Source organism: Trichoplusia ni, chromosome 26, assembly GCF_003590095.1.
Source record: "Trichoplusia ni isolate ovarian cell line Hi5 chromosome 26, tn1, whole genome shotgun sequence".
NCBI classification, from domain to species: domain Eukaryota; kingdom Metazoa; phylum Arthropoda; class Insecta; order Lepidoptera; family Noctuidae; genus Trichoplusia; species Trichoplusia ni.
Genome location: NC_039503.1, coordinates 66,734 through 290,464, shown reverse-complemented (window position 1 = coordinate 290,464; position 223,731 = coordinate 66,734). Strand labels below are relative to the sequence as shown.

The 223,731-nt window shown below is 36.9% G+C and overlaps 7 protein-coding genes and 1 long non-coding RNA gene across 20 annotated transcripts; 3 read left to right on the top strand and 5 right to left on the bottom strand.

Annotated features, from left to right (window-relative positions):
* Window positions 1–20,624: 20,624 nt before the first annotated feature.
* LOC113505488 (thyroid receptor-interacting protein 11-like) lies at window positions 20,625–78,324 on the bottom strand. 5 transcript variants are annotated; one of them, XM_026888215.1, is made up of 9 exons: window positions 77,971–78,324; window positions 68,225–68,278; window positions 29,577–32,753; window positions 29,024–29,208; window positions 28,513–28,676; window positions 27,955–28,158; window positions 24,097–24,241; window positions 23,445–23,668; window positions 20,625–23,121 (listed from the first exon to the last, which is right to left on the bottom strand). In XM_026888215.1, the coding sequence occupies exons 1-9, from the start codon at window positions 78,139–78,141 to the stop codon at window positions 22,898–22,900; spliced, it is 4,548 nt and encodes a 1,515-aa protein (XP_026744016.1). In that variant the 5' UTR covers window positions 78,142–78,324; the 3' UTR covers window positions 20,625–22,897. The 5 variants fall into 5 exon arrangements, with proteins under 5 accessions (XP_026744016.1, XP_026744017.1, XP_026744018.1 ...); XM_026888216.1 differs by lacking the exons at window positions 68,225–68,278; window positions 77,971–78,324 and adding exons at window positions 37,073–37,315; window positions 37,768–38,335; XM_026888217.1 differs by lacking the exons at window positions 68,225–68,278; window positions 77,971–78,324 and adding exons at window positions 37,073–37,271; window positions 37,768–38,335.
* Window positions 78,325–78,518: 194 nt separating this feature from the next.
* On the top strand, window positions 78,519–95,625 carry LOC113505491 (dynamin-like 120 kDa protein, mitochondrial). Of its 5 annotated transcripts, none has more exons than XM_026888224.1 (22): window positions 78,519–78,864; window positions 79,303–79,522; window positions 80,451–80,586; window positions 81,616–81,759; window positions 82,605–82,691; window positions 83,120–83,271; window positions 83,928–84,109; window positions 84,463–84,573; window positions 85,037–85,166; window positions 85,832–85,930; window positions 86,396–86,527; window positions 86,882–87,027; window positions 87,427–87,588; window positions 88,998–89,191; window positions 90,304–90,518; window positions 91,038–91,179; window positions 91,640–91,853; window positions 92,456–92,537; window positions 93,442–93,519; window positions 93,613–93,669; window positions 94,453–94,522; window positions 95,346–95,625. In XM_026888224.1, the coding sequence occupies exons 1-22, from the start codon at window positions 78,836–78,838 to the stop codon at window positions 95,408–95,410; spliced, it is 2,847 nt and encodes a 948-aa protein (XP_026744025.1). In that variant the 5' UTR covers window positions 78,519–78,835; the 3' UTR covers window positions 95,411–95,625. The 5 variants fall into 5 exon arrangements, with proteins under 5 accessions (XP_026744025.1, XP_026744022.1, XP_026744024.1 ...); XM_026888221.1 differs by having other exon boundaries at window positions 78,521–78,864; window positions 82,587–82,691; XM_026888225.1 differs by having other exon boundaries at window positions 78,524–78,864; window positions 81,646–81,759; window positions 82,587–82,691.
* A 2,195-nt stretch (window positions 95,626–97,820) lies between these two features.
* On the bottom strand, window positions 97,821–102,691 carry LOC113505490. Its single transcript, XM_026888220.1, has 2 exons — window positions 102,309–102,691; window positions 97,821–101,991 (listed from the first exon to the last, which is right to left on the bottom strand). Exons 1-2 carry the CDS (start codon window positions 102,309–102,311, stop codon window positions 98,464–98,466), a joined length of 3,531 nt encoding a protein of 1,176 aa, XP_026744021.1. The 5' UTR covers window positions 102,312–102,691; the 3' UTR covers window positions 97,821–98,463.
* An 807-nt stretch (window positions 102,692–103,498) lies between these two features.
* On the bottom strand, window positions 103,499–110,204 carry LOC113505492. Of its 3 annotated transcripts, XM_026888229.1 has the most exons (3): window positions 109,828–110,155; window positions 108,140–108,281; window positions 103,499–107,063 (listed from the first exon to the last, which is right to left on the bottom strand). In XM_026888229.1, exon 3 carries the CDS (start codon window positions 107,060–107,062, stop codon window positions 104,324–104,326), a length of 2,739 nt encoding a protein of 912 aa, XP_026744030.1. In that variant the 5' UTR covers window position 107,063; window positions 108,140–108,281; window positions 109,828–110,155; the 3' UTR covers window positions 103,499–104,323. The 3 variants fall into 3 exon arrangements, with proteins under 3 accessions (XP_026744030.1, XP_026744031.1, XP_026744029.1); XM_026888230.1 differs by lacking the exons at window positions 108,140–108,281; window positions 109,828–110,155 and adding an exon at window positions 110,191–110,204; XM_026888228.1 differs by lacking the exon at window positions 108,140–108,281.
* A 78-nt stretch (window positions 110,205–110,282) lies between these two features.
* LOC113505493 (zinc finger protein 595-like) lies at window positions 110,283–112,550 on the top strand. The gene is made up of 2 exons (XM_026888231.1): window positions 110,283–110,601; window positions 110,873–112,550. The coding sequence occupies exons 1-2, from the start codon at window positions 110,416–110,418 to the stop codon at window positions 112,082–112,084; spliced, it is 1,398 nt and encodes a 465-aa protein (XP_026744032.1). The 5' UTR covers window positions 110,283–110,415; the 3' UTR covers window positions 112,085–112,550.
* Window positions 112,551–112,862: 312 nt separating this feature from the next.
* LOC113505494 (zinc finger protein 26-like) lies at window positions 112,863–114,747 on the bottom strand. Its single transcript, XM_026888233.1, has 2 exons — window positions 114,379–114,747; window positions 112,863–114,174 (listed from the first exon to the last, which is right to left on the bottom strand). The coding sequence occupies exons 1-2, from the start codon at window positions 114,568–114,570 to the stop codon at window positions 112,978–112,980; spliced, it is 1,389 nt and encodes a 462-aa protein (XP_026744034.1). The 5' UTR covers window positions 114,571–114,747; the 3' UTR covers window positions 112,863–112,977.
* Window positions 114,748–116,983: 2,236 nt separating this feature from the next.
* Window positions 116,984–117,636, bottom strand: LOC113505593. Its single transcript, XR_003401636.1, has 3 exons — window positions 117,380–117,636; window positions 117,250–117,310; window positions 116,984–117,170 (listed from the first exon to the last, which is right to left on the bottom strand). It is a non-coding gene; the product is annotated as an uncharacterized LOC113505593 (long non-coding RNA).
* Window positions 117,637–117,813: 177 nt separating this feature from the next.
* LOC113505691 (rho guanine nucleotide exchange factor 12) lies at window positions 117,814–211,843 on the top strand. Of its 3 annotated transcripts, none has more exons than XM_026888494.1 (21): window positions 117,814–118,127; window positions 146,437–146,530; window positions 147,931–148,074; window positions 148,678–148,757; window positions 150,381–150,471; window positions 151,422–151,528; window positions 154,019–154,369; window positions 155,322–155,403; window positions 156,202–156,326; window positions 156,725–156,784; window positions 156,930–157,030; window positions 157,564–157,687; window positions 157,779–157,842; window positions 158,162–158,334; window positions 159,612–159,751; window positions 162,011–162,119; window positions 162,535–162,646; window positions 162,964–163,092; window positions 163,702–163,758; window positions 165,009–165,077; window positions 211,566–211,843. In XM_026888494.1, exons 2-21 carry the CDS (start codon window positions 146,440–146,442, stop codon window positions 211,643–211,645), a joined length of 2,289 nt encoding a protein of 762 aa, XP_026744295.1. In that variant the 5' UTR covers window positions 117,814–118,127; window positions 146,437–146,439; the 3' UTR covers window positions 211,646–211,843. The 3 variants fall into 3 exon arrangements, with proteins under 3 accessions (XP_026744295.1, XP_026744294.1, XP_026744296.1); XM_026888493.1 differs by having other exon boundaries at window positions 156,199–156,326; XM_026888495.1 differs by lacking the exon at window positions 154,019–154,369 and having other exon boundaries at window positions 117,818–118,127; window positions 156,199–156,326; window positions 211,566–211,839.
* The last annotated feature ends 11,888 nt before the right edge of the window (window positions 211,844–223,731 follow it).

The window sequence follows — 223,731 nt, the reverse complement described above, 5'->3', positions numbered from 1 at the left end:
AACTTTTAAAGACGTAAATTGTAACACTTTGATATAAGTAGAAGGTTAAGTGCCACAGATTAAATATAAAAATATCGTGAAAATGTATATTTATATATTTGATATCTGATGAAATAAATCTGTTTATTTTTAAACTGTTGTGACTCGTTGCCGTGTTTATGTAGAATTATTTATTAATGTCTGCCTTTAGGAAATAGTTAACACCTGAAATACAGGCCTAGTTGTTTAGTTAGGCATAGATTATAATTATCGTCCTTGTTTTGTTATGTCGCGTCAGTAGACTATAATAAAATGAAGTTGTGATGTGGAGGTCGCGGGTTGGATCCCAATGTGGAACAAATATCTGTGCGATCCGGAATTGCTTGTTCCAAGTCTGGCAAGTTGTGCATATGATTTGAACGTTTATGAAACAGATAATGTTTGAATTCTTTGGAGCGAGATTTTGGTGTTTAAAAAAAACTAATATTCTGTTCACTTTTTTTTAAATACTTAGATAACATTAGGGAGGTAACGTGGTTAGGAGCGCGAGTTTCTTTTTTCTCTAGCCTACTGTGTCCCATAAGTTTAGTCTCATTTCCTTTTAATCCCGTTTAAAATAAATATCCCTACATAGATTAGAAAATAGTAGCTACTTTAAATCAACTCTCCTACACTTGGTGGTTTCTTAGGTTTACGCGAATGTTAGACATTGAAATGAAACTACTTTTACGGATTTTATCGCGGTTTACCTATACTTATCGAGATCCATCAGAAAAAAACTATTTCGAGGTAGTTTTGTTAAACTTTGAACCAAATTAAATATAGTAGGTACCATGTCCCTCTCCGTAACCAACAACTAAATAAATATATAATTGTCTCTTCCAGCCATACTTAATACATCTTATGCGTCGACTTTATTATTATCAAGTAGAATATTACAACAAAGAGATTTGAAAGCGTTACATTGTATAAATGCCATTCTTAAACACAGCCGTAGTATTGAGTTCTCTTAATAACAAAACGATCGTTAATCACCAAGTAATTTTAATGCAATTTGTACCCACGTGTGTGGCGTTATAGCTGACACCTATCTCTTGTGTGTGCTGTGGGTGGCGAGGTTATGCAGGGAATGTTTTGATGAGTAATTATTAAGCCTTCTTGAATAACAAATTTGGATGTTTATTAAAATGTTCGCTAATACCAGGAGGTATCGTGTTGCATGTAACTGGGTTGAGGAGGTGGGATAGGCAGCCGCTCCTTGTATAACACTGGTGCTTAGTTGAATCCGGTTGGACTGGAAGCCGACCCCAACATAGTTGGGAAAAGGCTCGGCCGATGATGATTTAAATCTTGGCTAAGCCAAGTCCATTTCCTTCCTCTATGGAAGGAAATCAAAAAGGATAATTGGGTTTTCAAAACAGTTGCGTAAACAATAAATGAAGATGATACTGGTAAGTGACGTCACTTATCGGTACACATTTTACAGCCTTCCGTACGTTTCACCACCATAGATGATCTTTCACCGTGGATGATGATGGTAAATTGGGGGAATCCTCATGGAAACTCGCCGATTTGGCAAAAAGAATTGGATACCATCAGACTCTTGGCTTATTTGCCTTGGCCTTGACTAATTAGATTTTTTATTCAAATGTATTCATTGTTTAGGTAATTTCGGGTTAGATTGGCATGTTTGGTTGTGCTTGACAAGACCAATAAAACGATTATTTTAAATCTCGTGTTGCGGGAGTTTCACAAACATACGAATCACGTGCACAAAGTCACTCAGACTCAGAACAAGAATAAATTCACATAACGTTCGGCCTACGCGGGGATCGAACCCGCGACCCGACGTGCGCAGTGGGCTTCGTCATGACCGCAATCAATCGTCTGTCCGTGCAGTCTCCAAAATATATTGTAAGGTTTGGATACTAAACATAAAGATCGAGGTTTAATTATCGAGTGACAAATAAATATAAGGATGCCCAAAAAAATATTTGAATCCCAACCAATTTTATTTCCGAGTCTAATTGTACGGAACATTCGGTGCCACTAGACCGACTCGCACTTTTTTGTTTTTTTTTTCATTCATATCTAATTAGGTACTCCCCATAAGCTTGCCAAATAAAATTCAATTTCTGTGTCTCGAGTACATAACAACGGTGATTACAAAACTCTTACTTCCAGATGTTCGCTAACCTTGTAATATTTAAACAATCAATTCTATTATATTATCTACTGACAGTCGCGCCACCCATATTCTGTAGTCATAGATGCAATATTTAATTGTTCACATTCGTCAAATAACAAATGAATGTCGAAATTGCGTGTTTATAAAAGAGTTTTTTTTTAAAGTTGCAGTATCGAATAAGGTTATTCTTATGCTACAAGATTTTTGAAAGATGGCTCTTATATTTGGTTGCATTAAAATGTTGACTAAAATGTTGAGATTTTGAATTGATGATCTAGAGAACGAAATATTTTATTAAATCTTCTCGTGCTCTTTTTGTCCAATGTGCAAAGATAACTTGTTTTTTTTTTGTTATACATAGTTTGGAGGCTAAATCTTTAAATTCTGAAACCCTGATTATATGTTTCCATATGTAACCAAATTAACGAAACTCTATTACTGAACCCATACTATTTATCCGTCTGTCTGTCACCAAGCTGGCCCTCATGATCAGTGATAGCTGTACAGTTGAAATTTGGACTGATGTTTTTCTGAATCTATAACGACACATCTAAAAATAAAAGTGGAGGTTAAGCTACAGTTGTTGCGGTCATAAATTTGTTGAACCCACAAATTATTTGTCACCTTTGACTAATCAGTTTCCAGACTCGCACTTGACCGGTAATTTTTAGAATATTTTCAGTCATCATCATCATCATCATCATCAACAGCAAATATTCATCCACTGCTGGGCATAGCCCTCCCCAATCGCACACCATCGAGAACAATGTTCTATCTATATTTAATGTCATTAATCAAAATAAATGCGAAACAAGTGCAGTGTACACATACCGTTTTTCTGTCAATAGTTAATATATTATGTATAAACAAAAATGCCATAAAGTAAACAAAGAGTATTTAATGCAAATGAATGGTAATACGAGCTGTTGAAGTTTTTAACTTGGAATAAATAAAAGTTCTATATTCACACACGTCATTGTTTGTCGAGCTTCACGTTAAGCTGGAATTATAAATTAATTTATATTAATTATGTACTCATAACCTAGTTAGGAAGAAAATGTTAATATATTTCTTTTTGCGATAGCTTACACACAAGCGTTCGGAGTAACAGTCAAAACTGTATTAAGAAATGAAGTATTTTGGGAGAATATTATAGTATTGTTATTTAGTAGTGACTCGGCGAATTCGTCCTGTCGGGCTTAATTGTGATTCTTTAGCATCTACAGCGCAACCCAATGCATATAACAAATCATCTAAATCGGTTCAGCTGTTTCGGAGGACTTCCTTGATTATGTCCCTGTCCAAATGCAGGTGAATTATATTATGTGACCATATAGGAAAAATATACCTGCTTTCAATATTCTGTTACCGTATGACACTCTTGAATTAAAAATAAATAAACCAAAAACATTTTACAGAATTCTATCTCTTGCATACTTTACAAAAATCACTTATTATTATTGCACCAAAATCCGCATTCTGTAAACATTTTAACATTAAATTCTACTAATCTGCTGACCTTTTAAGCAATTACAGTAATATAATACAGAACCGCCTGTATAAGAACGTGTATGTATTAATGAAACATGCTGTACATAATAGGTAGTTCGGATACCTTTGTTGTAAGGTTCGGGTAATGTGCTAGCGATAAAGCTATACTATAATTTATAGCAAGGGAAAATTGTAGTACTGGATTTTTTTATTTCATTATTGTTAATAGAGGAACTAAGGTGTTCAGCTCTTCTATGCGCCCTTTGATGGCTGCAGTATCCTATTTTATAATTATGTAAACGTCCGTGAGCATTGGCTGCACGTGAGGATACCGTCCACGTAAGTTCATAACAACATCGTCGACATATAACGCCAAAACATAGCTATATGCATTGTATATATTGATACTGTAATATTTTATTTTTAAATGAGTAACTTATGTTAGAGTCATTATTGTAACTTTTTAAATGTGCAGATATTTGGATTTTTTTAAAGATTGTGCAACGATTAAATTTCTGAATGTGGGAGTCCATTTTCTACTGAAAATACAAAAAAATAACAGTTCGCTTCTGCAACTGCGACCATATCAGGGCAGATACAGTGGAACTGGAGTGAAAATATGAAGATTATAAAATATGAAAATTTATTTTTAATGGCGGCTAAGTACCACGTCTTGAAGGTCCGAGTGTAGACTCGGTTCACCCACTTTTCGAGATTTAAAATGGGAAAGTATCTAATAATAATATTTTGTAGAGTCATTACTAGTATAAAGATATGATCGGTAACTGAGCGATTTGTAGCCGAGAATACTGCTGCCTTTGACCACGCCATCGCTACAAAAATACATATTATTATCAAAGACATTTTACGATGGTCGATGTATTTTTATTTTATTTATTTAACATCGATATTTGTGTACACTAAGTTCGCAATCCAGAATTTAAATTTGGCAAGAACAGGTCTTTCCATAAGTAAAAATATAATTAAATAAAACCATCGCCTCGCTTTCACTACTCAGCCGGCCTAACTATTATGAATACGAACCTCAGAAGTTATTTAACTAGCAGTCCGTCACGCGGCGAGTTCTAACATTACGTTAACACGGTGCCGATGCATAGGTTATACGACCTATATACAGGGGTCGTTGCTTCTACATATTATAATAAGTTTGCAATGCTAGCAAACTTTTTATAATAAACTCTTTAAGAGCCAGCGCTCACTGGCGACCATATAATTGCAAGACAAATAAAGTTATAACCTCTTGTCGGGAATTCGTTGCCTCAAAATCGCGGGTCAAAGCAGACTTTTAATGATTGGGTTTAGTTTGAAAAATGATAAGCGATTAGTATTAGGAGATAAAAGTATAGCCAGCTCTGAGGAAACCTTACGCTTAGCCTTCTTAAAAAAAAGGTCTGTTTTAGTTTGATTAAAAAGTTTTAAGCATTTTTGGTTAATGGAATATAATACTCGTAATTGTTAATAATAAGCACTGGCTAAACACTATTATGCACTTAATGTCACATAGATATTATAAGCACGTTGTTGAGTATCCAACCTTACCTTACTTAAAAGTTTTTGTTGTCGAACATTCGCAGAACTACGCATTTGCTATTAGTTTAACAGAATGTAATTTCCATACATTTGAGTTGTATTTAATAACGTTAACGATTGAAATGAAACATAGTAGATGAGTTAGCTTTGTAACAAGATATTGTTTCGTAGAGATATGGGTTATGGTGGCTTATTTAGGTCACGTATGTACAGTGACACTGGAATCAAGCCAGTAGAAAGTCTAACCGCTACTAACAGCTTTATTAACAAAACGCATAGCCAACTGTCGCCCTTGAATGTCATGGTATTGAAATCTAACCCAAATTAGTCATCGAAAGTCTAAATCGACATTGGATTGCAACCTGATTCGCCACATTCTACGTGCTCTCACTGTAGAGATGAAACGGCACAACAAAGTCTTTTATCTCTCTATCTTTGCCATTAACAAGTGCAATGTAAAGAAAAAAATATTTTTTTAAACATAATTTGGCATAGGTAAGTTTAGGAACTCTTGCCTAAGCTCTACAAGTTGATCGAACACAGGTTAAGCTTGATGCGACCAGTCCTTGGATGGGGACTATATGTTATAACAAATTCTACCTTGTTTTGAAGGCCTGTTAAAATTTGGGTCGCGGCTGTTATTCATACATCTTTGAAAGTCGTTACGGGAAGTCAGAAGCTAGAAAGTTTGACAACCAGTCAGATAGTCGTATCGTGTACCCCCATTACTGGGTTGAGGAGGTCAGACGCTCCTTGTAAATACTGGTATTAAGCTGCATTCGTAGGACTGGAAGCCGACAGAAAAATAGCATTGAAAAGGCTAGGATGATGATGATGACTTCGGAATGTGTCGTGTCTCCCTAGATTAAAATGCTAAGACTAGTCTTCAAATTTTTCAACAATAAAATAAGAATATAGCCGCATATGACCAAACTATTCCGCATAATATGAATCAATAATAAAAACGTAGAAAATAGGGTCAGTCGTAATGTAGCTCGCCACTTACAAACTTAAATAAACCGCAGACGGTTGCTTATCAAATATTTTGTTAAATTAACAAGAGTTTTCTTTATTAAAGATAAAGAAAATTGAAGTTTTGAACAATGTTCGCAAGGTCATAGGTGAAGGACGAGGCAGTGATGTGGCGATAGTCATTCAAATTTTATCCTTTGTTTTGTTATTTTGCAAACTTCAATGAAGAATATAAAAACTGTGTAGTCAAATAGAATAGAATTCGGTTAAGTATGACGTCAAGGAATATCAATAAAAGTCATTAAAAAAGTACCGGATAAGATATTTAAAATGACTTTGAAAAGAATGAACTGTCACAACAACAAAAAATGACAACAAGACCATTTTTTTTTATATTTTCTGGATAAAGTGGTATTTCGTTGCTGTGTTTTAGAATAAGGTTTATAATGCCGTTTCTCGTGGTAAGTAGTTCTTTGAATCTATAATTGTGGAACGCAAATAAATAATATAAAAAAACTAGCTGACCCAGCAAACGTTGTTTTGCCGATTTTTTTTTCTAGTTGTTTGTATTTTAATTGCCACATTATAAAAAAAAATAAAAAACACCCAATTTCGTCCAAAAAATAAAATAGTGTTTTTTAGTGTGAGCAACCCTTATCACTTAGGGTTATGAAAAATTGATGTTATTCTATTCTCAGACCTACCCAACACGTATACAAAATTTCATAAAAATCGGTCGAACCGTTTCGGCGGAGTAAGGTTACTAACATCGTGACACGGGAATTTTATATATTAGATGAATATGAATAATTTTTAAAAGCTAAATAAAACCATAATAGGAATAAAAACATAAATAAAAAAGTAACTAAGTGTTTTTGTATCAGTGTGTTGTTGCTTGCCGACGTTTACTACCTCTTCACACCAAAAAATATTTTATCCGACTTCGTTGAAGAAGGGTAATGTTTTGCAGCTATAATCGGCATCTAAGTGGACTAAGCCGTGAGCAACAGCTAGTTTTGAAAAAAATATGCTCAGCTTCTTCGGATAAAGATAGAACTCAGTAAAGTAAGTAAGTATAGAATATTATACTCAAAATATTTTGACTTTGAGGACACTACATTTGTAATGTAAATTGTGCAATGGCTCAGGGAATCCTCTCTGATCTTAATCGTCCTAGACTCAATACTATCTACTTATTTAGGGTAGAAGTACTTAGTATTAATGAGCGAGACAACACCGAAACAAATTTAACATCATCTTCAGTCTTGAATAACCCACTGCTGGGCATAGTCCTATCTTTGTTTTTGCCACTCTCCACTGCCTAACACATTCTCGGACTGCCGGGATTTTGCCGTCCAAGTCTTCGCCAACATTCAGTTATAAATTTACTTCATATATCATCACGTCTGACTAACTTAACTTTACTATGTTAGAGATCAAAAAATCATTTGTTTCAGCAGTTCCAAAAATACTTTAGAGTACTCTATCCAAACCCGCTGACCTAGACAGTGGTCTATAACTATAGAATAATAAAAAAAACACCCGCAAAAGCTTGAAGGACGGGCCGAGTCCTTGGGTCAGTTTCCTTAATACCGGCGCTATCGCTCCATCGCGACCCCGCGTGTCATGGACACAGCTACGCACTTTCCAACAATGTTACATGAATTATTGTGACGTATCAAGTGTGCTGTATTTATTATAAGGGCTGAATAATTTGAGGATACTACTTTGTGCTGGCTGAATAGATTTGAGTATGTTTTTGGTTATTTTTTGTAGTGTCCTTGTTGTGGGCTGAAAAACATTTAAACCTAGTTTTTGCATCACGCCAAACGCTGGCTCGAGCTTGCTCAGAATGTGGTATTTTCTCAGACAGCAAGGCAGACCTACCAATTTACGTGCATTTAAACATCATTATCCCACTGTCTATTCTAGGTATTTTTTATGTGCTCTCCTTATTCCTGAACCAGATTCATCCAAAACCACTATTCCCAATCAAAAAAAACTTAGCCCAAAACATAACCTCAGCATTTGCAAAACAACTCATTATAACGAAGGTGACATTATATTGTTTCATGTTCAGCGACTATTAACATACAGCCGACAATTTGGAGCGACAGAGAACTTCAATCAAATAGGTTTTATGTTAATTCATTATTGTAAGGACAAATTGGAGGGATTTAAATGTCTCTAAAACTATCATAATTTACCCTTAATTTTCAGCTGTACGTATATATTTTTTTATCTATTCATTTTTATTTACATTAAAAATGAATTTCTAAGCGCATAACCCAAGAATGGATCGACCAATTCAGCAAATTTTTATGGTATGTTTCCTTAAGGTCCATGGAAGGTTTAAATAAATAAAAAAAATGCGTGGAGAATTATCCTCCTTGCCTTTCCCTATCCCGGCATTCCCACGGAAACGGGAACCACCGCGCTTTGTAAACTGAAGTCCACACGGACGGAGTCGCGGGCTACAGCTAGTTTAGCATGAAAAATAATGGGACGATAACTGAAAGAATTTTCCTTAATAACGCTTTAACAGTCACAAATAAAATGGCTTTCTATTGGTATAAGAATCTTGAGATTATTCCCTACATCGTCCGACATACATAGACTATTATAGATCATATGACCGCGTCGATCAAACCGATGCTATCGAAACAAATGCAGTGAAGTTTCTTTGAAAAAATACGTTTGATTCTAAGTAAAACATGTCCAGTATGTCCAGTTGTGGGCATGGGGGTGATGTTTGTGCGATGAGTGCGCCATTGCACGTGCTATCGATCGCGTATGGTGAACACTTGTGTACGGATAACAGATAAATTGCAATGGTTTATTGAGAAGTAGAATTTATATTGTGTTTGATTTAAATTTGGGAGTGGGGGGAAATATTAACCGAAACATAAAGACAAATTAATTAAAAGTATAGATGGACGTCACTATTTACTCAAAAATATTGCCACTTTAAGTCTCGTATCAGACTAATAACACTTAAAAGCAAATAATAAGACTCTGGATTCAGAATCTATTGAAAGGAAATTAAAAACAATATTCATCTATCTCTCCTTTAATAAATCATGATGATGAACAAAAATCACTTTTTAATTTACATGTAACAAACGTCTCAAGGTTCATTCATAGAAACCTTGAAGATTACTTCACAAAACACAACATGAAGGAAAATCCAAATTGTTCAAGCAAAAAAGAGACTCTGGCTATCGTAAATCTCGGACGTTGGAACTAGTTAATCACAGGGTTGTTATGCTGACGGTACGGCTATTAAGTTCAATGGCCAGTGTAGAGCCTACCGAGACCTCTTAAAGTGTTATTTTTGCAAGTATGTAAGCGAGACAGAGCATTAAACGTCGATAGCGGCGTCTCTGTTTCACGATTGCAATAATGTTACTTTTTGACGAAGTGGTAGGCCCTAGACTTGCCTGTGCAGTATAGAATTCTGCGTATGTTTATATCCTTATTTATTTCTCTTTTAATAGATTGCTGAGCGAATAGTTAGAGTTAAAAAGTGATATGTCATTGGCGACAATGTACTGTTAATGCTACGATATTTCTCGTCTCCTCGAAATGAGGTATAAGGCTGGTCATTTATACGATTTTAGAGGACTGAGATTCAGGTTCCAAGGTTTCTATGATACAGTTTTTGATTTCCTTGAAGGCCTTGTAAAAAAACGACTTGCCCGCTAAAGAATTTAATCCTTACGTCGCGAGGGGTATTATAAACATTCTAGTTACATGCATAAAGATAGCCATACTCAGGACAAGCATTCGTGGGCCACACAAAATCCTTGTCGCGGCCACACAAAAACCCGCGACACTTCATACAGTGGGTTTTTGTTTGGGCTATTCGACTTTTCGTGCCGTTCCATTCCATACTTTTTACTGTGGACGACAAGGTCTATAATTGAGCTGTAAACTTAATTGACCACCTATGCAAGATCATGGTATGCAATAAAGAATTGTAATTGAAACAGTAATCTTTCAAGGACAAGGCAAAAAATTACAAAGCACACTTAAAGAACTACAGAGAGTCATGTTTATTCGAAGAAATCTAAATACCCCATGACCAACAGCTAAAACTATCAGCTCACAACATGTTGTACCATGTTCTGCTGACTCTACAAGTGACGTAGCACCTCAAGTTCAGTGACTCACTAACGCTGACTCAGTGGAAACACTTGGTGATGGAATAATGGTGACGATTGAACCTATTGTAATAGTGAGCTTTAATAATAGGAGGTGAGGGGGCCTATTAGCAAGGGGTTGTATGGAATAGGATTTTTGGCGGTTATTCTGATGTTTTTTTTGGTATTTTATAATGTAAAGTAAGGAGAGAGAACGCGGTGTCGGGAATTGAAAATATGTCTTTTTGCATCAACTTAAAATCTTTGTTATAAATGCAAAATGTAACTTTTGAGCTACGCTGTTAATTCTCGTTTCAAACATATTTTAATTCTGTGGTCTTTTTTATAAAAATATGAAAGTTATTCTGCAGAAGAAAAACCTCTTTTGCTATGTTGCATTTTCGTTAACGTCATAACCTTAAAAAAAAATAAGAAAAGCTAAACTCAAATGGTTTTTCCCGTAGTATTTTTTCTCTTGCTAGTATTATACTATTTTTAATACGACTTGTTAATAAGACTAGCACAAATTAGGATAAAGTTCTTTAAAACGTTTAGAATTCTTGAGCTTCTTTTTAGTATAATTATGGCTAAGTAAATATTTAGAGCACCGGCTACGGTTGTATGCAGTTTGACGCATAATTAACATACGAATATATGGCGTAATTATTTTTATTGTATACCGAAACATCGCGGCACCGCATGCAACCCTCAGCGCTCGTTAAGAAAGGCGTTTGTGCGTCAAGTTTTAAATTGTCTATAACAGTGCTCGGATAATTAATAGCTAGATACTATTTTACTAATCATATTCTAAAACTCTAAAACTTTCTCACAACGTCATTTAGTCGCAAACAAAGCAAAGCTTGTATTATGAGTACTAGACAAGTGATATGCATACTTATGTATTTCTAAAAAAAATTAACAATAAATAAATAAATTACACACAAACCTTTGTTCTGAGTGGGAATAGAACCTACGAGTTCCAGTATAGCAGTCGGGATTACTAACAACTTGACAAACCATTGTATAGATTTAAGTAGTATCTGAATGTAGATTTTTGATTTTAATAATAATAATGTATATTTGTACGCCTGATATGGCAAAACATATTGAAACTGTAATTATATTGTACCACCTTATAAAACATATGTTTGTTAACAAATAAATTTATTTTTATCTTATCTAAGCCGGCCAGTCCATAATTGGGTTTTAGGACGCTAATATTTTTTAAATCATTTCAGTGTTTGTGACGAGATTTACTTGTTTTTTATTTGTCACACATAAAGCTCTCTCTTTCAATTTCCATGCCTCGGTTACCCGACCCAATTTACCTACATACCTGATCAATTTCCTTAAACATGTATAAAACAAGGGCTAACATTCTGGTTCATATTATAATTAAATTTCAGACAAGTGGCGTCAATGATTAATGGTAGCGATGTGGCGATGTGCCACAACCACGATACGTGCGGATACCATCGATATAGTGACTTGCGGTTTGTGAAGCTGTTGGTATCATAAGTAGATAGTGAACTGGTTTTTGGCTTGCCATGATTGGGATATGATCCCGTTGAATGGTAAATGAAGGTGGGATGGATGACAATGTGATGATGAAACAGGGATCTGATGATTTAACTAAAGTGTGGGTGAATGGTAGAATATAAAAGCAGATTTTTGCAGGCAGGTTAATTTATCATTCGGAATTCGGTTCGAGTGATATGTCTTCGTCATTGTACCTTTTTTGTCTGATAAATCATTAGCGTAACTACTAGGCTGGCTCAAAACAATTATATTGTAACTCCCTGTTATGTGTTTTTTTTTCTAAAAACGTATATATATAAATCATCAATTAATGGGGTGGGTTCGCTTCAGAACTGCTTTATTCGGTTGTACAGGGCAAAAATATATAATTGTCTCTACTTTACAAATGAGTGCAACGGAGAAGGTGTGACAATAAAGGTTGATGTTGTACAGTGTCGTTCTTAAATATGGCCTTAGCTATACACCGTGATTTTTTAGTCGTCTTACAAAAGCAGCCCAGTTCATGTATCCAATGACTAGAACATGTACTTGATAAAAAAAATAGGTATTTATGAGATTGGAATAAATTTAAAATGCAATTTTAATTCAATATTATGATGCAATTCGTAGTTTTTTAGAAACACAGCTCTGTTGCGAGCGCGGTCCGAGCCTTGTAACAATGGTGACGGGTGCGGGCGGCGGCGTTTTTAATCATTTTTAAGAGTATATTTCAGATTTCTCTTGTTTAATTTTTCTTCGTACTTATTATCTTAGTTGATGATAAAAAAATAATAATCGCGCCTAGGGGTATTTTACGTCGGATACATGAACTGGGCTACTTTTGTAAGACAACTAAAAAATCACCGTGTATGACTTATCAAATAGAATTCAATTTTTAATGCACAATTTAATTATGAATCCGTCTCTAAAAATCATGACAAACCAATTCCGATCCACGTTCCAATTTTATCAACTGTCACTTGTCTTTCAGATCTGGTAGTAGTGTTACAATCTAACGTCATACCATGGCTTAGGAACTTGGAAAACATTAGTTAAACGTGAAGGTCACATCCACATTGACAAACTGCAATGCTGCAAGCCGCGAGCTTAATTGCTTTGGGAAATTATTAACACAATTTTAATAGATATTCAAATAGTTTTTATGTTACTGCTTTTGTTGGTAACGGGAACGGTTTACTTTCTTATTTCAATTATATGTATTTCTATCATAATATAATATATGCAGAATTTAGGAATAAATAATATTCTGATATTATTTTCGTAATACAATTTAATACTGGTATCAAATTAATTAATTTATTAAACACTTAGATAGAGTCAATGCCAGTAGCAGTTCGAATGAGTCTAAAATATAACATGGAGTAATGGTAGAATTAATAAACGCTTATAAACCAGACAGAACATTTGAATATGTATGTCTGTTAGTCCTTATCGCATTACCAACTGAACAAACTTTAAAGAAACCCAACACCTAAAATTCCTACAAGCGATATCCATGCAAATTTCATAAAAGCGCGTAGCAAGCTTCTAAACAGATTCCTAGACTTTACGTGATATGTAAACGATGTTCTGAAATATTTGTCTATCGCAACTTTAAACGTTGGAAAGACAGAGATAGTATGAGTAACATTTAAAGACCGTTCAAGTCATATTCATAACTAGCTGTTAGCCGTGACTTCGTCCACGTGGTTAGAAGATCTTGAACCGTTTCCGCAGCGCAAGCAACGGAAGCCCTCAAAGATGAATAGAATAATATTCCCTCTTTTTTCCACATTTTTCGTTGTATCTTCGCTCCTATTAGTCGCAGCGTGGCCTATTCAACACAAAAAGAATTTTTCAATTTGAACCAGTAGTTCCTGAGATTAGCGCGTCCAAACAAACAAACTTTTCAGCTTTATATATTAGTAAAGAAGTATAGATAATACAGCTAGCAATAAACTCGGTCTAGTAAAGTAATTCGCGTTGGCCACAATAAAATATTTCCTTCATTTTTTGGTATCTAGGTAGGTAAATCTAGCGGACTACTTATTCTTTAGGCGGACTTAGTAAAATCGATTATATTACGGGGTGGTAATACATGGTTTCAAGAACCAGGTTTTGCAGTGAACTTGAATTGTTGTTACAATGTATTCGGGGCATTTGGTAGGTATGTTTTGTGTTTGAGGGATGCTTAACCTAAAATAATTGCTATTTTGTCTGTCTTTTTGCGAGGTAGTATCATGTTGAGAAGATGTTCTAATTCTAAAGTCTCTTGCAATTACATAGTGGTTTCTTAGGTTTACGCGAATGTTAGACATTGAATTCAATCTCTTGCAATTGTTAAAAATTGCAGTTTCTATGTGAAAGTAATTTAAAATACGGACATTAAGATATGTCACTTTTATAGCCTTGTCCTTGAGGTTGAATTTAGTCGATATTAGCCTTTACAAGTACTAAAGTGTTAGATCAGACTCCTCACTATCCAGGGTACATCCAAGTAACACTCTATATAATTTGTTTGAATGATTTGAGATGATGCAGTTCAAAAAAAGGTTAAAACCAAGAAGAATCTTCACATCTCTCAAGCAAAACAAGTCAAGAAAACGATTAATAACGCTAACTATATGAAAATTGGATGAGATCGAAGTATAAGTAAAAGTCATTATTTACTAAAATAAACTGAATTCTACCTTTGGATAGTAAGATTACAACAAAAGAAAAACTCCAGCTAAATCTACAACAATATTAGCAACACCTAAAGAACTCTCTTCAAATAATAAAGCTGTAACAAATTTAATAAAATAAAAACAATTCCGAGGTCTCGTTTCGGATCCACATTTACCACGAGCAGCAGAGGAAACGGAAAGGTAACATGCAATGTACCAAAATGTTTTTGGGTCAACACTCGGCTTCAATAGGGTAGTGGTACTTGGGGGCTAGCAGAGTAGTGACAGTGTAACGTATTAACGTAAATTCTCAAACTTTTCTAAAGGCCTATATTGAATTATTTCATGTCTCAAAATGCAGAGACTTTAAATTTTTGGACGAATAAGAATTTCATGCTTGTTGTTTTTTTTTACTTTGACACAAAGCTATCTAGTTTCAAACTAAGCAAAGCTTGTGTGATTAGAAATAGGCAACTGATAGAGATGCTTAAATGATTAGATATATCATCATCATCATCAGCCTATATCCGTCCAGCGATGGACACTGGACAATTGCACGCCATCGAGATCTATCTTAAATAGATGTATAATATTTCTAAAATTCAACCCAGACACAGAACAAATGATCGTGCTAATCACAATTTTATAACACTTCAAGAACTTGGCACTATCTCTCACACTTGCACACTATCTTCGGACGTCCATCGACGTGATTATTAGTCCTTCGAGCTCCTTGTCGTTCGAGACATGATAAAAGGCATAAGACCGCTTGGACTTGCAAGGACTGACCTTATTAAGTTTGCCGTAGGGGGTGATTGAAATTATTACAGCAAGATGACCGCTAATAAAGAAAAGTGTCGCCCTGTTAAAGGCGTGTAACATCTGCCCGAATCGCTACTATATGAAGACCAAGACCGCTCTTTTAAGGGTGTAACGAATAAGAAGACGTAAGTATTCTTTAATTCTATGATATCCGAGCTATTAATTTGGTTCAAAGGTTTCTATGTACGAGTATCTATCACCATTGTTCTGATGTCTCTTTCTTCTTTCTCTACACAAAATTTATTGTAATCAACTTCCAGTCTAACTGGATCCTGATGTATACCCATGTCTACGCGAAGTAACTCCTACTCACTTACTAGAAGTAGTTTTACCCATTGTAAAAGTGTTATTTAAAATCGACAGGTACATTTAAATTAACAACGAAATGTTGGACTTTTTCTTAGAATTTTGTATCGAGTAAGAAATACGTAGCGACAAGTTTGAGATTCCTTAATTAAAGCACTTGTAACTTATGTAAAAATGTGGTCAAGTTTCTGTAGCTTACAGACTTTTGTTAAAGATTCATGGTCAATTTAGTTCAGATGGCCTTCTTATTTATTTTCAGTCGCCAGGGTTAAAAATGAAAATGTAAATGAGAAAATTAACTATAACGACTATTTAATAAAACAGAATTCGAAGTTAGTTTCGTGCGGAAAATTCATAAAATTATTTTCTAGTAAAACAGTGTTTTAGTACCCAAGTCTTTTAGGTACACGAACTGTATGACCTAGGTGCTTAAAGCCTACATAGTTGGTACAAAATATTACTTACTAGTTTATAATTTAAATCCAATTTATAATCGCACAACACACACTAAAACTGTACTTTATATTCACAAAACAATTGCATCAAGTCACAAGTTCACATTTTTGCTAATATCTCCTTTTTTCACACAAATTCGACCGTCATCATTTCAATTTTATTTTGAACACGAAATACATCACGTAAATTGCCACCATTTTTAATTTTCTGGCGCGAAAATACAGCTTTACTGTCATTTTTAATTTTGTTTCCCACTCGCGCACAACATGAAATTAATGACACAGATTAAACATTGTTTCCTCGTGAAAAAAGTCCGTGTTACTGCCACGAAGGTTACTACATTTTAGATTCTCGGCCATTTTGCGAAAAATTTGCAAAATTTTGTCACTTTTGATAATGTTATAAACACATGTTACTCGATATCTCACTGTTTGATTTTTTAATTGCTTTTGTGCAATTTTTTGGTAAAAAATGTTGTTTATTATTGTTTTGTTCCTAGTTTCTAAGGCTACGCTATGTCTTACAAGGCAGTTGTGTTACAACTGACCATTGTGTGAAGAAATAGGGGGGGCGGGGTGGCCCGACCGGGCTGTTAATCACATGGGGTGGAATAATTTTGTTTTTTAATTACGCTAAGGTGCGTTCGGCAACCAGTTTAGTGTTATTGGCGCTATTTTAGGTTACGATGTCATGTTGGGAGGTTATGCGGTATGTGATGACTTTATCCGGGAGAATCGAGGTCAATATTTTTCGAACTTTTCCGGGACATTATTTTCACATTAATCGAAAATTAGGGTCAGTAAGACATGTTACATAATTTTTGCCCATCTGGCTATGTTAATTTTAAACTGACTCTATTTCAATCACTCTAAAATTTTCTGTATAATAACAGCTTCTAAAACTGTAAGATACATTCAAGTTAGTGGTATTTGCTTAAAATAAGACAAAGTCAATTAACTATCTTCAAGATCCATTTCTTTACTCCATTTCTGCGCAAATATCATACTACCTAAAAAATCATTAGCGTTTCTTACCTCTCGGAAAACTTAGGTAATCTACATGAATGCCAATATAACTGAAACCTTGTACAAATACATGCAGGTATTTAATTAATGTTATTAATTAACAGTTTCGCGATGTTATACGTGGCATTGTGTTCAACGATGTATGGTGTAGTGCGTGGTTTTACCACGTGGGTTATTCGCGAATCTGTTAGTTACATGTTAAGGTTCGTTGTGGTTTTTGGTGTAAGCAGGAATGCTCTTGTTCCTGCATAGAGCATGACTTGAAAAATGTTGTTGGTGTTTTGTTTTAAATTGCATTTTTATCATTTTTGTGCTTCTGTTTCTGGAATAAAAGTTGAAAATTCGAACTTATTTCGAGTCATTCATATTTTGGTGACAATTAGGTAACATCTCACTATGATAACTTGTATTCTAAAACTTCAGAAACCAGTACAAACAAAATAATGAATGTCAGCAATAAATTTAAGAAATTAGAAGCTATTTTGTACAAGACCCAAAAAGAAGCTCATCACTAAAAAATATTATCCATAGCAGGATTAGAATTCATAAAATGGCAAGAGACTAAGGAGGATGGCAAAAGCTAAGAGAGAAACAAGTTGCACAGCCTTTAGCAGCCGTCAGGCTAAAGACGTTAATGATAGAATCTCTATCACTCACGAACTCACCCACCATGTTCAGTCAGACAAAATCTTTGAATCCCCCAACAAACTCTGTCCTCCATTTAATCGACATTATGATAAACGAATTCATATTACTTTCGCTACACGTAACAAGTTTACCATAAGTAATGTATATGGAATTAATTAGGAAAGTTCTCAAGGTCACGCGAACCTTGGACCGAAGGATGTTCAGTAATGACTATTAACTTAATAATATTTGTATAAATTTAAGGCGAATTGGTAATTCTTTAATTTTCCATACTTGTTTTTTAACGATGGAAAATTTGAATTGGAATTATACTACGACCTTTTAAAGTTGTTGTACGTTAGACGGTGTTTCTTCACACATATTTGGCAGGTCCTGTTGGAAAAACCGGGTAATGGTTCTCTCTCTAAATGCGTAGATAGTTGTTGATCCTCATTTTGATTCAAGTTAAACTCCCGTGGCCAAAGTAAAGAATATTTGAAACAAAAAGATTGAATTTTAATGGTTAATCATTTTGTTTTTGTTACGTACCTACAATGTAGGCTACGTTTGGTTTTTAACACGCTTTTTCATTTAGACTGTTGTCTGGCTCTCTTTAACGCTATGTAAAACGTTGAGTAGGTATATTATGTTTTAAGAATTTCGTCAAAGCAAAACTGAATCGGAACAAAAATGAACATACGTTTATTTAATCCAGGTTCAACTTCATCCTAAAATCATTAGTTCGTCCCATTGTAAAGAGGTTAGGTGTGATTAAGCCCGCGCGTTGGGCGCGTCTAACTAATAGACAATACCAATCACCTTAATGTTTCGTACGGAGAGCTTTACACTGCACGACGCGATTTGATCTGAAAATACGTTCATGGATTTTCAGACAAGGGAGAGTTGAAAAATATATCTAGGTAAGTATATGAAGCTTTCAAGTAATCGTGGGATGTTGTCTCTTCTTGGAGTTGCCTTTTCTAAATGACTAAATAGTGAGCTGCAAAAGCGTTCAAGTTACACCCTGAGAATTAGGGAACAGAGAAGCATTCCATTGATTTTATCCAGCACAATTATGGGAGAAGGAAAATTCACGAAAAACTAGTGTTACCGCCAAATACTTTCATTTTAATGGGCACATTGCATAATTAAGGGGGCTATGATAGGTTACACACCTATACATAGCCCTATATGACCTATAGCCGTCTTCAATAAAAGACCTATCAGACACAGATTTTTTTCATGTACACATAATTTTCAAGTCGGACCAGTTATTTCGAAGATAGACGAAGAAAAGTTTGTTTATTTGACAAACTCGACAGCTTATTAATATTAGTAGAGATAGGTACTGTCTCTTTTACGAGCAATTTTAGCAAACTACTCGTAAAAGAGGTAGGATAAATAGATCGTGATGTATAAAAACCCTCAACATGCAGTGTTTAGGAACACCTACAGTGTATATCCACGCTTTTAAACCGCACCCTCGTTGCAGTTGCAAGCGAACCAAAATTATGACGTTTCGCTAATAACTGTTGGCGACAGAATGAGATAGAGCTATATACGGGAATAGCTCCGTCTCTTTTTATTTACAGTGAATGCTTGGAAGAACGGCAGTGAACCGCAGGTAAAGAATGAGTGATGCCTAATTAAAAGATAATTGAAAAAAAATACGTTTAGTTACTTTGCCTTGAGTTTGAAATCCCTTAATTTTTGTGCTTTGTTACAAATTTCTAAAGGTAGACAGTGAGCGTCAGGAATGTAAACATTGTACCAGCTTGTAGTAATTATACGAAAAATTACATGTTAAAGTAATGACGTTTATCCCATCTACAAAATAAAATTAAATGATTTTAATTTCATATCAAATCATTTTTGCTACAAGTTTCAAATGTGCTACGAGTATCCCGTTTGCTACGAACGTAAAGATGAATTTGCTACGAACTTCAAAATGGTCTTGCAACGAACGTCGAGGTCATTTTGCTAGGAACCGAAGTCGTTGCGAATATCAATTCGCTGTCGCAGATGTTCACTACGGCGTTGATGCATACTTTCAAGTCAAAGTCTCTGCAAATGTCTCGTTTTTGTTTTGACAAGAGGTCCTTTCATGAATTTTCATGTTGTTAAATCACAGGCCAATTTGTCTAGTATAGCTCAATTCTAAATGTTGTTCTGAGAGCCTAGAGGATAAAAAATGACATTAATTTATTATTGCCTAGAAATCTATGAGTGTTAATTCTTCTTTCCCTTGTGATTCGAAAACTGGAAGGAGAAAACTTCGCCCCGCACTTTATGAAGTCCGACTACCTACCATTCCTTACATGGGATCATACAAAAACCCTTGTATTTACAAGTAGTTAGGTACGATACGTACCACATTAAACAAACATTAAAATCGTATCAACGGTGTACGTATGACGTCACTAGACCACATTCGGTGTTTTGCCAATAACTTCTAAGAATTAATTGCATTATTAGGCGGTAGAACTGTGCAAGTGTACGATAGCTTCACTGATGGAAGAATAACTTTTTATGGTCATTGGTATCGATCACATATCCGAACCGAAGTCAAAGACCGCGAGCGACTCGCAACACTGATTCTTCCCACGTTTTCTTGTTTGTTTGTTTTTCGTTCCGGTTGGACTTTTTGCAACTCAATTTTGAGGCATTTCCTTCCAATCTTCAGGGAAGCTTCAAACCCGATGAAAATGCAATTTACAAAAATTATTAAAACGGCTGGACAGATATTGATATAATTTGAATAGAGTAACGTGGGTATTATATTTTTTAAATCTATTAATTATTTAAATGTTTGTTATTTTAGCACTTCAATTACTTATATCCAAGCCAAATACCACCCTACGTATGTGCAAATAAAAACCAATTTCGTATATCAATCATTCATTTATTATCTCATAATGTAAATTACGTTGCAGGCAACTGCGACTATATTAAAAGGTACATATCATTTAATTATATTCACAAAACATAATTTACAATTTATTGCGATACGAAAGTATTATTGTGTAGTAAAACCAGTAAGCCGCTTCGTACACGGGGCAACCGACATACTGACAACTTTATTTTGCATCGACGCGTGTGTTACGAACCTTAGTTCATGTGGTGGTAATCGTTAGTATGACTAAACGTAGGAGATTACGGTTGCCTATTGTGCAAAGTAGTAACACATATTAAATTATAAATAGGAAAATATCATTGGTATATATAACTTCAAAATCGTATATTAAAAATCGACATATTTATCAGAATAGATAATTTTAATTAATAATTTTATTTTAAACGAGAAATAAGATTAAATTGGTGATTCAGAAATTATTGGTATTGCTTATAATTTTATTGCTTTGATTATGATTTCCATAATAGTCAAATAACATTAAAATTAAATTGTAACTGGGTATACATATATTTTAATTAATTAGTTAGAGGCGTCTTTGCCCAGCGTTGGGCCCGTATAGGCTATGATAGATTACACACTAATACTTTAGCAGCGAATTCCATTACTATTAATACAATACTAATAATTTGATATAATTCAGTTAGATCACAATGCAAATTGAACTGTAACTCAATTGAAATAAGTGTTATAATTACATAATGTACAATTCTATACAACTTAACATTAAGCTTATAACTGACGATGGGTTGTTAGCATGACATTAATCATAGAAAACTATTTTGATTGGTCAATTGATAATATCACGTGATAATGCTCGCTTCTGATTGGTTGTTTAATGCCACAAGCGTTCTTTAAAATCTGTGTAAATGTGTACCATTACTAAGACGACGTAACACAAGGCAAAAGCAACCATAATATCACAGCAATAAAAACAAAATTGCCGTAACTGTTACCCAAACTAAAACATTTTTGCATTATGATTACAACACGATCCAAGTTTTGGTAAAAGCAAATTTCAAGTTTATCTTCATCAAATTATGATCTATAATTAAATGACATCCAAGCATCCCCAAACGTTCAGCTAAACGATAATAAGGCACCAACATAACTATACAGTGACTAAAACTACAGAATTTCACGACAAACACATCGTTTGAACATTTTATACAGACAAATAAATGCTATGTTAATGCATTTTGTGATAATAACACATTACACAAACAAACTGGTTGATAAATAGTTAAAGAACACAAGGTTAAGCATCGCTGAACGAGGTCAGTGGATTGATGGGTGATCCGTATATTTTGAAACCCATATTATCTTCTCTAGTTGAAAAGTTAAAAAATACTACTGTAACTTTATGTTTACAATTGTTTAATTCAAATCAGAGTTAACTAAACTTGATATAGAAGAAATATATACTCCTGAAATCCTGAAATTGCTTGTGTAATGCGTTATTAATTAAAAACAATTATTTTGAATACAGTTTTGCATCCGGAATTTTATCACAATAAAATAAAATGGCTATATTTTTATAAATCGTTGGGGTTCAAATTATGTTGGCAATTTAAATACTATAAAAGATAATAATCTTTCGCCAATTATAAAATTACATCCGTAATGATGTTAAACGGATGTGGATTTACGGATTTGACAACTTAGATGTTATATTTACATTTTTCAACACATCCGTTGTTTAATCCGGTCACATAAGATAAGAGAATTTACATCCGGAATTCCGTTGACATCCGTAATTGTGACCAATCACAAAAACAAAACAAATGCCATCTTTGAATAGATTTCGACAAATAAAATATCATACAATAAATAAATCATGAGTATATACGAATCAGTATCATTTAAATTGCATTCAATATACATACATTGCCAGCTTTAAAAATATCGAGGGGTCTTGAATCCGAATCCGTAGATGGTCTCAGACATAGATTTTGGACATCGCATTACAATAGAAAACTAATATAAAACTTCAAATGTATTGAAATGACATTGTTTTTCCACAAGTAACATGACTTTGAGATGCCAGATCAATACATGTGAGAGTTAAACAACGTTAGCGATCGGAGATTAAACTTATTTTCCGCTCCAGATCAGATTCAAGATATTTTCACTTACTGTCGCATCAGCTCATAATTAAGGACTCCAATAAGGTCCAAAACTAGTCGAACGATCAGTGAGTAAACATTAATCATTGAGTATGAATCTTACAAATGTATATAAAATCACATATCTTTCAAAACAGACTTGAGTATGGCTCCCTCAGTGTTCCTGGTCTGGTTGACACCGGTGTCGAGACTCGGCGACACTACTTTAGGCTCTCTGTCGGAGTCTCGTGAGAGTTGCGACGCGGTATCCAGGTTGTCAATGTTTTGGAAAAGTAGGTTGCTTGAGCCCGTTGAGGGGTTGCGGCTGTGACCGGCTGGTTTCGTTATGCTGGGGTGGGGACCTGGAATATAGAGAGGGGATATTAGTGTTTGAAGAATACTGGTTGGTGATTTTAGGAGAATCGTCATTTTATATTTTTTGTAACAGGTTTCATAATTTTGAGCTGGGAATGAAAAATCTTTTGATCGTGGTAAGTAGGTATTTTTCCTATAGTAAGTTTTAAAAGTTCTAAGGCACTTTTTTGTATTCAACCTTTCCTATTTAAATTTAAATGCAGTGTTTTGTTGGTGGTTTCAACTCTACAGTTTTTTTTTTATGTAGGGGCAGTATTGCAAAGGGCTACATAAAAAACACCACACTACTAACAACACTTAAAGTACTTACCAACAGTAGAATTCTTCCTGGAACTGGGCGTGGTACTCCTGCTGGTGGTACTGGCTAGGGTCATCATGTTGGGCAGCGGGGCCCTGGGGCGGGACTCGTTCTGCAGGAAGCGCACGAACTCGGCGGCGAGGCTGTCGGGGGCGGCGCCCCGCGCCAGCCCGAGCCGCTCGCACTCCTGCTGGTTGAAGTCCAGGACCGTGGACAGCACGCGGAGGACTTGCGTTCTGAGGAGAACGTGGGTGCTTAGAGTATGTGGATGTTGAGGGAATTGATGGTCGTAGATGTTACCTCTAGAGTACTCTAGACTATAATTTATTTGCTACCATGGTGGGTAATTTATGGCTTAGTAGACTTTGCTGAGCACGTGATGTGTTTAAAAAAACAAGGTGATATGGGTAAGCACATAATCCCGGGTTCTTTATTTAGAAGGCCAACAAGAATAACATCAGCCGGCAACAAATCTTGTATGCGAGAAAAATTTCTTCCCTCTATACATGGACGGAGGTAATAGTTGAAATATAAACGGAGACTGTTCATTACCAATAAAATCTGCATTCAAAATAAGTAGACAAAACTACATACTCTAAAAATCATTACATCATTAATTAGTCAAAACGCTTAAACTAACACTACTATTAACAGCATCACTTACTTATTGGTAGCATTCCCTCCAGCAGTCATCACATAATTGATAACTAGATTCTTCACAAGATTCTTATCCACTTTGTCTTGCTGATTCGAGATGGCGTTGTAGTAGCGCTCCTCGGCGGCCGCCACCGACGTCTGGAGCGTGCGGACTGCCAACAGATGGCGTTCACAAGTCAGAGATACGTTGTGATTGTAGTCACAAAAAATGTGATATAAAATTGGATAATTTAGGTTATAAAATATACTCTCTTCACGTCATTAATATTGTACGACGTCGTTAAGACTACCATTGAATACCTTAGGTTTGATACATTCGACAAAATATTTTTGTCTCAAAATGACTGTGAGCAAAAAGTATGAAGAATTTGTATCAACGGTTTGGACAGATAATACACTGTTTTTATAAATAAAATATATAATAAATATATAATTTATAAATAATATACACAACAAAACAACAAATAACTGTCATAAATAAATATGACAAAACAGACAAAAACATCATCAAAAAATATAAAGAAAAGTACAACACTACTCTTACCATGCAGGATACACATCTTGATTCGTAGCAACGTTGTGTGTGCACACACGACCTCAAAGTATTATTCAGCCACTGGGCAGGGCTCCGGACACCGCTCACACAGATACACACCCTCTTGTACATTAAGTAAAGACTATCGACCCACTATCATATGTTTAATAAACATTGCTGGTTGGAAAATACTGTTACAGAATGTTGCTAAAGAAAAGAAGCAATGTATATCGTGTAGTTTTGGTCGTATATAAAATTATATTCTGCTTTTTTGGTACCAAATATCGATACAACATATTAAAATCAGTCAAGTCTTCAAATCAACATACATTTTTATTGTAAACCAGATAAAAATATATTTTCAATTAAATAACTGCTTAATAATAATATATTGCATAGATTTGTACAACGAAGTGATACTGGAAAGAGGCTGGTAGGTCCACAAGCAAACCATAAGGAAATCTCTTTCCAAATAATACAATAGTGAGTGAAAAGTTCTTTAGTTATTTGATCACCCCTTTAAGCTACCTCAGAGGGGTTAAAGAGTGTATGAGAAGTATGTGTGAGCGTCACCCGTCATCCCAATTATTGATATCACCAGTACCTGAAGTAATACTCAGAGACAATGCGGCTCGGTCGGCGTCTTCTAATGTCTACTCTTCTACTAGATTTGGGGGCATTCAGGACAAAATATTGTATTTGCTTTGGATATTATTGTTGTATAAAATAATATTTATATTTTAGAGAAAGCCAAAAATAAATTTTATTAAACTAACTATTAAATTAAACTACTAATAGTATTTTGCTTTAAGATAATAATGTCTCGGGCATTTCAGAAAAAATAAGGACTCGCAATTTATGTGTATTTAAAGTATGTAACAATATTTTTGATCTAGCCAGAAATTGTTTATCAATGATTACTTATTTGTATATCAACGATTTCTATAATTTTTCATACTGCAGTTCAGACCTGCCATATTATTTAATAGGAATAAGATCCAAAGCAAGTAAACACAACATAAAAACAACATTCACAGAACAAACAATAACAAAATGTGCTGCAAGACAAAACTTACATGTGCTTTATGAAAACATATGCTTTTGGCGATGAGACTTAATATTTGAGTTCCAAAAAATATTCGACTATTTTTTATCACATCCCAAGCAAAGGATTATACAAAACAATTTGTATCACTTGGCAACTTTTCTATTCTACAATGGCAACAGTCTACAACTGCAAATATCAAGTCTCAACAATACAAACAGAACAAAATAAAAACTCAAAGTAAGCGCAAATCAAATGGTGGATAACACAAGGACGTCACGACGTGATACCTGTCCCTCAGTCAAACCCCATATGGTAATCTGAGTGTCGCGGGCCCAGGCGCCAGGGCACTGCGTTCGGAAACCTCACAGTTACCAAATGAGATTAAACCGAGGTAGGCGGAAGCGCTCTTGCTCTTGATGCTCTTATGCTAAGCGATATGTACCTTAATGAATACGAAATAAAGCTGAATTTTGTATGGTTCAGTTGATTTGATCTTGGCTAAGTTTTCGCATTAAAATATATGATGCTGGCAGTCGAAATAAAGGTAAAAATTAACATGACTAATATGAAATTTATGGGCTAAGAAAAATGATTTTAATTTTACCCCTTTAATCTTCATATTATAAGTTAGTTGGCCATAGGGCCAAAAAAAGCATTTAATTTAACCCTTCAGTTTTCAATGTATCAATTTGGCATAGGACCAAAGTCATAAAACCCCTTTTACTGATCCCTGATCAATATACTGGACAAAGAAAAGCTTCTTCTAAACTTGATAACTTAAAAAAAAAATAACTACAACTACAAACTCATAAAACCAACAAGTGCTAACCACAGAAAACGGCAACAATTACATCAAACAAACTGGACACACGTTTAAGCTACACTAAACAAGGACCTTACATGTTTCCCGGCAGGTCTAGCGCGCGCCTCGCGAGCCCCCCCCCGGCCGCATATCAGCCGGCAGACTGGGAGACTTCACCCCAGAATTACCAGCTGATATTTAGCCGGAGTGGGGAGTTACTGCTACGTTTCTATCTAGGTTTCGTTTTTAGTGGGTACTGATTTGGGAGGTATGCAAAAATCTTCATAGATTGGGTCCAATATGTGACCCTTAATTAGCTGTACAGTGTATCTTGGGCCAAATAAGTGTTTTTTTTTTAAACAAAAAAGTGGGCAGTAATAAAAAAAAATCCCTTATGTGCCTTAAGTGTCATTATATCTTGGTCATGGTCAAATGACCAAATGTATATGTATTAAGATTTTGCATATATGATCTCACAAATCAGTACACAGTTTATGTTACAAAAAAAAGTCAAACTTATAGTCTAAATCTTAAAAAGTGTACAACATCTTCAAAGATACACTAACAGAATAAAAACAAATAATAAATTAGAAAAGAAAAACATCGAAATCGTAGAGTAAAACTGTCGATGTATCTTTGACATTTTAATTTACAATTCAATATCAGTAATTACAAAGTTCACACTAATAATAGCATTCCAATCACACAGTAAATTGTTCGAGCAATAAAATGCAATGTTTATAAAAAGTCATGTGTATACAACAAAGTGTGAAAGCAAGATGGTGCACTACAAAGCGTAGAGCGACATCTCATGTTTCAAAATGGCAACAGTTGTACTTTACACGAAAAGAGCAGTATTATAAGTTTAACGTGTCCGTCTGTGGAATCAAAGCTCCTGAACGGATTGAGCGATTTCAATTAAGTTCCGTTTTAAAGTTGTTATGTTGGGTGTTTTTTTTAATCGTAACAAAAAGTTTCCCTCATTCCCGATATATTATCATATTCACATGACTTTTACAATAAAATACAAAACGTTATCTAGGAATGTGCTCTTAAACCAACCTTGTCGCTGTGGAAGAGACTCCACACTATATTACCGTTAACGGCGACAGTCCCATTTAAAGAGCTCATAATAAGCGTGATGTGAAAGTCTACAATCTTCATTCAATATTTTTGATAATTATTGTCGACTAATGCTTGTAAATGAATTTCAAAATTTTCAATAGAACACGATAGTCCTAAATCAAATGAAGCTTGAAGACTTAACGGCCTATTGAAACATTTTAGAACCATTTTAGTCAAAAAAAGACATTTATCTTCTCATATAATTTTTTTAATTGAGAAAACTTTATTTTTTCTTCAAATTTGATCAACAAAATTTTAAAATATTTTTTTTAGTAAAAATGGTTTTAAAACGTCATCGAAACTAGTCTCAAATCTCATATACTCGTGCTTCATTATAAGGGCCAAACATACATACCTTGTTCCTTCAGATCATTGATCTGCGCGCACTTGGTCTCGACCTGGTCCCCGAGGCGGGTGGCCGCGCGGAGACCAGCTAGCGACTCTTCGAGCTTAGCGTTCAGACTGACGATCTCAGATTGCAAGTCTTGGTTCTGATGTCTGAGCTCTTCCATTTTGTTTCTGATTTTCTCTGTGGCTGTGTGTATGTCTCGTTCTTTGTCTGAGAAATATTTATAATAAATTTTAGAAATAAATAATTAAACGATGTTCTTAAAAATAGAGGAACTCATATATATGGTTTCAAAGAATTTACTTTAAATCAAAGATTTAAGGCGGATTAGGAACTTGGGAAGTCTAGTTTAATACACCTATAGCTTTATTAGTCTCGTCCATCATCGGTTGCGAAGAGGCGGTGTCTTTTTTTTAAAAAAAACGGCTCCCGATTTATGGAATTAATTTATGAATTTAGTAATTGTGTCGCAGGGTTTCAAAAATATGCAAGGACACCAAACCTGTCCTGCGCGGGGATCGCAACCGATCGCAACATCTGCCACCCTAGTTCTTGAGTCCTCACCTAGTTGGAACTGCTCCAGCACGACCTGCAGGTTGGTGAGCGCCGCCTCACTCCTGTTCTTGGCGTCCTCCGCGTCGCTGAGCCGCGCCTGTACATCATCACGCTGTTTCTCCAATAGCTTGATCTGGTTGCGGTAGGTTTCCACTTCCTGGTTCGCTCGGATGCTGAAAATTTAAAATTATTGATTAATTATCCATCTTGAGTTTCATTGGACGTTCTCAATAAGTATAAGATCTAAAACTCTTTCATTACACACTTATCTAAAGCTTGTTTCATTTAATAAATTTTCTGCTTTCTACATTCACCCTAAAATATATTACAATCAAAGGTAACACCCCGTATTCGACAACGTTTCTATGATGATACAAGGTACGTACCTCTCAGTTACCCGTGGATAAAAAGACACATTTATTAACCCAATTAAAACTGACTCCGTCTCAAATTTAAACAGAATAGTCCAAACCACATACAAAATTCAACTGTATGCTTATCATGTAGTGTTATCACCTACCTGTTACTGGTGTACACGGTGCTGGTCTGCTTGGCCCTCTCCTCGACCTGGTGCAGCCGCGACTGGCACTCCGCCAGCTTCTGCTCGGAGGTCATCAGCTCCTGCGTGTAGTTCTCCTCGGTCTCCACCAGGTGCCGCCGTAGCCTCTCCAGCTCACGCGCTGAGTTCTGCTCTTGTTCTGACAACTGAAAGGTTTTAGGTGACATTATAATATATTTAATATACAATGCCTTTGTCACACATACGACATTCCGTTCTAAAATGAGGTTAAGCCTCTGCTATGGTTTCTAGGCGACATATAAATATAGGTATTTTTTTAAATGCTTAAATAACACCAAACACAAATGTTTACGCTAGGTGGGAATCGAACTTAAGTGTTGAAAGTGTATTTATTTGTTTAAACTTTCATGTACAATTGTGGTTCATAAGGCGGACTTAATGCCGCAAGGCATTATCTACCAGTATCAACCTATATTATTACTGTGTATTGTTACTAATTGCAAATAGAAGTTACGCAATTTGTCACAAAAAGTCATAGTGAACAAATTATTACCTGTCCATTTTCTGCTGTCAATTTCTTGACTGTTTCCAACTGTATCGCCAAGCTTTTGTCTAGATTATCACACCTCTCCAGCAACTGCTTCACATTATCCTTAGCTGCGACCAGCTCCGCCTTAACCTTCTCGCACTCGCTCGCACTTTGGTTCAACGCTATTATAATCTCATCTTTCTCTTTCAGAGTAACCCTCAAACTGTCACAAGTTGAACAGTTCACTGCGCTCTGTATCAGCTGTTCTTTGTCTTCAATCACCTTTTTGAATTCATTTGTTTGTTCTAGTATCACATGGTTTAGCCTCTGTATTTCGTTATGGTACTGTATGCTCTCGTTATGTTTTAAATTGATGAGATTGATTAATTCTGTTTTCTCAGCGTTAGCAGAGTCTATGAGCGCTCTGTACTCTGAAACTAGTTTCTCGCTGTGCTCATGGTTAAGTTTAACTTCTTCCGCGTATTTTTCTTTTTCGACGAGTTCATTCTTCAGGTCAACTACTTGCGTTTCAACTAGTTCTTTTTCTTGTATAAGTTTAGCGTAATCATCATTATGATGCGTTACGTTATCTCTTGACTTAATTTTATCAGTTACTTCAACTATCGATTGATTCAGTTCTTTTATTTCTTTATCTTTACTTTCTATAACTGATTTACATTCAGTGACCAATTTTTCAGACGTCTCTAATTGCATTGTTAACGTTGATATCAACGAGTTCTTTGTATTGATTTCGTCATTCAATGAGAAAATATTTTTACTAATTTCTTCCTTTTCATTATGTAGCCTGTTGAGTTCCTCTTGGTTTAATTGTGCTTTGGAACTAACCTCATTCAACATTGAAGTAAGTTCTGCCACCGAATTGTTGAGACGCTGAATCTCGTCATTTTTGACAGCAACACTATTTTCCAAATCGGCAATGTTCTGAGTTAAATTACTGAGGGTTTCGTTACTTTTGTTCACATTACTATTTAAACCGTCTATTAAAGAATCTTTTTCGTTCAGATCTGTTAATAATTTTTCGAATTCTTCTTCTAGACGTACTATTTTGCCATCTGTCAACGTCAATTCGGCTTCCAACTGAAGTTTCTTTTCAATGAGTTTTTGATTTTCCGTTTTGAGAGTTGCGATTTCGTTATTGAGTAAACCTTCATGTATCGATTTAGTTTTTAACTCATCTTGAAGATTTTTGGATTCTTTTTCATTTATCATATCTTTTCTCAGATGACTATTTTCATTCAGAAGCTGTTGTTCTTTGTTTTGTAACTCTATTATATCGCTTTTAAGTTTACTGATAGCTTCTATTAAAGTTACATTTTCTTTGCTCAATAGATCGACTTTTTCAGCCAAATGTGTTTTCTCTGTCGTGATGTTTTGCAGTTCTTCTTTACTTATGCTGCTGGTAGATGATAACTTGCCTTCCAATACCTGAACTTTATCTTGTAGACTCAGTTTATCAGTTTCTATTTCTTTCTTATGTTTTATGACTTCGTCCAGTTTATTTTCGAAGTCGTGTAGTTTAAGGTCTAAAGTTGACTTTAAACTTTCTAATTCTTTATGTGCATAAGATTTTTCATCTAATGCTACTCTTAGATCGTCGACTTGTTTCGTAAGTAACACTTTATCGTTTTCCAATATATGTATGTCTATAGAAAGCTGCTCGTTTTTAGAATTAGCTGCGTGAAGACGTTTTTTCAGGTCGTCAATTTCATCAGCTGAAAGTTTGCAACTTTCATTCTCTTCATTTTTGACTGTCTTTTCTAATTCCTCAACCGCCAAAGTTTGATTTTTCAACAATTCTAATTCACCGATCATTGAGGTATATTTATGTTTCACCTCCTGTAGACTATCGCGTAAAGCTGCTTTTTCTGATCTCACTTCATCAAGCTCTTTAACTATTCTCTTGATTTCGGATTCAAAGTTTTTGTTTAGCTTATTTGAGTCAGCTAGTTCAGTTTCTAACTTAGCTAAATTGTCTTCATGCGTCTCAATTATGGGTTCTAATTTGGACGTATTTTTTAAGGCGGCAATCTCAGATATGAGAAAATCATTATTCTTTTTCATTTCGTTTAATTCTCTCTCTAAATGTTGAATGTCTGTTGTCAAGAAATCATTCTCCGTGGTAAGATCATCTATCTGAGTTTGCAAATGGTTGACGTTTAGATTCTTTTCTGATAACTTATGATCTAAGATATCTATTTCCTTCTTGAAGGAATGCACAGTTTTAAATACACTTTCTAACTTGAATAAAACTATGTTGTCGCCGGCTGAGGGTATTTCCCCGACGTAGTCTATAGGTAGTTCAAAGTTTACATATTTATTGTACAACTGCATGACTTTCTCAGGTTTGATAGCTTTACTGTCGCCACTTTCTAGACAAATACTCTCTTTTTGAGCTAATTTGTGCTGAAGGTCATTAATATCACGTTTTAAAGTTTCAATTACACCTTTAGCGTTATCATCAATGTTAATTTCATCTAAATGAAACTGATTTGAATTCCTCCGATCTTTTAATTCATTAATTTCTTTTAAAAGCTCTTCATATGTATCTCTAGGAACCATATCTGACATTTCTGAATGTTTTGTTAGTACTTCTACGTCATGTTCTAACTTTGTTACCTGCTCTTGTAATTTGAACACTTCTTCATGCAGATCCTGATTCTCTTCTTGGAACTTTTCTGCATTCTCCCTTAGAAGGCCATGTATCCTTTCTAGATTTTGATATTTATGAGACAGAGTGTCGTAATCAGCCTTAGTTGCCTTTATGCTTTCTATTTCTTTATCCCTTTCTCCAATTTTTACTAGCAGACTTTTTATTTCAGCCGCGGACTCATCGTTTGCAGTTTTGAGATCTTCGTGCTCTTGTTTTAATCCTTCGAAATTCTTTTGTAGTTCCTTTTTTAAGGATAGAAGTCTTTCGATTGCCCGTTGATGTTGGGAGTCCAAATCTTCTAAATTTGACGTAAGGTTTTTATTTTCCTCTCTTAACCTGATGATTTCTTCATCAGGTCTCATTTCAAACGTGTCCCTCTCTTTCAGGGTGGATAGCTGATCTTGTAGATTCTGTATCTGTGTTTTGTAATTGTTCTCGACTTCTTCGTCGAGTGTCTTTGACGCCTGCGGGGGAGGGTCCCAGTACCAACTGGATTCGTCTTCTTTGACGCCATTTTTCTTGGTGAGCTTCTGTAAAAAAAGAAAAACAACATTTAATACTGTGTGTAAAACATATCAAACATAACACATATTTCAAGTAAAGTTAGTGACTGTTTTAAATAAATTGTTTCGCAACGAAGACATTTTTAGTTATTAAAAAGTTTATTCAACATTAAAATAACATTTCACTAATTAACCACCATCTATTTTAAGACTTAATTATTCCAGTTTTAAGTTAAACCTACGTCTACATTGGCTGTATCGTCCCAAGACCAATTGTACATACAAGTGAACGAGTACGCCTGTTTAAACACACGATATCGTTATCTGGGCATTTTATGAGTCGCCTGAGTCAGCCGGCGTACTAGCGCCGACATAAGTCATCGTATAAACACGCATATTAGCTTAGTTTGTACCTACAACGACTATGAGCAATGCAGTTTGTAACAAATTTAGCGGGGAAATTTTCAAACAATGTTTCCATATTATTTGTCTAACCTATTAACATTTTTAAATTGAAGATCTAATATTAAGTTCATCTTAAGTTGTTTCACATACGTTCATTATATCATCATATACCAAGCTGACACAAACTGACAAATCGAAAAAGTTTCCATAACCGTCTTCACTAACATCACTAAAAAATACAATACCAACACTGAAACTTCACCTTTACTTTCCAGATTACCATCTAATCAACAAATACCATCTACAAAGGTATTTCTATCAAAATCCCGATTATCATCACCAAGAGTAGGCACTGCATATGACAGTACCAAGTCAACACTATGTCAACACTTGCACAACCGGTATCGTCACCCCCATTTACTAAGTGGTCCGTGAAATACGATAACAGTTTTCGTGTCAGAAATTAACGATACCATCCGTTTGTCTTTGTTCAGGGTGAGTAACTTAAAGGTTTTTAGATTTCTCTTGGCTTATCGCTAAATGTGTGGCTTGACGCCTCCGAATGACTTAAACATTTAGAATTCAGAAAGTTGTTTCTTCAAGACATCTGTAACTTCTTAAGCTGGGTATGTCTTAAAATTTGATCATTATTGCAATACTGTCAAATAATTTGTTGAAATTTCAGAAATATCACTACCTGTCCAACTCTTTTCACGTTCTTTTAATGTTAGATCCTCTCTCTTATTAGTACCAGTCTTAAAATAATGCATTATTAGCATCAAATATACAATCAGAAGCAAATATCTACCTAAAGGACTTCTATCCAACCTTTTTTCTAATTATTTCGATATGCTAACTCCAGTAAGGTATAAAACCTACTTTTGAATGCCTCTGCCGAGTACAAGTGTGATGAATACACCCAGGATGACTTGAACAGTTTATCTGAGTAAACCACATCAGTCACACAGTTGAAGCGGATCGCTGATGCATTTACATTTATACATGAACTTATGACGCAAGGTGCAATCGATGTATTGGCAATTAATATCGATCGAGGTTGAGTAATAAAATGTTAAGGCTGTGCAAAGACGGTAATTGTGCATAATACTTGGATACAGATGGTTTGTTAGGCTTATGATGGCGTGAGTAATTATTATATCAATCATCATCGTCATCCTAGCCTTTTCCCAACTATGTTGAGGTCTGCTTCCAGTCCAACCGGATAAAGGTAAGTAGCAATGCTTTACAAGAACTGCCTATCTGACATACGCACGATACCCGCTGCTGCCCCTGGGACCCAAAATTTAGCGTGCCTTCCGAAACACGGAGGAATTCGTTATGACATAGATGTTTACCCATCCACGACCGACTCAAGCGTAGCTTAACCTGTGATCGATCAACTTGTGCTGTTATATCAACTGAGTTTCCTATATCAAGTCGTTAAAGCTACTTAAATAAATGAAGAATATAAACTTTGTAGCTGTTATACTTTTCTATGTTGTTACACTTATAGAGGTAGACCATGTTAATATTACCACATTATTACTCCACTATCCTCTCGCCGCATATATTGATAAACTGATAAGTTATCTTAATCCTTACAGCATACAGATAATCACGGATCATGCTGTGAAGTCCTGACCGTTGGAAACCCATTTTATTCGACACTTAGAAACACGAATCTTTAAAAAGACAAGATCTAAACGAAAACCTGTTTGGTTCAGTTTTTGGCTGAGTAAAACCAATCCAAAAAGGAATCAAATAGTATATAGAAAGTACACAGGAAATACACACATACATGCACACGTCTTCTAAGGTTAATACAAGAAAACGGAATCATTATAAAGTAAACGAACTATCGGTAATAGTTTATTAAAGGAGTGTGTCTCACAGAATGACAGCGAGTCTTTTTATATTTGAACCACGGTGACATTACAAGTCATGAAACTAACAAAAAAAGCTCAGTGATATTTTGAACTTCTATCCGTAACTTTAACTACCAATGATCGAAGTTCAGTATAACGAACATGAGGTCATTCGCCGCTCACAAGAAAACCGTCGATTTCAAAAAACCCATTTCTCAATAGTTTTAGTTTAGTACTCCCGGAGCCTTTTGTTAATACTTCCGTGTATTACGATATCACACGCGTTTACTACGGTTATAAACCATTTATGTGCCATTGTACCGAACGGACACTGAACCTGGGACTTGTACGTATCGGGGAATGTTGCATTACCAATGGCACGCGACTCCATAAGCAAAAAAATATAGCAAATGGTACGAACCGTCACAATACGTTAAAAGTTTATTTCTTAAAAGCGTTAAAGAAGAAATTTGCTCTCCATATACTAGATCCGCTATAGACCTAGTTTTGAAGATTGAAATACCCATCCTGAAGTCTGCAGGCAGTAACTTTCAGCTTCTATCATCAAAAGCAACAAATTTTTTAAATATTTTTCGTTCAGATATTGTCTGCACGAAAATAAGCTTAACATCTTGGGAAAACCCACATGTAGGGCTAGTCTTTTTAGAAGATTTGAAACAAAAATCTCATTAAACATATCGTGTATCGACACGATGACGAGAACCACAAGACCCAAGTACTTGTTGTACAGTAAAAATGCAAAATAATTCCTACAATAGTGAAGATTGCGCACGGCGGCGCCTTGACCGCCTTCCCGTCGTCTGTCAAACTTCCATAATTGTTGGTTACGTAACTGTCGGCAGTGCGGTCCGAGTCGACGCTAACTTTTCTTAGATACCTTCGGGTATTTATGTAACTGAAAAAACTTTGGAGTCTGTTCAACAGTTTGGTGACGAAAGCATATACTCGCTTTGATTATAATGTGGCGGGGATTTTACAGTAGTAGAGATAAGCCTAAGAAATGTCAGCGCAATGATGTGGATGAGGTTCATAAAATAATAGCTTGACAAAGTAGTATATTGAGAGAGCTGAAAGCCCATGGGGAAAAACTTTGTTCAGAAGTGGGACAGTACATTATACCAAAAGTGCAAATCTTAAGAACTAAGTATAGGTAAAACCAAAAATCGATTTACAACTACCGAAATAAAAATTTACAGAACAAGCCAGGTACTTTGTGTCACAAATATCACCCCGTGTACCGCTACTCTCAAAAGATGTTTGCAATGAAGCAACAATACTTCTCTATAAAAAGGGACTTGAAATTCATTTGGAGAGAACGGGTCGTCGAAACAGAAAAAGAAGAAAATCTATGGAGCATGAATACAAGACATAGTAAATACTAAGCTAACCAACACCTAACATATTACGTTTGTTTCACAAACATTAGCTGTAGTACAATCGTTCGTGGCACCACACGCATTTGTTATTAAGATCCATAAGGAGTGTTATGTCATTACAATTGATTACTGATATAATAACATTTATACTACATTGTCATCAAATCAAAATGAAGACCAGCTTATGACTCATTAAAGTTAAAGTTCAAAATGTTATAATTATATCACTTTATCCTACTAATATTATAAACGCGAAAGTTTTTATGAATTCGTTTGTTTCTCTTTCAAGCAAAAACTAGGTTCACAGATAGTTTATTACCAAGATCAACACATATGATAGTTTTTACCCGATATCATGTGCATGTAGGTCCGCGGGCAACAGATAGTTCATATATATGTATCTCTCTAGATGTCTATGACTGAAATCTAGATACTTCTAAACTTCAAAGGTTTACTCACGCATATTTAAGTTTCGAACCCAAGCAGAGTTCTTAATCCGTTTTGAATCGTTATTTCTCGAATCAGTTAGTGCAAGTATAATATCTAGTAATAAACTCAAATGGATTACACTAAATTTGCACCTGTTAAAAGTGTAAATAACTTTTTCAGTAAGACAGAAATGGATAGAAATAAAAATCTACCACAAAAAGGAGTTCTGCTCAATATTCTGAATACTTACGTGAAGATCATCGATATCCACGAAGGATATGAAAGCTGACCTCGTGAGCAGTACCGACTGCAGCACCATGAGTGCCGCGTGCCACCGCATGGTGAGGGCTCATGATACCATCGTTGTAAACATATTTTTGTAGCACATTTTTGTAATTATTAGAGGGTTTTATTGGTTCACCTGACGAGATTATTTTTTTTGGAAAATCCTTTTTGATAAAGAGGATTGTTTAATTAACTATTTTTTCCTGACCTTTGCAATTAACAATAATGTATTAGAAGTATACAGGATGTTTTTTTTTTCAGATTATTTAATAAACTATGTTACTATTACTGCTTTAGCTGACTGTTAACTACAAAAGTTGTCACAGTAGAATCTGAGGTGATTTTGATATTGAAATGCTACTTGTAATTCTGATACTCAAAATCAAGGGTAAATTAAAATGTACTTTTAAGATTTTTTCCCATGGATTGCGAAAGGCTGTATTGAAGCCTCCGCGGACCCATAATACAACAGCCACAATATTAATAAAACCTTTTTACATCACCATTCAATATTTGGTTATTTTACGCTCTGTATATCTCGTAATTATTTACTTCTATTGCAAGGCGGTAGTACGCTTTTTGATCACCAATGACGTTTTAAACGGTCCAGTATTAAAACGTTCAATGGAGTTTATACTGCTGTGCTGGGTTTGATTTTACCTTTTTACTACAGGACTCCGATTACTTGGATTCAATTTTACTTTACTTCTTCAATAATTTTCTAGTTAGTTTTCCTTTTTGAATTATTTAAGTCGTAAGGTGAACCATTTCAATAATAGTTACGTTATTTTGGTCTTAATTTAAATAAAACTTTTTCGCAACACTTAAACAGACACGTGCACATCCGTCGAACACCGGCCACAAAATAACAAATATTCAAAAATCGAAGACGACCGTTAGAAAAATTCGAAATATAAAATGTGACATCGTTATTTTTCAAATACGCTCGACGAGGAACAATGGCTGGCTTCGTGCGCGGACTGGCTGTGCGGCAAACTGGCTGTTTTCAAAACATAGCCACCTGTAAGCCTGCAAGTGTTTTGGCTAGACTAACATACGGTCCAATTAAAACTAGATACAGACAATAGCGGTTCGTATCGATACTTTGTAAACTTTGGATGTGAATTTTTAAGTTGTACAATAATGTAATTGTTATCGAGACAAGATTTGGTTGTTATTAGTTTATACGATTCTTAAATCAATAAGTAAATTAACTTGCTAGACAAGTGTTTAGTGTGTACGATTGTCTGTATTGTACTGGTCAGGTGGTTGTGGACACCTGATTATGTGAATTGAGCCATTTCTGAGCTTCAAAGAATTCGGTGGTTTTCACGTTGGATTTAAAAACCTCTTTGCATATCCGTAAGTTTCTAAAAGTTTGTTCTAATGTTTTAATATTGAAAAATGACCATAAAATAATTATACAAGATTAAAAACGTATACACATACCACCTCAGATTAAAAAGGAAAAAGCCAAAATTCTAAATTGTGTCCAAATATATCCTAAACGACATACCTGTCAAAATGATATATTTTCTTCGACATATATCACATTTAATATCATCGCGTTTTGCAATATACAAAGCCCTGCGATTTACGTTTTCTCTACAGCTATCATAAACATTACAACGAGATACATCGACATACGAAACAGGAAACAAACAAGCTAACAATAATATCTTCAAACATCAGTAATCGAGTAGAATCAATTTCACATGACCAAGCGTCCTTCGCAAACGCACTCCCAGCCGGAACGAGTCGCGTGCGCACACGACCTCCCTATCAATGCAAATGACATACAACCCTATTGACAAACACATTAAATCTAATTTCCTCCAACTATAAATCTACAGCTGTTCCCATCGACAATAGAAATTGAACCTTACCGTTAGAATTATAGAGTAACAATTGCCTTGTCAGCAAATTCTAAAGTTTTTGCAAGGTATTTTAGAATCTATACTGAAGTTATAAAGCTTGAATTACGATGAGATGACTTCATTTAGAATGTTATGTAACTACTTGTGCATGCAATTCATTTTTTACTTAAAAATTGTGTATAATAGAGGTCATTATTGAATGAACATGCATTTTAAATGACGGAAGCCGTTTTCATTGAAGACGTAATTTTTAGCGATGATGAATGAAAACAAAACGTACTTTTTGAAGTTACAAAGGCTAGGGAAAGTGGCCCTTAAGAGTGTCAAATGCTAATTACAAAGCCTTGCCAACAAGATGTCGCAATTAATGAGAATATTAATTGACTATTTGTTGCGCAACTGGACTCGGACGTAAAACCCTTATGAATATTTCTAAACCTTAATTGCGAAGGGTCATCACTAGCATCTTGTATAGATACAGCGATGAAAATACTAATAACACTTAATTATTTAACTGAAACCGATTAGTATGATCAATTAATTTAAAAATAAATAAATAATAAAACATAATTAGAACTACAACACAACCTGCAGCAGCAAATTCACAAACCATACATAAAAATTCAACACACAGCAATTTAAACCATCAGCATAAAACAATAAGGTCGTAATTCAGTTGGAATAACTTTAATTTATGTCTTTTTGTCGGTTGAGGGGCCAATGTCAGTATGATTGACTGGAACCGCGAAGGCTGTGGGAACTCCTATTATGAGGCTTTAAATGAGGGTCTTAGGCCTGACCTTGGGTGTCCAAGTCACATCCAGTCGAATCGAGTCAAGTGTGACTTTTATGACAAATGATCAATTGTCCGGTGGCAATGGTGCTAGGTGCCGACAAGTAGGTTTCACAAGAAAGATACAATTTACGGGTTAAATAAGAAATTTCGTAACAAGACTGGATTCAAAATTGTCGAATAGCAAAAAGTGCGCCCACTAAATTGTTGTGGCCACAAAATTCGAAAGCCGATTCTGTCGAAATTTTACTTGAATGCAAAAACAAAAATATTTTTATTTCTCAAAATAAACCACAGCTAAATTTGGCCCATTATATTTAGTAGAACAACCAGTAACACAAACAAACAATAACATCGGAATCAATAACGAACACACACTGCTAGATAATGTTACCGCAGATAAAGGTGACACCAAAAATATTACACATCTATCGACGAACCAATCACAGGACGGATATTTTTCCGGAGTCACTCAAATAGTTAAGGACACGCTGTAACCAAGCGAAGTAAAGGTTAATTGTGGCTATTATAGAGACCTTCGTGAAATCCGCTGCAACGACACTGAGCACTCACACGTAGTCAAGTTGAAATAACTGTCTGTAATTGTCACTGAAGAGGTTTTATTCAGAGAATTTATCATCTAAGTAAAACCAAATTATTCAGAAAGATGAAGACAGCTTTCATCGTTTGCTCTTTTTTTTTCAGCCATTACTTTCCCACTGCAGGGCAAAGGCCCTGCAGTGGGAAAGTTATCGTTTGCTCTATCTAGGCTAAAATAAACTTTTGTTTGTTAAGATTTAATTGATGATAATAAAGTCTAGTTAGAGCATTTGCACTGGTCTACACCATAATGGACAAAATCCCGCAAAATCCCTTTTCAAGGGGAAATTATGTCTTGAAATAAAAACAATTTATAAGAGGGACGAGTAGGACTATCCCGGCATATTTTCAAAAGACTTCTGCTCTATGGTATTTAAGCCTTGTGTCGCGGGGATTACACAAACATTCACATCACATGCACAAAGCCATCCAGACTCCGGACAAATATTCGTGAACCACACATACGCGCTGTCATAATACCTAAATGAAATCAAACACGTTTCATAGATCTAACGTAAATGATACAATTTTCAGTGTCAGTTTAACATGCGCCGGTGCAGTTAACAGGAACTCGGTCATGGTGCGATTAATGCCATGCGGGTATGTATGGACCTTGGAAGTTTACTGAAAAGGGGAATTTTGAGGAACAAGAAAAGGAAGTTTAATTTAATTAAGACCTAGAACAGTCGTTGATTGAATAGTTTGTTGTTCTTAAGGATGTTTTTTGACATCGCCACGACTTACCGTCTGACTGACGGACTGTTTTTTTTTTTGAAAATTAGCTTGCCTCTTCATACGTTATAAGTCCCTTTCATAAGGCAAGTTAGCACTTAGAAAGAATTTAGAAATTCATCCCCTAAGGTGGTGAAAACTATCATTGAAACTATCATTTCAGGAGATAAAACTATGAAAATTGGTAATCATTTCCAACTGCTAAGTGAGCGAAGCCACGGGCAACGCGCTATTCTTAAAAATTCTAAGTAAGTAAGTAAAGCTTTATTCAGTACAAAATGTCTAAGTAAAAAAGTACAAATTCTACGACAGCCACTTAACGTTTAATTTGCAAAACGTGTAGTCAGTAGTGGCTTATTGTGCCGAAGCCAGAAGTGTTGTAACTTGTACAAAGTAACGTAACGACTTCACCGCAATGGCGGCTCAAACAGTCGCGACTACTTAACCTTACCATCAATCTATAGTAAACCTAAATATGATAGCGGTTGCCATGGATACCGTGCTACTGGTAAAAAATATATATTTACTTGATTGTTTATTAATAAAAGGTCAAGTGCGAGTCAGAGCTTTAAAAATAACTTTTGCGTTTTCTCTCCCATTAACTTTTCAATTGTACTAATCGTAGATTAACCGCAATTTTTACTATTTTTATTGGATTTCTAGGGGTTACAGAAAATACATTATTATCGCTGGTTCTCAGCGCTACTTGAGTTTAGTATACCCATGAACATATATCCCTCACGATGCATAACAAAATACAACACAGGGACATAGTACATTTTCAATTGAGGGCTAATAAGTATTCACCGATCTCAGACTTATATGAATTAAATGCTACCAAAAGAAGTCAACACCACAAACGACAAACAAACGCCACCTAACTCAGAACACACGCGAAACCTTCGCGCGATCCGTCAGTACGTACGTATACATAAGTTGAGTAAATAATAGTCAATAAAGAGCTGGTCAACATCGGGCACAAGGCCCTTCGGCACATCTGCTTTATGGAGCTTGGTGACATCGGAAACACATGACTTGGAGTGTGGAAGGTTGTATTTAAAATTGATTTGGTTGATACTGGTTAGAAGTTTTGTTGAAAAGTTAACTCAAGTGAATCGCTTGTGCTCTGGGGGTTGAAAAGCCTATGCTTCAATTATATCAAATTTCATGCCGTTCCTTCAACCATTCTGTAGTGGCTGAAGAGATATAGATATTGACCACAGTGAAATCTTAAAAAAAAAACTCTACCGTGCCCTACACAGGATTCCCAGAAAACCAAAGATTTTAAACGATTAACGAACATAATATCTGGTCGCATCATCCTAAGCAGTCAACGCAACGTCGCTCGACTCTACGGCAGTGAACTGTTATTTACATTTTTTACTACACATAAGTATCTATCAGCTGACCAAAAGCTACCGTTCCCTTCTTCAATTCCCATTATTTCTCAAAAACAATACTGAAACAAAAGAATTTGACCTCATAGCAAAATATGGTAACACTTTCCAAAATCCACACCGAAACGTATCTACCCGTAACGCAGGTTACAATATGGTGATCAGTCCAATCGATGTGACAGTCGCGACCTCAGCAGCTAGGATTACTGAAGGCCGCTGACCTGGCCATAAACAAAACCGCACGATTACTATGTATTCACTTGGGCCTTTCATCATACTGACAAAATTATAGTGTAAGAATACGAGTATTAGTCTTAAATCAAAATTCAGGCCTTCTGAGTAACTATCTAAAATAAATGTTTGAATTTCTTTGCATATGCGATTTCTGAAAATTGTTGAATAGATGAAGAAGAGATAGAACTAGACAGAGATCTCATTATATCGAATACTCTTTTTAGTATTGAATCATTCAGACCAGTTTGTCGAATCATTTTCGCATTTTCCAATAAATCATTTCAGATTGAGAGTTTACAGTCCTTTCCTAGACTATAAATATTTGTTTAATCTCTTATGTTTGCTTTTTTAGAAGTGACTGTTTTTTGGTCAAGTGATGATGCTAAACATTAAGGGATTTTCAGAGAGGTAAGTAGAAATATCTTTACGGGAGATGAATTCTAATCCTATCTTTGTATCGAATAATACTTTCTCCATCACAGTAAAATGCAACAGGTGTAAACGCCCACATAGTAGCCAACATAAGGCACTAGACACCGACGTCACCGAAGGTCATATGCTGTGTATTTGAGCATACAATTATCGAGGCTACGGTCCATTCAGACAGTATCCGACCGTGTGTGACGAGACGTGATCTGATAACTAACCTGTTGTCTTTAACCGACAGATTATTGATTGATGTTACTGGTTAGGTAAGAAGAGATGGGTGGATGAAAGACGATCAGAGAATGGGATAAAGACTGATGTTAAATGATGAGTACGTTTTGAAGTGATCACCAGATCAATTATTAATCAACATTGTAAATGATAAAGGATATTATTAGTATTAGTATTGACTAAAGAATCCAGTGCATCATAAATATATATAGCACTATTAAATTAAGTACTGTAATAAGAAGAATATTATAAGTAAATAAGATAATATTTGGCTATTAGCCGCCATTATCAATTACTTTATTCAGGATAGCAAGGCTTTCAATAGGCAGTACTAACTAGGACAGACCACACCAACTGCAAGCGACATAACCTATTAAAACTATATAAAATTATAGTTCCCTTGATTATCTCGATTAAAACAATTATATCATAAAGTAAAAAACCAATTAACAAGCTATATAATTCGAACATAAACCGATGCAGGCCTCACAGCTTCAATCGTTCAGGCAGCGCTTGCGCCGTGTAAACAACCAGCGTTGCCTAGCAACCGCCGCCGCCATATTAACCCGCCGAGCGCGAGAGAGATGGTCAGATATACGGCGTGCAGGTGCGAAAGAGAAGGCAACACAAAGGGTTTGTTGAACGATAAAGGCATAGTACAGTTCACGGTAGATTTGACGAGTAGTTTTATTGGGGAAATTATTACTTCCCTGTGTTATATGGAATTGTTATATGAACTCGCCCACCTCGCTTCCTGGGTTGTAGTCGTAAAAATATAATAATGTTACCATTTTACTTAAACTTATCCTTCGCACAAGTTATGTAGACGGTTGACTTTGATTTACGGCTTCAGCGTTTCAGAAAATCTTAAGAAACTTAGTACTTAGGTATAAGAATAGAAAAAATATTGGTGTGTTTATTAAATAGACCTTTTTACTCCTAAATATAATTTTGCTTTAAATAATCGGGATCATAAAGACACCAACACCAATAAACAATTCAATCAACGATCAAGAGAAAAATATACAAAAACAACAAACAAACCCAAAGTCATCGACCAGGGTTGTATTAAGACAAATATTCCAAAAAAAGGGTACCACAGCAAGGCACAAACACGGGGCCACCCGCAAACTGATTCTCACATCGGAGGTCCTGAGCAAACAGGACACTCGCGAAACTACACCTTTGTTCGATCGTTTAGTACTATTTACTGCAATTTGAGTTAAAAACAGCGTTTGTTATTTTTAATCGACTTCAAAAAAGGCGGTTCTCAGTTTGATTGTTTGTATGTATGTTTGTCCGCGATTATCTCGCGTGTGGCTGAAGCAATTTTGATGCGGTTTTCAGAAAAGTTTTTGTGTAATAAAATATATCTTTTTATGAATCCCAATACCAAATGGTTCGGCTGTAATGGTGCAGTTGACAATAGACACATAACATTTGATAGTATTCGAAGAAAGTACCACCATCTATTCTTCGATTTTTGACAAATGTACTATTCATACACTTGTTTAATATTGTATCAATTAGACATAGGATGAAATTTTGAAACTAAGCAGCCGTTACAGCTATAACTTACGGCTTTACAGTGCGTTTTTAGGTTAGGAACGACAATAATGAAAAGAATCAACAAGCAAGGAAGATAACCTCCGTCGCACAATGGAATCTGAAATGGATAATCAGTACCTAAGGAGTGGTTATCAATGTATACGTATAAGAAGTCTTTAGGTTTTAATTAAAAGTTGATCAATTAATAATTTAATTACATCGTTATATTATATAATTCAATGCTACTTAAATATCTCCTTTTATTGGATGCTAAAAGATTTACATACTTTTGGCTGCGGTTTTTTTTTCGAGTTAACTTTAAATTATCCAATTCAGTCGTTCGGAAGACATGCGTTTACATACATTTCCGTCAAACATCTCTATTTACATAAAATTGTCTTATTTAAAAACTATTGGAAAAAATATGATTTCTTAAAATTATTTCCAATTTTACAGAGTTAAATATTTACAAGTTAAAAAAACAAAAAATAATTAAATCTATTCTTAAAATTTAATTCTAACTATAAAGTACATGGTAACTTTTATAAAGTTTTACCATTAAACTTTTAACATTTACTAATAATTAACATTTAACGACTGACTAGATGACTGACATATGCCTAGAAACAGCATAATACATAAATAAATCGAACGCATTATGTGCGAGTGTATCCTACAATTAACATTATATATTATTCATCGGATACGAGTAGGCAGGTAACATGCCCGCTTACCTGAACGCTCAAATAATGTTGACATATCGTCAAAATAATCACCAAAAACGAACGATCAAATCTGACAGTCGTACGCGAACGCAATAAACGACCCACCGCAAGTACAGATCTAAGAATAATCAGAACAACCCAACAGTCAACAGATCACGAAAAAGATAGAAAAGACAAAAGATGGAGATTACATAATCCTTAGCTTTACAATATTAGGTCCAGTTGCGACAGAAAGACGGCGGTATGGGTAATTTGAATTTATTTAAATTACAATGACTTGAGTATGTATTTACTTGGTAATGTTCGTTTATTGTTGGCTGAGGTTAACCGGGGTTAGGTTACGAAATGTCACCAGTAGCTGACGTTCACTTGTAGATTTATTATCTGTGCCAGTGAAAGCGGAGACGTTTTTCGGTTACAGAATAACCCGCTTTGTGCTTTCGGAGCTGTTTGAATGGTGACTGAAGCGATGCCATCTTGTGATATGGAGCAACAATGCCATTTACATATTATTTATTGTTAGCCTGGTTCGTGTCGCGGGGTAAAGGTCTAAAAATCTAAGCCATTCTTGCACTTTGTGATTTAAATTCACTATTAGCATCATCGTCTTCATAAAATACACTTTGTTGCTACGCTTACATACATTAAGAAGACTTTATAAATATGTCATTAATATTCTGTTATATCAAAATCTGCAGTTACTTAAGAATTTTATATTGCCCAAAAGGACCACCAATTTCATCAAATTTCAATTTCTCCATGGAATCAACTATTACCCTAGCAAATCCATCCATCCTTTACTGCAGTATCTAGATTCTATACAAATTATGCTTTAAAGTCATTAACACAAGATTTAAATAAGAACAAATGGGAAAATTCAACTGTAAGTATTGTTTATTTAATGGATAGATATGTCACCAACTAATGTCTTCACGATCGTCACGGTAATCTGAACCCTAAAACAATTAGAGAGCGTTTAAATTAGTAATTAATGGCAGGACGTCGGCGTTGCGAGGGTAGTGAAGCGAGAGACTATACGGGTATAGGAAACTGTGGGTACAAGTTTGAATCTAACATTATTTACGAACAGATAATAGTGGAAAAACTTTTAAGTACTGAAACGCGTCTAAAGACTAGCAAATAGTAGAGTGTTGAAGGCATTAATGGTAATATTTGTATGGCTAACCATTTTTAGATATTAAAAGAGTCTAGAACGACCTATTTCTTGACGAGACATTATTAAAAAGAGCCCGAAAACATAGGAAAATTTAAAATTATTGCGTTTACAAAATTGAGACATTTAAAGTAGTTATATTCTATTGGTCTTCAGAGTCGCCCATCATCATCTCAGCCTATCGCCGTCCACTGCTGAACGTAGGCCTCCCCCAAAGAGCGCCAACCATCCCGGTCCTGGGCAGCCCGCATCCATCCGCTGCCAGCCACCTTCTTCAAATCATCGGTCCATCGTGCCGCAGGACGTCCTACACTACGTTTGCCTAAACGTGGTCTCCACTCTAACACGTGTCTGCTCCATCGACCGTCTGTCCGTCTGCAGACATGGCCGGCCCATTTCCACTTCAGCGTGCTGATTCTGCGAGCAATATCGGTAACTTTGGTTCTCTGGCGGATGACTTCGTTACGAATTTTATCCACCAGAGATACCCCGAGCATCGCTCTCTCCATCGCACGCTGAGCAACCTTGAATTTATGGACCAGGCCCACGGTGAGTGTCCACGTTTCAGCTCCATACGTCATTACGGGTAGGACGCACTGGTTAAAGACCCTGGTCTTAAGGGATTGTGGTATCGACGATTCAAAGATATGACGTAGCTTCCCGAATGCTGCCCAGCCCAAACGTATTCTTCTGCTCGCTTCCTTCTCGAAGTTGTGTCGCCCCAGTTGGATGGTTTGGCCAAGATATATGTATTCTTGCACAACCTCGAGAGCAGCGCCATTTACGACCACGGGTCTCGGAAGAACAAGGCCATTGTACATGACTTTAGTTTTATTTAGGTTCATTCCGAGACCCACACGTCGCGAAGAATCGCTTAGGCCGTTAAGCATCAGCTCCAACTCCTGCAGAGATTCCGCCATGATGACTATGTCATCTGCAAATCGCAGGTGTGAGATGTACTGACCGTTGATGTTCAATCCCCGTCCTTTCCAATCAAGCGTTTTAAAAACGTCCTCCAATGCGTTTGTAAACAGTTTCGGAGAGATTACGTCTCCCTGTCTTACTCATCGACGCAATTGGATTGGTTTTGTGCTCTGTTCTTGTACTTGAACGGTCATTGTCGCGGCCTTGTACAAACACCTCAGCACCTCGACATATCGGCAGTCCACGAGACATCTCTGCATGGATTCCATCACAGCCCAGGTCTCGACGGTGTCGAAGGCTTTTTCGTAGTCCACATACGCTAGGCATAGAGGTTGATTATACTCCTCTGTCTTCTGTATAATTTGCCTTAGCGTATGTATGTGGTCCACGGTGCTGTAGCCTTTTCGAAACCCGGCCTGCTCCGGTGGCTGGAAGTCATCGAACTTTTGGGCGAGACGATTCGAGATAACCCTCGAGAACAGCTTATACACATGGCTCAGAAGTGAAATGGGGCGGTAATTTTCAAGCCGCGTATTATCGCCTTTTTTGAAAAATAATACCACCACGCTTCTGCTCCATGCCTCCGGTGTTATGCCAGTATGGATGACGGAATTGAAGAGCTTAACAAGCTCTGTCAAGACAGGTGTTCCACCTGCCTTGAGCAGCTCAGTGGTTATTCCGTCATCTCCCGGAGCTTTGTTGTTGTGTAGCTGTCCGAGAGCTATTCTAATCTCACCCATGTCAATGTCGGGAAGCTCGTCTGTAAGGTGGCGTGTAAGTCTGGCTCGTGGGTCATCCGCGCTGTGTGCTTGGGGCGGGCTCGATTTTGGTGAGTATAAGTCCCCATAATACTTTTCGACTTCAGCGAGTATCTCTGGCTTCGAGGTAACGGTAGTGCCCTGTGACGTACTGAGTTTTGTCAGGTGACAACGGGAGATATGAGCCTTGGAAAATACTTTTGAGCCTTGGTTCCGCTCTATAGCTTGCTCAATGGATCGGGTATTCGCACGCCGAGTATCGCGTCTTATCAGCTTTTTTATCTCCCTGTTAAGTACCTGACGCTCAGACGGTGTTGCGTTTATGTTTTCTCGCCGTTTCCTCATCAATTCCAGGGTCTCGCTGGTGAGTGCCGACTTGCGTCCATTACTCATCGGTCGAAAATACTTATAGCCCACCTCACGGACAACCCGTACCAGACAATCGGTGGCGTCGTTAATATCCTGAGTAGTTTCCAACATAGCGAATCGATTTCGTAGCTCCAACTGGAAGCTTTCGCAGCCAGCCTCGACCTGGGGCAGGGTTGGTCTGAGAGTTGACTTCATCAATCGCGCTCGCTCGATTTTGAGATTTATACTCAGAGTGCCTCTTACCAGTCGGTGATCACTACCGGTATTGACCCTGTTAATCACAGAGACATCTCTGAATATCTGGCGCTTGTTTGACATAATGAAGTCTATCTCGTTCCTCGTCACGTTATCGGGGCTCCGCCAGGTCCACTTCCTTTGGGGCTTCTTCTGAAAGAATGAGTTCATCAGGAAGAGCCCCTGAGCCTCGAGGAAGTTTACCAGCATTTGCCCCCTGTGATTTCTGCGCCCAAAGCCGAAGGGACCCACTCTCGACTCGCCATTCTCTTGTACTCCTACTTTGGCGTTGAAGTCACCCATGACAACAGTGTAGAATGTTTTGGTACGAGACATAGCTTTCACTATGTCTTCGTACATGGCCTCGACTTCGTCGTCTGGGTGCGAAGACGTTGGGGCATACACTTGAATGACCTTCAAAGTGTAACGCTCCGTTATTTTAAGAACAAGGTATGCCACCCTTGCCGACACACTGCCAACTTCCACAATGCTGCCCTTGAGTGACTTGTGGATCATAAAACCGACGCCACCTTGAGATGGTTGGTGTCCTTCTCGGAAATAGAGTAAGTGACCAGCCTCGAGAGTTATCGTCTCCTCCCCCTGTCTTCGAAGTTCTGATAACCCTACGATATGCCAGTTAATACGACTTAACTCTACTTCCAATTCGGCAACGTGCTCGTTCAGCCGTAGTGTACGTCCGTTATACGTCGCCAAAGTCAATTTGCGTAGGTACCCTGCCGTCACCCGGGGATTCTTAGCACCCCCCACTGCACCGTTACCGTGGCCGGTACCATGGCCAGGAATAGTGCAGCTACCGGGAACTGGGGGCCGTGAATTTAAATTGTGCTGCATAAGGGGGGGATTTGCCGTAGTCACCACGCTTGGCATGCGGGTTGGTGACCGCAGTTCTGTGGTATAGTTATTCTCCGTGGGGCGCTGCTGCCCGCCCCCGGTGTTGTTTTGTCCCTTAGTCGCCTCCTACGACACCCACGAGAAGAAATGGGGTGGTGCAATTCTAGCCCGGCACCACACGGGCCGCCCACAGAGTCGCCCGAAGACCCGAAAATCTTTACTCACTACGCAATCTACATAATATGTAAAGAATTTTTAAAACGTATCTGTTCTGGAGGTCAGTCGAGTTAACTGTACTAACGCGCTAACACAATAGGGCTGGACAAAGACAAATATACCGCATCAACGACGGTACGACTCTTTGAAACAGCGAAGAGTTATGAGATGGAATTATCTTTGGAAGAGTCATTTGTACAACCCTATGTGTTTGTAATGAGAAATATGCTGGGAAAAAATTGTTAAATTACTCATCATTCAAGTTTGTTAGTGTGTTTGTATCATCTTTGGGTTCTAATTTATAGATCTGCTAGACCAATTTTGGTACACTTTGGTTCGCAGGTAGCCGACAGTTTGCGTAAAATATTAGGCTTTTCATCCGGCATAATGGTGTGGCATATTTGAAGATATAAATAAAATGCACGGACAGAGCTGCGGGCTAAGGCTAAGTCTCGTCAGTGAAGTTGTTACATAAAGATTTGATGATGATTATAAATCTGATCTGTAGACACCAGTTTGGTGTTGGTAGGCACCAAAAATAGAACTACCGTTAATACAAATTGAATAGTAAGAAGTGAACGCGACACTCGTTTCCAATTCACATCAGCTTAGAAACAGTGTCACGTTAAATTCAACAAAGAGTTACAATAAAACCTCCACCGTTGCTGTGCAAATACTGGCCGTTCGGCAATTAAAACACAAACGCTACGAACACTTGACAGCTGTTTAGGCGCGAAACCCGCATTCTCTTTTTAAAAATGTATCGCAGCCAGTCTCATTCTAGTCACGTTCAGCTAGCAACACGCCGCCAATGTAACTAGGTCTACGTAGTTTACATAATGCTGAGCAAGTATGGTGAATGAAGAGCTCTTGATGAATTGGTCGGTCGTAGCACGAGTTTAAATTATACGGACGCGTTCAGAATGAAGGCATATGGTTTAAATAGTGGACGATTAGGGCCATGATACAGAGCGGCGGCTTTTTTACTCACACTTTTACCTTAAGCGACAAGTGACAATATTGAACTAAGAAACAGGATAACACACATGTGTAAAGAACTTAAAAAACCTTATACAAAAGCATTAATGAAAAACACTCAAACAAAAAAATACTATTTTTAAATATCAAAATAATATTTCAAAAAAAACGCCATTAGATTTGAAGGCCTAACTGAGAAGCGAGTAAAATAATATGCTTATAATATTGAAATAAGAAATGACATATGTTAATGTAGCTTAAAAAACGCATAAGTCATTTGTAAAGTGTCGCGGTAAGCCTCTGGGCAGCGCTACCGCGATTCTTAACTTTTAACGTTTCATTATTTAAAGCAAGTGTCAAGTATACGTACGTACGGACTTTTTAAACGGATTATTTTTTTAAAGTATTACAAATTGGAATTATCTAGAATAAATCTTCATTGTTCTAACGTTTTTTCGAAATCATCTCATCTTAGTCGCTAAAGAGGTTTACGTTACGTTTACGGAAGAGCCTTATTTAATTTGAACTCTATCCCTCTATCTAATTGTTTCCCACTTCTGTGCAAAAACCTCTCCGCAATCCTTCCTTGATTCTGTCTTGGGCCACATGGAACCATAACTAAGCAAACAATCTAGTTTAATTGGACTTTTGCAATTTATCTATAAACTCTACATTTTTTTTATATTGTTGTATTGAGTACCGACCGATCATCTGGAACAAACCCGTCTTCCACGACCAGATCTAGGACAGTTCAATAAATTGCTTGAAAATTCAACACGTTAATCCAATTCACAATAGGACCGAGTTAACAACACCAGTTACATGACTCCAGCCGTCATTTCCACCCCCATTGGTGCTAGTCAGAAGATGCGGGTCCTTAGAGCCGGTATCATTTAGATCGCAGATTAGATACAATGCACAACACGTACCAGGAAAATGTATTCACAGGAACTAGCTACCGGTTTGTCGTAACTGGACGGTTTATGTAACTTAAATGTTGAAAACTATAAAAAAAATATGATTCGAATTATTCTACTGCTAAACTATCTTTCTAATATTATAAAGAGGTAAGATTTGATTCATATTTATTTTTTATCTTCATTACCATCGTCAACTATAATAGTCACAACTAAAAATGTAGTATTTAATGGTCATGACACTAAGAAAGAAGGACTGAAGCGATATAACGCAATAAAGCCACAATTACTGTAACCGGCTATGACCTACATGCTGTAACAAATTCATTATTAATATAAAAACAATCTTTATCAACTTATAATCGAGCAACTTTACTAAACTTGACTAATCCTTAAGGACGCGGAAATAAGGACTTCTGGTCCTTATTTCCGCGCCTATAAAATAATACCAAACTTCAAAATATATATTCAATATCCTGAGTTTTAAAAATCAGTGCCCGGTTCTTAAGGCTTATCTTTGGGAGAACAAAACCATTACCTCCCCCATATAAACTGGACCGCATTAGGTAAAAATCCGGCATGGAGGCTCTACCTACACAACTAAATCTAAGCTCATGACACCGCACAACATTGCGTGAAGCGGTATTCACAGCTTAACTACCCCCTACGACTCTGTAGGCACTAAGTCAAACACATATCATAGGTACCGATATATTACCCACAATTATATGTTATATGTGGACACGACTGTGACACAGGCACGTTTCTAACATAAAGCTACAAGGCAACCTTCGAAAATATGCTTTCGCATGCATATAACGTAAACGGTTACACACAATAACTTGACTTACATAAGCATAATGTTTTAAGGTGGGATACACTATTAAACGCCGAAGTACCCAATAACGTTTAAATTTCTTCATTACGTTAAGTACTTCATAATGATTTTATTGCATTAGGTTCGGCTTTAGGTTGTTCCGTTTCTGGTCCTTTTGGTGGGTCCGAAAAGGAAAGTGCCTTTTAATATTCTTATTTAATTCAATTCGAATATGATTTTTTATAATACTTGTGCTAAATGATAAGTGTGCAACAGATTTTTCATCAGGTGACTGCTTCTTATAAAGATACAAACTATTAGCAGCACCCCTAGTTTGGAAGTATTTGTACCGTAACATTATTATGCGGAATGGATAATAGTGTCTTAAATTAAAGAACACCAAACTTCTTCTCAATCCTTTGTCAATAGTGTTTATGTTGGGCTTTGCGCCACTAGCGTCATTAATTTAAAGTAAAATCCTGAAAACGGAAGAATCCTATTTTTTCTAGTGCGTCCGATTATGACAAAAAACGTCAATATTTATGCCTCAAGATCTGACTGATCTGAATGACAAAGAAAACAAAAATCTTCTCCAACCACAAATACCCTCAACTAAATAACTTCAAAAGCTCCACGAGGATTGTCCAACAGGCGCTCACCTCGCGCATAACTCGCCGCGTCGCGTCGCTTGCGCAGACGCAGCCAAGTCAACACAACTGTGTCAACACGGATCGCTCTGCAGAATGCAGGGCCTCTGGACGTAATTGTTATATACATGTAGATATATGTGGGATATAGCAGGGAAATACTTGTTGTAATAGAGCCTGGACATATAATATTTTAAATCTATTCGTATGGTTGATTTACTCCAAAAATCAGGGTTTAAGCTGCCCCTGAGCTTCTGATCTAGATTAGCACGTTTTAGCAAGTGGTTAATTATTTTGTAATAGGTGTTTGAAAAATACAGTCAATGAAGGCAAACATCGTAAGGAAACCTGGATTCCAAATAATGGTATCTAAAATCGCAAATGGGAAGTAGCCTGTGCGCGTGCGGCTATACCCAGAGGCTGTTATTATATTAATCGTTAAGGTCATACTCTATCCCTCAGATTTACGACACCGAAACTAGATCGGATATCATATGTAAATAATTTCTAAATTATTCCCAGCCTTCATCTATGACGTCTTTCTCACCATTTCAAATGATTCGAAAACTTTAAAAACCAAAAATAGTCTCATTACACTACCAAAACACTTACAAAACCATGAAAGTTAAAAACTTGGTCATTGCATTCACAAGCATCGATTTAATATCGATTTGAAATTCGTTGTGACGTCTTTGTTATTGTAATCGATAGTTTTCCAAGTGATGTGTCGATTTGCATATAATACGGGTCGGACTGGACTCTGGTCTCTGACCCTCATTTAATATGAGTTATTTACGGGCGATTTCATACATTTTAAATGGAAATAACGGTGTATAGAGTTTCAACAGAGGTGCTAACGATCCTGTAGACCACTTGACTTATTAAAAACTGACTATTGCCTGGCGACGTTAACCAAGGGTTATTATATCGAAATTTTTATTCAGCTTTATACGGAACCCTCTGCGTCGCGAGTTCAACTTCCTCTTGCTCGGTTTTTTACTGAGTATATAGTAAAGATATCTTTAAGTCGTTTTGGTGAGTAATAATCACAGGTAAAATATGGTTTTTACGTTATATACCAGCAATGTGATAAGGAACACAGATCTCAATTGCTTTACCTAAAAAAATTCAAAAAATATTTTGGACAGAAAAAACATTGAGAAAATATAAATACACCTTACTATTATTAAAATAAGTAATATTTCTTTACATTTTTTTTAACTTAATAACAAAGAAATGAATTTTATAAAATGCTTTAGAATAGTCGTTGATAATTACTTGAGGAAAATACCGCGTAAATCTGTATAAACAAAACATTACAACTAGCCAGTAACTATGCAGGTTCTGTTCGATAAATAAGAAAGAAAATATAAGCATATACATAGTAAGTAGCAATAGAGAAATATCACTAGAGTACTTAGTTGACTGTTGCAGTTGAATATACAACGTAAGGAATCACAAACCTGTCACACGTAAAATAATTAAACAACTGCATTATTATTTTTTTAAAGAAAATTCCAGTTCATTCCATAAAAATAATGTTTTAGCACCCAAAATAACCACCAAATCGTCTATATTTGACTGCACCATGGTATAGTTCGCCATGCTAATGATCGTGACATGCCACTAGTTCGATTTCCGTACGAGCAGCAATTGTGTGATTCACAAATATTTTACGTAATTTAGCTTAAGCTTACAATATAATTCCCCACTTCCCTCAAACACAACAATTATAATCCTTAAGCAAGAATGACTATAATGTTTTCAAAATTGAAATACCTAAGTTAATGATACCAGAATTTATTTGTCTCTTTAAACATTTCTCTGCGGCCAGGTCAGTCAGTCCAGCTTAATAGAATGAAACAAACGATTAATCGACGCGGCAACAGCGCACCGTTCTCGGAACGGAGCGGCGGCGTTTGTGGAATATCGCTGACCGAGGGGTGTTACGTGTCGCGAAACGTTCTCACACCTTTTGCTGTTACTCACATTCAGCACCAAGTATGAACATTGAACAGGATTATTTATTGCGAGAGTAATAATATGTTGTGAAAATTTCTTGGAGAGTTAGAAAAATATAGGTATCTTACAGTGACAGTAACAGGGTAGTACCTAACCATTGAATATTATCAAAATGAAATAATAGGTACTCTAGTTGCAACCGCAGTAATAATTTCGATTTCTTTTTTCTTCAAAGGTTTGTACGTCATACAAGGCCTAAATGACGACCCGTTTCCGTACCTTAACAAGTAAAAGCAAACAAACACCTTTTACAAATCATGTACAAAGATAATAATTGGATTACGACGATTACTAAGAAATCACACGTATCGCGGTATCTATAATTGAAATTTCGAGTATTCCGTATCAAGAGACTCTTAAACTTATCAGATAAGTACGACCCAGATTTAACGATGGAGAACTCGCTGTTAAACCATTTAAACAATGATAAAATACTATCTTTGTAACAGTTACTACATTGTCACTGCATTTGTTTCTAATAACCGTTAAATATCACTATCAGTCATGTGACTATTTTCAAGAATTTTTGATTTGGCGAAAAAGGACCAAAAACATGTCCTTCGGGCCATATTTCTATGGCATAGCTACTCTTATGTAACATGCAGTAGAATATCTAAAGGAATAATTAACAAAAAGAACTACTTGGTGGTTATATCGGCTGAAATTTCTTTCAGATACGTTATCTATTCATATGAAGTTTGTTCAAGAATTTATAAGACGATGAACTTTACAGATCATTTGGTCCGATGTTTCATTCCCACACCAGAAAATAAGCAGCCATTGTACACACCACAAGTGAGCTCATTATTATTTTGAAAATTTTTAGTAAAACTCGTTTTTGGAGATGTTAAGGAACCGGTCCGTACAATAGTAGCCGAGATAATAAGACCAAATATAACTGTAGATGGCATCTGTCACTACGCTTGTAAATTAAAAGCTTCTTATTGTGATGTTCCCGGTAGAATAAGGGTGCAGAAGATACTGATTTGACCTTCAACAAGTAAGGTATTAAGGGTCTAAATGCCCAACAAAACATGGGAAACATCTAGAAGCACTAGACACACAATCATTATTACTCATTTAATAATAATTGTCATTGGTACCGAAGGACCAGAATCCTAATTCGCAACTAACAGTCAAGCAAAAACTTTTCAACAGACTTGAAAACGAAGCAAATGTACATTAACACATACAGGTAGATAAAAGTACAGTTTATTTAAAAAAATAATTCTTCACGTTACAAGTGACATCCGGCTTTATCAGTCCCTCAAGTCAATCGTGACGAGACACATTACTGGCATACACTATGCTAATGACAAGTTTTGCACTTAGAATAACAATGGAAAAGCAATTAATATTAGTTGATGAATTAACTGTTATCGACTTAGCAACATATAATTTAAATAATTGACAAAACCTTTGAATTTAATTTACAGGTGAAGTAGAATTTTTCGTATTGAATAGTTTTATTCTAGCTATTTTGGATATCACAAAGTTCATTATCAAAACTTTGCTTAATTTGGGTAGTCTAGTCGGAATTCTTCACATCAAACCTTGAGACTGAATGAAAACAACACATAGTCTAGAAGTTACGAATGCGAAATAGCTTAGAATCATACATACTCTAAGCAATGTTATAATAATAGTTACAATAGGGTAAATTTTACACACTGTTGCATCTACAAGAGTTGCACATCATGCTTGTGCCTCAGAAATATGAACGATCTCCGTTTGTCTGAGTTCCAGCATAAAATATACGTTCGCTAGACAAACAAAAGACATACAGTCACCAGCCAAAGTCATACAGTTTTATGTTCAGCAATTATTATTAACAAAACATATTCGTCTGGAGAACATCTCACAAATAAATAGTTTTCTCGTGATTTCTACGTACGACGGCGGAGCTAATTGTACAATTGTATTATTTGTACTTGTATGTTTGGTTAGCATACATTCTTTCGACACAGTCGCCGTGTTACTCCCATTTGATTATTCCTCGGCTGATATACTTGTACCATTTCTACTGACTCTGCAAGTGACTAATCATTGAACCGTTTTATGAACATTAAAACGTGTGTAACCAAAAGGAATTATCGTCATAAGTGCCGCCTAGGCGATGTTCCATAGATAACAGAACATGGCCGATAAGGATAACGGTCGAAAGTCGTTTCCCGCCATTTTTACTGTCACGTTTTTAGTTTCATTATCTGTAGTGTAAAGCCTCTATGGTCTATTTACTTTTTTCGAATTGCGTTCGAAATTCGTGATGCGTGATGTGTTAAAGAGGTTTAATTGCGCGATATAAAACCCGCCGAGGACGAATTAATGTCTTTTAACGATAAATAAGTAATTTTGAATCGCTAATTGTCGGCAATGAATAATGTATGAGTAGGTATTACAGTGGCAAAGCGCTCGTCGATGTATTCACTACATTTGTCGTCGAGTGTTATTTAACATAATGAAAATGTTTGAAGGTGATAAAGATAAGTCATTTTTCGTAAGAATTAACAAAAAGATGTGTTATTTTATATTTATGTAAGAAAGTATTACATAGTAACATTAGATAAAGGAAACGTTATAGGTTAACCTTAACTTATACTTTTATGATAAACCGTAAAGTAAAATCACGAGCAGTGAAAATACTTTTAGAAGAAATTTTCACATCTAAAAAGAAAAACCATAAGTCACACGAAAACCTAAAACCGAATTTACAATATCTATCAAATCAAAATTCAAATGGCAAGAAAACTGAAAACTAAGGTTATAAAAAGCCGTCACCAACCGACAGACAAGTACCAAATGACATTGAATGAGGTAAAACCGTCAGCGTATTACAATTGTAATCTGTCATTGGTGGGTACTTGTAATAACATTACACACTGCATCGACACGCGAGCCCCATTGTTCAGAACGACTATGAAAAAAAAGAATACATCTTTAATTGTGCATTTGATGGAAATAAGCGCTTAATGTTCTGAGAGTTTGTTTCGGTGATATTAGAATATACTTTAACCATATCAACCTTATCGTAAGCTTCATATAAATCTCTTTATTAAGCCTGTTTGATTTGGAAAGGGTTTCAACAACCACTGGGTGAAGGACCAAGTATTGTCCCTTGGGGTACTCCAAAATTCAATATGACTTCTGTAAATATTGTAGCATAGATCAAACTGTTTTTTCTTTTTTTGAGATAGCCAATCATGATTAAACCTTTCATAAGCTAAACGCTCTCCGTCGAATTTGATTCATACTCATAATATACGTTTGCGGTATAAACAACAATCAATATTATCACCAATTTTATAGTTGTGTTAGATAAGGTATAAAAATACAATTTACTATGTATAAGGAAACAATACATTGGAAATAATAAAAAAAACCTTTAACCATAATTTTTGGACTATAAATAACTGTTCCTTAGTAGTAACATCTTGGAAACTAAAATTCACGTAAAAATAGTCTTGGTTCAACCAAGTCCAATATGTAATCATGAATGATAGAACAAAAATCATAATTTTCCAAACCAGTATTCAGTAGACCGTAGTCACGAAGAGGTGTGAAACCATGCCAAGGCTGGACTTAAACGTAATTAGTTATTTTAAAGCTACTCGTGTATTTATTGGTATTTCAATTTAATTACCCGCCGATGATAATCTATGCAGTAATGTGTTTGACAATATCGCCATGGTTGGTTCTCTATAAATTATGAAATTGGACACGGCTCTTGATTTCGTGTTCCATTGGTTTTGTTTTTAGGCTAATTATTCTGCTCTTTGGGTATTTTAATTAGTTTTATGGATGCTTAGATTTGTCACTGAATGTTTGATAAATCTCGAGTCATTCTGACAACTGTTCTGATTCAGTATTTGGCTGTAGTAAAACCTGGTCATGTTCTAGATAACGAAATATCTGTGTAACCTTTAACTGTTACAAAGCGACGTTAACGAACGCAAAAAGCGAATGGAATAAATGCTGGCATTTCGTCGGCGTTATTTTCTTTGCTTATCCAATTAGACCGAATTTTATAGGTGTGACTGAGGATTGTACGTCATATCGCACTTTTTACGATACAGGGTCGATAGGAAAGTAATGTCATCTAGACCTTACGATCACTAGCCTGTGATAATGAATCCTTATCATCAAGATATCTACCATCGTCTACACACGCCATGTGTAAATATTAACATGAATCATAACTTATCATATTATATACCATTGCCGCAAGATAATAAATCCATTGACTGTGGTAATGAGCCATATTTGACACTTTACAAAGGATGTGCCAAATATGATGTCACTTGTACAAACATGACTCAGGAAAAAAAAATATTTCAAAAGAAAAATTAAACTTGTGACCTATGCAACCGTACAGCAGAACGCTAATCAAAGACAAACAAAAAATGGATAAACAATAGACAAAAAAGGCAAACATTACAAAACTTACCTCGAGCAGGCGCGGATATCCTACCCGCAAACATAAACCGATAACCTTATTTGAACTCTGCCGTCACTTTAGAATTTTTTGAAATTCGAACGTGCTTTTATGGAATGTTTTCGGGTCGGGACGCCCGCTCGCGGCGGACTCCACAGTGTAACTGAGTGGCGAGGCGGCGCCTGCGACGCTTGAGATACGCCTTCACCCACACATGGAGGGGCGGGACGCACACACGCGCAACAACGAAGCCTGCATGAAAAATGCAGTGTGTTCTACGAAATAAGGTGCGACGATTCGTATGAATGAAATTTCAATAAATAATGCTAAGTTCCGTCGGTTTTTTACTACAATCTTTCGTCGCTTCAGACCTTTGCACTGGTAACTTTCATTAATATTCTTAAACATTTAAATAATAATACACATTCCCGACGGATATCGATTACTGATAAAACACAAAAGAAGGAAAACTAGTCAATTACGTCGACTAGTCGTTATTTTAATGAACCTATTCACAAGAAACAGCCGAATGAAAAAAGTCGTGCATTATGAATGGAAGTCTCGAAGGCAATAGCTATAAATATACAAACGACAAAGATAATTCAGTTTCACTAAAAGAAATTAATAATTTAAAAAAAAAACATAATCAAAATATTACAATAGCCCAAATTTTAATAATAAAGATAAGAAGAAACAAACGGATCTTGCTAGATCCGTCTGTTTGTCATGACGTGCTTTTTATGACGACAAAATATATGAACTATGCAGGAAATCCTAAATCACGCGATTTTAGTAATATCTGATTAATTGTAATACTTTTTAAAGATCAACGATCTTATCAGTCCTTTTTAAAGATAACGCACCTTAATTCAAACGTTAGTTATGGCATTTCAGTTTGGTAAACTATAAAAACATTGTTAGAGCTAGAAAACATCTTGCTTACAAATACCTGTCAATGTTTCTTTGTTTCAGAGAAAGGGTTCTCAGAAGCTTACTCTACTGTAACTGAACGAGAAAATCATTGCGACATGAGCAGCGCAAAAATAAAATACATAATCGGCATCATAACAAACTAAAACTTGGATCAAATAATTATGGAAAACTTTAACATCGTCTAACGGTTGATGACTAATATTTGAGAGGCGGTCGTCCCATCTATCGATATATAATTTGGTATTTAGCTGAATTTCGTACGAGTGGAAACAACCCTTTATATTTTGGAAATTGATTAAACAATCAATTAGATTAGAACCCAAGGTAAGAACATATGTAGAAGACGATTTTTTATTCCAGTAATCACCACACAGTGGTAATTAACGTTTTTCTTGATCTGTAGGTGCCAATCGTATTAATGTCGATCAAAAACCAGTTGATACATCTATATCCATTAAAGACGGAATTAACGTAACAACATTACACATGATAAGATTTAATAAAATTACAAATGATCAGTAGAAACAGTATGTAAGGGAAGTACGCAACATAATCGCATGTGCGCGCATTACGAAACAATGTGCAGTAAATATTGTTAGGGCTACGGCGCATACATCCATAGTTCAAAGAAGCCAGCCGTGTGTCAAGGTAACACTAAAACTAGCTTATTATGAAGGTGCACTATTATCTATGATTATCACGATATGAAATGGAATTGTGTTAATTAGACTGGGAGCAATGTTTTGGATAAGTCGTTTTGGGGACTTATTCCTGTGGGCGAGGATACAAAAGCAATATAACGTACAGGTGCCGAACATGCGTCATATTGTGATGTGTACTATGTGTTGCAATCTAGGATGCATAGCCTACGGTAATTCAAGCTAAAACTCAAAGACGGCTGAAACGATTTGGCTAAAACCAGTCTTGAAATATTTGTAAAAGTCCAGGGAAAGTTTAGAAAGGTATAAAATATGAAAAAGTTTTTCTGCATTGTTATCATCGACTGTAGGGCGTTACTCAGTTTGTCGGGACAGCTAGTAAAAAGGGAAAAAAAATGTAAGATTGTGGCATTATAAAACTGACTGTATCTGAAAATAATTTCACCAATAGGCGTATTTGTTAGTGACGTAGTTAATACAACACCAGAAAAAAAATAGATTAATGTAATTGCTCGTGTAAAAACAGCAAAATATATTTTTCTAGATTCACCAATACTATTTCTCCTAGTACAAAAGTATACAAATACACCAGACCAAAAATATAAATTGGAACAACAATATATTTAAAATGTTTGCGCAGTTGTGTGACGGATAAACAGACATATGTACACACATATTTGAATATTTTGTTAACTATAAATATGTGTATTTGTTGGGTTACAACACGGTAAAGTTTATTTTAATGCAAAAGATGTGTCATTCCTGCAAACCAGGATTGTGTCCCAGGGAAGAGATTGACTATCCCGGAATTTTAACACTAATGTTAGACAAACGGTATTTGTCACCACCCCAATACGCAGCGCGATCGGCGAATCGTATTGCGGGTTCGGTTCCAAATCAATGACGCAAACATTTGTGACATCCATAAATTGAATGTTTATTACAAGGCTTGTTATTTGTGTATACGATTACAAATCGTTGACAAATACTTGTAGATTTCTGAGTGCTCAAATATTTTTGCCAACTACCAAAAAAAGTGTAGCTATCACAGTTCAAGAGGTCTGGTGACCGACAGACGGAAGGACAGAGGAGCCTCAGTAACGGACGGAATTCTAATTCCAATTAGTGAAGCTAGACAATTTCCTAATGCGGGAATTACTTTTAAAAGTCGATTTAGTCCCAGAATAAAAAAAAACTAAAGTATTTAAAAAGGCAAAGGTCGTTTCCGTTGCAAGTTTAAAGATTCAAATAAATAAAGTTGAATGCCCACATTAGGGTATATTTGAATACAGGACTATCGCAGTTAGGTATATTAATTATGCAATCATTTGCATCGTTTACAATCGCCGACCTGATGCCCTTTCGTTAGAATTAGGACAAACATTAATGACGTTTGTTTTCTTTATGAGTGAAGTTTTAATGTCCTTTTATAATTCTAGCTTATTTTCCAATGCTGGGCACAGATACGAAAATTCATAATCTAAAATCCTGATTGAACACTTGAATTTAAATTGAATATTGAAAAGATATTTTAAATGTTAAAAATGGGCAAGACGACAGTAAGACGGAATCATTAAAATATTGTGTTTAACTGATAAAATATTGTGTATGTACTGTGGAAAAAATCTCCATTTTAAAATTTAGGACGAGATTATTATTTTATTTTAGAAAATAAAATTGCAAAATACTGCCATCCGCCATGCTTTTTAAAACGCCAATCGAAGTGTGTTACGTCAGCCCTCAGTAAATACTGTCACTGTCACTGTCAAGTCATATACATTTTGATCTCTAATGTTTACAAGTTTGCTGAGCTAAATGAACGTTTCATTAAAATTTATTTTTTTTCAAAAATTAGTTTTTAAATTACAGAAATATTATATTTTTTAGTAATAGTAGATGCTTAAAAATTGTCGTCTTGCCCATTACTCAAACAGAATGCTGAGAACGAATGCTTGTCCTACACGGGGATCGAAGCCGCGGCATGTCGCCCAAAGCTATGCGAAATACGTCTTTTTTTAGATTTGTAAATTTAATTTGTTTCTATTCCTCTTTTCCGCAGGTCCTATAGTTTTTGCATTTTCCTCAATTATTATCATTTTGAAACCCATATATACAGGGAATCCCGAAGCTGTTTGGATTACTGAAATCATTTTATCTGCTAGATAATAAAGCTATTAACACAACTATAAAGTAATATAACTGATAGCATCTCTCTAAAAATAGAAAACTAATTGACTTTGCATTTAACCTCTCACCTGCGAAGAATCAGGAAAACTCTACATCTTACTCAAAAACTCTAACCCGACAGACAGTAAAACTGGAAAAACAGAAACAAATCAGAGTTCTGAGGACAAAAAGCTGTCTTGTTTGGTTATCAGTCCAGACTGCTACACCGGAGGCTGGGTTCGATTCCCACCCAGGACAAAAGTTTGTGCGATAAGCACGACTATGTGTTCTTTTCTGTAACCATTACAAAATTTTCTCAAAATTTTAAATAACACGCAAAATTTCTTCCTCCTCGATTCCTCATGGTTGAGGGTTGTCTAGGTTAGCATTGTCCGCCATAGGATGCTCGCTTAATCACCTTGATTTATAACGACCATATGTGCATCGCCCTAATTTTTTTTTGTATCAAACGGGGATCGAAACTGCAGCACATCTTGAAAAGAAAATGGAACTTCCATTTCCATTAATAAACTTTAACTTTTTGATGTGATGGAGAGCGAGCTCTGTGTGCAACCCCTGGAAATTAGAAGATTCTGGTTGGGTTGTAGATATTGGCTTAAGGTGGCAGCAGTGTCTAACAACACAACATTAAAATTAATAGATGATTTAACGGCATTGGACCGGTACTGGAACAATAAAAATATTCCTCCCCTGATAGAAATTCATAAGTCTTTGAGACATAAACAAATTCACAAAAGCTCTATACTAGACATGTATTCTTTAGAGGTCTGGGTTTCAAGTCTTGATGTCAAGTCTGTCATACATTTTTCGCTAGATAGCCTAAATGTACCTAAAAGAAATGCCAATACTCAAGAGCTCTTACGGAGGGTGATGTCTGAGATTCGGTGCAAATACTTAGAACATTATAAGCTGTTTACTGATGGCTCCAAAAGCCCAATGGGTGTTGGAGCAGCATTCCTTGATCCACAAGCTAACATCAATATGAAATTTAATCTGAACTCAGCAATATGTGTAATGAGAGCTGAACTGATAGCAATTGTTGAAGCGCTTTCATATGCAAGGTCTTTGGATGTCCAGAAAATTGCTATTTTAACAGATTCAAGGAGTGCCCTTCAACATCTGGCTCGGTGTGTCTCGGGGGCTCGAGGTATACCGACAGCCTATGAAGCTTTAAAATTAATCACCGTACTTCAGGAAGCGGGTGTTTGTGTCGAGTTTCAATGGATTCCCTCCCACATTGGCATTTGTGAAAATGAGGTGGTAGATGACCTAGCAAAGAGGGCAGTTTATGGGGGGGTAGTGCTATTGTCCGTGCCTTTTGTATCTGAATTATTAACAGAGGTTCGTGTGCTCTGCAGAAAAAAATGGGAGTACTTATTCAATCAAAATTCAGTTACTAAAGGTATCTGGTATAAATCTATACAGAGAGTTCCACCTTCCACACCATGGTTTGACGGCGCTGGATTCTCTAGAGAAACACTCGTGACCGCGCTTAGATTGCGGTCTGGTCATGTGCCATTAAATAAATTCTACCACTTAGTTGGTGTTAAATCTTCCCCGTTGTGTATATCGTGTCAGAAGCCAGAGGATTTTATACATGTTTTGATTGAATGTGAACGTTACCGGGCTTTAAGATGTCGAATGTTGCATGGCTTGAATCTTCAAAATGGATTAATAAATGTTATGTTGTCCAGTCCACTATCAGAGGAGTGTAAGAAGATATTTGGTTTTGTTAAGTTATGTATGAATGAAAGAAGATTGGATGGATGAGGAAATTTGTACGAGGATTTATGACCGCCAGTAATTCCCTATGAGGCTGGCATAGTCGCCTCGAGTGACTGAAGCCTTGACAATGTCTAGATTAAAAAAAAAAAAAAAAAAAACTTTTTGATATTATTGTTAGCAAAGTCGCTATGAGGTCATAAGTCAGGACTGTTTTAGATGTGGCACTGAGTCGTGGGTGTTCATGACGTCAAGATTACGTCACGTATGCGACATTTTACATCAACTTACGGCTTACCGTACGAAAAGGGTAAAACGGAGCCCTATTACTAAAGCTCCGCTATCTGTCTGTCTGTCACCAGGCTATATCTCATGAACGGTTACAGCTGTACAGATGAAATTGTTATAGATATACAGCTATAATATTAATGGCAAAAATTAAAATGGAGGTCGATTCGATGGGCTCAATTTTTATTATTTTCTTTATTTTCCAGATCCCGTCGCGAGTATTTTTAACTTTCAGTAACATTTATCAACATAACATACAAAAAAATCGTCGCCTACCTTCATTAACACTACCAACTACGATTAACATTACTTAGTTACCAAAATTAATTAGTATGACGTCATCGCATTACAAAACCTCATTTCGGATGTAACGATAATGCCCGCACGGCTGAACTTCTACGAACCAATGAAGACTAATTCAAATATACCCTTTTATTCTTATTTAATAAAAAATATACAAAAATAGACATACCTAGTGACCGGTCTCCTCCCGTTAATATCACAAAACAAAGGCGTCACCGCTTATCACGGCTTTTATATTGAGTCGGTTATCACTCGCGGACTGCGATCAATACTTTTATCAGAGGACGACGGTTTGAGGACCCGTTTTACATGTTACACCGTGTTGTATGGATAACTGCTGCTGTTACTGAATATCAAGAGTATGTTTATGTATAGCATGATTGGGAAACTCGTGAGGATATTTGGTTTTAGTTTTAGTTTAGTTCTGTTCTTTTAGATTTGAACTGAAATTACATGGGGTTCCTCATTTACGAAGACTAGAGTGGAAGACTTTTTCTTTAAATTGTGTTCGGTATTCTGCTTTATTTATTTTACTTTTATAACGGACGACCTCCGTGGTCGAGTGGCGTACTCACCGGTTTCAAGGTGTCGCTATTTCTGAGGTCCCGGGTTCGATCCCCGGTCGGGTCAATGTAAAAATTCACATTTCTACATTGTCTCGGGTCTGGGTGTTTGTGGTACCTTCGTTGTATCTGAATTCCATAACACAAGTGCTTTAGCAACTTACTTTGGGTTCAGAACAATTTATGTGATGTTGTCCGCATTTATACATTAAATGTACAATGACGGACTTAATGCCTGAGGCATTCTCTACCAGTCAACCATAGGGTGATGCAGAGATATCGAGAGGTAGGTGTGCCTATAAATAAAGGTCGTAATATATATATTCTAATTAAACATGCATAATGTGCAATATGTAGAATTACTTATTTACATACTATGGAAAATAATACCAATACATAAGATATATTACATACACATACTTAGTTGTTTAATTGGTGAAAAAATCCAAAGTCGGTTTGAGATGACTGTCAAACCTATAGGTAACCTTTATGTATATACGTTAAAATAAGCCACGGAACTTTGTCTAAACGAAGCGATACATTTTTTGTTCGAGTTTAGTTTACGCCCTGGATGGTTTAGATGCTCAGAGAAAAGTGAAATATGACAAAATAAAATATTGTCCACAAGTAGTTCTCAAGTTCTCAAATACGTCAATCAGTGGAATTAGTAGCTTTTGAGTTTTAAGCTCCTTTTACTTTAAGGGGTAGATTAGGAGGGATATTTTCTCACCAACTTCTGAAAGTTACATTTCAGTAATTGGGGGAAAGAGTCATAAATAATTCACCTCTGAATATCAAGTCAAAGAAATCACCCATACAAAAGCAATACAAGTCAAATGTATCTCATACATTATTATACAGTGTATTTCGAGACCGTTTCCTGGCCTAACCTTACGACCTGAAACTTAACTTCCTTTCGATATATTTTTATAAACATTCGTTTATTTGACATTAAGTTTAAGCGTTTCCTGTGACCCACTGATTTCTAACTATTATTATTTTAATGATGTCGAAGAATATATGAATGGCTCCCGGACTGTTTATGTTTTTTTTTTAAGTATAATGTAGTTGAGGAAATGCGTTTATGTGATCCTTAAAAACTTGTTCAACACAAGAATGTTTGTGAAACCCTCCGTGACACAAGGATTGAATTCTTTAGTGCGGAAGTCGTTTTGAGGAACTCGTAGCTAAACTAGGAGTCCCTTCGTGTTTCAGGAGGCACGTTTAATTGTTGTTCTCGACTGTTATTTATACATCTTTAACGATCGTTACAGGTAGTCAGTAGCAGAAAGTCTAACGACCAGTCTAAGAGGTATCGTGATTCCCTGGTTGAAGCCCGGGTAGTACCGGGTTGAGGAGGCCAGATATTTAGAAGCAGTTAGAAGATAACTACTAACACTTCCAACACGCAACTACAGACAAGTTATAAGAAATAGTGCTGGGCTGACATTGTTTTATAAAAATTGGAGTATTTTTCTTTTATTTAACCTGGAACCAAGTTATGTAAGTCTTAAATGTATCTGGTACCTTGAGGTTAAAATTTTTTGGTAAGAACTCACCTCAGACTGCAATGAAGTTTGAAGCTCATCAACTAACTTCTTCAGGGATGCAATCTGAAACAAAACAATACAAATTAAATCACACTGATGATGTAATAAATGAGCATGTGTGCGTGTTTGTGACCTCTTCACATCCTAACCACTAGACCGATTTCGATATAATTTGGTGTGAAGGTAGCTGACACCTTTCAACCGAAACATCTAGGCAGAAACCGCGTCATACCTACCAAGTATATCACATTTTAACAATGCTAAGAATCTCTTCTTCATTTTATAACATCGAGTTTCAGGTACACACATAAAAACAAGACTATGCTTCCTTTTACTCATTATTCAATAGTTCAAAATATCAAAAAAAACCAATCATACTTTTACATGAAGAACTTATGACTATGATCAAAACAAGCAAATCTTTACACTTTCATCAACTCCAGCTCAAAAGCCATCCCTAAATACAGACAGAAATCTAGTCCAAAAGTCCACGTGTCGCACCTATCCGTCGACAGGAAAGACGTCACAAGCGCCTCGCATACGTACCGTACACTTTACATAAAGACAGTGGCTCGTAAACACCCACTTGCGATGCCGATACCACTCTGACCTATTGCTGGCGTATTACAATCGCTACCGAATTTGAATTACAAAATTTTCGAACGCTATTGGCGGGCTCTCGTTCTTTTTATGAACTCCGATGATTTGTCGTTTTTTTTCTGAAGCTCGTCATCGATCATGTCAGTGCCTTTTTCTTTTTTTTAGAGACACTTATACATAATTATGTTTGGGTGTTTCATGAACAGTGTAATGAGATATTTTGGCTTTGGATACTTCGGACTTTGTGTCAGTTTTGATAAAGGAACCTTAACTTCTTCCATATACAAACCATAGAGAGACATGACTGGTGTTATAGGCAGGTTTTCAGGAAATTTGATAACGATAACCAGATAAGTCCAGAGACTAGAAATACCATGAAGGGTAGGCTTTTGTTATTCTATGACACTTTTGTCAAAATTATAAAGTCGGTCTTAAGTTTCGAAAACACATTATATATCAGTAATGTAATTTACGTTTATACTTCTGATAGGTACCATTTTTTATCCTTTTTTTATTGTTACTAAACGGCATCTATTTAAAACCGTCCAGACTCCATTAAAACACGTTGCATGGACAAAAGATATATCGTATACAAATCAATTCAATATGTCACCGGCCACGCGATACATTATAATTTCTAAATCTGTTTCCTGGACCGAAATCGTTGAAACATAATGGTAATGTAAACTTCTATTTATTAGGGTACTCTCCACATTACCTTTACCTGCTGTATCAACTGAGATTAATAATTTAAAACCAGCATTAAAAAGTGTAATGAATCGGAATTTACCTGCCTAGATATCGGTTATATGTGCAAAAATTTCCAAAGTGTCAGCTACCTCCATACCAAATTTCATCGATATCGGGCCAGCCATTTGAGCGTGAAGAGGTAACTAACATACACACACACATACTTTCGTATTTACAATATAAATGCGATACTAAAAATACAAATGCAAATCTAACTGTTGTTTATTCTTTTAAAATCTAAATTGGAAAGGTAAAAAAAATGTCGCACAACTAACAGCCAACGAAAAACGACAAACAATATTCAACTAAATTAATAACACTCATTAATATTTTTTGAACAGCTACAAAAATCAATGATTGTCAAAAAAAATCAGGTAGTTACCGATGGCAAACAAAGGGAAGAACTGTGAGTCGACACCCAAACGTTTAGCAATGGTAATATTATGGTAAACGGCATTACCATAGGAACTAGGACGAAGATTATAATCGCAGATTCGGTCATTGACAAATCGGAGCCTCTTTTTAGGGTACCGTAGACTATTAGAGAGAAACCGATTGGCACAACCCTAATGCAAACATGGTTAATGAAAATACGAATGAATTGTCACACGTAAGATATACCTAATACCTAGTATCCTACCTATTTTTATGTGAATATAAAAATTGACGAAATCGTTTCACATGCTACGGTAGAACGATATTCTGAAAACGGCTGCGCCTACGTCAATCTTTCATGACCCCATTTTAACTGACTTCGAAAAGGAGGTTTTCAATTCGTTCGTATTTTGCTTTTATTTTTATGTTATTTATGTCGCACTGGGGGAACCAATTTTTTTTATTTATTTTTTAAATTTCAAAGTGGCTGTCGTTTGTCCCCATAGTTATTTTATTTCAAGTCAAGTTCAAGTTATTAACAAAAAACCACAAATAAATTTATCTTTATCTTTAAAATAATATGATTTAGCTTAATTTTAGTCCTAAACAAAACCAAACTCATCGTATTCTCGAAGCCGAACTAAAATGTAGTCTAAATTAAGACTTGGTTTGGACCATTTTTTAAATCAGTCTAAGAAAAAGACTTTGTTTTTATCACTTAAGCAATAATTGTTCAATCATTGCAATTACAATTGCACTTAACAATTGTTTCCTCTTAATAACGTCAATTAATTATTTTATTGCACGAAAGTGTCTTTTATTACGTCAGTATTGAGAATATTTAATAGGAAAAATTGATATATCAATTGATTGGCGTCACACTTTCAACGAATATTTTTGTTTTTATTTTTAAACTACTCCCGCAGTAATGAATTAAATGTTTTTATCACCCAAGACTAGGCACAAGTAGTCGTGGATCACACAAATGATTGTCCTACCCAGGAATCGAAACTGCGACACGTCGCGCTCGGTGTGTTTAGCGTGGTGACCTCAACCACTCGGCTATCCGTGCAGACACTGGAAGCTTCTAATACTAGACGCTTTTTTCAAATTACGCTGAGACAACGGGAAGATTTACTCGCTCGGAACTCCCTAGCCAGAAACATAGAAGAACAAAACGGAAAAGGATGAGGCATTTACGTTGCAGTTAGACATCCACTATAAAAAGACAAGACAACTTTAAATACTAAACATACAGAACCACGAGAAACAACTGAATAAATACTCGCGCCGCTCTCGTACCAACACAAGGGAGGTCTTTGGCCCCTTGTGTAACATTCCCAAATTCAAATAAGACACAGACGGACAAAATTCAGATTTAATGATATTGCTACGAAACGTATGACATACACTATTCAAAATGTAAAAAACTGACCCACTGGATGTGTCAATGACTTTTTTGACGCCGAATTAACATAGAGTGACAAAAATATATTGGTTTCGTGTGCCGAAACTTTTGCAGGTGATTCTTAGAAGTCAGATTTTAAATCAATATTATTCAGTGTTTTATTTAAAATTAAATCGTTATGAACCTTCGGCATAAAACATTTAGCTTTTTTTAGCACTATGGGGGGATTCCTTATTGACACCCTCGAGGGAGGAAGCGCGTAGCGTCTGACTCTTAATGACTGTACCTAAATCGTGCTACGTCAATCGCATTTTGGTATATGTGTAAGGCGATACTTTGCAAATCTTCATGTACGTGAAAATGGTAGCTGGTTTGACTGAAGATAATCTAATGACTGTGTTAGGCCAAGTTGGTTTAATTATTTGAAAGAAGTCGTTACAATTAAGGCTTTATCTATTCACTTCAAAACATTCCAGTAAATAGGGGAGTAGATTAGGTATGTCTTTTCGCAGTTTTAAGCAGTACACATCGATTCCTCGAGGACAAAATAGTTAGCATTACCTATTTTCCTCATCGGCTTAGCCTTTTCCCAACTATTTTGGGGTCGGCTTCCAGTCTTACCGGATTCAGCTAAGTACCAGTGTTATACAAGGAGCGACTGCCTATCTGACCTCCTCAACCCAGTTACCTGGGCAACACGATACCCCTTGGTTAGACTGGTTGTCAGACTTTCAAGCTTCTCACTACCTGTAACGACTGCCAAAGATGTAGGAATAACAGCCGGGACCCACAAACACGAAGGAACTCGTTATGACAAGAATGGTCACCCATCTAGGGACCAACCGCGTCAAGCGTAGCTTAACCTGTGATCGATTCACTTATGCGGTTATAGCTTAGCCACAAGCTCAGTTTGGGTTTTATCTATTCGCATCCTAACATCCAAGTTAATTGTAGTGGTGACTATTTTCGGTTATGTCGCTAATGTTTTTTTAGCATAGCCTATTCGGCTCTTTGTTTTTAATAGGGAATGAAATTAAATGGGAATAGACTTAACTTTTTCAATGTGAATTCGTTATGAATATAAAAATAAGTTAGCATTGAGACATAAAACACATGAAATTTGTATACACACGTTACACCTAAATCGATTCCGATTCGATAATAATTCAGTATATTCCACATCTATACCTCGAGGACACGATAGTTTTACCTTTACCTTTTTGTGTGTATTATTAGTAACTTATTTATTTAATTTAATGGTAGAAGAGATCAGCCCCTTACAAAACATATTTTCCCCCTCATTTAAAAAGCAACTATCTAGCTACACCTGGTTTTCACAACGTGGTAGGTACATCACTCTGGTCTAAATGAGTGACGTACAGATTACCTAAATCGAAAATACTATCGCCATAACCGCTTTCCTTAAGACCTCTTCGTTAATAACTCTATTAAATCTAATTTGCAGATGAATGGAAGGTCGTTATTTACACAATGCCTAATTAAAAATAAACGCTTCTAGAATTATTCTTTCCATACTAAAACTGTTATTTAATTAAGGATCGTTATGTCAGGAGGTGGTGGCTAGCGATCCATGCAGGAGGCAAATAACCAATGGTAGATATTTTATAGGACTTGTCATGTCATGTACATTTATTTATTAGTAGTACATTTATGTTTTGAAGTGGTCAAGTGAAAGTGTGATTCGCGACACAGAGAATTCCTTAAGAATAGGCTGGAGATCAACAAGTTGTTTGAGACACAAATGAATTTGAAGGACTCAAAAATTTATTTGTCACTTACAATTTTAGAAGCGTAACTAGCATCGATAATTATTTTTTGTATTCATTGTTGTGGCAGAAATAGTTGTAAAATTATATCAACTGTGAAATTTATCCAGTCTAATTATCAACTTCTTCTCCTATCGCGGGTCAGGCGGTAGAGCTTTGTTATTAAACCCCTGTACATTTTTTTTATTACATTTGCACAGATTGCGCTCTGTACTCTTCTTGAATACGGCTGTTAAAGTATATTAATTACTCATGTAAGCAATATAGATACAAATATCTAAATTCCAAACTTCTAAATGAAACAGTATAGTTGAAACCCAACAATAATCCAAGCTCGACACGGCGGCACAGGTTTCGCCCGAAAGCTGTACGTTATCAGAGCTTATCGCAGTGCAAACATGCGATACCGTATCTACCCTACCAACGGCCATTTGGGGCTCTGCGCGTGTGTGGAGCGTGTGGCCGGTGGGGCCACGAAGGCAGCGGGCTGATATGTCAATCAGAACTCGAAATTAAAATCAAAATTTGTTTTAAATAGGCCGTTTTAAGGCACTTTCAAAACGTTACTGTAAAGACACAAAGTTGAAGGAAGAATGACCGGCAAGAAACTCCATAAGTTACTCTTAAACTCTAGGTTTACTATAACATGAGATGAATCGTTTATGCAGATCAGTAAACAGACAGACAGGATGAAAAGTGTTTGTTTTGCATTCAGTATTAGAATATATATTATTGTTTCTATGATCAATATGAATAAAGAAATGAAGGGAAGACTTATAGTAGTGAGACAGCGCATGTTAGATAAGTATTATAAAATAGATAAATAGGGAAAAAACATAGGTACTTAAGACTCTGACTGTATTTTTTATTGTGCAGCGTGAATTAAATATTAAAACCTCGCAAATAAAATACATATGTAATATAACAAAGTGCACGTGTGAAGTCACCAGCATGATAAATAAACTTCAAATAATCCCAAACTCGCTCATTCAATGGCCACACTACGCTTACTTTATGGGCTAGTAGTACTTAGAAACTTTATCTCTATCTAGCCTCATTCGATAGAGAGGGAGGGGTATACATTTAATATTATACCTACAAAATACACAATAAACAATTTCCATGTGAACCCTTCAGCAAACAGTGTCGTATTATTAAATGTAACATTCGCAGGTATTGGTTGACAATGCGGTGACCTGATTGGCTTTATAAGGCCGGCTTCACAGCTGGCAGGAGACGGGAGACCAGGGCCCTAATTCTGCTATTTACAATGGCCGCTGAATAAATGGGAAATGGATTAAATTTAAAATTTTACCTATTATTTCAAGCATTTTGCCAACACAAAAATTGGAAATTCATTGTATTGAGATTAAGTCTACCGTCCCTTATTGAATTTCCTTTGAATGGCCATTGCAAATAGCAGAATCGGGGCGCTGGTGTTACCGCGTTATAAAGTTATATTATTGCAGTTGTGGATATGTGATAGCGTACTTTACGTGTATAGCGGCGTCTTTTACACATCTGCCTAAAGACCTGATCTTTAGGCAGATGTGTAAAGGCAGGAAGCTGTTTTATATGGGTAGCGCTCACAGAAGGTAGAAAAAGCCGGACAAATGGGAAACAAATTGATCATCTTCCCAAACGTAATTAAACCTCAATTATGTTTTGCTAAGGCAGCAGGAGAAATGCTTCATTCGGGAAAGTTACAACTGTCTGGTGATAGAAGAAAAGGCAGACAGTGTAACCTTAAAAACAGGGTTCCGTTTTTACTCTTTAGATACGGATTTCTAAAAACTATACAATATGGGTTAAGCTATCCTGGCTTAGTGCGGTGGTGACCACGTACGGACCGATCCGTAGCACATGTGTGTTTATTCCGAGAGTCAAACGGTCAGCCCGTATGGGGAGAGTGTGAAACCTGCCTAATACTTTATATCTAACCGATGTTAGGCAGAAAGCTTTGTTCAAGCTTAATGTTTTGAGATTAAATAAGGTCCGTTTATTTTGGACTTTGGACGATGATTAGGATTGGTGTGTTAGACATTTATGGAAACTAATTACTTAGCACCATCTTTAACGGAACTGTGGTAGTTGTGGAAACAAGATTGTGTCCCACTGATGCTGATGCTTCCCATATATAATTTTTACCAACAACTTATCCCTTGCCGCGTTAGGTAATATTTCCTATCTCACCAGATTCAGCTGTTGGAATTCTGATATTGTCACCGGTGTCAAAAGCTAAATTATTCTGGCACGTCTTATTTAAGGTGCCTTGTTGGGTTGGAAGTGTTGTGGTCAATCAATGACAGTCATCAGTGGACTCGATACCAAAAACCTATAATAAAATTGATCTTTTTGCCTTTAACGAATTCGGTTTGAGTGTATTGTGAGAGTATTTCTTATAAAAGGGAGCGCCTGATCTATATCTACCTCAAGTCGTAGATGGTAACTTAAATTATTGATTTATGTATTTCTTGTACATGAAAATATGTACAAAGTTGGACTGTTTGCCTGAAGGTTTCTCTACCATTCCTCCTTAGAGGGATGGAGAGATAACAAGAACAAGAAATAGGTGAACTGCGAAGGTGTGATATACACTTTACTAAAATGCTAATAGTAATATAAACAGAATATTCATATTATACTCGTAAAGTATACCTATAATAATTTGGGGAGATAGGGTTGTTGATGATTCAGCAAGTTTCATTGAATGTTTCAAACTAAAATCTATGAAAGGGTTTTAATCTCTTATTCGAAATTATACTTTTCTAATACAAGTAAGATTGACAAATCAATCCAGGCAAAAAACAAAGCTATGAAAATACGATGTATAACGTTCTGCTGGTCCTATTACCAGTACTATCGTAATAATACGTACTACCGTAAACTAGTATAAAATGTACTAGCATGTGTTGCGCAATACACTTTACTAATTAACGTTTTTCAGTTGATTGGTTCGGCAGCTGATAAACCTACAAGGTCTAGTCAACATTGTTCATTTTTAAGGGTTTCGCTTTTGCCTCAACTTCACTACATTATAGCAACCGAAGAGATTATGGAATAGTTGTAATTCGCTTATATGTATCGGATTATTTTTTAAATATTTTAGGGGCTTCGATCCTTACGCTTGCAAACAAAAATAAATATACAATACAGCTTAATATACATAAAATGAGATACGTGTGAAGGTTTTGTTTCCACGATGGACTCGAAAATTACTTTCCAATTTCAATAAAAAATTAAAAAAACATTTGCGTGATCCACAAATGCGTGTCCTGAGTCTGGGTGTCTTTGTGCATGTGACTTGAATGTTTGAAACCCCTCGCGACATAAGGATTAAATTCTTTGATGCGGGAGTCGTTTTTTTTTCAAAATATACTAAATGATTTATTATGATTTATATTTTATTTTTTATCTGTCGTGAATATTTGACTTAAATTAAAGCAAGTAATCAATGTACAGTTTACGTAAATGTGTGACCCCTCATCGTACTTAACAACACATAACGAAAGCAACAAAAAAATCCTAGAGCTTTTTTTTTAAATGAACTACGAACAGCGACATCTATGTCACGAAACAAAAACTATTATTTGTTTGTGCGTTAGAAAATAGATGGCGCGTTTAATGTTTCATTATAATGAAAACATTACTGAAAAGGTCTTCTGGACATAGAAAAGACGCGAAATGTTAATTATTATTGATTTGTGTTTAATCTTAAAAATATAATATAGTATTGAAATGAAAAAGAAATATGATTGGCACTCAGCAATGATGGCTTAGAAGGTTGATCAGTACAAACCTGAAATAGTCATTTACTGACCTGACATTAAGCTTTGTGATTAATTAGTTAAGTCTTGTGATCAACCAATAACAGCCACAATCAATTGTAACAAAAATAACCACCTAATTAACCTTCCATAAAAAGTTGGTACAAATGCATTTACCATAACTGTAAATGGGAAATCACTAACTAAAATTAGATCATAATTAAAAACATTATATTATTTATGTAAATAAATAGATTTTTGAGATCTTTCACAATTCATTTCTACAAAATTGGGTGTGTGACAGAATCAGTATATTATATGGAAATCAAAATATCTCTGGACAAAATATACAGCCATGAAAGATGTTTATATTCTAAAACCTATATTCTGATTGATGTAACAAACAGTTTTTATACCTTTAGGGATCTTGACTTTATCAAGATTGTCCTAAAATTTATAATTACTGAAAATGTGTGCACATATGATAATTCAGTACTGTATTAAACAGCTTATGAAATAATAATACATAAAACAGCACTCATGAAAAATCCATAAACCATAATATGTCATTTACAATCTCAATGGTTTATGAGCAATAAAATAGCTGGCATTATAAATATATACCGTAACATACATACATAACATACAGTTCCATATGTTATTTCAATCTTATATAAATGGAGGAGTTTAATTTTCTACATAATTATTTGCTTTTCTAGTTATTAGATCTAGTATGAACAAGGACAGTTCGAATATTCCAATATTCTACTGTATATTGTACCTAATAGGTGTAGGCGGTGGTACATGACGCGCAATACAGGACAATTATTTCATGAAAAATATATCAACAGATTAAAACAGCAAGACAAAAATATTAGTTTTGTTTATGTAACTCCACTAATAATGTTAAGATTTCGTAAACACTCATTGCTCTGTGATGCAACCTCTCAAGAATTAGAGAGGACTATTACAGGCAGTACATTAACTTAACTATTTATAAAAAAAACATAAAAACATAACCTGAAAGTCATCTGTCAATAGTTTCACTAAATTGTGTTTTTAACTTACTTCGAGCTCCTGGTTTCGGCATTTCTCCTCTAGTTCTGCCACAGAAGAGTCTTCATGTGAACTATCATTAGCAATATCCTGTGCAGGATTCTCAGATAATACTTCAGATGCAAAATTTGTAATCTGCCCTTTCAGGCTGTTTAAACTCTGGTTCAAGTTAAGCCACGACATTTTTCACGCGAACAACGAACATCACATATCACACTAAAGTATTAAAACGGAAATTATTGAAAACAATAGATGTAAACAATGAGAAAATTGCATTATTTTTGCAAGTGACAGGATTTTGTCCAGTTGGCAAAACAAGTCGCCATTTGACATATAATGACGTAATTGACGTTTAAGGCACTAATACCAATCATTCCGCAATACATGTTTGACTTTATAACTAAACGTTAAAGTTAAAATAATTTCCTCAACTGTAATTTAAAAGTTTGAACTAATCACAAGTAAAGAATTCAGCGGAAATAATACAACTAAAAATATGTTGTTCCAGATATACATGTAGGTAAAACAATATTAAGAGTTATTAAAAAAAATACACAGCTTCTGCTCAAACGACAACTGAACAGCAGAAACGAAACGTGCGTCAAAAATGAAATCGAAAATGTCCTTTGAAATGTGTAATTTGTCAATATTCAAAATATGAAGTAATTTATAACTATTTACAAGTTGATTGTTTCATATTTACTCGATAATAGTACCATATTATACACCAGTACATCTGTTTTGTTATTACGTGATATATTTTTTCTTTGAACCGGTGGAGGTTATGAAATGAGAACTTCTTTTTAATTTATTATATTTTCTGTAAACCCGTTGATTGGTTATGAAATACTAAGCGAACTGAAAGTATTACGTAAACATGTCGAGAATACTGCACAATCGCATAAGGTGAGTTGCACTCTTAACCTTCGTAACTGACCTATGACTTCTTACAATTTCTGTCGCCCTGGTACTTTCTGGATCGAATTATGTGACAAACTGTATCCGATATTGTAAAGTTTTCAATTAGTTGCTATATTTTTTAATAAACAAAACATACAACGCCTTTACACAACATTGTTATGAGACTCGACCTTGAAAATGACTGACCTGAAACATTTCTGCCAAAATAATATTGTGATGATAGGCATTGCTAAATTACATTGATTGATATATAACTAAAATATACGTTTTAGTTATACAGTAGGTGACTGTACCCTAAGTGATGAACATGTCTTATTAATAAAGTAATGAACTATTAGATTCTTATTTGATAGAACTCAAATACCTTTCCATAATAAAACATTAGAAGTATATTAAACCTCTTTATGCTTAACCACATTTCAGATCATCATTTAAAAAGTCACAATGGCCAATTGTAGACAAAAGGGCAGTTGCATTTTCCATTTGGACAGGCCGCAGTGTGCTGCTCCACAAACCTATAGACCCCAGTCATATACATCGGAGAAAGTATGGTATGCTGGTGGCCAGGGCTGTGCGAGGGGTGCTGAAGATCAGGTACCTCCTGCTTGGTGGAGCCGTGGGAGGCGGCATGACATTAAATAAGGTTGGTAAAAATAATTATTGAAAAAAAAAAGTTTTTTACTCACAACACCATCCAATCACAAACTAAGCAAAGTAAACATGCTTATGTGGTTCTAAATACATACATACAAAGATAAATAGCACCTAGACACAACAAATTATCATGCTCATCACACAAACTTTGGTCCTGGATGGGAATCAAACCCAGGCAAAGGCCAGTCAGTTAATTTAAATAAGGTAAACTAAAAAACAATAAAGGGACTTGGGAGTCAGATACCAAATGTCATCTAAATTTGCTCAGAATGCAATATTCCTAGTGTAAATTAATGCAATAAATACACTGTCATATTGAAAATAAATTAAATATTAGGAAATAATCCATTCAATGAATAGAAGTCACTTTTTACACTATCTGTGAAAAAAAATATCTCCAATCAAAGACTTAACCTAATCCTATAGTTAAGTTACCAGTTACTGGATTAAGTATAGAACAACAATAGAATCTTAAATTGAGCATGGAAGTCTCCACAAAACAAACTTCTTGGCAATAAGCCATATAGCAGGTCATTGTTTCTATAAAGTCAGTAAGACATTTAAATTGATTAACAAGTCATGATCTGTCCAAATAGAAATAGATTAATTATTAATTCAATAGTACTTAACAATTAACTATTGTATGTAACTGTCATGGGAATTTTGATGTATTGATTTGTAACATGCAAAGTATGCTTCAGCAGGTAGTAGGAAGAACTTAAAATCAATAAATTTAAAAGTAAATTATGGCTTTTCAATTCATTTTATTTTCTTTTTAAAATGTATGAACTTGAAATGAAAAGTGCTGTATGTCTTGATGGTTTAATTATAGAAGACATCTTTGGTACAATATTTTAAAACTCCAAGAAAACATGTAAATTACTTCCACTTACTCAGTTTTTTGTCTTCTTTTCCAGAAATACACAGAATGGAAGGATGGCTTACCGGACATGGGCTGGTTGAATGAACTGCTGCCTGACAATGAACAGTGGGACCGATTCACTACCACACTCATTGACGCCAAGGAGAGGATTGGAGACCAGCTGCAAATCGGTGAGTTACTTCAATAGACAACTAAGTCAGCCTACCATCACCTCTTGAAGTAGTACTGATGCAGTTGTGAAACATAGATGACTGTTTTCGTCGTGTCATACTCTGTCCTGCTTCCTCAATTGCAAAGTCTTACTCTAATTGGTTGTGGTAGGCTCTCAGGGCAGGAATGAGGAAGATGTGACTTAAAACAAGAACTAGTCTCATCTTGTACTTTAATATGATATTATATAGCAGGTGTAAATTAAATTTATCGTATTTGGATATCACTTGAGCATGATAATGAGACACCATAGCCAAGTCATGAATTCTCTAATACAAATAATCTTAATGTACAAAATGATTGCTTTTTTGGAAGTAGTCCAATAGGATGTTCCAAATAAAAATCGAATTAGTCCTTTGGGTAGATTTCAAGATCAAAAATCAATGTAACATCACTTGTTGGTTAATAGTGATTTTTTAGTTACTCCATATTATATACTAAAAATAAATAAATACGCGCCTGATTTTTTTCTAAATCTATCTGAAGGACTAATTTACAGTTTTAGTCTTTTACCCGATTCTCCATGAATTAAAATGTTACCAATTCAACACTTTACATTGTCCTCCTTGTTTCTCGTACCTGACATTATTCAACATTTCAAGTAGTCTCATAATGTCTCATGTTAATTTTATATTATATTATGTCGTAAAAACTTGAAGTTTAGTCCATTGTTAAGTGTGTATGTATTGTTAGTACTTTGCTCTTCTTATTTGTTTTGTATTGTCACCTCAAGTATTATAATAATATGTATTTGCTATTTAAATGTAGTTCGAAAATCTCTCAACCTTTCCTGGCTGCTCCCATTTATGTATTTCTGTAAATTATGCTCACAGTATACCTTAATTAGCACTTGTCTTGATACAAAGTAATTTGTAATAGCTACTATTATAACCAAAACATGTCCCTTTTCCTATCGTACTCCAAGTTAAGTTGATTCCCTGACTAGAACGGGCAGCATCTGTCGGTGACCGTATGTATATATATGTTAGGTGTCCCACTGACGCTGTCGGTGCACATAGATCCGCGGCTGCGCGAGGCGGGGCTGGCGCGCGCGGCCGAGCTGCGCGGCTGGCTGAGCCAGCGCTACGAGGACGCTGTGGCCGCCGCCGCCGCTAATAACGCCGCCAATATCGGTTTGTTTGCTAACCTTTTTGCTGTGGGTAACCCTGGGATAAATTACTACGAAATTGCATTTGTAAAGAGAGACCTATGCTCAGCAGTGGGTAGGATGACAAGAGCTTTGGATGTTTTTTTTATTATTTGGCCTGTCTTAAATCCCACTGCTGGGCAAAGACCTCCCCCTTTCTCTTTCAAACTTCTCTATCCTTTACGATTTCCGGCCACGTGCGTGAGCTTTGGATGATATATAAATATATTTTTTTATCTTAATTTATTTGCTGTTCTTTTTCCGTACAGAATATGCAAAATAAGTCCTGATGTTTTAATACAAATATTTTAAATACTTGCATATAATTATAAGTCTACCTGCAATCTTATCAGGTCTTCTTATCTCGATCTTATTTTAGAAAAAACAAATTGCAATAGATGTAACTTTTATTCTATTTTACCTGTCTATATAAAATTTTCTTTGACCTTTTGTCTAATTAACCTATAAATTAAATTTATTTGTAATGTATTTATGTGTTCTTATATAAATAGAATCAGTAGATTCTTGTGTTATTTTTTAGTTATCAGTAGTAGCCAGTTTAAGTGTGTTATATAGACGCTAAGTACTTTGAAGTCGTTAATCATCAAAATCATGACTAGAATTCATCAATTAAATAATTAACATTCAAAATTACTCTTCACTATGTCAAGCCCTTAATATGATAAGGAGGTTAAATTACTTCTCCACAATATGCGCATTTAACTTGGCACTACAAATCATTGTTATTTTACTCACACCCATTTTATTAGTTATTGGATTGTTCATTTGACTGGTGGTTTCTTCTGACACAAGTTCTGATGAATGCCACAGACGAGCCTCAGAAGATAGTGAACAACCTCCAGAGCCGGCCAGCGCCATCTCTCGCCAGGGGACCGAACGAGGATACTACTGCTTATGGTGAGCCATTTAGTTATAACTTTTGAGGAAATTATGTCTTGAACTTGGCTATCTGAACTGTCAAGCCAAGTTAATCAAGTGACTAGAGTGACGGTTTCGTGCCGCAATACAGCAGCTCCCTTCTGATGTTTTTAGTCTATATTTCACGCGCTGACATTTTGCTCCGAATCTTGAATAGGGTCGAATGTCACGTGATTTTTCGAATACATATTGTCTCATATTTCAGCTATTTCGATTTTAAAATTGTCAAAAAGTCTCGTGTGCAGAGAGGTTAATTTGTTTCCCGTATCAGTGTCTTAAGCATAGAAGCCTTAATGCAAAGAAAAAAACTTGCAACTAACACAGCGTTTAGCTGATTTTTCATTTCCTTATCCACTCCAAAAGTTTTTTGCCTCACAATTCTGACGAATTTGCGGATGTTCCCTTAGAAAAGCGTGTCCACGCATTACAAGAGGAAGTTCTAGCGCTTCAGGCTCGCTACCAGCGCGAGCTGCAGCGCCTGGAGCAGGAGAACAGAGAGCTGCGACAGCAGAACATGCTGCTGCGGCAGGGCCGGCAGCCTTCCACCAGGAAAATGAAGGTAGGGAGCTTGGCAGTAGTTAGATAGTTATAACGTGGTACGGGTGAAAATATCTGTCTGTCCTAGTGGTATGTGAAAGTGAACCAATAATGACACCTACATTGTGCCTGACGAAATAATAATATAAATTGTAATATGCCCCCAATTTAGTCAATATGAGTAATTTTGCTTTTGCCCAGTAGTGGGACACAGTGGTTGATTATATTATTGATTGAAAATTCATTCAATCGTTTGTTCTGGGTATATATTACTCATCAGCTTTTAACCGTCGCGTCGCGGATGTTAGCAGTCGGTTATCGCAGCAAAAAGTAGCCAGTGGCATTTCGGAAAATAAGCTTGTTTTCTTGGTTATGGCCTTAGTCTTAAAAAAAAACAATCGCCACACTTGAGATCAATTTCGTAAAAGATCTTACGTGTGGAATCTGATATTACTCAAAGCGGGGACACTTTACGAAATACGGTCGCTCGATCACAGGCCGCTAGTATTTATCGCTCATCGTGTTCCAATTTTCCTTCAAATGTCGCGAAGCTGAGGACAGGAATGGACGATATAACCACGTCGTCTATATGAGTGGAACGGCTCATCAAGTGGCTGACTGATATCTGTAACTGTACGCCAGTGGACTAGTGGTGTGATTGTTTGTCTGTTGCCGTAGCGCTCCCTGATCGACATGTACTCGGCGGTGCTGGACGAGCTGTCGGGCTGGGAGGCGGGCGACACGGACCGCCTGCCGCGCGTCGTGGTGGTGGGCGACCAGTCCGCCGGCAAGACCTCCGTGCTCGAGATGATCGCGCAGGCGCGCATCTTCCCGCGCGGCGCCGGCGAGATGTGCACCAGGTACACACACACACACACACATAAACGCATTCACTCATCCCCCACGAACTCATCCTTACTTATAAACAAACATGCTCGATCGTACCCACACTCCTCTCAGGAAGGCAAACACAAGTTCCCTTTCTTGATATATGGGAAGGGTAAATTCCCTATCTTGGGAAATGGGAAGAATCCTCATGAACACCCACCTCCTCTGGGGAGAGAGTGGGTAGTGTCAGGATCTAACTGACTATACCTGAACCGCCGCCGTATAACTTGTATCTTGCCCGGTGCGTGGCTATGCACAGCAATTCTTCATGAACAGCTGTATATTATGTGCATAACACAAATTAACACAATGTATTCTATTGCAGGGCTCCTGTGAAGGTGACCCTATCCGAGGGTCCGTACCATGTGGCCCAGTTCAGGGACTCCGCGCGGGAGTTTGATCTCAATAAGGAATCCGATTTGGCTGATCTCAGGAAGTGAGTGTTTATTCTACACTTCATATGGTTTCTAATTTGAATCACTTTGATAGCTTTTTCGTACAAAATTAATTGTTCTCAAAAACCACTACCAATACCACTTTGGAATATCCACAAAAATATCGTTACAGTTTCATTCGACGAACCACTTTATATAGCATCGACGACTAGTCGAGTGGCATGTTTTGTAAGTTTGCAACGTATCACTGGTTCGATCCCCAAATAGAACACGCACTACACACAACGTGATCTACAAACGCTTCTTCTGCGACCGGATATTTTTAAGCTTGTGACTTGAATGTCTTAGGTACTGCCTGGACACAAGGATTCAATTATTTGTTGCACGAGTCATATTTTTCCAAAAAAAGACAACTTCTTCTTTAAACAATCCTCAAAGAAGTGGCTCATGCCCATTCCTACGCATTTAAGCTATGCTTAAACTGTTCTATTTGTTATTTGTCAGGGAGGTGGAGTTGCGCATGCGCAACAGTGTGCGCGGCGGTCGTACAGTGTCCACTGACGTCATCAGCATGTCTGTGAAGGGCCCCGGCCTGCATCGTATGGTGCTAGTCGACCTGCCCGGAGTTATATCGGTGTGTATACGATCTGCAACTTTATTGCGCTAGGAATAGGGTGTATATTACTTTGTAAAAAGGATGTGAGGTCTGTGTCACTAAAACGTAAATTAATTTTAGAGTATAGTTTGTCTTATTGCACAATAGACGTTGACTGATCTACAAGCTTATAACCTGATTTTAAAACTAAACTAACCTATAAAATGTGACCTGAAGTTTCGTAAACTTAGTAATGGATTAAAATGCAACGACTAGATAGGAAATGTATTTTTTTTTTATGTAGCCTGCTTTAGATCCCACTGCTGGGCAAAGGCCTCCCCCTTACTCTTCCACACTTCTCTATTTTGTGCAAGTTCCGGCCACGTGCGCCCCGCGTATTTGACTAGATCGTCACATCACCTTCGTCGCGGACGGCCTCGTTGCCGATGTCCTCCCTCCGGCGTCCAGTGTGTGACGATTTTTGCCCAACGGTCAGGCTGCATTCGCGCGACGTGACCAGTCCACTCCCACTTTAGCCTGGCTGTTTTTTCCCCAACATCTGTTACTTGCGTTATGGAGCGCAGTGTGGTGTTTCTTACTCGGTCCGATAGTTTGACGCCAAGTATGCTGCGCTCCATCGCGCGTTGGCATAATTAACTTTATGTGTAACTTTTAGTATAATTAACTTTATTTAACTGTTTTAGACTCAAACAGTGGACATGGCGGCGGACACTCGCGACGCTATCAAGCAAATGACTAAGAATTACATGGACAACCCCAACGCCATCATACTCTGTATACAGGTAACGTAACACGTCCCTTACTCAATTTCATTTGGATAGATGTTCTATTTTGAGTTTGCAAATCAAGATATGACTGCACGATTAGCCGAGTGGTTGAGGTAACCACGCCAAGCCCACTGTGCGTGACGTGTCGTTCGTTCATACCGACCATAGTTCTTATTCTGGGTTTATTTGTGCTTGTGACTGATACACAATAATTATAGATCTTAGACCCGCAGTAAGTCGTATTAAAAAAAAACAGACTAATTTAAATTTTTTGGTTAATAAAGAATAACTTAACTGATATTATGTATAATGGTAATCAAGATAAAGTGTAAAATCATTTGACATAGTTGCTCGCATCATTTTAAGTTCGACAGCAGACTGATTTCGCTTCACCTTTACCATATACCAACCACTTCGTTATTTTGTTCAATAGATGTCGCTGTTACATACATTATTGATTTCCTTCAATTGGCTATACAGGATGGCTCAGTGGACGCGGAGCGTAGCAACGTGACGGACCTGGTGTCGTCGTGTGACCCGGGCGGCAAGCGGACCATCTTCGTGCTCACCAAGGTCGACCTGGCTGAGGAGAACCTCGCCAACCCCAACAGAGTGAGTGATATAGAGGGGGGGGGGAACAGGGGAGAATGTGGACCAGTGTTTTACAAGGAGCGACTGCCTATCTGACCTCCTCAACCCAGTTACCCGGGCAATACGATACCCCTTGGTTAGACTGGTTGTCAGACTTTCAAGCTTCTGACTACCTGTAACAACTGTCAAAGCCAGGACCCACAATTTAACGTGCCTTCCGAAACACGTAGGAATCCGTTATGACAGAGATGGTCACCCATCTACGAACCAACCGCGTCAAGCGTAACTTAACCTGTGATTGATTCACTTTTGCTGTTATAGCGGTTATAGCTTTCGTCCATGTTTCAAAAATCAACATATTCCCATTGGTTATAGATCCGGCGCATCCTGGAAGGCAAGTTGTTCCCTATGAAGGCGCTGGGCTACTACGCGGTGGTGACGGGCCGCTCGCGCAAGGACGACTCCATACAGAGCATCCGCGAGTACGAGGAGAGGTTTTTCAGGTCTTCCAAACTCTTCAAGTCAGTATATGTTACTTATTTATACTTTAATAGGGAATATTTTTGCTTCCGCTGTCCTAACTATAGTAAGGTCAACCAGACGAGGTAAAGAATGTAAACACATGTTCAGGGTTTCATAACATTTTTATTTGAATAAACTATTATAAAGTTCAACAAGTTTAAGGAATTTTGTGTTTAACCGAATAAGACAAAGCTTTTCCTGAATATATTATGTATTAGCTATTTCACTGTGTATCCTATATCAGCGGAAACCTCCAACTGCACTATCTGAAATTTAATCAAAATTGATCCTGTGAAGTGTGAAGTCGTAACAATGTTACACATTAACATTATTTTTGCTGGAAATCTATTTGTTGAACCAATTTACCATAAGTTGAAGGTTTATAATGTTTGGCACAGGGACGGGCTAGTGACGCCGTCGCAGGTGACGACCCGCAACCTGTCCCTGGCGGTGGCGGACTGCTTCTGGCGCATGGTGCGGGCCTCCGTGGAGCAGCAGGCAGACGCCTTCAAGGCCATGAGGTTCAACCTCGAGACCGAGTGGAAGAATACCTTCCCCAGGTATGTGGGGAATATCTAGCTGTTTTAACGCGTTTACGTTTAGATTTTTGTATGATGTGAAATAATTGGTGTTTTGTTCTATAACAAACGTTATCATCCAATTTGGCGTAGTTAACTGCACGGTTAGGGTGAAGCCGCGAAGTTTCTGTCGCGTAATTTCTGCTGCATTTGGTTCCATACAAAAACGCAGTTTGTACCACACAACGACGACGACGACTCATAAACTCAACCGACTTTCTGTTGGGGTTCTGTTCTGCTGTCGAAATATCAGCCTCTCACTATTGAGTGGGTTTACCCAGCTTCTTTTTCTGGTATCATCTTCTGAATATGCTTCATATCAGCGTCGTCTATGTCAAAACATGTCTTGCGTGAAATCCCCTACTCAAAACCTACCTAACGATCTCACCAGACAAAATCTTCTTTTTTTGATCCTTGTGGTCGGGAGTTTGATTTCAAATATTTATTCACATATCATAGGATAAATATTTGAATATCATTCATGGATTGATCAAATGCCTGTCCTACGCGGGGACACGTTGCGCTCAGTGTGTTTGTCATGGTGACCTGAACCACTCGCCTCTCCGTGCAGTCACCCTGGTTCTTGTTTTCAGTGTTGTTATGGATATCGATATCCGTAACCGAAACTATAGGATAATTTGAAATAATGTAATACGTAAAATATGTAACCGATGGGTCTGGGTCACGTCAGCTGCATGGACAGCGATGGTTGGGCCAAAGTCACCACACTATGGCCTCATTAACAGAGACGCGGGGCGTCGCGCGTTGCGACGAGCGGCGCGGCCCGCACTGATTCAAATGTATGGCGTTGTATACGTGCGTTTACGGAGAAGCGATTTAAGACGCGTTTGTTTGAAATTGAGCGTTCTTTGCGGCCGAGCCGGCGGCGGGCAACGACGCTTCCCTCGCGGTGGCGCACGCAGCGGCAATTCTCGATGAGGCTATGCCCGAGACGGAATCTGTCAGTCTTGTTTAGAAGAATTGCAGAAATAACGAGTTCCAATTTTTCGTCATTCATGCTGCAAGTTGCGACACGTATACTCCCATCTCTCGCCAACATGAAACTAGTCGATTTGATCGAGGTGAGCGTGCGCCGCCGCGTTGCCCGCCTCGGGCGCAGCGGCGGGCACCGCCACTCTTCCCGCCTCGCTTCTCTATAAACAACGTCGTATGTTGCTATACGTTTGTGTTTACGCGTGCGATGATGCGGCTTAGGAAGCGGTGGCCACGCGGGCTGGTTACACGAGGCTCAGAATAGAGAAGCGTGGAAGGATTTGGGGGAAGCCTTTGCCCAGCAGTGGGATATAGTGGCATAGATAAAATAGACCGTCCCCGATATTATATTTTACAATGAATATCCGTAACACCCCCGGTTGTTCCCGTGCGAGTAGACAGCGCGAGCTGGACCGCGACGAGCTGTTCGAGCGCGCGCGCGCGGAGCTGCTGGACCAGTCGGCCGAGCTGTCGGCCGTGGCGGCGCCCGCCTGGGAGCTGCGCCTGCAGGCCGCGCTGTGGGCCGCCGCCGCCGAGCGCGTGTTCGCCAGCATCTACCTGCCCGCCGCCGCCAACGCGCAGCAGGACGTCGGTATGTGCGCACACTACACACCGACCTACTGAACTACTCTTGCAGCAGGCAACAGTCTTCCCCCTCTCCCCGCCTCCCTCTCCCCCCTTGGCAGATCAGACTATAGAATACTAAGGTACTCTATTTCCCAACCTAAAAACTTAAACCTTATTAGGTAGTGTTAATTCAAGTATATATATATATATTTGTTGTTTAGTAGAGCAGCTAAAAGATATAGTTTTTGGTTCTAAGATTCAGACAATGTTATATCGTCGGAAACGAAGAGCAGAAACTCAAAATATAAAATAATATTATAAGCTTGTATTATGAGTAGTAACAACTCAACTAATATAACGGGAATATGATTCATTTTCGATAAGTGATATTATTTCGAGTTGCTACTTAAATAAATAGAAGCAACTTCATATTGTTAACACTTGAATACAAGTAATTATTCCTATAAAAATAATGGAAAAAAAGTTAGAGGCCTTTGCTCTGTACAAGAATATAACAAATTTAGGAAAAAGATCTCCCTCATGTTCCACCATCCCTATGACCTCAACTTCCCATCCTTTTCCATTCCTTGTAAAGAGTCGCTGCTCGTCCGCAATGTGAAGTTCTCGCCGGCGGAAGGTACGCCGGCCGCGACCATGTGGCTCGACCCCTACGATTATGATTCTAGTGAGATTGGCATCTTCATATACATAGATTGACTATCTAGTTCAAAGTTAGATTACTTTTTTCCTTTCGATAGTAACTTAGCTTTAATAACAATTAGGGTATTTGGCGAAAAAAAATATGTTTAGTTTTGTTAGTCAGCTTGCCCAAAAATAGTGAAAAAGTATTTTTCATTTTATTTAATAATATTTAAATTACTTACCCTTTATTTTACGGAAATCGTCTGACCCTACTAAACAGTTTTTTTTTTGTGAAATACCTTAAGAATTTCCTTTTTTGTAAGATAAATATTGACGAATATTACTATAGTACGTGATTTCCCGAAATGACTGTACTATCTTGCTACAATTTATCTTTGTTGTTGTAAGGAATTACGAATGTACATCTGTAGACATTATCGAATATCGCGAAACCTATTGCAATACTATTATACAAGTTTTTCAAACTGTGTCTAGACAAGTTCAACACGGCGGTGGACATCAAGCTCCGCGAGTGGGCCGAGTCGGAGCTCCCGCTGGCGTCCATCCGCGCGGGGCGGGAGGCGCTGCGCGAGGAGTTCTCCGAGCTCATGCGGCGCGGACACGACTCCGACCCCGTGTACGAGCCCGTCAAGCGGGAGGCCGTGGACGAGGCCCTGCGCAGGCATCAGTGGGAGGACCGCGCGCAGGATGTGAGTTCCCTAAACACGGCTAGCTGGTAACTGGACGACAATGCATTGCATTACGGCAAAATGAAGTCACGTTTCTGTCACATACGGTTTTTTTTTTAATTTGTACTTCAATCGCATTGTGACGGTTACACGCACTCTTTTTTTAGATAGAATCTTTTAATGTGACTTTCAACAAGGTTACTTTGAACGTTTAATCCTACCATGGAGGTGAAAGCACTGTTTTGTTAAACATTCGACACTGCTGAGGAGAGGGGATAGAAAGAGACAGAGCAACTGAATGCGTGGCATTCGAATTAATTTCCATGTTACCAAGTTTCACTTCTGAAGCGCCAAGGGGCTTTCCAAGAAATACTTACCATTCTGGTGGCGAAACATCCCTAGGGAAAAAGTTTCATTGACCCGTCTCAAAAATAAAACAACTGTCGAAGAACGCAGTAACTTTAAAATTAATTCAAAACTTTTTTTATACCCTCCTTGTAATTTTTTTTTCCTGTTAAAACATGACCGTGATACCCACAGGTCCTGCGAGTCCTGCAACTGAACGCGCTGCAGGACCGCAGCGTGTCGTCCCGCCAGGAGTGGGACGCCGCCGTCACGCTCATGGACGCCGCTATCAAGGAGCGGCTGGACATCACGCATCACGAGCTCAAGGAACTTACTGGTAAATTATAAGTGCTTTATACATATCTGTTATAATGTGGTGGTGTGTGTGTAAAGACTACTTAAATTCTTATATTAAATCCAAAAGTGTTAATATTTAATTTAAATAAACCAAAGCTTCAAAGTGACAAGACGGAGTGTCATAATCAACGCTAATTTAATTTAAAACCACACATCACCATCTAGTCTCACGCTAGGCAATGCTTGTATTATGAGTACAGATAATTATAGTCGTACAATACAGCAAATAGCCAATAGTATAACTTTAATTCTAGTGTCGTCCTTTAGAACTTTTGTTTATGTACTTTTGTGACTTTTTATTTTATTTTAGCCGTCTTAAGTTATCCAATAATAAAGCTAAATTAATATTAAACTTAGTAAATAAATTGATGATACATTGGTTTCGATTTATGAAAACCGCTAATATCTAAAAACTCAAACCCCCATCTTCTCTCTACCAGGTCCTGGCTTCAAAGAGCGCTGGCTGTACTGGCAGACCAGCTCTGAGGAGCAGGCGCGGCGCGGCGAGGTCCGCGCGGAGCTGGAGCGGCTCGGGGTCGCGCGCCCCGCGCTGGCGTACGACGAGGTCGTGGCCGTCAGGGACAACCTGCGCAGGCGGGGGATCGAGGTCGACAACGACTATATACGGGAGACCTGGAAACCTGTGTATCTCAAGTATGAAAATCAAAAATCATAAGATTTTATTTCAATTAGGCACTTTCAAAATGATACAATGTTGACTATAGTTGCACGGTTCCAAAGTGTCAGTGAGAAGAACCGGCAAGAAACTCCATAAGATAATCTTTTTAAAAATAGATACAGTACATTATACACAATTATGTTTTATGCAAGATCAGCGTAAAATATGTCTTTTGATATATCTCGTATGTGGCGCAGTGGGGGTGTTTGGGGATAGGGGGGATATTGGTGGTAGATTGTATTTAGTAAAGGGTGTTTCTGTCTAAGCTGACACAATAATGATGAGAAGATTGATTAACAGGCGATGAGTGTTTCAAGATTATCATTTTCGTCATAATCCTTGTGTCGTGAGAGATTTGGCAATTATTTAAGAAGTATTCATCGATCACGCAAACGCGTTTCCTACGCAGGGGTCAGGCGATAGATCCAAAATGTATGAGCTTAAAAACATAATCATTTGCCGCTTATAAAAGGTGTTAAACAGTGTCTAAGTAAAAAAACATGTTGCAATTTGAGACTTTCATAAACTTTAGCAAATATCATGGCTTAAATATTGATGATTTCAAACGTATTTCCAGAAACTTCCTTCAGCGCGCACAAACCCGAGCTCGGGACTGCCGGAAGAGTTTCTACCTGTATAGTCAACAAAATGGAAATGGGGTAAGTTGTAATCAAGTGGCAACAATAACTCGTAGTATTTTATGTAAGGAGCTTTCGAGATTTATTTATTGACTTAAGTACCTTTTTTCTCCTGAAATACTCGCAGATCTTGTCTGCCCGAGGGCAGGTGGGCTTTCGCTAATCGCTTCCCGGTTTTACTGCCGAAGTACGCGCTTTCTTAGTCAGAAACCGCAAAGACTTTCCAGTGCAACACTGGCTTACTACATAATTACTTGATAATTCTACTCAATTTCCGTAAACGTAGTTCGTTACTTTTATAGAAATTTCGCCAGATGCATTCTTAATTTATAATTATTTTATAACTCGGTTTACTTGCCTTTATCGTCCGCTGCCGCGTCCATTCATTTTTAAGGACTGTAAAGGTCATAGCCTACTTACACGACTCTGCAAAAAGAGTATAATTCAAATATGGGTTTTAAATAGTGCTCTTTAGATAATTTTTACATTGGCGTCATAAATTAGCAGATATCTGTCAGCGAGCTTACCGCCGCCGCGCCGTCGCGACAGAATGCTCGTTAGTTGACGCCTCGCTATCCGCATCGCGCCCGCTTCCGCGCCGCGCCCTCGCCGTCACTGCTCAGAATCAAGACATTGTAAAAAATACGACTTGCTTCACTTATAACCGATCGCGAAATATGTCTATCGCGAAAAGCGAGAACGGTCGACGGATGGACAGCTGGCCGTCTGCTAGCTGTCGCCGCGTGGACTACGATTCGTCTTAGTTTAGGGCGGTATTGGGTGGGAGCGGTGTTGGAGCAGAGTCGTTTAAGTGTGCTATGACCTTAATGTGTCCAAAATTTAGCCCGCAGGATCTATTTAAAATTAGGGATCACCTTGATCCTAGTTCTTAAGTATGTTTTGATGGTGGTATTCCGTATCGCAGAAGGAGTGCTGCGAGGTGGTGATGTTCTGGCGCGTGCAGCAGACGCTGCGTACGACGGCCAACGCACTGCGACAGCAGATAGGGAACCGCGAGGCCGCCCGCCTCGACCGCGAGCTGCGGGAGGTGCTGGACGAGGTAAACACTACACCGGCCCACTGCTGGGCACAGCAGATAGGGAACCGCGAGGCCGCCCGCCTCGACCGCGAGCTGCGGGAGGTGCTGGACGAGGTAAACACTACACCGGCCCACTGCTGGGCACAGCAGATAGGGAACCGCCCTTCACTGATGGGCAGAGTCTTCTTCCCGCACAGGGTATTTTTTAGCCTTGACCACCACGCCAGCTTACTGCGGGTTGGCCATTTCAGATTGTAATCCATTTTTCTTCGAGATATTTTCCTTCACCGTTTGTCAGTGATGTCTTTTAATAAAGAAAGTCACATTGGTCCTGCGCCTGCGTTGGGATTGAAACTGCACCTCGTTCAGAAAAAACCATAAGGCCACCGTGATACTTGACGAGTAAACCACACAAACACACATACACATTTTAAACTATGATTTTTTTAGACAGTTTTATATCAATCTTTGTTTGCTCCTTATAATAATATATGGAGACCAGCACATTTAAAACGGTATGTCTGGGACATTCTGTCTGATTCCTACCTACAGGCGACAATAAACGTCTTGAAGAAAGTATTATTGAAGTTGTGCAAGATAGTGGTGGCTTTTCAGATATCTTGTCTCGCAATCTTGAATTTATCAAGGTAACAGTATTTCTTTTATAATAGAAACTTAGAGAACAACTGAGTTCGAATAAACATTGATGAAGCACCCTTGACGCCATTTTTATGGGACCAAATGGCAGGTATTTCACGATAAAAAAAGAATCAACAAACTCGTTTTTTCCACTCCAAACAAACTCAGTCAGATCCAGACAAACAGAATAGAAATGTAGAATGAAAACTCTTTTTTCAATTCGGTTAAAATTAATTTAATTCCTTTCATAACTTTCAGATGGCAGCCGACCCTGAACTTAAAAAGAAGCTACTGTCTGGCAGACGAGTGGAATTAGCAGAAGAACTGAGTGAGTCGAATATCTATTTTACTCTACTAGTAATCAATTTTGTGTCCCACTACTGGGCAATGGACCCCACCCTCTCTTATCTGTTCACATAAAATCTTCATCAGCTTTACCACCAGCTATGGCTCAATTTTACGTGTGTGTCAAGAAATTTAACTAATTTTCTAATATATAAAATTCCCGTGTCACGATGTTAGTTACCGTACTCCTCCGAAACCGTTAAGGGATTTTTAAGAAATTTTTTATACATATTGGGTAGGTCTGAGAATAGAACAACATCTATTTTTCATACCCCTTAATAAATAATAAGGGTTGCTCACAATAAGAATTATTTTTTTTATTTTTTGGACGAAATTTTTTGTTTTTATTTTTTTATAATGTGGCATTAAGAAATACATACAACTACTAATAAATCAATTGGCAAAACAACGTTTGCTGGGTCAGCTAGTATTCCTATAAAAGTGTATAATCTTCCTGCCAGCATACAAGTTTTGAATTCAATGACTGTATAAATAATTATAGTAAAGATACTTTTTACTCATTACTCCATTGCCTTAAACAGTTGATAAATATAAACTATTCTGTTGTAGATTTTTATACAAACACATGTCATATTAATTAAATGAACGACTGATATATTAGTGGTATATCATCATAGATTCAAGATTTAATTAGATTGGTTTTTTGACAAAAAAGATTATATTTTTAAGGAACAAAACAAGATATACCTTTTACACACCTAACTCAGGCTGTGGGTCAAATACCATATCCGGGGATGTACAATCGTTTTATCTTCACTTATAAAAGTTTTGAATTTCTTCCACAGAACGAGTGAGACAAGTCCAAGAGAGATTAGAAGAGTTCATAGAGGCGCTTAATAAAGAGAAATAATCGATAGCTTGTAAATTGTAGTTATTACGTATGTACTGTATACACAGGGGGCGCTGGCGTCAATGCGGCGTCCGTTCAGCGTTGTTGTAATTTATTATTGTGTAAATGTTGACGCGTCATAGATTTATGTAGGTTGAGAAATGTTAGTAAGTAAAGCTTGCGAGATTAAACTTTAGGAGCTCGTGGCTAAGCTAGAACTGCATAAGTGAATCGATCACAGGATAAGCTACGTTAGACGCGGTTGGTCCGTAGATGGGTGGCCATCTTTGTCATAATGAGTTCCTCCACGTTTCGGAAGGCACGTTAAATTGTGAGTCCCGGCTGTTATTCATACATCTTGACAGACGTTACAGGTAGTCAGAAGCTTGAAAGTCTGACACCTATTCTAACTAAGGAGTAACTTGTTGCCCAGGTAACTGAGTTGAGGTCAGATAGGCAGTCGCTACTTGTAAAACACTGGTACTTAGCTGTATCCAGTTAGATCGGAAGCCAAGCCCAACACAGTTGGGAAAAGGCTAGGCCGATGATGACTTATTTTAGTGTACAACCTTATGTCTTAGACGTAACTAGATACACCTTTGAAAAATTCTCAGGTGTGCTGGTTCCCTGACGATGTTTTTGTTTTAAACTTTAGTTATAATTTAAAACGCTTATTAATTTAAAAATATAGGTGCGTGCAATCGACTCTTTTACCTTTGGCTTTCAGATTATTTATAATTAACGCTTTCATGGAATAGATGGCGCTGTGCGTAAAATGAGTTGAATCCACTGTACCAAGCAACAAAAGTCGCTGATGTAAAATGGTTATCGTTATGAGTTTCGTGGTACAGGAAAGTTTAGTCTCGTTCGCTTTGCTTAATCTTTAATTATGGGATTCTTTACCGTAAATATTTATCCAGTATTCATTAATAGAAAACTATTTTCTATTCTCTTAAGATTAGTGGTAAAAAGAAATGTTTGGTATTGGGCAATTTAAAGAATGCATTGGTTAATTTCGTCAGTTGGTTTATTGATTCAAGTTTAGCTGAAAATCCAGTCAAGTTTAAAAAAAATGACTAATAAATATGATGATTTTAAGGGTTGCGTTTTTGAGTTTTTAACGGAATTCAGTTTTAAATATAATTATAAACTAAATTCTGAAACGAACGAACTATTAAGCACTCATTTAATTTCCTGATAGGACGATATTTATCAAATTACTCTATCTTTAACTCTTACTGTACTGCACTTGTCTCGACTACGTGTTACCAATGTATTTAACTGTAAATAATATATAACTGCATATAAAGTAACAAAATTGTATGATTTTTCGAATTTACCATATTGTGTTTATATTTTACCGGTTTTAGATTTTAAAGCATTTAAGTTATTGAGTTCGCCTTCATCAGTTTTTCTAGTAGCACACGTAGCACTTATCTTGGCTGGTGTCCCGACCCTCAGCGGTAGAGTGGTGCTGAGATAGCAGTTCTTACGCCAATAGGGGATTTGACTAAATCGAATAATGTAAATCATTTTATCACATCATTAAAAAGAAAGCAAGTTTAAAGCCCCTTAAAAAGAAGAAATGAATGGCAGTGAGGGTTAAGTTTATCAGTTGCTACTTCATTTTTAGTTTACGAGATATCAGAAAAAATATCTTTGAAAATCCGTCTGTCGGATTAAACAGATTATTTGTTTAATACCCTATTATAGGTTGATGGTGGCGTGGTCTTGATTAGGGGGACTTTTATATCACTTGTTGGACTATTTGAATGTCTCCCTTAACTTCCTTTCAACCAATACGAGTAGCTTCCGTTACTTACTTGTAGCCTAACTCGATTTCGATCTGCTCATCAAAGCTGCAAGTGCTTAACCTTGCACCATTCAGACATCTCCCGGTGGGCTATGATATGCGTTCAAAATGCCCGCCACTTGGCTCATTCGCATACAATTTATGTTCGATTCCTGCAGCGACCGTCACGTCGCCTACACTTACCAGGTATTCTCCCGCTCCGGAAGCGACAATGGCAGTGCCATAGCCCTGTACTATGAGATTTTTAAAGGAGGACTGTTGTCTTTGTGGGAACGAGACACTGCATTACACGCACGTATCGCCATCTCTCTTCCACACCGTCAATAGTCCTGCTTTAAGTCACAAGTAATATGATGGTTGTCAGAACAAGATTGTGTTTGCGTTTACTATTGTTAATATAATAATCATTACAAAGTTTCATTTTATGTTTTCATAACCTACTAGTTTCTTACCAAGCCAAAGACTCTATACAAGATCCCGTAGACTTATTATAGTCACAAGTGTTATGTTAAAACATCACTCGTGCGCAGTCGGCATTGGCGACGGACCTCCTATGATGTATTATTTTGTTATTAATTTAACTGCTTGATTTAAGTTGTCTTTTAATAAAACGATAAATAAATATAATTAGTTTTATTTGTGATAGAAACAACAACATTAATAGTTACTTTCTTGGAACTAAGTTCTAACATCACATTGTACGATTTAAGGGTCAAATCCCACTTACAGAAGTGCCGGTAGCATTTTTATCACACGTAAGGACGTGGGTGTGGGTGTCTGTTTGTTACCTCTTCACGCGTATACAGCTTGACTGATCAACATTGAGAGTGATATGGAGGTGATAGACTTCTTTTTAGTAGGGGCATGTATCGCTTCGCAACCAACGCAGTGAGGCTGCACTAGCCTTAAAATGTCACGACATTTTTATTCATGCAAATAAGATTCAAAATAATTTGTTATGTGGAGACACTGTCGGCCGCTACTTTTTCAGTGGGCATTGAACTTTACCGTCATTTCTAATTTTAGTTTAGAACTATAATTTAAAGTTTCCTTGTTCCTGTTTGATCAAATATCGTAACAATAATTGGTATTAAATATTTTTACATTATTTATAACAAATGCAGTGATAGCGAGGTAGTTGGTTGTGGCGGACACTCAAAACTTAGAAATTAGAAGCTAAAGCTGCTTAACACTGCTTATATATTTCATATTTTAACATAGACAAGTGATTAAAATTCTGGGTGAAGATAATTCGAAAAGATTAATAAAAGCGAACACCAGTCGTCTCAGCGCGCACTAGAACCTGTATATCCTCAACCTTGTACAATAATTCCTTGATCTCTTTCTGCAAAGGTTCTTTCATTTCATGCTGACAGTGCTTATAGATGTACACAGCGAGGCGTCGCTGAGTGCCCACGCCTTCAGCCAAAATTCCCTTGAGGACAGATACAACAAACTTGGCTCTAGAACTACCGGACACTAGAGTGTTCACCAAGAAACTCACAAGCGCGCCGCTATACAGCTCCACGACGGAGTCGAAGTACGAGGCGACCAGCTGCGCCAGCTCCCGCGCTATGTACCTCCCGAACACAAAGCCCACGGCGTCCACGCCCTCCTCCAGCCTCCTGCGGGGCTCCGCGAACACCGCCGGCAGCTGCTTCAGGCTCTGCCGCACCGCCTTGCAGTACAGCATCGTCAGGTGAACTTGTGCGTAGTTATTGAAATATTCTTCTTTCGGCATGAACGTCTCCATCCAAGCCAGGAATTTCTCGATAACCAACAAACAAGACGTGCACTTCGTATTGAAAAACGCCGCATTATACATTAAACTCCTCATTGTTTCCGAAATTAGTTTCCTGAACATCCAATCATTTTTCTCGCGCACGACATCCAAATGGGTCAATAACGGCTCTCCCAACTTCTCAAATCGACCTTCAAGATCTTCATCACTTTTCGATAACATAAAATATCTCACGAAAATAGAAGGACATGAAACAGGCTGCACAGCATCCGCCATCTCTAGCATCTTAAGAAGAACAGGTTCCAGAGAGTTTTCTACTTCGGGTAGATGTTTAGACACGTCACAAAGAATATCATCAACGTTCGAGTAGAAATGCTTTATTTTTGTTTTAAGAAGAACGATGTATAGTGTCACGCAGTAGTCAGGTTTTATGCTTTGCGGAACCACTTTGACTTCTTTGACCAGCCGGCGGAGATTATCTCGCTTGGACAAGTCAATAGACAACATTACCGGTTTAACGATGTTCCATATACAGACCTCGCTCTTGTCACCGAAACGACGAAAGTACAACAACAGGGCGCGCAGCGCTGCGGCCGGCCTCAGCTTGGTGGCCAGTGTGAAGGTGTCCACTTGTTCGTCGAGTCCAGAGAGCATGCTCAGAGCTAGCGCCACTCGCAGCGTGCGGCGGTGAGCGGCCAGTGCTCGGGTGAGGTCGGCTCGCTCCGCTTGTCGGCCGCGCATGGCGCGCGTCGCTACGGCCTTCACGCCCGCCCTGCGCCAGCCCCACTCAGCTACGGCCACAGCGGGTCGCGCGCGGTGGGCGTTCGCCCGCAGCATAGCTGACCACCTTCGCACTTCTGTTCTTTTGGAATCCAGCTCTTGAACATACTGCTCCAAATCACGACCAGAAAGACTTGCTAGTCGACGAGCCAACTTCGCATGCTTAATTTTACGGTCTTCAGTGTCAAAATATTTCTCCTTTAAGTCTGTTCGAAGCTGGGTTACAAAGTTATCATTTTGGAAATATATTGCGAGCTTGGAAATAAAACTATCAAAGTTGGTGTTACTTGTGGCGATTATTTCGCTGAACTGTTTGTAGTCCAGTGCAAGTAAGTCATGTCGCAGTACGTTCATCAGTGATGCTTGGTCGCGCCGAAATTCTAAGTTCAACCGCAGCAGCTCACGGCGAGCAACCCTCGCCTCATAAAGTCGCTGGAGCAAGGGTCGAGTGACTTCGGCATCCCGCGACGCTAGAGAAACGATGGCACCAACCACTGGTGATGTTGCCACGATACAAACACGATATGTATTAAGTGCATCGAGCAATTGACTCAAGAGCTTGGCAGCTATGACTGGTTCGGCAACCAAAGCCGCCGCAGACAGTAAATTCTGGAGTCCAGCGGCCACTTTCACACGCTCAGCTGAGGAAAGCGAATATTCTGATAATGTGGAGAATTCTTCCAAAAAAGCAGCTGTGATGGCAGGCTCACATTTGCCTTCTAGCAGCTGACGAATCACAACCGCATGCAAACCCTCCCTGCACTCGGCTTCGGCAGTACTGCCGTCCAGCCCGAGCCCATGCCCGAACTCGAGCAAATTGATCCAGACCTCTGCAGGCAAGCGCCAGACTTGAGCGCGCTTGACCAGGCTGCGCAGCACGGCGGCTCGAATGTGCACCGGCTCGTTACTGTGCCGAGCTGCGAGACTCAGCAGCGCCGACACCGCTTCGCTGCGGCCGCCGCTCTTACTCACCAACACCAGGAAGATATCGCGCCTTCTCTCTGGAGAACCCGCGGCGCCCAACCGCCGCCCCAATTCGTGCAGCGCTCGACTAAACCCCACAAACCGAAATTCATCGAATAATCTATCTAACTCTGTTTTCAATATTAATCCTGGCGTATTAAACATTGACATACCCAACGCTTCGCATCTATAGCTCGCCGATAGTGGAAATGCTATTCCCCCACCCACGAAGAGTGGCCTAAAGTCTTGGTCATCGAAGACATGTGCTTCCGGATAAGTGTGTGGCGGGGGCGCAGGCACCTCGTACGGCCACTCAGTTACGCTCTCGCCGACATCCTTCTCAACAAACACTCGCTTCTTGAAGGCCGCCCTCTTGTCGGGACTGAGGCGTTTCACAAGCGGCTCCACCGCCTTGTACTCGAACCAGTGCTGCAAATACTTCGCCCGCGCCAACCTGACCACCAGCTCCTGGCATTCCTCGACACTGAGCCGGTCAGCGAGCGTCTGCACGTGTAACAAGTAGGCGGTATACAGCTCGGGCTTGTTCGTGAACCTGTGCTTGTGACAGCGCAGGATGTAGTCGCTCGCCGACGGGCTCAGCCGTCTGAAGCTGTTCATGTTGAAATACTTCTCCGTGATGTTGAGGAACACGTCGGCGTCAGACTTCAGCACACACTTCACACTGTTGTAGTATGACTGCTGGTTCTCGAGATAGCGAGGCCGGACGACTTCGTCCGTCGCCAACGAATTGTAATAGATCTCTGCTACTCTGGGACATTTCTCACTCAGTATCTTTAGGTGCTGGCTTGACATTTTGGCCAGTATCGTGGGAACTTCTTGTAGGATGAACTCATTGCAGCAGTGAGGCAGATACTTGATGGCGAACTCGAACGTGTTCTCCTTATAGTACAGATAGAATTCCTGACACATCGACGGATCACGAAGGTTGATATAAGTCCAATGCTTCAGTTTACTTACGGCCGGCTTGATCATGGTCGGATAGAGCACACTCTCCAGGTGTTTGGGGTTTATGACGTCATGATGGTCTACGAGCCATTTGGATTTGAGAGCTCTGCTGACGTACAGCATGTCGTCGTCTTGTAAGTTTTGTATGATGTAGTCAACATAGCCGAGCTGTGAAGCGAGGTCTATCTTGAAGAGGCGGTCGACGGGCGAGTGTTCCGGCAGAGCTTGGAACTCCTGAAGGGAGGCCCCTCTGACGCCGGCCTCTCGCACCAGCGTGTTGAGGCGCCGATGCCGTTCGCCCAGATTACCCGACAGAGTTATTGGTGTCACAGCCATCGTCTACAACAACATAAAAACAAAAGCTAGGTTTTCGTTTCTCGAACTTTCTGCTAAATATGATTTATACATTTTTTTAAGTTTTAATTTTCTTAACGATGTTGTTTTGTTAATATTCTATGTTAAAATTTTGACTACAAAAAAAACCACTCAACTAGATTTAGGTACAGAATTCGTAAAATACCGATTTATGTAGTACTTCATACTTTAATGTAAACTACAGGTACATTTATAATTTTAACGCATAAGGTTAAATTGAAATTTTATCTTAGAGCTTGATACTAACTTTATCAACAATGATAATAATTATAATGACTTACCATCGTCGGTACATAAGAAAAAATATTCTTAGGTATGCGTCATACACATTACACCAAACTACACTATCTAGACCTAATAACCGCTACGTTTTAAACTAAATAAAAGCTACTTGCGGGTATTACACAAATCTTTTCAACGATAAAATCACATTTAATAATAATACTGCATAAATAAACAAGTGAGCACAGTATAAATAACAACAAACACTCGTCCGTCCGAGTACTTGGCGGCAGGCGCTACTGCCACAGACTAAAAACAACAAAAACGAGTGAATTGTGAAGCGAATGGACAGGTGAGTCAGCTGACCTTGAAACTATTTTACGTATGATCGATATTTTCAGTCTGTGGTAAGAAATATACCCAATTTTAAAGTGTCAATCTCGTAAAAACCTACAACAAAACGTTGTATAACTAAACATTTAAATGGACGATTTATGACTAGTTCAACATAAATTCAAGTTGTTTTTTTACTAGTCCTCAAAACATTAATGTGACGAAAATCAAAGTTCCAGCGAGTTTGTGTTATCCATGGTCTGATGATATGACTGTAAGGGACGTACAGCATCTGTAATACATTGTCATAACTCGTCTAGGTTAATTCGTCTTAGGCAGATATCTACCTCTCAATGATATCCAAGGAAAAGCAGGGAACGTTGGGACTTTGGTACTTTTTGAGTGAAAATAGCGGGATTCTTCCGTCAGAAGCGGGACATAGTAAAGTTGATGTTTGATGTTAGATGTTCCGCGCACGAACAACATAAGCAAACAAGTGTAACTTATATTTAGATTCGTATTTGGAGTGATTCCGCCCCGGGCGACGGTGAACCACACTACGCCACGCAATAGTCTGTGTGATTCCTACGAAAGGCGTACGGTAAAGTTCTCTCCAAAAAGCGGGACCGAGCGCGACATTAAAATTTGATTTAAAAATCGGGCAGTTCCGCCAAAATCGGGACGTCTGGCAACGCTGGTGGTAGGGTTTCAGATAGTAATTCATGGCCACCCAACCAGGATATGTTTCACGCGCACCTCAAAGTACAGTCAGCAAGTATAGGTGACACATTAGGGTTAATGCCTAACGGGCCAGCGGGACTGAATTAGCCGCGGCCCCGTCGTAGGTTATCATAAACAATAATATTTTTCTTATAAGTAGTTATGATCACTGATCACCGCTCAATGGAATATGACGTTTTAAAACCAACCGATATTTTCATCAATTTATTAGTTCAACAAATTAGCGTGAACAAACAATTCTATGTCACTGTCGTTCAACATAAGATCTTCGATCTCCTTCCGCAAGGAATCTTGAATACTGTAGCGATTTCTCTTAAGAACATACACGGCAAGACGCCGCTGGTTGCCAACACTTTCAGCTAATATCCCCTTAACAACGGAGCCAATGAACAAGGCTTTAGTAGTTCCTCCAACTAAGGAGTTGTCAAAAAAATCGGCCAGCGCGCCGCTATACAGCTCCACGACGGAGTCGAAGTACGAGGCGACCAGCTGCGCCAGCTCCCGCGCTATGTACCTCCCGAACACAAAGCCCACGGCGTCCACGCCCTCCTCCAGCCTCCTGCGGGGCTCCGCGAACACCGCCGGCAGCTGCTTCAGGCTCTGCCGCACCGCCTTGCAGTACAGCATCGTCAGGTGAACTTGTGCGTAGTTATTGAAATATTCTTCTTTCGGCATGAACGTTTCCATCCAAGCCAGGAATTTCTCGATAGCCAACAAACACGACGTGCACTTCGTATCGAAAAATGCTGCGTTATACATTAAACTCCTCATTGTTTGACACAATAGTTCCCTAAAAATCCTGTCATTTTCGTTGCGCTTTGTATCCAAATGGTCCAAAAAAGGTTTCGCAAGCTTCTCAAATCTATATTCAAAGTCTTTGCTACACTTAGACAACATGAGATACCTTACGAATATAGAAGGGTACGGAACAGGGTCGTGAAGGTCAAGATGATTAGAAGAATTAGTAGAAGAAGCAATCTTCAGCATCAGTAGAAGCAGATCAGATTAATTCGTTACTAACAACCGGAATAAGTCTCGTTACTTCACGAAGAAAGTCTTTGGTTGTAATGGGGATTGCGTGAAATACCATATACAGGGTCGGGTAGTAGTCTGGTTGAATTGACTTTGGTACTTCATTATGATCCCACACTCTTTCTCGTAGAGTATAACGCTGTTGAAACTGAAGTGTCATCAATACCGGTTTAACGATGTTCCATATACAGACCTCGCTCTTGTCACCGAAACGACGGAAGTACAACAATAGGGCGCGCAGCGCTGCGGCCGGCCTCAGCTTGGTGGCCAGTGTGAAGGTGTCCACTTGTGCGTCGAGTCCAGAGAGCATGCTCAGAGCTAGCGCCACTCGCAGCGTGCGGCGGTGAGCGGCCAGTGCTCGGGTGAGGTCGGCTCGCTCCGCTTGTCGGCCGCGCATGGCGCGCGTCGCTACGGCCTTCACGCCCGCCCTGCGCCAGCCCCACTCAGCTACGGCCACAGCGGGCCGCGCACGGTGGGCATTCGCCCGCAGCATAGCTGACCACCTTCGCACTTCTGTTCCTTTGGAATCCAGCTCTTGAACATACTGCTCCAAATCATGACCAGAAAGACTTGCTAGTCGACGAGCCAACTTTGCATGCTTAATTTTACAGTTTTCAGTGTCAGTAAATTTCCCCTTTAAGTCGGTGCGCAACTGTGTTACAAAATCATCTTTCTGGAAATATACCGCAAGTTTGGAAACGAAAGTATCAAAGTTCTTTTTACGAGTGGCTAGTATTTCAACGATCTGTTTGCAGTCCAGTGCAAGTAAGTCATGTCGCAGTACATTAATTAGCGATGCTTGGTCGCGCCGAAATTCTAAGTTCAACCGAAGCAGCTCGCGGCGAGCGACTTTTGCATGGTAGAGCCGCTGTAGTAAGGGACGGGCGACTTCGGCTGCTTGTGATGCTAAAGATACGATGGCACCAACCACTGGTGAACTTGCTTCGACATCAACGCAATAAGCACCAAGTGCATCAAGCAGTTGACTCAAGAGCTTGGCAGCTAAGACTGGTTCGGCAACCAAAGCCGCCGCAGACAGTAAATTCTGGAGTCCAGCGGCCACTTTCGCACGCTCAGCTGAGGAAAGCGAATATTCTGATAATGTGGAGAATTCTTCCAAAAAAGCAGCTGTGATGGCAGGCTCACATTTGCCTTCTAGCAGCTGACGAATCACAACCGCATGCAAACCCTCCCTGCACTCGGCTTCGGCAGTACTGCCGTCCAGCCCGAGCCCATGCCCGAACTCGAGCAAATTGTTCCAGACCTCTGCAGGCAATCGCCAGACTTGAGCGCGCTTGACCAGGCTGCGCAGCACGGCGGCTCGAATGTGCACCGGCTCGTTACTGTGCCGAGCTGCGAGACTCAGCAGCGCCGACACCGCTTCGCTGCGGCCGCCGCTCTTACTCACCAACACCAGGAAGATATCGCGCCTTCTCTCTGGAGAACCCGCGGCGCCCAACCGTAATCCTAAATCGTGCAAAGTCCGACTAAAGCCCAGAAACCTAAATTCTTCAAATAACTTTTCTAACTCAGATTTTGTTGGCAATGTCGACTCAACAATGCAGTAGTCACGATCAGAAAGGAAACGGCCGCATTTCTTTTTTATTAAGCGCTTTGGCATCTTGATTATTGGTAAAACAGGCTCAAAATATTGGTCGTCGAAGACATGTGCTTCCGGATAAGTGTGTGGCGGGGGCGCAGGCACCTCGTACGGCCACTCAGTCATGCTCTCGCCGACATCCTTCTCAACAAACACTCGCTTCTTGAAGGCCGCCCTCTTGTCGGGACTGAGGCGTTTCACGAGCGGCTCCACCGCCTTGTACTCGAACCAGTGCTGCAAATACTTCGCCCGCGCCAACCTGACCACCAGCTCCTGGCACTCCTCGACACTGAGCCGGTCAGCAAGCGTCTGCACGTGTAACACGTAGCCGGTATACAGCTCGGGCTTGTTCGTGAACCTGTGCTTGTGACAGCGCAGGATGTAGTCGCTCGCCGACGGGCTCAGCCGTCTGAAGCTGTTCATGTTGAAATACTTCTCCGTGATGTCGAGGAACACGTCGGCGTCAGACTTCAGCACACACTTCACACTGTTGTAGAATGACTGCTGGTTGTCGAGATAGCGAGGCCGGACGACTTCGTCCGTCGCCAACGAATTGTAATAGATCTCTGCTACTCTGGGACATTTTTCACTCAGTATCTTTAGATGTTGGCTTGAAATTTTGGCCAGTATCGTGGGAACTTCTTGTAGGATGAACTCATTGCAGCAGTGAGGCAGATACTTGATGGCTAACTCGAACGTGTTCTCCTTATAGTACATATAGAATTCCTGACACATCGGCGGATCACGAAGGTTGATGTAAGTCCAATGCTTCAGTTTACTTACGGCCGACTTGATCATGGTCGGATAGAGCACACTCTCCAGGTGTTTGGGGTTTATGACGTCATGATGGTCTACGAGCCACTTGGATTTGAGAGCTCTGCTGACGTACAGCATGTCGTCGTCTTGTAAGTTTTGTATGATGTAGTCAACATAGCGGAGCTGTGAAGCGAGGTCTATCTTAAAGAGGCGGTCGACGGGCGAGTGTTCCGGCAGAGCTTGGAACTCCTGAAGGGAGGCCCCTCTGACGCCGGCCTCTCGCACCAGCGTGTTGAGGCGCCGATGCCGCTCGCCCAGATTACCCGACAGAGTTATTGGTGTAAGCACCATCCTGCGGATTCAGAAAAAAAAACTTCATTAATTCGTGTAGAAAAGGCTTCTATTAAAAAGTAAAAAGGAATAGCCAAAAAATAGTTTTAAATGTTTTAATTAATCTTTTTTCACGATTAACATTGTTCACACGTAAGAGACTTCATAGAGATAAATACATGGAGTTAACATATTCTACTATAGAAATCATAGTTAAACAGATGTCCAAGTACCGTAAGTATCGATAATATTGATTTAGCTTGTCTATCTGTGGATTAACATAATCGTCTTAATGAAAAATATGAAAATACATTTAGATGATTATGTTAATCCAAATCATGACCAGAAAGACTTGCTAGTCGACGAGCCAACTATGCATGCTTAATTCTACAGTTTTCAGTGTCAGTAAATTTCCCCTTTAAGTCAGTGCGCAACTGTGTTACAAAATCATCTTTCTGGAAATATACCGCAAGTTTGGAAACGAACGTATCAAAGTTCTTTTTACGATTGGCTAGTATTTCAACGATCTGTTTGCAATCCAGTGCAAGTAAGTCATGTCGCAGTACGTACATTCATAAGCGATGCTTGGTCGCGCCGAAATTCTATAACTTAATTAACATAATCAACTTAATGAAAATACATTAAGATGATTATGTTAATCCACAGATTTCCTTCAAACGAAATTTTAAAGAAGAAACGGATGGAATATACTGGTTTCGCAAATACATATAAGCCCTTGAGCCCTTAGAGCATAACACTAACCACAGGCTGTTGCTTGTATAAGTTATAATTAATGCCTTTGTTAGGTTATGGTACCATGGAAAAAGAATGGTGATAGAGCGTCTTATGGGAACTATTTTAATTAATTAATTTTGTTATGGAATTAATAAATATCTTTTTAAATATAAATTATTTTATTTTACACAATTGAAAAGTATGTACATAAGAATTAAACATAAACTAGCTCATTGGGCTATATGCAGTGAATGCAATTATGAGTGAGTAAGGGTAAGTTATGTTAAAACAGTGGTATCTCCTAAGATATTCACTGATATTAAACGATTTAAAATGCAACTTTCTTTAAAATCGAATACTTACAACGATTAACATGGATTGACATGGTGTTCCATCCTTATCATCCTTATCAAAACAAAAAAAAACCGACTTTATAGTTTTTTTTTATCTTCTTGGTGGCAGACTCTGACTATGGTCATTGTGAAGTGATGAACTTAAATCATACCTGAAGTGTTAAATAGATGAAAGGCCAAGTGATAACAGATCAGCGAAAAAAATGATTAACGATGCTATGAATCGCAACTATAAATTAATGCAATGAAAAAAAAATGTCTCTTATCGCTAAACTGAGTGATATAGATTTTTTTTCCCTGATCTGTTATCACTTGGCCTTTCATCCGGTCTCAGATTATCGCTGGGTTTTGGGACACCCTTTATACACCGTGATTTTTTAGTCGTCTTACAAAAGCAGCCCAGTTCATGTATCCAATGACTAGAACACGTTCATGATAAAAAATAGGTATTTATGAGATTTGAAAAAAAATTAAATGCAATTTTTATAATAATAATAATAGGGGGCCCATCTAGTGTGCGGCGAGTCACCGCCTGCCTAATTGTTTGCATTACCATGTGGAAAAAGGCAGGTGTCATAGTTCTCCGAATCATTTTAAGGAATTTTATATAAAATTTATATAAATGAGACATGTTAAGTGGACCAGCCACTTAACATGTCTCATTTATATAATAGCCTATTTAGTTTTACATACATATTGCAATAGTTTTGCATCTACTTTGGATTCTTCATCTCTGTTCTCCCATAGAGCGGAGGTGAATTATCCCTAGTAGATGCCCCATCACATTGTATATTAAAGTTCTCAAGAAGGCCTCTGTGCGTTGGACCTGTGTCCCCGTTCAAGCCTTTAAAAAGGACCGGGTCTCTTCTCATGAAGTTAGCCCGTGAATGAAAAGAGATACAAATAATAATAATAATAATCCTTTATTTGTTTTTATTCAATACTATGATGCAATTCGTAGTTTGTTAGAAACACAGCTCTATTGAGAGCGCAGTCCGAGCCTTGTAACAATGGTGAGGGGCGCGGGCGGCAATTTTATCATTTTTAAGAGTATATTTCAGATTTCTCTTGTTTAATTTTCTTCGTACTTATTATCTTAGATGATGATAAAAAAAAAAAAGATCGCGCCTAGGGGTATTTTACGTCGGATACATGAACTGGGCTGCTTTTGTAAGATGACTAAAAAATCACCGTGTATATCGATATTGAGAGCTTTTCTGGCGGTTACAACCCTATGAAAGTCAGCCATCTAATGGAAATGCCATTTTTTTATAGCTTTTTTATAGCTGTCAAAGCCTCCAACACCGGGCACTTTATTTGGTTTCTGTCACTGCCTGTTAGTCTAGTAATGCAAGAGAAGCTAATTTTGCAGTCATGTTTGCACGGTTTCCTAATCGTCCTATTTTTAAGAATGAGACAAGCATCTGTTTTAGATAGTGCGTAGGCGGAAAAAATTGAAAACTACATTACCCATTTGCTAAAATGCAGTCATTGGTAGATATTATTAGCTATGCTTAACATCAAATTATTTAATGATTCTGGTTTCGATACTGAGTTGTATTTTCAGTTGTACTAAAGTAGAATTTATTACTGTATTACCTGTGCTTAATTATAACATCCAAAGGACCTATATTTTTGTTCATTTACATTTCAACCATAACAAAATCAACAGAAATAAAATATAACACTATTACCTACCTTTTTTAAATCACGAACTTTATGGCGCAGCAGATATAAACAAATACGAGAGAATAAATTGTGGACCCTATCAGAACTGGCAGTCAGTGACCTTGAATTTGTTTTTGAAAGCCAAGAGCTGTGCGTATGTGTGGACAACTCCCAGAAAACTAGATAGATAGACAGAAAAAAAACTATAGAATCTCACTATTCTTAATTATCTGCAATACCTATTTAAATTTTATTCGAATCTTAAGCTTTCCAACAATTTTTGTAAGTGTGAACTTCTGGTAGGTCAACAAACATGAAGTTTAAAAATTGGGATCAATAATAAGATAAAAATTATACATTTGACGCCTTGATTGTTAGTTCTTTTAAGTATACCTGAAACACCGGCTCGTCGTCGTCTTCCTCGGAAACGAATGAAGTATTATAATTACTAAGGAAATTTTTATCTGTGGAATATTCCTGTCTTATGATTCCTATACGTAGTCTGTGGGTGGACTGCAAGTTGTCAACAAAGCCATTATAGTTATTTGCAATCCGTAGGACGCCAAAAAAGCAATTTTATGTGATATTTGTAAATGATTAATACTTGATAACGTTAAGATGCAATCAAAGACTGACTATACGTTACCAGCTCTCAAGTTTATTACAAGTGAATCGGAGCACGTTTGTAGGTTATGTTTTTCTAGTACAGACGAACAAGAAGTATCTTTGGAAGACAACGTTAGGCTTCAAAGACCTTATTTTGATGAAAATGTCACATTTATGGATATGTTTAGTGATCTAAGTGTAAGTACATATTATATCATACAATATTTTTTTATGACTTATGTGCTCAATATATTATTAGTATCATAACATACGCATAAACGTGAAAGGAAAACGCAATTACATAGGTCTTGCCAGTTTTTTAGATGCAAGCATTTCGTGCAATTCATACAGTCATGCCATGAAAACAGTTTTTTCCATGGAAAATGATTTTCACCACACTACTTGTAGCAACATTATTGATAGTTGTATGTGTATTGTTTATAGCCACTAATGACTTATTCTCTTTCAGGTCCAGACAGAGCCTTTTCTGCCTCAAGTGTTGTGCATGGACTGTGCTACAATGACAATCAATTCATACCTTTTTCAAAAATTGTGTAACAACTCCAATGAAAACTGGCACATAGCTTTAACAAAACTCAGTAAAAGTCTTGACCAGTCACTTACAATAGGACCTAGTGTACAGACAGCATATTTGATGATAAAAGATGATGAAAATCAGATATTTACTAGTCGAAAACGGCATACAATCCGAAGTAAAAAGACTGCACTAAATAAAGTTAAAGAGGTTCTGAAGGCCAAACAGCCCTGCCATCAAGTGAAGCGAAGAAAGTCCAATGTTATATGTGAAGAGTGCGGAGAACGGTTCAACTCAAATTGTCACCTAGTCAAGCATATGAAAGTACACAGCAATGCTAAGTACCCTTGCCTTGAGTGCCCCAAAGTATTTGCTACGCAACTACAAGTAGAAGATCATGCTGAAAGAGTGCACTATCCTAAAAAGCTGCAGTGTCCAAAATGTCCCAAAATGTTTAGTACAGAAAAAATGCTAAGTTACCACGATAAATTGCACCACGTCGCCGCGGTATGTAAATTATGCTTAGCACAGTTTCCGTCCAAAAAAGACTTAAGAGCTCACTTAGATAAACATGATCTCAACAAATGTCCGCGCTGTAGTAAATCATTTTTGAACAAACACACCTTCAAGTTCCATCTCAAAATTTGCGGCAATGCTGAGGAACGCCAACCCAGTTTCTTTTGTGATATTTGCCACAAAGGTTACGCCAGGAAGAATGGTTTGCGCACCCATTTGAAGACGGATCACGGCTTCGGGAAGGTTTTGTCTTGCAATTGGTGCGGAAAGAAGTTTGATGCAATAAGTCGACTGAACAATCACATAGTAAAACATACAAAAGAGAAAAACTTCCATTGCGACCAATGTGGCGGAAAATTCGTGACACAAGCGGCGTTAGTTTATCATACGAGGCTGCACACTGGCGAGCGACCTTTTCCTTGTGACTTGTGCAACGAAAGTTTCCTCTCAGCATCTAGAAGGATGGAACATAAAAGACGGAAACATTTCGGTCCCACAAAAGAGTGTCATGTTTGCCATATGAAGTTCGTCACTGGGCACCAATTACGAAAACATGTACAGAGACATTATAATCCCCAAAGCAAATTGTTTGTGCCTGAGGGTAGAATACAATTTGATTTTATGTACTGAGCTGTGATTAGATGGGGACTTTCTTGTATTGAATTACATTTTGCAAGCATGTCTCAGTTTTAATTGCATTGTTAAGGCCGGGGCCTCATTAACGACACGTGGAGCGAAAATAGTTTTGCTTGTCAGACTGCAGTGCGGCTACCGACACGTCTGTATTTTAATATGGGGTTTCTTTTTACGAAATCGCCGAAGCGTCACATTTGCCTCATCGATGTGGCTCCTGCCTTAAAGATCTGACCACTTAGATCAAATGCTTGTGGTTGAATTACTGTCTTAAATCATAATCATTTAACAAAATTGTTGACTTGAGCTGTTTTTATAGTTGATTATTCTAACAATAAAGTTATTTACTATATTCGATGATCCAACTTACAAATGTCAAAAAACATAGTAATGTAATTATTAAATGATGTAATGGTTTACTCACGCGTATTTATCGGGGTAGCCCGACTAGTTTCGGACCCAACCGGAGTCATGATTAACCGTTACATCATTTAATAATGAATCAGTCTCACGATAGTTATAAAAATATTAATGTAATTTTGGATGTAGTGCACTGTCATACTTTCACAACTGCAGGTAATCAGTATTGTATTCTAATAAGTAATAATATCAATGATTTATGAAATAGACTACTTGTTCAGAGTTAGATTATATCTGGAATGTAAAATAATCAACAACAGTTTCATAGCAATTAATTTATTACCTAATCCATAATCAACTAAATAAAATACAATATGTAAGGCAACTGATTTTTTTTTTAATATAAGCCTTTTCACAAGAAACAAAATAGCCTTTATTTCATTGGAAGTTATTCAGTCAATTGACTCCATAATGCTAGAATGATTTTAACCAAGTCTTGTTAAACCACAACATAGTGGTTTGTATGAATATCACGATGAGTCTATAAACCTGACTCTCATGTTCTCAACTGCAGGTACATTGGGGGGTATCAAACTCCTGCCTGCATACAATTTATTTGATGGATCATGGTGTTTCTTTATATGCTGCTTCAAGAAGCTTGGAGTAAAGAATTTACGAGAGCATATCTCACACATTAAAGTTGGGCCGACATGTTTAAATTTAATATGCTCAGCCCTTGCAGAAGCATTCACAAATCTCTCATCACACAGGGTGCAGCTGTAAGGCTTGTCTCCTGTGTGCCTCCTTGTATGGTACAGTAATGCCTCTTTGGAGACAAATTTCCTATTACACAAATCACATTTGAAATTCTTCTCTCCAGTATGCTTCACCATGTGGACTTTTAAGTAACTTGGAGCAGTAAACTGCTTGTTACAATATTTGCAAACATGGGGCTTGGCATTGCCATGCACAAATCTGTTATGGACCCTCAATCCTCCAGGCGTACTGTACCCTTTGCCACATTTATCACAAAAGCATGTCTTTTCAATGTTACTTCTTATTGGGTGTGGGTCTAACAAGTCTTCTAGGCAAAGCCTGACATGTCTCAAAAAGAAGCCTTTAGTGTTGTAACTTTTACCACACTTGGGACATTCACTTTTAGTGATATGTTTTTGTTCATGAATTTGCAACTTGTCTAAAGATTTGAATGACTTCCCGCAGTCTTTGCACACAAATACACCATGTGCTTGATCTTGGTGTTGCTTTAGACTTTCCTCTGTACATCTAAATTCATTGCAATCAGGACATTCAAACATCTGATCACTATTATTATGGGCTGCTAGTTCAGCCTCATTATTGACTATATTGTTGCATTTCTCACAGTTAATCTGGGTAGCATGGCAAGATATGCTATGCAATTTAAGATCAAGTATGTTGTCAAATTCTTCAGTGCATTTAATGCATGCAATAACATCTGTTGAAGGCTTCTTGCTATCTTCATTCTTCACCACAAAGAGCTTTGATTCATTTTCACTAACAGAAATGTAAATATTGTGATCGGAACTTAAATCATCTGTATCAATACTCAATGTATTAGAAAGATTGTTGATAACATTATTTAGCACATTTGTGGAGTTTTCACATAATTTTAAAAACTTGAGTGACTCTAACGCTTTGTCGACGCAGTCAATGCACACACAATCTATGCCATTAATTTCTTCACAGACCTGTAAAAAGAAAAACTTATTAAAACCATTTAACCAAATGACTTTATGCAACTGAATGATCGGTAGCTCTTGCAAGTACCTAGTAACATTTAGTAGTTTTCCATAAAATGTATGGGTCAATTTCATAATGCAAGAGAGGTTTTGAGATGTTCCAACGGGTAGGCAAATTACAATTACTAAAGATTAAAATGTAAGCATACTTACTTCGGCACCTAATAACTTGGTTAGGATCTCAGACAATGCTTGAAAGGTCCCAGTAGAAGGATCCAACGATACAGCATCATGAAAACGAACGTAATATTCTGATATGCTCTTGAGGCATAACCTACAATGGCTGTAACGATTCCCGCTTAAAACATTCGATACAAGCACATTTAATTCCGAGTCTTCATTCATTTTCACGAATTACTGTAAAACACAAGTAGTAAACAAACGGATATAACCATACGCGATTCAAAACTACATCAAAAACACCGCGCGCTTTAAAATCTTTCGTTCAAGAACAGCAGACGTAGACTATCGTTGGTCGCCATGAAATAAAATGGCGGCCCGGCACCGCACTGAGCACTCGCTGTGGAAAATGATGCCATTGACTATATTAACAACTGAAATTATTTTAGCTTATTTTTGCCTCATAAATCAATATAATAAATATTATATCTTCTAAACTATTTATTATGGGAAGACACATTATTAAAATAATGATTATTTTTTTTTGTAAACGTTTTTACGGCAAAATTCATTCAGGCATAAGTAGTTCACAAGACAGTGATCCACATGAAACTAACTACATTGTTAACAAAAAGTATTTTGTTTCCATTCTCGTGCCATAACTAAATCATATACATTTTACGTTGATGTTTATGAAAAGTTTGTTCAGAACCATAGGGAGCAATTTAAAGAAAACGATTTTTCATGATCGCCAGTCCATGTTTTAGAATAGGATGATAATGGTATATAAAAATATTATGCTCTTATAATATCATTTTGGGCATAAAATGTAGAAGTACCAGAAAATCTTTATGAGGTTGATTGTACGATTCCGTGGCGACTAGTTAAACAGCCGATAACTAGGCGAATTTCAGCTAAAGCTGAGAAGTTCTAAGTAAGCTGGCGTCGAAGTGAACCCGATTGCAAAATATCATTATCTGGCTGGTTGACTGGGTAAAACTTATTACATGTTATTATAATATATATTTGCGTGAGAAAAAGGTTTTCAGTTCATTCATAGACAACAGTCGATATTGATGTTGGTCCTCAAACTTTTTTCTTCTGTATGTCTATGCTAATGACAGATTTTAACTGACACCCCGGCTCAAAGTAAACAAAAACATGCTTTAATCGGTTTAATGAAGAACACTTTTCATTCCGAACCGAATTACTTCATTGAGTTTGAAAACACTATGCAACGTATTATTTAACTGAAAATACTTCTGTTGCCAAATATAAAAATATCATTTACAGCTGTGACTAAAACATTTACAACCTAGATATAAACCTACTTACACTTAAAATAAAACTTATGTTGCTCATGTTTTAAATCTATCGAATAAGTAGTTATATCCTGTGTTATTTATTAAAGACGAAGTTATATTTTGATAATAAAACTACTGAATATGCACGAAATCCTTTCTTTTGTAGTTTTGTATTGACTATTGGGTGACCATTACAAAATCATGCTACTAGGACAACAGTATATCTGTATCAACAGTTTAAACCTAGGGCAGAACTTACTTCATTGTAAAGTTTTCCTTTCCATGATTGGATGTCACATTCTCTTGATTCTATTGAAAATCTTACCATTTTTCTATTTGCTAATTGTGTTAAAATGTGTTAATAAAGGGTGTTTGTTTTATGGCTATTTTTTCACAAACTATTATAATGATGAATGATGACAAAGATGACAATTTTGCAAATATAAAAATATTTTTAATATGTAAATAATAGATATTTTCATCTATAAGTGCAAGTATATTAAAAAAAGTGATGTACCAATAAAAGTAAAGTTTATGTTACACTAAGGGTTACAGAAACCATACATGTCCAAAGTCTCCAAGAAGCTTCGGCATTGTCATTTCTTTGGCAATTTAGAAAGCCACTGTTAGGTGGTTTTCAACCAATGTGGCAAGATCTATACCAACACCTACCCATTACAAATACGAAAAAATCTGTGAAAAACTGTGCAATCAACTGATAAGGCCTCATGCGGGGGCACAGTGTGATTATTGTCAAAAAATGTGCTAAGAAAAGAGCTAAGTGGAACATGACTTAGACCAGACTTATTTTAGACCACACTTAGACTATATTGCAGCAGAGTTTGCTACTTCAAGTTAGCTAAATGACCACATTATTAAACACACTTAGCAAAAGGAGTATGAATGAGACCAGTACAGATTTGATTGCAAAAATATCCTTGATATAGGGGAGGAGCCATATAATTATGAATGTGCATATAGTGAAATGAAACTTTTTATCAGGATCTTGTCTCTTAAAACATTTTAATAGAATAGATGTTATACTTGTCCAGGTTTTAAATGTGATATCATTAAAATACTTAATGAAACATAGAAAAATGTGTTTTGATCCTAGTAGCAAATTGTACAACAAACCATTTGTAAACTTTAATTAATGAAGTGGAATAGTATTAGAAGCAGTTAATTAATTGTTCGATTCAAATTGTTACAATTGCTGAATAAATATGAAGAAGTAAAAATACTTTTCACTTTCAAGTATTGAATAGCTATCTATCTACTTCACTCCTAGAACTACCCTTTATTAACAAAGGACATACATAAATACATAATTAAAATACATTAATATCATAAATAAGCTTTATTTTCATCAGAATAAGTTCCAGCTAGAGTCCAAACCAACAAGTTTTTTCTTAGATATCATTTTGCCAAGGATGTTTCTGAAAACGTCGCTCGCATCGTCGAATACATCAGATATGCCTAGAGGGTACTCGGTCATCATTATCATAAATGCGGGCTTGTCGACTGTGGGAGGACAAAGGCAGTGAACGATGATGATAAAATATAAAATAATAAAACCAAAGAAGTAAACTGCGACACTTACGGAATGTCCTGTTTTTTTTACCGTTCACTTTTTTGCTACATTCAAACTCGGTGATGTTGAACTGAAAATATAATTAGGGTGAATTTTAAAGCTTTTAAAACAGACGTATTAATTTTTGGTATCTACTTACAGTAAACATAACTATTACAAAAATCACAAAACTCCACCTGAAAGTCATAATTTTGAAAAATTTAACTACACAAAAATGTATACAAATCAAAATAAAATTTAAAGTGACATTGATACTTCAAAAGTCGCGCTAAAATAACCTATTTGTTTTCAAGATTTGCGTTATATTTCTTCGGAAACAGGTCTGACTTAGACGAGAAAGAAATAAACGAAGTAATGGATTATTAGCAAAATCATTTAAATTTTCGATAAATAATGGATTAATATGTAGATTTTATTCAAAAAGGAAAGGTTGTTATTATTTTTAATATTTATAATAAAGTTTGAACAGGCCACAGTTAGTCTGGCACAACGAAACGAAAATAATAAAATATTGCTATCTATGATTGTAACCAATAGATGGAGTGCTTTGTACAACAACTGTTGCTGATTGGTCGACATGCAGAGTGCATCTCTTTCTTTTTCGACAGCAAGCAAAATGGCCGCAACTCATTGTGATACGACAGACGTGTTGGAAATTTTGCGTGATGTCGTGTGTTATTCGTCGTAAATAAACATTACTGTTCGAGTGTCGCGTCCCTTAAGCTAGTTCTCGACTGCTCAGTGTTAGTGCATGCTGTGTTATATCCAAGTGCTTACTTTGTGATTTAACAACCAACTAAAAAGGTGTTTTGTCTGTGTTTTGTGCCTTGTTTTCGTCAATATATTCACCCTGACATCTGTTTTGGATTTATGTTCACTTGATTAAGGTAAGTCGACTGCTTGCATACACGTTCATCGATAAAACTTAGTTTGAAACTATTTATGATGTGTGTAAATAGTTTTGGTTTCCAAAAGTTTTGACAGTATTTTGTCTCGTTTGTTTATGAAGTTTGGTTCGCACGAGCGATAGAGATAGTAAAGTAAATGGTATGCTCAAGTCAGTCCCTATCCCTTGGAAAGTGTGCCGCGTATTATTGTTTTGGTGATGACCTATTACGAAATGCATGATGTAGAGTGGCTTAGGAGTCGGAGGTCGAACATGGCAATTAGTCGCTGGCCCTCTAAGATTAAATGTGACATAAGGCGCGTAGGTAGCGCTCAGCGAACGTGCGACAGTGACATCATATTCGCGTATTTTAAGAATAATTATATGATATTTTCACTATCACACGTCTGCGCTCGGTACGAGACAGTATTTACGTCACGCTTCGCGCTAGCCCCCTGATATAAATGGGTAGTGTTATCAAAGGATGGATGTTCAATGTGGATTAGGCCAATGTTGTGTTTGGCATGACAAAGTGGTGTGCCTTCAGTTACAACACTTTTTATATTCAACAAATTGGTGTCAATTGTTGGGCATACATTAAAGATTTCTAAGAATGTTATCCTTTGCAGTAGTGCAATGAATATTTTTATCTTATGTGTACAGAACCTGATAAGTTCCTTGAATAACTAAACATATATCTGAGTCTAGGAATTTGTCAGTAAGCTCATAAAATATAATTTGTGTTCGCATTTGCATTATAAATGATATGTTGGCAAAATTATAATTTGAATGTGGTTGGGCAGAGTGCCAACAGGTCTCCTTTGATGTTTGCATAATAATACAGGAAAACCTCATTAAAGATGCCATTGTTTTTTAATTTGATAATATACAAACATTTGAAGATATTTCAAGCACAGTCATGGACATATTTCTAATATTGCCTAACTTGATACTTGATAAATAATTTTTATGAAGCTTACCTTGAAAATGTAATGTTTTTAACCTGAGTGTAGTCATTTTGAATGGTTGTTATCTAGAAAAGTGTATTTAGGCAACAACGAATTACAATGATTTACAGTTCAATTATTAAATTACACCTACAAAGTGTACTAAATTATTTTTATCAAAAGAAACAAATGTAAGTCTGAAATTTAAATGTGAGCATATTGTTCTTAGTTTTTCTATAACATGTATTGACTTCCCACACTCAAAGGTATCTGTTTTGGATCAAACCTATTAACTATATGTTTGTCCGTGTATTTCCTAATCAAATTAAAGAATAGTTTAATGAAACCTATATAAACCTTCATCATTCTACATAAATTATTAAAGTATGCATTATTTACAAACTCACTTTAAACATATTTGGTCTAAAAATGTTCCACTTTTAAGCAAATTGGCTCTCAGTCTCAAAATAAAGCTGTTCACCTAATAAGTACCTTAATCTATCAAATAGATAGGTGTATAATAAACAGAAAGAGCTTCTAAGTGATAATTTGTTCGTGATAAGTAAGTTCCTACACAGTATGCTGGTGTCATAAGTAACAAACCAGGCTCTAACAACTCTCAACACGAATTCATAGAATAAGTAAATAACTAAATCATTCAACACATATAAAAAAAGCCCACCCACACAATTTCCTTGAATGCAATTGCTTAACAATTTGTCTTGTATGTAAAAGTGTAAAAAACAAATAAACTATTGATGCTTCAACATGTGTAACAGGCCTGTGATGTGGAGAAGTGAAACCACACCAATTACACACGGCAAGACATGCAATGGACATTACAAATGTTACATAAATCATGCCACTGGAACTCATTCAGGTGTAGATATGAATTCATGTAAATAAAACTACTGGTTTTGTTTGACGTTGTAGGTTTATTGCCCTCATTATTGATTTAGTAATTTATGAGATGAAATTTGTAATACAAAAGTCATATTGTTGGCTAAATATTTCCAGAAAAGAAATGTTCAGAGTTGCAGATGTTGATATTTTTATTGTTGAAACTTTGAATGCCTGTAAAATCTAAACTACTAGGTATTTTTGACTTCAACAAAAACTCGTGTGTTTGTATACATACAGGCTTTATTGCGACTTGACATACCTAGTAACATTCTCTATTATTATAAAAAGTTATGATACTTTGTTGTACAGTAAAATAGTTTGCCAAGGTCAGATCATTGCTACACTGTTTTTGATTATTATAGGTTGTATTAAACAAACTTATTTTGGTTAATAGTCAATTGATTTTTAGCTAGTCCCATGTCTAGAGGCATAAGGAATGATCATATCTGTCTAATTCTTATCCAAGATTAAGATAGTTTTATGCACAAAGAATAATTGCTGAATACTAAATGAAATGCACTTTTAAATGCTCTGCAGTGTCAAGATGTGAATAAACACATAAAAACATCTAATATCCTTATTTATTTTATGCAAATAAACAGGCAGTATCGAAGTTAATGACTTTAGCACCTTTTATGTCAGCTAATTCCAAATAGTAAATATGTTTTGCGTGTAGAATTCCTCAGTCAATTCTTGCATTATGACACATAAATCTTGTCTGACCGTTACATGGCTGGCACTGCAATAATATGTACAATGTTTAAACAAAGGACAATTACTTATAATTTGTGGGTGGATGTCTAACAGTTGACACTGTATTCTGTAGGTTTAGATTAGTTGTACATATGTTTATGAAACTTTTAAAGTCTCTAATGGAGTCATCTTTACCAAATAGTATTTAATAAGCATCTTATGCCCTTGTTGTTTGTGTTATTAACTTCTATCTCTTCCCATTTGCATTTATTTTAGTCCTGAGATCTGTAATTATATCTAAATTTCATTTTAAATCTAGAAAATAAAATCAGTAAGTACAGTCACTAATATTAGTGAACAGTAGTTTTGGTAAATATTTAGGATAGTGGCATATTGAAATTGTTTTGTTTGTAGTGTAAATATTTTAAACTATTATCGAATTTCTATGCTATGTAAATTTATATTGTTATCCACAAGACAAATGCTCTCTTCTCATCATACACGATTCTGCGTTATTCTGCTATTCAAGTTTCGTCCCATCTTATAATTTCCTGTAATAATATTATATGTTTACGAACAACAACGTAAAAATCCCGTAGGTTAAGAGGTTTAGGATATACCTACTTGAATTTTGTCTAATGACAAAGTACAATGCTCAAACAAGCAAAGGAACCATTCTCGTAACTTAAGAAATATTTGCAATCAGAACTGCCATCATACATGAATAAATAGTACTTAAATTATCAACTTTATGCACTAGAGTTGTCGGCATTTAAAACCTCCGTATTAACACTTGCAGATCGTAAAGTTTAGAAAGGATTGCACATACGCCGTATGTTCCAAGTACATTAATGCTAAGGCCAAATTATTCTGGTGGAGGAGACTAGTGACAGTTTGTCGTGCTCTCGTCAAATGTCGTTACTATACTTACCATAATACGGGATATATGTGTAGGTGTGTCATGTCGAGGTGGCGCGATAAGGAGTTCCCCGAAACACGATTGACACGGCATAAAATAGAGTGTAAGTGCAATAATATTGTGATATCGTTATAAGGGTTACTCCACACAGCTGACTATGGATTTTGTCGGAAGACTGCAGGCGTTTAGCGGAAGGGAGGCTATAAAGAGAAGATTTGCCTATGTAACATGAATCTACTTCCAAAATTGTTTGCCAGTTACAAGATTGTTTGTTAGTAACTATTCATAACTGTAGAAATGTAGTCTTTTATAAATAATAGCGCTGGATCCTTTGGTCCTTGCTCTTGCCTTCTTTTTCTTCTTGATCGGTATCACTCTTGTCAGAGTGGCCGTGGTCACCACTTCAGGTGTCGGTGGATATCTTCGCAGCACGTCGCTCCTATTCTGGCCACCTTCCTCGTGCATTCTAGCATTAATGTCGAGTCATTTACAGTCTTATTGCATAAAAATATAAGCCTTTCGCTAATAGTATGCATCTAGATAAATAACATCTCATACTTACAATCTGTTCGCTTATATCTGACTAAACGGAAAGCATTTCTTGGAACTTAATCGTTTAGTTTATTTTTACGATATTTAAACTGTATTTTGTTATCATATGATACGAAATTGTTATCATATGTCGTTCTTTTATTTTATTTACAATCAGACCAAGAACAGTCGTGTGAAGTAAGCTTATTATAATGTTCTTCTATCCTCTGTAGCCATAGTTGTTCCGTTTTGTACCCGAGTAAATCCTCATAGACTTTCTCCAAGGCGGGGAAAGCTGGAGAAGTGTACTGTACAGGCGGACTCGTACCAGCTAAAATCACCGAAGTGCTTCATTCTTTATAGTGCCAAGGACCAGGGGACCGCGATTCCCGGCATCCATAGTAGTTCCTAAGTTAAGTACATGCTTAGCTAGTAGACAATAGTAACAAGTTATAGAACAGTTATAGTCCACACTAGAGAAACCAGTGTCCGTTGTGTATGCCCTTCACGCCGGCTACACACGTGCCTTGTGTGCGTGAGTCCTTAGCGTACGTAGTGTGAATTATGAGCTTAATTAGTACGTAAGAGGTTTGTTAGGAGTAGGTGCCTCGAGTTACAACGAATACTGTTGTAAGATCATGGTGGTGATGATAGAAAACCACAGTGTACAGTTATAGTTCTATTTCTTTTTAAGTAGAAGATGACTGCCTAGTTTTGCATCACGTAGGGTTTAGTAAGGTCTTATAGCTTCCCATTTAATACTTTCAGCAAAAATCTCAGTTTATACAGATGTAAAATAAAATGAAGTATTATGAATGGAAACCTCCCAAGCCAAAAATCTACAAGCCGTAAAAAAATGTTGTCCTCCTCGTTAACTGAACAATGTTTAGGAAACAAACACCAAACTAAATATTCCATAAAACTTGCTAACACATTATTGCAAACTTTCTGAAATAATAGGATTGTATAACAGTTGGCAGAGATGCCTCCATGCTTCAATATCCCTGCCAAAATCACGTCTAGGGTTAAAATATTCATACATGACTTAAATCACATGTATCTGCCGGAATAATAGTACTTTATCGTGGATAAATATAAATAATGACAACCATTACGTGGTAAGTATAAATAGTCGTTTGTAGTTGGATATTTTCCCCCTATCTTTTATGTAAAAGGTTGAGTATTATGACTAGTTTCATATAACTGAAAACAAAGGATTACGTTAATCGTATTTTATCTCACAATAAACACATCATATCAAGGTTTGTCAAAGACTTCTGAACTAAGACAAAAGTTAATTTGAATTCTAATTATAATTGATCTTCTTCTTAATAAGGGTTTTTAACGTCTGATGAGATCTTCTGAAAATGTCCAAGACTGGGTTGGACAGCAGGGATAAAAAGTTTTGGAGAAAAAAACTTAGGACCGTGGTACCCAAGGGCCAAGGTCCAAAGTTGGACATTTCTAGAGCACTGATCCCAAGAAAATTGTCAAAAATCACACATTAAACATAACATTAGTTAAGTATGGTAAATATCCTTTCACCTGTAGGCAAACATTAATGTACGATATTATAATGTCGCTCAGATACGGAATAATAACTAGAATGCTTACCATTATAGTGCATTGCGAAATAACTTAACCTTTACCGTTTAGTACGGCAATCAGGAAACCTGTTTCATTAGATTCCAAATACTTATTCACCTGATATGTAATATATACATAAGCTTCTTACTCATTTAACTAATTAAAAACTATGATACTCGATATGTAAGTGCTGTGATAGTTACAAGGGTTAAATAAAAACGATTGGTTTTATTTTTAACATACTTAACAAACAACAAATATTGAATCTATTTTCAAAGTAAGTTTGACAATCAGTGGCACAGCTTAGGCAAGATTTTTATTATAAAAGTTTAATAGTTCTAGTTTCTTCATGTTTATATTATATATACAATAAAAACATTTATAATAAGGCCTAGAACTACACAAAGAAATAAAAATCGCAGTATAAACGACTTAGATGTCGTTCGGGGAATAAATCGCATTATACATGCATAAGTGAATCATTCGTAATAATATTGTTGCATTGTGATATGAAATAATCTTGTTATAAACCGTCACCCCCGTATGTATGGAGTGGATAATGATAGGAACCTCTTAAGGCATTCCCACAATTAAATACGAAAAGGTTGGTTGACTAAAATACTACCCAATTACCCAATGAAGAATAAGATTTTTGTCTATTACGTCAAAAAGAGTATCTAAACCATGGTTACCGTCAGCTTTCTCGTATGAAAATAATCCGTAATTCAATATTTTCACTGTGAGAGCTCAACATAATTATCAGCCAAGATTTTTCAAGAGCAATACTCCCTGCTCTACATATTTTTATCCTTACCTTTGCCCTTTGAGCATACTCCGAGGCGAACTCAATTTTCTCCCCGCTATCTGGTCTGACGTCACAGATCAGTTTAAATTTTATTGACTCTTTATCTGTAGGAAGAATTATAGGGGTTATACTTTATCCCGCACGTGCAACATAAAACGATGGTGTTAAGATTACACTAAAGTGCGCTCTAAAACTATTAAACGATGGAGTAAAAATGCTGACGTAAGCCCATTGAATTACTCTGGTACGTTTCACATACTTGCAACTTTTAGGTAACTAATTGTTGTTGGGTTATATTTATTGCAATGTTTCTTGAGTGAAACATCATTGAATTATGTGCGAACCACCAGAAGTTTCCTCTCCGTTTCGTTCCGGATTAGTTTTAACGTTATTCGGGTTTATTTTCTATTAGTTTTGGTTTATGTAACTCTCATATGTTCTAACGCGAGTGGGCAATGTTAGGCTGTAACTATGAGTAATCCTTGAATGAACACATTTTTATGTTTTGTCGTGACGGTAATCATTATCAGCTATTCCCCTACCAACATACTTCTCACTATATTAATACGCACTTATTCAAACATTAAGATCAAGTTCTTGTAATCGCACAAATACATAAGAGACTTATAGTGTTATCGCCTATTTAAAACCCATTCACATTACTCATACTAGTTTTAAGACGGGATCTATCTGGGTTCTAGGGAAGTGCAGTAGACGCCGGGATCTCGTGAATTGTTGACGTCATAGAGCTAATGACTCGTAATTGAGAAGACGATACCCATGTCAGTGTATGGAAATGATGGATACAAGTAACCTAGTTGGAGTGAAGTTGGTCATAAATTTTGTCTTGTGAAAGAAGATATAGGGCAAAGAGTCTTGAAGTTAGAAGCCCATTTTTACTAAGGTATTAATTGATAACCATATCGCTAACCTTCATTAAGTAGTTGGAGAGGCACTGGAGAAGACTGGAAAGTTTTTTTTGGAAACAAAATCGTATATTGTTGACATATTAGCCTAAATCATTAATAGTATTCTAGACTTCAAACGAGGCTAGAAATAAAACTTTCAGCTTAATAATAAAGGAATCGCCGAATCCTATTCCACGTTAAAATATTATCACAGACGAATGCTTCTAACACAGTCATGAAGGAAGTACGCTATGCCCACAGCCAGTTAACAAGTTCACAGTCACCCTCGCCACTATAGCCAGCGTTCATTGTTGTTTGTTTGTGCGCAAGCGCCGATGAATGAAATCGGACACTCTCGCCGGCGCGGGCGCACGCACTCGGACATAATTGTCGGATTGTGAGGGCTGCCACTGGAACACAACGTTTATTGATGCTTTGTTATCATTCACCAACCTCATATAAAATGGAACACTCTTTAACAGAGTTTTTCCAGTTTATTTTCGTGAAGAAACTCGAATTTGTCCTCATTCAACATTTCGTCATGGTTGTCATCGAAACATTTTTTACATGTTACATTATTAACGATGTCGCCACAGAAATGTTGATAAATGAAGAAAAGTTGAACTATTTATAATGACAATATAATTAATTTAGTTTGAGAACCGTTAAAAGGCTAGCATGGCCTCTTAGTTAATTTATAACGAAATTACGTACATGCGAGTAATTTTATAACTGCTAGAAATCTGCGATATACACGAATTGCACATTCACTAAATGAATAACTGGTAAATGGCGTAAAATGTATGAAAGCGTCCAGTAGACATTGATTCGTCGTTAAATTCGTTTGTGTAGCCTCTCTTTGTAGTCGTACAGTTGTAAAATGTTCCACAAACATACCAATTAACGCTCGGAACCAATCGGTTTAATGCATGCAGTAGCCGTAGTACTTCAGTTACCATATCTACTGTTTGAAATTCTTGAAACCAAATTGTGTATGAAATAATTCATCCTGTAATCCTCAAAAGGTTTTGTACCCCTGGTCATTGGACATTTTCTTTCTTTTAAGTCGTATTACTTGAACTTAAACGTTAGTCAGTGGATTAACTGAAGTATTTACCAGGTTTTACCTACAACCTTGTCGTTAATAAGCCGAGAGAAAGCGAGTAACTTTATACATGTACTTAATCCTGAGTGATTTGGTGTACGTTGCCACTGTTTGCGGGAGCGAGCTAAAATGTGTTTAGAATTTAGTTTAAATATTCCTTTCTTGAATATTGGGGTTTGACAGATCATTTCTTGACCAGCTTCACTGTAACATAATTAATAATATTTTTCAATATTATACCGGGCACCCAACCCTCACTAGTGTCAAAACTAAATTAAAATAGAAGAGTTGAGTATGACACTGAGTTGCCTTGCATTCTGCTGAGATTTCAATAAAGAAGCTCCGTATCGCGACACCATTGAAAAAGGCTCAATGATGTCGATGTCATTAACCTTTGTATTATTGCAAGGCTGACGTAATTTTTGTCGTCGATAGAGGTCATTAGCCTCGCGGAATTATTGCAAAAAAATACAAGCCGATACATTACTTGTTTCATAATCAAAAGTTCCGTTACCAAGTTATGGATCGCTCGAAAGTCAGCTTTCCTTCAAATTCCTTTTGGAATGTAAATAATTTTTATATGGATGACGTGCTAGATGCGTCTGAGACTCGCCTGCGTAATTTCCGGAATGCAAACTACGTATTGTGTTAGCTTTTAGACTTTAGGCTAGTTACAGATCGCCTAAATAACTTGTCCTTGTTTCTTTTATGTTTTTTCGAGAAACGAAATAGGCTGTTTAGTTTTTGCTCTGGAATTTAGAAACAGATGTGCGAAAGCCCTAGTTCGCGAGCCAGATTACTAGGTGGGTCATAGTCATACATTTACGAAGAGCACATTCACATTGACAGCGATTTCCAGGTTCAATAAAATCACAGCAATTTGTATCATGACGGTATCATCAAAAGCAAAATTTTATCTTATTTCCGCAGATGTTTTTTGTTTCAAGAATTTTGAGCGATGTCTTTGATTGAACACCGAACGTCAAATACGTCTAAACATTGACAACGATGCTCGCATACAATTCTCAAGATAGAACAATTTGCACTTTTTACCATTGTTTGTTTTACATTCATTAAATTACTGTAAACATTTTATGTTTTCTAAAATACAGTGCATGTAAAAATATTTTTGTTAGTTCACATTTTCATTGTGTTCTCTATTGAATAACCTGGAAGAATGACGTGCGTCAGTGTTTGTTGCTTGGTTTACTAAATTACGTGATTCGGAGGATACGGAATAAGAATGAAATGATTCTTACTCCTAATTAGAAGAACTTCTCTATGTCAAAAAGGCCTAGCAGTAAGATGTTTTTATTATCTTCCCTAAACCCTAAAACCCGCCGAATTTATTCAAGAAATGATATAAGATAGGCCTTATGTAGTGCTGCACTCAGTACCCGACTTCTTTGAAAAATACTTCTCAGTCTATTTAATAGGATGTAAGAAAGATTCTCATGCATCTTACGTACAGTATGTTAAATTGACGATCCATTCAGTCGTATAGGAGTAATTATGTCGTAAACAAAACATTTCCCGTTCCATAGATTCTGCGAAAGTATAATATGTCCCAAACAAACAAACGCTAATTACAATATTAATGTGCTCGTAATCTCTATACATTATATAAACATTTAGGAACAAAAAGCCGCTCATTAAATATAAACCAAACGTTCTCTTGTTTGGCAACTGTATTTCTATTTACCATTTATTTTCTTAAATCAAGAGTTTTGTTTTGTTAACATATTAAAACAATAGCGAAAAACTATATGAATACTTCGTACTTGTTGTAAACATTACAGAGATTCAAAATATTGTGTTTCAAAGAATTTAGATTTACGCTTAGCATGGCGACTGAAATGGAACTAGTTTATATCTATCAGAATAATGTTAGTGAAAACTTTGATGTTGGTATTTAGATGTTTAACGTTGCTATTCCATCATGAAACGCGTAGACGGCTCTTCATTACATAGAAGATCATCATCTCCATCTTTCGCATACTCTTAAATATTCTACTAACTAGTGCATTTTGTCTGAGTAACAAAAAAGGGTTTGCATGACATTTTACTTAGACTTTCGAAAGTTTCGAGTCCTTATATTACGGTAGAAACGACCCTGAAATTATCGTCTCGTTTCAAATGCATAGACAGAAGCGTTGTTATTCTAAACATCTAGTAATTACTATACGTATGATTAAAATCATAGTAATCGTACATTAACGTGATACAATGAGAATATTTTGCCAACAGGTACAATTGGTAGCGTTCGTTAATAGTAAACAAATGTCATGATGCACGAACCGGTCGCGATGAGCTAAGCATCGAGATTCATCTCTGACGCAACGCTGAGATGACGGCTCACCGAGTGCCGACCGATAGGAATGCCAAGAGGCCTACCAGCACCACTTTCAAAGGTGGAAGCGAGATGGTGCATTATACGAGTAGAGCGGCGTCTCTCTTACACGACTGTAACAGTCTGTAAGAGGTGTTTCTAGCCCAACAGTTATTGCCAAAGTCGGCCTTCCACTAGACTGTCAATGATTTAAGTATCTTGATTGTGCGTTCTATACTGATCGTTTTAGTTTTTTTTTCGTGGATTTTTTGATGGATTTTCATTTAATAAATGTTAAGTATTTGACAGCGGTGTCAATGTTGAGTAATTGAAATAATTATCAAGAAGGACCTAAACTAAAACGCAATAGCTTTGATAAGTACATGAGTTAAACGAAAGGTGAGTCTTGTTTAGTTAGTTATCTCATCCAAATGTACCCAACGTTCTTATCGTGACATATATTTTCCGAAAACGGGGAACCCCTTGATTCTGTTAAACTCAAATCAAAATCCGCCCAAACTCCCAATTCCTTCTACAATCTGCATTTTTAGCGAGTCGTCTTGGATGTTCCCTGAATTGGTACAGGTGCATGAAAATAAAAGAGAACGTTCCAAGAAGGAAGCAGGTGATCCATTCCTGTTAAACAACATGCTTAGTTATTATTAGATACATCACGCCATCAAACACGGTGTCGTTTCCATGAAAAATACGTCATTAATTACTACTCTCGCCTCACCAATTAGGTTTGTTAAAACCTGCATAAGCCTCGCTTGCAAATTTTAATAATGTATCTGTTAAGGTCAACTTAATTGACACACATACCTCGGACCGTCCGAAAGCGACGCGTTTGTCTTTTAACATGTTTTTTGTCGATTCGGGTCGATGCTTTCCGAAATTATAGGGGAGCGAGTAGGTTGCGTTTTATTAATGGTCTCCCACTACCTGCCAATTTTCGTCCGTGTTCCCGTAACGATCTCGAGTCCGGTGTCTGAGGCTGTTTTATGTGGGTTTCGTGGGCTTTGAACTTGTTTACCCTTTACGGTTTTTTAATGTTATTTTATGCGATTTTGATTCAGTAAGCTTCCCTCTGTTCATCTTCTACTCAGTTCAATACATTATATTCAATGAAACGATTCCTCACTAATGCCTCTGGGTTTATCGACATCGTTTATTTTTGTTTGGTAATTACGGCGAAGTATAATTTAAGATAGACACAGATTTTAGCCGAGGAAAATGAATGTGTTACTAGAATGTAAAGAAGCTCAGATGTGTTGATATTACAATATGCTCTATTTAGAGCTGTAATGTAACTAAACGCTAAGTGTAAGTGGGCCAATGTAGAATGTTTGTAATGTTTTTTTACGAGCGAGGTGCCAAATGATTGATCTTAAGTATTCACGAAGGCTAACTCGACAGATCTTATACGAAAAGCGTGTTTCTCGTTGTGCCACCATGCATCTTATCCATTCTAATAGTTTTTATTTGTATTAATTGTAGTCATCAATTGTATTCTTTCTATATTACTTTTTCTGGTGACTTCATCTGGACTTTAAAGTTGTTTCGGAATATTCGTAGCACTTATATATGCAAATATAGATTTCCACTACTTACGTCACAACTGCACGTTTCTATAAACGCTGAATACTTTATTTACATGACATTAGCGAAGGTCGACAATGGGGAGAATTGTGGAGAACACAATCTCCATAGAAGTAAAAGATTGCAGATAATACTGAAAATGATATAGAAATGAAGACTGTACACTATTAGTAAGTTGCATTAAAAGATAACAAATTATGTAAACAAACGATTTCTGTTACCAAGAATCTTGCAACAGAGAGGATTAATTTTGACACTTATCAACTAGAATAAAGATCTAATGTGAGATAGGTAGGAAAGTTGCTAACTCATTGCAATCAATGTTATATCAGGAAGAGCAATGATAATACTGCCTGAAGTATTACACAAGCTGAAAGAGGATGAATTTAAGCAAGATTTGGATGAGGCTAAATGAATAAACTAAATTTTTAAGTTTTCCTTTCTATGCATAATCCTTTTCTCTTCCTTTTGAAGAAAGTTCTTTATCGGCTAAAAAAACCCGATTTTCCTAAAGTTGTATAGTGACATTATAATAAGTTGCTCAAGGTTTTTCGTTACGAGACTTCTACTTCTAGCTACTTATTAATTTTATCCTAAGCCACAAATATTCGGCGTGTCGGCATTACTAGGAGTCATGTATATTAATACCGTATTTGGCACAAAGATTGCAATACCGGGCACTCGCTGACAAGTTGATAGTCCGCCTACGTGCGCCATCAATTAACCAGTCCCCTTCCCTTGGCTCAGAATCATTTGCAATATCTTAAGTATTTGATACAGTATTTTTACCAATGCCCAGAAATGGAGTAAGTAGGTACCTAACTGTAATGATGTTTGGGGTAATTTCTGATCCTTGCCATTGCCATTGAAAAAGGAGGAAAGATAGAAAAGCGAAAAAAACATGATGTCATTTTCGAATTTTCAAGACAGTTATCGTGTTATATTTTTTGAATGATATACTTGTTTGTAAATATATTGCATTCACGTTTTAAAAGACAGCATTCAAGTTTATCAACTTATAAAACGGAAACATTCAGTTTTGATTACGTAATTATTTAAATAGTATTTATCTGTGTCGCCTGTTCAAATATTTAGATACAAGGTCGTGCTCCAAGTTATTCATCACGATCGCTCGGATTAGCTTTATTTGTATAAGATTAATAGTATTTGTTACTGAAAAGAAAATGATTAACAGGCTTCTCACCACCGCCTAGTTTAGATTATTTAGTTTTTGTAATATTTCTGAATTAACATCGCAATTTTGTGACGTCCTCTTCAACCATTGACGTATGCATTGTCTGTTTCAATGATAAACTAAATCTGAATATTCCTTCTATCTCTGATTCTTCTTAACTTATCTTTTACCGATAAAATGTCGAGATTAAATTAAAGTAAAAACAGAATTTGGAAAGTGCTCGCATTCTATTTAGCATCAGTCTAAATCTGAGTTCCTGCATAAATTCTCAGCATTGCCCTAAATTTATTTTCACTCTAATGTTGTTTTGGTTTTTTTTCGCAACTTCAAACAGACATGTTATTATTTTATATTCTATTTGAAACCACATTTAAATGAAAATACCTGAGCGTTTGTAGGTTAGTGGTTTGATGTCTGGGGCACTACATGAGCGACATTTCTCTGTTTTATAGCACTTCACCAGTTGATAAAATAACTGTGCCACAGATTACTAAATAGTTACTACGTAAACTGTGCTAACAACTTTTATGGAACTTCAAAATGATCCATTAAATATTATGAGTACAGGGTCCTAAAGTGAAATAAACGAACTGGGTTATGTTAAGCATTAATCTTATCGACCACCGTCAACAACGTCCGCTCTGGAACTATCATGAAAGCCAAGAAAAGGCTAGAATAAGCAGACAGGATTGATTGGCAGTAGCAATCAAGAATATATCAACCGCTAATGATGATAAATTGATCGCCGAATCCCCGACGACGCCGCGAACCCATAAAGTATTGGCGCCCAAATGCTATCTCTCAGTAATTTATTTGAGAAAAATCCACTCTTTTTGTGTTGAATTCGAAAATAACTCTTGACGGTATCCGTACTTTGATGTTTATATTTGGACGAGAACGAAAATAGAACATCAATTTAGCTAAATGTAATATTTAAACTAAGTATTCAAAATGTAACCCCAAAGAATGTAACGGGACATAGTTATAATGATTCAGAATACATTTGTTTGACATTGTAGCCTCGTCTTTAGAATAGCGCAGATTTTATGAATATGTGCGATTTTAATATAAACGAATGAATAGCCTTGTATCTGAAGGTTCTTCCTGTGGCAACGAATCTCGATAAAAATGACACGTTAAGTAGAGATAGTTCTGATGCGCACATTAAAATAAACAAAATCACGGAGCCGAAACGTCGAAACGGCTAGGTCAAAACCAGGCGGGCGGGACGAAGACATCAAAAGGATTGCAGGCAATTACACATGGGTCATGTGAAGGGCACGCCGTTGCCCGGATTGCCCCATGCCGATGCCGTTGTTACTGCTGTCTACATAATGATATGGTATTGCTACAACACCTGCAAGTTTCGTATGCTTATGATTTATACTGTCATACTGTCGTTCCCCACGAGTTCTTGCAAACTATTCGTGGAAGGAACATCAATGTATCCTATGCTAGCTTCCAAGAATACGACCGCAGAATGCTCTGAAGATATGGAACTATAAACGAGAACAATTAGTTTAGCGTTATGATTATTTGAACAGGTTACGAGTTTCGGCAGGTTCTTTGTTTTGTACGAGATTTTACTACTGTCTTCTTTTATATTCCAGATATATTAAATGCCACTATTTCGAATACATATTTTATTTTTACGTTCTTGATTGTTGCCATTCTCTTTTTGTACAAAGTAACAGCTGACGCGATTTAAGATGGCAATTATTTATGTGTGAGTTTAACCCTAGAAAGATAATCATATTGTGACGTACGTTAAAGATAATCATGCGTAAAATTGACGCATGTGTTTTATCGGTCTGTATATCGAGGTTTATTTATTAATTTGAATAGATATTAAGTTTTATTATATTTACACTTACATACTAATAATAAATTCAACAAACTATTTATTTATGTTTATTTATTTATTAAAAAAAAACAAAAACTCAAAATTTCTTCTATAAAGTAACAAAACTTTTAAACATTCTCTCTTTTACAAAAATAAACTTATTTTGTACTTTAAAAACAGTCATGTTGTATTATAAAATAAGTAATTAGCTTAACTTATACATAATAGAAACAAATTATACTTATTAGTCAGTCAGAAACAACTTTGGCACATATCAATATTATGCTCTCGACAAATAACTTTTTTGCATTTTTTGCACGATGCATTTGCCTTTCGCCTTATTTTAGAGGGGCAGTAAGTACAGTAAGTACGTTTTTTCGTTACTGGCTCTTCAGTACTGTCATCTGATGTACCAGGCACTTCATTTGGCAAAATATTAGAGATATTATCGCGCAAATATCTCTTCAAAGTAGGAGCTTCTAAACGCTTACGCATAAACGATGACGTCAGGCTCATGTAAAGGTTTCTCATAAATTTTTTGCGACTTTGAACCTTTTCTCCCTTGCTACTGACATTATGGCTGTATATAATAAAAGAATTTATGCAGGCAATGTTTATCATTCCGTACAATAATGCCATAGGCCACCTATTCGTCTTCCTACTGCAGGTCATCACAGAACACATTTGGTCTAGCGTGTCCACTCCGCCTTTAGTTTGATTATAATACATAACCATTTGCGGTTTACCGGTACTTTCGTTGATAGAAGCATCCTCATCACAAGATGATAATAAGTATACCATCTTAGCTGGCTTCGGTTTATATGAGACGAGAGTAAGGGGTCCGTCAAAACAAAACATCGATGTTCCCACTGGCCTGGAGCGACTGTTTTTCAGTACTTCCGGTATCTCGCGTTTGTTTGATCGCACGGTTCCCACAATGGTTAACTTATACGGTTCTTGTAGTAAGTTTTTTGCCAAAGGGATTGAGGTGAACCAATTGTCACACGTAATATTACGACAACTACCGTGCACAGGCTTTGATAACTCCTTCACGTAGTATTCACCGAGTGGTACTCCGTTGGTCTGTGTTCCTCTTCCCAAATAAGGCATTCCATTTATCATATACTTTGTACCACTGTCACACATCATGAGGATTTTTATTCCATACTTACTTGGCTTGTTTGGGATATACATCCTAAACGGACACCGTCCTCTAAAACCAAGTAACTGTTCATCTATGGTCAAATGAGCCCCTGGAGTGTAATTTTGTATGCACTGATGGATAAAGAGATCCCATATTTTTCTAACAGGAGTAAATACATCGTTTTCTCGAAGTGTGGGCCGTATACTTTTGTCATCCATTCTAAGACATCGTATCAAAAAATCAAAACGATCACGACTCATTACAGAGACGTACACCATTGACAAAGATCGATCAAAGAGGTCATCTGTGGACATGTGGTTATCTTTTCTCACTGCTGTCATTACCAGAATACCAAAGAAAGCATAGATTTCATCTTCATTCGTGTCACGAAATGTAGCACCTGTCATAGATTCCCGACGTTTCAATGATATCTCAGCATTTGTCCATTTTACAATTTCCGAAATTATCTCATCAGTAAAAAATAGTTTGAAGCATAAAAGTGGGTCATATATATTGCGGCACATACGCGTCGGACCTCTTTGAGATCTGACAATGTTCAGTGCAGAGACTCGGCTACGCCTCGTGGACTTTGAAGTTGACCAACAATGTTTATTCTTACCTCTAATAGTCCTCTGTGGCAAGGTCAAGATTTTGTTAGAAGCCAATGAAGAACCTGGTTGTTCAATAACATTTTGTTCGTCTAATATTTCACTACCGCTTGACGTTGGCTGCACTTCATGTACCTCATCTATAAACGCTTCTTCTGTATCGCTCTGGACGTCATCTTCACTTACGTGATCTGATATTTCACTGTCAGAATCCTCACCAACAAGCTCGTCATCGCTTTGCAGAAGAGCAGAGAGGATATGCTCATCGTCTAAAGAACTACCCATTTTATTATATATTAGTCACGATATCTATAACAAGAAAATATATATATAATAAGTTATCACGTAAGTAGAACATGAAATAACAATATAATTATCGTATGAGTTAAATCTTAAAAGTCACGTAAAAGATAATCATGCGTCATTTTGACTCACGCGGTCGTTATAGTTCAAAATCAGTGACACTTACCGCATTGACAAGCACGCCTCACGGGAGCTCCAAGCGGCGACTGAGATGTCCTAAACGCACAGCGACGGATTCGCGCTATTTAGAAAGAGAGAGCAATATTTCAAGAATGCATGCGTCAATTTTACGCAGACTATCTTTCTAGGGTTAAAGACATAAAATTAAAATCTCAACTACAGCAGCTATCCAAATCGATGATCTCAATTATAGTCCCTGAATAATTTAATAGCCTGAGTTTATACTTTTATTTACGTCTTTACGAGCTTCTCGAATATAAAACACAATTAATTTTCACTATTATTGTAACGAGCCAACGATGTGAATAATTCAACAGGTTGCTAATATTCTGATCTAAAGTTATTGAAACAGTATCGTAGGTAACCCAGATTCGTAATAACTTGCGCTAAGTAATTCCACGTCACTCGCTTTGGGAGTGTCCAGCTAGATAAGGTGCATGGAGCGGACAAACGCGTACTAATGTCCGAAATTATAACATGCGTGGGAGACGGAATTCCTATAGTCTCATGTAAATCTATCGTCAACTCCGTGACTTTTCTGGTACATTCTTCCCTCTAGGCTTTTTCATTAGCCTCAATAGTCATTCTTTGTTTCTGCGTCGCAATTTTTGATTTAATTTTCTTAACGTATGTATAACACTTTTGCGGCTGTTAAACCTTATCACGTTTAGCTGAACGGGTCAGAAGACCGGATAATGTTATCTCATTATCCGTTGACCGAGAGTGATTATTTCATTGTTGTATTTGCCTACGTCGATGACATAATGGATTCACTAATTTGGAGCTGTCCGTCTGACTGAGTGTCTGACACAGCCGATAATGTCTCGACAAAAACAAAAAACAGTTTACCGTTTTAATGTCCTCGCCTCATTAGCATTCGCGAAGCGTTTAATTTGTTTGACCTATTTTGTATTGTGGACCTTTTGCAACTATGCGACAAGTTATCGCATACCGACTTGTTATTTAAGAGTAAGAAACTAACATTATATTTTATTGACTTGTTGTAGTAAACAAACTGGTTATTGGTCAGCGGATTGGATATACCGTTTAGCTAGGATGATGAAAGATTTTTTTGGCGTCGCACAACTGGTTTAGCGCGATATTTTGCGGTACTACGTTTTTTATTGTGTAGTTTTCGGTAAAGCATATGTTTTCGCAGCTGAATCTGTTATAATCTAACTGGCAACTGCTCTGTTTTCTGGACATCTTAATATCAAGTCTTGCCAAAACGGATTTTTTTGGTAGAGGTAGTAGTATTGTACTGTGTAGTTTCGGACAGTTAGTAAGCGGACAATATTAATTCAGTGATAGTTCCGTAATTAAATTGCCAATACAAGATGAGCCAAACTACTGACCTTCCAAAATCATAAAACCTTTAAGATTAGAACCTGAAGTAATAAACACACGGTCGTTGATTTGAGTACGTGGACCTTGAGAAAAGCCACGGTAACGCTCGGGTGGAGGAGAAGAATTGCAGCGCTGTGTGTGTTGCAGCGCTCCGAGAGTTATGATGCCCGGCCGGGTTATATTCAAGCACGTGTCTAATGGAGCGTGCAGATCATAGTTGACGCCGAGACGTAATGCCCCTCCGACCCCTACCTACGATCATTAAAACAATTATCCGACAAACTAGAAACGCAGTAAACTCGGCATAAATAAACATTTTGTTTGGCTAACCTCGCTGAGGTTACAATGATTACATCGTTTGGTTTGTGTGGTTACGTCAAAATTTTAACGAGTTGGCTGTATGGCCTTGCTGTCAAACGCCACATATGCGACAAAAAAATGTATATTTATAAAAAGTATTCGGTCGTTCGATGTCATTCTAGTGGTATGAGTCACCTCGGCCGGACGTCTCCGCCGCAGCGCTTCACATGGACGCCTCTGCCGGGTTATCACTAGACCTGATAACGATTTGTTTTTATTTCTCACAGCTTTGTAACGCCGACTGTTGTTAATTGAATGACAAAACAGATAAGCAAATGATCGAACGTTAATTGCTCGGTCAAGAAGAGAAATGAATACACGCGATATCGCATGAATAGTACGTATAAATAACTGTAACCAATGCTAACTTTTATCTAATCTATAAAAATATTGAAAGTATTATGTCAGCTATTTGGTAATGGCGTTAGTCATACATAAAGTTAATATTGTAGCGGTTGGATGAATTTATACTGTTAATGGTACTTCATGCAGGGATGTCTGGCACCGCGGGAATCGTGGCTTTGCGGGCAGTATGATATCAGACGAGATGGGATACCGAGAAGCCAGAAGGCAAAAATGCAAATTGTTATGAGTCATTGCGTTAATTTTATTTTACATAAACATTAAGCCCTTAGCAATGTTGCGTTGTACCAGGGCTGCTGCTCGTTGATGAGTATTTCTATAAGGTTCTTCTTGTTTCGTCCCATGTAAGTATATAGCCTAAGAACTGGTGATTCTGGGAAAAATTAAGAGCTTTCGATTTACTTCTTAATGAACCGTTTTAAAAGTAAGCACAAGTAATTATCATGAATGAATCACGATTTTATAATCACGAAGAAAGTAGCAATGCCAAACTTATTTAACGCTTTGCTCCGAAGAAAAGAAAGCGGTGGTCTGTACTTGGAATGCTGCCTAATTTCAACAGCGTATGAAAGGCCTATCTATGTGTGTTTATGTTCACATAAAAGCTTACGCATAAACATAACATCTGTTTGCCATTCAAAATTATACCATGTAACAAGTCATCGGGTAAAGTTCTAAAAATAATATCAGCTAAGCCAGAATATTAAGTTTGTTTACTCCATGACTCCAAGTAGCTTAAGTAATGCCACGTGTGGGTAAAAATCCAGAAAATTCTACGCAAATTTGTAGTTGTTTGACAGCCACAACGCTTTCAAAGTTTGTTTACAATTGAGCATAAAAATTCACGCCGTCAACCCTGCAGCAATCCGTGGGAACGTGATGTTCGCGATGTTATAATGTTCTAGTTTTAGAGTGCATTTCTCGTGACTCACAGCCAGGGTGTGTGGAGCGACATGATTCGGAATTCCGTTCGGATAACATGACGACATCGCTTTGATTTAATTACGTACGTGCTGCTCAACCGCAGCTTGTTAAACCTTCCGAAATGTGACACAATGCTGTAAACTCTCCGACGCAGACGTCTCTTTGTTTAAAACTGCAACGATTTTTTCCAGCACTGTAAACGGTGTTTCAACAAGTCAGCAGGAAATCAGAACTTTTATTCAGAAGGTCGATGAAAGCATAATACGTCAGGCATAAAAAGAAAATGACTTAGTTACAATAAAAAAAAAATATAACTTAAACGTGCTCTAACTTACGAAGTACCTTTAAACTTTAATTACAGTTGAATGAATGAGCCAGAATATCAGTGTACTGCAGTACTGCAACCCCGGAGTTTAAACACCGCATTGCGACAGACGGACCCGACATAGACATAATAACACTTGTTTGTGTGCTGTACAAAAGGCTGTAACAAAGTTTCCACCGTTTGCCAAGTTCGCCAGCCAACTAAATATATTGATATAAAGAGTTTTCATTGCGGACGGTCAAATGCTCGGAAAACTTCGAGCGAAGGGGAACTCGAATAGGGTAGAAAATAAGTTCTAGTGGCTCCAGTAAACACGCCAAGTCGACTATTTCCATTCGATACACGAAGCACAAAGCGAATAATTAAAGTATTTCTGGGACATTTAACATGCACCGGCTATTCCACTTAACTGGCCACCGAATCTAGCGAATTACGCCATTGATGAAAGTTCGAGATTATTATAACATCATCTACATAATGTAATGGCGGACCTACTTTCGAGTAAAAGTGCCCAACGAAAAACACACCAATTATTACCTTGGTGCTATAGTTTTCTTTATTTTAACGTTCTTGGTGCATGCGTTTACGCAAGTGTGTCGTAAACAGGTCATGGTTTTGAAGTTAATACCTTTGATGAATATATTCTGGTGGTTTGGAAACTTACAAGAATGCCAAGTTCAAGGCTGTCTTTAATAAAATTGTCTTAAACCTGATTTCATAGTTCGCTGATGAAATACAACCTTGTTCCGTTAATTAAATATTTTTGTCAGGTTAATTATGCTGTCTGCTGGTTATTGCGTTTTAGATAATTAACTAGCTTACTAAATAACAAATTGAAAGAGGAAAGGGGAGGCATTTGCTTTACAGTCAGACGATTATGGCTAAAGTAAGTTATAACTTTATTAGTACCAGATATACGCCTTGTATGGACAGCCTCGCTGCTATCGATGCAGGAAAGTTGCTTCCACGTGACAATAGTCTCGTGCCAATACATTTTATGAAGCGTACGTCGCATGATGTGTCTGCACAAATAAAACGTAGTACGAGCATGTTATAAAGTTTGGACCGGAACATTGGACGTCTCCTGCCAGCTCGGTGGAGCGCTTCGAAGATAAAATCTTTATTTAACGCCGGCGTCGGCTTGTCTGCGGCTGCGACACGACTGCGCGCTTGCATCCAACAAATGTAGTAGCTTACATGTTTAATTCACGATCTAACATTTAATTTTATTAAGCATTCATTACTGTTTCACGTTAAATTAATTAAAATAATCATTGAAAACGTAAAGTAACTCTCTAATTGTTCTCTAATCTATCTTTATTCGTTAGTTATCTTCGAAGCGTTTGCATTAATAATATTAATTGGATTTCCAATTTGTTTGGATAGAATAATTAAGATAGTCCGTTTAGCGAATTGATCTAGCATATCAGGAATTCGCAATTCTCAGAAATAGTAATTGGAGTAATCTTTATCCAGTTTTAGTAATTTTGTGTCATGTCGTAAGACTACAATCGTAGTACAATTGTAGTGAGTCTCATGTCCACTATGGTATATTACTCTTTTCTCCCAGTCTTTGTTATCTTGGAGTCACTAAGATTTCTTCTAGAATTGTTTTAAATAATTTGCGCCACTGATTTTTCATAGTTCTTGTGCAATGAACTTTATTAATCATGTTACAAATACTCAGGTTGATGTAACGTCTACTTGATAAGATCGTGACACACCGACAGATAAGTGTAATGTTGCTTCTAGTTCATATGACGTTATTACTACTTCCTTTAAACTTCTCAAGGGCTAAGAAGTTTGTTTAATGTGTAATAGAAAATCCTCGCCCTGTTATATAAGAAGATCTTATCCGCTACAAAACATTTTTTTCATTTCAATTTCAATGAATTCATTTAGCCAAATTACAACTATAAATTTTAACTTAAAATATGGCGAATTGGGTTTGCTTATCGCTATTTTATTTATTATTGATAATAGGACCATAGAATAATTGATGTCATAATAGAATTAATACGTTCTAATTTAGTAGTTTTTAGGTATAATTAGTTTATAAACACTTAGCCTTATAGCATTTTTTAAGTTGGTTTAGTTCATACGCGAAGTACAGTTTTCTACTGGGGTTCCAGAAGCAATAGATGCAAAATAAAATATTATTCTTCAAAAAATATTCATGAAATAGTTGTACTGGAAAAATCCATAAATAATTATATCCCTAATATCCAGCATCCTTTTACGGAATGCTTTTAAAAGATCAATACATTCTTTGAACATCTAAGAGGAAATACGGGAATGGAACGCAATTAATGTCTTTCATTCGTTCCTCTGCCATAATGTTTATTAATCTAGCTTCTATCGACGGTTTGAGCTGAATTAATAATAACAACGTCTACAGTCTACAGGGATGTTATGGATATGAAATTTCGGATTCGGTTTTGGGCAATAATTTTAGTTCAGTTTAGTTTAAGCGGGAATCCAAGTAGGTTTGATTCAATGATTCTTTTGCTTGATAACTAAAACGACAGGTCCTGTTCCAAACGTGGATATCTGGCCAGTGTCCGTAATTCATAGCTTTTTTTGCGATATTACAGTTTCGGTAACGGTTACGGACTATGATAGGTTGTTCTAGTATCGATTCACAGGAACTAGATAATTATTGAAGCATTTCTTTCGGTGTATTGTGAGTTTGTTTATGTTTCGTTTATTTGGTATGGTGGTGTAATTAACTCGTCTACACTGATAATATCAAGTAGGAAGTGTTTTTATTGTAATGTTTTATTATTTAATATTGTTGGATGTATGTGTTTATTTGACTTGTTTGACAATGAGATAACATTTTTTTGTGCAATGCTTAATTAATAAAAGCAACACGATAGAGAGATTTTGGTAAACACTGTCATAATGTAATAAGCGCTTACTTAAGTAAAAGATAATGTGTGTGCTGGTCTATTCCATTTCGTATTGTTTTCTTAAAAGTGCTAATAGAAATTACTTACCTTTAATTAATTGGGCGATCTATCTTATCTGCGAAACAATTGCATTTTCATTAGTGCCTATCCCGGTCAAGGCTGACCGTAATTGCTAAACCCTCTCGTTTCGTCTTAGTTAACTGGCGTCCTAGAGTAGTTCATACATCAAGTCACGGCTTTAACCTAGACTCGAGAACTAACTACTCTGAGAACTAATTACTCCTGGAGCTTTTAATTCTTCATCAAGGTATCTACAGGTACTTTTTCATCTTAGATACGCTTTCGTAAATTGGTACTAAGAAGTCTCGTAAACATTAAGGTCTTTGATTGTGGTAGTTATCCTAGCCAAGTTCACTAAAAGATCAATTTATTTTGAGATGTAAATACTTAAATGTCTGCCACTACTTAACGCTCTAAGTGGAGAAGACTGCATAAACTTCTCGATTTTTTTTTTCATGATTTTTCCATAAATCTATTGAGCATTAAGTAATAATTGTAGGTCTAGGTCCATTTAACTTTTTCGCCATAACTCATAATTGTTCTTGTTTTAACGTCAAGTTTTCTTTATTCCACAACAAGTACTTATTACACAGAGAGCGAACTGAAGGTGTGGCATGGCGAAAGCGAGTTTTCGTACGTGTTAGCGCGCGCAGAATTTGCTTACTGTTTCACTGACTGCATACAAATCGTTTGCAAGCGGAACGCCATACCCCAGCAGTGTGGCGGGGCCTTTATGAGGACTAACTGTAAAAAAAATGTTATGTCAACAGGACAACCATGACACATCATTTCCAATAACTATTTTTATGGATAATATGTTATTTGGTGAGTGAATTATGGACGTTTTGCCACATAGATGACATAACATAAAAATACATTGAAAGGATCGTCAATTCAAATCTTTTTTGAAGACAAAAGTTAGAACACGTTGTTTGTCTTCGTAAAACAAACATAAAAGATCAACCTTATTATATTGCCCGCACGTCGAAGCGACTATAAAATTAAAGTAAACTATTTTGGAGCATGTCAGTTACCATGTTTTAATATTTCTTCAGTGTCCAGCTTTTTGGCAGTGGCAGTGACAGTGCATGACGCGTGCGCATATTACGTACCGTTTTCCTAGAACCAGCTTCAGTCGCGGGCAATTTGTAGGCGTTAATTAATGTTTTGTTACCATCATTTTTGTTATGAAATAAAATCTTTTAAATAGGCGATAACGTCAGACGTGACGTCGTGTTGTTGTGATCGAAAGTAATTACGATGGTGACGAATTATGGTAATGTGATAATGTACTTATTTGATGCCAGGAGACTACATAATATATAATTATTGAGGATTTGGCTCCATGCTGTGTTGCAAAAAAAGTTTGTGTTAGGGTATTTTACCAGTTTAAGTCGTAGGTGAGTTGAATCAATTATTCTATTTTCATATATATTGTTGTTTCAAGTGATAAGTTTTAATATGATACAAATGGCCTAGAATCTCATTACCGATTCTACTGGTATGGAACACTGACGAAGGGTTCTACGTTCCAACCCCTGAAATTACAAAATTAAAACAGACTGTAAATAGAAAATAAACGAGGTATAATATTTATTACATAGTCGGCTGGCTCCATAAAGTCACGTGACCCGTGATCCCCCTGGGAATGCGACTGCGTTAAAAATACAATACACACAACCTGCTTCAGAATACAGGAGGTTGTGGGTCAATATCTAGGCCCCTGTTTCTGCTCTAGTTGTATTAGTGGGCAATTATGTTATCTTGTAGGCAAGCATTTCACACCATGTCTACTGAGCTGGAGAAGTGCTGGCGAGGGGTGCGTTTTGCTTGACCATTCGTCATAAAACGTATTACTGTTGTGTTGTATTCTGCGCGGAGACGATTTCGAATGGACACTGAGTGAATCCAGTGATCAAGTGTTCTAGATGTTGAAGAATAGGGAAGTGAATTTGAAGTATTGAAGTTTAAAATCATTAAATATTAAAAGTGTTTGAGTTAATTACCGGTAGTAAAAGACCAGTTAATAGTTTTGTTATGTTAAATGTGTTTCTTATCTTATCGTATAAAAATATTAAGTAATTAACTTGTTTATTAATACGTTTTCAATGTCAAGAGCGTTTTCCGTTAATGTGAGGCGCCGGTGTATATCGAAAGTGAAAGATATCATGATGAGTTATATCAAGGAGTATTTTGAGGTATAGTGGGATATTAGTTAACCTATTTTTACCCTGGTATCTGAAAGTTTATTAATCTTTTATCATATTTTCTGGAAGTGACTGATGAGTATACGCAGTTATTTAATATCAGACACTCCGGTTGTTTATAACTCCTTAAGTCGTAGTTTTGGCAGGTGTTTTAGAGGAACCTTTTCGAAAACCATTTATCATTATTTTTCGTTAAGAGTTTCCATATACCTAATAAACATGGGTATTGTCGAATTTTACAACAAGTCTTCCCGAAACCATGACCAATATTCTCTCTCTACATTTTATAGTAATCCTTCAAAATTGTTTGTCAGTGTTAACCTAAAACCACTCTTACACCTCTAATAGTACGAATATAAAATCATAACGCGTTCATTTTCTTACACACTACTTGAGCACTGTTATCAATAAAAACATTATTTAAGTCACGAAAATCTTTTCATTCAAAGTCTCCTTCACCACCATTCATGTTTCGAGCCGACTAGTACGCGCTTAATAAAAACAACTCAATGAACCCCGAATCGTACTCGTAAACATGAATAAAAGTTATGTTTATAATACTGACACTGTATACTGGATAACCGAATAAAATATTAAAGAAATACCAACTGTAACACCGGGATAGTTGGTCTATTTTATGTTGATGGGAATTGTCGGGTTTTCTTTAGCTTGCTCGAGCTACAGTATTAGGTTTCGAACGTTTCCTGTTTATTTGGACCGTTTTGTGTAGGTTTTATGGTAAAGAAACATGTATTTCACGTTCGCTCCTTTGATATGAACGTTAATGTTGTTTCTGGCTGGATCGACATCGCCGCGTTATGCGGACGATTTCGGCTCGTTGACGACGCGTAATCATCCCTTTGAATTGTTGTTATAGCGTTACATGTGTTTTGGGACTTGTTGATATATCTAATTTTACATGTCCTGTATAACTATTACATTTGTGCTCGCGTAGACATGATATTATAATTCTATAATGTAAACGACAAACGATGATAGCAAAAAATTGCTGCACTGCATTCAAATTATACTTCCTTTTGGCAAGGAATTTGTCAGAAGTGCAAGTTATTTAAATGGCTTGTAGTTTTATTTGTCTAGAACGTCAATCGTAAATCGAGGCAATGGCTTACTGGGATATTGTCAATTTGTCACACAAGTAATCTTGTCAAGCGGGTGCAAACATCTGTTAAAGAGGATTTTCTTGATACGGCTTCAAAAGGCTTATGTACGGGAAATAAGTGACGTAGTTTTAACAAGTTAACTGCAATGATTCACAGGGATTTACTTAGCCTCGATTGTATAATCGTTTAATTTTATTAACTTAAACTAACCTATTGTTTTGGGAAAGCCCAGTGGCATTCATTTGGAATCCAGTTCTGCGTAATCCCCCGTTAATCTAAATAAAACTTTGACCACTATAAGTTTGACATTGTGACCACCACCGTAATGCGTCCACTTTAATTATAGGGTAAACAAACGAGAAAATTGCTTTCAAAAGTTAGAACATTTAAAACAACATCATAATTTTGAATCTCTAGAGACTTCGTTTTGCCTACCACCACTTGTTTACTTTTTATTTATTTAATTTATACTTTAATCTAAATAATATGTGATACTTCCGATATTCTCCTTCCTGTATGTCTACAGTGTCGTAATGAATCTCATTCATCCTTTACCTTTTGACCTGATGCCATATTTTGGAGGTAAACAATGATCAACAGTTGTGGTTCATAGGAAATGGTTTGAAACTATGACTTCCCGTATGACGTGATGTTCCGTTTGTGTGTAGATATTGAGTGACACCACCTGTTATGTGACATGGGTAGGTAGTATCCCATAAAAAATCAATGCCCGAACGAAAATGGCTATTTTGGTTTCTCATTTCCGAAATATTATCAACGGCTTGTGAGCTTTCACTTCGCGTTAAACTTATGTTTTTTATGCCTTCCAAATTATTATATACACATCTTTTATCAGAAGTTAAGAGAGGTAAAATATTAAACACATACATATTCTTTGACCTCAATAGGGTTTCAAAAGAAACATCCCAATTAGTTTTTTTTTGGGAGAATCCTCTCACTTGAGCATACCCATCCATCATTTAAATTGATCGGTACCTACTCTAAATTTCTACAGTATTTGTTTGTGTGCATTAAGTTTTCAGCATTCTTTCACAATAACATCTGTTATACCGTGTTTTTGTATTGTCGCAGGTGATGCTGGGCGGGGCGGGGTCGCCGGGCGGCGACGACTTGCTCACCGTCACCGTCGTCAGAGACGAGCATGGATATGGAATGAAAGTATCAGGTATGGTAGCTGATACATTAGATCAATGTAGTTTATTTAAATGGGTTTCATTTTCTGTGGATTTTTATTCAGAGGAAGACCAGGGAAGGGAACTGTTATGAGAAAGAATGGAGTGATTGCTTGATGACGACTTGTAGAGAATAATAAAAATCATCATCAGCCCCTAGTCCAAGTAAACTCTTTCTCCAGATTTCCATAATGATTACAATTTTTGGTATGCTGCTTTCTTGAGAAAGTAAGATAATCCTATTATACCGTTTTTGCCAAAGTACCTACACCTTGACGGAAATCTATCCCTGCAGTAGCAAAGAGTTTCATGATGAGCCTTCCAAGAGAAAAAAGCTCTTATATTCTTTACCCCCTTTTTACTCCCTCTAACTTAAAATATTTAAATAACCTGTTTGCACCCCCATCACTTCATACTTCCGGACTTTAAACACCTCGTTTGCATCATCATTTGGCAAAGTAATTACTCATTCACCCCTCGAAGAGCCCTTTTCCTCACTCCAAGCATAGAACCGGGTTCTATAATTATACGTGTGGCTAAACAGTGTTAAATGCAATGCTAATGTATGCCATCACGCCATGGTTGAGGTGAGGTGTCTGATCAATTGTCAGCCGCAGTGAAAGCCCGCCGTGACGTGTGACGCGGCCAGTCAACGTCTGTGCTTGTTTAATCTATGTGTGTGATCGTCGTTTTAAGTGTAGGGCGTTATTCTGATATCCTGTTAATGTGATAACATCTGTGATAACTTAATTGAGTCTTTACGAGAAATTTTGATTTTAGAGATACGTTTTTTAGAGATGATACGGAGTCGGTCAGGAAGTTATGGTTGTTGTGATTTTAATCACATTACCAGTTCTCCATACCATCCTCGTGTATCTGTATGCGTGTTCAGCCATTTAATATACCTTAATTACTTTTAGTAAAGCAAAGTACATCTAGACAAGACCATTTTTATTATCATTAAACTTCCTTAGTTTTACTGCTCGATGAAAGATGCTTCCTTTAAGAGATCCATTTAATATTTCTTAATTTTATTACCAAGTTCCCATCACATTTCCTTATGTCTACGCTACGTTACACTAGAGATTCCTTTTTTCATTTCAGATCGAATAAAAATACCAATATGAAATTTACCACTAATGGATTCATATAAAAAATTGAGCGTAGCCCACTTCGCTTTTTCACGTCGAATGATATGAGCCCAGATGCCGTAAAATGTTGTCCTTTAACTTGTCAGTCGTGCCTTTCATCCATCAAGGCTGACGCATATCAACATTTTATTAGTTGAAGGTTTCTACTAATAGACATTTGGGAACATTACTTAGCTAGGTTCCGTCCTCGCGTGATTACAATAATCTCGATGTCTACATAATACCATCATATCGTGTTCCAGGCGACAACCCCGTGTACGTGCAGTCAGTGAAGGAGCACGGCGCGGCGTGGCGCGCTGGTCTCCGCGCCGGCGACAGGATCCTGCGCGTCGACTCCGTGCCCGTGCACCACCACACGCACCAGCAGGTCGTGCACATGATACGAGGTGCGTACACTACACACAGGTTGAGGTCACCACAGCAAACCGCAGCGAATGCTTGTTCTGGGTGTCTTGTGCATGTGATTTTTATGTCTGTAAAACCCCCCGCAACACAAGGATAAAAATTCCTTACGCCGGGAGTCGTTTAAAAAAAAGAGCTTATTTAGACGATGCGACTAACATCGTTCAAGTTGTAATACATTGCTGGAGATCATATTTATGTCATCTTAGATACTCGGGCTGCGCTTCTGCACTATGTATTGCAACTGGCACGGTATTTCTCGTATCGTCTAAATGGGGCAAAATAGTGCCTATCTACTGGCATCGATGAAGTGGAATGAAGAAGAGCGTGACCTGAAACCTTGCCACCAGGTCGTGTAAGACTTGCGGTTGTGGAAGTGATGCACGGGTGACAGCATAATACCTACACGGTTTGGGATGGTTTCCAGATTTGTCAACGTCTTTTTATCAAAGATCCCCCGGCCATCGAAAGCTTCACTCTACACAAATGGAGAGACTCTACACAATCAGAATACCCTGATTCAAGCCTACAATAATTGGTAACCTCTGAAATAACCTGTTATTAATGTCAATGTTCGTGTGTTTCAGCAAACCCAACGACAGTCCTGACAGTTCAACAAAACACATCGAGACATAAAACACCGATCACAGCGCCAGTACCTGTAAATGTAAGTTTCTGTGGACCGTAGTAAATAATAATAAAAACTAAAAATATAACAAATTATTAAAAGCGTCTTGAAATTTTCTAATAATCCTAATTTCCTAAACGAGATTGTATAAAATTTTGTTGAACATTGAATGTAATAAAAACATGGTTATTTTTTTTGTCAAAAAATATCTACAGTAAGTGTCGTAGTTACTGAAAAAACATATTTAATTGTGTGGTGATTTCGTAATGTTTATAAAATATTTTAGTATTCGTCAAATTATGAAAACAAAAAAAAAAAAACAAAACGATTCTGCAACAATCATGAAACGTCAGGAAACAATCAAAATATTAACTAATTAAAATTAAAGTTTAAATTCAGTGAGTGCATTGGTAACCTCAGTACGTTATCAGTGCGAGAAATGCAATCAATGCGAAGCCGTGCGCGTGCGCAAGGTCGCGGGCTTGTGAAACTTGTACTGATCAGCTGATTTGTGTAATGTTAATAAAAATGGCAAAGAAATTTGCAGTATAATACAAAGACACAATAGCTCAGAACAGGCTTGAATCACAAAAATACTTATCCTAATGTCGCGCCACGAATAGTGGGATTGCGTGCGAGGTGACCCATACCACTAGCTATGGCTATCCGTGCAATCGAAATTTACAACTCTCGTTTGTATCCCAGAGCAATGGATGTATTACCTCTTTTACCTTCTTCTACATTCTCCTAAATATTCCGATACTGCGTTTACAAGTCAATTTGCATCGATTGTATAGAAATATTACTCTTTACATAACACTCGTTCCGAGGCCGTAATTCAATTGTCGTCACACAAAAATCATGTGATAGTGCACAAATACTGTGAAACACGACCTCAAAGCCAGCTGTGTCCACAGGCTTGGCAGTCAAGTCCAAACTGGAATTTTCCCTTTATTTTCTAACACCCAAACCCAGACATTTCAACAATTGTTAACGTCGATAAATAACGACCACATGAAAATGACATTTGGTTTCGATAAGTCACGTGACTTTGACCTGTCATCTCCCTATACTCGAGCGTTTTCTATTGGCAGGTTGTAGAATTGTCACGTAACTCCCCCTAGTCTAGCTAAGCATGTAATCAGCTCCTGCCGATTACATGCTTAGCTTCGCTAATATGCACAAAGGTCTCATTAGCAAATTCAGCTTCTTTGGTCAAGACCTTGATGTATTGCATTGGCGAACTAAGTGTAGGATGTAGACTTGTAGGTGCCTATTATCTTGCGACTCGACTTGAATACTCAAAAATATCATGTTTTAAAAAACCCTAACTTTAAAGATCTAGATGAAGTAGGCAAAGCATGTTGCTGCGGTCATGAATTTTCTGGATGACATATAAATTTGGCGTTTTTCGCCCATTCGATTTGTGTTTTTACAGCCTATTAGCACGGACCTCTCAGTGCGCGAGAGCGACTCGTACTTGACCAGATTTTAATAGTTCATGCTTTAATTACTGCCCAAGACTTTCGTTTAGTTTTTTTGTCATCTGTTTTTTCTCTAAATAGTTCTGTAACTACGGCTCAGTGTCTCTCAAGTAAACACTTTGCAGAATACATATTTCTACAATTTGTTTCCTACTGTATGATATCTTTTATTTTCCAGTCGGAGAAACAACGACAACTAGAAGTATCGAAGGTCCACACGGTGCGGTTGATGCTCGAACAGGAACAGAAGTTCATCAGAGATTTAAGAAGTAAGAACAACATTTATGCGCCTGCTTACACCACAACAGTGGCAGATTAATAGATGTCTCCCCTCCCTGAATACGCCATGGACTGAATAACTGACCCGACTTGTCTCGAACTCTTCTTTACCTCTTTCAGTCCTTCCAACTAAGCAGCTAACAAACGTTAATAAATTGTACTTTTTATAAAGAACTAAAAGGGATAAGGGGGGGAGGGGGTTATGGTAACACATTTTTAAGACATGATGAGCACTTTTTAGTATCAAATCATGAAAACAGAATAACCTTTTCTTCAATTTCTCAGCAGTTAAAGCATTACTTACTAGAAATCAAGTAGTTAAAGCAATTAACTAGTTTAATAATGCATGTTAGATTAATATCTTCTTAACTGACTCTATGACACCGGGAAATAATAATAAAGGTGCAAGGTTAATTCATAAAAATAATATAATAAAGATGTCTACAAAAGGTTTAGTTAGATAATAACGATTGCTATCTGTTCTCAGCCTTGAGACTGACCTTGTTTGTAGGCTGGGTTTATTGCCTATAAATATATTGACCTAAAAGGGTAGCAATGAATTCATCACCGTGAATGTTTAGGCAAGAAAGAAGAAGCATATTTAAATGGATAGGGAGAAAGTAACGGAGCTCAATAAAGGATAACCATCACTAGAAATCAATTGGAGCGGTCACAGGAAATTTTATGCCCTGCTTACTAAGCTGTCAAGTTCCTTTAAAAAGAGCTCTGTAAGATTGCGTTGAGTACTAATTAAAGACGAAATTAGTGTGTGGTGAGGCAAAATGTATGTTCATAACGGACACACACGTGATATTTTTATTGTCAAGTTACTGGTACAAGTCTTGCGCTCACTTATCCCCACCCTGACTATAATAGATTTCATTGATGTACATAACTGCTTTAACGTTATTATACTTTAGTTAAACATAAATGCTTCCAGGTGAACTCCTTAAAGTACCAGACGTGCGGAAACAATCGCAACTCGAGTCCGCCGAACAGCGCTGCTCCAAGCTCCAACATGAGATCGACACGATCATGGCTGGCCAGGTAAACACAACCCTATAGCTAACACAATACAGTCTATATCCCAACACACTACACTGGCAATGTAACTATGTTGCAGTTTTATAATTATTTTGTCACTGTAATTTTTTTTGTACTTTTTTATTATTCTATGTGTTAGTAGATGTTGTTGCGGTCAGGTTTATGTGTTGTTTAGATGTATATAGATGATAGATTGTGCTTAGATTATTGAAATTATAAGTTGTTGGAAGTAGTAATATGGTTGCTGTACTGTGATAGTTTGAGTTATTAAGCTGTGGTAGTTTACATCACCAATTCAAAAGAAGATGATGGATTTTAATTTTTATTTGTATGTTTAACTAATAAGATAATAATAATAATAATTTCACTTCAAAAAAGTTAAGGATTTCATTAGTTTATTTTGTATCTTCATATTTCTCAATAAGCCAAAGTAGATGACCCTACTATGTTTTGATATCTCTGTTGCATTATACATTCAGACTAATATCGAGGGCGAATATATTAGAATATGATTTAAAACTAAACTAAGTGAAGGTTATTTACAAGGTTATACAAGTTTCTTACTTAGATATGATGTTAGGATATCCGTTATCTAAAATTACTGTTATTTAAAGTTAGTATTCTAATGGTGTTATATCCTGTCAAAATAGCTTCCTTATTAAATGATCCAACGAATGGATTTGTATCCATAAGTTTTGAATCGTATTTTTTGTTACTTATGAGTACTTTTTGTGATATTAATTTGATTTGACAAACAGTTAAGTTAGCAAAGAATCGGTTAAGTTCGAAGAAATGCAAAACGTTCCATACTTGGTCCTTCTCTGCTTAGATAGAGGCATTTACCCCAACCGTGGGTTATGAAAGGCCGGTGAAAAATATTTTATAGCGCCATCTACCCAGATACTCAAAACTAAACCTTACCACCTAAACATAAAGTCGCATTTAAATAGAACACAACATTTTTACTTAATATCATGTCTCAAGTCTTCACAATATTACATACAACTGTAAATAATTAAAAAAAATACCTACAATACATTACCTGAACGCAATAGCAACTGTGTCTGAGGCGAAAGTGAAAACTGTCATTGTATTAAACATCATGATGTCGTAACACAGCGATGGTGCAGCTCTGTGAGGCAGGACTGCTTTACTTGTACGAAGAATTATATTAAACTAGCTTTTCGCCCGGTCGAGGTCGGTTATATCGCGTTTCCAAGAGAACTCTTCAAAAGTCCGGGATAGAAACTATTCTCTGCTCTTTCTCAAGGTCAACTCTATCCCTGTTCCAAATTTCAATAAAATCGGTTCAGTGGTATAGACGTGAAAGCGTAACAGACAGACAGAGTTACTTTAGCATTTATAATATTAGTAGGGATACACAAATGAATTTTACTTTTGAATATTAGCTCTTTTAACGCCCAAAAAGTTAATTGTGTTCAAGTAAAGCAGTCCCCTCCCAGACCGGCTAACTAACCGGCTGCCGGGACGAGTCCGGGTAGTAACACGTTTTGTCTCGCGTCTGCTTCTATGCATGCCTGTCTATAATACCATTGTGACGTCACTACTCTAGTACACCAGTATAATGCGCATTTTTATTATATCTCCACTTTTTTTTTATATATTTAGCTTGATTCGATTTTGACTCTTATATCTGTAGTTTTAAGGTTGAAATCTTTCTGTGTACCGTTTTAAGGGTTAATGTTTTATTGTATATAGAAGTTAAGTATGGTTATATAATATTCAATTATGTACTGTTAAGGGTAGGTTGTTCAATGTTTAAGAGGGTTTCTTTTCATAATTGTGATGGTTTGGAGTGTCATTTTTTGTAATTCTGAAACAGATGTTATGTCGATTGTGATTAGTACATAAGTATCAATGAATATTGTGCCTGGTATCTTCATATAAAAAGAAAAGAAATCATAGATTTTGTACTTGTAATACTTCAGTTTTAAATAATAGTGTAATTGATTTAGGATTTGACAAATGTTAAAGTAAACAAGTATGCATAGAATAAGACATAAGATTAACATTCTAATTGATTAATAGAACAAATAATAATGTAACTTTCGTCTCACAATCAAAGGGAATGGTTTAAATTAATTATATACTCACTGTAATATTGTGTCAACTTGTGTTGAGGTTTTTCTGTATTGAATAATAGGTAATATAAGATCTTCTTTTTTGTACAGTTCTTTTTGCCAAAATAAGCTAGAAATAGTTAATTTTTTTTTCGTCTATTTACTTTAAAGTTACCTTGAATTATTTACAAGTATGCACTTCCCTTAATTGTTAGTCAATTGTATCTTACTGCAGAGTAAATCAATCTATATTTTTTTAATAAGTAGTCAGTTTGAAATTGTCGTTGTTGTCATCTTATGAATTGAGATGATGTCAAAATACTTTGTTGTGTTTGGCTTGACACCGCCGTTCCTCTGGCTCCTCTCGCCGCACTCATGCCAAAGCCCACAATGAGCCCGCCCTGCCCGATAGTACCCCGCGGGTGCTGGCGCGGGCGGCGGGCGCGCGCGCGGCAAGGCGGGCGCGGCGGGCGGCGGGTTCCTGAGCGGGCTGCCGCGCTCGCTGTCCAGCCTGACGGGGCAGTCGCTGCGCGGGCTGCGCGCGCGCGCCCGGCCCGAGCCCGCCGAGCCCACCACGTGCCTGGACGCGGCCAGCCCGCCGCCCCTCCCGCCGCGCGCCCCCCTCCCGCGCCCCGAGCGCCCGCTGCGCCGCTCCTCGCACTCGCTGGACGGCGAGCTGGACGCGCCGCAGCCCAACTCCATCGCCATGCAGATGAGCTACCCCTTAGTCAACCTGCCGCCGCCGCCGCTACAAGTCATGCAGGTAACGACAACAGGAGATCTGGAACATTCACTGAAGTATATTAAGCGAGCTCTACACTTCGACCGCGAAAGCCGCGAAACGCTCGGTAGGTGGATACGTGCGCGCGCTTCGCACCATTCCCCGTTCGTTGCGGGGAACGCTGTTAGAATCGCGCGCGAATGTAGAGCGCGCTTTATACAATGTGTTTCGAAAAAAAAAATTTATACACCGCATCTAGCCAATGAAAATGAACAATTTATCCAAAAAAATATTATCTCACAAAAATCCTCATCTCATTTTTTAATTCATCATATTCATAGAAACAATAAAATAAACTTTTTCAAGTATTGTTCCAAAATCTCAAATTATAGATGTAGTGTAATTAGTTGTATGTTTATATTGTTCTTTTCGGGCTGTACATGTGCATACACTGATCTTATAGCTAAGCTTGCCCTTTTTACTGCTTCACCTTTCCAATATCTTACTACACAAATAGTTTTAAGTAGGTAGTATAATAATATTATGTAATATACACTGTAAATATTTATTTGTAAGACATTTTGTACATTTTCTATGTCAATATGTTTAACATTTCAGATGTCACTAACATTGGATTTAACAGGCTAACTAATGACAGAAAACAGTGGTTTAACTAATGTTGCCTACATTAATATTTCATACAAAAATAATTTTAATGTTTCATCTGTTTACTAAAATTGGCTGGTTGAATGTCTTATATAGGTATGACTGTATGTTTGTGGGTTTTAGAATGGATCATAATTATTCCTGGTTGGGTATTCAAATATTAATATTAAATTCTGTTTGAAAAAAAAGCATCCCCTAAATTTCCAAATTTTTATTCAATTAAACACGAATCGACTTTTACTGAGCAAAATTTTACAGTGAAGAAATATTTCGTCCCAACATTATAGTAATGTTAGTGATATCTTTATTAATACGTATGGACGTACAGACGGATAGCCGGCCCGGCGTTCCTGTCCTGCACATGCGGAGCAGATCCTCGCCCGAGCAGCTGGACCACGACTTGACTAGATGTGAGTATACTTTAGTAAATTGTCATTTTACGAGGAATCAGGAAACGATGGACGGATTGTGTAAAAGACGATATGGATGCAAAGATTGTTTCTTGTGAGATGACGTCAATAGAAAGAGACGTCAGTTTGGAAGAGGAAGACACGTTGCACCGAACCCAAAACTGTATTGGGATAAGGGAATGATGAAGATCGTATGAAGAGATGGGGGGGAGATATGGTGATGAGAGTTCATATGGGAATTATCAGTTTCTTTCACTTATTTTTGTAAAGATTGTTTTATTTTTGTCTAGGCTTCATTTAATTTTGTCAGTTTTCAATGCGGTATAGTTATCACGCTAGTTTTTGAGTGATTTTGTTTTCATATTTTAAATAATTTCACTTGTCTTGTGTTGTGTTTGATTGTTATTTACACGGCGTCTCTTCGCAAGTTTCTTCTCTGAGTAAAATTGCGATACGGTTTAATATGCCCTGTATAACTATACAGGGCATATTGCCGGTAACTACCGGCAAGGATCTTGAGCGCTGACCTTCACCTGCGCCGAAATGATTTTTTGTGCCCCTTTTGCGGTATGAAGAGTAGCGCGGGGCGGACTACAGTGATTGTCCCGCAGTGCAGCGCGTCTTAGCCGGCATGAGTGATTTGTTCTTTGATTCAGTTACATGCATCTTTGATCAGCATTTTATTTTGTCATGAGTGTTCGATGCGCAAAGCGATCCCCACTGTTCCGAGTGCCGAGCGCTCAAGATCTTTGCCGGTTACTATACCATAATAAGAGTCATATGTATATCGTCCAGCAGCAAGCCTGGCCCCGGCCGCCCTGTCGCGCGCGCCGCCGCCCAGCCCGGGCGCGGCGCGCGACTGGTGCGAGCGGGACACGCCGCCGCCCGGGACCCCGCCGCCGCCCTACCACACCAACACACAGGTAACACCGACACTTCAGACAGGCTATGTACGACCCACTGCTGGGTACAGGTCTCTTCCCATATTGAGAAGAAATTGAGCATCGATCACCAACCTACACGATTCGAACATTTGTAATACAGGTCTCCTCACGATGTTTTCCTTCACCATTAGACAGTGGTGTATTAGATTAAAATAGTACATATTATAATTTGCAAAAAATAATTATGGTACTTTGCCTGTGTTGGGATCGAAACTGCACATCTTGCATACGAATCCATGTATAGAAAATTAAACTGCTTGATAGGCACGTTATAGATATAACGGCTATAACGTCAATATGATGAATGATTTTGCCGTAGTTAAAAGTATTCAATTTTTTATCGACATATTTTTATAAAAATCTTAATCATATTTCAGCCCTGTGCGGATCCCCAAAGAGCAATCATATCAATGGAAGAAGATGATTCGCCAGCATCAGTAAGTAGCATATAACCAGAACTATTACCATTTTTGTTTCCGAAAAAGAACTTTCAATCATTAAGCACTACTCGTCGTTAAAGTTTTTACCATGCCAGAATATATGAAAGAGTTAAAAAATTACACATGTTTTGTTTGAATGCAGGACAACTCAACGTACTCGGGTTTATTCTCAAACCTGCGTTCCGTGAGAGAATCCAAGGCGAGGACGGCGGTACTGCTCAACTGGCTACTGGGAGAAAGGAGGTAAATATCGTAAATTTATTTGTTTTCTAATTAAAATCTATTACTTAAGGGCAGTAACTAGCAAAAGTAAACATTCAAACTGTCAACTACTCAATCATAATCATCCTAGACTTCTCTATCAAGTATGTTGGAGTCGGCTTCCAGTTAAAGTACTAGTTCTTTACAAGGGATAACTGTCTATTTGACCTCTTCGACCTTCCTAAACTTGGGCCTCAACTACCATTAATGACTGATAAAGATGTATAGAATAGTTAGCTGGAGTGATTTCTGTTTCCTAATTAAATAAGTGATTTTATATTTTTTTTAAAGTTTGACAACCAGTCTAGTCAAATAGTCTCGTGTTGCCCAGTTAACTGGGTTGAGGAGGTCAGATGTCGCTCCTTGTAAAACACCGTTACTTAGCTGAATCCGGTTAGACTGGAAGCCGACCCCATCATAGTTGGGAAAAGGCTAGGCCGACGATGATTTTATATTTTCTTGTCGTCGCCCCATTTGATATGATTGTCTATACGTTGTGGTATCCCTCCCCCCAGATGCGCGTGCGCGTGCCTGCTGCTGGTCCTGACGGACGGCTACCGCGCGGCGGGCGGCGTGGCGGCGCACACGCTGCGGCGCTGGGCCTACGAGATCCACTCCGCCTTCCTCGTGCCCGGCGCGGTCAGTACACACACTGCACACCACGCGCTACTCGCTACTCGCTACACGACACTACTGCCCGCCGACGACTCATCACTGCCGTCTGTTTCAGGTGTTACAGCTCAGCGGCGTCGATGAAAACATGGCCAATGAGATCGAACAGATTTTAGTCAATGGTGAGTAGATAACAATGATAATAGATTCGTCACTTGTCAGTTGTAGACAAAAAAAAAATAGTAACTTTAGCGTTGTGTCTGTTCGAAATTGAAAAATTAATGATACCAATGTTGGATGAAACTGTCACTATTAGCGCAAACAACCTTTATTCCAAAAATTTTGCCTGTTCGCGTTTTGACCTAAACTATGATATCACTGATCGAGAACTTTCATGTCTACTTCGACAAATCACCTAATTGGCAAAACTTAGGTTACGCTACTCTGTCACATAAAACTGTATATAAGATGTGGTCTTTTATTGTGTTTGTATACGCCCAGAATACGACAAAGAAGAGCTCCTCCGCAACGTGTTCCGCAAGGCCCGGCAAAAGGCGAAGGACGAGCTGAGCCAGCAGCTGACGGAGTTCCAGGTGAAGCGGCAGGTCGGGCTGGGCACGCTGTACGGGCCCGAGGACAGCGTCATCGACAAGTGCGACGTCGACAAGGCGCAGGTCAGGCTTACTGTACTACACGGTTATGTTTATATGCAAAGTATTTTGTTTGTGTCACCGTAAGGTTGGACCTGCGGGTGGCGGGGAGGGCAGCCTGTCCGTCTACCAGCTAACAGGCCAAGAAGGGGACGGGTGCGTCGTCCTACGCATCCGTTCTTATGAGGAGTGAAGGGTGGACTTTTTACGTACTCAAAGAAGTTGTCTAGTTCAGTCCTGGATTTGGGAATCGACGTCAAAGCGGTCTCGCTGTGGTTTTGGACTGGATCTGCGACGCGTCCATGCCCCATGTCCGCCAATAATCCGCAAGGCACTGAGTGAATTGGTGGACCGAGAAGGTCGCGGCCTGCACAATATCGTGGGACGCCCCGACCGTTAGGTAGGGGCAAGTCGCGTCCCTGGATGCCTCCACTTTGAAGGGTTCTGGGCGACGGTTATAGGACTCACAGCGGGGAACCACATTCGTTGCTATGGATGAGGCGAAGAGGCTGAAGGTTTTAACACGTCGGCCTCCACACAACACGAGAAAGTGACCTACCGACCCACACTACAAGACGGTAAAATCCCGCGGTTGGTGTATGAAGGATTGCCACGCATTGCCGTCATAGAAGCATGAAGTAGCACGGCAGTTCTGGTTTAGTCAGTAAGAGTCTGACACTACCCATGGAGAAAAAGGCCCCAAGGGGTGGGAGGAGGGCAAACTCGCCGTCCGCAAGTCTGCCTAAAGGGAAGCTCGACGATGCGGACAAACTTTTTGAGCGTGTTATCGCAGATTACTTCGTCAGCAACTTGTGAAGGACGCGATCGTATCTGGACGATAACCAATTTGGTTTTGTTAAGGGCGCTCCACTATAGACGCCATCTTGCGCGTGATGGGACCCGCGGAAGAGACGGTGTCCCGGGGTGAGAGGGTGTTGTGTTGGGTTGAGGGATGGGATTGGGGACTTGGGTCCTATATTCGATGGACCCGAGGTGGAGGCGCGTACCCCTGAGGCGGTGCACGGGGTAGGCAAACACCTCACTACCCCGTGCACGAGGCGAGGCCCGGGCTGACCGGGCAGCACTAGTGCGGGGCTGCGGGTGCGGGGCTGCGGGTGTGGGGGCGCTGGGAATTTGGTCACCCGCGGCCCCGCGTGAGTGTGCAAGGGGACATACTGGGGTGGTGTTTTTAGGTTCCCTCCGCTTTTCCCAAGGCCAGAGCTAAAGGGGGTTTAAAGTTTAGTATTGTAGGAAAATCTTTTTTGTTTGATGTTTATGACATGGTCCCTCTCCCTTTCTAGGAGCAAGTGGTAGTGGAGCAGCTGATGTGCGGCGCGCTGCGGGCGGCCACAGCGGCGGGCGCGGCCACTGCGCAGGCGCGGGACGCCCACAGCACGCTGCTGGCCGCGCTCATCGCCGCCGCGCTGTGTCTGCACTGCCGGTCAGTACATGCCCCATGCAGCTTGTAGGTGTTGTTAAGTCGACTGGAACATATCAATACCGAACATGTGCCGTGAGTCTTAAGACCCATAACGAACAATGCGTTTTTAAGGAACCCTTGCTTCACCCTGATTTTTGTTGAAGACCGCATCGCAGAATCGCATTTAACTTCAATGATTCTGCAACTCCCTTCCCTCCCCTATCCCCTCTACACAGAAACAACTATTAAGATTATATTATGCTAGTGATAATTCTCAAGAACTAGCGCGGTGAATTTTGCCCATTTACTGTTTTAAGCCCGCCGCTTACGAGTGCGATGTTAATCACGGTTAACAATCTATATTAATATTACAAAGCTGAAGAGTTTGCTTTTTTTTGAACCCGCTAATCTCATGAACTTCTGGTCCGTCGCAAAATTCTGTGTTAAATGACCCATTTATTGAGAATCAAAGGCTATAGTATTTGTACTCTCACGTTACGATCAATGGAAACAGAGTAATAATTAAATATGTTTAAAAACGTTGTTTTATTACCTCGCTGACGAAGTCGCACGCAACGGCTAGCAATTTAATAATAATAATAAGTTAACAACGTAACTTTGGCCGTTTTTCCCTATCAACCAAATTTGGACAGTTCGTTTTGGTAATAACTTGAATATTATAATTACACGGAGAGATTAATATAGGTATATTGCAGTATAAACAAAAAAACAGTTTGCTACATAAAAATCGTACAAGTACAACACTTCAATTCCATTCAATTACAATTAAAAGATAAAGAAAAATCTGATTAAAACATTATTTACTATAAACCCTTCCTTACTGATAAAACCTGACTTATCTTTTACTACACGAACTAATCAGTAATTATCGAAACCCAATCCAAATACTAAAAACATTGAATAACAAATAAAACGTGTGAATCACTTGCAATTATTATTTCAATTAATTTTCCTTGTAATATCCGATTCTATATTTAGTTCAATTAGTTATTTATTTGAGGCGGACGTATCCTGTGTCTACGAACACAGTGACCAAGTGACCAATTTGGATATTGCTTTTTATGCCCACTTGTGGCCTTCGTGACTTAGTTATTCGTGCAACGGTTAGATAATGTGGGCTTAATATTTCAGTTCTATGACCAACAGTCAGTAAATTTAAGCTTGGTATTCTTGTCCTATCACCGTAAGTGGGCCCAGGTTTGGACTTAGTATTCGTGTTGTGTGCCTAAATGTGAGTGGATTTGGACAAAGTTGTGAATTGAAAATACAATGGTGAATATAGAAATCAGTGAGAAGGAGGCCTTGGAGGTTAGGAGGCGATGGTGGCAGTCCCCTAAGAAAAAGAGTAAAAAGAAAATGTATGTCACTAAGTGAGTGTGTATTGTATGCGTACGCTTTGATTATTGATATTTAGTTGCTAGGTGGAATGCTAAGAATCTTGTTAAACGAAAATTAAAGATTATCGAAAATAGTATCAATGATTAGAGCTATAATTTAAAGTTACTTTCATAAAATAATGTAAATAATTAGCGTAATTTTCTCCTAGTTTATTTGTTTATGTAGAGGTCTATGTAAACCTTTTTTATTAATAATATTAACTACACCACCGACAACAGTAACTTTCTACCTAAAACTTACTTCTATTAGATAACTTTAAACTGCAAAACAATTAGAATAATTGCTGACCTATACAATTTTGGCCTTTGTGTCATACTTAAAAATAAATGCAAATTACATTCGTGTAGCCATAACAAGTGCATAATTTATTTCCTTTAACGTATTGAGGAAACTGTGTTCAAACTAATACTATCAAACCTGATGTCATTGTTTTGTAATATTTGTAAATGAAAAAGACTCCTTGTAAACAGCTGAGTTTAAATTGTATAAAATTGAGGCTCGTTCACTTAATTAGTTACTTAACATTAGTTAGCATCTTAAGTTTTGATGGCATTCTTGCAATAAGGATAAAACTCTTAAAAGTAAACAAACAAACATGGAATTTAATGACATTTTTATTTCCGAACTCTTCGGTAATAATCGAAAGCTAGAGCTTTGATGATGATGATGATTGGTGACTGATTAGATGATGATCAGGATATTCTTCAAATAAACATAGACACAGAAACAGAGCTAAGTATTGATTTTACTACCTTCCGCCCTTTACTCTTACCGGCCGGAATCATCTAAGATTCATTCTTCCCTTATACCAGATATATCAAGGCAATGCAATATAAATTACCTATAAGTTTGTTTGCACAGGCCGGCGTCAGTGGCGGCGGCGGTGGGCGGATCGCGCGCTTCCTTCTTACAACGAGACAAGCTTTACAAGCAGAGGGTCAAGCAAATCACGAAGCAGCACCCACAGCCTGTGAGTATCTATTATACCGTCACGTCTTATTGTGTAAAATTCTTTAGAATTCTATCAATATAAATGATGCGTGAGTTCGCCAAAATGGTATCAAGTTCGGATCCTGAAATACAACAGAAATGTGTTTAGAAACTCTTCATACACTCGTAGCCAATGAAGCAATTGTATGTACATAGATATTCGTAGCATGCATGCGTTACATTTTGCAGTGACCATCAAGTTCGATAATCGTTGCAATAGAGTTATATTCGAAAACGGTTGACAGATGTGAACCGTTTTGGAATATAACGTGTTAACCCTAAGAGAGCATCTTAGGGTTAACTTGCAACGGAATGAAAAATAGCCGTGAAAAAGGAGAGATAAGAAGTAATTATAACATAAGTGTATCTGTAACGTATCTGTCTGTATTGTGCAGTTCGTGGTCCGCGGCCACCACCTGCAGCTGCAGGCGCTGACGGCGGTGGCGCACTGCCACCACTGCGACCACATCATCTGGGGCCTCGCGCCGCAGGCCTACGTCTGTACAGGTACTTGTACATCTAGCAATCATTAATATATTGAAACGAATGCAAAGACTGATAGTAGTACACTTGCAAGTAATTTTGAATGTCGAGCTGTTTAAGCAAAATGCACTTTAAACGCCATGCTTTAAAACAAAGCTTTAAAACCTATGTAAAAAAAAACGTTTGGGTAAAATCTGAGTGATCCTTTCTTGACTATATAGTCGATAACCTCATCCCACAGTCCCTCACTCGCAATGGCGTTGGAAAGTACCCTATGCACTGGCTGTTCCTCCTACCAATAGCCTATTATACTACGTATAACGTTAACCCTATTGTGCCAGACTGCAAGCTGCGCGTCCACCGCGGCTGCGCGCGCGCCGTGGAGGAGGGCTGCTGCCTGGACGGCGAGCATCACAACAACCGGATCTCGCGGTTCATGGAGCGGATACACGCCAACAACCAGCCCAACAGTGAGTCTACACATTCTGACATACAAACATATCTGTGAAACTTTCGGTAGTGATAATCATCCAACGTTCGTGTAGCGAACTGAATATAAGTTTCAAACTTGACATTCGTAGCTAGTTGGACATTCGTAGACAAGTCGGGTTGACATTTATAGTGGATATTTGTAGCTATTCGGAAATTCATAGCGAACTTAAAATTCATAGCACATTGGAAATACACAAATACATTTATAGCAAATAGTATATTCGAAGCCAACGGTGTATTTCTAGGGAACTGGGATTCTAGCAACCCGGGTATTCGTTATAAATTGGGTATTTAATAACAAGGTAACTTGAAATTCGTAGGATGTTGGAAATTCGTAGCAAATGTGATATCGGAGCAAATTTCATATTAGCAGCAATCAGGGTATTCATAGATGACTGGGTATTGGTAGCAAACATGATCTCGTAGCAATTAGGATATCGTAGACATGATTTGACATGTCTATGTATTTTGAAGATAAAAATACGATTCACTGATAAAGTAGAAAAAGATCATTCGTAGGCAATAGCACATATGCACCAAACTTTTTCAAAAATCACAGTAAATTGACCTAATATATTTTTTTACAGATTTAGACACAAACGAAAAGAAATCGAGGAAGGCGAGTGCGGGGAATTTTCTCAACAGTATGTATTTTATTTTTGTACTTTATTTTACTACAAATATAACTCTTAATTCTCTTATGATAAACATGTCATAACCATTAGATAAATAATGACGACACTTTGTATTTCTTTGAATACATAGAACGCCTTCAAGGAAGGAAACCAGATTTTTTTAAGAGCTTGCATGAGGACACAGGTCCACCACGCAGAGAACTTATTGATAATTTTATGCTAAACTGAGATATTGCGTCTAGCAGAGAATATCTACCTCCATACCCCCCAAATGGGACATCAGGCATGCAACAACTAACTTAAGTAGATACAAACTACTAAACGATGCTAAGTCGCCCAGTTCCTGCGTATTGGGACCAGAATAACAATAATTATAATAACAGTTTATGTTAATGGTAATTATTGTTATTCTGGTCCCAGTACAAGGCAATGCCTTTTTTTGGTAATACGGTAACGACTTCAACCTACGTCGACATCACGTATTGGGGATTTGTCGGGCTCCCACAGACTTAAATACCCTCGCGACTCTTCTTCTGACAAAGCTAGAGACACGGGATTGCTCACATATGCTCCGCACGACTCTGACCAGCCTCAGACTTTTTTTCCTATCCACCTCTCTCAAGGCAATAACAGCCTGCCTCTTTTTATTTCACACGTCTCAAAACTATTTCACAATTAAAAATCCTCGACCGATACCAGTGTTAGTTCATACGTAACTGACCGGTATAACGTTTCCTGACTAGCTTATCCTTAATTGTAATTATATTTAACATTAAACAATTCCATATTTATTTTTTACCGGGACATGTATATTTCACTACCTTTATTTAATTGCTTATGTCCGTCAGATATTTCCACTGTTTTCTTTCCGTTACCTATATGTAACCATAAATTAATATCGGTCTATGAGTTCTAATCAAGTTTAAAGAGGTAATAAGTAACGGTTTTGTTTCATTTAAAATAAAACAAAATAGCATAGCATCCAACAACTGTTGAATTTTCAAAGCCTAAGTCAAATCAATATTACTTATATAAAAGATTGCAATTATCTCTAGAAGTAATAATCGGATTAGAAATATTATTTTTGCATATGATTATCCCATTTTTCATTTTTTAGTTTTCAATTCTAAATGAAAATTCAGCCCTGAACAGCAAGAACACTCAAATCTGGTCTATTGTTTTAAATTTTTGATATCCCGTTACAAACCTATTAAATATTGGTCTTTAATAATTTATTGTTTGCTTATTTGTTACAACAGTGGAGAGAAGTTTTCGCAAGGCCGAGGATGAGCCGCCCTGGGACCAGACGCTCACTGCCTCAGTCATAGGTAAGTCACTTTATATTATAGTACGTATATATTCATGTATTTATATTTCAGCTGAAACGTGTCTTAGTACTGGAAGGCAATTGTGAATGTGAGAGCGCCATCTCTCGCCAACAACATTGAAACTTGATTTTATAGTTAAGTGGTAGTTGCGTTGCGTTATCACGGTTATTTTATTGTAATACGGTGTAAACGGGTTCTCCTAAGTTAAAACACAAATGCGATATGCATTTTCTTGAAAATTATTTTAGTGAATAATTATTTTTCATAATTTTATCGTTATGTCACGATTCTTCTATATGCGGGTATACGCAGGCATACGTAGAATAACACAAATATGTTAGAAAGTAACATCTTACATGTTTATCGAGCTGAATTATGTATTTATTCATTGTATGACCGCCTAAAGAAATGTTCATATTCATATTCATATATTTATTTGTTAATATAGACATGAAAGAAAACCACATTTATATTGGATCCATGTGAATAACGATGGTGATAATTAATTTGTTATTCTAGTATGTTTGGTGCTTAACGTTTTGTTCTCAACTTATATAAATGTTGAGAAATTCGCGCAAAGTTTAGAAAGATCTGCTTAATACTAGAGCCGTCCACAACTGCTTTTCTTAAGGATTTGATTAGCGCGCTTTCTTTTTAAGAAAACGCTTTCAGTAATTTACATATCTGACGTTATAACTAAACCGAGTGCTCTCAAAATAGGCGTAACATTAATTCCTTTTAACTTATAATCAAACAAACATAAAATTAGCTTGATTGATCTAAATCCGATGTAAACTGATTTACAATACAATTCGAACGCGAACAAAAACTACGTTAGCAACGTAACTGCAATAATATTATACGTAACGTTGTTTTAACTCGTTGCGTGATCACTGCAATGTGTTATTAACATATTCACTGTTGTAATTAAAGCAAGTCTGTATATATTTTTTTTGGAGTGATAAATGTGATGGGTGTTTACTGTGACGTCTGAAAGTATTCTTGCAATTGGTGGAAGCGTGATAGCGTACTTAAAGGTGTAGGGCGGCATCTCTCTTCCACAATGTAATAATATAATTTAGTATTTGGTTATTAAAAATGATTTTTGATATCCACGTAGCATGTCTAACATACGTATGGCAAAGTTTGAAAAATATTTACATTCACGTGTATTTATGGGAATAGTTTCGAATTCAATGACGAAATCCTGCATAATGAGCTGATGCAACGGCATAATCACAATAATAAAGGAGTTCGAACAGTTGTGTATTTTCTTTAGAAACAAGATGTTTTATCCAAACTAATATTATAAATGCGAAAGTAACTCTGTCTGTCTGTCTGTCTGTCTTTCTGTCTGTCTGTCTGTCTTTTCTTCACGCCTAAACTACTGAACCGATTTGTGTGAAATTTGGTACAGACATAGTTTCAAACTTGAGAAAGGACATAGGATAGTTTTTATTACAAAAAATAAAAATAAAAAATAAAATTTATTACGGACATACTATATAATAGTGCCATCTATTGGTCAAATGTCGAGCTGTTCCTATGCTCCGTAGATAGATGGCGTTAATCGCGCAATGGTGTTATTACACGTGTTCGCTTCATGTTATTGTTTTAATTCATCGGAAAATCCATCAGAAAAATGTAAATAAACAGTAAAAAGGTGTAAAAAAAATAATATTAATATAATAAAAGTTTTACTACAAAGAAAATGCTCTAACGGAGTATAGATAATTCTATTAGTACTACGCGCAATGGTGTCGATCGTTACACGAGTTCGGTTCATGTTGTTTTAATTCATCGGAAAAAAGTAAATAAATAGTAAAAAGGTATGAAAAAAATAATAAAATAACATATAAAAAATATAATACTACTTTTAGTACAAAGAAAATGCCCGAACGGAGTATAGATAAATAATCCGAGTTGTCACTATGGTCGATAGATGGCGTTGGGATCGAAATAGATCGCGCTATGGTTTCGTTACACGCATTTGGTTGGACATAGGATAGTTTTTATCCCAAAAATTCTGCGGAAGCGGGAACTTCTCAAAAATCCCGCGAGATCGGGAACTATGTGAGTAAAACCAAAAATCTGCCGGAAGTCACTGTTCCACGCGAACGAAGTCGCGGGCAAAAGCTAGTTGAACATATCTATGAAATTAATGTCATCGTAGGCATTGACTGGACCAGACTAGACAAAAATAGATGAGTTTTTTGCCCAAGTATAATCCGGCGAACGGCATAATGAACGTTAAGCCTAGCTTTATAAAAGACTCGGTCGACCTACAATAGGTTGCAAGGAACGAAAAGATACTTTGTCCACGTAATATACGATATTCCGGTGAATCCTCTAAGACTGGAAGCTGACCTTAATATACCTACGAAAGGTGAACAGAACCCAAAATTGGTAATATGAATGTAGCTGACCTACTACGGTCCAGTTGTGACAAATAATAATATGATTGTGATCCAAATGGATCAAAACACAAAGTAAACTACAAATATGACCGTCGGACAGTGAGGATACCGTAGAATAGGCTAAGGAAAAACAAATTTCCCATAAAATCTATTCACGCATGAAGTTTTCGGCCGTAGCAACCTTTGCTTAAATAATCCATCTATGTTAGTTTCAACTGTTACTGTCTAGTTATTATAGTTCTTGTGATAGTGACCTGGTGACTTTGTGACGTTTTTACCCTTTCTATGCGGAACCCAAAAAACCATTCTCACACCGACAAATCACAAGTTCTATTCCAGTATAACAGACAACATCGTATCACATCTCATAATAAATCCAAAACGCTTAATTTATTATTCAAGACGAATCAAAACGTTCGGGCAAACTCTACTTCCTAACACGACCAGCATAATATGACATTTGAAAACACAATAACAGTTACACAATCAAAGTGTCTGGCAGACCTAGTTAATTTGGTTACTACAGTTATAAATAGGATTGTTCCGGTTCATTTCTCTGTAGTGTGGACGCGTATTTGTGAATACTAGTTTATCATGCTCTGAGATGCGATAGATTTTCTGTTACAACAATTTACTTTCCTCAAATGCTTAAGTAGTTGAGTGCTTTAATTTTTATTCGGTCTAGTCTGATAAATGATTTGATGAAGACTTGTTTTGAGTTTTGAGAAATGTGATGGATGAAATCTGGGTTGAAGAAAGCTTCACTGATGTTATATTTTAAAACAAAATTATGACTAATTTGTTTTATAGAAATTAAGAATAACACCAACCTCATCTGTCAGTGCATAACGCTATATTCTAACAATTTCTTTTTAAATTTTCACTTGTGGAGTTTGTGTTAATTGTTGAACCTATTCAGCTAAGATTTTTTCATACTAAGGAGATTAGTGCGGCATTTCTTCTCCACAACTAGACTCCTAAAAAGCAGTGAAGATTGTCTTACTTGCTCTGAGACAGACAACTCTGTTCAGAGTCAATTTTCACGTCTGAAAACGTGCTTAATTGAGTAAACGTCATTTAAATTAGAACTTTATCTAAATACACGTAAAAACTATTTCTATGTGTTATTTCATCAGCATCTTGAAGTGGGTTTAACAAATGCGCGTCCTCAGTAACAGCTTATACATATGAATATGTTATCGGTGACTAATTGCTTCGGGGATTGTTATCCCGCTTCCTACACCCGTACAGTAACCGCGTCGGGTTCATTTCTCTGAGGATTACAGAGGTTAACTATAGGCTTCAGAGATGTTATCTAAATATTCATTGCTTATGGCCCCTACTAGTAAAAAGAGTTATAAAAATAAGGAAATCTGTATTGTCCAGTGAAAATTAGATAAGTGTATCAGTTCTGAAGCGGTCGATGACACTGGCTTTAAAGAGACTTTATTTTTTATTAGGTCGCCAAAAAAACTATGTTATGTTTTGTTCCAAATTCAAAATTATGTATGTTTTTTTCTGAGGGATCGTGCTTCTCTTTATAACATAAACTATTACAAATATTAATTTAAGAAATACAATTCTGATACGACTGTTAATTTTAAATAAACATTTCTGGAAATAGCTAAGGTTCTGGAAAACCTATATCAAATGCACCTGCCAATATCGATCAAACAAATAATAGATATAACCTATCACACTATCAATTATATCCAGCCTGGTTTAATACGTCAGTCCAAACCCTGTACCACGGCCTTCCAAAGTAAAACGATTGTCATTGTGCAAGCAAGACACCGCTATGACCGCTATACGCCTTACATAGTGCTATCCAAGTTACACCTAACCAACAGTCTTGTTTTACGATATCATGGTATTTGAATGACATTTAAAAGTTAATGTCATAGGAAATCGGTTTCGATTTGCGTCAGTTGCGACCGCGAATAGGCACCGATTCTATTTCTAGTGCTCTACAAACAACTTAACAATCATAACGTTAATGCTTTAGGGCTTTGCTCTACGAGTTTCATTTTCAGACTCATTTTCTTTGTTATATGCTATTTTAACGTCTAGTGTGACAGGATGAAATTAAAAAAATAATAACTTATGTTACTTTCGCTTTTTTTTCGATTTTCCATAAAAGTGTAATATCTTTAAAATGACATCTTTTAGTAGGAAAAACCTTGTTTGTAACATACTATATCCTCTAATTTACATATTTTTTAAGTTTATTTTTCAAACTAAAATATAATACAACCAGGTGTCTAAAATATCTATACATGACAAGTGTAGCCCTAGCACTGCAGACTCTTAACTCTCATAAATCAAATAAAGAAAATTAATAAAAAAGACATCGAATTCAATTCCCCGTAAAACTTTACCTGTCTTATAGAAAACCATCCAAAATTACAAACAGCGATTGACGTTCAGTTTGAACGTTCATGATCAATACAAACTCGGGTTCAATTTGTTCGTTAAGACGTCAATTTCTATTAGGGCTCCCTCGGGACGCGGCATCGTCCACGGCTAATATTTTATAAGAATTATTAATCGTCTCACCGTCGCACACTGGGGCAAGCTATATGGAAGCAATACCCAAAATGTTAGTAGTGTAATAAACTTAATGATTAACCTTTATTCTTCTTCTAACATCTCAATAACCTCCGGATCGAAGGGTTTTCGTTTCATTTTAGGCACTTTGCGCATCAGGCTTAAGATGGGGTCTGAGGATATGAACAAGCGATTCATGATGTCTATGAGATTTTCAGTTCTGGATGTTTTTCGACTAAAACGTTCTCGGTACGTTTTAAAATCCTTATTTCTAGACTCCTGGGCTTCTTCACTGAGTTGACCAATCGGCAACAAAGCTTGGGTAACAATTTCAGGGCCATGTATTAAAAGTTTGTGGACTGTAGGTGTCATTGGCATCCATGGATACAGACTTACGTAAAGAGAAGCAGTTTCATGACAAAATGTTTGAAACTTGTGTGAATTTATTTTAAACCCACTTGATATCGTTTGCAATATTATGTAGAATCGTTTTATAAGCTGCGAATCAATCTGTGTTATCGCGGCTGACTTTTCAAAGTTTTGGAAGAAAATACGTGCCACATTCCCGTCATTGCTGTTGCCAAAGCCAGGTTTTGGTTTGTCTACAATAAGGGATAGTTGTTTTCTAAACTCAGTCTGAATTCGTTTTTTATTTTGTTCTACTGTCTCTTTGTTTTCTTTATTCACACGCCACTCCTGAATGGGTAATTTATAAGAAAGGTGCAAAAAAAATTCAAACAATCGTATCCAGCAATGTAAGACTGATAAACCAAACGATATGAAATCATTTTTGACGGGTTTTTGCAGAACAGTATTTAAATTATTAAATTCTTTAGAGGTGGCATTACATAAATAACACTTCAATGTAGATTTCGTATCTGAGAGGGCATTACATAATTTACCATCCACCATTGTAAAAATAGCCTTATGCACAACTTCATATACATTCTCATTCACTTTAATCTTTGTTGGTGACAAATTTTCAACTTGTTGATCAATGTCTTGTTTTTTTGCTTTGACTAATTCATCAGTTTCTTTACGATACTGGAGACTTATCGGCCGACAAAATCGTGATGAAGAAGGCTTTGGATTTTGCCACAAAACAACTGTGCTATCATTTTTCTCATACGAAAGTCTTAATGGAACGAGACTACTTAAAAACATATATTTGTCGTCAGCAGTCTCCGAAATAAACTTTTGTTTGTATTGGGTATGACTGGAGCTTCCGTCAAAACCCCATTTCGTATGCAATACAATTTTATCCGAAGAGCTTATTGACTGCGTAAGAAGAACACTTTTTTGTGAATGTATCAGACGAGTGGCAGTGTGATCAAGCAACGACTGAAGGGGCACGACAGCTTCAGTTTCTGTAACCTGAACGTCTTTCGGATAGCAAAGAGCCTTTTCTGCCTGCACCAACTTGTAAGATGGAAAAATATCTTTAGCGTAGTTTCTGATAATTTCATATTGTTTACGAGATAGTTGAGCCTCAATTAGTAATGAAAGTGCTTCCCGCGGTGATATTTTCTTGACCTTTATTTCGGTAGATATGTCAAAACAGTCTTTTGCGTATTTGGGACATACTGACATTTTTTTAATAACTTGTGCTTCTGTGGTTCTACCTGAGGACCTTAGCTTCATTTGTGCTGCATAAGTTAAAAAATCTGCATCCATCTCAGCACGCAGACTAGATGTTTTTCTGCGTTTTGAATTTTCGCTAGAGTCACTAAAATTTGAAGTGGGCCTTCCTGAGTTTATGACTACAAAACGTGTAAATTTACAACTTCCATCCAACCAAGTCTTTTCATTAGCGAATAGTCTTTCTCTATGTTTACCGTGTAGTAACCATTTCGTGTTAAATTGTCGCTTGAAGTTACGCAGTTGTAAAGTTAAATCTGTACGAGATTGCGTAGGACAATTCGTTTGGGAAGCAACAAAATCTATTATTTCTTTAAATTTACTATCAAATGATTTATATTTACTCTTAAAAAATACTTCTACTAAAGTTTTTCTACTGATAATGACGTTTTTCGACATATCTGAAAATAATTAAAAAAATACTTATGCGCCTGTTATAGCATTGAAAGCAATATTTTGAATTTGCGCAAAGTTCTTTCACTATTGCGTTTGGTTTCTTAAAAATGAAGGTTTGTATTATACATAACACTAATTCATTTCAAAAGAACTTCGCGCAAAATTAAAATATCATTACTTTAATTATAAAATACAATAAAATAAATATATTGTTATTTACTAATATTATATAATACTTTTGCCCTATTTGACTTTTATTTATAATAGTACTGACCTTGATCTTCACTGGACATATTTTAGTTTTTGGATAACTTCAATAACAGTGAAGTTATGTACACTTGAATCACGCAGACGAAATAGTGCAAATGCAACAACTATCAATTCTATCAACTTTGTGGCAATATATTAGCGAACTGATAACCTTTGGATGGATAATATCAATGCTATGTGATGCGAAATATATCGAACTTTGATGTTTTGTCATAAGTTTCTTGAAATACCCTCATTTTAGAAATTCAATTTTGGGCATCGCCTTCATACAGCTTGCCCCAGTGTGCGTCGCTTGATAACAATTTTACAACTTTATTGATGTTCTTCGTTGTAAGACAATATAAGGTAAAGTTTTTTTGAAGATGGTCTTATATGGCTATGTATTGGAAATGTATACGTTTAAGTGTGTAGACAGTATGAGATTTTAAAATTGGTTAAGAGCGAGACGCACTACAAATAGCGAGTCGTACAAATAGGCTAAAGTGGCATAAAATGGTTGCCCATCAATTTTATGACCTTACTGTCCTTTGCTTAACATCAGCGGCGACAACTTTATATCATCTGTAAAAAGCTATCGAGCTAATTTCAGTTCATGACATACAGCCTGGCGACAGAAATGTGTATGGACAGACAGTGGAGCCTTAATAACTGAAAGTTTAATAGAAAACGGTAGAACGCCTTCATACTTTTATATCACTTTCTATTAATCCATTTAGTATCCAGCTGTCAAAAGAATAATTAGGTTGAAATTAAAACGTTGGACCTATCAAAAAGCTCGTCCTTGAACCCCCGATAGTATTATCGAACATTGCAATTAGTTACTCGTTGTGCGCAGATACGGTTTATCTCCGCCCCACTATAAAATACACTTAACTTATTTAACCGACTTTGGTGATCGGAATAGAGTAATTTGTTAAGTCATCATTACACTACAGATAGTACTAGGCCAAATACCAATGTACAAGGACCCTTAAACTTATGTTACCAGCTTTTTGTAATACCTACATTCTATACAAATAAATATCTGATTCTGATTCTTATAGGCCTGGTTAATGATTTTTCAGGTGAGAATAAGATGAAACATACTCTATTCGTATGAAAAGGAAACCATCGATCATACACATACAATCAGCAATAATTAAAATTCATATTATTTGTTACTTTTTTTCAAATTTCAATGAAAATTTAAACGAAACCAATGCAAGCAATGTTTTTTTTTAAATCAACGCAAATGCTTAAATATTTTGTTTGAGTCAAAGCTATACTACTCCGGAGAAAAAAGATTTTTCTAAGGTCTTTTAATTATAAAATACATGTTTTTTAAATAATTATTATTTAGGACGGACAATTAACGACTTAACAGTACAAGAATGGATACCCTAGATTTAAAATACAAAGAAAACTACACAACAACTATACGTACATAAAATAAACAATGAAACCTCAGCTTAATCACAAACAAAGCTATTACCTAATTCAAAAGCGCTGTAAACGCTTGACGCCAACACAAAGCGTTCCATCCCCCGCCTGAAACTGAAAGCTCTGAAGTATCGGCGACGATCGCGCGCCGAACGGACGTATCTAACTAGACGCGCGAAAATCACACCGAAAACCGAAACTCCCGCGAATTTACTAACGAATTCCCCCCGAATTTGATTTGAAAAACGAATTATTGGTTCTTTATACCGTTAAAGAATTTTTAAGTTTCATTTTAAATTTTTGTGTTTCGAATGTCAAAACATTAGTGTTTATTTGAATGCATTCGTATTTTGAATTTTTGTTTGTTGATTGGTGGAAAGTGTTTTTTTTTCTTTTTTCGTGAAGTGTTTTAAGTTTTTTGTGGTCATATTTTTGGTACTTTATGTAACGGTAAGAATATAAGCTGTGTTTGATACACGCTCCATAAGTATTGTAATTTGACATCCAATTTGGACGCCTAAGTAATTTTGAGTGCGTTTATCAACTGATGATAAAAAAGGTCAATAATGGTCGCTCGTAATTTGTGAATTTTATTAGTTAGTGCAAATATACGATGACGTCTATATTATTAACGTATGTTTTAGCTATTCAAAACTCCTTTATGAAATCAGAATTTTAGTTTTTCATATTAAATATTATGTTAATTCAAAAATGGTTCTTAACTAGCTAGCATTAAGGCTTGTTTTGCCGAATCAAAAAATCTCTTTTATTGTGCTTTTGTATGTCATAACCAGAATTCTTCAAAGTTTTAGTGTAGTAGAAAGCCGAACTATGTGTATATACTAAATGTATAGTGATATATCGAGGCAAATTCTAGACCGAATAGTTCTAGAAACAATTTATTTAATATCAGTAAACATACAAATTGTTTGGTATTTCATACTTATCAGAATTTTAATAAAAATATTGATAAAGACCAATTTGCTTTGCAATGCGTAATATATTAGTATAAAAACTGTATAAATATCTCAGAGAATTCCATTGTTGTATACAAAAAAGAATATCAATTTAATAATAAATATTATTGTTCGTTTTCAATCAAAATAATTTGCATTATTAAGTATTTCGGGTAGGTGAAGTTTTTGGACATATTACAATACTAGTAATGTTTCGAATGTACAAACCTGAAATCAGTTCGACTCGCAATCCCGCCGCGTCTGCTCATGATTAAGGACTCCGGGGTTGGGTCCGAAACTAGTCGGGCACCCCTGATAAATACGCGTGAGTAAACTGCTACATCATTTAATAATGAATCATTCTCACGATAGTTACTATCAAACCTAAAATCAAATCGACAAAAAGAAAACCAAAAAGCTAAAGCATGTATATCGCCAATCATACATACGTAACAAACATTAATTTCAAGAGTCCAATTGTATTGATAGTTCAATTGCGATACAATTGTATCATTTAACTCGTTAAACTCTATAAAAAACTCCAAGCATTATGTATATCTCGTAAGAAGAGAAAACAAATGGAAATCGTTAAATGTATAAGAATTAAATTCCTCTGTGGCTTAGACCTGTCAGTTTAGTACAGTCAACGGCAAAAGTAGATGATCAAAGTGAGAAATAATAATAATATTCCACAATTTTCACACTATGCCATCTAGTTTCAAACTAAGCAAAGCTTTTATTATGATTAGTAGAGAACTGATAAATACATTTCTAGCCATCCAGATATAATAAAAATATCGCGCGGGAATCGAGCCTAAGACCTCCGGTACAACAGTCAGACAGCTAACCACTGCTTGTGTTGGTTGTACTTCTGACTGATAATTTCTGATTTGATCATCTAATTTTTCTTAACACTGTACTTTGGGAAAAGTCTTCCAGCGCTAACAGACAAATGTAATTTGTCTAAAGGTCCCGTGTCATTTTGACTGGCGGTATTTTTTGGTGTAATAATAATAGAGCAAATAACAACACTTACCCATTCTTTTATGTTGAGTTTTTTTCTTATAATTTTTGAGGAGAAAAAATTAAAAGACACTTATAAATAACGCGGCTTTCTGTTGATAACAGTTGTGAAAATCGTTTCGGTAGATCCAGAGATGACGTCATAAACTTTACCGCTTTATTATATCAGTATAGATAGGTCTTCTAATAAGTTATGTAACTGTATACTCCCCTACGATATTACCGATCGATATTGCATGTGAAACTGAACATCCACGTTAGTCATCCATTTTATTATTTACGAAAGAATTTCAAATAGTTTTTCAAAGTTTTCCACATGTTTTACTCCAGGTTTCTGAAAGCCTGACCGACTTTTGTTAAGGGGTTTTTAATTGTATATTTTCTGCTTGTGTTTTTGGTGGTGTAAACTCGATTTTTTTTACCTAAAGGAATTACGGATCGATTTGGGAGAAAACTAGAGAAAATCATCATTATTTTCAAAATTTCGGCAATCTGCAATAAAATATACACATTATCAATGCATATATTTTAATTTTACGACCGAATCAGCCTCTGCCCCAATTGTATTACCAATTCGTTGATTCTCCTCTCGAAATTAATTTCGTTTATATTCGTACGTCAATACTTAGTACTTTTAAATGTTACGTCAATGCAGATACTTTGTCTTATAGTTTAAATTCTTTCATACCGTTTTGGCACACTGGATGACTTGAAAGGTCACCATGTTGGGAAATTCAAGTTATTGCTACTGCATTATGTATGGAATGTAAAAACGTTTTTTTTAGGTACGCGGAATAGGTGTAGGTTTTGGCAATATGCGCTTATTAAAATGACAATTCACAGGGTCAAAAATACTTTAATTTGAAAGCTCCATCATTCATTTGAAAGTACTCTTCTATTTAATCCATTTTTGCTACATTTGATACTAGCTCTCGAATTTTCTCCTATCTTAGAAAAGGAAACAAAGACCTAAAATCATTTTAGCAAAGAAAAATCTACCTAAAAAAGATATTTTGACCTTACTCATTCATTACGCTATCATCTTATACTACTAAACCGGCTTTACCTAAAAAACCGCCAAACTACTCAATGTATCGTAAACAAAACAATTTAAGGGATTTTCTCAACAAACTAAGCTGGAAAATACTACCTAGTGTCGCTTAACAAAAAGTTCCTTCATATACAAAAAAGCTTCAGTCGCTTTACCTAATAAATATCGGAGTTAACCACACAACTATAAGTACGATATACATTGCGCTATTACCTCATAACAACAAACTAGCATTACAGTAACGAGCGTCGTAACTACGCAATGTACAATAAACAAGGGTAAATCGGCGCGCCCTTGCCGACGTTTATCCTGACGTAGTGAGAGCCATGTAAACAAAACTATAGTGATATATTAAATGGACCTATAGGGTCCTGGGAAGTGGTTTATGGGATGCTTATTCTGATGGAAAAATGTTTTTCTTTTGGGGTAGTTTGTATCGCTGTCTTTTTTGGTTTGTGTTATTTTAAGTGAGGTTACATTTCTATCACAAAAATATCAGATCGTACTTCTTGTTTCAACTACGCTTAGTAAACTGCTTTTCGTATACTGAACCGTCAATCAGTTATAGTTTCCGTTGAGTTTCATGGTTTCTATCACTTCAAGATGTAAATTGGCTGACCCTGAATATTTGAGGTCGCCTTAAAATTCACTAATGTATCCTAGGAGCTATTTAATTAAGCTATTTAAGTAGCTAAGTGTAACATAAATATTCTTCTACGTATCCGTAGAATTCACAATTGTCCTTCGAGCCCCAAAAAGGCGTGAGTAAAGCAAAAAGAACAATACTTATTTGCTGCGCTCACTAAAGTGACAGTTAAGTAGCAGCTTACCTGTCATTTCAATAATCGATGGAACAAAACACAGTGCGTCTGTTGTTCATTAACCCTATTTGGTTTAATTAACACGTATTTAGTGAAAGCTCTATAACGTGTAAAAATATAAATAATATAATAATATTTAAACGATGTAGGTGGTACACGTGATTGCGGAACAAATAGCAGCTGTTTATGAGTGACATCGCGTGCGCGTGCTTTTGTCATTTTAATCAGCGCCTCTAGACTTATGAATAAATAGACGCGCGCTGAATTTTATATAGGTAGGAAGAAGGTAGTGAGCTTTTTAGCAATGGGACGACTGAGGTTTACTTACATTTTAAAAAGTAGTTAGCTGGAAACAATATGCTGGAAACAAACTTCTGTGATCGCTAACACTGATTACATTTAATATATCTAAAAGATCTTACTGTTGAGCAAAGGTACTAAAGCTACTTGTTTGTCATCAGTTCTAAAAATCAAGTCATTCAGAAAGCTTTGCCAGGGTCTGCTTCTTTGACGTCTATGCTAGTGTTAACAAGACCATAGAAAACCTGATAATTTATTGACTAAAATAACAATTTTAGGAAGCAAACAAAAGTCTCACCCCTGCTTGATATTCGCTACCTGCCTACATGTATAACAGCCGTTTAATTTACCCAAAATTCAAAGAACATACAAGAGATACACACTCAACCATATTTATTCATACACCCCCACAATAACCTAACAAGCTCCCACCATTGTACGTCACAAGTTAGTTGACAGGCACCAGATAGAACTCGTAGCATTGCCATATTGTCCCGCCGCGGAACCGAGGGGAAGTCGGTTGGCATTGAGAATCAAATGACGTCACCACGGGAAACAGACTTTGTCTCCCATAGAGGTATACTGTACCTGTGTGCTGTTAAATGTTCACGGTTTCGCGAGGAATTGTGTCATATCTACATGTTTTATATTTGTAAGTCTGTGTTGTATGATGTAGGTTGTGAAAACCGTGATTGTCCTAATTTCAATGGTTATAATTATTATTTATTTGTTAAATGCACAATTACAATCTGAAGTTGATTCTTTATTGTCATTTTTATAATGGATAATGGTGGTGGTTAGGTATTTTATAGGTTTTAGGATTTCAAGATTTTGAAGAAGTGATTCTAGAGTAAATAAGTTCCAGTCAATCTAGTTTTTACTTTCATTTTTCAAGACTTCAGAGTCAGAATGATATCTTTGGATGCCTTCCAATTATGACTATGTCGGGTTGAAATATAAAGCCATTAATTGTTACCGCACATTTTCACGTTGGTTTTGATTTCGTAATAAATTGTTATCGCGCATTATTAAAACGTTCTGCAAAAGTATTTTTTTGATTGCGCTGAATTAGACATTTCCTTTCTGACTAAACAAAAAAGAATTACTTAAACATTAATTATGTTCCGGTATTTATTTTCTTTCGTTCGGGTCGTTTTAAAATCCAGCTCTTGCATCTGCCAATTTAACATCATATTTTGATGTTAAGAATAAAGTACAACATAGTCTTGATTTTCCATAAAAACAAGTTCTAATAAATTCGACAAAACTTACATCGAAAGCCGAATAACAGAGACCATCACCTCAAAATCATGATAGATTTCCCCCTATATACCATAGATAATATGACAATGTAAACACAACGTGCGTGTTACAAACGACGCAGCTTTTAAATGATATTGTTTATGGTGGCGTAGTATAGTGACGTGGTGCAGGCTTCGGAAAGGCGCGCCTTAGCCTTGCTCTACTGCGTATTAACCAAGACAATATGTAGACTAGGTGGCGGGTCTTCACACATGCTTTCTTTTTTTCATTGGCCTAGCCTTTTCCCAACTATGTTGGGGTCGGCTACCAGTCCAACCGGTTTCAGCTAAGTACCAGTGTTTTACAAGGAGCGACTGCCTATCTGACCTCCTTAACCCAGTTACTTGGGCAACACGATACCCCTTGGTTAGACTGGCTGTCAGACTTTTTCAAGCTTCTGACTACCTGTAACGACTGTCAAAGATGTAGGAATAACAGCCGGGATCCACCATTTAACTTGCCTTCCGAAACACGGAGGAACTCGTTATGACAAAGATGGTCACCCATCTACGGACCAACCGCGTCAAGCATAGCTTAACCTGTGATCGAATCACTTATGCGGTTATAGCTTAGCCACATGCTTTCTCATGTCGGTAATTTGGATTATTCATAAATCTTTTTAGATTGCCTTAAGTTAAAATAAAATTTAATTGTACCAAGGTACTTGTAGCCCACAGCGGCAATCACGGATGAAATGCAGCTTGTCAGTCCAGCCAGAGTCTTAGTTACATCCATACTAAAATTGATTAAAACAAGGTCAAGCAGTTTGTGCTCGGGGAGCCAACATACATACTTACCGTGTTACGCCCTTATAATATTGGGATGATTAGTATAAATTGAGTTTGTAATACCACATATATTCATAGTAAGCGATATAAATTGCCTCGAAATATTGTATAATCACGTTTTATTACCAAAGTAAATACTGCCTAATTTTATAGCGTAGTCTGCTAGCTAATTTGGATGCAGTCAAACAATGCAGTAAAGTTTAAAGGCAACGCCGCGTTTCATATTTACGACGCGCTCGTTCTGAAATATTATTCGCAGTTCACGTGAGAGGCAACTATAGCGTCTGAGAGAGTTGCGAATGAATATTGAGCTTTAAAACACTCTCTATTTGAGTAATAATGTATTAATAAAGTTCTAAAGTGTTAAACTCTACATTTTTCTGTAGTCGCATTACTTAAAGAGTGCAGCTAATTGTTCGCGACTAACAAGATAAGGTAACGAGATGAAGTAGCGCGTTTCAATATTAAATAGATGCATATTTCTATCAGACTATTTGCATTTTTTGTATTCAAGTTGAAGAGAGAAGTAAGCTCCAATTATTACTATTTTCCTCTTATGTATATTCTGTAACTTAAGTCTATGTCGGTTTGATAAGCCGACTAGATTTGCAACGACGGGAACGTTTCAAACCTATTATGCAACGATAAAAATAAAACATAAAATTAGAAAAAACAACAAAATTTGAATTGGGACTCTTGGAACGAAGCATGTTAAACACTGAAATTATACTGAAAACATGTCCATCACCGATATTACAGATTTTTGTTGCTGACCGTACCTGTCTCCTAATAACTTCAAGGTAAACCTCGACATCTGGCTTTCCAGACAGATAAACGCGAATCCATCATAATACAATACGAAACTTGTCGAATCTAAATGACTTTCCGATTTCGTAATAATGGCTTTAGGGAGACGACTCCCCCCCCATCTCAGGTCCTACCCGTCGCTGTCCTGCGTCTACCCAACTACCTCACTGATTAATAACTCGTCAGCAATAATTCAAAAACTTTGGCGAATCCGATCTAAAGACGATTTGCATTGTTTTAGAATCCTTGCCCGCTTACTATCCGATCTTAAAGTAGAAATGTTTCCCTTGCGGTAGCGAGACAAAACTACGTAATATAGAGCGCTTTCTCACTTGCGCAATACAGACAGTTTTAATTTATAACCTCATAGTACAGGGACAGTTGTCATGACACTGCCCTTGACTGGTTTTGATAGGGAATTTCCGCGAATTATCTTCGTCTTGGGGTATTACTTGAATTTAGTTTTGATGTTCTATCTAAGAATGCTTGGGTCGTGAAGTGACTTCGTTATTGCTATTCGCTTTATGGGATGACGGATAATATTTATCTGTATTTTCTAGTCGGTCTTTTTTGTATATTTCCTTATTATTTTGTGTTATATGTATTTTAAAATTTCAGTTTGTTTTCAGTTATAAATAAAATCAATGACGAAAAATGAGATAAGGCATCATTCATCCCCGCTTCATGACTGGGACAGACATTAACCTGAGTATCCGTATTGAGCCTTAAGCTCTTACTTAACTTACTGTGACGCAAGAGCAGTGATCAATGCTCATTCCTCCTATAATCATATGGAAAGGGCCTATCACCGGGGAGTCATATATTTACATGTTTTCTTGAGATCTGAATCTATACATCAACTTATACCCTACTGATCTTGTATTCATATTTCCCTCGAAACAAATTTCCTTAAACCGCCACTTTATGTTCTGCGTCTACTCGAACTCGGTGCTCAAATATAATAGGAATGCCCTGTTTATTGTATCCATTTGAATAACAAACGAAACGAACGTAAAAATGAAAGCGATCGTACAATGGGCGCCGTTATCGCGCCAACATCTTACAGTACCTACGTATAAGAAATGTACAGGTATTTAATAAGATACATACACGTAAAAGGAAGAAGATTTAATTTCAGGATGTACCTAAAATGTTGTATGATATAAAACTCGAGATGAATTGCTAGGCTTTGCCACCCACCCGACCAAATGCGGGAGACTTTGTACGGCGGTTTAGTTTGAGATAGCAAGTTAAGTAGCTAGTAGTAGTTTCGTCTGATACTGCCCGTATCCTCAATGCGGGGAGTCCATGAGGATTCCAGCGCTTTAACAAAAACAACGGCTGAAATTAAACTGTACAAAAACGACTGCCCTATGTATGTTCCATGGCAGGGGAAAATGCTTGGAATGTACAGGCAAGTAATGAGCATAACATATTAGCAAATTCCGTGCAAATTCCTATGTTTTACATATATTAATCTTTACACCTGTACACTTAATAACTATCCCAACTCTATATTACCCTGATTTCAGAACCTATAGTTTGATTGGTTCGTATAGAATTCGAATCCCCATTCAACATCACAAGTCACAATACTAATTGTGTAATTCAAGGGTACATAAACACAAACCTGTTTAATACACTTCCCTTCGATCCCGGCGTATAAAGTAAACATTTTTTTTACGTCCGATCTGTTTGCCCGTTACGACACACCCTCCTATATTTAGCGGGCATCGCGCGTCGCTTGCAAAACATTTGCATAGCCTCCTGTTTGTCTTCATAGAGATACTTTTTATTGAGAACGTCAAGATTATCCTAAAAGATTTTTTCGTTTTGTTGTTTTGATTTCTCTTAAAAGAAATTTTCAATAAAAAAACGCAAGTTTCCCGTCAGTGAATGTTAACAAAAATAATTACTTTACGTGATACTATTGCTTTATTAAGTAATTAAATGCCCTTTTTTCTCAAGACAACAGTTATATTATTTTGAACGATTCGTTTGTGTATATTACATCATCTTATCAGTAATTCTACAAAGGAGAAGTTATTAAGTTTTTAATTGCTGTATCTGGTTCTTTTATACTATTTACAACACAATTTTCATTACCTACAAAATATAATTTATTGTGTTCGGAGAATTATACCAAAATGAAACTGCTTTTGATTATTTAATTTAAACGTGAAGAAATCCTTCAATACAATACAATATTTAATTTATTAAAAAAAAAACGTTAAAAGGTATCGCAATAAAAACAAGAGTTCAGTCGTAAATAATAGATGTTAGCTGTTATATTTGGACGCGAATGGACCTCCCCCTGTCCGATTTAATTAACAAATTGTCCCGGAACCTTTCCATAGACTTGTCCGGCTTTTGTTTTGATACGGAGTCGGACCTTCATGCCTTAGCCGTACAATTACATTTTTGGGCTGTTTCAGAAGCAATTTGCGAGTTAGTCTGTGCAAAACTGTGACCTCATCACTAAGGCTCCTGTCGGACACTCTATGACAGCTAAGCAATTAAAATTTTCACAGATTATTTGTAGGTATGTGCTGTTGTTACAAATATGAAATATTGTTAAAAAAATGAGGTTTAGCAACTGCATCGGTAAACACTGGTAAACTTGATACTGTCATAAATGTAGGTTTTCAATTCCGACTTTACCGGTTTCATTGCTATGTAGCACACTCAAAATCGACTCCAAGAGACAATTTTTTACTAACACTTAAGTTCAAGGGTATCCAAGAAAATATCTGAATATGAATGTAGCAGTTTCATTTATCACTCGCGCTCGAATACACGCGCCTCTTTCCACGACTGCCGAAATGTCTTATGTTTTCAGTGCTCATATAGTGTAGCATTATGAGTTTCTCTATTCCATCTAAATGCCTAAACGGATTTAAATGTATGGGGTTTAAGTCCATATACCACAGATAAAAAAAAACTACTTAACTTTTAAAATTCTCATAAATGTTCCAGACTATGTAGCATCGCTGCATCGTAATGATTTTATTTTTTTATTTATTAGCTGTTTACTCAGGGATATTTATCAGGATAGTCCGAATAGTTTCCGACCCGTTAAAAAGCGAAATAAATAACTAATAAATTATAAAACAGAGCTCTTCCTCTCTCCTACCATAATGCTGTGCCCTACGGGGTCCATAATTGATCATTGTACTTAAAATTACCACCTGTAACTACATTATGGAAGCAATAAAGTATTGAGTATTGACCTAACCGAAGTCCTTAATCATGAGCTGACACGGTGAAAACTGCTAACTCGATTTTTCCGCTCACAACATATCTTTTATTAGCCAACAGCGCCGTTACTGGAACACCCATTACAAGCTATGGACCACATTATGATCTGTTCCAAACGTTTTTAACGAAACCTTGAACGAAACAAACACACCAACTTAGATAAAACCTTATGATATAACTTTGACCAACTTCTCTTCTCGTACTAAAAGTTTCTTACGGTAAAACAAAAGAACTTCAAAATTATTCCTTCTCGAAGTCGTTGTTAATAATGTTATTATTTTTGTGAGTTAATAAACATTCATTAGACTGGCATCCTTATTGTCTGCGAAACTTTTAACTTTTAAGGTCAGCGCTATAAATTCATATTACTGTTGAGTTTTACTCTAAATTTGGCAACACTTTTCATATTTATAAGTTGCAAGAATTTACAGAAGTATCATTTTGTAAGTTTCTATAATTTATGGCGACATCAATTTCTGAACGATTTAGCTGAAAGTGTGTTTCTTATCGAGACACAAACAGGCTAGTTGTTAAATTATTAGATGTCATCGTTAACAATGATAATATCTATAGAAATCTAAAATATATAAAGGTAACATGGCTAAGCAAGAATAACGAAATAAAAGTAGACGCAGAACAGCGTAGCTTTTTAAGCGAACCTTCTGAAATTATTTTGCATTGTGTCATATTTAAAAACTAGCGCCCTTTCGTCTTAATGTTTACGTATGTGTTGTTTGTGATCAGAAGACGTGTTTATCGGCCGTAAAGTGTCAGATGCCTATTGTTTATAGTTTTATATGTGAAGCGAGCGAGCCTGGCGCCAGGTGCGCGCTTTACTACTCGTACACGTCTCGTGAGCCGTGCGAGATGACAGCTGTCTGATTATGGAAATATTTGGACAGAATTTTCTGGCTGGTGTTTGCTATTTTTAGAATTTTGAAGGTTTTTTAGGAAGGTGTAAAATAGATTTTGAATAGGAATTTATTTTGCGATGCTGTCTTGTGGTTTTAAATCGTTTAAAGTTAAATGGAGAATTTGTCCAATAATGTCGACAATTTAGATAAACAACATAAAATTTCATATCTTATAGTTGCATTTAGCCTTGCAAATGCTAATTTAAACTTAATGCTAATGCTAATTTAAACTTATTTTAGTTTCCATAAGTATCGAGCCTCCAAAAGCCTAATCGCAATTTGATCAATGGATCAAGAAAATAATATCACAATACAAAGAGTTAATTTTTTACGTAATTGATATCACATTTTTTTTATATTTTACATCTAAAATGATAGTCTGATAGACGTAATGTTCTTTTATTTAGTTGAAAAAAATATCTTTAATTTAAAAAACGAGAATGGTTGGTTCAAATCTAGACACTAGTGTCAGATTCGCGAGTGAAATGTACAGTTATCGACTGTGGATGGCTGGATGCGGCTATCGCATCCTGCAGATACGCGCCGCGGTCTGTAGCGCGTGCCAGTTGTGTTGGTGTAGGTTTTGGTTGCGTATTTATGTACAACTGACCCCTAAGTACTAGAGGGCTATGGAAATGGAATTTGGGATTATCTGATGTAATTGTATAAGCTAAATATTTAGTAGGTTAAGAAGTTATTGGTTAAGCTAATCTTTTTATTGAGGATTGAATCTCGTAAGCCGTCAAGCTGATTTTTGCCAGTCTTGCTTCTGGATCTCGCTGCTTTGATTACAAATTCATATTGCATAATAACCTTCTAACTTATTTGAATAGATTGGGTTCCATAGTAAGACAACGTAACTGGAATAACTTAGCTTTTAAAATAGTATGCGGCAAATCTTAAGAAAGTTGTTAAATTAAGCTCTGTGTTTTTTTGTAAGTTAAGCGACATTGTAATTGCCTTGCAAAACTTTCGTATTTTTCATGTAAGTTTACGTAATGTTCGCGTTCTCCTACAATTTTCACAAACGCTCTTGACCTTTACTTCTCACACGGTGCTTCCAAATAGGTCGTACTCATTCTCGCGAGGGACAGAGTGTTGGAGCCCTGAGCTAGTGGCTGGAGGGAGGCACTCCGACCCTTGTTAGCGCGGCTCTGAGGGTCCTACAGCGAAGTAAGCGTCTGTGATGTCGCCGACAATTAGAATATATGAACGTGTGAAACACACAAGTAGTCCAGGTATTTATAGACCTACATTTTGTGTTTATGACGTCATTGTGTAGGTTTCACTGTGGATGAGTGTTATCCAGTAAGTTCGGCGGAATCCAGTAGAAGTTGATGGTATTATGGTTTCGGAAGGGGTTGAGGGCAAAAAGATGTGAGTGTATAAGATTCTGAACGAATAATTATGTTCTAACGAAACTTTTTACTTGTCTTTCTATTTTATCCTTAACTTACCCAATATTTATTCACAAACTAATTCTATTCGTAAAACTAAAACTATATCCATAAATCAAAAACGTTATTCGGATCAACAATCAAAAGCTCGCAGACACACCGTCTACTAAATCATAGTCAACTGCTGTATGTAAACAAACCAATTTGCAATAAAACAGAACGAACTGTTCGACCTTGGGACCCGTGGATTATCCCGGAAAATATCGCTCTTGAGGTCAAGGTCACGGGCACCGGCTGTGAGTCAAGAAACCGCAGCTCCGGTGCAGATGCCGTTGTCTAGAAAGGCTTTTTCTTGCCGCTAGGGTTATATTTTGCATTCATTTATAATCATGTCATGTCTTTGAAGAACAGATAATACTATAGCATTTTTCCTGCCGTATGTACGTAAAGCAATGAATAAAGATCAATGTATTTCGTAGATATTCTAAACCTTCATTTTCAACAGAATTCTCTTTTGACCACCTTTTGGCGCTTATATCTCTCCAAATGTGACTTTTTTAAGGTTCAGAGCTAGTTACTGTGGCAAGTTTTATTCAAATCAGGTCAGAGGCCTTAGGTTTAGCCTTGAAAATAAAACGGGTAAAACTCGTATTTTTTAAATTATATACTTCTCCCAGTCATTACTCAAGTACACGGTAAGACAATTTCTTCAACATTACTATATTACGACCATGGGCACATAATATTGTTCAAGTACATAACATGGCTGCGTATATATCAATGAGGGATAATATCGTCCCCGGATGTTTTCCCACCGCTTCCTCGCTTCTCAATCCCGAATTGTTTTTGTTGTATGTGGATGTTTGTGTACGAATATGTTTGTGGATCTTATGTAACGGAGAACATAGTATGTTCTTTACAGTCAGCATCTAAAGTTCATCTACACTTTTACTGTTAGGGCCTATCGCTCAATCTGAAAGTAAGCCGTAGTGGAACAGTGACAGTGCTCTACAACGCGTAGAGTTGCGTCTCTTTTTAACACTGCTTATTCACTCTGAATACAATCAAATACTTTTACTTGTGACTGGGGTTAATCCAGAATTGAGTACCAGAATCCTAGTTAAATCTTACGGAATAATTTAGAACGTTTTTTTTAAGTTTTGGCATTTCGGTATTTTTGTTAATCGTCTTCCGTTAATGACTGTACCTTCTATAGCTATACGAGTGTAGATACAACGAGTTGCCATGAATTTTTGTTTTAGTAAATTCGAGACAACGATCTCTCATCGATGTCAAGTTTGAAAGGTTGATGTTATTTATTCTTTACTTGTACATCGAAGATTGTCGTAGCCTTCAGAATTGGAGCATCTTTCTCTTCACATATCAACAATCATTATGACATGATAGGCTTATGTGATAAAGCTTAAATCGGTTAATAATATACAAATATATCACCAACGATAACCACCATAAAACGCTTCACAGAAAACTGCACACGGCAGCCACATGATCGATGCACCAACGTTTATTCCATAGCCATGGCCCGCGGCCCTCCCCAACTGCCGTTAATATTTATGATACCACGAAACTGTATATACATGTACAATATACACTGTATTCGACTGTACTGCTATCGATCTGAGGGCCTACAACCATGTCTTAATGTTATTGCTGTGGGAACGAGACAGCGCTCTATGTGATGTAGAGTTGTTTCTCTTTCATAAGTTCAGTGGTTTCGAAGGGCTCTGTACAATTATTAGTGTTCGCGGTTTCTGGTATGTCTACCAGAAACCGCGATTGATTTTTTTATATGTTACTGTCACTGTCACTGTCGTGATTGATTTTTTTATACGTTAGGTTTAGTTATGTGATGATAAGTTTCTAACTTGTTTTTTGTGTATTTTTTTTTGGTGACTGATATTGAAATAGAGGCTGTTTTACTCGTAGTACAATTATATTTAGCAGCTAGTATTTGAGTGCGTTGTGATTAAGCTAATATCAATTTGGGTTAAATATTTTTCTTCTATTCATTTTCGTGCAATTTTCAATTGAAATTATAGATTCCACCCACAATATGGGAATTCCCAGAACAATAATTACGATCACAAATCTTCATTTATGCTGCAGCCAAGCTCTACTTTCACAGAATATGTTTAAAGCAATCGTTTTTCAGAGAAAACATTACCATTTTTATGATTCGGTGAAATTCTGCTGTTTGTCTCAAATTGTAGTATTATGTAGCTTATTTGTATAAGGGGGTAAGTGAAGGACGTTCGGCACATTACCGATGCCGGTACTATGAGCTTTTGAATGTTGGCTAGTGCTTATGTCAAACCGAGATAGAGAACTATACTAGTTATATCAGCGTCTCGCTTTAACAATGACACCAGTCTCACTGAAATACTGTAAAAGAACGCTTACATTGTTCTTATAATTAATTGCGAACGAAGGGATTTTTAAATAAGTGTAAGTTTTCAACGGTCGGAAATTGGCATTAGGGCGAATAAAAACGACTCAACCGTTTGTAGTCTCGAGATATAATCACCTATCTTGCAAGTTTTGTACCATTGTTATCCAATACAGGCTCAACTTTTCAAAAATATCGTACAAAAGTTGCAAAAAAATGTGAAATTTTTGTGCTGATACATTTTTATTGTTAATTGCATGTTGCTATCCGCATACATTGATAAATGGATTAGTAAACAATCACTATAGCGACTATCGGTTGCACCCAGTCGTCACCCACGGGCGCTGATAAGGCAATGAGTCGCGAATAACACAGCTTAATTAATACAGTGTGCAGGTTGACTGAACATTGTATTTGGGGTGCAATTGTGACCTCATTTTAATGATCGTTATTCAAACAATATATTAAGGTTAAATAGGTTAAAAAATATAAGGGTGGCTTTCCTCCGATTACAAATAAGTAATAAAAATAGTGAAGAAAATTTTAATTTAAGTAAAAATCCCCACTTCATATTGTTCTTGATGTTAAAGAAACACTCAAAACTAGGACTTTAAAAGGATCAAGTTAGATTAAAGAAAAATAATTCAGAAGCTTTTAGAATTTACTTACACCTCCTGCTTTTCGCATTTAGCTTCTATAAATGATCTTTTCGGACACTAACAAGTATATTAGGCCGTTAGCAGTATATTCATATGTTTCAGTTTTATTTCCCATCAACATCCTCGCTCGGCCTATTAATATTAATTCCTGGTTGAAAGCAGCCCCATTCCTTCCATCTGCTGAAGGTCGCGCGCTACGTGCCGATCACTTTCTCTCGTTTGTATTCACTGCTCATCGCTCTCGTGGATACCCGTTTTGTTCACGATGACCTTGAGGGGATGATTATTGTGTTTTCCGTATGTGGTGCTGAATGGAAACGTTTGAGATAGAGCTGTATTTATAATTAAGTATTACACGAACACAAAACCGAAAAAACTCTTGACTCAGAAGCTTTTTTGCTGATGGAACTTAATTTACTCAATTTTCACCCTATTTAAAACATCTTAGCAACCAATCTCCATGATTTCTGGAGTTACAAAAGTATCCGTCAATAAAATATTATTCCGCCTTAGTACTCGGTACCTGGTCTACTTAAGAACGTAAACCATTTATAAAGAAACACTTTAACATTGCTTACATTAAAATAAAAGAGAATTTCAAGGATTATATTACTGCGTGACGGACTTATAGACTAGTTAGTATTCCGGCGTAGTTGCTGGACAGGAGGACGAGCGTTCTTTAATTTAATAGAAGTCACAGACAGACAGGCGCTCACCGTTCATATTATATATGGAAATGTTTGCCAAGGCTCGAGGGGAGACTGTGTGGGTTAAAAGGTCACGTGCTTCTGTTAATTGATTTGTGGTTTAAGTATTTGTTGACTCCAATTTCGGGTGAAACGTGTTAGGTACAAATGTTGTGTATCGTATAAATGTAGCACTTAACTGTTACCATTGCTTTATGTCCAGCGATGGGCCACCATAGGCTTGGTCAGTTTTAATCATTAGAATTTTCAGAAATATGGTGGCCTATCATGATTAGCGTAGGTCAGCAAGGACCTAAACCACCTGAGTGATTTTTCGATTCCTTTAAATGCAATCCTTATTTTTTTCCAACCAAAACGTTTTTCCAAGTGCTTCAAAGCATTGAGACCGTATGACCGCTCACATAACGCGATTTCTTTTATTCACTTTACATATATAAGTTGTTCCCCAAGGTCACTTGATATTGAACTAGTTTCGTTCGCTTAGTATTCCGCTGTTGCAGCCGTTGGACAGGCGGACACGTGTTACGTAATTGGATGTTCCGGTCCAAACGCCTTTCCGAGATAAATCATATTTACATTGTCATGTTAACAGGTTAACTTGTATCCATTGTTTTATGCGGGTGTTGGAAACTTATGTAACGGATGTTGTTTTGGCATTTATGGATTTTTTTAGAATCTATTATTTTATCTGTGTTTCCATTAGTTAATTCTCTGGGTTCCCCACTGGGTTTGACCCTATGGGTTTCGGAGCTACGAATGTTTTTGTTTCTAACGATTACTTAAAATAGGATTTTCAACTAAATTTTGTATTTAAAATAAAAGTAAATATTAGGTTTGCTTTGAAAAACAAAAAAAAAAAACAGTAAGAGAGAGTTTAAAATGACAATCATTTTTAAGTCGTCGTTAAGATCATTTAATCTACACGCTAAGGTTTTATAGGCACCCTAATCGATATGAGCCTATAAAATCTTCAACCCAGCATCATCCCAGCCTCTCCAAGTTTATTTAATTAAGATGCGGAAGTTTTCCCTTCTCTCCAATAATGACCATTTGGAGCCGAGGGGTGAAGGCGTGGAACTGTAATGTTTGCCTTGTAATGTTTGCACTGTAGATACCGTGGAGATGGTGTAATTAAATGAGATGAAGATATTTGGCGTTTCCTTACTTCATTTATGTTTTTTTAAAAGCGATTAGACAGGTATTAGGGTGTTCTCATGTTATGTCAAGACCAAAATGATTTTTTCAATCAGTCATAAAATTTTATCGAACCCCGTCATTATAATGTCCTCAATATTGACGCCAAAGTTTTTAAAGTTATTCCGCCTTTATTATTATATCAGCCTATCGCGCTTCACTGCTGAACATAGGCCTCCTACAATCTATCTTGTAGCTAAGCCCTAATAGTCTTGGAAATTATAAGTAGGGTATAAAAGGAAGAGATCTGTGCCCCACAGTGGGCACCTGTAGTAATATCGATCAGGTTGTCTCTTCGATAAACCTTTATGTTAGAACAGACAATACTTGCATCTTATCTATTTTATGTAGGAACGTATAAGCCATTTCTACCTTTTCTCCTTAATACAACCGTCTTTACCGTTCGCTAAGTTCGCCTCACGATATCCCGACCCTCGTTATGATGTTTACTAGCATCTGTTTTGGCAGAAATCACCGTTCTACTAATGTAATGGCGGCCATTTTACTGCGTTTTTACAGTCCAAGTGACGTAACCGTTGTAGCAGTGGTGCTCAAAGTTAGGTCGACTGGAAGTTCTTTAGATATTTGTTACGTATCGATGTTAATACTGGAAGTTATATCTACTACCTCAAAATACTAAAAAATAAACATTACCGTAACAATATTCGGTAAATTAGTATGTTTTGATAGTTTTTGTTTTGATTATAAAGCCAACTGTGATGTTTCACAAGATGAAATAGAGAAACAATAAAATAATGAAATCCATCATTTCATAACTATTCGGTAAATAGTATGCTAAATCCCACAGTCAAACTGCTTTTACAGATTTATGGAAAATTGTAATTAGTTTATAAGTTTACACTGCATTTTAATAAATTATAAATACATTTGAATGCTGAGGACCACTGGCTGAAAGGAATTCACAATGATCCCATAATAAGTAAATATGCTTGGTATGTTAATTAACATGGTGTAGGTCATGAAACGCGTAATAGTAACGTACGGCACAGTCGTACACGGCTTTACGATCCTTGCGTGTATTCGCAAAGAAGTAAAATTGATTACAGACTTTGATGCTGACCTCGTGTCTCTCTTTTTCGTCTGCGAAGTTGATGGATAAGTTACATTAGAAATAGCGTAGCGTCTTGATAAATTAATAATAATGTGTGATGATATAAATAAAATAAATGGAGCAATAAATGGAATAGCGTATAACGCGATATAAATTCTTCACCTTCCTAATTTTGTAAAAATCTAAATAGTAATCAAACGAATGTAGGCCAAATTGTTTCCTGATATCTTACAATTGTTATTGGACAATCCAATGCCGTTGAAGACGCAAACATTTTAGCAAACGCTGATTTAAACGAGTAAACACTTTTAAAAGCACCTACTTTAGATGAAAGTGCTTTTGTACAGGATATAAAAGATTGAGGGTAAACGAAAAATTTGGTCTAAATTTTGAAATATTGTAATTTGTGTAACATCAGTTTGGTTCAAATAGACGAAATGAAGGAAATGGGTCGATTAGCATTTCTTGTAAAAATTAAGAGTGATCTTGACGATTCCCATATGATGCGATGTTGAAAGGAGTTTTTATATTAAAGTTACTCTGTAAAACCCTCAACTTATCAAATTCTGTGTGGATGAAGTAAACTCAAGTTCTAACGTAGTTTGTGATAAGCAAGTCTTTGGTTTCATTTATGTCATTTGAGCTAATTTAATTTATTTGTTTGAATACCTATAGTTTCTTCATGTCTGTCTTAACAAAATGATGTAAAAAACAATTTATGGAAACGCAACAAAATAACTTCCTCGTACCATAAAAAAACTTTTATGACATGAATACTAAGCATAAAGCTAATTATGTTCTATTACACGACCAACAGTTCCAACTGGAATTCTTTCAGCATGAACGCAGTCTAAATGTATCGCAGCTCGTCATTCCTCACAGTCGTATCTCATTTTGACTAGTTGACTGTTTTCAACGTCTAGCCTAGTCTGACTCGCGCCCAAATTATTTACAAAACTCTGGTTACTCATATTCTTGGAGTAAATTAAGATCTGAACTGTTTTTTCGCTGTGTCGGTTGCTTTATTTGAACATCTTGTTTTAATGCCGCGTTCTCGACAGTCGATAGGAAATAATGAAATATTTTTGTGCTAGACAGATTTATGAAGATTACCATTAGTTTGACTTTCTCGACAAATTTAACGTTCAGTTGGAGTTTTTACTAGTATGAAGTCTAAAAATATTTTAGATTTAGGTCCCGCTTAAGGTTTTAATTTCTCGTCTTATTATTTGTATAAAATCGCAAATTTTTAGGAGTTCTTTAGTTGTCAATAAAATTATCTGATTCGTCTTTTATACCATTTCCTTGAAGCACATTTGACAGATCCCTCATAACTCATAGTACACTCGTGTCGTGTTCTTGCTATTGAACTGCTAGTGGCACGCCCCCGGAAGTTCGCAAATAGCCGCCATCGCCGGTCGCAGCGTCAAACCATTCGCGAACCGGATTACACGGAATTATTTATGTCTTTAGCCGGTGTTGTGTGTGATGTCCGAAGATTGTTTACGGACCTAGGAGGTGGGCTTACATTTAATGTATTCGTAGTTCCTTAGACGTGCTGTATTGGTATTCATTACAGAGGATGTGATTCTCTCAAAGTAGCACATTCCATACTTTTTGCCCTTTTACCTATGTTTCAAAAGTTTGGCTTATCCGTGCCAACAAAACTGCTTTAAATATTAAAGATTATTTCAGAAAGCCTTAATTAAACCTTTAAGTGTGTTTGCCAAGCAACTCTTTTATCCAAGGCTGTCTGCGGCTTTGTAATAAAGATTTACAAATATGCTACATTTGTGAATCTTTGTGACAATTCTGAGAAACAAATAGCTATCGAGAACCTTTTAAATCCTGATGTATCTTCACCTTCATGTCACAAAAATGATAACATCACATTAAAATTACTTGATGTGGGCGTCATGCCAGATGCAACCTGATCCTCATAACGAGGACCTTGTCTTACAGTGCATTGTACTTGGAGTTCTGCTTATACCGCTGTAAGAGCAACACGACCGAGTTTGGGAAGTTTGCCAAAACGTGGCGTTAACAAATCCACCCGTGTTTTTGAAATTGAAAGAAATATAGTATGTTGCATCATGTTAGGGGATTAGTCATGGTCGGAGACAAATCTTCGACTGCCTACTTGTCATATCAATGCTATCTCACGTTTGTGTAGTTTTGACAAGTCTGTCACATTACATATTATGTTTAGTTGCTCCATTAACTTTGACATCGGTAGCTAATTCTTATGAATCATTTTTTTCTTTTCGATATTATATTTAGGAAAATTGCAAATCGAATGCACTTACCATTCTTCAAAAGTCTATTTTAGGAGATGATTTGATTGGTCTATAAAGATTAATGCTGTAATACACTAAAATTTATCTTACATCGATTTCGCCACGCCATATCACATACTTCGCTCGGAAATTATACCATAACATATTGCCATAAATACCGGGCTGTTAGCCAAAATCTAGTAATGTACAATAATGCACATTGTTGAAGCTTCTGCGATGGGACCTCGGTTATGCTCCGGCGCATATCCGGCCGGTGTTGTGGGCGGAATCCTACAGAATGGGGATCTGTTCAAATTCCATGACTATTCCTATTTAGTTACCAAATTACTTGGTTATTTCCATGATCTTTGCTGCGTCTGTTATGGTGTTTTCCTTTGTATTTGTTTTAGTATTTCCTTTGTTTATGATATCTTAGCTCTTACTTCTATTTTGTGAATTCAGTCGTTGCTGCTCTCATCATCATTATCATTATCATCAGGCCTTTCCTAAATACGAAATCGCAAAAGTTTAAACTTTGTTTCTTTTATTATTACTTCTATAGATATCCTCAAATAAACCATTTCATGTTCCGTAGGCATCACAAATGGTATTGTTAAAACTAATGTCGATTGACCTAACCTTGACTTGTTCTAACATCTTCAACACACGGACGCACGAGCCAACATTTTCTATAAACCCAATTGTGGAGAGCTTCACAATCTTGTTACGACTTGGCACTTCATTTGTTTAATCCCTAAACAGATTATCAATTAAATGTTTATTCCAAAACATTTCAAACGGTTTATCTTGTTTCTTCTATTCTCCATTATTCCTTTAATTCATTTACGAAAGTTTCAATTTAGTTTCTGTTTTATCGTTTGTTTCTAATTGATGTTTATATTTCTCTTTATGGCATTGTGTTTTATGCATTGTGTCAATCACGTTCTTTTGAAGAAGATAATTAATGAATTGTTTTGAATAAATGACGTAAATTCGATTCATCCTTTCAGTTTTATTTGGCTTGAAGATTTTAGATTACGTGAAATTTTGTCGTTTGAAAACGAAACGTAGAATCTTTCGGTTTCCCAATGCCATTATGACTATAACAGATATGCATTCTTTCCTGCCTATTGATATGTGGATCGATCACTATAACCCAGTTGGAATGGAAATAGCGGCCCGTCTTGATGCCGGCTATTATGTTGTAAATAAATATCGACCGACACGTGTCCCCGCTAGCCCACCAGTACTGGCAGCAGAACAAGCTGAAAGAATAGTGCTGACTTATGGTGATGGTTCTTAAAGATTCAGTGATCTATGTAAGCGATTACGTATTTGTTTTTGCACAGCTATAAATATTGAAGATAGCCGATACATTACAAAAACATCTAAAAATAAAGTAATTGTTTTTCCTACTATTCCTATTCAGGTAGGCTTGAAAAGACATTGTCTCGAAGTAAGATTTACGAGTATGTTTCCAATAAAAACCTTGTAAACTACAATTTGCTTCAATGATCATTGTTTATATGTATTTGGTTGTTTTAGGGTTCAGTAACTAAAAGGCTAAATGCTAAAGGTCTGTTGCTTGAACTTCTGTGTCCTTCCTAAGTCAGTCCGTCTATCCAACTGTCACTGGACTGTAGCTCATGAAATGTAGTTGCTAGACAGTTTTTCACAAATTATGTATTTCTGTTGCCCCTATTACAATTAAAAAAATGGTCGGCATCGGTAGGTGCGGTATAAATTTTATGGGTGACCAATTTCCTACAGATCTATTTTTCTTTGTACTGTATGTACGGAACCCTCAGTGTCGCTAGTTCGAAACACACTTCACCGGTTTTTTATATAGTTTTATGTATTTACTATGAGGAAAATCTATTATCCCATGATTTTTCGATACCATCAATATTATTTCAAGTATAATAAAAAAGTTCTTCGAAAATGTTTATCATTATCGCACGCTTAGTATTAGATTCATTTATGTAACTTGTGTATTCAATGAAAATCTTTCTTCCATCACACGTGATCATTATGTAGAATAAAATCTGTTATTCAAATATGTCGCCCAAATATCGACATTCGAGGATTTAGTGCATACTGCGATAAGGGTTTTATAATTACTCTTTGCTACTCTTTAATTGTTACTAAACTTAAATTATGGCTCCAGTAATTCTCTATTACAGCCTTTCGATCAATACCCGGTATCTGCTTTCTTTAGAGTTGTAGTCTTTGAAAAATAAAAGCCGTATCGTAGTCGTATCTTTGGAACACTTTTTTTTGCCTAGTGGAAATCCTTACGGACTTCCTTCGCCCTTGGGAAGCCGGAGGGGTGTGTCGGACTCCTACCGGCTAACACCATGGGAATGCTTCCCCGTTCCCTTTAGTCGGGGGCCAAGCGGGAACGCTTTCGCAAATTACCGCGAAATTTGCGTAACCCTATCTCATTTGAAAATATTGTACCGTCGATAGAACCAGGTATTTTTTGTCTAATATCAAAAACAGGAGTTTTTATTGTAGCTACTATTTCTACTCATTCATATCGGACGCATCATATATGGTATAGTAACTAGCTACAAGTGCTGTGTGCTCTGCAAATATATTTGACCTCTCGTAACCCGTTCGGAACATGTGTGCGATTTTAATTGGTGGCCAGGGTATATTAATTCCCATTGATGTCTGATTCCAATGTAATTTGGTTTGAACTTGACCTCAAGTCTGTGGTTTACGTAATCGCGTGCCGGCGTGATTGATCTTGTGGTCTGATCAAGCTGTATTTGGTTATTGCTGTGTTGCGATCTCGTCGGTTGCTATAGTGATTAGAGGATGTTGATTTAACAATTCAAACTATATCCCTACGTAAGTACTTTGCTTCATAAATGTGAGGAATCGTATTGACTTTCAAGTGTCAATTAAATTAAAGGCTGACTATAATAGCATTATTCATGACTGAAACAGCGATACACAAAAGAAATTTAGTTGACTGTCTTAAACATCGCAAAGAGAAGTATAGGTAATTAAAAAATATCCATTCAGAACAGTGTTTTAACCAGCCTTTACTGACCCATTGCTGGGCAAAAGGCTCTCCGAAACCCAAAATTCTCTATCCTATGCCACCTTGAAGCAGACCATGCTATGTTCGTTTAAATTTCAGTTCATTCTGCTACCAAAAACGGTCATTCTGTTCCAATAACTAATTACAATTATTAATATTAAATAACTTCTATAACTGAATGATCTATCTCTACACGTGCAATGGGCACGCGTCTGCCCGCGGCTTATTTCCGGGCTCGATCGGGATCGCCTCCGATCCACAAACATTACTATTTTGGTTTCTATGCTTCCATGTCATACATACAGACAAACACACAAACACACTCAAACAAGAAAGCTTGACCACTTGGTAATCATTATTCTTAAGTCTAAACATTGATCGTTAAACTTCGAAAGATAAAAGGAAATTTCAGTTTGAAATACTTAGGTAAGGTTCTGTACTCAGTACTTTACTTTGGTAGCTATTTACATTTCCACTAGAAAAAGTCTCAAAGAAACACTTATTTAATAGAGCTCTATAATGTATCAAATTTGAATAATGTTGTTTAAGTAAAAAGTGTTCGCAATTTATTCTAAAATTAAGTTACAGCACCGTCTTCGTGTTTTTTAGAAAGTTGTTTTTATTAACTACAAAGGGAATGTTCATTTTTTAAATATCGATATAACTCAAACAATCATGCGTGTGAGAAAAGAGAAACATTGGCTATATCAATATATAAAAAAAAATACTGAAATATTTAGAAAATAATGCATCACAAATTACGCTTCACAAAGAGTAGATTTGTCTGGGCATCCATTACCGTTTGTCACCGGCGCCCGCGCATGACTCAGCGAGGGGAACCCTGGTGACTCAGTTGGCAGCTCTCCACGGTATATAGTTCAAGTTTATTTCACCGACTGACAGCAGTTGCGTAAAGACGAACGAGAAATTTATCGTTTGTCTTCATTAATTCTATGCGAAGCGAAAATTTTAATCTTTTGCGGCTGAAAAACTGAATCAGAAACATGACAAATGCATTCAAATTGCGTGTGAACGATCTCTACGGCATTTTATCTTGTTCTAGTTTTGCAAGGAACCTATATAAATTGTAAAATACATTCCTTTCCAGAACCTTTATTGATACAAATTCATTACCTATTAGTTTTCACATCTACCATCACACGAACCGCTTGTGTATTTTAACGTATTCAAAATAAACAAGACGACGCAAAAACAACATATGTTTGTTTAGATATGTAGATTAAAACAAAAAACCTACGAAACCACAGAATTGGATCGTAACTAATGGAAATCATACATATGTAATGTTTTAGTTCTATCAAAGGTCCAGACTGTATCTCATTTAACAACGCGGGGGTGTGAGAGATTTTCTGAGGACGATCCAGGTCAAGGCGAAGTGGGGAACATAAGATGAATAGTGTTAATGAATGGGGCTAAAGGTTAACCGTATAATTACTTAGTTTTCGCTGCGGTTTTGGCCAACAAATGTCAGTCATCGACGCTTAACGTTGTTGTTTGAGTTCCAAGCTAAAGATAAGTGATCGCTATTTTAATTCGATTTGTTGATGGGCTTCCTGTGAAAGAGCAAGAAGCAGGTAAACAGATAGGCGCGATAACTTGCTATGCATAGCTGTGATTACCTGTGATGCACTCGCTTTTCCGTACAAAGGCTCTAAATCGGCCCTCTGAGCGTAGGTTGCCCCAATAGTCCAAATACGGCGTTGCGTAGTTTTGGTTTAATCAGTAAGAATCTGAAACTACCCGCTTCCTCGTCTGAAAAGGTGAGTGCCTTTGTAAATTCCCGCGCCTAACCAAAGACTGGACTGAAAGGCAACTAGACTGGCAGGCCTGAAGACCTACTACTAGTCTAACGCTGTCCTTCTGAAGAAAGACAGCGTTAGGCTAGAGTAGACTTGAACTCTCATAGTTTTATTATCTACAGAAAAAATAAGCTTAAATGAAGATGAACAATAAGAACAAAAAATAATTCATTACAAACTATTTGCTCTTACCTAAAACTGTCTTTGCCAGGGTTTTTTTCCCGAATAGCCATTAGATTCCGATCCACGTCCTTATCTTTTTACAGATGAAATAGATTAGCTCCAATTACTCTACGAAGCAGTTTTTCTTCAAGTAGGTGTGAAATTAATCTCACAGTAGATTATCTTTTTGCGATGTTTGAGTAATGCCTACTTTTTCTCTGAAGATGAAACCTTTCAGATGCTTTTGATTATTAAAAGTTTGTTTCTTCTTTGTGGGGAATTTATTATTACCATGTGGAAAAGTGTCTTTCTTCCGAACTCTGACACTAAAGTATCGCTCTAATGTAATAAACTTACGTTTTAACGTTTTAACTGACAGACAAGTCGCATTATTCAGTGAAATGTCAAATTGTCTAAACGCTGGTGATAGAAATTTTTTGAGGAAAGAAGAAGCTGCATTTACCCTTGATCTGTACTGTACATTGTACATTGTTTGTTCTTTATGTCTATTTATGTTTTTATTGTCAACAAAGTTAACCTACTTGCCGAGAAAAGTTTCGTTCATAAAATATATAGTTCAAGTTTATTTCACAAGTCGTTCAGTGTCAACCGTTGCGTAAGAACTGTTGAAAAATGTGCGGACGGTGTAAATATTTGGGAGTTAGGAGTTATGTGTGGCGAGAGTGTTCACGCAGTAGGAAGAGGATATCGTAATATATAAGACGGGTATCAGAGATGAACTGATAGCTTCCGAAGATTCAAAACTCCTGGAACTCTTTTTAAAGTAAGACTGTTGAGGTTGTTATAGCAAGTCAGCTTAATTCACGGCGTATCGTAGCATGTATTTTCAACAGTGCAATAAGCATTCGTTTAGGGGGTGACGGAGGAGTCAAAAAGATAACTTTACTTTAAAAGTGAATGGTAAAAATTTAACATCGCTGTTGGCCTTGACGCCTCCTCAAGCCAATGTTCAGAATATTAGGACTCCTGTTCTAATTTCGCGTCGTGGAGTTTTCACGACCATACAAGTCACATGTATAAAGACACCCAGACTCAGAAAAATGCTTGTGCTATTCGCTGATCGACACGTCGCCAACATTGGGTTTGGCGTGGTGACCTATACAAATCGCCTGCTTAGGTCATAAATATTCTTGATGGAAAAGTCTCCAGTCACATGGTCTTTACCATTTTGCATATTTAGCTAGCGTTTTTCCTTTTGCAACGAAACGTGCCTTATCAGTATAATCGAATCGATTCGTGCTATCTGCAAAGAGATCGGAAATAATGATATAACTGAATTAGCCACCGTTGCATTATAGTCTTCAAATATTCACAAAATAAATAATAACCAATTTATAACAAGAATGTTTTCATACAAACAAAGTGACTCAAAATTGTAACCAAGTTTAGCATAACTTGTCAAATACAATCATATACAGATATTCTCTCGTACATTATTGTGATTGTGAAACGTTGTCGGATGTCATGAAATGTCAAACGTATGTAAAGTTTTCATTTTGGTCGGTGGGTGCGTGCCAAGAACACCTCGTTAGCGTGTGTCTGTTTGTTGTAGTGGGTTAAGGTCCTTGTGCACTGGCCGAAGCTACTCGTACCTAGTGCCGTCCGCGGTTGCAAGTAATCTCAGACGCGACGTCTCATAAAATTGTTTTCACTGTTCGCTTACATTTTTGTTTTCGCTACCATTTTATGACGCGATTTTACCATTTTACGACCAACGCATCGGTGTAATCACAACATAAATATCTTGATAGAAATTGCTAACGGTAATTGTATAATGAAAAATGTAGGGTTTTAAATAGTGCACCATAGGGATGATCAATCAAGTTCCTTATTTAGATTATTAAAAAATATATGTAACGCATTTTTAGACCTAGACACTAGACCTAGTCTAATCTAACATGCAGCAAGAACTAAATGTGTCCTTTGCTTGCTACCTTAGTCTGCAACCATAACATTGATCTAGAAACCACTAGCCGCAGTACGTCATGGCTAACCGCTTACCCCACGCTCCAAACCGCACACGCGCTTCACGTACAGTGTGTATGCACCTTTATAGTGACAGTGGAATTGCACCGGCGTGATGCCCGCTGCCTGGACACGGCTCAATGGTACTCGTTCACTCTGACACACAAGGTTCTGTGGGAAGTTTCCGTGTTTGTACAGTTCCATTAATTATTGTGCAAGCCGGCTTCTTGCGTCTATATGGAAGATAGGTATTTGCGTAGAGTAGGTGAAAAGTTGTACAAAGTACAGAAAAACTAGTATTTTTTGCACAAAAGCGAACTTTTTATGATGCACTACCTAGTAGGCAAGAGTCTCTTTCATATGAAGAAAGAAGTATATCCTTAAAAAAACAATTCATGTTGTCGAGGAATTATAAGATGTCAATTTAAATTCCTTTTTTACATACAAAGAACAGAAACATTGTGAGAAACAGTCACAGCAGCCCAATATAAATATTTGAAACGGGTCACTTCATTATAATTAATTTTCCGAGGCGGAATCTGTCCGACATTAATTAATCAAAACGTTTCGAACATTGAAAATGAAACAGTGTTAATCCAGTCGCATATGAAGGTATGTGTTACCTGTCAGCGAGGGGATTACGTAAGGGCGGGGTCTCAGTGACAGCGACGAATGTAAAAAAACTGCAATTTGAAAAGTTAAATTTTTATAAAACATGACATTTGTTAGATTTTCATTGTCAAGTAAACAATATATATTTAATGATTATTTGCTAAAACCAATTTAAGGGACGTATAATACAAGAAAACGTGTGCGTTTATAATGCTGTAAAACTGTCCAAACTGTCCAATGAAATGCCTTGTCTTTGCAGGTACCCTAAAAGTTTTAAGTCTACCCAAATCTGATTGTTTTAACCAGCTTATCTCTCGCTGTCACTTTCACCCCGCAACACTCGCATGTAGGCGTATGTTGTGAAAGGGGCCCTCCCCAGTCTAGACGGGGGGCCGACAATGGGCCCCGGATTTATCATCCCAACTGTTTACTGTCCATTAACTCGCGATTAGTTGCTTAAGCCACGCTGAGGTTACGAACAATAAGAATTTTAAGGTGTTTGAAATGAGAGAAAGGTTATAGGGAATTCTAGTAATCTCGTATTTAATTGGCGTTTCCGACCCTATTATTCTAAAAGAAAGTGAAGAAGATTTCGAACCATGCCTGGACGATTAGCTGAATGCTGTACGTCTCTACGCCTGTGATTAAGAGATCTGGTACTAGATCTGTGTTCTTATGTGGTAATATCTTATCTTACGAATAATGATTAGGTAAAATTTTAAGGATCTTCGGCTAGATCGAATATATAAATGTACATCCAAACGTGATACCTAGTACTTCTAAAATAGAATATACCTAACATATACTGTAACGCGTAGGAAACAACCTGAATAAATTACAACTACCGTCATTGCCTGTTAATTTTGTTGATTTAGTGAAATTCACTCGGAAACCGAGATATTATACAGATCCGACTGTTTATATCAATGCTGTAGACATTGTTATTATCTAGTTTCCATTCCACTGTTTATTTTCGAATCGATATTTAGTTGGCAAAGGGTCTTCACATTACTTTGACCGCTTCCGTTCCTTTAAGGCTCAAAGGAAAATGTTTTTCCTATACTTATGTTAATACAAATGTTTTTACTGCCTTGATTTGTTGTCGGCTTCTAGAAATATTTAAAAATGCATTTTTTGACACCAAAATTTATAAAATCAGAAAATAAATCAAGTAAATTAGCCCGGAATTACCTTGTGCATTGTGTAGATCTGTCATTTAGTATTCCATTTCTGCATGTTCTCATAGTAGGGTGTTTCCTCAAGCCTTCAATATAAAAATATAGAACTTTGTCTATAGTGTTCAAACGAAATTCATGCATTAAGCTCATTATTATCGTCAGCCTTGAATTATCGCCTCGCTTTGTTTATACAATTCTATCCTGTCTCTCACCCTTCGCATCCTACAAACTATATTTTTATATTGTCAGCCCATCTAATCCTCGGCCTGGCGGGATTTGCCCGTCTGAGTCTTCGCCACCATTTATTTATAAATTTACTCCATCTACCGTCACCACGTCCGTTTAAGTATGTACTCATTAAGCTCAGTCTAGTATAAATCAAAGTTAACAATGAAACCAGTGCCCCAACACGATTGCTACCACTTGCTTACCGTACGAACAAACGCCTGTAAATCAAGCTAATTTATTAGGGTGACGTGTAACCTGCGCAACCTTGACCGGCTGGCGCTGCGCCAGCGACGCCCCGGCGTTACAGCCTGCGACTAATGATGCACTTCAAACAATACTGCATTATTTAGAAATTAAAATTAGTATAATAGTTATTGTTTAGGTTTATGTAGCTGAATTAAGACAGGAAAGTCTGGAGACCAATGAAGAGATCTTTCCCGATCATCTTATCGACTGCTGAAAGAGCAAACTTATAGCAAAATATGCATGAGTAGTGGTGACAAAATAATAATTTAAAGACACGCCTGTCATAATTGACAGGGGTGTCATTTTTGCTATTGCTGTCAGAAAAAAAATCTCTTGCCTATATTTTCACTCTCTAAAAAGTCCTTTCAACATTTATTCTCCCCCTTGACGAGTAAACGTACTCCATAAAGCTGAAACATAACAAATATTGCCAAACAAGCGTAGTTTTCGTAACTGTTCATGTTCTAGATCAAAGCGGGTCAGCAGTATTCGTGGGACAATAAAACCTATGGAGTCCGATAGTAATTATTTGGCGATCCGCCAGGTGGCGCCACGTGTTCATCGTGTAATACATCTGAGGATAGATTATAACTGTTCGATGTGTCTGAAGGTGTAGGCAGAGGTTAAGAGAATGTAGAGCAGCTGGTAGCAGAAAGAAATCTTTTAACGTGACTGTTGTGGTTTTCAAAGAATCATTCTAACAGTCGCGGAAACCTAAGAAACCACTATGTAGTTAGGTCTAAAATTATTTTCGACATTAACGCATGTTATCTAATCGTTTTACGATATGCGCACGCGCCGTTTAATTACGTCGATCTGAAGTAAACAAGGCTGTGTGACAGTGTTTTCAGTTTTACTGAAATTACTGTAAGTTTTAGATCCCTATATTTACTAATTAATTTGATTCCGAAATTTTTGTCTTTGGTCCTAGTGCTTGTAAAAGCTAACACAGTGAACGCTAAAACATACTTATGTTTAGAGCTTTCATTGTTCTGTTTTCATTTCAATGAATCATGAGCTCTCCACTCGATATCATAAAATCCAAGTTATTTCTCATATCTAATAAGAAACCATGCACACACAACAGCAGCTATTCCGAGCTGTCAATGTACCTGGATATAAAGTGCAAACAATGAGCTGGTGACGTCAGAACAGGGTGCGGTGTCGGACGCTGGTGACGCGTCGCAAATAGACGCTGTCGTTAGCTTTATGTGTACAACCTATATCTAGACTATGTTCACGATGTAGGGAATAGGGTTGGATAGAATGTGTTTCTTGTTAGAGGTGTTTTTTGATCGAGGTGACTGTGAGCTTTCGTTTTGGGGTCGTGATGTCCAGTCGCTGAAATTTATAGTGAAGCGACTGGACACAAGCGTCTCTATCATAGCTTTTTGTTTTAAGTTGTGCCTTTTGATCATTTAGGCAAGAATAACTGAAATCAAAAAAATCATTTTGGAGATACCATGGAATAGCTTACATTTTTTTGCCATAGATTGATGAATTTTTGAACTTGACAGCCCTACTAACACAAGTTTTTTGCAAGCATGCTGTATATTTAAGCTGCTTCTGAACATGTCTCTATAATGCGTCATATTTGAGACGTTAATAGATTCGTATCTATTAAGTCTGAACTTTATTGTTTACTATAGATCGTGTTTGAATGTTGCTCTGTCACATTTAAATGTCTTTTCTGTATGAAAATGATCAATTTTCCCCAAAACAATACACAAAAGCTTATGCGCATTCTTACGGCGACTTTTGACTTCACAAGGAGGCGGACACGACCTAATACACTGGAAGTGACCTTTTCAAGCTCCGTGACACTCTAAATATAGGAATCCTATATAACGCGTCCACGAAAACGCTGTAGCTTACTCTGGTATTTTGTAAACTGGTACGCTTTGATAAATGCATGCCTTACTTGTATTAAAGAATAAGGTAGTTTCCTGAAACTTGGAGAAGTCTAGACTTGTAAGTTTTTTTTTTAATAAATGGCAGGTTACTTTGTTCTACAGTAACAGTATGCTTGAATATTTTAGCTTAACTTGATATGTTTAAATAAGAACTCTGTCGTGGATTAGTTTTTGAAAAGTGGATGTGTAAACAAGGTTACAGATTCTAAGCGAATAACGGAACTTACTTAATTTACCCATTTCTAAAATTTTAATCTGAAATTAATCAATGCAATATATATTATACGGCTTGTGATTATTGATTATGTACTACATTAGGCTACAGGCCGATGTGAATAATAGTCTTATTAACCCGAAAATCCAATCAAAATAGCGAACACACTGTTTGTTAACACAATGAAAGTCACATCCCCATTGTTTGTGCTACGAGTTGCCAGCTTATTATAAAGCTAACCAGCTTTATACTAGGACCAAGCACCCTCACTATAAACTCTTCAAATAAAACTGTTGCTGTAGTCTAAGCGAGACGGTGCTGTACAATGCTCGTAGCTGCATCTCACTCCCACAATGGCGATCATCCTAGTTTAATACCACTTAGTACAGGGACATGTTACACGGATGCAGGATCAACTTTGATCAGCTTACAGTTGAACGACTTTGTAAATAACGTTCACAATTTGAATACACTATTTATTAGAGTGAACCATTAGTTAGTTCTTGTTGACCGATTATCGGAAAAGTTTGATGGGCTTATGTGGTTCCGTGTAATATGGTTAAGTTCCGTGTATTATGATTAAGGCGTGAATCGTAGTTTTATTTATTTACTAAAAGTGCAAAACTAAACGATCACGGTAGCAAAAACTTCAACGTTTTTGATTACTTGATATTTCTAACCTAGGTTGATGCAACTTGAAATGACAGATCACACCACAAGAGTCGTGGATTTGACGAATGTAAATATTTACATGGTGCCGCAATCGGCAGTGCTATGGCTAAAAACGATGTTTTAAAGTCAAAATTTATTGGATTTATTGGACTAATTAAGGAAAACAATCGATTTGAAATGAAAAGCTTATATTCTTATAACATTTAGTTATAAGCTTTTCATTTCAAATCAAATTCTTAAAACATTTAGTTGATTGATTTTTCAAAAAAATGTTTCAAAAGTAATATTCAAAATATACATATACTTAGATACGGGAAATAAAATAAGTTTCTGCAATTTTAGTATCGTTTACACTAGACTTAATCTATACCAAAGTTAATGAAACGATACAAGCAATTAACGACGTAATACTTTACTGTTAGATTAAGATTAACCGAGGTAATCTCAGGTAATCAGCACACAGTTTATTAACTAACTATTACGATTTAATTATTTATGTATTCGTTGCTCATCTTTTAGGTATAATACGAGTTTAGTTTTATCTGATATTCTGCAAATAAATAAAGCCACTGTCAAATCTTCCTTTCCAAAGTATATTTTTTTTATTAGTGATTTAGGCTCTCTTAACAAACGTAGAAATCGATTTAAAAATTATTTTAAAATTTTTCTAACTATATGAATTTTCAAGCTAATTTTAAAATACTAAAGCCACTGAACCAGTCAAGTCCATGATGATGAGCTCAAGTAGCTTATTAATATTAAACCTGCGTCCATTGTGAGCTAGGGGTCTATTATAGGGTGTCTGCGTCCTGGCGCGTCCAGCTGTAAGACGCGCTTTGATCGTGCCGCCTCTTTTGTGTGCCGATGTGGACACAGGACAATGAACTTTACATTATTAAAAGAGAAAAGTGAAGTAATTATAAACTGTTGAAATATCTGGACACGAGATAGGTGAAACTTTAAAATAAGTGAAGAATTTCAAAAATGTTTATATTGGCGCCCACCGTGGGGCAGTTGAAATACCACGTTGGCATTGTTAGCTGGTATATTATTATTTTATTCAAAGAAATGCAACAACAAAAACGAACTTAATGTATGTCTGTTAAAACTCTATCACTGAATCAATAATAATTTGTCGAGATAAATGAATTGCGTGTATACTGTAGAAGTATTGGCATATTTAGAAGTAAAGTAGTAATTTTATTAGTAATATTATTTTATAGGTAAAATAGGCGGTGACATAATTTTACGAAATTTTGATATTTAACAAGCAGTCGTAAATTATTCTCGTTCCAGTGCTAAAACGTAACGTGTTTACCTGAGTACGACGCGCCAAATATTCCTGTCATACCCGCTTCGTAAATATCACGAAATTTGTCAGCCTGTGTGCACTGACCTGGATTCTCCAAAGGGCGGCCGTTAGCCCTTTCACCTTTAAATTCATTTTATATTTGGACAGAAAAATGTTTGTAGAATTGTTTTTTTAATTAAACCCATTAGAAGTTTATTTATCGATTTAAAATTGTGTGAATTATGGTAATGTAGTCAGTTGAGTCAATTGTCACGATGATAGTATAGTAACTAGTTAAAAAATAATTTTTATTTACACAATAGTTGTCCTAAATCAGTTTTACCATCAGATGATAAATTATGCTAACATTTAAGAGGTTCACTCCCGCGATAGAGAGCTTATTGAGTGATTTATTCGGCTGTAAAGCGGTCTCGAAACTGCGTAGTCAATCTGCATGAATGACGACCAGTTAAGTGTTCGTTTTTTAGGCCACAATTCTATTCGAATATAAAATTCGTAATATGACCACAAAAAATCTTAAATAATGTTAACAATAGAATCATCAGTAAAACTTCAACAAATATGATCACATAAGTGTTTTAATAAGTGTACGATATGGAGAGTGTAACATAAGTGAGATGAGCTCGCCCGACGACGGCTGCGGCGTGCGCAGGCGACGCAGCATCAAGCGACTCCTGCGCAGCCTCACCGCTGATAAACTGCAGACAGGTAACGTGTAGAGACGTAACAATTGTCTCAAACTCATAAGGGTTCTCTATTTTGTCTCAACTTGTTTAAAATGAACGAACAAAGCACTAATTGAATTTTCGAATTACAAGGGTCAGCATCCAGCTTCGCCCACCCTTCAGTGTATGCAAGTCGCAAAAAGGCCTTACTACCACCTCTTACCAGGAAGCCATTCGCAGTTGTGAAAAACAGAGCCATGTTTTATATTTTCCATGTTTGATATTTATTTACATCCCTACTCGAAACCCCACCAACACAGCTTACCATTAATAAAACACTACCGATACAAACACATGTTTACGCATCTCGGATCTTGTAAAATTCCGTCAGTTCACTCCACCAGCCCACGTGTTTCACGATTCAATGCCAAATGTGTGTAATCTGTAAGCTTACTCACTGCCGTACTTTTGTTAGAACAGGTACTATTCAACTGTGTGCTGTTTACATTGGTTGCCTGAGTTATTGAGAATTTTGTCTCAAAGGGAGACTGTTAATCTGGACGCTAGTTAGCTCTGAAACTAGCTAAATGTAACTGAAGAGAGGTCCTAAACAAAGTTCCATGCAAGAGAATATAAATCTATACTCTATAGGAATGACATTCATTTGCATATCCACACAAGTGACTTTATTTCGACTAGTGAGTTCAGCGTTAGCGCTCGGAGATATGAACCTGTCAATGAGCTCCGAACAGAATTTAGGGGTAAAGCATTGAAGCTACTGTAGTTAATATCGCCTTAAAAGTTAACACATTTACCAATGTTCGTGTCTGGGAAGTATAATACCCAACCTTCCGAAGTTCAACTTTGGTAGCAGCTTGTAATAGCATATCTATGTGAACATCTACTATACGTGTGGAGTGCAGCACCGCACGTGCCGCAATTAACTGGCACTCGAGCGGCAAGCACGTGCCGATGTTGTTTGTTTGGGTAACAGGTAGCCTGATTATATTTCCTCAACGAAATAACTCCATTCGAGCATTCGCTGGAAGATCGAATGAGCTTTGTCGATCAATACGCTCTGATTGCTTGGAATTGAAGTTAAGTGAATTTGAGGCCAATCAAAAAGCAAATGAAAGTGCCACCAGATCGGACTAAATTTTTTGTGTTATCGAAGGTCGAGACCTTATGTAAAAACTAAAGCTTACCCATCATAGACATTATGGTTATTTTTCTGAGTGGATTTCATAACTTTCGCTCAATCTCTCATGCTGCATAAGTTGAATTTTCTCTGTTAATCTTAATCTATAATTGAAGTATACTCTCGTATGTTCTTCATAATAGAAAGTTCAGAATAAAATCATCCACCGTTTAATATGAACGTATGAATATAACTTAGATTAAGTAGAGTGCCAAGAAACTGATTCCACATAGCTGCACACAGCTTGGATTCCAATTAGAATGGAGCCAGGTTTTAATTAAGCTCATAGATGTCTTGTGAGCGACCCTACCGCTGTGCTATATCTGTGTTGGACTTGAGCCCCTACCATGATTCAGGCGAAAGTCCCTCTGAATTATACATATTCATGCTAATGAAATAAACGTTTATTACATCGTTATTTTTGAGATTAAGAATTCTGTCGATAGTGGACTTTCCAGCTCTTGAGCCCAAAAAGTGGTAATTCCCACGGCAACATCATGGGCTTGCATTAAGACGTATTATTTGTAGATCAACCGCTAATTTAAATACATAAGGTATAATTAAAATCTAGCCAGAGTCTGGAAACTTTTCCTTAGTTTCTGGAACCTTCAAATGTTCAATTCTATCTGTCGAAAAATCTATTTAAAAATTAAACTTCGATCTAACAAAAAAATGAAAATGCACAGTGTTTGATTTGAGCTTTTTTATGTATACCTCTGTATAATGGGTAGGTAGAAAGTCTCATCTGTAAAGTCGCTTATATAATAGAAGTATTATTTATTAATTATCTAATCTCAGAATTCATAATTACAACGAAAACTTAGTATCCTAGTAGGGGATACGAGACACGCGTACCTGTCTGTTAGCTTCAAGGTATTGTATTCGACTTGTGTGGGTAGTACTAGGCGTAGGGGGTTTAGAGGGGGGGATGAACAATGCAATATACCCGTACGTTAACATACATAATGAGAAATAACGCATCCCGTCTAACATGCCCGTTTATACCGTATTACTTAATGGAACTGTTTGTTTGAATATCACTGTGTTTCTACTGACTGTCTTATTGTTTAGTACTATCTCAGTAATTAAATGTCTTCTTATATTTTTGTTATTGTTATTCAATGATGTTGTTACTGGCGCCCAACATGGGGCTGCACTAGTGAAAACTTTTTGTTCTCTATGTATTAGGTATAGAATAAGTACAAGGATAAAGAATTAGAGTATCGATCAATCAATTTACTCAACCTATCACGTTCCTGGAAAGAGGCCTCCCCCAGGAGCACTTAGCCACAACACCCGGTCTTCCGCCTTTTGCTAGTCCGAGCTAACTTACTACGAGTATAATAGTAAGGACAGGATGTGATGTCCCGAGGAACCAGATGGTCAGTCCATCGGGTTAGGATGCAGGAATTCATGTGAAACAAACGTACGTTTATTGCGTTGTAAGTTCAGCATCGGCAACGCCATCTATGCTGAAATACTTATATCCAACTTCCTCAACTGAAATGCGAGATTCTTACGAAAACTGTAAAAAAAATGAAACAAATGTTACACTTTTTATATGGAACTATATAATACATGTGTGTATTAAACTATTCTCTTTTTTTGCAGGTAAGTTTGCACATTACGATCACAGTTTAATTTGGTGTTACCCTAATTCTTCCCATCGGCAGGTAAGTACTAGATTGTAGTTACAATAGATGTCTAACCTACACATAGGCAAAGTATTGCATTAAGAACCGACATTATCCAAATCCCCTTTTCACACGATACTGTACAGCGCTATCTAGCTAACAGCGGCGGAATCTGTAAACTAGTTCCATTGAATTTAGTCTCGCTATTCGCCGCTAGATGGCAGCACGTGTATGATAAAACGAATGGCAATTTAAACTTGTTTGACATGAAATAAGGAAGTTTTTACTTCAATATATTTCTTTATATATTTAAATTGTTGTTTAAATAATGATGTCACTAGTGAACTAAGTATATGATGTTAGTTCCAAGATTTGTTCGACCGCAATGACGCTGGTTCATTCATGATTGCCTGTGATGCAGAAGTAATTAGTATTTTTATGGTATGACTCTTTAAGTATATGTACAATATATATTTATTTTATCAAGTAAAAAATAATTACTCTTTTGTTTAGAGGACAAAAGTGTAATTATAAATTTTATGATCCCATGAAATTAGGAGCTTTGTTACGTTACAATCAGATTTTTATATGAATTCACGTTCATTGATATGGTACATATGTATAAAAAATAAAAACATTGCTTAGATATTTATAAAATATAAAAGCTTGAATATTAAACTAAAAAAGAAGGTTTTCATATATCACGATATCTTTAATGATTTTCTTTTCTTAAATACATGTAAGTTGTATTATATTTGTTTTTGGTCCAGTTCCATCCATCCATCGTCCATGAATTCCACGTTACTTCCTGATTCACAGCCGGTCAGTAGTGTCGATACACCTCAATCAATACATTCATGTTGTTTCTCAGAACTGAGCTTTACATTCAAATGTTTGGTTTCTACTTATTGTGAGAAACGCTCGTGTTGAGGCGATAGGAGTAGGACGTTAAAGTTCACTTTTAACGTAATTTTAGAATTCTTTGTGTACTTTCATCGTGAAACCTCGTGATTTCTGTTGTTTTCAAAACTAGAGCATTTTTGTGAACTTAAATTTAATTTTGTATGGGCTTTTGATGCCAGTTGAAAAGTCTTAAAACGGCGCTTGAATAAAAAAATACTGGACGTATTATTCCAGAGAAACTTTTCTATAAATTATTAGCGCTTTCGATAAAATCTATTTTTTACATTCCTTATAAAGCCATTATTCTCTAATATGCAATTTAGTCGCGTAGACTGGTACATATAACATTACTAAATGATCGAACGTTAATCTAAAGAATACCAGAATCATTCCTCGAGAAGTATTTATTTTCCAATCTCAACCCTATAATATAACTTCCCTTTAAGATTACGCTTGAAATAATTTCCAATCTTCAGCCTGCTAATTGAAACTGTTGACTCGGAAGTTCAATAGGATCCACCTGGACTGGATTGAACTCTTTCATTAATATCCGATAAGATATAAGTCAGAAGGCCTACAAAATAGAAACCTTATTGATTTTGATCATTATCATCATCCTAGCCTTCTCTCAACTTTGTCGGGGTCGGCTTCAAGTCTAACCGAATGCAGCCAAGTACTAGTGTTTTTTTTAGTAACAATCGTGACCATGATTAATTGTAAAAAGATGCAACGGTTTACTTACGCGTATTTATCGGAATAGCCCGACATGTTTCGGACACAACTGGAGTCCTTAATCATGAACTGAAGCGGCGCTGCCGCGAATCACACCCATATAAAGTAATAGTGTTTTTCAAAGACCGAATTGTCTCTTCAACCCATTCACCTAGCCAACACGATAACCCTTAGTAAGACTGCTTGTCACACTATCTACGTTCTGACTACCCGTTAAAGATGTGTCAATAATATGCCTTCTGAATCTCGAAAGAACTCATGACAAAGATGATCATCTACGGACCGAGCGTGCCTGTGATCGATCAATTTGTACAGTTGTATCTTAGCCACGAGTTCCTTCTTATTGACTTAGACACTTAGATAACAATACTATAATAGTTGTACTTCCATTAACTAGCTTTAATTGATATTGATTAATTTCTGACGACCTTGAAATATCCTTTGAGTTGTAGGTGCCTCCTGTGTCTCAAATGTAGGTGTTAAACATTTCTTAGTATTATTTAACGATCTTTACCAAACTTGAATTATTAGAAATTTGATAGGACACCAATCGGTTTTTTTTTAATGTTTTTGTATAGCCTATCTGTACGGAATCCTCTGAGTCGCAAGTCTGGCTCACAGTGGACCGGTTTTAATTTATATATTTCTTATATTTCAGTCTCATATTTCACCGCGTTGGTTTTCCTGGTTCAGTTTACTAATTATCACATAAAGATCAAATCATAAACAAGGCCTGTTAAGTTATTAATCAGGAACATAAACTTTGAACAAAGTACTTACCAGAAACATTAAAAATCATGAAGCAAATAATTAAATTATCACAAATATGGCGCTTAAATGTTTATGATTTAAGGATTATTTAGACGATTCGAGAGTTGCAATTCATTTACAAGTTACTTTTCCGCAAGCCCTACTCAAGCGTAAATCACAAATCGCTTTAATACATTGATTTGACTAGTCAAAGTCAAGTCATTTTTTTAAAAGGAATGTTCATCCGGGGTATTTCAAATGTTATATTCGATTGTCATTTTCTATGGCAACTCAACAGACCAGAAGGTTTGGAAGCCTCAAATCTATTGACAAAATTTGTACATTGAAGGCGACAATAACCAGCAAAGTACCTTAACTTGCACTACTCCTCTCGCATCGTTTAAATCAGCCTTAACAATCGCGTCATTTTCGCACCAAGTATTACTTGAGCACAAACTCGTGCGCAGTCTAACCATATGTTGAAGTGACGTCACAACTCAACGGTTGCACCTTGCTGTCATTATCATACGGTAGGGGTCGCAGCGCGGGAACACACCGACCTTTACCTCAGAATTATATTAGAATTACCTTTTTATATTACTTTTTATGTGTTCAGTGTGCTAGACCATGAAGTCAAGTTGACCTCACTGTAATACATTTGTAAAAGATGATTAATTTACGACTCTATCGACTCAATCGACTCCTGCCCTATGGGTTTATTCTTGATATATTTGGAGAATATTTTACAAACATTTTTCTGGACTACCATGAGGCCCAGAACAGATAATCTTGCAAGGATTTTAGGAAGGCCTTTGATCAGCAGTTGGACACAGTATGGTAAATAAAAAAAAATCTAGATTGCATAAGTTTTTGTCTCTTACGGAGATCGAACGCGGACCGTTTGTGGTGACATTATCATTCAATCATCCGTACTATCAATTTAAACATCTCTCTGGATCTCATTGGGTGACTGATCTTGACACCAAGGCATAAGTTATTATCACATAAACACTGTATCCAAATAAACTTAAGTTCGAGGAAGAACATAAATGTCCGTATTGAGTCAAGCTGTTAATACGAAAAATTTCATATTGATACAATCATTTTGCATGGTGATGATACCGAAATCACTTGTAGATTGTAGAGATTATCACTGTGTGATTTTTTAAGCGTACCATTAGAGGGCGTACTATAAATATTCTTCTGTTTAATAAGCATTTATAGTTAAAAACGACGTATAAATGCGTGACGTGGTTGACGGCCTAAGACAGATGTATAACACTAATAAACTAAGCTTTTGTTATTATTTGAGTGTGTGTAAGGATTCATGGAACTTTCTTCAATACCAACCCTACCATACATTGAAATAATACTAAAATATAATATAACCCCGCACTCAAGGCAACAAGGCTACTTGACGCGGAAACAGGTGTTATGCTAAGTTCCAGATTCGGCCGGCAGATGGCGCGCGGCAGGTGTTCAGATTGTGTGCGCCTCAACTTTTTTTTAATATTCCGTTTTGGTGAAGCACACATTTGCATTTTAGTTTATTTTGTTGTTGGCTCGTGGATAATACCCGAAAATATTAGGCTACTTTTTAAGCAACTGCGTCAAAGAAGGTAATGTTTGTCGAGCGTATGGATGTTGATTTTTTTAGTACGGCCTGCAGCTGAAACCTAATCTTGGGGTGTCGGTGAAATCTTTAGAAGAGTGTCATAGTGCTACGTTTATACCTATATACTTATAGTTAAATGTTACCATGATTGGGTGGGTTTTTCGTGTTATTCTTTTGTTATGAGTTTTAAAAAAATTTTGTAGCGCCCTTTTTCTGCTGTTTAGTGACTTTTGATAGAATGATGTTCAGCGACATTTGGATTGATGTGTTCAGCGACTTAGGAATACTAGTGCACAGCGCGGCAGCTATAGGAATACTAGTGTTCAGATACTTTTGAAATAATCGTGTTTAACGACTTTTGTAAATTTCTGGTGTACAGGCTATTTGTTTCCTAGTTGCGACTATAACTTATGGCATTTTATTGTGAGCAGGTGTTTTGTAAAGTTGATTCTGTTCATGGACTTTTGGCGCTGACTGTACCTTTATAATATTGGGGAAAATCACTCATGAGAAGTTTTAAGATTAAGGTAACTCCAAATAAAAAACAAACCGGTTAATCCGATAATGACTGTCAAAGTCAATTTGATAACAAGATATTGCATTTCAATAGTTAGCTTAATTACCAGGGCCTGCATCCAAGTTACTTGTCCCCAAGTGGTAGTGGTCCTGAAACGACAGGACAAAGTCACGCCACTTGTCGAAGAGGAATTATTTATTTATTTACACTTTTCGTACAAGTGTGGCACATGAGACGGACTTAATGCCGCAAGGCAATTATCTACCAATTACCTCAATCATAATTATCCATCATCATTAACGGTACAACACACTTACGATACAATGTATCTCAATAACGTGATTTCATTTAAACTTTACATATTCCTACAAAACTTTGCAAAGTAATAAAAGAATGGTCTTTCCCGAATCCCATAATATATGTAGATTATTTGGTTTTTGATTTAAATTTGAGTATGTATGCAAGAGCAGGTGGTTGGCAGGCCTGTGCCGATATCATTAGCGGTTTGTTTTTATTTGGATTTCGGAGCATGTTGCTACGGGCTGATTGTAAGATTGCTTTTACAAAGTACAGTATGCTTTAGTACATATACAAGATATTTACAATGACTGATATTCGTGAGTATTCCTATATAAGCCCATAGATAATGTTTCAGTTTGGGTAAATATGTTTACTGGGTCATATCATTATTTTTATAGACTAGGAAAACTGTTTTAACAATTGGTAGAGTTAAGACATACTTAGTTCAAATAATGGAATAATATTTTTCCCCTGTTGAATTTTTACTCAACAAAAAAAGATATTTTAGAAAACCCAGTATGTTGTGATGACAATCTCCTCACAAGAAAAAACCCTCAGATTCGACTCATTTATTTTGGGTATCTTAGCATTTATACTTTTACTAGCTGTTGCCCGCGACTTCGTCCCCGTGGGTAGAAGATATAACTTATGACTTATACCTGCCCTGTATTTTTCACATTTTTCATTGTATCTTCGCTTCTTTTAGTTGCAGCGTGATGTCCAGTAGTTCCTGAGATTAGCGCGTTTAAACAAATAAACAAACAAACAAACTCTTCAGCTTTATATATTAGTATAGGAGTATAGATAAGATATCCTAGTCTTTCATCACTAGCTTCTGTATAGAAACTGAAGTGATTACACACAATGCTAATTTATTCAGAACCTCGTAAGACTGCGAGGCGACAGGTGATCCAATCAATCATTAATTGTAATTATTGCAACAGGTGACTTGCTCGGAATGCGGAGAGTATACAAGTGATTGATATCACTTCTGGCTTGCCAATACTAGCGACAGATAGATATCACGACAGATTTTACCTTTGAGGGTCTAAGATCCCCTGCTTTTTATGTTATGTTTGCAAGGGCTAACTTGGATTCTCATTCAAACTGACATTTACTGAATTTGCCGCAATTGCCCGTTCACTTCGTATTGAATGGCCGAATGCAGGCCGCTGCATGGCGCCGCCGTTTTGTAGACCTCTTTTGGTGGAGGATCTGTAAAATCTTCTTTAAAACAGAGGAAGCTAGTCGTTAGTATTTTTGTACTATCAAGTAATATCGTCCATATGGGAGTGTAAAATTAAAAAAAAAACTCCTATAACCTTGACATAAACAATATAAACATATAATCAATAAATAGATAGCAATCAAAACAAATGAATGAACCACTAAATTGATGTAATTTATCATTTTGCTCCACGATCGATGCGCAGGAGTTTCGATTTGGGCGACTGCCAAGAAACGCTCGTACGTTTTGTTTTTCTTTTGTGCGGTATGACAATGTGGTATTGGGATTCAAATGTTTATGATACAAGCCTAGTTGAAGAAACATTTAGATATTCATGTACTAGAGTCAGACTAAGTGTTCGTAGATCACACAAATGTTTGTCATACGGGAACGAACCCGCTTCACGTTGCGTATTTGGTATGGTGACCTACAGGTATCGCTCGGCTAACCAACATAGCATAAAATTTGCGTTTTCACGGAAGCTTGATTGAATGCAAAGGCATTTAGGTTTATAGAAGAGGCTTATTAGTGCGAAAATAAAAGTACTGTTTCTCAATTGATTGCCTGAGTCATAGATGTATCTTTTATATATTAGAGGGGCTTTGATCGGAGTTAGCTAAAGTAGCGTTGTTTGCACTACGTTTCATTGGTCAATTCTCACATAAGATATAATACAATTCTACATGTTTTTGTAACCCCAATCGATCTGGCAAGTCGTACCAATCAACGAAATCAACCAACGCGTCGTTGTGCTAAATATAACAGCTGTTTTTTATGTTTTCGCTCCAGTAATTATCCATGGAAAAGTAAATAATTTAGTAGGATAGAGTGATGAGATGAGGTTGTCTGCCGTTTCTCCTTGACCAGACCAAGTTATGTCCTCATATCTACAGTGTTTAAACACTGATGGAATTGCTCAAATTTATGGACGCGACAATTTGCTCACTCAACTTTTAAGTACTTTACATGAATTAAGTTGATCAAGTCTGAATCCGACTAATCTGACGAATAGATAGAAGAACTTGAATATGAATGACTATGAATATGAATATTATTCTTCTTCCGAGAGCTTATTTTGAGTCTCGATGTCTTTTTCCATGTAACTTAAATGTTATTGAAAACCCGTAAAAGTCGTATAAAAAAAAGTCTTTATGTAGATCCAACTCTTTTAAGCCCATTGTCTGGAGGACATCTAGAAGCATATTTACCAGTATTAGCTGAACCAATCCCCTGATCAGTATTTACTGTTCCTTGACTTACAATATCACAAGCATAAACATCTGATCGTAGTATTTATTTCTTTTCGCATTCGACGCCAAGAATAATACGAAACAACGAATTGTTTGCGCGGCCAGTGACGTGGACGGAAAGCGATAGATCTACCTATAAACAAATCATTTTACAATTTTACATCGCCAAGGAAGGATGTCAATATGACATGAAATGGGCCTAGGAAGGGCTATGTCGATTACTGGTGCTTTGTTTTAGACTGAGCACTTCAATTATATCTGGGTAATTCTGATAGTACTTCTGAACATTTGCCTGAATTTTTTTCGATCGCATATTAGATGTGAATATTTTGATTCTTAATCATGGACTCATTTCTGGCTCAATGTGGTGAAAGATAAGGATTAATAGTAGCTGATAGACTATTTATTCAACGGTCAATTAAGGCATAGCAACTGTCACTCCACGAAAAACTCATACTTGAAAAATCCTTCTTACTATCTGAGCTTAAAGCATCAGAAAATTTTATATTTTAACAGAAAATCTATTTTATGTCATTTCAATTTTATTTCGTTTACCATTGAAAAAAACAACTTTTAAATAGTTTGAATAACACAGTAAACCGGTGAAGTGTACTGACGGACGGTTTCGTAAATATGTAACTGTTGTTGATAGCCGCAGTTACAACGCGGGGGATGCGATGATAACCAGATTCGTACAGTACTCTTACTATGAGCTGTTAGATCAGAACTGATACCGTTGTGGGAGCGAGACGACGCTATGCGTAATGTAGTGCCTTCTCTCTCGTCCACACTGGTAGTCCTGTTTTAAAACATTATAATACGGTTATTGTAGACTGATTCAATGAATGATCGTGGCTATAGTGACTGGTGGCACCACCGTGCATCGGTTAAGATGACTCAATAAGAAGATGCCACTAAATGATGTTTTACATTATATGGAATTAACTTTTCCTTGCAAATTGGTAAAGTAAACGTTGTTCTTGTAGATAGTTAGCCCATGTAGTACATTTACGTCTACACGAATTTCCATTACTTAAAAATCAATTAATAACGGTTTACTCACGATTATATATCGGGATAGCTCGACTAGTTCGACTCGCTCGCCGGCTGCCTCTTCATTTCATGATGAAGGACTCCGTTTGGTTCCGAAACGAATTTACTCAAAAAAAACCCTACCAAATGAGTTCCCAAAATTTATATTCACCTCCGTATTGTTCACAAAGAAAAAAGAAAAAATTGCTGAAGACCTGTTCTCAAATAAGATTGACATGACATAAACTCTTGGCCCCTCCAGATCCATATCCATATCCACCTTATAACAACAACAACATAACATTAACTACATACCGATTACCTTCGACTTGAGGTCAGGAACTATCGCGGCTATCGCTTCCAAGAAATGTGTTATTTTTAAACGATCGCCGGCTGCTGTGTTCCCTCAATGATATGGACTCATCTCGTTGTGTGTACAGAGGAAGGATTCGTCATTCATGTGTCGTATGTGTTGTGTAGTATATGTGTTAGTTTGTATGAATGAAGTGATATTTGATTGGGAATAGGTATGAAACTTTGTGCATAAAGTTAAATGGCTCTCTTGGAGATAAGCATTTAGTAAATTCATGTGTTTCTGTTTCTTTAGCCCACCATAAACTGCACTGCTGGCCAACAGAAAATTGTTCGTCTTTCAAATGGACACATCCGCATCTCATATCTGAAAATACCTTATTTAAACGACTCTCGCTTTTATTAATTTATATCTTTGTTTCGCGGGGGTCACATAAACATTCAAGGTACACACAGATAAAACAGACATTCAGATTCAGGACACAAATGCTTGTCTTAAGCAGGCAACTAGCAGTGCAGTGAGACCTCAACCACTTGGCGACAAACACCAGTAATAGTCATGAGTTTTATTTAGCGACATTTATATTTTGAATGTATTCAAATCCTATAACCACCTCCTAAATTCTATTGCAATACAAGTTACATAAATTCGTGTCATACAATCAAATTCCAACATTAAAATGTGTAGAGATAGCCAGTAGGTCAAGCGTGCCAAGTGGCAGCACGAGCAACATTACCGACTCGATAGGAAACGCTTCGGAACGTCTGCGTTATGTATCTCGGAGTAGGTGCATTTACTGGTGATTACAACTATCGTTAATCCTTAAAGTTCGCAGAAATCGGTGTAACAATCTGCTGTAGTATGTGCTAAAAATAATAGTTCAAATTGCAGTAGTTTTGCTTTGATTAGTAGTTGATTTAGGTAACGTTGTGGGGGATTTGTTTAATCAGTTATGTAGCCACAAAACAGGGAGTAAAAAATTAAATATAAGGGTGCTTCCGAAAATTGAAATTGAAAACAACGAGCTTTACGAAACAATTATAATCAAGAAAAAAAAAACGAATTCTCTCGATGTTTACTTAGTCGCTTAACTCAAGTAATGCTATATAATTTTAGGAAACTGTGAACTACTATTTCTAATGTGTAATTAAGCCATTGTACTTGAAAACCCAGCTATTAACTAAATGTTAGTACTACATTTACCGGCATAGCATCGGAATGTCATAATTGTCGTTGTTCTAACAATGGCTTGCTCACCCACAGACATTATTGTATATACCATTACTATAGAGTATGTCAGGCAAACGAGATAATGTCTTAATAAACATAAGATCTAAGATTTTAGAAAAGAAAATCTCTTTTTCTTACTATAATGGTTCAATAATAGAACTATTGTTTCTCATCTGTAAATTGAACCTGAGGTAGTGTTTGGACGATATAATGGTAATTGTTCAGTGTATTTACAGGGAATTTCAAATCTATTAAAAAATATGAATATATGGGAGCTACTGTCATATACCATTATTGAATAAAATGAAACATGATAAATGTGTTTCTGCCAAAATTGGACTCAAAAAAGGTTTTATTTGAACTAAATTCAACCTTTTTTGCTGTTAAATTTAACACCGAATAAGCATTGAAGGTTATAAAAAATAAATAACTCTGAAATTAACATGATATCAAAACACGTTTATATGCATAACAGAATATTATACATTTATAAAATTTTACCAAATAAAAACACTGTATACTAATTTGAGTCTTATAACTTAGTCTCAAGTCACAGGATGCAGTCTACATAAAATGCATTAGCTACCAAAAAACGAGACGAACAAAAAATATGCGCAAAAAACCATCTGCGCCATACTTGTTTTTGCTAAGACGGCGTTAAAATCAGCACAAATTACGCGCCTTTGTACAGAGTCCCGCGGTTCTATTTAAATCTTGAATGTTCATGTATTTTTATGATGGTATCGGCAAGCGGTGACGTTTGAACACACGAAAGGCGAGGCAGGGAAATAGTTACGGTGCAGCGTAGGCTGTGCTCATTCAATTATGCACATAAGCTAAGTTTATAGCAACTTTATGCGTAGTACTTCTAAGCGCCGCCTATGTGATTAGTTTTCCACTTCGATGTTAGTATTCCCACTTTTTCAAGGTTCGGGCGTCATTGAATAGTTTTAACCGTTATAATCTATACTAATATATAAAGCTGAAGAGATTGTTTGTTTGTTTGAACGCGCTAATCTAAGGAACTACTGGTCCAAATTGAAAAATTGTTTTTGTGTTGAATAGACCATTCATCGAGGAAGGCTTTAGGCTATAAACCATCAAGCTGCGACTAATAGGAGCGAAGATACAATGGAAAATGTGAAAAATAAACAGGCAGGTATAAATCATAACTTATATCTTCTACCCACGGGGACGAAGTCGCGGGCAACAGCTAGTTTGTTTATATTTCGAATGGAATATATTAGATACATCTAACGAACTCCATTGCTGAAATTGTCCTTGCCTCCAAATATGGTCAGCATAAACCTCAAATTTTTACTTCTTAATACGATTCCAGTAAGGTGCAATCATTCTATACCTCTTTCCAACAATGATAGTACATAGTTAATAAACCCGACCACAGAACTGCATTGTATTTTCATTCCGAACTTTTCCTGAATTTTTAATCTTATTAGTCATAATTAAGACTAGCGGTGCCTATGACATCAGCAGGAACAAAGCAAATGATTTACAAACACTGCAGCATTGTGAACTAATATAGCATCAGACATATGCCACTGACATATCGACTTGTCTCACGAACAATGCGAGGAATGTACATCGATTAGTATCGATACATTTTTGTAGTTACCGTAGACGAAAACAACCCTTACGACGTAGAAAATAAGGCATTGACTGCTGACGTGATCTGTACTTCAAGATGCTGTGTCAGACCTTTTGTTTTTCATGTCTTTTGTTTGAGATGTGGAAAATTTTGAATTTTATGATTACGTTTGAATTGTGTTGAAGGGAACATATTACTGACCTCTACCAACCGGATTGTTTACTAATGGTGGGCGTCTTCTTACGTTTAATATCTGTGTTTGAATTATTTCTTTCGATTAAAACATCACGCAATCTAACAATCGTAACAGATTTGAACTTCACCCTTCATATTTTCGAGCAATCCTGCCAAGCGTTTGATCTAGCCGCCATTGTATTTATATCAATGTCGCCATTTTATTCGAGCTGAGTCACTGTTCTCGCTGTTGTTGGCAAGCCATCTTCATCGCGGTAAACAATGACAGTACACACATTGTTTTACATCTCAAGAATATTAGAGATAGTCTAACTACATTAGGTCACTGATGAGTTCCTATCAATTGTTTTGAACCATCAGATGTCCGATCACCCATTGAACGTCCAGAAATGATAACAATTGATTTTCATTTGGTTGAAACCATAACTATTATTTTAGATCCAGTAGATAATGGCAATGGTACTAGCAATAA

Excerpts from the sequence above, each read along its gene's own strand:
- LOC113505488 (XM_026888215.1), bottom strand. The coding sequence starts at position 78,141 with ATGTCGTGGCTTAACTTGAACCAGAGTTTAAACAGCCTGAAAGGGCAG. Across the intron at positions 68,279-77,970 it reads GCCGAAACCAGGAGCTCGAA|ATTGCATCCCTGAAGAAGTT; the intron begins GTAAGTTAAAAA and ends GTTTTGTTTCAG. Across the intron at positions 28,677-29,023 it reads ACCGTGTACACCAGTAACAG|CATCCGAGCGAACCAGGAAG; the intron begins GTAGGTGATAAC and ends TTAAATTTTCAG.
- LOC113505491 (XM_026888221.1), top strand. The coding sequence starts at position 78,836 with ATGTCGAGAATACTGCACAATCGCATAAG. Across the intron at positions 87,028-87,426 it reads AGGTCTTCCAAACTCTTCAA|GGACGGGCTAGTGACGCCGT; the intron begins GTCAGTATATGT and ends TGTTTGGCACAG. Across the intron at positions 89,192-90,303 it reads CAACGCGCAGCAGGACGTCG|ACAAGTTCAACACGGCGGTG; the intron begins GTATGTGCGCAC and ends AACTGTGTCTAG.
- LOC113505492 (XM_026888230.1), bottom strand. The coding sequence starts at position 107,062 with ATGGTGCTTACACCAATAACTCTGTCGGGTAATCTGGGCGAGCGGCAT.
- LOC113505493 (XM_026888231.1), top strand. The coding sequence starts at position 110,416 with ATGCAATCAAAGACTGACTATACGTTACCAGCTCTCAAGTTTATTACA. Across the intron at positions 110,602-110,872 it reads ATATGTTTAGTGATCTAAGT|GTCCAGACAGAGCCTTTTCT; the intron begins GTAAGTACATAT and ends ATTCTCTTTCAG.
- LOC113505494 (XM_026888233.1), bottom strand. The coding sequence starts at position 114,570 with ATGAATGAAGACTCGGAATTAAATGTGCTTGTATCGAATGTTTTAAGC. Across the intron at positions 114,175-114,378 it reads CCAAGTTATTAGGTGCCGAA|GTCTGTGAAGAAATTAATGG; the intron begins GTAAGTATGCTT and ends TTCTTTTTACAG.
- LOC113505691 (XM_026888493.1), top strand. The coding sequence starts at position 146,440 with ATGCTGGGCGGGGCGGGGTCGCCGGGCGGCGACGACTTGCTCACCGTC. Across the intron at positions 148,758-150,380 it reads CAGCGCCAGTACCTGTAAAT|TCGGAGAAACAACGACAACT; the intron begins GTAAGTTTCTGT and ends TTTATTTTCCAG. Across the intron at positions 155,404-156,198 it reads GGACCACGACTTGACTAGAT|CAGCAAGCCTGGCCCCGGCC; the intron begins GTGAGTATACTT and ends TATATCGTCCAG.